Source organism: Chiloscyllium plagiosum, unplaced genomic scaffold, assembly GCF_037043375.1.
Source record: "Chiloscyllium plagiosum isolate Xiang-an unplaced genomic scaffold, Cpla_swu_hap1 HiC_scaffold_4, whole genome shotgun sequence".
NCBI classification, from domain to species: domain Eukaryota; kingdom Metazoa; phylum Chordata; class Chondrichthyes; order Orectolobiformes; family Hemiscylliidae; genus Chiloscyllium; species Chiloscyllium plagiosum.
In genome coordinates, this window is record NW_028270142.1 from 46,493,633 (window position 1) to 46,741,663 (window position 248,031).

At 40.6% G+C, this 248,031-nt stretch overlaps 1 protein-coding gene across 3 annotated transcripts; it reads right to left on the reverse strand.

Annotated features, from left to right (window-relative positions):
- Positions 1-7,857: 7,857 nt before the first annotated feature.
- Positions 7,858-165,531, reverse strand: znf516 (zinc finger protein 516). Of its 3 annotated transcripts, XM_087986226.1 has the most exons (8): positions 165,282-165,531; positions 160,531-160,687; positions 79,189-81,238; positions 53,030-54,547; positions 43,884-43,982; positions 25,733-25,768; positions 21,653-21,716; positions 7,858-12,773 (listed from the first exon to the last, which is right to left on the reverse strand). In XM_087986226.1, the coding sequence occupies exons 3-8, from the start codon at positions 81,125-81,127 to the stop codon at positions 12,677-12,679; spliced, it is 3,753 nt and encodes a 1,250-aa protein (XP_087842352.1). In that variant the 5' UTR covers positions 81,128-81,238; positions 160,531-160,687; positions 165,282-165,531; the 3' UTR covers positions 7,858-12,676. The 3 variants fall into 3 exon arrangements, with proteins under 3 accessions (XP_087842352.1, XP_087842350.1, XP_087842351.1); XM_087986224.1 differs by lacking the exon at positions 21,653-21,716; XM_087986225.1 differs by lacking the exons at positions 21,653-21,716; positions 165,282-165,531 and adding an exon at positions 164,916-165,093.
- Between the last annotated feature and the right edge of the window lie 82,500 nt (positions 165,532-248,031).

Genomic DNA, 248,031 nt, shown 5'->3' on the forward strand with positions numbered 1-248,031 from the left:
GCATCACAGAGATGACAGGAGACAATCATGGCTGCATGAGTCATTAAACATACTAAGCATCGGGCCTGACAATATGTTTATAAATTCGCTGGGAGGTCTGTCAGGACTGGGCACTTTCCATTCTGAAGCTGCTTCACAGCTTCCTGCATCTCCTGCTCTGATGAAGGGGCAAAGAGAAAGGACTCTTGTTTGGGGGTCACCCCAGGGAGCTCCAGATCCTTAAAAAAAATTCAATTTTGGCCTGCCCCTCCTCACAACCCTCAGATTGGTATAACTTAGAGTAAAAGCTCTGGAATGTCACATTAATCTTTTTGGAATCATATGTTAGGTTCCCAGACCGTTCCCTAATCGCTGTAATGGCTTGTGAGTATTGCCGGACCTATCGCCATGCTCATATAATCTTGCAAAAGTAGGGTCCTTCTTTGCTGTCTGCATGAGCATGGAATTCGATGCAGACCGCAGCGCCGTAATCCTCTGTAGTTTGATCAACGAGGGCCTGTCAAAGTAAGCCTTCTCGGCTGCCTTCAACCGTGTTTTGAGGAGACGTTGCTGCTCACCATTCTGCTGCTTCCTACTGGCAGAGTAGGAAATAACTAACCCCTGGTATAGGCTTTGGCAGTTTCCCAAAGGAAGTATGGGCTACTAACCAAGCCTGAGTTAATGCCTAGGAATGCCCGGAATTCCCTAGAGAAATATTCCACAAACTTATTATTCTTGAGGATAAAGGGATCCATTTGCTAGTGTCTCAGACCCACAGTAATGTCCTTAACATTAACCAACAGGTACATTGGAGCATGATCGGAGATGGTAATATAACCAATTGTACAAGAAGCAACCAAATTCAGGGTTGCCACAGGGGTCAGAAAAAAATTAATCCTGGTGTGACATCTGTGTGGATTGGAAAAAAACATAAAATCCCTGCCTGTAGGGTGTAGACACCTCCAAATGTTCACCAAACCGAACTCTACACACAGATCCACTAATTGTTTAGTATGTATGGAGGGTATCAGGGGGGCCTTTTGGCAACCTGTCTACTATGGGATCAGTTATAATCTCCCCCTATAATGATGTGCCGGGACTCGAGACTTATCAGTTTAGAAAACACATCTACCAAACATTTGAGGGGATGAGTTGGAGGGCAATAAACATTTAAAACACCATATTCTTCCGCATTTATCAGGCTTTAAGAATTACAAACCTCTTGTGTGTCTCTTTAACACACTCTAGTAATTTAAATGGGAGATTCCTCCTACCCAATATAGCCACTCCCCTACTTCTGGCATTAAATGATGAAAAGTAAACCCGATCAAAGCCATTCTGCTGTAGTTTAAAATGCTCCCTATCATTGAAGTGTGTCTCGTGTCACAAAGCAATATCCACCTTCTCCTTTCAAAGATTCAAAAGTACCTTCTTTCTTTTATTTGGTGAGTGACTCCCCTTGATGTTCCAGGTACACCATTTAAAACAAGTCATTAGCCATAACCTTCTGCAGTAACATTTAAATTCCAAAGAGGAGGAACTTGAACCAAAAATCGCTGAGCCTTAGTGTCACATGATCCATCGAACATAAACTAAAGCCACTACATTTAACAAACCTACAAAACTATCAAAGATTAAAAACAACAAAAATCAAAAAACAAACCAACATATAAAGCACCAACGGCACTGAACAGGGGAACTCACGCCCTGCCCAAAGGGGGAAACTACCCATCTCAAAACTGCCCATAAGTAGGCACCTAGCCATCCCAACGATTTTCCCTTCTCCTAGCTATAGCCACACCGCAAACACAAGCAGAAAAGAAAGTAAATACACCATAGAATAGCAAATGAATAAAGAATTTTTTTAAAGAAAAAAGGGACAAATATTCCACCCATCCTTTGATAAAACAACTTAGAAATTGAAAATACACATCTCAACTGCCACCAAACATAGTTTAAACCAAATTATTACCAAAAGAAAAAGAATAGGAAAAGAAAGCTCCAACCAGACTTCCTCTCTTTTTTTAAAAAAAACAAAGGCATACCCAAACAACACTACTATGTGTACATACTAAATTGTTCAGATTAGGTTAATTTGTGCACAAAGTCTCTTGCCTTCTCCAACATGTCAAAGAGATGTACGGATCCATCTAAGGTGAACCGAAACACCGCTGGATACCTTGGAGAGTTCTGGATCCCAAGCTCCCTCAGTCTTCTCTTGACATCATCATAGGATTTTTTCTTCTGGATCACCACAGCTGAGAAGTCCTGGAAGAACATGATCTTAGAGCCCTTGTAAATTAGGGCCTTCGGATACTTCCCCTAGATTCTGGAAGCTTCCATGATTCTCTCCTTATCTCTGTAGTGGTGAAACCGCACCGGGAGAGGATGAGGGCGTTGACCCAGACCTGATCTCCGTACTGCGACCCTGTGAGCCCTCTCGATCTTCAAGCCTCTCATGCCAACCTCCAAGTTAAGGAATTTCGGCTGCCAGTCCTCAATAAATTCTGCAGGCTGCTTGCTTTCCTTACCCTCAGGCAGACCAACGATCTGAATTTTTTTTCTTCTGCCTCTGTTCTCAAGATCATCCACTTGGTCGTGCAAACTACAGACCTGTGTCTCCAAGGCTTGGATCCTATCCTTGGAGGAACTGGCATCAGCTTCCACCATTGTGACTCTGTGCTCAATCTTATCCGTCCTCTTTTCCAGGTCTCCTAGCTTCTGCAGCTTGATAGAGCTCGGGGCCAGCTTCTCCTCTATTTGCTTACCTAGCATCTCGTGAGATTTCACGAGCTCTTCGCCAGGTAGGTAATCGAGTCTGAGGATCCTGCAGGCTGGCTGTGGGCCTGGCCTCGGACACTCCTCCTCCCTTCTTCGGCATCTCTGGACGGCAAAAATGAAGGTAAGTCCATTTTTCACAGCTTCCTGGGACTCCACGACCTTTCTAGAGTCCCAGGATATTGCGATAGTTCAGGTTAAGCAGGTTAGAAATTTGTCCCGCTTGTGCTGAGGTGTGAAGTTCTTCATTGCGATCCTCCTGGATCGCCGCCATCTTGGATCCCCCATGTCAGCTCTTTAAAAGATCTGTCCAATTATCCCTAAATCTCACTGGCTCCCATTTTTCCGTCATAAACATTTTTACTTTTTAAGTATCTATTCAAAGAAGTGACAATGTTACAATATCTAACTCCTGGACACAAGGATATAAATTCTATTAGTTGTTACAATAGACACTGGGGTCATGAAACATAATTAAACATAACAGTTTGAAATACATTTAGACATTTAAAAAAACCTGAAACTGTGTTTTATTTTGGCTTAGGGGACACACTGATAGTTTAGAAATCCTTTTTAGTTTCATTTAGCAGATGTTCTGGCTAAAATTGAAAGATGAAAACCACTGTGCTTGGAATTGCTTCTTTTATTTATTCATTTGTGCGATTTGGCTGTCGCTGGCTGGCCAGCATTTATTGCCTATCCCTAGTTGCCCTTGAGAAGGTGGTGGTGAGTTGTTTTCTTGAACCACTGCAGTTCACCTACTGAGGGTTGAGTGGCTTGGAGAGAAAGTTAAAAGTGGTGTTGTTCCCATATATCTGCTGCCCTTGTCCTTCTAGGTGGAAATAGTCATGGGTTTGGAAGGCGCTGTCTAAGTATCTTCCATGAATTTCTGCAGTGCATCTTGTAGATAGTAAACACTGCTGATACTGAGCATCAGTGGTGGAGGGAATGGATGCTTGTGGATGTGGCGCAAATCATGTGGGCTGCTTGGATGGTTTAAAGCTTTTGGAGTGTTGTTGGGGCTGCATTCATACAGGCAAGTGGGGAGTATTCCATCACACCCAGATGGTGGACAGGCTTTCAGGAGTCAAGAGATGAGTTACTTCCCACAGTATTCCTAGCTTCTGACCTGCTCTTGCAGCCACTGTGTTTATGTGGTGAGTCCAGTTGAGTTTCTGGTCAATGATAATATTCAGGATGTTGACAGCGGATGATTCAGTGACAGTAACATTGTTGAATGTCAAGGGGTAGTGGTTGGATTGTCTCTTATTGGTTTGATGGTTATAATGGTATTTGTTTGGCATGCCTGTTACTTGCCACCGAGCCTGGATATTGTCCAGATCATGTTGTGTTTGGCATGGACTGCGTCAGTTTCTAAGGAGTCACAAGTGATGCTGAACATTGTGCAATCATCAGCAAACATTTCCACTTCTGACATCATGTTGGAGGGAATGCCATTGATAAAGCAGCTGAAGATGATTGGGTCAAGGACACTACCCTGAGGAACTCCTGTAGAGATGTCCTGGAGATGAGTTGATTGACCTCCAACAACCACGCCATCTTCCTATGTGATAGGTATGACTCTAACCACTGGAGAGTTTGCCCCCTGATACCCATTGATTCTAGTTTTGCCAGGGCTCCTTGATGCCACACTTGGTCGCATGCAGCCTTGATGTCAACAGCTGTCACTCTCATCTCACCTCTGAAATTCAGCTCTTTTGTCCCAGCGGAACCCAAACTGGGTGTCACTGAGCAGATTATTGCTGAGCAGGTGCTTCTTGCTAGCACTGTTAATGACACCTTCCATCACTTTACTGATGATCAAGTGTAGACTAATGAGGCGGTAATTGGCCGGGTTGGATTTGTCCTGCTTTTTGTGTACAGGACATATATAGGCAATTTTCCACATTGTCGAGTAGATACCAGTGTTGTAATTTCACTGGAACAGCTTGGCGAGGGGAGCAGCAAGTTCTGGAGCACAAGTCTTCACCAGTATTGCCAGAATGTTGTCAGGGTCCTTTACAGTATTCAGTTTCTTGATAGCACATGAAATGAATCAAATTGGTTGAAGACTGATATCTGTAATGCTGGGACCATTGGAGGAGGCTGAGGTAGATTATCCATTCAGCACTTCTGGCTGAAGATTTCTGCGAAAGTTTCAGCCTTATATAAAAATAGGTTAACTCAATGTAAGAAGTTTACTCGAAAGCTCTAAATCAAAAGTGTTTGGTTAAAACCCTGAGGGGTTATTTGAAGCGAAGAATGTCTAAGCTCAGTTGTATGAAGACTCAAGGAAGAATTTAAGTATCAGGTAATATAAGCCTTATAGATGAGATAGTGAAGGGAATTTTCTCTCTTGTGAGTACTAGTAGCAAGTGCTATTGGGATGAATGGGATTGTATTAAACCATGTGCTTTGAAATCTTTAAACTTGTGTTATATATATATAATTGTTGGCTTTTTTCTATTGTTTACTTTTTTTGTTTAATTGCTACAGCCAAATGTGCAGCATTGCCTGCTTATGTTTCTGTGAAAGATCACCTCAATAAAACCAAAAAGAAAGAAAGATCTGATTCATCAAACCAGATTACAGTCGAGCATTTGCTTCCCCAGTAAGCTCATCAGTTGGGACCATAACAGTAACCATTACTGGACACAATTCCAGATGTGGTCTCACTTGTGCCCTGGATACCTGAAACATAACCTCCCTACTTTTGTGTTCAACTCTCCTTACAATAAACAAAAATATATTAGCTTTCGTAATTACTATTTGCTGTACTTGTATACTTGCCTTTGCAATTCATGCACTAGCACATTGAGATCTCAGAGCCCTGCAATCTTGCAATGTTTAGGTATTATGCTTCATTTTTATTCATCCTGCTAAAATGGACCATTTCATAATTTTTCCATGGTATACTCCTTTGTCTGATTATTGCCATTCACATAATCTATCTACATCTTATTGCAGCCTTGTATGTCTTCTTCTCAATGTCTCTTCCTATCTTTGTATCATCAGCAAATTTAGCAAACCTTTTGTCCCTTTATCAAAGTCATTTAAATAGGTTGGAATCAGTTGATGTTCCAGCACTGACCATGGCACAGAATTCATTATATCTTGCCAAGTATAAAAAGACCCATTTTTGACTACGCTTTGCTTCCTGCTGGTCAACTAATTTTAATACACTATCCCCTAAACATGGGCTACAACTTTCCACAAAATTCTTTGATGTGGCACTTTATCAAATGCCTTCCAGATATCTAAGTGCAGTACCTTCACTGAATCTCCTTTATTCAAAGCATGTTACTTTCTCTGCGACTCCAACAGATTGAACTTAGATTCCCTATAGTGTGGAAACAGGTCCTATGGCCCAACAAGTCCACACCAACCCAGACCCATTCCCTCATTTTGCTACATTTCTGACCAGTTTTCTCTTGTACTCTAGTATTACCCTCTTTCTTACTTTTCATTCTTGCTGTCTTTTACATTGTATCCAATCTTCTGACCTTCCACTTTTCTTTACACAATTATATACTTCACCTTTAAATCTGATACTATCTTTAATCTTTCTAGTTAACCAACGAAAGTGATCAGTCCTTTGAAATTTTCCTTAGCAGTTGGAAGGTATTCAGTTGGTGACTTTAGAACTATCCCTTTTAATACCTTCATGCTGATAACATTGAGTCAACAGTCTGGATAACATCCTTGTAAATCTCTTTTGCACCCTTTCCAATTAAATACATCCTTCCTGTCAGGACAACCAGAATTGTACTCAATACTCCAAATGTGGCCTTACCAATGTCTTGTACAGCCATAACATGATGTCCTAACTCCTGTGCTCAGTGACTTGAGCAATGAAGGCAAAAGTGCCAATAACTTCTTCACCACCCTGTCTACCTGTGACGCTACTTTCAAGGAACTATGTGTCTGCACGCCTAGGTGTCTCTGTTTGACAGTATTCCCCAGGGCCCTATCATTAACTGTGTAAGTCCTGTTCTGGTTTGTCTTACCAAAATGCAACACCTTGCATTTATCTGAATTAACACCTCTTTCTGGCTTCCTAAATGTCCAAGGTCTTTCTACATTCAAGAACCAATCCATCTAATCCTGCAACCATGTCTTTGTGTCGCTACCAGATCATACTTATTTTTCTCTATTGATGCTCAGTTCATCTTCTTTATTTCAAATGTTACTTGCATTTAGATATGAGGACAAAATCTTATGGGCATCTGAGCAACATGGGCTACGGCGAGATGTGAGACAGAATTGAACAAGATATCCAGGAAGGCCTATCAGCTGCTAGGTTCCTCTGAGTAAAAATGAGATATGGAGGCTTGGGGTGGGATGGGGCAGAGGATGGAACTGAAGACACCAGGTGGAGCCCAATACTGATGGTGTCCAGGGACAGGATGAAGCTCAGAAAGTCATTCTGTTCAGTCTCCGGTTGGGAAGCGTCGTCAATCAACAATCTTCTTTCAACACCAGTTACCCCCTATAAGATCTGGCCTGTGCCGATGCTCCTGCTCTTCAGCCTCTCCACCAACACTCTCACCCCCAATTCTTCCAATACTCCTTCCACACATTCCCATGGTAACCAGGTCTCACCTTCCCTCCTGCCCTGGAAATCCAGGACATGGGAGTCTGGGGATTGCTTGCACACCCAGTCCGAACTACTATAACTTCTGGCATAACTAGAACTGGGGAACTCCTGAGTGAGGGGTAAGCCAACTGGGAGGCAGCCAGTATCAGCAGCGATGTGATTGCCCGCTCTCTGAAGGATGACAAGGGAAAACTCCATCATCCATAAATCCTGGCCTCTCTTATATGGTAAAAATTTGCACATTCCCACAAAGAGTAACCTGATACTGACCAGATCATCAGTGATGTTAGCTAAGAGTGAAATACTGGCCTACCAGGGCACTGGTAGGAACTCCCCTGTTTATCCTTGAAATCGTGCTGTGGGATCATTTACACCCAACTGAGACTCCAGATGGAGCAATGGTTTAACTTGCCACTCCAAAGATTGCCATTTCACAGCATCACAATTAGAATATTAGACCACTGGGGAATCAGCAATGTATAAACAAGGGCAACACGTGGATTACATAAATCTTTAATGTGGAAACAGACAAAGAAATGTTTACACACTAATCCAGAAAAGTGGAAAATCCAAGAATTAAAATTATACTAAATCAAAATGCATGGATTAAAAGTGTTTTTTTTTGAAAAACGATAACAACAGAATAAATACCAAACATAAACAGCATTAAATATATGGATCTAACACTCCAATAAAATGATAGTAAAATAACATTGCAACACAATTCTGCAGGGAGAAAAAATTAACCTTTGTCATGCCATAAACTACAATTGAAATTAATTTACATAACTTATTGAAACTATTGATATTAATAAAAGGTTCTTGATAGAAGTTACAATCAAACCAGCAAGGTGGGGAGTAAAAGGGGGGAAGAAAGAAGTTTCAATCTCCTGAGCTTGATTCTTATACTAAGTGTGGATAAACTATCTTCTCTGCTCTCACCAAATATTTCTACCTTTAGTTAGACTTCACTCAAAATGGAATGTTGCATCATTACACTTTGTGCTCCACATAATACTATATGCTATATTGAAAACAGAAAAATATCGAAGGAAATATACAAAGTGTGGTAACAAAAAAAAAATGCATACAGCTTCTTAAAAAATAGTTTGAGGTATTATTGATCAAGTTTTTGTTGATTTCTGGCTATTCCTAACTTAATCACACGTAATTTTCCATGAGATTGGTCATGACAGTGTGCACGGGAATAGATGATGAGGGAAGATACTGCACCTTGGGCTTCTAACTTGCTTCATTTTGGATATTACTTTATGTATGGTTGATTGTTTTATAAGAGGGACATAAAATTTAATAAGTGCTAGAACAAAAAATTACAATGAGAAGAAATGGAACATGCGAATATAATTCAAAAATGTAAATAAAAAGCAGAAATGCATTTTGTGTGTTTGTCTGTGAATGTGTAATTGTGTATGTGCATGTCTGCAAGTATGTATATAACTGAGCTGTTTGGGTCGAGAGGATTAACTCTCACATCCATCTCACACACGAAGAGTTCCCACACTGGTCAGTTTCCACAGGATCTGCAGTGACTTTTTGAGTGGCTAAGACGAAGTGGTGAACTAAGTGATGTTTAAGGAAATAAAGAGAGCTGATAGGATAGATAGAAACCTACCTTTCCTGTGAACAGTCCTGAACAAGGGGCCATAAACCAAACGTCAGGTGTTAACTGTTCAGAGGTGACATCAGGAAGGACCTTCACTAAAATGGTGGTGAAAAACTGGAACTCTTTGCCAAGGAAAGGTGTTGAGACTGGAGAATCAACCAAAAGTTTCAAAACTGGAAATCAGTCACGGTTTAATTGAACTGCTGACTAGACTTGAGCAGCTAAGTAGCCTCCGCCTGTTTCTATGTTTGTAGAATCTTAGAGTGACCACAACGCAGCAGATTATTCTGCCCATCTTGTCTACACTTGTTTCTTATTAGAGCAACTCATTGAGACCCACTTCCTCTCTGTTGCCTTGTTGTCTACAATCTTTTTTTCCTTTAATTAATTATGCAATTCTTTTTTTGAAAACCTCAACCGAATCTTCCTTTACCAAATTCTGCAACCTGTGCATCTGTGCATCCTAACCACTCGCTGTGAAAGAGGTTTCTCCTTTTTTGCTTCTTTTGCCAATCTCCTTAGTCACCATCCTCTGGTTCTCAGTTACACCAAGGGGAACAGTTTCTCACATGACTTTGCACACTTTTATAAGTATCTTCTTTCCTCCAGGAACACCAATGCCTGCACATCCTTTTATGAAGTGTTGTGTCCAGATTAGAACAAAATACTCCAGTTGAAGCTCATCTTGCCTCTCACCTGAGGCATGAGGACCCTCAGGTTAAACTGCCATCAGTTGTCTCTCTCTAATGAGAGAACAGCCCTATGATCCTCTCAGATGATGGCAACTTTGCCTAAAGTAAACCTCTGCACAGTGACGGGCAACATTTAGATAGTTTCCTAAATAATTTAACAAGATTTTCAGGTTAATTTGACCAGGAAAGTCTACATAACAGACTACATTAGAGCAGTAATCTTCCAACACACTGTTACCTCCAAGAACCCAGTTAGCAGGAAAATAATGGAGCGCAGGAACAGATTATTTGGCACACCGTACCTGGCTCTTTGAAAGATCTACGCAATTATTTTCATTCTACTGCTCATTCTCCACAGTCCTGCAATATTTTCTTGCTTCAACTATTTACCAAATGCCCTTCTGAAAGTTACTATAGAATCTGCTTGCAATATCCTTTTAAAGTAGTGTATTCTAGATCATAACAGCTTCCTTTGTAAAACATTGCCCCATATCTCCCTTTAGAAGAAAGCTCTTTGGTGGTCATTAAGGCTTTATTCAGAATGAGAGGTGCTCGAATTGAACATTTAAGATTTTTAGGTGCCATGACACACGAAGAAAATCATATCCCTGACTGGGGAAACTAGAATACAACATCACAGAGAGTTTGGAAACTTAGGACTGAGCCAGGAAGACATTTCTTCACTCAGGCGGTTGTGAATATTTGGAAATCATGGTAGCAAGTAACTGTGGATGCTCGAGTAAAAGCAAAATACTAATCTGAAATAAAAACAGATGCTGAAGAGATTCAGCCGGTCTGGCAGCGTCTGGGGAGAGAGAAACACAGTTAATGTTTCAAGTCCCAAGATTCGTCTTTAGAACTGTGGATGCTCAGCAGTTAAATATATTTAAGACTAGCATCAATCAAGTTTTAGGCCCTAAAGTAGTTAAGGTGTACATGCAGGAAGGTGGAATTGAGGTCAGCAATGATTGTGTTCAATGATGGAGCAGATGCAATGGGCCAAATGGATTAATGCAGTTCCTACTTCCTGTATTATGTTCATATATTAAAGGGTAAATCACAGGGAATTATTTTAGTTGGTCATGTTTTTAATCAAAAAAATGTTTTTTTAAAGAGATAATTTCAGTGAAGAAGCGTATCTAGTCACTATTACTTGATATCAGGGGTCAATTTTAAACTAACCTGCCCATTATTATATTGATGAGACTAGTTTGAATTGCACTCCACCTAATTATAAACTCCAAAGCGGGCAATAAGAAGGGGACAGCCACAAAATCAACATTACACTCAAACCTCAGTTTCTCAATGGGCAGCTTTGGTTAAAATGAACCAATACTCTGTAAAGACTGACAGTGAGAAACAACATATTTCCTCATATGTGCTTTTAAACTTGTGAGGCATGAGCCTCCATACAAAATGGATGGAACAGAATCTTCAAAGAGTCAGTAAAATTCTTGGAATCCAATGCAGGAGAAATAGAACTGGATTTATTCCATCTCCACAAAGCAGTAAGTCTCAATGTCACACTTACAGTATTCGTTGGAGTATGTGTAGGCAATCGTTGCTCTCTTTACTGGTGTTGAGTCTTTCTGTTTCACATTATGCATGGCATTAAATTGCATCCGAGAGAAGTGTACTTGCAAAGCAGAACCATCGCTGCTTGAGATATTTTACAGACTCCTTAGGTTGTAATTGGCTGGTGCTTCAACTGTTACTCACGTAAATAAAATTGCTATCATACACATTGTTCACACATTCTTGTTAATAAGCAGTCCTTAAATGTAACATTAACGGAGAAATTGTGGGCTTCTGGAATTGCCTGTATTAAATCAAAATTCTCTATATTGTACACTGATGCTTCTCTTTGCATTCTGTGATCCCAAATCAGGCAAAAATTTCTGAAGTGAATAGCCAAAATAGAACAGGTAAAACAAGTCTTTTTGAGCATAAAAGGTTAGCGACATGTTGCAACATAAGAACAAAAACTTTTTGGGTAAGTAAAGTAACCTTGCAGGACAGTCCTGAGCATTAAAACAATGAGTTGACATTTCAGATCTTAGTGTTCAACTGATGACCATTGCTGTTGTTTTATCTCACAACAAGATTAAACCCAGGACAGCTTTTCTTACTTGGATTTTTTTTCCCTCTGGCTTGTGTGTGTCAAACTTTGCTTTTGCAGTGAAAATAATGGTTTGTGTAAAATATCCTGAAAAGTGACTGAGTAAAGGATTATTCAAATTCAATCTGTATTTGATATGTCATTAAAATTTTGTAAGAATGAGCTCATGTTAACATTTAGTACCTTTCAGCAGATAGCAAGACTGCTTCCTGTTGACGTGGCCTGCAATACAGTTTTTAACACAAATTATTTTTGCCAAAAGAGTGCCATAAATTTCAAGAAAAATATATGAATGTATCTTTGATCAATTTTGACTTTGTTTTGCAATAAGTTATAACGATATGGTAAGGGATAAATTGCGTGTGTTTCTAACACTAGCACCTAGCATTAGATTCACATTGTCCAGTTCAAAGCATTGGCTGAGTTTCCAAAGTCCATCAACATTGAAAGAAAGATCAAAAAGCAGGACCATGTGTCAAAAATAATGAGGATTTAACCAGTCAGATCCTCAATGGGAATAATCAATATGCAATCTGGATGGACAGCTTTTTAGCATTCCATTTGCAGACCAGTAGTCTGTTGAGCTGCAGTCATTCATCACGAAAAGAACAGACATTCAACTCTTGGGTCATGTTAGCACTTAAAGATTGTTCCTGCAGTCTTCGAACCCTGAAGAGACAGTGTCATTGTGACCCATATTCTGTCCCCACTGAAAGTGGAAGGAAATTTCCTGAAATTTGCAGATTGAGAATGGGCATTAATCCAGTACTGTTGTTCCTGTAGCCTGGCAATCTGTTGAAAAATGACCAAACTGTTTATTCATTGTCCTGTAGAGATCCACATCACTCCGTGAGAGTCTGAACCGTCGATCTGGATACTGGGTGTTGTCAAATGGCACGTGATGAACACATTGTACATGGGTTTTCAGGTTCCCCTTCTGCGAAGCACTGTACGGACAGTATCTGCACTGGAAAGGTCTCTCTGCTGAAGGACAGAATAGAAAAGTGATGTTAGAGTCACAATTCCAAAAAAAAATTCATTTCTCAGATGTTGAATAGCCTGCTGTGTGCTTACAGCAGTTTCTGTTTATATCTGGAATGAGTCGGCTGCTCTTGTGTGGTATTCCTTCAAATGCAAAGATCCAAACTTTGAATATTGCACTTAAAGCTTTCTGCTTCATTATTTCCCTCTCTTTTCCTTTAAGACACATCTCTTTGACCAAGTTTTTGGTCATCTGTCCTAACATCTCCTCATGGCTTTGTATCTAATGTTCTTTGTTTACACACCGATGAAGCACTTTAGAATGCTTTGTAATGTTAAATGCGCTACAAAAACTGCACGTTGCTGTTATGGTGAATCAGCATGTGCTCAAGTATAAAATGTGACTGTAAATCTCTAATGTGCAGCAAGTGCAGAATATACATCAAATTTTTAACATCTTATTGTTATATACAGGAAGGCAATATTGAACTGCTTAGAAACATCTAATACAAGAGAAGTTCTGAAGACAATATGGAATCATTACATATACATAGACATTTTTACTTCTCTTACATTTATATTAGTTGTGGCTCAGTGGGAGAACTCTTGCCTTCAATTCTCAAGTTTTCAGTTCAATTCCCACTCTGGGGCTCGCATGAATATCAAGTATACAGGAAGTGTGCTGTTGGAGATGCTGATTGAATGAGCTGTTTAAACTGAGGGCCCACATGTTGCTTGGGTGGATTAACAAGATCCCATGGTACTATTTTGAATAAGAGTAGGAGAATTATTCCGAGATCCCTGGCCAGTGTTTATTCTTCGATCGAGATCACAAAATAAAGTATAAGCACAGAAAGTGAGGGAGAAACTCAACATGTCTGGCAGCATTTGAACAGAGTTTAATGACTGTCCTCCAGAACTTCAGTTCCAAAGCAGTCTTTGGACATGAAACGTTAACTCAGTTTTGCTTATCTCTCCACAGATGCTACCAGACCTGCACATTTTCTCCAGCATTTTCTGTTTTAATTTCAGATTCCTAGCAACTGCAGTATTTTGCTTCTACTACCACAAACATAGATGACCTGGTCATTGTATACACCCCTTGCTCAATTCCTAAATCTTCCCAGTTCTGACAAAACCTTGAAATACTGGGGCAGATTTTCTGCTGGCCAGACAGCCATTATTCTGGTGTCAATAGAAGTTAAACATGAGGATGCTGTGGAGTCCCCATGATAGCAGGTTCTCAATGCACTGCCCAGGAAATGCAAGATTCCACAGGACATTTCCTATATGCCTGGAATGTCTGAAAGTCTCAAATTACATTGAAAACTTTGGAGGGTTTCAAAGTAATTAAGTAAAGTATCTGGCACCTCACCCTCCAGCACCCTGACCTTATGTACTAATGGCTTGACAGGGAGTGCTGATCAGAATCTCCTCTCAGAAATGCAACGCTTCCTTCTTTTACAGAAAGATGGACCAGAGTAGATATGTGCCTGAAACTGCTGCTCCTCAGAAAGTCCAGCTTGCTAACTCTGCCAGATTTGCTGAGTATTTCCAACATTTTCTGTTCTTACTCTGGTAATATTGAATGAGTCAGGTTAAAACTGTTCCTACCACCCTCAGTGGTAAAACTTTCAAGTTCAAAGAAAAGAAGCATTGCACAGCAGGGACAAGAAAAGGTTGGAAGAGTGGTTTGAGAATTCCTGCAAGCAGCGTCTCGTTAGTTAATCATTCAGCATCACTGAGAGTCTCGGTGGCAGACTGATCTTTAACCAGAAACACTCATGGCCCATGACAAAGAAGAAAGCTGCAATACAAACAGGGAGTTACTTTTGGATGGAGATGGGAAAGAAAGAAAATACAGGCATCTCTAGAGGGAGTTAGGAGGGTTGGACCAGGGAATAATCACACTCTGCGGTTCACCATGCGCCCAGCTCTCTAGCTTTTCCTCTCATTCCACTGAGATCTCCAAATTTGCAGGTTTGACTTTGCTGTGACTACTCCACTCCATCACTGACTTAAATCTATTGAATCTCTGACAGAGAAAACTCTCACACAGATTTTCCCCTGAATTCTTCATTCCCCAAAATATCTTCTCAGGATCTACGGTGTTAAGCACTTCCCACCAGTGGGGTGGCACAGTGGCTCAGTGGTTAGCACTGCTGCCTCACAGCACCAGGGTCCCAGGTTTGATTCCAACCTTGAGCGACTGTCTGTGTGGAGTTTGCACATTCTCCCCGTGTCTGCTTGGGTTCCCTCCGGATGCTCCGGTTTCCTCCCACAGTCCAAAGATGTGCAAGTCAGGTGAATTGGCCATGCTAAATTGCCCATAGTGTTAGATGCATTAGTCAGAAGGGAAATGGGTCTGGGTGGGTTACTCTTCGGAGGGCTGGTGTGGACTGGTTGGGCCGAAGGGCCTGTTTCCACACTGTAGGGAATCGAATCAATGAAACCACCACTCATTCTCCTAAATTCCAATTAATATCTTGACACATATTCTTTGTCTATTTTAACAACTTTGCTCTCTACTTGTTCATTTGCCCTCTGTCACCACACCACAGTTGTTCTTCATTATATCAGGTATGAATTTATCTGCTTCAGGTACACAGTTACTCTTCAATAATTTTTGTTTGTACTACTCTCTGTTTTCCATGCTTAATGATCTAGCTAATTTCAAGGTATCATAATCTGACAGGAGCTGAAATCTTGAACACCAGCTCAGGTTGGGATTCAAACTCAAGCCTCCAAGTACATAGCACAGCTGCCCAAACACTTTCCACTTGATCAATCAAAAAGCTGGTCACTGACATAATGAGATAAAAGAAGACATCAGAATAGGAATGTTCTCCAAATAACTTAATTGTATCATAGGAAGGTGTGCTTTACTTTAGTAAAGAATGAAAGCCACAGATAGGTTAAAAAAAAGTCAGTGCAGAATACGAATACAAAGAAATTGACAGGGTAATGAACAGAATTCAGAAGGATAGAGAATGCAGCCATTTGAGAATTTAGGTCACTAATGTATCTTGGTTCAATTACTCATGTTCAGTATTGGAAGGTTCCATTGATCTCAAGCACTAGGATTCAATTAACTCATACAGAATCATTTTTACAAGTCATTTCTTATTCTAATCAAATGAACAATCACCTCAAAAACGCATTTGAAAATTGTTATCTTTTCTTATGTGAGCAGGGTAATGGAATCTATATTGTTACAGAGCTTTGGTACTACAGAGGAATCAACAAATGTAAAGGGATGGAACAGACCATTTTAGCCCATCTGGTTGGCACTAGTTTTCCCAATGAAAGGTCATTCATTCTGTTACTCTCTCCATAGAGGCTGCCAGACCTCTTGAGTATTTCCAGCATTATCTGATTTTATTTCGATTTTCCAACATCCACATATTCTGCTTTTCAATTAATGTATGCATTCTGTTTTCCAACTCTAGTGCTGACCAGATGGGCTAAAATGGTCTTTTTCATCCCTGTACCCCTGTCTAATCCTTTGTAACACTATAGCTCCGTAACAGTAAAGATTCCATTATCTGGTTTCAATAAAAGGTCATTGAAACATTAAATCTGTTTCCCTTTCCATGGATAATAGGATGAGGTAATGATGGTAATACTAGCAACCTAAGGCTCTGGAGACATGAGTTTGAATGCCAAAATAGCAAATAATGAAATTTGAAGTGAATAAAATCTCTAATAAAAAGCTAACCTCATGGCAATTGTTATAAAAACCATCTGAGCCTCTAATGTCCTTTAGCTGAGGGTCTGAACTGTGAATCTAGACCCAGAGCAATGCAGTTCACTCTTAACTGTCTTCTGAATTGGCCTAGCAAATCACAATAAAGATTAAAGAAAGAAATGAACCTGGCATTGACAATGGCAAGAACAGCTCTGTCAACCAGCAAAGTCTTGCTTACTAACATCTGGGGGCTTGTGCCAAACATGGGAAAGCTGTCTCACAGGCTAGTCAAGCAACATAATCATACTCATGGAATCATACCTTACAGACAATGTCCCAGCTAACATCTTCACCATCTATTTAGCACTGGCAGGACAGACCCACCAGAAGTGAAGGCACAGTGGTATACAGCCAGTGAGCAGTTGTGAGTCCTCAATATTGACCCCAAACCCCAAGGAATACCATGGTATCAGGCTAAACATGAGGAAGGAAACCTCCTGCTGATTACTATCTACCAACCCCTTAGCTAATTAATCAGTCCTCCTCCATGTTCAACACCAATTAGAGGAAGCACTGAAGGGGGCAAGCACACAGAATGTGAGAGACTTCAATATCTTTCACAAAAAGTACTTTAGTAGTACCAGCACTGTCTAAGCCAGTCAAATCCTAAACGGTTTGGCTGTTAGATTCGGTCTGTGGTGACTGGTGAGGCAATCAACAAGCAAAAAAAATAAACTGTTGGACCTCATCTTCACCAATTTACCACTGCAGGTGTATGGATCCATGACGGTGTTGACAGGATGAAAATGAAGTCCTTTATTCAAACTGAGGATACTTTCCATCTGTTATGTGGCACTATGCACTGTGCTAAATGGTACATATTTCAAACATATCTGGCAACTGAAGACAGGGCATCCATTAGGTGCTGTGGACCATCAGCAACAACATAGCTGTAGTCAACCACAATCTCATGGCTTGGCATATCTCCCACTCTACTATTACCATCAAGCTGGGAGATCAATCCTGATTCAATGAAGAGTGCAGGAGGACATGCCAGGTGCAGCATCAGGCATTTCTTAAAATGAGATGATAACTGAGTGAAGCTATAATACAGGGAGATTTGCGTGCCAGACAGTGGAAGCAGCAAATAACAGGGACTCCACAACCCTCCACAACTCATCAGAACGAAGCTCTGCAGCCCTGTCTTAAATAGTTGTGAGTGGTGGTGCACAATGAAACAATTAACATGAGATGTAGGCTCCACAATATGTCCATTCTCAAATACAGGGGAGCCCAGCACATTAGAGCAAAGGACAAGGTTAAAGTATTTTCATTTTCAGCCAGAAGAACCAAGTAAGTGATCCATCTAAACTTCCTCCAGAGATCTCCTACATCACAGATGTCAATCTTCAACAAATTTAGTTTTCTCCACAAGAATTTGGTGAAGGCATTGGAAACTACACAGCCTATGGGCTCTGGTGACATTTAGTCAATAATATTGATAAGTTGTTCTCCATAACTGGCTTCCCTGACACCCTGAACTAAGCTGTTCCAGTACTGCAACAACATTGGCATTTGCCCAGCAATGAGCAAATTCGTCCATTATGTCCTGTACACAAAATGCATGACAAGTCCAAACCAGATCTTGATGTTCAATGGCATTATTCTCTAGGAAACCTCAATATACTGGCATTAACCATTGACTAGAAACTAAATTGGACTTAGTACAGGTACACAATCCTTTATCCAAAATCCAAAAAGCTCCGAAATCCAAAGTTTGTTCATGAAGTTTTGTTTGGCATGAGAATAGGTGACCCAACTCCATATCCACTTTACCCACATCTCTCAGAGGTGACATGGAGGCGTGGCCCAGCACTGGTTGGCGTCAACTGTGTCTCAGTGCTCGTACTAGTCACATGTGGGTCTGCTGTTAGGTTATTTTATTTCACTGTGAAAACATAATTTATTCTGAAATCTGAAAAATTCTGAAATCCAAAAAACAACTGTCCCCAAGGATCTCAGAACAAGGATTGTGTACCTGTATATAAATACTGTAGCTACAAAGCCAGGTCAGAGCATAGAAATTCTGCCACAAATAACTCAGCTCCTGAATCCCCAAAGTCTGTTCACTATTCTCAAGTCAGAAATGTGATAGAAGACTCCCCATTTGTCTGAATGAGTGAAGCTTCAACAACATTCTGGAAGATTGACACCATCAAGGGAAAAAAAGGCCTGCTTGACTGGCATCCCATCAACCACCTGCAATATTAACTTTCTCCACCACCATTCAGTAGCATTAACCATCTACAAGATGCACTACAGTAATTCAATAAGGCTCATGTGACAGCACCCAAATGCACAACCTCTACCAGCTAGTAAGACAAGGGCAAGAGAAACATGGGGGCACCATCATCTGAAAGTTCCCTCCAAGCCACAATCCAACCTGATTTGGAATCCAAGAACTCCCTTCCCAACAGCATTGTGATGTCCTTACACACCAAGGACTGCAGTAGTTCAAGAAGGTAGCTCACTCCCACTCTCTCCAGGCCCAGCAGGCAATGCCCATATACAGTCACACAGCATGGAAACAAACCGCTCAGTTCAACCACTCCATCCCAACATAATCCCAAACTGAACTTATCCCACCTGCCTGCTCCTGGTCCATATCCCTCTAAAACTTTCCTATTCATGTACTTATCCAAATGTCTTTTGAACGTTGTAATTGTACTCACATTCACCATTTCCTCAGGAAGTTCATTCCACACACGGACCGCCCTCTATGTTTAAAAAAAAAACCCTCATGTCTTTTTTAAATCTCTCTCCTCTCACCTCTATCAATGGGTGAGAGGGGAAAGATTTAAAAGTAACCGAAGGGAGAACTTGTTTATGCAGACAGTGAATTATGGAATGAGCTGCCAGAGGAAATGGTGGAGGCTGGTACGATTACAACACTTAAAAGGTATCTGGATGGGTATATGAATAGGAAGGGTTCAGAGGGATATGGGCCAAATGCTGGCAAATGGGTCTAGATTTATATAGGATATCTGGTCGACATGGAGGAGTTAAACCAAAGGCTCTGTTTCTCTATCACTCTCTCACTCAAGGAAAGACTAACCTGCTGAGTTCTTCTTACAATTCCTTTATTGTTACACAGACTTTATCTGTTGCTGTCTTAAGCAGTACTGTGGAGATATAGCTTTATTATGAGGCAATCATTAACCTCTGGAGCCCGCTGACTGTAACTAGCAGCTATAAGCATAAGATAGTAATTAATAACTGCATAAAGTGCATTCATGAAAATCGTCTTCACCAGAAGAGTAGTGAGAATGTGGTACACATTACCACAGTGAATGGGTGAATTATATAGATATATTTAAAGGGAAATTAGATCAACATGAGGGAAGAAGAAGTGGAAGGATATAATAGCGTCTTTCATGACAATAATAACAAATTTTTAAGTATAGTTAGTGAAACAATGTAGCAACGTCCCATGAATGAATAAAAAAAAAATCCAATTTGCACACCACAAGCCTCCATAAGTAGTGAAACTGTGATAGTGACACTAATCTGTTTTAATGATGCTAAATCATGGATAAATATTGACAGAAGTCCTTTGTTATTTTTCAATATAATCTGTGGCAGTCTTTGCCACAGAGGGCTGTCGAAGCTGGATCTTTGTGCATTTTCTGGGCTGTGATCAATAGATTTTTAATCAGTAAGGGAATCAAGGATTATGGGGAAAAGGCAGGAAAGTGGAGTTGATGGTTATCACATCAGCAGGGATCTAATTGAATAGCAGAACAAACTGGGCTGGATGGTCTACATCTGCTCCTACGTTTGATGATCTTATTGTCTCAAACTGCAGTGGGTGCCCATGTGAAAGCTATTCAAGCATAAGACTGACAGTGTTCAATGGAGAGGGGTATTAGGAGGTACGTGCAGAACATAGATAGCAGCAGAAAAGATGGGTCAAATGGCCTGTTTTGGCAATGTAAAGCCTTTGTAATTAAACACGTTTTACACTGGGCATAATGGGATTTAGCATTGGCTCCAACACTATATTATTTTCCTTTTCCTTTCCAAGTGGAACGTCTGCTAATGGGACCTTTACACCTGATACCATTTTCATGTAAAACTACTGCTGCACTACAGTTATCACAAAAATAAGCTTCTACAATTGAAGTGAAAATCACAGTATTACAAGCCCAGCAACCTTTGTGCTATTGCACTCATGAATAGCTTTCCACTGGTACTGATTCATATCACTATAAGAAAATATCTCACAGGAAGATGTTTTCTGTCCATCAAAGCTTAACAAAATGTCATCCGAACATTAACAGTTCCAAGTCAGGAAGCAAATTCAAATATCCGATTGCAATGGTGCTACGAAGAACCTTTGTCATGCCACCTCATTAGAAACATCTTAGCTCTGAGATTTTAATGTTTATGTTTTTCATTTTTGTGTAAGGACAGGGCACATAGAAAAGATGCTGAGGAGAGAACAGTGAATTCTGTAGCTTCATTGAAGTGGACTGGATGGTCGCAGATATAACAAAGTTTCATTGATATAATGCTTAACGGAGCAACCCATCTTAAGATGGTCCACAAGACGATCATTAATCAAACTTTAGCACTGGGCCATTGAAAGATACCAATATAGCTTGGTAAAAGAAGTAAGGTATAAGCAGCACCTTAACAGAGGAGAGGGAGGTGGAGTGCTTTGAGGAGAGAAATTCCAGAGCTCAAGACCAGACAATTGAAGGCACAGCCACCGGCGGCAAAACAATTAAGTTATGATACATGCAAGAGGCCAGTATTGGGGGCATGCGGGGCTGGGGGATGTGGGGGGAGATATGCAGAGATACCAAAGTGTTGTGGGGTTTAGAGGAGATTACCAAGATACGGTGGGCCATGGCCATAGAGGGATTTGAAAGGAAGAATGTAAACTGTTACGCTAGGGCAGTGCCTGGCCAGCAGCCAATGGAGTTCAGTGAAGAAAGGGGAGATAGATGAACAGTACTTGGCACAACTTATGGACTGCAAAATTTTGTATCAACTCAAATAGGCTGGAAGATGGTTCAGGATGGGAATAACAGCTGGTATAGCAGAAAATGTCTACAGCAAAGTCCTTGCTAAGAACATAAAAACTGATAGCTTGCAGAAGATCACAGGATCCGTCAATTGTGCACCTCACCTCTTGACGGCTAGACCATCATTGCTAAACACTTCTTCCCAATCTTTTGCCGTCGGCTCAGCTCCTGGGAAAGGTCAAGAGAAAGGGAGAAAGGGTAAAACTAAATCAAGGGCCATTATGAAAGTACGCTGGAAAATTCACAGCTCTTCAAGTGATCAAAACCAGCATAGGAAAGAACATTAATATGGAAAAATGGAACTCGTAACAAAAATTATTAAATGCAGTATGAGCCATAACTAAAAGATCAAGGCAACTTTCCAGAGCAAAAATGCTGTGAAAGCTGAAAATCGAAAATAAAGACGAAAGTGCTGAAAGTGACCAGACAGCGTCTACTCTGAGAGAAACAGAGATAATGTTTCAGGATTGATCTTTCAACAAAACTGGAAATAGGTTTTAAACAAAAATTGGGTTATATGTAACTGAGCTTCAGTGTTGTTTATAGCACTTTGGCTTGGATCTTTCAAGCAGAATTGAAAACCCTACTCCTGATGCTGATTGGATTAAAAAAAACACACACACAACTTTGGAGGATTCTTCTGTTTGAACATCTGGGCCAGGAACATTCCCAGCTCTAGCAGTCAGGTCCAGCACTGGCATGGAGCTGTGTTAAAACCACACACTCCTTTTAGATGATAATTCCAGGAATGAAGGCTCCTGAAGCCACTTTCAGAGCTCCTGACAGAAGGAATGTGCATATGATAAGTGCAAGGATACCAGGTGGTTAGGGGTTAGGGTGTTGAGTGGGTGAGGGAGTAGAGGCCAAGGTGGATGAGGGGTTATATTGCCAGTTGGGTGAGTGGCAGTTATAACTGGGAAGTCTAGACCATTGCATCATACTGCAGCATGGAAATCGCTTTCTCTTTTGCAAAGAAATGGAAAGTTCAGAAATGGGTCACTCAGCCAATGGGGTCTACACTGTTATTTATGCTTCACCCCCATCTCTAAGCTCACCCCCACACATCACAATGCCCACTTGCTGCAAACACACTGCCAAACCCATGAGTCCGAGCTCTATGACTCTTAGATTAGATCCCCTACAGTATGGAAACTGGCCCTTTGGCCCAACAAGTCCACATCGACCCTCCGAAGAGTAACTCACCCAGACCCATTCCCCTAACCTATATTTACCCCTGACTAATGCACCTAACACTATGGGCAATTTAGCTTGGCCAATTCACCTTGCCTGCATATCTTTAGACTGTGGGAGGAAACTGGAGCACCCGGAGGAAACCCAAGCAGACATGGGGAGAATGAACAAACTCCACGCAGACAGTCGCCTGAGGTGAGAATCGAACCTGGGTCCCTGGTGCTGTGAGGCAGCAGTGTTAACCACTGAGCCACCGTACTGCCCTGACTCTTCTTCCTCTGTAGTCCCAGCTGTGATCACGAAAGACACCGGTCAATTTCTTGGCGGTTCCCTCTCTCAGATAGGGGCTGAGGTTTCACTTTGAGACATTTAAAGCTGCTCCCAGTGCAATGTGGCTGCAGGACCTCGGGATTAGTGGGGTCAAGTCTGACGTTTCTGTCAGTGGGATGGAGAAAGCATGGTCCCATCAGAACCAACTCTATGTGATTGCCTCTCATCACAATGTCTCTTGTCCATAGTTACATTCATAGTTTTGCAGCATGCATGCTTTGTTCAATTTTCTTCTGGTCCATTCATTGTGAGAGTAAAGAAGAGTGCAAAAATAGGTCGTTGTGATGTTGGTTGAAAATGGCTCTGCATGTGTAAATGTATGTGTGTGTGGTGGGAGGCTGTATTCTATTTATCCATTGTGGAGATAAAATGTACAACTAGTGACACAGATTCAATAACATTCTTGTATGTAGGAGTGTGAACCTCTGCCTTCTTTTTACTTGATGTCTATGAGTGGAAGTCAGGGTTGAAGTTACAAGATAAAAGTCTCCACTAAGTACTACGCAGATTTATGCTTCGCTACAGAACAAGGAACACTAAGATCAGTCACTCCATCTTCAGAAAGATGTTTTCTCTCTTCTCTTCAGTTTGGGTTCATGCCAATGTCATGGAGATCTTTTACCACTCACCCCAACCCCCACTAAACACAGCAGATCTTTGAACTTAATAAAGCACAACTATTAACCATCACAGTTTTTCTTAAAATGAAAACATTTCTACCGTGGCAGTTGCTAAAAATAGACTATCTATATGGGCAATCATTTTTGCAGCAAAATTAAAATAGATTTTCTGCTAGTCCGTAGAGTAACAGAAGCAAATTCAGAATTGAATCTAGCTGCTTCTAATTGAAGTGGTCTGTACAAAGCACAAAAGCCCATCTGTCCAACCTTGCAATTACTTTCTGCATTTAAAATTCTCAAATTATATTAAGATCAAAACAAAAAATGCATGTCACAGTGAAAACTGGATACTTTGGAGTCATAAAATCATTGTACATTAAAAGTAAAAGAGCTAAAGACCTTAAAATCATAAATATTAACAGGAATTGGAAAGTTCATTTATGACCAATCTCTTATGACAAATGGTCATATTCCGATTAACTTGATTGTATATTCAACATAAGGATTATTTTAAAGAGTGAAGAAAATTGAAAATTCTTCCTTTCTTAAATTCTGAATTTCCTGTACTAAATCAGTAAATGTTTTTGTGCATAATTTCTTTGCAAAGTTGAATCACTTACAGCAGGCGGATGTACAATTCCAAAGGGAACAACTTATCATAAAGTATAATTTAGCTAAAGATAGTGATCAGTGTTCTATAATAAGTCACACTTGTCTCAAACTTCTTAAAGTTGTTAATAATTAAATCATTACTATTGCGTGCCTGCTGGTATGGAAACATTACATTGTTGCTGGAGCCGTGGCAGTTGAGCAGAATACCTGACTGCATCTTGGATATATCACGAGAAGTTTCATTAAGCACTAAAGCAGTAACTGCATTTCTACAGCATTGCTCACAATCGCTGGAAGTCTCAACGCACTTTCCAGTCACTGAAGCACTTTTGAAGTGTCATCATTGTAATGTATTAAAAAAAGTGGCATTAGATTTATGCACAGCAAGGTCCCACAAATGAAACTGTGATCGTGACCAAATGATCTGGTTTTTAGTGATGTTGGTTGAGGATCGATGATGACCAGGACACTGGGGAGAATTTACCCTGCTTTTCTGCAAAATAGCACCAATGAAATCTTCTCTATTCACCTGAGAGTGTAGACAATGCCTTGGGTTAATGCCGGATTCCTTCATTAATGTACTGAGCTAGACTACAGCTAGCAAATCTCTGGAGTGGGACTTGAACTCATGACCTCCAGACTCAGAGGCACAAGTGCTACCCACTGAACTGTGACTGAGGCACATACGTCCATAAGCAGTTCTCAATCTATGGAAGGTCATTAGCTCTGTGTCTTTCGACAAACTCCAGATTTTAAGTCTTCAGATCTACAGCACTGAGGATAAATAATGCAGTGATGAACAACATCATCTATAGGGTAATGAGCAGAAGGGATTTGTCACAAGCCTGTGTCCCATTGATTAGAACTGACACCGCAGGAAAGGTGAGTGATTATCAAAGTGTAAAATAAGTGAACGATCCATTGCTGATGAATGACAACATCAATTCAAAAAGACCTACATTGATCAGGCAATTATGATGCTACCAAGGCAGTCTCAATTTCCAAGAATCACCTTCCAATAATCATTGCTGTTACTTTAGAATTTTGATAATGATCTTATGGAGTTATTGTGGAATACCATGGAAAGATAAATCATCAAATGAGATTTACTGCCTCTCAAATGCCCTTTCTTACGCAAGGAAAGTAGGATAACAAGTCATGTTAAATATAAACAATCCACTTGCGAATCAGCCTAAATAGGTTTTAGCCATGAAATGACCAGATAAAATTATTTTATGACTGATTCAAATCTGAATATGTTTTGGATGATGGGAAATGGAAGTTCATTTACTTGAGCAACTGCTTTCTGAAAGGCTGTGTGGAAAAAATATGAATGGGCCAAAGGGTCTCTTCTGTACTATATGACTCCGTGACTCAATGAATAATTCTAGCTCAAAAAGTGAACTAGTACTGGAGAAATAGACCACTTGCCTGTTGCCACTTGAGGACTGCAGAAGGACTTTTGCACTGAAACAAAAAATACAAAGATTAATATGTTTTAGTTTCCATGGAGAATATTGCATGTTTCATGTTATTACATATCTGTCAATTGTGCTTTATAAACAGTCACTGTAGAAGATAATTTCAATAGGGCTTCTGTGAAGTGGGCTGATTTTGTAAATGAACACGTTTAATACTGAAAGGGTATAGAGACTATCACTTAAAGTAAAAGTAAATTTCAAACATACATATAATCCTTTGCCATATATCATTCTGTGAATACTGCTGTATGAATATTTATTACAATTTATTACATATTTCAGAAGCAAAGCAGTAGTGAAAATGAAAATATAAAGACTCTGCTAAAGCACCAGGTTGAAAATGCTGAGTTTAGCTAGTATTGGCTGTTAGCTATCAATGTAATTTTAAGGCCAAAAGAGAAAATGCTGGAAAATCTCAGCAGGTCTGGCAGCATCTGTAAGTAGAGAAAAGAGCTGACGTTTCAAATCTAACTGACCCTTTGTCAAAGCTTTGGGCAATCCACTTAGTTTAATCTGGAAAATGCACAGCTGGAGACCAGTACCACAAAGGTTGAAACTTGGCTTGACTGTGAGATGTTAGAAAGAGTTGGGCCTCCCACTCAGGAATTAGGTATCTTTCCATTGCATTATAAAGAACAATGCAGAATTCTGAAAGATATCTTCCAGAGGACATCTTCCAATGATATTAGCAGAATTAATACAAACAGTTACATCATAAATTGCATGATGTGAAAATATTGAGGGCTGGAATTTCACATAAGTTACCTTATCTCTGGTCAAATGCCTCTTAGAATGGAGCAAAGGGGTCTGACTGCACAGATTCATAAATTAGTACCAATTACACTGCAAATTAACAAAGCCACAAAAAAATTAAAATCTATTGTTCATTTCTTGCAAAATAGATAGAACTTCACATGGTTGGTAAGAACATATTTAGATTAGATTAGATTTAGATTTAGATTAGATTACAGTGTGGAAACAGGCCCTTCGGCCCAACAAGTCCACACCGACCCGCCGAAGCGAAACCCACCCATACCCCCTACATTTACCCCTTACCTAACACTACGGGCAATTTAGTATGGCCAATTCACCTAACCTGCACATCTTTGGACTGTGGGAGGAAACCGGAGCACCCGGAGGAAACCCACGCAGACACGGGGAGAACGTGCAAACTCCACACAGTCAGTCGCCTGAGTCGGGAATTGAACCCGGGGCTCTGGCGCTGCGAGGCAGCAGTGCTAACCACTGTGCCACCGTGGAGAACTGCAAACAGTTTTGCTGATGTTGGAAGGTAAGTGGGGGGGGGGGGGATTATTTACAAAATTAAGTAAAATTTGTATCGTCAGAACCCCAAAGAAAATTATAGGCAGATATGATTGTAGAGGATTTATATTGCTCCAAGGAATTTGGGAACAATAAGGCAGAATCATAGAACTGTTACAGTATAGAGGAGGCTGTTCGGCCCATTATGACTTCACCCGCTCTTTGAATGAGTGGTTCTCTTTACTGCCATTCTCGCAATTTCTCCCTGTAAACCTGCTGCTTTGTCAGAAAGTAATCAAATACTTTTCTGAATGCTTCAATTGAACCTGCCTCTACCAAACTCTCAGATAATGCAGTCCATACCTAAACTACTTACTTTGTGGAAAACATTTTCTCATATCACTTTTGTTTCTTTTACCATCTACCTCAAATCTGCATCCTCTTTTATTTGATCCTTTCATGAGTGGGAACAGCTTGTCCCTATCTGCTCTACCAGATCCCTCATGATTTTGAAAACCTCAATCAAATCAGCCTTCTTTTCTCCAAAGAAAATTGTCCTAATTTCTTCAATCTACCTTCATGACAGAAGATTCTCATTCCTGGAATCATTCTCAAGAATCTTTTCTGTCCTTTCTTTAAAAGCATGCTTCCAATGTATTAAAAACACACATTTAATAGTTTTACTCAGGTCAGAAAACTGTTGAAAAAACATTAAAAGCAATCCATAATATATTTTGCCCAAAGCAAAGTGCTTCCGATGCCGAAAATCTGACTTTCTAGAACAACAAAACTTGGAAGGATTATTATTTGCTTTGTTATCTGCATCTTAATTTGACAGATGTTAACTTGGTATCTTCAAACCTTAACCCTGCAAACTCAACTCTTAAACTTGCAACTGGACCCGAATCCAACTCTGATCTTTGTCTTCTGATGCACTACATCACTATGATCTGCCACTAATTCAAACAGCTTAGCTCAATTCCCAGTTTGGATCATCATTTACAAAGTGGCTTCCCCCAGTGGCATTTTGCCTGTGTTTGAGCTGACTCACCCACTAAAACAAGGCATGGGTGTGAACTGCCTTGACAGTGGAAGGGGGTGGAAATTCTTCAGGGGAGTACCATGTCCAGATGCCTAACAATACGAGCTGCCCTTGGTGTAGCACAGATGGATGAAAAAGGCGCAAGAAACAATGGTCTCCTTTTGTGCTCTATCACTCCAAGGGGTCCATTTCTCTCTCTCTCTCTCCCTCTCTCTCTTGCAGTATATAATCCAAGATGCCAGCAAGTGCAAAGGTGATAAAAGATAGAACATAGTTCCTGCAATTTTTAGAGATTTTGGTTATGAACTGTCAGTGCTTTAATGGTATTCTATCAGAATGGAAACTCATTACTTGTCAAGTGCTGGTGGTTAGCAGACAAAACAAATCAGGTCTGAAAACAGTCACGACTCAATTTTACAGCCACTGAGAGAAGTTCAAGATGAAAGAACAATGGAACGATCTGGTATTGCTATACAGAAAAAGCTTCACTAAAGAAGCAAAAGGAAGGCAAGGCTAATATAAAACACAGCAGGACTCACAAAGCAAGTGCGCAAGCCTTTATAAATCTGTCGACGACTAGCTAATAAAGTAATAAGCAGATCATGTACTAAGAATTTTGTTTGTAATTTATATTGTGTGTCCTCTATGTCACTCTTCTCTGCAGCTCTGAAATGAGTTGTGAATGCCTCCAGCTTTTGATTAAATCAGCTGGGGGTAAAGATCTTCGTAATAACAGTGCATGACTGCATCAGGAATGAAGGCGTACAAAATGGCTTAAATCAATCATTAGCGATTCAGGATTAACCCCCCCTATGCCTCCCCTGTTCTAAATGCTAACTGGAGACATCATTCTTATGTGATCATATTTGCTTAATTCTGAGCAAAAAAACAGATGAATCCTGAGGAGTGGGTTCACTACTTAATGCACTATGGTAGAATGGTGCGATTTTCTGACTGAAGTATGTTTGATTTCTCTGATTTTAAAAAAAATACAGCATTATACAGGCTAGAAGAAGGCCATTCAGTTAATCACATATTTTCCAGCTCTCTGAAAGAGTGATTCAATTAGGCCCATTCCTCCGTCTCCTTCACTTCTCAGGAAATATTTAATCCTTCTCAAGTATTTATCTAATGCACTTTCACAAGTTACTATTAAATTTGTTTCTGCTGCCTTTTCAGGCAGTATATTGCACATCACAATCATCATGTCAAAGAAATTCTCCCCATCGCTAGGTGCTCCGATTTCCTCCCACAGTCCAAAGATGTGCAGGTTTGGTGGATTGGCCATGCTGAATTGCCCATTCTATCTAGGCATGTGCAGGCTAGGTGGATTAGCCCTTGGGAAATGCAGGATTACAGGGATAGGGTAGGGTCTAGGTCTGGATGGGGGATATGCTTCAGAGGGTTGGGGTGGATTTGATGGGCTAAATGGCCTGCTTCCACACTGTTGGGATTCTATGAGATGAGATTGGGTTTTTAACCAATCATCTTAAATCTGCCTCCTCCAAACACTGACTCTCCTGCTAATGGAAAGAATTTTCCCTTATCTATCCTCACTAAAAAAATTTAAATTTTAGCTCCCCTAAATCTTCCTTAGACTTCTGCTCTAAGTTAAACAATCATGCATTATCTCCACATAACTGAATGCCTTAATTCCAAGCACCATTCTGGTAAATCTCTGTCACATCTTTCTGTGATGCAATACTCTAGATGAGGTCTAACTATTCAGTTATCAACATTGAGCAAAAGCCTCATTATCACCAATAAATATCCTGGCTCAGAAGCAAGTAGTTCAATCAAGGATGGTGATATCATGTGCGATACTCAGCCAGACCAGCTGTTACCACTTATTACTGAAAAGTGAGGCATATGGCCAAAGCTTTTTGGCCTTTGCTCATCAGGACAGATACAAGAAAACCAAATTTTCAAGTGGTCACAAAAATTTATACAACAGGAGAAAAGGGTGCTGGTTGGCTGACAAGTTAAATCTGATTGAGTGGCTCAGGCATTTCTATGGAGAAAGAAATGGTGAAATTCAAGCTCTTGCGTAATTTAAAACATAAACACACACACACACACACACACACAAACATATTCATTTCGTTTGCAGAGAATGGATTCTTGTGCACGAATGCATGTCCCTTCTAGCAAGTGTAACTGAGTAATGTTGTGGTCTCAGCGGTTTACCTGTGAGAGGCTCTTGCTCCTGGCTGTCTCTTTGTGCTCAGCAGGGGAGGTCAGACAACATTTTACTAAAGGGGATAACCTGTTCTTCTTAAGCATAGTCAGTCCATCTTAAAACAGAACCACACTGAATGATATCACTGCAATTCTATACATGGAAAATGAAGAACAGGGCAGACAGAGGATTCCAGACTGACAAATGTATCATTAGAGGCATTAGTGGTGAAGATAAGCAGGAGAAGAGATGCTGTGGTTTCCAAGGTGTCCAGGAGGCACTCAATGGCCTAGAGGAGCATGAGGCCAGCAAGATCAGTTCCCCAATATCTGGTCCTGAGGACCTGGCAGCAGTGCCACAAGAAACCTCATGATCTCATTATGGTCAAGGGCAATGATTGCTCCTCCATTTGACATGTCCAATCCACCACAATACCAACATCTCACACTGTCCAATGCTCTACACTCCCATCACTCACCCAGCAGCACTACTACCTACTCAAGACTGACACTGAACACTCATGTACACCAGCTCACCCTCACATACCAAGCAATGCTGTCAACATCACCGCTCTCCTCTATCTCCACATACCTCCAGCTTTTCAGCTAACAAAGGCACATCACACAAACTCTTGCTCTACAACAATTGATAGTCTGCCTTCCCTCTTGCAGGACAAGGTGGTACAGAACAGAAAGGATCACAGTAGAACAAGATAGGGACAAGGATAACAACAGTTCCTGAGCTCTGCAGAGGAGATTGCTGTCAGTATCATGGAGCCAGCTGTGACAGAGCTCGTGGTATGTGGCATATCTGAGAACTCTGAAGGCCATAGTTTATTCCTAGCCTCTGCCCCCTTTCAACAGGAAAGCTGATGGTGTGACCTTCTGTTTTCCCCCACTATCCATCCCGCTGCCCCATTTCCCTTACACTAACATTCACTTTCTAGATTCCTGCTGTCAGATATACAAGGTCTGCTACCTGATCAGTCACTGCAGCCACAAGAAACAAAGTGAGAGGCAGCATCACTACAATACCAATGAAGAGAGCACATCACTTGATCCACTAGCAGCTCAGATACTCACTGCACATACCTTGAACTAGTAATGAATGGGAACCACTGGGTAGGAGCAGGCTACAACCATGCCAGGGGAAAAGGTAGGCTAGGTCACAGAAAGGTTCTGCTGTAGAGGAATGGATGAGTATCTCGAAGGGGTGGCATCTAGGAGAGTGCTGGGGGTGTGCATACAGAGAGGCTGGGTGCATTGGCTGACCTGTCACTCTTGTCATGATCAAGACAAGATGGCTCCCAGTTACCAGAGGTACCCTGTAGAGCCTACTCTCTCTCTGGCCACTACTGCACCGCCAGAACCACAGTGACCTGTTGCAGCTTTTGTATGGATAGGTCACCGTCTCACATGCCACTCCTAACAGGATGTGGCAACACTCTCAGGTAAATCCAAGAACTGATCATATCTCCTCAATAACCCTCCCAAGTGCTTCCATGTACTCTGCAAAATGACCCTACTCACAGTCTGAATGCCTGGCATTGGTGAACATTTTCATATATCTCAGTGATTTACATATTGTTTCTCGTGCCAACATTGTCTAAATCAGGTAACAAGGTAGTTTCCTAGTAGTAAGGAATTTGAAAAATGGTAAAACAAAAGGCATGCACATGAAATTTTTCACCTTGCACTGATCATTACACATGATTGCTGCTTTTGAATTTTGGCATTCTTGTCTGTGTCCTTACCAATTTTCCTCTCATCTGCAAACCTCTTGTCATGTATGCTGGTGTAATGCCAGGTATATAGGCAGTGTGTTCAATGGCTGACTGACTGAATCAAACAGCACTTTTCTTTCATTGCTGGGCAATGGGCAGAGTGCAGCCTATATTTATCCAGTTGTCCTACTGGAACCCAAAACAAAATGTCTATGTGATTCATGGTTGGGCAGCATCTGCCGAACAATCTTAAGTGCACCAGAGCCAATGTTAATAACCAACTTAATGTAATTAGTCAAACTTGTAACATGACACACATAGGCTTGCTAGAAGTGACATACATTCATATGGTAGGGATGCTTTCTTTGTAAACCAAAGTAATATGTTCAAGTCCTGTGTCTGTTTTGAATTATCCAGGAGCTGGGGAGTCTCTAATTCTTTGCTGCTTTCTCCAGTTCAGTGCCTCAGACAATCTAAATCATTCTGCCAACTGATCAGCAGCCTTTTCTCCTGCTGTATAAATTGTTGTGATCATTTGAAATTTTGCATTCTTGCACTTATTATGGTTTGATGAAATAGTTTCTCTCTATTAACTCTGTCAAAACCCTTGTGTTTTCTTTTATCAAATGATCTGGTGTATCGAGAGCTATTGCAATAATAGACTTCAATAATATATTTGTAATAATATCAATTCAGAGGCAGAGTAGGAAGCTCCCATGTATACTGTACCCATTAAAAACTTGTTCTTATACATGACGTCAGAGTGTGAAATTACAAACTATTATTTTATTTTAAGAAAAGGACGAACATTTGTTAAGTTACTACAAATGAATGCTCAGTCCACCAAGGGAATCTTGTATTTCCATTCAAGTATTTTAAAATTTAATTGCTTGGGGATTCACAAAAGGTGCATTTTCAAGCCCGTCAGCTGAACTTCCTGACAAAGAGGCTTGCAAACAGGAAAACCTTGACAACTTTTATGAGTGATCTGATGTTTGGACAGTGACACACCTGTCACTACCATGAATTATGATTTCTTGCATGTTGTAAATTTGGACAACTGACACCTGTTGGGACCCGAAATAAAGCATTGTGGGATTTCAGAAATAATTTATGAGTCTTCTTTTGGAAAGTTAGCAAGTCAAGTCAAACTTGCAATCAAAGAAACAAAACCTATTCACCACTAAATGAAAAGACACATTTCAAAGTATTGTTGCAATAATGTATTGGATTTCCTTCCATGAATTGTGGGACAATAATCCAATCAAAACATTCATATCACATCATAAACTACAACAAAAGCTAAGTACCGCAGATGCTGAAAATCTGAAATAAAATACACATGAAAAAGAAAAACTTGCATTTGTGTAATGGCCAATTGCATCCACAAGACATTGCAAATTCTGTTACAGTCAATAAAGCAGCTGGGAAATGTTAACACAGTTGTATTGCAGACAATACAACAGTTTGTTTGTGTGCAGCAGGCGTCCGCACACACAATAATGATCAAGTAACATACTTTAGCAATGTTAATTGAGGGATAAATGTTGACCAGGAGGGAAAACTCCCCTGTTCTTCTGCAAATTCATGTCGTAGGATCTTTTACAACTGCCTGAGAGGGTTTCTTGGAGCCTCAGTTTAGCATCCCACCCTAAAGATGGCATCTCTGATAAGGCAGCACTCCCTCAATCCCATGCTGAAATGTCAGTTTGATTTCTGTACTTGGATCTACAATCTTCTGACCCAGAGGAAACATCACAATTCACTGAGCTGCAGTTTAGATGAGATGAGATGGCATATATACATATTCATTAAAAATTGCATATCATTCATTTAGCTAACTTCAGCATACATCTTCAGCATTGTGATGTTGAATTAGTTGCACAAATGTTCACATTCATTATGCAATCTTCACATTATATACAAATATATAGTTTAAATGCTTCTACAATGAGATTTACTTGGTCTTTACAAACTGAAGACACATTTTGTTTACTAAAAGCATTGGTATATTTTTATGGTGTGAAACATTCAGATTACAACTTCAGTTTTGGTGTGAATACATTCTTTTGCTTTTTCTCATGCATTGCCATGGGGTGAAATTTGCTCAGAAAGAATTGTGCTACAAAAACACAACAGGATCACAGCAAAAAGCAGGGATGAGATTGCCGCATGAGCACAACGGTTTGGCTGTTTTGTCCGAAAAAAATGGCAAGTCTCCATGCTTGATTCTCATGGCTCTGCAGAGCGCTATAAAATTAAAAAGGCAGAGAGTGAGGGTAGCAGCAACCTCTCTTGAAGGGCTACTGCTTCCTGTCAGTATGGGTGTGGTACTCTGATTGTACAGATCTGTCGGAATAGGAAAACATGGACAACTGGCCATTTCAATGGCAAGAGGCTGAAAGTTACAGTGGAAACACTGCAATGGAAGGATGGCAATCATGCACAAGCCATAGATAAAGTTTCCTGCAAGGAAGAAGAAATTGTCGAGGAAATGCTGTGTCTTTTACTCTCAACAGTTACGGGAGAAAATGGGGAAGTTTCATATCTGCAATCTGAAAGGTGCAAAGGTGGGATTGCCCACACATTGTCTGCTCAGTAAAGAGAGCAGAAATATGCTGAAATATGACCTGAAATGTGCTTGCTACAAATTTTGTTCTCCAAACATGATGTAATACCAGTAGTGGAGGATGGTATAGACAGACATAATTCCTTTTAGCTTGACACCAGAACCCCTCAGTCAAAGATATTTCAGCTTAGCCTCTAAAGATGACTTCTCAACTGTTCTTAAAGTGTCACATTCAATGTTTCAAGCACAAAATCAAAACGTGGTCTAAAACTATCAGCCACATAAACATCTGTACTAGAAGAAGAATGTAACACTGTTTGCTTCATGCTTGCACTGTCTGGCTGTCAGCAGTGTTGAAAGAGATGACAATCCTATTCTCAGTACTGTGGAGTTTCTATAGTGAGGTTTTACTTTTCTGGAAGTAGTGAACACGTTCTTGGTCTATTTAACTGTCATAGTTCTTCAAGTAAAATAACTCCTTGTAACAGAGGATCAAAAGAAATCTGAGCACTGTGATATGTATTCATAAGAAAATGTACATTTTGGACTGTGATTTGCATTGATGACTCTGTAACCTCTAATCCTCCAGAAAATCTGTCTTTGTTCAACGCCTCCCAATTCCCTTCATTTCACTATTGCAGGCCATGCCTCTATTGTTTGGTCCCATTTTGGAATCTTCCCCCCCAAACCTTCCTGGCACTCTGTCCTTCTTGAAGATTTCCAGCAAGTCTTTGTCAACAATACCACTCCTCATAAGAAAGTTTCAAATTTGGCTGGTAACACTATAATATAAATGCATGCTGCTGTTGTGACAGATAGATTGACACGTGGTCCTAATCAAGTATGGAGGTGTCTGATTGTGGGAAGGTCTGGGGTTCCTGAAGGCAGTCTGGGGAGGTTGATGGGTGTTTAATGGGTTTGATGGTGGTGACGGAGGGGAACAAGCAAGTGCCTGCTTATTGAGGTGATGGGTTACTCAGGAGCTGATTAGGTTTCTGGATCATTTGGAACCATCTTGCTCCTCTTGGTTTACCAGCAGTGCTGCGAAGATCCTTACCTCATGGGTTCAGCCCTTCCTGCCTTCTTTCATATACCAGCTTTTACAAGGGAAACCCAACTGATATGAGTTAAGATATAGAATGAAACTTAATTATATAGAATATAATGAAGATGAAAACTCACAAGGCACATTATCATATTTCAATGACCAATCAGAGTCTTTCAAGTGAATTGGTTACCTCTTCCTCATTCTAACTGTTGAAAGCAAGAAATGGGATGCTTCAAGTTGAGTTTCTGCTTCAGACTGTTTAAATTAAACCTCTGACACACAAAAAAACCACCATTTCAGTTCTTTCCATTATTTTGCTTGTATCTTTTTTTCTTTATTCTTTCAAGGGGTGTAGGTATAATTGGCAAGACCAGTATCTATTGCCAATCCCGAATTGTTCTTTAACTTGGTAAGTTATTACTGTGGGTCTGGAGTTATATGTCCACCAGACCAGGTAAAAGTGGCAGATCTCCATGAAAAGAAAAGTTAGTGAATCAGATGGGTTTTTACAAAAATCAAAGACAGTTATCATAGTCAACATGACTGAGGCCAGCTTTTAATTTCAGATTTCTATTAAAGACATGGGAAGATATGACGCAAAGTCTCCAGAGTATTAATTAGCTTGGCTTCTAGATTACTAGTCTGGTGATATTGCCATGACACCACCATTGCTGCCAGTACCAGGCAAGCATTGAGATATTATTACCTCAATAATAATATGAGCATTATCTACAGTTCATTACATACCCAGATGTGAATAACTGGCTTTTTGTGCATTCCATCTATAAAATAATAATGTTCAAAGTAGTTATTTCCACAATCGGACCACAGGGAACGAACAGATGAAGACCCTGCCACATGAAAAAAGATCTTGCAAAACTACCATGAGCCTTCATGGTCCAGAGCAGTTCTCTTTCAGACTACAAAGAAAAGCTGGAGGCACTGCATGCCTGTCCCTTTAAGAATTTTGTAGAACATTTTTAAAGGTACAGACAAATGGCACAAGAGCAAATATAAAATCAGAGGCACAAGGGATGTTTGTCACTTTTTAAAAATAGAGCTGTTCACAAGGCAGGTCTGATTAAACATCAGATTTCAAGGTTAGAGGCCAGATAAAGAGAATTTCTTTCTGGTGAGGGTTTAGAATCTCTGCCTGCAAGGATGATAGGGGTGGAAACCTCATCACATTTGAAAAGCCTTGTTGATTACCCAATATTAAATGAACATTCAAGGCTGGAGAAGAGGAACTGAGAAAATGGGATAATGCTGGATCATTTTTTCTTTTGGCCAGCACAGACATGATGAGCTGAATGGCTTCTTTCTGCACCAAAAATTGATATCCATTCAGCTTATCTACCTTGGAAGAACTGGCAGTACTGTCTAACAGATTGCAGGGTGTTCTGCCTCTACTGTTTTGACTGGACGTCTGTTGCTTAGGTTCAGCATTCTTTGTGCAAAAAGAAGTTTCTGATATTCTGAAATTAATGTCTCACTAAATTTGTCAACTTCTATTTTCAGCCTCCCTATAAGTGACAGCATTGTGCTGATTATTTCCTTTTCCTATCCTGTTTACCAGGAAAACAGTTCACTATGAGATTTCATTTTTATTTCCTTTAAAAGGCTAACTACTTCAGATTTCTACAATACTAAAGCCAGTCCTCTAGTGTCAGTAGTTGGCTTAATTTGATCCTCAATGCTCTCATTGTGTCTCAGTGAACAAGCTAGGACACGTTCTCGTCAATGTTCTAACCTTGAGATTGGCAACCACTTGTCCGAGAGATGGCTCCTGCTACCTTCTGCAAGAAATAACTCCAGTGCAGTTCATGTCAGTTATAAGTCTACTCCACTTACAGTAATCTTCACTGTTTCCATGCAGAATACCCTTATTAATGATCTGTGTCAAGCAATTTCACCTCTTGGGAATGCTGCATGGCTTTTGTTACTTTGCACTGTACTTTGGGTGCAAGGCGATGGAGAATGGTATTTTTATTGGCCCTCAGCCAGACGATATTGTGCACTAGTTTTGTTAAATAGTTGTTTTTAGTCAAAGAACTTTGTTAACTGGCCTTATGGGATCTCTATATAGGTAATTCTCATCTCCAATGCAAATACATGTGAGGGAGCTACTGACCAGAATAGATTATTTCAATATAATGTGTTGCATGATCTGCTTGAGCTAACAAGACCTCAAATGTAGTCACTTGTTTTAAACATTCTCTATTTTTACTTATGAATACACAGCAAGTAAGATTATTTGTTGACACCAAGCAATCCATACTCTCTGTAAATATAGGGAGAATTACTTTTTGATCAGGAGTAGCAAAATACAAGAGAGGGTAATGAGGTATCTTACCATTTTAAGGAACAATCTTCCCCTACATTTCTCCACATGGCTCAGGCACAAATGCACAATCTGATCAACACATGCCATACAAAGGTTGCTCAGAATTTAGAGTTCAAATTAAAGGAACACTGGCTAAAAACAGAGTTGAGGAGACTGACTTTCCATACTCATTGTTGTAAGTAAGCTTTGCAACCATTTCACTTTATATTTGAATGGAAGTGTTCATTTCCTGCCAGTCAGGAGCTCACTTGAAACATTTTTAAAAAGTTATTTGTGTTTCAGACAAGTAAAACACCCCACTAATATGGGAAACCACAGCGTGTTCATTTTTTTAATTCATAGTTGGCGACAGGCTGGTTAAATTAAGTGGGTCTGATCATAGCTGTTGCTTTGTCGATGAAATAGACCTGGTCCTGCTCACTCAATTCAGCTGCATGACTTAAACAAAGTCATTTCTAACTACTCTCCTGCATCTGTGTCTGTGGGTGGAAGACTGTCCTGGCAGCTTTCTATTTAAATGCCTGTCACTATGTGGTTTTCTGCCTATTTTTAATCACTGAATCAGACTACTTGCATTCTCGCCATCCTACTCGACCCAGAGTTAGATTTCAACTCATTATCTTCTCCATCATAAAGTCCTCCCAGTTCCACCTCTGTAATGTTATATGCCTCAACCCATATTCTGCTGAAATCCTCATCTATCCATGAAGGCTATGGTCTTCCAACTCTCCCTCCTATATATTACATGCTCCCATTTCCAGCATTGCTGGCCAGACCTCCCATCACCTAGGTCTCACATTCTGGAATGCTTTCTTCCAATCAGTGTGCTTATTTGTGTCCTACTCTTCTTTATAACCCTCCATGAACACCCGCCCCCACCCACCACCACTCCCCCACCACCTAACCTCTTGGTCACCATTCATACAGTCTCCCTATTTGACAGCTAATGGTGGCTCAGTGGCTTCTGAGTCAGAAGACTGGGGCTTTCAAATGCAAAGATTTGAATGGAGAATCTTGGTGACACTCCAGTGCAGTGCAGATGGAGTGCTTCAGTTTCGGAGGTGCTGTCTTTCAGGTGGGAAGTTAGAGCTGAGACTCCACCTGGCTCCTCTTTCTATTTTATATTTTATCTTCATCTGATCCCATCAGCATTGTTTTGAAGAAGAGCATGTTCTAACAACATCACTTAAAAAAAATTACAAGTCATTATCACATGGCTATAAGTGGGAGCTAAGAACAATGACTGCAGATGCTGGAAACCAGATTCTGAATTAGAGGTGCTGGAAGAGCACAGCAGTTCAGGCAGCATCCAAGGAGCAGCGAAATCGACGTTTCGGGCAAAAGCCCTTCATAAGTGGGAGCTTGCAGTGCACAAATTGGCTGCCACATCTCCTACATTCAGAAGTACTTCATTGGTTGTAAAGCACTTTAAGACCCCCTTAGATCATGAAAGGTTCTACAAAAATGCAATATTTCTGCCTTTTCTCTGGTTAACTAGTTTGTTGATTCTGACTCTGGAATGTGTCTTACCAATTCACCTTGTTGCCATCGAACTTCTGCCCCACCTTAACAAGTGCCTTCTGGAGTTCCATGTAAACCACATTCATTGCGCTGCCCTAGTCTACAGTTAATATTTCATCAATACAATAAAACTGGTCCCTTTGAGAAATCTACATAAATTTTCATGACTGTGTGTGAAATTATGTGCCACAGTTTTAGCCACTTCTTTTGCCCATTCTTCCAGCTCCCATTAACATTATTTAATCTGTTTCCTAATTTATTGTCGCCTTTACACGAGCATATACAGCTCGTGGCTCTTTGAAGTTGGGGGGAGGGGAGCTGTAGGGGATGACACCCAGTGTGTGATTGGAGAATTGGCAAGAGGAATGGGGCTAAAGGCCACCACCAACTCCACCTTTGCTGCCTCCTCCTCTGCAATGTCCACCCCAGTACACCCTTTCTGCAGCCATGCCTGGGTCCCTCCTTGATCTGAAGTCTCCTATGAGTGTAGTACGAGCATCAACCACCATCTTGCTAGTGGTGTTGCTGGGCACAGAAGATATGCTGGTATTAGAACAGCCAGCTGCTTTCGCCACTGTCAAAAGGTGTGGTGCTGGAAAAGCACAACTGGTCAGGCAGCATCCAAGGAGCAGGAGAATTGACTTTTCGTGCAGTAGGTCTTCATCAGGAATGTTGGGGGGGGGCGCAAGAGGACTGAGAAATACATGGGAGAGGGTGGGGCTGGGGTTAAAGGTAGCTTGGAATACGATAGTTAGATGAAGGTGGGAGGTGATGGTGATAGGTCGGAGTGGAAGGTGGACCGGATAGGTGGGAAGGAAGATGGACAGGCGGGACTGATCAAGAGGTTGTGCCAGGTTGCAGGGTTGGGTCTAGGATAAGGTGGGGTGATGGGAGATGTGGAAACTGGTGAAATCGACATTGATTCCATGTGGTTGGAGAGTCCCAAGGTGGAAGATGAGGTGTTCTTCCTCCAGGCCTTGGGAGGCTAGGATTTGGCAGTGGAGGAAGCCCAGAACTTACATGTCCTTGGTGGAGTGGGAGGGGGAGTGGAAGTCGTCGGCCACAGGCGGTGGGGTTGTTTAGTGTGTGTCCCCCAGAGATGTTCTCTCGCCAGCCAGGCCTTCTGTTCCGAGGGTCCTCAGTCTTGGGGAATGTCCCGATAGTTGCCTGATAAGTGTCTGAGTGACACAAGATGTGGCAGGCCTTCTTTGAGACAGACAATGCACGGGGTCTTGCTGGGATTCCAGCCAGAGGCTGAGACTCCTGTTGTTCCACAAAAACCTGCCCAAAGCCTAGCCACCTCTCTGTGGCAGTTAAAATTGTAGATCTGATCAGAGGCAAGGCTACACATAGTTTTGCCACTTCATTTTCCAATTACAATGCAGAGAAGTTATTAATTCTGTTTAGAACTGACTTACAATTTTAAGATATGAACCTACAACCACCTGATGAATGAGCAGCGCTCTGAAATCAGTGCTTCCAAATAAACCTGTTGGAACTATAACCTGGTGTTGTGTGATTTTTAACTCTGTCACCCCAGTACAACAACAGCACCTCCAAATCATGTCAACCCTGAGATAAGAAATCTGCACAACCCAATTGCTCAGCTTCCCAAACTATGGGTTGTGATGGGGTCTTAAGCTGAGACAATGGAGTTGTGAACCACGAGGCAGCAATAGTAGCCATGTTGCTCAATGCACAGTGCTAACAGCTGTGAGATGTTGCATTTTATTCTAATGGTGGATGTGACCTTATGGACAGTTCTTTGAGGCTTTTACTGCTGCAGCTGCTGCAAAAAACAAAAGGTAGATGTTCTTCTATTAAAGAAACCCATAGTTTAAACACTTCTCACCATGCTCAAACTACTGCTCTACAGGCTGAAGGCCACCATCCTCTCCCAAACCTAAATCAATTTTCACTCTGAGGTCACATGAAATTTGGAGCATTAAAGTGAAATTGCATTGAGAAAAACTTCGAACAATGCTGCCCTTTGGTTAGAATATGGATCTTAACATCACATGAGGTAGTTCAGGTGAATAGCATTGATATATTCAATGGACAGCTAGATAATTACAGGAGGGAGAGAGGAATAGACAGATATAGTGATACAGAGAGATGAAGTAGGGCGGGAGGAGGCTCATGTGGAGAATAAACACCAACATGGCTGATTGGTCTGATTCTATGCCGTAATTATATCCCAGAATGCTCCTTCAGCACAGATCTAATGCAGCAATAGGCAGGTTACGTTGCCAACTAAGGACACAAGTCTCATTTTTTGAATCTATTACAGCAATTTAATAGTACAATCACAAAAGATACCAGCTACTAAGACAGTTAGCTTGTGGCCAGAAAATAGCAATTTAATACAACACTTAGAGTTGGAGAGTGTGCTAATAGCTGCCTGGAGCCACTGCCTTTTTAATTTGAACATTTATGCTGAAGAAAGCAATCACTGACAACATTAATTATAAACATTTGAGTAAGAGTGCCCGATGCTTGCATTACTTACCATTTGGCCTCTGTCACTTTTCATCACTCTGGCTTACCCATGCATCATTCACACTTATAATGATGCACTTACTTATCTGACTGTCTTATATCATATAAGGATGTCTTCTTCACAAGCTAAATCCACTGCAGGCTTAACTATCAGACTTGATTCTTAATGACTGTCGAAAACTAAAGACTGCATTTGCTGAATTTTAAAACAGCCTATGCATAAATTGCTAATGTTAAAGCATTCAGTATATCCTTAACATTTTAACTACAGTACGCTTCATGGATGGTTTAGAATAGTTGGCAGGGTCAGTGAACAACTGATTTTACACAGAAACAGGAGGAAGTCATTCAGTTCCTTGAGCCTCTTCTGTCATTCAAATAATCATGGATGTTCTGCATCTTAACTTCATCTCCCCACTTTTTTTTCCATTACCAGTAATACCCTGGCCTAACAAAAGTCCAACAGTCTTAGTTTTGCACATTTTAACAGATATCCCACCCTCTTTGCACCCCTACCTCTTAATGGGCAAAAGTTACAGATTTCTACTATTCTTACTGCCAAGTAGTAAGAGCTGACTTCACTTCTGACAGGTCTAGCTCTAATCAAAATATTTTACCCCTTTGGTCCCTCTCAACAAATTAATTCCTATCTCTTCTATACTTAAGGGAGTAAAACACTAGACTATGGAACCAGTTCTTACAATTAAATCTTTTCTACCCAACAGCAACTTATATTTGTTAGTATCTTTATTGTAATAAAATATCCTACAGTGCTTTAGTACATAACAGAGTATGTCAATGTGCAGTATAACGAGATATTAGGTCAGATGACCAAAAGCTTGGTCAAAGAGATATGTGTCTCAAAGATGGAAAGCATGAGTTCACGAGGAAATTCCAGTGTTAGTGCTTTCCCTCATTTTTATACTTCCCCCTCTTTATTAGTAATTAGTTGTTGTCCAACAGAGGACCAGAGACATCTCTCTCCATTAGAGAGAAGCAATTGATTATGTATGGCTCAAGAATAATCCACAAGCATGGGGCAAGGCTAAGAGGCTGGCCTCCATGAGCTACCACAGCCAATGTCAGGTTTGGACCAACATTTAAGCTATCTGAAATCCACTCTTTAACCAGCTGCTAACTCAACCGTTTTCAGTACAGGCTCATGGTGCAACAGCAGAATGGAATATGGCTCCAAAACAGACAAACTGATGCGCAAGGACCCACAAACTCCGACTGACAATTTGTTGGCATTCCAAATTGTGCAGGCATTCAAAACAAAACAAAAATAAATCCAACTTCAGGCAAAGGTAAAGTTAATTCTCTGAAGAGTGTGCCCCAGGATATGAAAGACATAAACTTCTGCGCTTGGACTAAGAGACAATACAGAAACAACTATAAGTATTGCAACTTTGTGGAAAAAGGCAAAATTGAAAATAAAAGGAAATCAGCTTTACAGGTTCAAGATATTTAGACAAATGTAAAGCATGGCCAGTGATTAGTGGGTCAGGAAGATCTATAATAAGGTGTATCACTAATCAAGCCTGAACTTTGTGAGAATGCTGAAGTATATTAAAATGGATGTTATCCATGCTTAATTTTCATAATGCTGTTGGCAAATGAATTCATTTACATGTCCAATTCGAACTGTGACAATGACATCTGATAAATATGTAAAAGGTTACTTTACAGCCCAAGAAACAATGACATTTGCTTACGGCACATATGGAGTTTTTAACTACCAAAATTAATTAGCATTACAGATCCTCAAAGCATCTGCACGTGTCTGTCAATTATAGGCAGGGTTATTTTTACAAGTTAAGTGGGGACCGGGAAAAGGAGGACTTTATTGATGAGATATTGGAATCACAAGAAAGATTAGGAAATGGTACAATGTAACAGATAGTGCCCCTTACCTGCATGGGTTTTCATGTGCGTCCTGAGATGCCTGTGTTGGCTGAAACTCTTTCCACATTCTCCACAGTTTAAGTCTCTCTGCTGAGTGGCAAGTATTCCTGCAGTCATTAATGAAAAGTTGATAAAGAAAGAATATTATTTCAGGATGATACATCATTAGTATGTCTAATGTGTTGTTACATGAGGCTACCCTTCAGGCCCCTTAGATGACAACTGTCATGTTTCATCACTGCAGCCTCTGTCATGGCAGACACACAGAACAGAGAGACTGCAATGGATTATGTTGAATCAAATGAATATGCCTTATGAAGTGCCCACTCTAGGCATGTGTGCATTTCAGAGTCAATGGATCCACTCTTCATCCCATTACCCCACCTTTTCCAGTAGGCACATCAAACAGGCACACATAAATCGCATGACTAACAGTACATCAACACAATGACTGCTTCACTATCGCTTTTGGCCATAAGATCTTGGAGACAAATGCAAAATGAACGGACACATCATGGGCTCCTCAAATTTCCATCTACAATCTAACTGTCTTCTCAAGCTCAGACCTTCAAGACTCAGGCTCAATTGATATCTGTGAATGATAGTGTCATCAAACAAGACAGCTTATAAAGGAAAGAAAATTCTAGTTTCTGTGCTTTGAAAAACAGCAGTAAACCTACTGCATCTGAAATAGCAGTGCTGATGGGCAAGATGCTGTATATTTCTATAATCTTTCTGTTGGCTGAATAAACGATATTTTGAGTCAAAGAATCACTGAGTGAACTCAGCATTTCTGACAGTGGTTTCCACCAAGTGACAGAAGTTCCTTGGCAAAACCTGGGAAGTCTAATAAATCAATGATAATAAATAATTGCTTGGTGATATGTAACTTAAACATTTCTAAAAGAAGGCAAGAAGCCGCAACTTTTAGTCTTGCACACATCAGAACTAAAATGAAAGAAACAGACTTGAAAAAAGGGATGCCAATTAATACAACTTAAGAACAGGGGCGTGATTGGTTGGGCCATCAGCAAGAGATGGAGCAAGAACAGTCAACTGTCAATAGTCATTCTCAGACTCAGAAGGTAGATTCTGATTATAGATTCCATGCTACCTCAGGTTTCTCAGAAGGGTTGGATATCTCTACAATGTTTGAACAATAGGTGAAGCTACTTAGAGTCATAGATGACATGGTACAGCACGGAAACAGACCCTTCGGTTCAACTTGTCCATGCCGACCAGATATCCCAACCCAACCTAGTCCCACCTGCCAGCACCCAGCCCATTTCCCGCCGAACCTTTCATATTCATATATCCATCCAGATGCCTTTTAAATTATGCAATTGTACCAGCCTCCACCACTTCCTCTGGCAGCTCATTCCATACACGTACCAGCCTCTGTATGAAAAAGTTGCCCCTTAGGTCTCTTTTATATCTTTCCCCTCTCACCTTAAACCCATGCACTCTAGTTCTGGACTCCCCATCCCAGGGAAAAGACATTGTCTATTTATCCTATCCATGCCCCTCATGATTTTATAAACCTCTATAAGGTCACCCCTCAGCCTCCGATACTCCAGGGAAAACAGCCCTAGCCTATTCAACCTTTCCCAATAGCTCAAATCCTCTAACCCTGGCAACATCCTTGTAAATCTTTTCAAGTTTCACAGCATCTTTCCCAAAGGAAGGAGACCAGAATTGCACGCAATATTCCAACAGTGGTCTAACCAATGTCCTGTACAGCCGCAACATGACCTCCCAACTCCTGTACTCAATACTCTGACCAAGAAGGGAAAGCATACCAAACGCCTTCTTCACTATCCTATCTACTTGCAACTCCACTTTCAAGGAGCTATGAAGCTGCACTCCAAGGTCTCTTTGTTCAGCAACACTCCCTAGGACCTTACCATTAAGTGGGTAAGTCCTGCTAAGATTTGCTTTCCCAAAATGCAGCACCTCACATTTATCTAAATTAAACTCCATCTGCCCATTGGCCCATCTGATCAAGATCCCGTTCTAATACTTGTCTCAGGCTGACACTAATGCAGTAAACCCACAAATGTTTTGTTCCACGAATAAGATTCTTTGATCAACCCCACCAAGTATGGTTTTGCCTTCCACACAAAATGAGTAGCCTAACATTGTGGTGCCAGCTATGTCAGCTATACTGATGGATTATATCAATCAAATATAGCATTAACCATTCACAGCAAAGAGCAGACCAATCAGACTCAGCCAACCTGTGCAGGCAGTCTCAGAACACTATTTCAAATTAGATGTGATTTCTCTTTTGAACAACATTTATTAAATAATTCAGGTTGTGCTAAAGGTTACATTGGAAGCCTACTTAATATCATTAGCTGGGCTTGCAGTGTGATGTTTTTGGCATGCATATTAATGCACATGACCTATATAGGCAAAAAAAGTTTGAAAATATAATACACCTTTCTTTCATGGAAGAGAAAGGGGTCAAACAGACTGCCAATCTCTTCCAGCAACCCTCTATCCAATCAGAATCTACCTGCCTGGCCTTTGAATGGCCTTTGCACCTCCATGTCAATGATGGCCCTACCAATGAGCATCCTCTTCATAGAGTCATAGAGATGTACAGCATGGAAACAGACCCTCGGTCCAACCCGTCCATGCCGACCAGATATCCCAACCCAATCTAGTCCCACCTGCCAGCACCCGGCCCATATCCCTCCAAACCCTTCTTATTCATATACCCATCCAAATGCCTCTTAAATGTTGCAATTGTACCAGACTCCACAACATCCTCTGGCAGCTCATTCCATACACGTACCACCGTCTGTGGGAAAAACGTTGCCCCTTTTATATCTTTCCCCTCTCACCCTAAACCTATGCCCTCTAGTTCTGGACTCCCCGACCCCAGGGAAAAGACTTTGTCTATTTATCCTATCCATGCCCTCATAATTTTGTAAACCTCAATAAGGTCACCCCTCAGCCTCCAACACTCCAGGGAAAACAGCCCCAGCCTGTTCAGCCTCTCCCTGTAGCTCAGATCATCCAACCCTGGCAACCTCCTTGTAAATCTTTTCTGAACCCTTTCAAGTTTCACAACATCTTTCTAATAGGAAGGAGACCAGAATTGCATGCAATATTCCAACAGTGGCCTAACCAATGTCCTGTACAGCCGCAACATGACCTCCCAACTCCTGTACTCAATACTCTGACCAATAAAGAAAAGCATACTAAACGCCTTCTTCAATATCTTCAATATCCTATCTACCTGCGACTCCACTTTCAAGGAGATATGAACCTGCACTCCAAGGTCTCTAGTTCAGCAACACTCCCTAGGACCTTACCATTAAGTGTATAAGTCCTGCTAAGATTTGCTTTCCCAAAATGCAGCACCTCGCATTTATCTGAATTAAACTCCATCTGCCACTTCTCAGCCCATTGGCCCATCTGGTCCAGATCCTGTTGTAATTTGAGGTAATCCTCTTCGCTGTCCACTACACCTCCAAGTTTGGTATCATCTGCAAACTTACTAACTGTACCTCTTATGCTCACATCCAAATCATTTATGTAAATATGTTATATAAATTGGCGCCCCCTCTTTTATCAAGTTGTTTCTTCCCTCTTAATTCTGATGAGGGTAAGACAAAAATAATCTTTGACTTTATGTTTTTTTAGCAATGTTTGAATTAATTACAGCACACCCTTGTATGTATATAGTTCCTGTAAAACATTAAAGTATGCAGGGCTTCTCAGGTGCAAAATGTGACACTAAAGGAGATGCTAAAATAGGTCGATTGAAGAGGTCAATTTTGTGAACAGTCTCAAACTGGGAAGCAAGGGATGGAGCAGAGTGATTTAAGTACAGAATGCCAGTGCTCACCCCATTGGTAGCTGAAGGAATGAATGGTAAAATTAGACCAACTAAACCAAGACTCAATCCTTATTGTGGAATGTATCTAACTTCCTTATCTGAAACTAGTCAGAGAGTATTGCTGAATTAAAAGTATTCAAAATCTGTTCATCACAACAGATTTTTATTTGAAATAGGCCCTGATGTCAATTATCTTCTTCGTTATTTGAAACATTTGTACAGCAAATATTTCAGATAAACGCTTACAATTTATTCACGTTGATTTGACGTCACTTTCAAAGCTGTTATTTCAAGTAGTCCAAAATAGTGTGCTTATAACTTGCACAGATGCTAACGTGCAAAATTGCAAATATTCCTTCCAAATGGAAATTCCTATCAGAATTTTCACTTAATCAAAGAAAAGCAGCAAATGTTGTGTGGCAAATGCATGTGGTTGTTCCTGTGATCCAGAAGTCTGAAGAAAACCAGGAAATATAACTCTGGGCAAAAGACAGGGTGAATGGCACACATTGGACCGGTCTTTAAAATAGCCAGCAACACTACGATGGGCTGAATGGCTTCTGCCTGTCTGTCTGGTTCTACGCTGGATGCTACTTTGATCAGCATTCATTAGGTGTACAGTGTTACTTAGCAACAGGAAACATGGAAAAGGCATTAATTTGCAACAGGATGTATAATGGTCTCAGAAAGCAATGCAGTGCACTGGGTTCTTGGCAATCTTTTGATGTCATACAATGCTGTTGTTAGTAAGTATGTTTGAGCCTGAAGGAAGATGGACAGATTATGCTTCCATCCAACTGATTGCAGCCTGAGTGGTTGTTTGCACTTCAAATTATTTATTGAGCAAACTCCTTAATAACAGAAGGTTACAGGTTGGGAATTCTTCTGCGAATGACTCATTTCCAAAGAGACATCCCTCAAATTTCAGTCAATAGTTACAGATGAGATGGAATACTCTCTCCTTGTTTGGGTGAATGCAACTCCAAAAACACTCAAGAGACTTGACACTATTCTGGAGCAAGCAGCCCGCTTGATCTCTACCCCATCCACCACCTTAAAATCCACTCTCTTGACCACCAACACACACTGGCCACAGTGTCCAGTGCAACAACCGAAGGCGCTCCTTCAATAGCACCTATGACCTATACCACCTAAAAGAACAAGTGCAGTAGACGTGCAGGAGCATCACAATCTGCAAGTTCCCCTCCAAGTCTCATATCATACTTACTAGGAACTGTATTGCTGTGTATTCTCTGATATTGGTTTAAAAACCTGGAACTTAACAGCACTGTCCCGACACACCAAGGACTGCAGTGGTGCATGAAGAAGTCTCATCAGAAAGCACATTTAGGGATGGGCAACAAATATTGGCCATGCCAATGACACTCAGAACCCATTAATGAGTTTTAAAAAACTCCTCTTGTTGTACTTAATCAAAGTTACACTTTCAATACAAGTCCACTCCATCATTAAAACTACTTACTTTTAACTCCATACTGGATTCCAACCCTGCCTCAACTCATCTGCCACTGGAGCACTTGTCTAGCCTTTGCTATGTCTAGACTTTACTGTTTGATTGTTCTCCTGATCAGACTCCCATCTTAACCCTGTGTAAACTCTGCTCACCCAAAACTGACTGAATATTAAGTTGCACCAGAACTCATTGACACATTACCCCTGTATTTATTGGCATACACTGTGCTTGCTTCCAGTGTGGAAAGTTAATTCTAAGATCCTTATCCTTGTTTACGAATCTATTTACGGCCTTAACTCCTTCCTTTCTCTGAAACTCTTTCCCAATCCTACCTCACTTCAAGATTTCTATATTCCTGCAATTCCAGACTCTTTTTAAATCTCTTTTGCTCGACCATTGTCAATGCTTTCAGCCGTCAGAGACTAAAGCTCTACAATTCTTTCTCTAAACCTCTCTGCCTCTCTCTCCTTCTTTAAAGTGTTCCTTAAAGGCTATCTCTTTGACTAAGTTTTTAGTCAACTCTTCCAATTCTTCTTCAGTAGTTAAGCTCTTCCTGATGAAGGGCTTATGCCCAAAATGTTGATTTTCCTGCTCCTCAGATGCTGTCTGACCTGCTGTGCTTTTCCAGCACCCCACACCCAACTCTGATCTCCAGCATCTGCAGTCCTCACTTTCTCTTCAGTGGTTAAGTGGCAATTTTTTAAATTGATAATTTTCTTGCTGAACATCCTGCATCTTTATTACTGTTAAAGGTACGATATAAATTATCCAATCTCCGATTCAGTTCAGAGTCAACAATGTTTAAAGGATCTAGTGGCACAATGGTAGTATTCCTACTGGAAGATCTGGGTTCAAGTCCCACCTACCATAATGTTGAGTCATAACATATACAGACAAGTCAATTTAAAAAAAGTTAATAAATGAATGTGGATTTTGACTCATGCAGGCCTGGACAGGTAAAGATCAGATTTCCCACCTAAAGGACATGAGTGAACCAAATGGTTTTTCAATGACAATTTATTAATTTTACTGGTATTATCACTCATACTGACTTTTTATTCCAGATTTATAACCTGCTACATTGGAACTTGAATTCCTTAAGTCTCTGGATCACATGCCGCTATTCCCAAGTATCTTTAACTAAATAATAATAGCAGCAGCTATTTATCCTTCTGGCTCCCTGGAAGTGAAGTCATATACTGTATCCTATAGATGTATAAAACCATAAGATGTAGGAGCGTTCAGCCCATCAAGTCTGTTCCACTATTCAATGAGATCATGGCTGACTTGATAATCCTCAACTCTACTTTCCTGTCTTTCCCCTATAACTCTTAATTCCCTTACTGATTATAATTATTTCTATCTCACCCGTGAATATACTTAATCATGCAGCCCAACACCCCTCTGTGGTAAAGAATTCCACAGATGCACTACCCTCTGAGAGAAGATATTCCTCCTCATCTGTTTTACATAAGCAACCCCTTATGCTGAGATGATGCTCCCCGGTTCTACACTCCTCACAAGGGGAAACAACTTTTCCACATCTACCCTGTCAAGTCCCCTGAAATCCCTGTATGTTTCAATAAGGTTCCCTCTCATTCTTCTACTTCCCATGAGTACAGACCCAACCAACTCAACTATTCCTCATAAGATAGTTCCTCCATACCTGCTATCTTCTCTGAGTTGCCTCCAATACTAGTGTATCACTCCTTAGATAAGGGGAACAAAACTCTTCACAGTATTCCAGCTATGATCTGACAAATGCCTTGTATAGATGTTATTGAAATAGACTGGGTAAGTGTATGACCGTAAAATAACAGAAGCCTGAACATCCTTTCCTCCATTTAATATGTAAGACATCTTATAGCCAACAGATAGGACAAAAAGATCAATGTCCAATATTAAAAAAAAACTTAAGTCGACTTTATGACATTTTTATTTTAAACGAAACGGAACTCTGGTACCTTTCACTAAATGTATCTTCTTTCCTATTTGCTTCTAACTTTTTGTCAAAATAGAACAACACTGAAGTGAATTCAAAATCAGAAAAAGCTTTGATAAGATAATGCTGGTACTCAAATTTTGAATCTCATTTGGCCATCATTTGCACAGTGGAGTTACAGGAATGGTAGATATGTTCGTGTTGTGGATAATGAAAAGATAGGACAATAGGTATGATCTAATATAGAAATATGTTTGTGTGAATAACGTTCTTGTGGGGAACTATTATACCTCACAGTACAATAATAGATACTGAGATTCCTAATTTAAAAATCACATAACACCAGGTTATAGTCCAACAGGTTTATTCAGAAGCACTAGCTTTCGGAGCACTGCTCCTTCATCAGGTGGTTCATCAGGTGGTTCATTGTGGGCGGCACGGTGGCACAGCGGTTAGCACTGCTGCCTCGCAGTGCCAGAGACCCGGGTTCAATTTCTGCCTCAGGCGACTGACTGTGTGGAGTTTGTACGTTCTCCCCGTGTCTGCGTGGGTTTCCTCCGGGTGCTCCGGTTTCCTCCCACAGTCCAAAGATGTGCAAGTCAGGTGAATTGGCCATGCTAAATTGCCCATAGTGTTAGATAAAGGGGTAAATGTAGGGGTATGGGTGGGTTATGCTTCGGCGGGTCGGTGTGGACTTGTTGGGCCAAAGGGCCTGTTTCCACACTGTAAGTAATCTAATCTAATCTAATTAGGTCACAACCACCAAATGAAGGAGCAGCACTCCGAAAGTTAGTGCTTCCGAATAAACCTGTTGGACCATAACGTGGTGTTGTGCGATTTTTAACTTTGAACACCCCAGTCCAACTCTATCATCTCCAAATCGGGACTCCTAATGATTAGAGAAATTATTTGCCAACAAATTTCACCAGCCTATCAGCAATGCAGAAGCAGGAAAATTGTTATATCAGATTCCTGTCCACATCTGCAGCATCACCTTTCACAGATAGAACCACAAAACCAAGCTTCATGGGTGGAAACCAACTGGCCCATCATGTTGGTCCACTCTGGGTCCTGCTGCCAGCCAGAAACGGTGCCATGCCAAGACATGTAATCTCTGCATTACCTCTCATTTCAGAGGGCAGTTAAGAGTTAACCACACCATGGGCCTGGAGTCACATATCGGCCTGACTGGATAAATACAGTAGATTTCCTCCCTAAAGGACATTAATATGCTGGATTAGATTAGATTCCCTACAGTGTTGAAACAGGCCCTTCGGCCCAACAAGTCCACACCGACCCTCCAAAGAGAACCCACCCAGATTCATTTCCCTCTAAATGATGCACCTACCACTATGGGCAATTTAGCATGGCCAATTCACCTGACCTGCACATCTTAGAACTGTGAGAGGGAACTAGAGCACCCAGAGGAAACCCACACTGACACGGGGAGAATGTGCAAACTCTACACAGACGGTTGCCCGAGGCTGGAATCGAACCTGGGACCCTGGTGCTGTGAGGCAGCAGTGCTAACCACTGAGCCACCTTGTGGCCCGTTATTTGGCCTATCTAACAGTAGGAGAAAGTGAGGTCTGCAGATGCTGGAGATTAGAGCTGAAAATGTGTTGCTGGAAAAGCGCAGCAGGTCAGGCAGCATCCAGGGAACAGGAGAATCGACGTTTCGGGCATAAGCCCTTCTTCAGGAAGGGCTTATGTATCTAACAGTATTCATACTATCACTATTACCAAGGCTTAATGTTATTGTGCATCGGTTACTAATCCATACATTTCCGTGTGAGTTATACGGAAAAAAACTCCCACTCTGCTATGGATAAAAACACTAACGAACTCATTGTTAAGCTTCAACTATTGAGTAAACTGAAATACTAACTTGTTTCGGCTGTTGGATCCAGAAAGGGACTGTGAGCTCTCCAGCTTTCGTATAAGGCAGACAGATCTTGTGGATTGTAGGCCGTTAGCACGTTAAAAGCATTCCCGTGCTTCATCCTATCTCCCTGTTTCGTCGGTGATGCTGGCTCAAAAGTGCCTAATGAAGTAGAACATCCTGTTGGACTGGAATGACGTGGCATCTGCCCATCTCGTGTGCAGTATCCTAATGATGCCAGCTCGGCTATACCTGCTGATCTGTATTCTGGTTGAGGCAGAGCATTGGCTTTGTGTTTGGTCTGCTGGGCAGCTGTGGGCAAGGTTTTGCATCCTGACTCTCGACCAACTTGAATGTTTGTTGGGTATAGTTGGCAACAATTACCAGAAACTGCATCACCGGCACCATCCTCTTGAAGAAGTCGATCTATTGTGATATTCTCAGTTGTGGTTCCATATCTTAGAACTGCAGGGCGTGAATGAACAACCTTGTTGCCAAAACTACCAGCTTGCAAAATCTTGTGCTCTAAACTTGTATTTGATCGTACATTTTGTTCTGAAAAAAAACCATATTGCTTATGGCTGTTTGCTTGCTGGTACCAGTAACTATTTGGAACTGGGCCTACAGCCCTAGTACCTGTAGGGGGGAGGGATACTCTGGGCTGTAGGGGAGCGTGTGACTTGCTTGAGATCCCTGACAACAAGGGAGCAGCTCTGGCCATTGGTGATTGCCTTTGGCATGGGGGATGGCTATGTACAGGGGATGTGAGCATGGGCGGACTTTCTTTACTGTTCAGTACAGGAGGAGGGCCTGTGCGTCGACTGCTACTAACTCCAGGCAAGCTGTGATTTGTGGCTTTCAGCCCATTCCGGGCTCGCCATTTCGGAGTTGGCATATTGAGGTTCAGCTTGTGTAGGACACGCTGATGCATCAGGAGCACTTCAGGGTAGAGGGTTGCGTGATTGCAGAACTGGCAAAAGTGTGTGATCATACCATTCTGGGGCGGTGAGGTAGGTGAACCCCGGAAGAAGAAATTATCCTTGCAGGCAAACTTTTTAAAAAATGTTAAAGTCAAATCTAAAGGAAATTCATTTTCGGCTGCATTTGTGTTGGGATCAACAGTGTGCACTTTATCTGCACTTTCCAAAGGCAGGTCTGAATTCTTTCCACTGTCTGGTTTGTTCTGAAAACCCGGTGGTAAGCTGGGCTGGAGGATGCCTTCTTCGACTCTGCAAGATCCAACTGATCCCTGTTCCTGTTCAGCTCTTGGTGCTTCCATTTGTGAAATAGAACTACATTCCACAGAGTCTGCAGGGACCCCTTTAACATCGAAACAACAAGTTACGTCTTTTGAATCAAGAAAGATTCCTGGTCTATCTGGCAAAGATTCGTGAAACCTGTTGGTGGAAACGGGAACGTCTTCCTGAGATTCATTCTGAGGAGCCTGAGAGGCTGGGTTGCATGGCAGTAAAGGTGGCTCAGTCACTGTGTAGTCACAAGGCAAACATTTGTATGGCTTTTCTCCTGGGGAGATACAATAAAACAGGTTTTCAAAATGTGTACATTCAAAATTAATACACATTTAGGTTTACATACCAGGAAGATCTAATTTGGCATGTATCTTATGAGGGAAAAGACTTGCACTATAACTGAATTATTCATGACCTCAGAACATTCCAAAAGCCAACGAAAAACTTCTTGAATTGTAGTCACTGTTATAGCATACAAAATTGCAAGAGCTAATTGTTGTGCAGCAAACTGTCATGTACAACAAGGAGATAAATGCTTTATATTCCTCAGAAGCTGTAGGGACCTCTTTAACACCCAAACAATTAGTTATATTTCTTGAAGCAAGAGGGATTCCTGGTATATCAGGCAAAAGATCATGAAGCTGAAAATGTGTTGCTGGAAAAGCGCAGCAGGTCAGGCAGCATCCAGGGAACAGGAGAATCGACGTTTCGGGCATAAGCCCTTCGAGAAACGTCGATTCTCCTGTTCCCTGGATGCTCCCTGACCTGCTGCGCTTTTCCAGCAACACATTTTCAGCTCTGATCTCCAGCATCTGCAGACCTCACTTTCTCCTAAAAGATCATGAAACCTATTGGTGGGAACTGGAGGTACATTTTGCGGAGCCAGATGATGGGGGGGCCTGAGTGGCATTTGAGTAAAGGTGGCTCAATCATGAGTTAGTCATGAGTTAGCATGATCTTCTGAAAGATGTTGGTTGAAGGACAAATATTGCTCAAGTTGGCCAAAGAGGTAGATTTTAAGAAGTAGGAAAGCGAGGTAGGGAGATGGTATTCCAGAGCTTGTGATCGAGACAACTAAAAGCACAGCTACAAATTGTTTTCAAAATAAAACTGGGATGGACAAGAGGCTAGAATTAGATTAATGCAGATATCTCAGAGAAACAGAATTGGGATGGGGTCAAAGCCACAAAGAGATCGAAAATAAGGGTGGACGCTTTAAAACCAAGATGTTGCTGGACCTCACCCAATACACCTTTGGAGCTCATGCTCCAAGAACAAATTCTACATTCATATTAATTATGTACATTTCTTTACCAAACAACATGTTACCTAATACTTAGGATAACTATGTGAATGCTTTGAACGTAACATTTTCTAAATGCTTTAATTTTATATGAATTTAATGGCACAGTAAGAGGCCATTTGGCCCAACTGGTCTATACGGGTGTTTATGTTCCATGTGATCCTCTTGTCATTATCATCTCCCCTAACAGCATAACCCCAAACTTCTTCCTCCCACATGCACTTATCTGGATTCACTTCAAATGCCTCAATGTTATTCACCTCAGTTAGTCCATGTGGTGGTGAGATCCACATTCCCACATCTTCCCGAGAACAGACTTTTCTTCTGAATTCCTCATTAGGTTTAATAGTAACATATATTTATGGTTTTTAGTTCCGCTTCCCACACAAGTGAGGACATCTTCTTGATATCTAACCTATCAAACAGCTTCAGAATTTTTATTCTGCTTCTCTCTTTGTAAGAATGCTAATTAATCAGCATCAGGAATCAGCTTGAATGACTGCCCCAACTACAGCATGATAAAGATTATTGTGACAAAGTTAAAATGTAAGCTTTCATTTCAAATGTGCCCACCTGGCAGAAAATCCAATTTTGTACTTTTTAAACATTGCTTTCCTTATATCTACAAATTTCATAAAGGATGAGATTCAGTTCATAATTTAAGTTTGTCTTTTTATCTAAAAAACTGAAAAGTTACAGCAATTGGAAAAGATTCAACAGATTGAGACTGTTTTCTTTTGACTGATCTGGCAGAAGTCGATGAAATTCTGACTGGGTTGGACAGGGTCAATGTGCAGACTGTTTGTTTGTGAGAAAATCGAAACTGAAAGGCCAGATATCCAGGATAATTATGAATAAATAGTGGAGAAAAAAACACTTTATTCAGTAAGTATTTGAGAAATAAAATGGAAATCTTATTGTGACCTGGATCATTACACCACTAGCCCCTAGTATATTGCCATACATATTGGATTGGTGCTAACTTTGAGCCTGATACATAACAAGTTCACATAATTTTCCATTTAACATAGTTGTCCATTTTAAAAATCAAAACAGTTTGCTTACATTGTGTGCCAAAGCCTAACTGTACAATGATGGACACAAAGCTCTAAAAGATCTGATTCAATCAAAAAATCAAGTCTTTTCTGTGTCTTTCTTGTTCTCTACAGCTCCAATTCTGGGAGAATCATTTTCAGAATTCTGGTGACTTTGCATATTGCAATGATTCCCAAAAATAATTAACCATATTTTAGCATTTCACATAATCATTCACAGAGGTCGAAGAAAACTCAAACAGTCTGTCTGTTACATTACTTATTCAGCTTTCTAAATTGTGATCATCATAAAATTACTCAGATGCACAGTGACCCATATCATAACTCTGACTGCAGAGTAGATTTGCTTCAGTGCCTTCTTTCACGTTCAGTGACATTATCACAACACCAACATTTCCCCTGAAGCTTACTCTTCCAGAACTCCCCAGGATAACTTCACTCCTCCAACTCTGACATCTTGTGCCTTGTTGACTTCTATTGGTCCACCAGTGGCAATTGGGCCTTCAGATACCTGGGCCTTAAGGTCTGAAATCTCTGCATAAAAATCTCCACCTCTCTTTCCCCCTTTAAGGCATGCTTTTAAAAAAGTTTTCTTTGATTATTTGTACTCTCACTTTGTTGGATTCGTGTTAAACATAGAACAGAGAACTGTACAGAAAGGAATGGTCCCTTCAGCCCATGATGTTGAGCCGAACATGATGTCAAATTAAACTAATCCCACCTGTCTGCCCTTAGTCCATATCCCTCCATCCCTTGCTTATTCATGTGCTTATCTAAAGGTTCCTTAAACCTTATATGATAGTGTCCCTGTGAACTGCTTTGCATCATTTTTCTACATTCACAGTGGTGTATTATATTGCAAATTGATGTCACAATTTATTAATGGCTAATATGCCTGAAATAACTCCACAGAGGCTCATATCCCATCATCTAGTCACCTTTTATTTACACGTGAAGAGATCTTGACACTGATCCAGTTTCCTCAGAGCCAACTCTCAGAGTGAATAGAACCTCTGACACTTCTGTCAGCCAGGGCTCCCTGATTGGACCAGATTAACTGCCCCAATCAGAGAGCACATATTATATTAGATCCCCCGGTTGACCTCATTACAATCGCTGTGTCCCTCCCACTCTGAGAGTCTAAGGACATAGGCCTGGTCCTTTATTTGTAGAACCTACTGGGGCATTTTAGCACCAGTTTTAGGTTCCTTCAACTCTGCTTCTGAAACGGGCAGAATGTAATGCACAGAAGCACTCCTCTTGCATCTGGAGTGTCAAGAAAGAAATTCATTCTCCATGTCAGGTGGCAAAGGCATTGAGGTGGTGACATCCACAATGTCCATCTCAGATTCCAAGGTATCTTCAACACTTAATGGAGAGGGAGAACCCACAAGTTTCAGAACAGTCTGAAAGGCTGTCGAGGAGCCAGGCACGTTTTGCTTCCAAACTACTGGCGAGTTTGGAGCTTTCATGTGGCTTGTTCAGGACCCTAACACCTTCTTGAACATTCTATGTCACTGGGCCTGATGTTGCAGTGATTGTGCCTCTTATCCATACAGGGTTTATCCTGTGGTTCTTATACCAAAATTCATCCCCTATAGTAAATTGTCTCTTTAGTCTGGCAGAGTCTTGAGTCTGACATTGGCATTCCTGATCAATTTCACTCTTGGAAAGATCAGATTTAACCTGGTGCGGAATCTCCTCCCCGTGAGCAATTCTGCTGGAGCTATCCCTGCAGTTGCATGAAGTGTGGTTAGATAATCAAATAGGAACCAGGACAGTCTGGTACCTAGTGAAGCTTTTGGCTGCTTCTTTAAATCTGCCTTCAAAAGTTTAGATTGCTCTTTCCGCTAGGCCATCAGATGATGGGTGTCCTTAGATGACAAATGGCATTTGACTTTAGGAAATATTCAAACTCCCTGTTGGTAATTAATGGCCCATTATCTGTGACCAACACTTCTGGGAGTTTGTGTGTTGCAAAAGATGCACATGGGTTTTTTATCATCATCCCCATGTTTAACGAATAAACTCTATGCAAATTCAGACACTTTGAGTGTACGTCCACAAAGACTAAGGTTGTTGAGCTCACAAAAGGATCTGCATAGTTGATGTGTAGCCAAGTCCAGGGGAACGGTTGGCAATAATTGTTTTTCCTTGTTGGCACTCTGGGCACTGCCCACCAATGCAGCTATGTCTGCATCCAATCATGGCCACCGGACATAACTTCTCACCAATATCTTCGTTTTGGAAATCCCTGGATGACCCTGATGGAGTTCAGCCAGTATCTGGCAGCAACCTTTGCTCAGAGCAATCACACTTGATCCCCAGAGTAATATGCCATCCTCTGTTGTGATCTGGTCTCAGTGGATCCGAAAAGATTTCAATTCTGGTTGTAATCTTTCTGTGTCCAAGGTCTGATATTGTCAGCTGTGGTTGGAAGTCCAGAAAGTTTAAAACTATCATGGACTCTTACTGGGGCGGTATTTAGGTGGTGTGTCTGGCAGCGGGAGGTGGCTCAGTGCATCTGCATTGCCTTCTTGGCCTTTCAGACAGTGTTCCAACGAGTAATTATACGCACTTAGTATTAGAGCCCAGTGCTGAATTTGGGCTGAAGCTACGGGCAGCACTGCCTGGTCCCCTTTAAGTAGATCATGCAGGGGCTTGTGGTTAGATAATGATAATGTGTAATGGTATTGGTGAAACTTCCCAACTCCAAACATGACCGCCAAATGTTCCATCGCTAGGCAAATTTAAGCTCTGCATTAGCAAAAGTCCTGGATGCATATGCTATTGGGCATTCCTCACTATTGGGCTACCTATGAGCTAATATAGTGAGGCATGTCGATACCGGTTGGGATCATGGTGTGCTAACATGTTACATGATGATAGCTGTTTCTTCATTTCCCCAATAGCTCTGGCTTGGCTATGTGACTATTTCCAAAGGCTGACCCTTTTTTAACAGTAATGTAAAGGTGCCAAAATGGAGGTCAGGTTATGTATGAACTTTCCGTAATAGCTCATCAGCCCATGAAAGACCTAAGCTCTGATACAATTATGGGAGATGGGGCAACTTGAATCGCCCTCACTTTATCTTCCAATGGGTGTAATCCAGTTTTGTTGACTCTCTAGCCCAAGTAGGTACTTGGAGGGCCTGGAATACACATTTTTCCCTTCCACAGCATATGTCTGCTTTGCAGAAACATCTAAGAATTATGTCCAAGTTCTCTAAGTGCTCCTTGTTGATCTTCCCTGTTATTACCTTGTAAAATGTTCTCCATCGTCCACTGAAAAATTGTACAGACTGACAATATTCCAAATGGCAGGCTCATATGTTGCTACAAACCCTCTGGGTTTTATTTGTAGCATGCTTCTGGGAATCCTGATTTTACTGCAGTGGCAAGTACACATGTTTCACGTTCAGCTTTGTGAAGGACAGCCCCACCCCCCAACTCTGTCAGCTTTGCATTAAAAATCTGTATGCCATGGAATCAGTATTTATCCAGCTGCGAAAAGCCATTTACCATTTGTTTAAAATCCCCCACAAAGGTGAACTGACCCATTGAGCTTCACAATCAGTATGAAACTGTCCCATCACCAGGGTCACCCTTTATTTACATGTGCATGGTACTTGACACTAGTCTGGCTTCCTCAGAGCCAGCTCTCAGAGTGAACAGAACCTCTGACACTTCTCTTTTTATCTGTCAGCCAGGGCTCCCTGGTTTGACCACATTAACAGCCCCAATCAGAGAACTCATATTCTATATGATCCACGTGGCTGACCTCATTACAATCACTACAATGTCTGTCACGTGGCCAGAGGTAAATCATACTAATAACAGAGGCCTAGCTATTGAACTATAGCTGATTTCAGGCACTGATCAGTGTTCAAATTGCGTTTAACTGGACTAATGGTAGAATGGATCTAAATACATCCATCAGCCTCATTCTTATAACAAGCCTGTCCCCTAAGGAATCAGCTGACCATATGGCTTGACAAGGATCACAGGTTAGGCACCTGTTGGCGTGTCAGTCCTGAGTGCTAAGGAAACCATGTTTAGCCAGAGTTCTTGAAGCTCCTTTCTTACACTGAGTCAGTACAACACAGAAAGATATAATTCAGCCCATCCAGTCAATGTGGATTCACAAAAGAGCAATCCAGTCAGTCCCATTGCTGTTTATCCCTGTAGCTCCACAAACTTAATTGTCCCATATAATTTTCTATTAAAGTACCTGAGTCTGTCTGTTTCCACCACTCTCGGAGGCAAAGTGTTCCAGGTTATTACCCATCCACCGCACTAAAAATATTCATCCTCACAGTATTCCTATATTTCTTACCTCAACATTAAATCTGTGTGGTCTGCTGGCCCTTGAACCATTGGATAATAGAATGAACTTTGCTTTTTCAACCTTATCCAAACTCCATAAAATCTTTCCATCTTTTATCCAGGAAGAATAACTTAAATACTCTTGATCAACTTTGGAGCTAACATCCCTCATTCCTGGAGCCATTCTGTTAAATCTCTTGTGCACCAACTCAAGGATTTTCACATCCTTCCTAAAGTGCTGGTCATGAGAACTGAACTTTACACCGTCATTGTGGCTTAACCAAAGCACACATACAAGGGATCTAATGATGGAAATGCTATAACATTACAGTTAAGTGTTTTTTATTCAATCGTGGGATGTGGGTGTTGCTGGTCGGGCCAGTAAATTGTTGCCTGTGTTGAATCCAGAACTGGATTGCGTTTCCAATGCTATTCAGGTACAAGTGTTTGTCTCCTTAAGTTGGATGTTTTTAGGCCAATTTAACCCACATAATGGACGCAACAACTCTTGAAGAGTATCATGAAAAATAGTTAGTATCTAAAAAAATGTATTCATAAACTGCAGTTCTGACTTTTTTATATATACGCTGTACCTATTTAAGTTTTCCTTTAAATTCTTGATTAAAAGTTCAAGAGATATCCTTCTCGCTTTCTCAACCTGTAAAGTGGAAACATGCCACTAGGTGGTCCCATTTCCAAACTGCACAGAGATCTCAGCTGCAGTTCTGATGTTGTTTTACAACTGAATCATCCATCTGAGCTCTTTCTTCACTAGAGAGCAGCAGAGACTGCATTAACTTTTAGTAAGAATTGATGTTCACTGGAGCTACAAAAAAACAGCTTTAAAATGCCATTAAAAATACATGCAAAACAAGCGCAGTGCCAATAATACACTGGTAAACATCCCTTGATCTACAGAAAGCCACAGACTCAAATTTTCCAGTTCTTGCTGTTCCCTCATAACTGACATTTGATTTCACACAAATAGCCTGAATAATTACAAAAAAAAACAAGTGACAACAATTTGCTCCTTCCTGATACATAAAATTCATTTTAATTCCTCTAGCTGTTCTCTTGAGTAATCCCAATTTGAATTGCTCCATTGGCAGTCGAACTTTTAGCTGCCTGGACCCCAAGCTATGGAATTCCCTCTCCAAGTCTTTCCACCTGTCTATTTCCCTCACCTCATTTAAGGTTGTCCTTAAATACCTTTTCTTTTACCCCTCCTCACGGTCATCCACCCTCATATCACCTTCTGTGCCTTGGCATCAATATATGTTTAAAAACATTCCCAAGAAACACCTTGAGACATTTCACGATGCTAAAGATGGCACATAAGTGTTGGTAAACTTTCCATACAGGGATTGCAGCAAAGGTTCACCAGACTGTTTCCTCGGATGGCAGTTTTGTTGCATGAGGAAAGATTGGGTCAACTGGGCCTGTATTCACTAGAGTTTCGAAGAATGAGAAGGGACATCATTAAAATGTATAAAGTGCTGTCGAGGGCTGGGTAGACTTGATGCTGGGATAACATTTCCCCTGGCCTGTGGGGTTTAGACTAAGAGATCATTGTCTCAAGATACAAGGGAGGCCATTTTGGACAGAGATTAGGAAAAATTTCTTCACTCAGAGGGTGGTGAACCCATGGAATTCTCTACCACAGAAGACTGTGGAGGCAAACTCAATTAATATATTTAAGGAAGAGATTAATAGATTTGTAGAAGCTACTAGTTTAGTTTGGAAAACTTGATCAGCATGGAATAGTTGGACCAAAGGGTCTGTTTCCATGGTGTATGACTCTATGGCTCGAAGAGTGTTGAGAGATATGGGGAAAAAACAGGAGCATGGCTTTGAAACACAGGATCAGCCATTATCAGGTTGAATTTTGGAGCCGGCTCAATGGATTGAATGGTCTAATCCTGCTCCTATTTTTGACATAGTTAACATTGTTAGGTTTCTCAAGGCACATTTTCCAAATGCACAGATGAAGTTGCAAAAGAAGATTTACAAGGATAAAGGCAGAACTGAGAGATTATAACTATCAGGAAAGAACAAAAAGGCTGGGACTTGTTTCTCTAGAAAGAAGGATGCCAAAGAAGTGTTCTGATGGAAGTCTTTAAGATTATTGAATGGTTCAATTCAATAGGTAGGCATGGGAGAAGATGCTTCTCCCTGTGGAGGAAATTCAAGGAGCATTCACATAGAAGCTTGACGAAGGAATGAAAGGAATTGAATGATACATTGACAGACTGAGATGAAATAAGCAGGGAGGAAGTTCCTGGGGAGCATAAACATCAGAATTGAGTCATTAGGTCAAGTGGCCTGTTTCTGTATTGTACCTTCCCTGCGATTCCAAGCAAATTTGTAATTTCATGTGAAAAGTATGCAGTTAAATTGTCAGGCATTATCACATAAAGCAAGAATGATTATTATTAGAAAGCTTGTACATTTCCATCTGGAACTTTAACACATGGATATAAATATGAAATGGAATATCAACAGATGCAAAGTGTTATTATGCGTCCTCGGTAACAGTCGTGGATAAATAAGTGTTTTCTGTTCTTGTACTACTTGGTACAGAGCTTTTCAACAACAGGATGAACAGCAGAATATTTGTTGAGAGACTCTAGTCCAATGAATCTTCTTCTTTCCATACTTTGGATTTTGCAGTATTCATGCTACACTCGTATTCATCATTAACCAAAGGACAACCCCCCTGCCCCTGAAACCAGGTTGTCTCTTCCTCCTTCAGTTCTCACCTTACTCTTGCCTTGGGGGATGAATGTCAGATCCTGCAGGTACATTCCGGCTCCAGACTGATGACCAGGCAATTATGAAAGCCTTCTCCCACCTCCTTTGTCTAATATAATCATAAAATCTATCAATTCTTTCACCCTCATGTGTTTACCTGGCTTTTCAAATGTGTCTGCTCTTATAAGTGGACTTAAAACATCCCTCACCACTATTTGAAGAGAAGGAGAAGTCTTCCTCGTATCCTGGCCATTACTTGTCCTTCAATCAACATCACTAAAAAATGTTTATCTCTTCATTATGACATTGCAAGAGCAAATTAACTGTTGCATTTTTTTCTTCACTCATGGGACATGGGCATCACTGACTGGCCAGCATTTATTACATATCACTAGTTACCCTTGAGAAGGTTGTGGTGAGACTCCTTCTTGAACTGCTGCAGTCTAAGTGCTATCAGTGGATTTCTTACATTACAACATGGACTGCATTTCAAAAGTACTTCATTCGCTTTTGACATCCTGAGGTCATAAAAGATGTTATATACAGAGGAACCTTGATTATCTGGCATTTGATTATCCGAATTTAGGATTATCCGAACGAGGTCGCAAGGTCCCGACGGTTGGCTAAACTGTGTTTATCGGCATTCAATTATCCAAACAAAATACTCCCCACCTGTGACATTCAGATAATCGAGGTTCCTCTGTAAATGCAAGCCTTTCTTTGTACAGATATTACTTTAAATCTGTAACTCTCTTCCAAGTGGCTCAAAACTCTGAATTCAATTGACAACAGCAAAGCCAGATTTTGTTGAGAGTATTAAAGGTTTACAGAACCATCTAGTGAGAAGCTGGAATTAGGATACAAATTATCAATTGTCCAACTAAAGGGTGGAACAGGCTTAAAGGGCAGAATGGCCCCCTGCTATTCCTATGATCTCCGGGTCTTCTAAAACAGCCCAGCTAGGAAATGATAACTGTAACATTGGTTTTCAAAGAAGCCAGGTTCTGAAATTACATGCAACACTTTAAAGTATAAATACATTTCAACAACTGCCTATATTTATATAGAACACCTTCAACATCATCAAACTAAACTTGACATAAAGGAGACAATAGGACAGATGTTCAAAAGCATGGTAAGAAAGTGAAGTTTTAATGTGCGATATAAAGGAGGAAAATGCGGTCGAGATGCTGAGGTGTTTAGGGAGGCAGCCCCAGAGCTTTGGGCTTTGACTTCTGAGGGCACAATCATTTGTGGAAATGTTGAGCATTGGCGAAAATGAAAATGAACTTACGTTTACATACCACATGTTTCATGACCTCAGGTCAACTGAAGTGTTGTACTGCAAATGAGCTTGTTTAAATTTTTCTGTCATACTGTTGTATCGGAGAGCCAGTTAACTCTGTTGCTTTTACAGGAGGCCACACTTTTTTTTATTTTGTGGCACCAGATGCAGCAATCCTGGGCAAGCTTCTCCCGGGACTCTGGATCGATACCAAACTTTCCAAGTGAATCTTTCAGAGTGTCATCGTAGCATGTCATTTGAATCTCAGACTCACTCTCCACAGAGAGTCTAAGGTCTGATCATTCTCTGGCTAAAGACGTTTCTCCAGAATTCCTTATTGGTTGGTTATCTTATATTTATGGCTCCCAGTTTCACTGCCATTATTAGAAATATTAGAAGCTATTTGCTTCAAACTGTTACATGCAGTATCCAGGTCACTTTGCCTATATTTGTTGCTGATCCTAACTTAAACTAAGCACTTACTCACTTGACAGAAAAAGCTCAGGATGTTTATGGTCTGCTCAAAATATTCTGGCTTAAATATTTTCCTATAGGAATAAAAGGAGCATGAGGATCAGAGTGTAGTCATCACTGGGAACAAGGATAGGAATAGTGCCTCATTTTTTCCCTAGTCGCAAATTGTTCAGGGGCCTATCAATGTCTTTTTGTCAGAAATAGGGCTGTAATTGTGTAGAGAAAGATTTAAGCTTCATTTCATGCGCAATTCAGAACACAAAAGCCTGCTGTTTGGATTTGCATCGTGTTAACTTTTGCAATTAAAAAAGTGTCTTGAAGAAATGATTATTCCATTCCAAAATGAAGCACAAACAGAACAATTAACATTTATACACACCTTGAAAATGGTAGTATGTCCCAAAATTTGGAGAAGCATTATCTAACAGAACTTGACAGTAGGCACATAAGGAAATGTATTATGACATGCAGATTCAGGTTTTAAGGAGCTTCTTAAAGGAGATGAGAAAGAGGCAGAGATATTTTGAGAAAATTCTAGAGGTTAGGCCTAGGAGGCTAATGGCATAGTTCCTAAATAGTGAAGCACGTTTAAACCTCTGGGTGCATAGCATGCCAGATTCAGATTAACACAAAAGAGGGATGTGGAGCTGGAGGAGATTTCAGATAGTGAGGACAGAGGGACACGGAGGGATTTGAAAACAAATTCTAAAATCAAGTACAGTACAAATATTGTAGTAACCATCTCCTATTGCCACAAATTCAGTCATGATGATTAATAACAGCGCCAGGGACCCGGGTTCGATTCCACCCTTGGGTGACTGTGTCAAGTTTACACATTCTCCTTGTATCTGTGTGGGTTTACTTTGGGTGCTCTGGTTTCCTCCCACAATCCAAAGCTGCGCAAGTTGGGTGGATTGGCCATGCTAAATTGTCCATTGTGTCCAGGAATGTGTAGGTTAGGTGGATCATTCATGGGAAATGGAGGGGACAGTGGGGTGGTCTTCGAGGGTCAGAGTGGACTTGTTGGGATGAATGTCCTGCAAGGATTCTATGATAAGCTAGGGTAGTAATAGATTGCACTTGAACTTTATTTATGTATTCATGGGATGTCAGCATCAATGGCTAGGCATGCATTTATTGACAGAGAAAAACATGTAAAGATTTGTATTGTGTAAATAACAGTTGAAAGCCTAAGAAATTGCATGTAAGGACTAAGTTTGAATCACTGAATCATATATTGCTGTTTTCTGACCAAACATTTTGTGAATAAAATGTAAGGTTACTGTTGGTATGTATGCTAATAATTTTTTTAAAATGAATATGTTTATTTCTACTTCAGAAAAGTGCATTAGTGAAATATAAAATAAGTTTAAGGAAATAATATTCATTGATTATTAATTGTGTTTGATTATATGATAAATGTGGTTATCTGGTTATTCGTTTCAATCTTCATAAATAGATGGAGATTGAAACTCTGGATGTTTGGTTTGGATGTGTATACTTGTAATGTGTAACTGTATAAACACATTCAAAAGAGCATAAAGATTGAATGGATTGATTCTATTCTTTACCAATCAGCTTTCTGGAATTTCAGAAATAATGTTTTCGTGTCTTCTTTTCATTATACTGAGTAGCAAATTTTAAGGACTGTTCTAAAAAGCTAAAAGGTGCTGAAACATTTGTGCAGTTTCCACTTGTAATACTTTGGACAAAGAGTTAGATCGTAACTGAGTCTCCAGATATCAGAATAACTGAAGGGTTAAAATATATATCATTTTCAGAGCACATCACTGGTGGATCATTCCAAAGTTAATCAAATTCACAAGTGTTCTGAAAATGAGCAAAGTACTTGGATTCCATGTTTCGAACCTTGAATACATTTGACACTAGGATGGAGGGGTAAACTTGAATAAATTAAGATGGTCAATGTCAATAGACAGAGATTCCACACTTATGTTTTTGGGGCTCAGAGTTCCAAGTGGTCTGCAAGCTACGGGCTCTTAGGCAGCAATGGCTGCCACAAAACTCTGTCTCCTCCATATTAGAGGTCATCTCACCAGCCATCCACTTCCCTCTCGCAGTTCTCACCAAGGGCTTGTGACAATTCTCAAGCCTTGAAATTGGTTCATAGTGAAAAAAGTTTGGAAAGCACTTATAGAGATCTAATGATCTGAAAACCTGAGTTTAAATCCCACCACAACAGCTGAGGAAGTTAAAAAATGGAAATCTACTGTCTTTATCTGGTGTGGCCTGTATGACCCCAAATACACAGCAATGTGATTGACTGTTATCTGTCCTCTAAAGTGCACTAACAAACATTCAGTGATCAAGGATGGACAATACATGTTGGCCTGACCAGCAACCCTCAATTCTGCAAATGAGTAAAAAAACTCTCTTGATTTTCCTTCCAGTGAAATCAGTCAGTGATTTTCAACCTGTGACTGCATTGATATGGTATGTGTTACACTACCTCCCAGGGTTAAAGTTACCTCACTACAGTACACTCTATGAGGTCACATAGTGGTCATTATGGTGGCCAACACTACATCCAATCTGAGGAGAGCATGTTGTTAGAATTCAGGCAGATTGTCAAGCGGATAAGGAAATATCAAATTTACACTACAGATAAAACATTTCTGATGTTCTATGGTAACATAGTATATTGAAGGCCCTTTGGTTAAGTTATCACTGTAGCCTAAAGTGCCACATTGTTCTGTTGCACATCAAAAAGTTGCCCTGCACAACAATAACATTTGTGTAGCCAAATTCTAATTTGTTAATGATAAACAGGAAGTGTCAGAAAAATTCAGCAGGTCTGGCAGCATCTGTTAAGATAGAAACAAAGAGTCGCTGGACTCGAAACATTAACTGTTTTCTCTCCATAAATGCTGCCAGACCTGCTGTGTTTCTCCAACACTTTGTTTGTATTTCAGATCTCCAGCAGCTGCAACATTTTGCGTGCATTTCTTTAATTGATTTGTTTGGTATAAAATATCAGATTATCTATCAAGATGTTGCCTAATGGACTTTAAGTGCTGTGAACACTTCTTAAAAGAACAGAAAACAAAAATGAAAAAGCAGTACAGCACAGAAACAGGCCCTTTGGCCCATCAAGACTGTACTGCCACGAGGCCTTATCCCTATCCCTCTATTCCCTGCCTATTCATATACCTGTCAAGATGCTTCTTAAACATTGCTTTTGTATCTGCCTCCACCATCTCCTCAAGCAGCAGAGTCCAGGCACTTACCACCCTCTGTAAAAAAACTTGCCTCTCCATTCCCTTTAAACTTACTCCTGTTTACCATAAAGCCACACCACCTCATAATTAACATTTGTATTCTGAGAAAAAAACTCCAAATATTCATTCTAGCTATGCCTTTCATAATTTTGTAAACTTTTATCAGGTCACCCCTCATCCTTCAATGTTCTAGTGAAAACAAAGCAAGTTTGTCCAATTTCTTCTCATAGTTAATACTCTCAAAACCAGGCAACATCCTGGTAAACTGTTTCTGTATGCTGTCCAAAGCCTCCACGTAAGGCCGGCACAGTGGTTCAGTGTTTAGCACTGCTGCTTCATGGCGCCAGGGACCTGGGTTCGATTCCAGCCTTGGGCGACTGTCTGTGTGGAGTTTGCACATTCTCCCAGTGTCTGCATGGGTTTCCTCCAAGTGCTACGGTTTCCTACTCCAATCCAAAGATGTGCAGGTTGGGTGAATTGCCCATAGTGTTCAGGGATGTATAGGGTAGGTGCATTAGTCAGGGGTAAATATAGGGTAGGGGAATGGGACTGGGTGGGTTACTTTTCAGAGGGTTGGTGTGAACTTGTTGGGCCGAATGGCCTGTTTTCACACTGTAGAGATTCTGTGATCCTTCGGTAATGTGGTGACCAGAACTGTACACAATATTCCAAATGTAGCCTAACTGAAGTCCTATAAAGCTACAACATGACTTGCCAATATTTACACTCTACACCTAGATCAAAGAACACAAGTGTGTCATATACCTTCTTGACCACCTTATCCACGTGTTGCTACTCTCAGAAAAGTGTATGCCTAGATCCCTCCATATGCTGATGCTACTAAGGGTTCTGCCATTTACTATATACTTTCCTACTGCATTAAATCTTCCAAAATGCATCATTTCACATTTGTCTGGTTTAAACTCCATCTGCCATTTCTCTGCCCAAGTCTCCAGTCTATCTATGTTGAGAGTTGCTACTGGAAAAGCACAGCAGGTCAGGCAGCATCTGAGGAGCAGGAAAATCGACATTTCGGGCCAAAGCCCTTCATCAACTCTGATCTCCGGCATCTGCAGACCTCATTGTCTCCTCCAACCTATCTACGTTCTGCTGTATCCTCTAGCAATCCTGTTCACTGTCTGCAGCTCCCCCAATCTTTGTGTCATCTGCAAACGTACACTTAGGCCATCTACATCCTCCACCAAACAATTCATATATCTTGCAAACAACAGGGTTCCCAGAAAAGAGAAAATGCTGGAAAATCTCAGCAAGTCTGGCAGCATCTGTAAGGAGAGAAAAGAGCTGACGTTTCGAGTCTAACTGACTGTTTGTCAAAGCTGGTTTCAGATTCTAGCATCCACTGTAATTTGCTTTTAACAGGGTTCCCAGCACTGATACCTGTGGAACACCACTAGTCACAGATCTCCAGTCAGAAAAACATCCTTTCACTGCTGTTCTCTGTCTTGTATGACTAAGCCAGTTCTGTATTCATCTGAGCAGCTCACCTTGGATCCTACATGACTTCACCTTTTGTATCAAGCAGGTATGAGGGACCTTGTCAAAGGCCATCCGAAAGTCCATACTGACACCTGCACTCATCAATCATCTTTGTCACTTCCTGAAAAAAATTCAATCAAATTTGAGGCACTACCTTCCCCACACATAGCCAAAACTCCTATCCCTAAGACGTCCATGCTTTTCCAAATTTGAGTAAATATAACTGTAAGAATATTCTCCAATAATTTCCCTACCACTGACATAAGACTCACCAGCCTGTAATTTCCCAGATTATCCCTGATGCCCTTCTTAAACAAACAAAAAGCATTAGCTGTTCTCTCATCTCTTGGGACCTCTCCTGTGACTAAAAAGGATACAAAGATTTTGTACAAGGCCCCAGCTATTTCCTCACCTGCCTCCCTCTGAATTCTGGGATAGATCCCATTAGGCCCTGGGGACTTAATTTTTTTAAAAATACAATACCCACCACCTTTTTTATACTGACATGCCCACAAAATATCAGCATACCCCTTTCAAGACTCACCATCCACCACATCCTTTTCCTTTGTGAATACTGATGCAAAGTATTCACCCACTTCCTCTGGCTCCAGGCATAAATTCCCTCCCTTGTCCTTATGTGGACTTACCCTTTTCCTAACCACACTCTTGCTCCTTACATATGTGTAAAAAGCCTGAGGATTTTCCTTAATCCTGTTTGTCAAAGACTTTTCATTTCAAGACTAGAGAGAAGACGCAAAAAGATTTTTTAGTTTGAAACTTGAACTGCAAGGTAACACCTAAAACTAGTTAGACCACACGTGGAATACTGTGAACATTCTTCGTCCCCTTATCTAACAAATGATACACTGGAACTGGAGGTAGTCCAGAAAAGGTTTTTAAGTTGATCTTGGGTATGGAGGAATTTTCTTACGAGAAGTTGAGGAGCTCGGGTTTGTACTCACTGGAGCTTTGAAGAATGAGAGCTTTGAAGAACCTTATTGAAACATGTATGATTCATACATACATACAAGGGGGCTTGACAGGGTCAGTGCACAGAAGCTATTTTCTCCTCTGGTGGAGTCTAGGATTAGAGACCGCATTTCAAAGTAAGGGGTCACCCAGTTAGGACAGAGATTAAGTGCAATTTATTCTCTAGACAATTGTGAATTTGTGGAAATTCTTACATTGATAAATTGGGTCGTTAAATATTTTCAAGGCTGTGATAGACAGATTTTTAATCCGTAAAGGGAATCAAAGGTTGTGGGAAAAAGGCAGGAAAGTGGAGTCGAACATCAGCAAATTAGCAACGAACTCACAGAATGACAGGACAGATTTGACAAGCTGAATAGCCTATTTCTGCACCAACATCTTACAGTCTTATCTGTCAGAAATATGTCAACAGACTGGGGCACTTTTTACTTTCATAGTTGGAGATGGGATATCTCAACAGGCGAGATCAGAATGAATATATGACAGCCACCAATAAATCAAATAGGGAAGAACCACTTCACTGAGAGTGGTTAAAATTTGGAATTTGCTACCGCAGGGAGTGATTGAGGTGAACAGTATTGATGTATGCAAGAGGAAGCTTGATAAACTCAAGGGGGAGAAAGGTATAGATGGGGTTAGACACAGAGAGAGATGGGAAGAGCCCACGTGGAAAACAAAATTGACACAACCAGCTGAGAAATGGTCTGCTGTAAACAGTCTGTAGTATTTCATAATTAAAAGAAATGCAAACGGATGACTTTGCAGCCGATATTTATAAAGTGAGGAGGAAAGGGAAATCTAACCAATGGTGCACATAGAAAGAAAGTCAGAAACGGAAACAGCAGACCAGGAAAGGCGATCACTGTCAATGGCTCACCACGAATGTACCACAAACATGAAAGCAGAGCAGTGCAGTGGGAAACAGAGTCAATTTCTATCAAAATTAAACTGCTTTTCAGTAAAACTGGGAATTTATACACCAGGATTGTCCCAATGTTTTTCATGGGGAGTGTCGGATTGTATTTCAAACTATCTCTTACCTGGATGGCCCAGTAAGACATTTTCACAAAAGTAAGGCTTGGTTTGGCAAGAATTTTAATAAATTAATAATGGTCAAAACTGGCCTTTAAAAAGTTCTGAGCTTTCAAGCTGACTACTAAATTTTTTTTTGCCTTTTGGTTGAGAACGGAAGAGATACAAGGAGACAGACTATGTCCCAAATCCTCTTCACCTGAGGAGGATATGGGAATAGGATTGAATTAACATTGATCTTGATTCACTGCTGGTGGTGCACACTCTGAGTTAGCTTCCATGGACTTCAATTGGGAGTGAGGTCCAGAAGCAGGTTGCTTGTCATAGAGTCATAGAGACGTACAGCACGGAAACAGGCCCTTCAGTCCAACTCGTCCATGCTGACCAAATATCTCAACCAAATCTAGTCCCACCTGTCAGCACCTAGCCCTTCCTTCTCATATAACCATCCAGATGCCTTTTAAATGTTGTAATTGTATCAGTTTCCACCACTTCCTCTGACCAGCTCATTCCATACACATACCACCCTCTGCATGAAAAGGTTGCCCCTTAGGTCTCTTGTAGATCTTTCCCTCTCACACTAAACCTATGCCCTAGAGTTCTGGACTCCCCTACACCAGGGAAAAGACTTTGTCTATTTATCCTATCTATGCCCCTTGTGATTTTATAAACCTCTATAAGGTCACCCCTTGCCTCCAATGCTCCAGGGAAAACAGCCCCAGCCTATTCAGCCTTTCCCCATAGCTCAAATCCTCCAACCCTGGCAACATCCTTGCAAATCTTCTCTGAACCCTTTCAAGTTTCACAACATCCTTCCAATAGGAAGGAGACCAGAATTGCACACAATATTCCAACAGGCCCTAACCAATGTCCTGTACAGTCGCAACACGACCTCCCAACTCCTGTACTCAATACTCTGACCAATAAAGGAAAGCATACCAAATGCCTTCTTCACTATCCTATCTAACTGGGACTTTACTTTCAAGGAACTATTAACCTACACTCCAAGGACTCTTTGTACAGCAATGCTCTGAAGGATCTTACCATTTAATGGATAAGTCCTGCTAAGATTTGCTTTTCCAAAATGAAGCATTTCACATTTATCTAAATTAAACTCCATCTCCACTCCTCAGCCCATTGGCCCATCTGATCAAGGTCCCGTTGTAATCTGAGGTAACCTTCTTCGATGCCCACTATACCTCCAACTTTGGTGTCATCTGCAAACTTATTAACTAAGCCTCTTATCCTCACATTCAAGTAATTTATATAAATGATGAAAAGTAGTGGACCCAGCACTGATCCTTGTGGCACTCCACTGGTCACAGGCCTCCAGTCTGAAAAACAACCCTCCACCACCACACTCTGTCTTCTACCTTTGAGCCAGTTCTGTATCCAAATGGCTAGTTCTCTCTGTATTCTATGAGATCTAACCTTTCTAACCAGACTCCCATGGGGAACCTTGTCAAATGCCTTACTGAAGTCTATAAAGATCACATCTACCTCTCTGCCCTCATCAATCCTCTTTGTTACTTCTTCAAAAACTCATGATTTCCCACGCACAAAGCCATGTTAACTATCCCTAATCAGTCCTTGCCTTTCCAAATACATGTACATCCTGTCCCTCAGGATTTCCTCAAACAATTTGCACACTACTGATGTCAGGCTCGCCAGTCTATAGTTCTCTGGCTTGTCCTTACCATCTTTCTTAAATAATGGCACCACATTAGCCAACCTCCAGTCTTCTGGTATCTCACCTGTGACTATCGATGATACAAATATCTCAGCAAGCGGTCCAGCAATCACTTCCCTAACTTCCCACAGAGTTCTAGAGTACACCTGATCAGGTCCTGGGGATTTATCTACCTTTATGCATTTCAAGACATCCAGTACTTTCTCTTCTGTAATATGAACATTTTTCAAGAAGTCACCATCTATTTCCCTACAGTCTATATCTTCCATATCCTTTTCCACAGTAAATACTGATGCAAAATACTCATTTAGTATCTCCCCCATTTCCAGTGGCTCCACACAAAGCTAATCTTTTAAGGGGCTCTATTCTCTCCCTAGTTACCCTTTTGTCCTTAATGTATTTGTAAAAACCCTTTGGATTCTCCTTAGCTCTATTTGCCCAAACTATCTCATGTTCCCTTTTTGCCTTCCGGATTTCCCTCTTAAGCGTACTCTTACTGCCTTTATACTCTTCTCAGGATTCACTCCATCTCTCCTGTCTATAGCTGACAAATGCTTCCTTCTTTTTCTTAACTAAACCTTCAATTTCTCTGGTCATTCAGCATTTCCTACAGCTACCAGCCTTTCTTTTCACCCTAACAGGAATATACTGTCTCTGAATTCTGGTTATCTCCTTGTTGAAAGCTTCCCATTATCCAGCCAACCCTTTACCTGCGAATGTCTGCCTCCAATCAACTTTTGAAAGTTCTTGCCTAATACCATCAAAATTAGCCTTCCTCCAATTTAGAACATCAACTTTTAGATCCGATCTATCCTTTTCCATCACTATTTTAAAACTAATAGAATTATGGTTGTTGGCCCCAAAGTGCTCCCCCACTGACACCTCAGTCACCTGCCCTGCCTTATTTCCCAAGAATAGGTCACGTTTTGCACCTTCTCTAGTAGGTACATCCACATACTGAATCAGAAAATTTTCTTGTACACACTTAACAAATTCCTCTCCATTTAAACCCTTAACACTATGGCAGTCCCAGTCTATGTTTGGAAAGTTAAAATCTCCTACCATAACCACCCTATTATTCTTAGAGAAAATTGAGATCTCCTTACAAATTTGTTTCTCAATTTCCCGCTGACTATTAGGGGCTCTATAATACAATCCCAATAAGGTGATCACCTCTTTCTTCTTCTGGATATTCTTCTCTCCAAGTCCGGTGAATAGGTTTTTGAGGAGAGAGCAGATGTAGGTGCCTACACACACACGCATACATACACACACAAACATACACCCTGGCCCCAATGGGCACAATCTCAGAGTGGAGGTTCACCTATTTAAGACAGCAATATAATCATAGGATCACTACAGTGTGGAGGCAGACCATTCAACCCATCGAGTGTACGCTGACCCTTTGAAGAGCATCCTACCCAAACCCATCTCCTACCCTACATTTCCCATGACGAATTCATCCACCCTGCACATCCCTCAACACTATGGGGCAATTTCCCATGGCCAATCCATTCAATCTGCACATCTTTGGTCAGCAGAAAGAAAGCCATGCAGACATGGGGAGATAGTGCAAACTCCACACAGACAGTTGCCTGAGGGTGGAATCAAACCTGGGTCCCTGGCGTTGTGAAGCAACAGTGCTGACTACTGAGCCATGCTGCTGCCCCAAGATGAGGAGGAATTTCTTCTCTTACAGGGTGATGAATCTGTGGAATTATTTATCAAAGAGGGTTGATAAGCTTTTCAAGGCTAAGATACAAAGAGTTCTCATGATTAAGATAATTAAGAGTTATGAGGATAAAGCAGAAGAGTGGAATTGAGGATTATCAGATCAGCCATTATCTCATTGAACGACCATATGGGTTGAATGGTCTACTTTTGCTTCTATGCCTGAAGGTCTTAAGGTGCAATCACTTTGAGAAATATGGCAGCCAATCACACACAACAGATTGCTGGTTGTGGGAGCTTGCTGTGTGCTTATTGGCTGTCACTGTCCCTGCATTACATCAGAGAACAAACTGCAAACATACTTCATTGGTGGTAAGACACATTGGGATATGGAAGGTGCTATTCAAATGCAAATTCTTTCTTTAATCTACAGTACTGTTTGGCAATATCGTTCCCCCAATTGTCAATTTGTTCACTCTTCATCTAAAATCAGCTCAATTCCAATTGCTGTAGCAGAAACTTCCCTTTTAAGAATTCAAAGAGTTTTATAAATTCAGCAAGAATGGATTCATGTCAAAGCTGTATTAATACATCTTATTAGGCTGATATTGAGATTTAAAAATGAGATTAGTACAGTGATAATAGTCGCTCTACAATGAAATACACTAGTATGGGTGGGGACGGAGAACTGACTGATATATTAAACTGCATTTAAGTCCTTGGCCCTCATCAGAACTGAAAATGCGTTTCAGCAATATTACAGTATCTGAATTTGACTGAAGTAATGATTTATGAAAAAATCAGAGTTAAATTTAAATGTTTGATTGCACTGCTGAAAAAAGCATGGACTAAACCCCAGAAGTTAATAACAGCAAGCGATAACTGACAGATGTGTTACAAGCAGCTAGATTTTAACATTTGCTTTTGTAACTTAGCTTGTTAATGACACATCAGCGCCTGTAACCTTTGTGAATATATTTATTGACAAAGTGCAGTGCACTTACTTTTCATGTACCTTCATGTTGCAAACTGTCATCATGTTTTATGTCACAATGAAGAAGATTAGAAAGGAAATGCAATAATATGTTCTAAATGATGCCCAACTTGTCACAATCACTACTGCACTGTGCCATGCTGCTTCTCTAAATTGTTCTGGACATGAATCAGTTTGATAAATGAAGGGTTTTGATAGAATAAATAAGGAGAAACTGTTACCACTGGCAGGAGAATCGGTAACCGGTGAACACAAATTAAAGATGATTGCCAGAAGAACCAGAGGGGAGACTGGGTGATTTATTTTTTGGCACATTATGAATTTTTGGCTTTAAGATCAATGTGGGAGGAATGTGCTTCAATTCATGGAGCACTGGCAACAGTTCTGGGCAGAAGGGAGCCCAGAATGGGCCAGGCTTCACTTGGACTGTGCTGGGACTAGTGTCCTTGCGACTAATAACTAGGGCTGTAATGAGAACTTTAAACTGATTAGAGGGAAGGACAATTCTGAAGAGGGGATACATATGCTACAAAGCAAACAGGGCCAGAAGCCCTGGGGTCAAGACCCAATGCTCTACAATATGACTGTACACATTGATTAAAATAGTTTTTTTATAGCAGCATTGCAAGGCAACTATTTCAATAATGATACCCAGACTGAGACAGGAAGGAACAGAGTGTACAAGCATAAATAAAAAATAGGATGAAAGGGGAAAAATGGCTAAAATGCAAAATTAGTAGCTCTTAAATGCACGTTGGATTCGGAAGAAAATAAATATGTTAATGGCACAAATACAATTTAATATGTGTATAATCTTATGGAGAAATGGTTACAAAGTGATCAAAGCTGGAATCTAAATATTGAGGGGAATCCTTTCAAAAGGACAGGCAGGATGGAAAGGGTGGTGGAGAAGATTTGTCAGCATGAGATAAAACAGCAAAACTTTTTCTGTAATGCAGACTACTCTGACTCCAAGTAATATTCAGCTCTTCTGTTCCTCCTGCCAAAGTGCATGACTTAAACTTTTAGATGCAACCAATGTGATCGGGTAGGTGTAAAATCCATCTCATTTAGATTAGGTAGATTAGGGTGGATAGGCAACTAATATTGCCCATTCTGATCCAGCTGCATGCTTGCAGATTGTAATAATGTCATTTCAAGGTACTTATAACCTCAGAGTTCTGGTTACATTCTAGTAAATCATTATCCACCCACTGCAGTGTCTCTATATTGATTTTCACATTACATTGAACACAACTATACTATTTCCAAGCGTTCATCCAAGGTTCTGCACAAGTTTAGCATAACTCCTCTACCTCTCAATTCTATTCTTCTAGAAATAGTGCTTGTTTCTTTTTTTCTGACAGTCTTATTAACCCGTTTCACTCTTTTTCATGATTTTGTGAATTTGTACCCCCAATCCCAGTGGGTCTTCAATTCCATTTCAAATCCCCTATTTTCCAAATATCATGTGATCTTAGATTTTGTTACCTCACACATAGCAAAATTGAAATGAATTTGCCAATTATTATCACATTGTACAGAGTTCCTCATGTCCTCCAGAAATTTACTACAGTCCTCCTTAGAATTGTTGTCCTCACAAGTTTTGTATTGTCTGCAAATTTAGAAATTCAGTCATGCATTATTTCATTAGAGTCCTCTAATGCAAGGATGGACCCTATCTTCCCCACCATAATCTGACTTCTTAACCTATATTCTTTGGTCTTCTTTACCCTGACATGAATTTCTCTGTCAGCTAGACTGGGACTGGTCATTCAGCTGCATCTGCCTCTTCTGTCCTCTTCTCTTTCGACTGAAACATAAAGAAGCCATCAGGGCAGATGGTCACAGAAGTACATTTAAAGGGTCATCTTAAAAACAAAGCCCACAGAGCTATAGGAAAGAAACTCTAGAACCTAGAGACCTATACAGCTGAGGGCATATGGTTAGAGCAAGAAAATCAGGCATGTTCAAGAAGCTAGAACATGAGGAGTACAGAAATCTCAGAGTATTGTGGACAAACAGGAGGCTTGGAAGAACACAGCAGGCCAGGCAGCATCAGAGGGTGGAGAAGTCAATGTTTTGGGTTTTAACCCTTTCTCAGGACAGAAGAAAGATGAATACCCAAAACGTTTACTTCCCCACCTCCTGATGCTGCCTGGCTTGCTGTGTTCTTCCAGCCTCCTGTTTGTCTACTTTGGATTCCAGCATCTGCAGTTTTTTTTTGTCTCTAATCAGAGGGTTGTGGAACTGCATGGAGTTATGGAGATAGAGCCTGAAAAGGCCATGGAAGGATTTGCAAAAAAGGATGGAAACTTTAAAGTGCAAGTGTTACTTGATTCTGCATTCACAGGGGCATTTGTTGAACAGGACTGGATGTGAGCTAGAAAATGGACAGCAAGTTTTTGCTGAGCTCAATTACATCCAGGGTGCTGAGTGTGAGGCCAGATAGAAATGAAATGGATTGTAACTGATCAGATGAGAAGTCCTATCAGAACACCACTTTAACCCAAACATACTTTCTTCTAATGGTAGATGTATGTACCCTTCCAATAGGATGTGCAAACATCCATCAATAACCCACTGGGACGCCATTGGTAGTTGCTTACCTCTTTCTGATTGTGCCTGTGCATGACTAACTGATTGCATCTCTATACCCTCTTCAGGGCTGTCGACGTCTTCCCCTTCCAACCCTGGTGCATCTTCTGGGGCTGAAGTCGAGCCCGGAGTACTGGGCCGGCTGGTTGAAGTCGAGTCTGCTTCACTTGTGGAACCAGGCTTTACATCCTGGCCACCCTGTCCACCTTCACATCTGCCCCTGTTCTTTCTATGCACTCTGGAATGCAGCACCACCTGATGATAGGTCCGGAATGCTTTCCCACATTCCAAACACTCTGTACTTTTATTCTGTGAAGATCTCTTCCCATGACGTAATGTGGGTCTGATATCTGCGCCATTGTTGCTTTCCCCAGAGCTGGCTAACGGACTCTCTTTCTCTTGTGTACTATTTGTCCTATTGCGTTTCTTTGGACAGCTGCTGTTATGAGTGTCTTGTTCCCGTTTGCGCTTCTCAGTATCAGTGAAAGTGTATGCTCCCTTTTCTTTATCACACATGATATCTGCCTCTGGAACACCTTTGTCCGACCCAGTGAGTTCTACGACTTTTCCCTTTGTGACCAACTGCCAAGCTTGATAGCTACTCACAGGGTCCAGTTCAGCAATGCCCTTAGCAAACAAGCGACTTGTAAAAGTATCCACTGACACAGATGGTCTCAAGTTCAGAGACCTGAGGAAACTGTCCTTTGTGCAGTTTTTGGTGGTGCCATTCATCACTGCCTCCCTTACAGTCTTTACCCGTTCTTCAGTGCACTCCTCAAATGTTCTAATATGCAACTTCTCGTGTTCTTTTAAGCTTTCTCTGCTTGGGAACAAGTAACCACATTTCATACAGATTTGATACTGTGAGCACGTAATGCTCATTCTGTCTTCTTGTACCACATCGTTAATGGTGACTAAACCCTCAGAGTCAGCTTTACTGACTTTGTTTCTGTTTCTGCTCCTCGTGGCATGCACCTTCATATGGTTCTTGAGGAACCAGCGTTCCTTGAACTTGCGTCCACAGACATGACAACTATATTCAAAGGAGCCATTATGTTTCTTCATGTGGGCCTTTAAAAACCAGGACTGGTTGAAGGTCTGATGGCATGTTTCGCACATGAACTCACTGGCTGGCTGTTCGACCCTGTCACTCTCACCTTCATTATTTGGCTTCTCCATGGTAATGTGAACTTTTTCTATATGGCTAAGCAATTCGTCGTCTCTTAGCGTGACATACTCACATAGTTTGCATTTGTATGACTTGTGCAGTAGTTGTACATGCTGATCCAATTGGTCCTGCTTCTCAAACCTTCCTTTACAGCTTGAACATTGGAATGCGAAGGCACTCTCACTGGCATTTAGCGGAACTTCCTTCTCTTTCTTAAGCCGCCTTAGAACAATCTTGCCATTTTCCGCCTTTGTTAATCCATTCTGTGCCAGGCTGTGAGATGAGGTGCTCTGTGCAGAGCTGGTGGGAATATTAACACTCTCCAAAGCATTGAACTCATTGGGCTGTTGCTCTCTCAAACTTGTTTTGTTCCCCTCACTCAAGTCTCTGATTTTGTGAGTCCGGATATGTATTTTAAGATTCCCTTTCTGAGAAGCTCTGTGGTCACAATATGGACACTTGTAAGGCTTTTCACCAGTATGGGTTCGCATGTGAACTGACAGCACACTAAGGAAAGTGAAGCTCTTTTCACAAATGCGGCAAGTAAATTTTTCAGCCTTCTTCTCATCTCCGTCATCTCCATTGCATTGGGCATGATGTAATCCGCTAAAGTTTTCTGCCTCTCTGTCTTCCCGAAGCTCTGTATCTACATTCTCTTTTTGATCCTTCACAACTGGCCTGTTCCTCAAACGCCTGCTTGGGGGCGCCATCATAGCCATTTGGCAAGGCTCTTCCTCCCCTGTTTGTTCCTGCGAACCCATTGATCTTATCAACAACACCATTTAACTCCTTTGAGTCCCATCAATAGAGATGTACTCAGCTGTCAAAAGGTTCTGTTTCTTCAGCAAGTGGACTCATCAGTTGAATCTATCATTCTAAGGAGGTGTCGAAGCCTAAAATTGAGAAGAACAAAAAAGATTTCAGGCATCATCACTGAACATGGTTTCACAAAATTCTTACCAAAGTTCTGTGCTTATAATACTTGGAGAATATGTAAAATGCAATATATTAAGAAGAAATATTTAGGAAACAAGCAATGAGGAGGAAATTTGGGCCGGGTTTCCTGCTGATAGCGATCAATTATTGGGAGAGCTTTCATGTGGACATTAATAAAACACGATCACCCTTGGATTGTTATGGCCCTGTCCATCACCAACCGAGCCTTCTGCCATTCCCTGTGTCGATGCTTAGATGACCTGCTCGAGTTTGTAACACAATACTCAGCAATCGCAGTAAGTTACCATGTTAGTACAGCAGGCAATTAAGAAGGAAAATGACATGTTAGTTTTGGCAAAAAGCAATTGGAATATGAATAAAAAAAGTCTGCTACAATTGCACACAGCATTAGGGAGACCACATCTGTACTGCTAGCTAAGTTTTGGTCACTTTACCTCAGGAAGGATACAGGACTGCAAAGAACATTCACTAGATTGATTCTGAGAATGAGGCGATGATCCAATGGCAATGATTGAGTAGTTTAGACATATACTCCCTGCAGTTTAGAGGAACAAGAGGAGATCTAATTGAATCATTGAAAACGTTCAGCGCCTTGACAAAGTTAGATACTGATAAAATGTTTCCCCCGGCTGAAATCACAGTCTAATCACAGGGATTGGCCAGTCAGGACTGAGATTGGAGAGATTTGTTTTCACTTAGAGGTTGTAAATCCTTGATATTCTTTCTCTAGAGAGTGGTGGCTTTTCAACTGTTGAGTATGTTTAAGGTAGACACCAATGGATACTTAGGCGAAAGTGAGTACTGCAGATGCTGGAGATTCATGATGAAGGGCTTTTGCCAAAACATCAATTTTTCCAGTCCTCAGATGCTGCACGACCTGCTGTGCTTTTCCAGCACCACAATCTTGGCCCCAATGGATGCTTGGACACTAAGGGAATTCAGTGATACAGAAATAGTACAGGAAGAATTGGATAGAATTGAATTGAATTAGCTTTATAGTCCCATGTACATAAATGAGTACAGTGAAAAGTTTATGCCACTTACGACATCATCTTAGGTACAAGGTACCTAGATCCAGAATCTTACTGAATGATGGAGCAGGCTCAAATGGGCTACTCCTGCTCCTATTTGTTATGTTCTTTTAAACAATCAGTACCATTGGTGGGAAAGGAAGAGTGGCTAGAGTGTGAATAGTACTTGAAAACAAAATATACAAGAAACCAGGCAAATTAAAGCAGCCGAACAACTATTAGGAAAAAGCATGTTTGCAGCAATTGTACAATTACTGCTTCTTGTTTCACAGATTCCCATTGTTGGGGAAAGCAACAAGTAAATTTATGGAATACCTGCCTTCCCACATTTACAAAAAAAATTTTAATAACATGTTCATTTATTTACATATACAATCTGACCACAGTAAAAAGTGTTTACAATACAAAAACAGGCCAGTTGGACTTGGTGACCATGGAAGGTATGTTCATAAACAGTCATGAAAGTTAATCATCAACCTGCACATGTTTCCAATATGCCTATAGCAGGCAGTAAGAGAGGCACAGTCGCTGTCAGTTTGAACGCATGTGTGGTAGCTGCAACGCCATAGCCTCCTGACTTTAAAAGACTCCACGCACAGGTTCTTACTAAGGGATATTCTCTGTGGCAAGCATCCTTCTCAGTTCAAGGGACTGGCAGAGAATAAACCTGGGAGAACAAATATTCCACTCCTCATGGGGTAAGATTCAACTACAGGCTCAGTGGTAACTTTGCCGACAGTCCCCAGCATTGCCTTGGAGGTTCCTAACCCAGGAATGAAAGATTTAATTTCACTGTTGCAAGAAAAAGCCAGGAGTAAAACTGTTGGGACAACTCACAAAAGTGCATTTACTTTCAGCAGCTATCAACACATGAATATATGAATTAGGAGCAGAAGTAAGCCATTCAGCCCTTGAGACTGTTCCACCATACAATAAGTCTATGACCTCACCTCCACTTTATTGCCAACTTCAACGTGCTTTGACTCATTTGGTAGTCAAGCCTCAATTAGCCTCTGCCTTAAAAATATTCAATGTCTTTTCCTCTACTGTACTCTGTGGAACTGAATTCCAGAGACTTGCAATCCTCTGAGAGAAAAAAACAATTCTTGCCATCTCCATCGGGAGACATCTTATTTTTAATCTATGAGCTTAGTTTGATTAGATTAGATTCTTGACAATGCTGAAACAGGTCCTTCAGCCCAACCAGCCCACACTATCCCTCTGAAGAGTAACCCATCCAGACCCATTTCCCTCTGACTAGCACCTAGCACTATGGGCAATTTAGCATGGCCAATTCACCTAACCTGCACATCTTTGGACTGTGGGAGGTTACCAGAGCAACTGGAGAAAACCCACACAGACACGGGGAGAAAACTCCACACAGACAGCTGCCCGAGGCTGGAATTGAACCTGGGACCCTGGCGCAGTGAAGCAGCAGTGCTAACCACTGAGCCACCGTGCCGACCCACGGTGTTCTAATCTCTCCCATAAATGAAATGATACTTTCAGATTATGATATCATATCTCCTCAGGATCTGATGTTTCAATAAGGTTATTTTTCAATCTCCAAACTCCAATGGATATAGGGCCAACTTGTCAAACCTTTCCTTGCAAGATAACCTGTTCATCCTAGGAATCAGTCCTAGTGTACCTTTTCTGAACTGCTTCTATTGTAATTATATCTTTTCTTTATTAAGGTCATCAAAACTCTACATAGTACTTTCACCATTTCCCAGTACAGCAGAAGCAAAGTCTCCTTACTTTTAGACTCAATTCCTTGCAATAAACAACAATATTCTATTTCACTTCAAAATCACTGGCTGCATCTAAATATTAACTGTTGTAATTCTGGTATGAGGATATAGAGATTCCTCTGTATCTCAGTTTATTTGTTTTCTCCTGTAAAAAAAAGTGGGAGACATATAGGGGAAAAGCGCCACTAGAAAGTCAGAGTTCATCCAATCAAGTAATGAAGAGATTGTTCAATATTTTTGACTGCAGCAATGAGGACTTATGTGGCAGGAATCCAGTGGTGAGAATCTGGGGGCTGGGGAATTGGAGATAAGAGGTCACTCAATAACGTCTGCAAGAAAGATGTTTAATTCAACAACTCAACACGACTAACATTGTCATGGACTCTCTCCATATTCAATAGTCCCTGAGAGTTTAACAGCTAAATGTAAAAAAAGACAAGAGAAAGTTCAGTGAAATCTCTTGACCTCCAAAGTTATTCCAGCAACATTTGACAAATTGTGTCTAAATTTCTCACCTACTGTATTCAATGCTAGTTGCATTCTACAGATGTGCCTCTAAAGTACAAGCAATACTGAAGCATTTGATGACATTAGTCTTTTTAAACTATGTTAAAAATCACACAACCCAGGTTATAGTCCAACAGATTTATTTGGAAGCACTAGCTTTCGGAGTACTGATCCTTCATCAGGTAGCTGTGGAACAGGATCATAGGACACAGCAAACAATTACAGTGTCATGCAACTGAAATGATATATTGAACAAGCCGAGATTGCTGTTTAAGTCTTTCATCTTTTAGAATGGGTTGCAGGTTTCAGTCCATTATTATGCAAATCGCAGGACTCCTTTTAAGTCACATTCTCGACATAACTTAAGGTTTTATTTTTAAAAATGACATCACAGCTCAGACAATGCATTAAAGGCGTGAGGCTAGAGTCTGTCTGTATCTCAATCTTGAGTCAGACTGCTTCTATTTCCAAAGTGGAATTTATAAAATGTTACATGAATTGACTGCCTGCAGATTGTGCACCTTTTGAGCAAAATAGAATGTATCTGCAAATGCAAATTCACCTCATACATGCGTCCCTGTGGGGAGAGAGAGAGAAAGAGAGAGTGAGTGCATGCGTGTGAGTGCGCGTGAGACAGTGTGTGTTTGTATGCGTACATGCTTGGTAAAGTGTGTGTGTGTAGTGTGATGAAGTATAAGCTTGTGAGAGGGTGTGTGTGAGGGGTGGTTTTGTGTGTGTGTATGAGAGAGGTCTGCGTGAGTGTGTGAGTATGTAAGAGTGTGTGAGTGTGTGAGTGAGAGAGAGAGAGAGAGTGAGAGAGAGAGAGAGAGTGTATAGTGTATTGGGGGTCACCTGTAGAGTGACAATGAACCCAAGATCCCGGTTGAGGCCATCCTCATGTGTACCGAACTTGGCTATCAGCCTCAGCTTGGCCATTCTGCATGGCTGTGTATCCCAAAGTCAGCCTTGGAGGATGGTCACCCGAAGATCGGAGGTCGAGTGTCTCTAACCGCTGAGATGTTCCCCAATTGGGAGGGAACATCCCTGTCTGGCAATTGTTGCGCGGTGTCCATTCATTTGTTGCCGCAGTGTCTGCTTGGTCTCACCAATGTACTGTGCCTTGGGGCATCCTTGCCTGCAGCATATGAGATAGACAACATTGGCCGAGTCACATGAGTACTTGCCGCGTACACGGTGTACCATATATGTGGCAGGTACCATGTAACTCAGCAAATATTGTCTAAGCTGAGATGTCTGAACTGAGATCTCTAGATGTGACTTAAAGTTCTGCGATTTACATATTAATAAACCGAAACCTGCAACCCAGTCTAAAAGGTGAAAGAGTTAATAGCAATCTAGGTTTGTTCAGTATATCATTTCAGTTGTATGACATTGTAATCGTTTTCTACAAATTCTGTGTCTTATGGTCCTGCTCCACAGCTCCCTGATGAAGGAGCAGCACTCAGAAAGCTAGTGCTTCCAAATAAACCTGTTGGACTATAACCTGATGTTGTGTGATTTTTAAACTTTGTCCACCCCAGTCCAAAACCGGCTCCTCCACATCATTTTTAAACTATGTTCATCTACAATATTCATAATAAATAACTGGATAGATACAAAGGCCTATAAGTGGATTAGATCAATAGTAGGAGTTCAGCAATCAAATGCATTGCAAACTACAGGTAGTGAGAGAAAAATAGCCAATTGGAAATCAAACCCAACAGCCTTGCCCTGGCAACAACTTAAGCAAATATTGAGGACAAAACCAGAAGTCAATTGGGTGGACTACATTCAGATGTAGACTGAGCGTGTTTTGAAGAAAGCCAGAGAATAAGTAAGGAAATGCTAATGAACCCACTAAGGCTGTGGTGACATTGAACAATATATAATGACTAGAGCGAACTCTCCCTAAGTAGGTACTTTGGGAAGACTGAAATTTGGGTCTGTTTGATACTTCTTTTAAACTGTGTAGTGGGTTGTGATCAGATGCTCATTTAACAATTATATCCCTAAGCCAGAAGAGGGCTTCTATGACATGTTATCAGAAAGGGAGATAGGAAATTAAAGGAAGTCACCTTAGGTCATTCTTGCATCCCTCACAGGAACTATGTAGTTATAGAAGTGCTGCTTCAGCTAATAAAATATAAATGCACACCTTGCTTTCTGCCTTAAGATCAGTATGAAGCAACTTAAAATAAAACATTTAGCACGATACAGATCAAGAACAATATACAGGATACAAGATATAGTACAGAGTCATTATTTCTCTTAAAAGTCATTCAGAATAGTTTCCTAAGAAAAATATATGCATTCCTTGAAGGAACATGGGATATTACATCAACCTAAATAACCGCACTTGAAGACTGTCCTGCATGGTAAGCAAAAGCTATATGATCACAAGATTACAACATAAACATCCAATCTGGACATCTTCCAGAGCAAAAGAGAAGTCATTCCTTGAGCTGCTAATTGATTCCACATGGAAATAAAGTCCCTTTATTTATGGTGCTGAAATATGCAACATGATCATTATGAGTTCAGATGTACTAAAAAGCATAAAACAAAGCTGGCAGCACTAGCACTGTTTATATAACCCGTTCTCATGTATTCATCCTATATTCAACTTAATATCATACACATGGTAAGAAATGGCATTTGAGAAAATATATGTCAAGCCCTTTTTTGTCATGGCTTGCAATTGATCAATAGGTTCTTTATATAATCTCGCTCCATGTCCCCTAACTCTTCTAACTCCCAAACTCTGCCAACTCCAAGAGGTACTAGAACCATATCATAAAACATTAAAATTAAGTTAGCTAGCAAAAACATGTGGTTTGTTTTTCTCCAAAGTAATAGGCCAGTGTAACCTTACAGGCTGCTATTACCGAATTAGCTTTACTTCCTTAAATACCAGCATACCTCTGTGTGATTATATTCTCAAGCCGCTGCTGATAAATTAAAGCCTTTTGGCTGGAAACTAATTGAGCAGAAGTGTTTTTTTAATGCCACTAAATGCTTCAGTCACCCAGTCAATAGTGATCAGGATTTGGCCAAAAACAAGAGGCTTTTTCAGCACCTCTTGAACCTTTAAATCATTAGCAGACAATTTCCTAAAGGATGTAACAAGCCATTCACTTGAAGGTAAATACTGGTTTAAGCATATAAATTCAATTCTGCACCAGATAGCCGCAAAATAGTTAAAATTGCTTGTGAAGCTATTTAATGAAAGGAATCACATTCTGAAATGTTTCCTTGAAATTGTGCAACTCAGCTCCTGAGAGTGGTGTGGAGCTGGATTTTAAATATGATTAAAATATGGCATGAACCCCAGAAGATTTGGCCCCAAACACTTCCACTGCTGCTAAGCACAAAATAGCAGACGATGGCAGGGTGTATTCTTAATAAGGTAAACAGCATCAAAGTGCATGAGAAAATTCATAAAGACTCACAGAGGAACGCAGTCAAATATCTTGTACGGTTGTTTAATTTAGCGATCACATTTCAGTAACCCTGAACAAAGTACAAATCTGCAAAAGTCAGAGCAGAAATGGGTTTGAGTGTTCAAAATTCAGTTATGTCAAACCATGGTGTCTCCTGAGGTCCTCCCACTAACAGCTTTTCTACCTGCATGCTTCATCAAGACAATCCTATTCATTCCACAGATTAACTCTGGCACAAAAGGACAACCTTTTGCATTTCCATACTCCATATTTTTCACCATCCCCATTCTCTGATAATCAGAAATACAGGAAATGATGTGTGTTACAGTTCACTCAGGGAGTCCAAGTACAAAAAAAGGACATAGACAAGTTGATGAAATGGGTGGACAGGTGACAGATAAAGTTCAGTCTGGAGAAACGTGAAGCCATTCAATTATGGTAGGAAGACCATGAGCAGCAAGGTCAAATCAAAGACATAGTGTTAAAGGGGTGCCAGGGCACAGGAACCTGGCTGTATATGTACATATGTCATTGGAGGTAACAGGACGGATTAAGAGAGTTGTTGGTGAATGGTTGATAGCATAGTGGTTAGCATTATTGTCTCAAATTACCAGGGGCCCAGGTTCAATTCCAGCCTTGCTTGACTTGAGTCTGTGCAGAGTTTGCACATTCTCCTTGTGTCTGTGTGGGTTTCCACAGACACACCAGTTTCCTCCCACAGTCCAAAGATGTGCAGGGTGGGTAGATTTGCCATGGGAAATGGGGGTAACCATGGATCAGAGGGCAGTTGGTCTGGGTGTGATGTTCTGTGGAGAGTCAGTGCAGTTTCAACAGACCGAATAGCCTCTACCTCCACTATAGACATTCTTCGATTAATAAAGCATACAGTATCCTGTGGTTTATTAAGAGGGTACAAACACAAGGAAGTTAGGCTGAGATTGTATAAAACATTGGTTCAGCCTTAGCCGGAGTATTGTTTCCAGTTCTGGGCTCAGTCCTTTTCTCCTGGAAGCTGTACTATGCATATGGCAGTAGTAGCTTACTAATGTAATTTGCTTCATTGCAATGAACAAATTGCAGTGCAACACTGAGATCTTGAAAAGCTGATTATTCATCTAAATACAATGCCAATAAAACATGGATAATTGTTCATCACCAAAATAAAAATCACTAAGCTTGAGCATTCCCACCCTATTTAGGTAAGAGCACTTGCTGAAAAGCCACAGACCGAGATTCTGAATTGGTTACCGGATGACTCTCTCGTTTGTACAAAACTCTTGCAAAAAGGATTTCACACTTTGGTTATATATAGTTAGGCCATGCAAGACTTAAATTAATAAATCATGATTTTTGCAATTCAATAACATATGTTACTCATTTAACTGAGATAGGTATGAACAGAAAAGATGGATAAGGGATTGGTATATAGAGACTTTGTTCCTTGAAGTGTTTTATTCTTTTACTAGTTATTTAATTAGATTTGATTTTTCTAGTACCTTTCACAAAAATAACTTCTATTTTAATAACGTACTGTAATGAAATGTTGTAAGGCACTTTGCAGGAGACGAAGTATGGCACTGAGCCACACAAGGGGATATTAGGGCAGACAACAAAATACTTGGTCAAAGAGGGACATTTTAAGGAGTATGTTAAAGAAGAAAAATGAAAAAGAGTGTTGAAGGGAAGGTATTCTAGAATGCGAGGCCCAGACAGCTGAAGACACAGCTACCAATGATGCTGTGTATATAGTCTCATTATATTTCATTTTATTCACTTGTAGGACATGGGCATTACTGGCTGGTCAGCATTTAGTGCCTATCTCCAGTTGCCCTCAAAAGTGGTGGTGGTCAGCTGCTTTCTTGAACTGCTGTAGTCCACATGCTGTAGGTTGACTCACACTGGAGGGAGTTCCAGGGTTTTGACACAGCGATATATTTCCAAGTCAGGATGGTGATTGGCTCGGAACTAACTTGCAGGTGATGGTGTTCCATAACTGCAGCCCTTGTCCTTCTAGATGGGAGTAGTCATGGGTTTGAGAAGTGCTGTCTAAGGATCTTTAGAGAATTTCTTCAGGGCATCTTGTAGATAGTACGCACCGCTGCTACTGAGCATCAGTGGCGACGCTGGCTAAGATATAAATATTGGCCAGAACACAGGAGAAATTAACCTGTTTTTTGCCCAAATAGTGACATATTTGTGCTTGACAATGTTCACAGTCCCCAAGATAGTATTTTCTTTCTCTCAGCTCTATGTTTGACCAAAACAGTATCCTGAACAACAGCAACAACTTGCATTCGTACAACAATTTGAATGTTTATATATCCCAAGACACTTCACAAGCATGCTACAACTATAGGTTTGATATTGAGCCATTTGAGGAGATAGTCAGAGAGGTGACCAACAGCTCAGTTAAAGTGGTAAATTTTAAGGAGCATCTTAAAGGGCAGTGAAGTAAGGAGCAGGGACAAATTCTGGAATTTAGCACCCAGGCAACTGAAGGCACAGTGGCCAATGGCTCAGCAAAAAAAAAAAACTGTGGCTCCACAAAAGACTAGAATTAAACAACTGCTCAATCTCAGCGGCTGGTGGGACTGGAGGAGTTTATGAGTTTATATAGATGAGGATGGGCAAGATCATGGAGGGAATTACACTGAAGAATGGGAATATTAAAATCAAGGTATGTTTTCATCGGTGGATGTTTTCTGATTCAAGGATGATGTCTGCTCAGGGTGGGCCGGTAGATCTTTGGTCACAAGGGGGCAACGGGTCCCATAAGCTGGTGGTACTAGAGTGCAGGATTTGTTTCCATTTCTTTCCTTCTCTGCCATTGACTTGCCTCATCAATAAAGAGTTATGATTCAAAGTATAATGCAGCTTAATGGACAAATTAGTGACATCCTGAACAATTGGTAACATACTTCTCCCAGTTATTAATACCATGACCAAATAGTGCTTCAAACTGCCTTTGTAGTATTTACTTTGTCTTGCCCTGGAATGTTGGCAATTTAGAAATGGTAAATCAAGAGCTGATGATTTTCATTATCTGAACATGATATCAGTCTACTGAAACCGATTTTACAGTTTTGCCTAAATACGTGTACATCAGACTTCAAGAAGGACAGTAGCATTTTCTAACAACCATCCAATCGAATGCAGAGAATGTGACAAAGACATTGCAGGAGCCAAAGGCATTTCTTGAAAGCTCGTATGTGTTGCTAATACACAGACTAGGTGTCACCATTGGACAGGAGTGCAGTGATGACAGATATTCTGAATATTAGATGTTTGTTGGCCTGTGGAGGTCTTTGTTGTCAAATACTGAATGCCATAGTTTCTCAAAGTCTGAGTTGGGACAACCTAGCTGGTATAGGTTCTCCTCAGCGACGGCAGACTTTTGAGATAGGTAGCTGCCAGCTGCTGAGAAGTGCTCAACATATTCCAGCATCCTGGGGACTCTTATGCTTCAGTGGTAATGTCCTTACCTCTAAATTAGGAGGCCTGTGTTCAAATCCTATCTGCTCCAGAGGTGTGTAATCTGAACAAATTGATAATAAGGTATCTATAAATGCAAACTTTAAGGGTGACATGGTGATAGTGTCCCTACCTCTGAGACAGAAGTCACAGGTTCAAGTGTCACCTTCTTCAGAGGTATGTAACAACATTTGAAAATATATGCACTCCAGAGTTCCTCTTTCAACATATATAGCGCTGGAATATTTGGCAGACTAGGCATGGGTTTATAGATGTGTTTTCTTCTGTCGACATTCAAAGACAGACTGTGTATCTTGTATTGGGAATTGAAGAGTTCAAGAGTGGCTTGAAAACTGGTGCAAAATGAGCAGCAACACTGCATTTATGCGGGTATTGTATGTCTCCTTGGTGGTTAGTTTAAGAGATTTCTGACTATTGTTAGTGGCAGTCCACTATCTCAGTTACAAACTAGTCATGTGTCTCTACAGATTAAGGAATTCAGACAAACATAGGAAAGTAACCAATCAATATACTATTCAGAATACATAAATAGTGGAACAATAGCTATTATGTTAGTCTGCAGTGTCCAAGAATCTGTTCAGCAAAAAGGAAAGATAAAACACTGATCTGTTATATGTGAGGTAAATCGTTATTCCCAAATTAGGATAATCCAAATGTAAAATGCTTTTCTTGAATTAACAAAAAAAACTGAAATATTTTAAAGATATATCCTTAAATCCAGGAACTCCTGACATAACATTTAGACCATGGAGTGTTTTCAGGCCCGAAAACAGATATTTTTGTGAAGGCCCAGCGTCTTTGAAAAACTCAGACTTTCATCATGTCAGTACTGACGCCAGAGGGAGAACAAATGGCCATCATTTAAAAAGGACCTTTAGTAAAAAGGACCTTTGCCTTTGGAACCTGCACACAGCTGGGATACTTCAGCATTCCAAACAGAATTGTTTTTGGAGGGGGAAGAAACATTTTTGGAAAAGCATAAAACACCAGAGAATCGAACACTCCTGTCAAGTGCAAGTTAATGTGAGTACCGACTGACATGAGCATCCCACAACATTCACAATAAGATGAAAATATTAACATCAGGTGGTGCACACATATGAGATTATAGACACATGTTCATATACACAAAACAATAAAGGGGTTATATTCTGTACTAAACAAAAATGGAGATTGAAAAAAAAAGGCTTGCAGTTATGCAGTGCATTTTTTGCAACCTCGATACATTCCAGGGCAGTCTTGAAGTCCAGTCATTATTGTCGTGTGTGAAATGTGGCATCAAATTTACGCATAGTATGGTCCCACAAACAGCAACATGATAATGACCAGTGATGATTTTTTGTGATGCTGTTTGACACATACAGATTTTCCTAAACCCTGGAACAAAAATCACTGCTCTTTTTCAAAACAGGATTTTCTACAACCACCAGAGGTGGAGAGGGGGTCTTGGGTTAACATGTCTGCTAAAAAGTAGCATCTTCAGCAGTGCAATACTTCCACATTACATCAGGAGGATATCAGCTTAGATTTTGGCTGTACTTGACCAGACAAAAGCCTGACACCGAGGTGAAAGTGTTTGGCTTGAAACAATCATTAAGGGCCATGCTTTATACTCACGTGAGATTGCTGCACATACTCTTTATTCACAAAAGACTATTACTTGGAAGCCTATAGCCAGCCCCAAGATTTGTGCCCTGTCCCCAGATTGAATTTGATTCTCTGCTCTTCCACAGTTCAGGGATAAAAAGGAATAGTTGCCATAATCTTATCAGGCCAAAGATTGCTCTCTCATTAAAGAGGGATTAACTGATGGTCGTTTCACCTGAGCATCACTATTCCTCAGGTGAGGGGAGGGGTTGAGGACGAGAATCCTTCATGGTAACCTCAGTCAGGGCAGGAATTGAACCTACCCTGTTTGCGCTACTCTGCCTTGTAAACCATCTATCCAGCCAATGAGCTAACCAACTCCCTATTTCAGGCATAGAAGCTGCAAGAATGAAGAATTGGGACAAATCTGAATTAGGTCCTTTTAACTTAATTTAACACCTTCGGGTTTCCCAGTTTGCATTGCTTTTCGTTCCTGTTGCTTTAACAAGCAACTGGGGTAACTGTTCTTTTCTCCAAGTGATGGAAAAAAAAACTAGTTTCTACTATCACTATCCACGGCTCCTGGTTACACCATGCACAAGTATAAGTGTGCAAAAGTGCATGTTGCTACAGCAACTCAACTCGACAGACGTACAGTCAGATTGGTACCAACAGCATGAGATTTAGTCCCTGTTTTAGCTGGGATGGATTCAGGATTGGCCTGCTTGTCCTACATGTGGTGGAGGTGAATATGTTCTGTGTCAGATCTGCTTTACTGCAGAGAATTGAAGAAGAATCTCCTCAGCTGAACTCTACCTTACATAAAATGGTGTTTGTTTTCTTCGGGTAAAGCACCATGTTGCTAACATTATTGTGCACGTTAAGGCCTATTTCTGAATAACAGTATTGTATCTGCATATGGTAAAGATACAACATCATTCTAAATCTTCCCCAGGCTTTACACTGCAGTTTGCTTTACCTCATAGACAGTAAAATGGGATCAGTTCCTAGTTTACTCTGGAATTGAACATACTATTGAACTGTTGTTCCTTAGAGATAAAGTTGATGCTAAATGAATGCTTGATTTTTGATTCGCATTTGACCTGTTGCTCAACTGTTAACTCCACCTCTTTCTATTTTGTAGTGATATCAATCTTACCACACAAGAAACAGTCACTGATAAATCCAGTCATGAACTGAGGAGGAGATCTTTACCTAGAGTATGGGGAGAAAGTGAAACATGCTATCACGTGGAGTAGTTCAGATGACGAGGATGGATACATTTACAGGGTAGTCAGAATAGCAAAAAGAATAGAAGTTGAAGATTATATGATTAGATGAGTTAAAGTGGTAGGAAGCTCATGTGGTGCATAGATACCAGCATAGATTAGTTGGGCTGATTAACTTATTTCTTAACTGTATGCTTCATGTAACTGTATGCTTCATGTAATTGCGGATAGCAATTAAATGAGTGAGATTTAATACTCTACCTGGTAAATTACGATGGTTGGCTCTCTACCTCTTGGCTGTGATCAGGGACCTAGGCTATTCTCTTCGCTTACTGTTTGCAACTCTCTGCTCAATGAGCAAAGGCCAATATTCTATTTTATCATAAATTAGCTGATAATGTCAAAATCTAAACAAGTGGATTCAAACCCCACTCCAAATCTAAGAATCATAGAATCCCTACAGTGCAAAAAGAAGCCATTTGGCTCATTAAGTGTGCACAGACCCTCTGAAGAGCATCCCAACCAGACCCACCCTCTAACCCTACATGGGGTTTTTACCATGGCTAACCCACCTAACCTGGAACTACGGGGAAATTTTTGGCACGGCCACTCCACCCAACCTGCACATCTTTGGACTGTGGGAGAAAACCAGCGCACCTGGACATGGGGAGAACATGCAGTCCTGACCAGCAGACCACAATCAGTAAGGATAGACAACATCGCCATGATAATCCTCAACACTGGTGCCCCTCAAGATAGTGTTCTCAGCCCCTTACTATACTTGTGCACCCATGTGGCCAAATTCAGCGCTAACTCAATTTACAAATTTGCCGATGACGCCGCCATATTGGGTCGAGACAGAGTACAGGAAAGAGACAGAGAGCTTAGTGGCATGGTGTAAAGACAACAATCTCTCCCTCAATGTTAGCAAAATGAAGGAGCTGGTCACCGACTTCATGAAGCGGAATAGGGGATGTACCCCTGTCTATATCAATGACGCTGAGGTGGAGCTGGTCTACAGCACAATTTGAAGAAAAGCCCTGACCAATATTCCTTCCTTAACCAATCCGAAAAAGCAGACAAATTGCTTTTTCATTCTATTTTTGGTAAGGTGGTTGGCACAAATTGTTCGCAAGGTGAGAGTGACCACAATCAAAGATAACTTGTGTGAAGCTCATAAATCCTAATTCAGCATATTCTGTAGACAATGATTCCCAAATGGACACAAGTACTCACTGAACTTGAGTTAGTGTTAAGTAGTAAATTCCTGCCATTTAAACAGCAGAGGGGAACAATGCAGATTTATAGAAAAGGCCACACAAAATGAAATAGAATTGAGACTTTTTTTTGATTTCATGTGCAGTTTTCCAGATTACAAACATCTTTTTTAAGTTTTATTTTTACGGCTTTCTCAGTGCCGTAATAAATTCCTATTGAAATCCATTGCCAACAAAACATCAAAACATTGAAACATGATTTTAATCTTGTTCTATAAATATCTCTCTCTCCCTTTACATTCCAAATCTTGAGAACTGAAGGAATAGCATATGTCAGAATGGTGCTGTAAATGGGACAAGAAATTCTGAAGCCAAAAATATGACTTCCTCTTGAAACACACGATCATAAGCTAAAAGCTCATTTTCAATACAGCCAAGTCCTGATTGATGGCATGATGTGCATTCACTATATTGAAATGTAGAATAGCACTCATGACAAAACCTTGGGGATATGCTATTCTCAGAAAAGAAATCAATAAACTATTATGAACAAGCTATATTATTTCTTCTAACCCTTGCACATATGAAGAAATGCAAAAAAGGAATTACCTCCAATCAAAACCATAACAATTGTAAGTGAGAAGCATGAAAACAATGAATTAAAGATCTATTAGCATTCTTAGTAAAATAATTTCAAACATGATATTTAAATACATGCTACATATTTAACATACATTCATTAACAATCTGCCAAAAGCTTTGATACTCTTCAATTAAAGCTTTATTTGCAAAATATCTGTAGAAACTGTTTGAACCTATACTTGTTTTATTGTTATCAAAGGCTTACCTCTTCAGGTGGGGCCCTTTGCCAAACTAAGCACAAATCAGCTCTAGTTTCGCTATTCACAATTATGTGGATCACAGGAACAGCAGGAAATGAAAACATTGAGTTCTAAGGTTGTGCATGGAACCGACAAAGGGAACAGATGGGAAAATTTCATCACGATTATTGATTTATTAGATTCAACTGGACTTGCAAGGTTCAGCAACCAAAGCCAATTTGAAACAGAGGATCAAAACACACAAATTAATCAAATGTGTGCTATGACTGTATAGCAAATGTCTTACTTTCACCCCTGTATAACTCAGTCCCTAGATATGTTTTAAAGTTTAAACATGGAATATGGTAGAATGCAATTATCTGTTGTAGTTATGCATTGCCTTTCAAGCAGGATGAAAATCAATCAAAAGTTATTCGGATGTAATGGAAATTTTATTTGTTTGATAAATAGCGTAGGAAATTTCAATTTCTAATTCATAGGATAACATGTCAAACCAATGCCAAGGAATAACCACGCGTAAACAACCTAAAATGCATTCTAAAAATGAAACAGATCACATTTAGAAAACATGCATTCCTTTTTGATAACCATCTATAGGCTCTTTTCAAAAAGCCAGGAAAGACCTATTTTAAAATCATAGCAGACTATGATCGCAATTTACTGCTCAAGATTTCCACTTGAAACTGGACTACAACTGATGCACTGAAACCAACAAGGAATGCCTGTGGAATCTGCAATGCTTAGATATTTGAAGCCACATATTTCTACTCTCTATTCCTCAGAAGGCAATATTCAAAAAATGCAGAAGAAAAGAACCCTAACTAAATGAGACAGTCATGAAAATGGTGCAGGACGGGGTAACCTAAATTTGATTTCTCTGAGATACTGTTCAGTTCAAGACACTTTTTCAACATAAATAAAGTCAAGCTGTTACACAAAACCAGCTTTGACAATTTGTGTTCACTTTTCAATTGAAACTGAAATAACATCACATCCACTAGTATGGGTCTGGAATTAGTGGCCAAAGCAGATTCAATGTTAACTGATCTTGAAACAATTATATTTGGCCTCTGTTATTTAGCTCTAGACTATCTACATAGAAAATAAAAGAACAAAGTCACAGTCAAGACTGCTTGCACACAGCAAGTTTCCACAACACCATTGGGAATAATAGTCATTTGATCAGTTTTAGTGATGTTGGTTGCAGCATTAGTAGTGGGCAGGACTCAGGAGATTTCCCTTACTCTTCCAAATATTGACAAATTGAATCTTTTCCACCCTCCTAAAGACAGCAAGTAAGACCTCAGTTTAACACTCAAGAGATGGCAATTCCAACTCTCTCTATACTGCATTGGCAATCTCAGCTCGGTTTTTCTTCTCAAGTCTATGACATCTTTACTCACAAGTATCTGACTCAAGATACTCAAAGCAAGAGTACGATCCGCGAAGATAAGACTATCAGAGGGCAATGTCGATCTGTCTTGTGATTGTGTCTTCAACCAAACAGTCTCCTCGAAGTAGACCCAGTCCTTATGCTAAATTTGCTGCGACTTCAGCAAATTTATATTTGTGCTAACGTTGATCACACAAATCAATCTTCTATCATAACTTCTGTACTCAACAGTACTGCAGCCTGATTTTCAATATTTTTATCAACAACAGTCAACCAATGTATCAAACAGCATTGAAGAAAGCTACTTGCCTCATCATCCCAATGATGGCCCTTTGAAAGAGCTATTCAGTTACTCCAAATCCCCAGTACTTTTCCCAATAGTTTGGGAATCTTTACAAGTATGTATTCAATTTCCTTTTGAAAGTTACTATTAGAGCTGTTTCCACCACATTTTTCAGGCAGTGAGTTCACTGTGTCAAGACATGATTCTTCTCATATTTGTGGCTATTTTGCAAGAAATTGGCAAATGGTTGAACAAACTTTACTATAAATATCTACTGGGAAAGCATGATCCACAGAACACAGGTTTATATTCCCAATGTGCTGAATGAGGTGACCAAGAGGTTCCCCAGGATCAGACAATCAAATGTTTCCACTTCACGCCAAAATTCTGTGATCCTCAAACATGCCTACGTACTGCAGAAATACAGTTGTCAGCAATAATGTAAACATTATGCTAAAGTATAAAATTTTGTCCTTGAAACACAGCTTTAAGTTTTAAAGTGTTTCTTTCCTCCCTCCTATCCTCTCGCTATTCTTCATTCATAATTTATTTCTAATCAATTGAACATAATTATTTTCTCTGCACCTGAATTGTCCCCTTCTATCCCTTTGCAGCTTCAAAGAAAATTGGCACTGATATCGTTGGTGCAGTCCTATTCTATAATTCCTGTAAGATTGTACCAGGATAGTCAAAAAATTAGAGTCAACAGCTTTTTAAGTCTGAGGGGATCTTATGTGCTTACCTATAAACTGGAAGTTATGAGTTTCAGTCTTATCTGCCATTGAGATGTGTGATGATATGTCCGAATAGGTTGATTTAATTTTTGCTTTTTTAATAAACAAAACTTAATTTTCAGATTCACCAATCCATGAGTTTTCGATCTCGGGTTCAGGAGCAGAGTTGGGACAATCCCCCCAAGGCTCCACAAATCCAACCTGGGTTAAAGTACCTGGAAGTTCAGATTTTGATCCAGTGGACTGATGACAGATAGAAATGGGAGTTAAGTCCTCAGGAAGACTATGGAGGTTACCAAGCTGTACTGCACGTCATAACACAGCCAAACAGGTTGATGATCAGTCTGCAAATCATTGCAATGTGCCAATGGCAGGAGCTAAGAGCAGAAAGGCTCCTGGCACCTATTGTTAAAGTTCATTTGAGAATGTAACTTTAAAAAAAAGTTCTGGGACTTACATACGAAAGAACTGAAACCAGCATGGTCATTCTAAAAGATGAGACTTAACAAACAATGGAGGTCTTTTTCAATATCATTTCAGTTGCATCACACTTTTGCTATAAATTCTGTGTAGCTTCAAACTACTGACCCTCTGAGCCCTCTCCTCCCAATTCCAAAATGACCAACCAAATTTTCCAAACCTCAGCAGACTCCACAACCAAAACCCTAACCCTTCATCTCCAAATACCCCAGAAACCCCCAGCAATCCTCTGCCACCCTCCACAACTCCCTGCGACACCTCACACAGGCACCACCCTTATCCATTTACCTCACCCACCTTACCCACACACCTATATATTCACTCATTCATTCATACTCACACTAATATACTGGGAGGTTCTATGACATTTTGACTCTTACTTTCCAGAATGCAGTAACTAGTGCTTTAAAAAGGAGGTATGGTTTCTGCATGGACTCTCTCTGCTGATGCCTCTGAGATTTCCTGCACTGACTTTGTTTGGGAGGATCATGCATTGGAAGACTGGCCAGTAAAAGAAAACAGTGGAAGATGACAAGATTTGGAGCAGCTGTTGTTAGACTGGGGTGTACAAAGTTAAAAATCACACAACACTAGGTTATAGTCCAACAGGTTTATTTGGAAGCACTACCTTTTGGACCACTGCTCCTTCATCAGATAGTTGTGGAGCATAAGGTCGTAAGACACAGAATTTATAGCAAAAGTGTGATGCAACTGAAATGATATTGAAAAAGACCTCCATTGTTTGTTAAGTCTCATCTTTTAGAATGACCATGCTGGTTTCAGTTCTTTCGTATGTAAGTCCCAGAACTTTTTTTTAAAGTTACATTCTCAAATGAACTTTAACAATAGGTGCCATGTCAGCTCTGATAATGCATGGAAGGTGTGAGCTTAAAGTCTGTCTGTCTGTGTCCCAACGTTCAGACTGATTTTATTTCTAAAAAAAGGGATTTACAGAATCTAACATGGATTCATGCAGTTTTTTAGCAAAATAAAATGTAATTCTCCAAGTACAAATTCACCCCAGACACTTATGTGTGTGTGCATACGTGTATGTGTGTGCGTGTATGTGGGGGGGGGGGGGGGTGAGTGTCTGTGAGAGAGTGTGTGTATAACAACGTAACATTTTGCCTGCTTAACATCAGCGAAAGGGATCCTGACTGGAGGATGTGAGCCACTGAAGCCATGCCCTGGTGTCCTGTCATATGGATGTAAACGATTCCATTTTGAAGTAGAGTAGGGCAGATCCCTCAGGTATCCTGGCCAATATCTATACCTTACTCACAAAGAACAGGTCATTATGACATTGCTGTTTGTGGGAGCTTGCTGTGTTCAAATTAGCTGCTGCAATTTCTACATTACAACAGTGATGAAAATGTAAGTAATGCATTGGCTGTAAACTGCCTTGAGACATTCTGTGATCTTGATATTACTGTATTTAAATATAAGCATTTCTCTTTCTTTCATGTACAAACAGGGGCATAGTTTCCATCTGTGCTTTATCATTCTATGATTCTATAAAGTTCATTATTATTTTAATAAAATCCCTTTACAATGCGGGCATTTGATATGTATTGTTGTACAAGGCAGTAGGCTACAATGAGTAAACTGAGGAACATTTGGTGTGGCTCTGCCCACTGGTACACATAAGTGGTAATTTCTGGAAGAAGGCAGTGAATTTGTAATCTACTCCAGTCTCCTGTTAATCTTTATGGTCTGTAATTACGTGGTTTAGACCTCTTGAAGGAATTACAGCATTCCTTGCCTTGCAATGTAGTTACCTAGTCTTACTTTACTGTAACTTGCTATCTTGCTATATGTAATGAACCTTTCTTTCTACTCTCACTATTCTGCTGTGATTTCCACATAATCATTCTTCACTACCTTGTACAGTGAGCCTTTGACTAATTGTTACTTCTGAGTGGGATTGTGAGCTGGAAATTAAACCACGCTATTCCATAGAATCATAAAATTCCTACAGTGCGGAAAGAGGCAATTCAGCCCATAAAGTCTGCTTCCAAAGTTTCAGAGTTATCACAGAAGTTAAAGATTTTTAAAAACTAATGCAGAAATCCCCAATTTTCCTGTCTTTCAGATGCAGTTTGACAGAAAGCACAGATTAGGTTTCTGTACTTAACATGGTGACTAACTAACTAAACAATTATGAATCATAGATGTGTAAAAACTCTAATCTTTTCATAATCTCCCCCTCTACACATATACATAAACAGACAGACATGAAGAAAGCATGGGTGTTATGGGTAGAGGAGAAAGTGAGGACTGCAGCTGCTGGAGATCAGAGTCGAGAGTGTGGGGGTGGAAAAGCACAGCAGGTCAGACAGCATCCAAGGAGCAGGAGAATCAACATTTCATAAGCCCTTCATCAGGAATGAGGCTTGTGGGAGAGGGGGGCTGAGAGGGGAAGGTAGCTGGGAACGTGAGAGGTAAATGGAGGTGGGCGGGGAAGGTGATAGATCATAGAGGAGGGTGGGAAGGAAGATGTTCAGGTCGAGAGGGCGGTGCTGAGTTGGAGGTTAGGGATTGGGATAAGGTAGGGGGAGGGGAAATGAGAAAATTGGTGAAATCCACATTAATCCCATGTGGTTTGCAGGGTCCCAAGGCAGAAGATGAGACATTCTTCCTCCAGGCATCAGATGATTAGGGTTGGTGAATGAAAAGGCCCAGGACCCGCATGTCCTTATTGGATTGGGAGGGGGAGTTAAAGTGTTTGGCCACGGACAGTGGCGTTGGTTGGTGCAGGTGTCCCAAAGATGGCGTCCTGTCTCCCCGGTGTAGAGGAGACCACATCAGGTGCAACAGATACATAGATGACGTGTGTGGAAGTACAGGTAAATTTCTGTCAGATGTGGAAGGATCCTTTGGGGCCCTGGATAGAAGTGAGGAGGGAGGTATGAGCGCAGGTTTTGCACTTCTTGCATTGGTAGGGAAAGGTGCCAGGAGTGGGGTGTGGGCTAGTGGGAAGCATGCATCTGACAAGGGATTCACAGAGGAAAGCAACTTGGAGGAAGTGACACCATTCTTCAAGAACACCCGTCAGGAGGAGGAAGTATGGCTTGGGAAATTGAGAAAGGAATGGAAGTGACTTCAAGGCCAAGGACCAATCCACCTCCCAGAAACACTGCCAAAAGTGTGGTTAAAGACTCAGCCTAGGATCAGGCTCATCAGCCACACAAGGACCCATAGAAACCATGACCACGAAATTTCCCACCGCCAAGGTGTTCAGCTATCTGGGAGCCAATCACATAGCTATTGGCAGGCAGACAGACTTTGTCATTGATAACTGGTCATGAGAAAGAACACTTACGAAGAGTGTCTTGGTTATTTCTGTTAGAAATCCTTCAACAATCTTTAGTTTTTAAAAACACTTCCTTTCAAATTTCAGTCCACAATCAAACTAAAAAGTTACAGTCTTTACCCTAATACGAGACGAGGGATCGTAGCAACTTTTTACTCAAGCTCTTCATACTGTAAGGCAAGCATCCAGCACAGCTCCCCCTTACAATGGGGTGCCAGCTTTGGGCAGCATATATGTATGGCAGTTTTGCAAAAACAAAATCACAGTTGCTTTGAATTATACTTAAATAACAACATTTAACGGAGCAGATTAAAGCAAAAATGTTTGTCATATTTGTCTGGCATTTTAATTTGTCCATTTAAATAATGTAAAAATAACTTTTGTAAATAGATCATTGTTGTAATTATGTTTTCTGATCCCATTTTCCCATCAGTAAGGTTAAAATGTTAACTGGTTGCATCTGTTTTCTTTAGTTTTTGTTTGGAGCAGATGGATTCCTGTAATGAATTGTTCTTCATTTACTGTAATGAATATATTTTTCAAAACTCTGAAATATATCTGTCATCCATGGAGCTGGTTCTTCTCCCCCCATATTCGTAGAAGTAGATCTACAAGTGCATGACAATCAGCTATTTATTAACACTTCCCAAATTATTTTTGTTGTGAAGTGATAATTAACCTAGATTCTTCTTGCAATTTTAAAGTGTGACTCCATACGTGGAGTAAAATGTCTTAAGGTGCAATTGAAGGCTGTTATATTGAACTTCAAAATTCTTGATTTGCAAAGTGCAAGGGTTGTAAGCTAAGTGACTCTTGCAGTATCCTCACTTTAATCTTCAAGCTTTTGTACATTGCTTGCAGATTAGTAAAATCTGGAGTGATTATTCGAATCAATGTTCTGACAGTTGATTCTGCTCAGAAACCAACCAAATACAAAATGGAATAACTCTATTCGCAAAATGTCAGTTCAGATATTTCTTGTATATGTAAGAGTTGCACTGCTGTACAGCTTTTCCAATCATTCCATGCTGAATTAAAAGCAGCAACTGGGTAAGGGCGAACCTTTAGTTTCAATGTATGTGACTAGCAGACAGAGAAAATGCTGCATTGTCAGAGGTGTCATCATTCGGCTAATCAATCTGCCCTCTCAGGTGGATCTAAAAGATCCTGTGGCACTATTTCAAAGTAGAGCAGAGGTTTTCTTCAGTCTACACCAATAACCAATGGTCAACCAAAAAATTCAGATGACCTGGGCCTCAACACATTGCTGTTGGTGGGAGGTTCCTGCCTGCAAACTGTCTGCTACCTTTCCTATGTTACAATAGTGAATACACTGCAGAAAGTACATCTCTGCCTCTCAACCACATTGGAGTATCCTGAGGTCGTGAAAGGGTGCTGCCTGAATGAAAAGTTTTCTTACTATGCAAGCAAGATTACTTTAAACGGTTAAGTGTATATTATTACAAATTTAGGTTATACATATTTTCTCTAAATACTGAAACTACACACCATTATGCATCCAATTCAGAGGCTATGTGGCAAAATGTAGCAAAACCCTTACTTCCTCTAATGGAGTAAACAAATGCAACTAGGAATTCTATAGAAAAATAAGGAAAACTAAATTTTAGAAAAACATGTGGTGAGGTAGCTTCCTCTTTTAGGACAGTTACTAATGTAGATATAAATAATTTAAAGTGGTATAAGAAGCATTAAATTTAGCAGCTGTATTGTTAGAATTTCCAAATTAATATTAATAATGATTATGTCAGAAAACAAGCTGCACTTACATAGTGTCTTTAATGTCTAGGGACATTTTAACGTGAGCTTGATAAATACCCGCTATGCAGAAGTGCAGGAACAAAATGCTTGCTATTTTAAACCAGAAGCACAGGCTGCAGCCTCTTAAAATGGATGCTACAAGACTTTAATCCATTAGAATAATTTAATTTTATTGGCCATCACAGAAATTGCTCAATAAATACTGTGAATCTTGTAACACTGAGGTAATGAGAAACATCTCCTGCAATGTTTCCATCAAATCATGGATGGTGGTCTGAATGCATTTGAGCATTACGACATTAATAGGGTTACATTGATAAGATTAAACCCTGGGGTTCAACCGAAATTTTCCACTGCAGCTCAAAGTAACATTCCACTTAGGGTGCCTTTGGTAATTGCCAATCTCTATGTCTTCCTTCTATGATGAGAGTAAGAAGTTATACAACAAAAATGCCCTCCTTTCATGGAAAGAAGCAAATGTGCAACTGATAAAGGACATAACCAAAGACATTCAATGCACGCACCTAAACCTGACTTCATCACTCATCACTTTCCCCTACACATATCCCCTCCCTCCTAGCTAACTCTTGAATAGCTCTAACACTGACAGACTAATAAGATTCAAAGGTCTGGAATAACTACCTTCTGACAAATTTTTTGATGAGCTTTAGGTAACATTTTAATCAATGAAGGAAGAAAAATTTGATCCATTATCTTAGTGGTTTTAATGAAAATATTGCAAGGGGTTTTCATCTTGTTCAATGTCTGATGATTCACATAATAAACAATGGTACTGAAATATCCAAAGCAGGACGAAAAATATGGAATGAGTTCTGAGTTTATATTATAATTCAAAGTAGCAACTAACAATCTCAGTTCCATTTATTTCCTGTTGATTTACATCAAGGACTTCAGCCATGTTTAACATTGTTACTGGTTCAGCTGACTTTGCATAACAATTGAAAGGAAGCATTCATTTCTATCAGACAATAACTTTTGACAAATAAGTGGAGTAGTTACTGCAGAGATGGAATGAAACGCTGGCAATCAGTGTGTTGTAAGAGAAGCTACACTGATTCCAGTCCCGTAACACCTAAACTTTAAAATCACTCCAAGTCTTTGCTCCTTTCTATTCCATAGCCATCTTCAGCCTTACAACATTCAGTACCTCTGTAACCTTCTGCTGCATTATCATAGTTGTCATCTCCGCAAACTACCCTAAGCCCTACAACGTACTGAGATCTCTTCATCCTGGCCTACTGTGCATCTCCTCATTTCCATCGCTCCACCAGTGGTGATCTTGCCTTCGGTTACCTGAGCTGTAAACTCTGGAATTCTCTCCATGAAGAGACTGTCTAAAATCTGCCTCATGATCTTTTTGTGGCTCATTTTCAAATTTTGTTTGCTGACAGTTCAGTGAAGCACCTTGAGATGTTCTACCACCTTCAAAGTGCTAGTGACATGCAAATTGTTGTTGATGTCATTCAAATCACTGTTATGAACATCAATGAAATAGAGACAACATGATCAATCTTTGCTTCAGTTCATTGATCCAGAAGAAAAAGAGATAAACAAAACAACAGGTGCCAGTTTGTGCAGACCAAAGGCTTACTATGGACTCCGCTCCTCATCATATTACTGTAAAGAACTGGCACTGCAGTAAGAGCTGCTCAAACGATCAAGCTTATACTAGGATTAGCTGAGTATGACTGTTCCCAACCTTTCTGTCACATTTGACTATGAGATACGCTTCTGACCATCTATCCAGGCTATCACTGAGATTCCTCATGTTCGCCTTTGTGACAATGCAGCTCATCTACTGCTGGAACCCTCATCCATGCCTTTTCACTCCAATGGACCTGTCTATTTCAATGACACCTGGCAGCCTTCTATATTCTACTCTCAATGAATGTCAGCTTTTCTAAATCTTTACTGCAATGATTCTTACTCAAGGCCTGTTACCTATCATCCTTGTAATCATCCCACTAATCTACACTGACGCCAGGCTGGCAATGTCTCAATTTTAAAGTTCTCAGCCTTCCTTTCAAATCCTTCTGCAGCCTCCCCTTTCCCAATTTCTGTAATCCTTTACAGCCATTGTTATGTTAGTGGCAAAAACGGTCTATTGATTTTCAATGTACTTAATCTGATTTTTAATACCTGGAACCTTCCATGGACTAAAACAGCTTTAAAAAGGGCAAAACGCTGACTTCAGGTGGCTATCAACTAGTCAAGCTTTTTCCCTGCTCACCAACTGGAGCCTTCCCACCAATAACCGCCACACCAATTCCAGCATAATCCAACAGCTCTTATACACCCCACCCCCTCAAAGTTTCACTCTAGGGTCACAAGGTTGAGACAGTTCATGAAATCATCTATAAACAAGACCCAGTATGAATTGAAATTAACATGTCATCCAAATGACTGAAACCTCTAACCTCCTGTTTGATTTACATCGTTCTGGAAGTTTCACACTTTGGGATGAAAGGCCCACCTGCAGATGATCAATATTGAAAAGAACAAATGAAGCCCAAAACCCAGGAATAAAAAATGGACTATATTTCAAGCAACTGCTTTTGGGCACAGAAAAGAAGGTAAAACATAGATTTGGAACAGCAGAACTTGAAGACTGTCTCTCCAAGCCTCCCTGCTTTTTCTGTCCACCTCTTAGAAAATAACACCCAGTGAAAAGCAAATTGGAGAAACATCTCTTCACTGAAAACTCGTGATAATATCCACAAATTTCACTATTGTACGGAATATAAGTAATTAATTAAACAACTGTGATCTTAAGTGAAATCTAACATCTCAAGGACTCTAAGGATTTGTTTTTAAATCTTCATCTTTCTTTTTAAAATAGACATTTTCCCTTTTTTAAACTTTCTACCTGTGTTTGTGTGCATGTATTTGAGGTCATTGTTTATTATTTTTCTTGGGACTAGTAAGTTTCAAAATTCCTCTTCTTTCACTCAAGGAAATATTGTAATTGGCTCCTTCATGTTAAATTAACAAGAATCAGAAAAATAATTTAAAATCTTTGTTGTGGCCAACTAAAGGGGAAAAAAAGAGAGGAGTCAATTCACCCCTTCTCACCTAGTCATAACACTTGCAGTCTCTTGAAATATCAGTGCTTCCCCAACTTCAGCAAATTGTGCACTCCAGATTTTCATTTCACCCTCACAATGGGCAATGCCTTTAGCTGCCTGGGCTCCTCAGCTAAGGAGTTCCCTCCCAAAAGCTCTCCACTTCTCTTCCCTCCTTAAGACACCTCTTTGACCAAGCTTTTGGCCATCTGTTCTAATGGATGAGTTTGGAGCTGGAGTGGGGAATCTTCTGCCTCCCACCTGCCACTCCCCCCCAACCCCCAATACACACCCCTTCCCCACCCCCAGCCAATGGTGAGTGCAGGGAAGGAAGGCTCACATCAGGAAAAGGTTTGGGATGTACTGAATTAGAACATGGAATTCACCACATGTAATTGAAAGGAATATTATGAGTGGATTTCAACAGAAGGTAAATGAGCAAGTGAGAGACAAAGGCATAGAAGGATATATTAACATGGGTCAGCAAAGTGTTTCTATGCTGAATATTTTTGTAATTTCACATCACAATGGTTAATCACCCTTCAGTGTGAAGGTCATTAATGCACAATGATCTAAGTCCTCACAGAAACTCAGCAGTTCCAACTAGAACAATAACAGACTCAATCCTGAGTAAAACCTATATATCAAGTTAAATCGTTTTATATATCATTGGAGAACATGAAAATAATCAATACCATGAAGTGTTATGAGGCAGTAATATTATCCTGAGGTTCCTTTGGCAGTTATAAGCCACTCAAGCCTTGCTTTTGCAGTTTATGACATCTAAACCTCTACGATTAGATTACTGCTTTGTAATCACTCCCAGGTACCCATTAGTCTCCCTTTATTTTCAAGAGCTGACTGCCTTCTACAGTTGAAGTATTGGGCAATGATTGCATTTCACTTGCTGAAATTTTGATAAAGCAGACCAGAGCAAAATACAGAAAGCTTGGTATTGAAATTTCATACCAAAAGAATTCTACAGCAATAAATGTAAAATTCAAGTACAGTTCAGTACTGCAGCCACATTCCCTTCAAGAAGAATTTATAGCCAAAAGTGTCTGATCAAAATGTTATTTCTCTATTCTAAAGATGGTTAGCATTGACAATGACTGGAGTATTGACTATTTGCACACTATAACAACATGACATAATGTTGTTTGTCCCCATTTGGATAGGGTCATATAACAATATTGATTTTATTTTTTATTACAAAAATGCTTTTCACAATTTAAACTCTTTTCATATTGTAACAATAACTTAGCAACTGTAAGACTGCAGTATCATCAATGTTTCTTACATACATAAATATTGTTGTGCTAAAATTATAGACTGATCAGAATGCAGCAGCACTGCACTCAGATCCAATTAAAGCTGTCAGCCAATCTTCAAATACATTTCAACGTTCTTCAGATTGAAACTGTTCACTTTTAATTGAGTCTGTGAAATCCAATAATGTTCTCTCATAATTGACCCAGGTTAATGAACAGTTTACAAAGCCTGTAATACGCATCAACCAATCCACGCTCCGATTGTGATTAGTGGGCCTTGTACTGTCAAATGATGACATAGGCTTCTTTTAAACAAATAATAAGTGCTGTGGGAGTCCGAGGGTCAGTGACTCAAGTGACATACAGTGGTTTGTTCCCAATGAGATCCTCCCACACTGATTGCAGTGAACCCCATCAGTGGCTGAAGGAGTTTTGCTTGTTGAGATTTGACAGGTGTACTAGCCATATTGAATAATGAGTTAGAACCAAGGTGTAGTCAGTTGCTCGTTGGAATATTGTATCATACATGATCTAACATTAACAGGGCACTGCTCTTTGGTTCCGCCAGATGTCATAACCTGACAATGTAACACTGTCTCATTATCACATTAGATTTCCTGCTCAAGAATCTGCAATGTGGCTCTTGAACATTCAGAAGCATTATTCACTGAACTATGGTGAAAACAGGAGACTATTAGAAAAGGGGAAGTAGGTGGGGGCAAGTGATGTCAAGTTGCACTGGCTGTTATTCCATCAGAGCCCAAGAAGTTTGGGACCTATTCCTCAGTTGGGTATGGACAAGGTTGACTTAACAGTTTGTCCATCTGCTCTATAATGAATGTTATAGGTCACATTCTCAACTTCCTTCTGTCACTCGTAATCAGTGAAGCATTTTATTAAATACCATTCAAATGAATGTGGAAAGGGGGAGGAAAAATAATGAGAGTGATCAATTTTACTCTTAAATAGATTAGCCTGTCCTGCTCATATCAGTGATTTGTTCCAGCTCATTGTATTAAAGAAGGTCACAAGATCAGCACTTATCGCATGAAGTCAATTATTTATTATTGCAATCCCATTCTCACTTTGAAGCCAAACAGGCCATTAGTCTTCAAAGTTGCCTAGGCTCAAAACTCTGGAATTCCCTCAGTGAAGCTTCCCACCTCTCACTCTGATTTCCCTCTCACCAATGCCAGTATGCTATGGTCCGCGTTCCTAATAAGTTAGTCCCTGTAACACATACCATGAAGACCGGATTTACATCTCGTGAAGTTTATTAACAACACTCACTACATACACTGAAATAAGATATCAGACTTACACATTGTCTAAGTTATGTGCTTACTGAGCAAAGATACAATAACTACAAGCAAGACACAACTGTTAGTGATAGGCTACAGTTACACAATAATACAACTTCTTTATTTTCTTTTAAAGCAGGGAACCCTTTTCTGGCTAAATGCAAAATTATCTGTTTGGATATATTATCTCTACAAAATAAGACAACACATTGGCACACGTACAACTCAACCAGATGTAGTGCTTACAAAGTTATCACAACTTGGCTACACAGCTTCAGTCTGTGGTGTGTGGTCTGTCGTCAAAGATGGATGTGTATCATCTGTCGTAGACCAATAATTGTTGACTGGCAATAATACTTTCAATATCTGATTCACCATCCCGTACGATGCATGAATGATCATATGCACTTCATCTATACTGCCCACTCATCACATAACTTGTGCATTGCTCATAACAGTGTCTTATGACCTGGGGTGGACACTACGTTGCAACATCCTTCCATGAACCCATGTGTTCATGTGACAATCCTGAACACTGATGCTTTGAATGCAAGCTGGGATAACTGTCAGATAACTGTTTTGAGGAGTGTCTCACAAACTTGATTTGAGTTCTTTGAAGAAGTAACAAAGAAGATTGATGAGGACAGAGCAGTAGATGTGATCTATATGGACTTCAGTAAGGCGTTCGACAAGGTTCCCCATGGGAGACTGATTAGCAAGGTTAGATCTCATGGAATAAAGGGAGAACTAGCCATTTGAATACAGAACTGGCTCAAAGGTAGAAGACAGAGGGTGGTGGTGGAGAGTTGTTTTTCAGACTGGAGGCCTGTGACCAGTGGAGTGGCACAAGGATCGGTGCTCGGTCCTCTACTTTTTGTCATTTACATAAATGATTTGGATGTGAGCACAAGAGGTACAGTTAGTAAGTTTGCAGGTGACACCAAACTTGGAGGTGTAGTGGACAGTGAAGAGGGTTACCTCAGATTACAACAGGATCTGGACCAGATGGGCAAATGGGCTGAGAAGTGGCAGATGGAGTTTAATTCAGATAAATGTGAGGTGCTGCATTTTGGGAAAGCAAATATTAGCAGGACTTATACACTTAATGGTAAGGTCCTAGGGAGTGTTGCTGAACAAATAGACCTTGGAGTGCAGGTTCATAGCTCCTTGAAAGTGGAGTCGCAGGTAGACAGGATAGTGAAGAAGGCATTTGGTATGCTTTCCTTTATTGGTCAGAGTATTGAGTACAGGAGTTGGGAGGTCATGTTGCGGCTGTACAGGACATTGGTTAGGCCACTGTTGGAATATTGTGTGCAATCCTGGTCTCCTTCCTATCGGAAAGATGCTGTGAAACTTGAAAGGGTTCAGAAAAGATTTACAAGAATGATGCCAGGGTTGGAGGATTTGAGCTATGGGGAGAGGCTGAACAGGCTGGGGCTGTTTTCCCTGGAGTGTCGGAGGCTGAGGGGTGACCTTATAGAGGTTTACAAAATTATGAGGAGCATGGATAGGATAAATAGACAAAGTCTTTTCCCTGGGATCGGGGAGTCCAGAACTAGAGGGCATAGGTTTAGGGTGAGAGGGGAAAGATGTAAAAGAGACCTAAGGGGTAACGTTTTCACACAGAGGGTGGTACGTGTATGGAATGAGCTGCCAGAGGAAGTGGTGGAGGCTGGTACAATTGCAATATTTAAGAGGCATTTGGATGGATATATGAATAGGAAGGGTTTGGAGGGATATGGGCCGGTTGCTGGCAGGTGGGACCAGATTGGGTTGGGATATCTGGTCGACGTGGACAGGTTGGACAGAAGGGTCTGTTTCCATGCTGTACATCTCTATGACTTTTTGAGTCTATGTAACACAGCTATGCAAAATTCAGAGTAAGTCGCTTTACACTTGACTATCAAGTGTTTACAACACATATATTATGATCAGTGAAGCCATCAGAATCAGTGTAATGAGGAGAACATCCCATTTCCTTCACATGTCTTGGAAGGGTCTACGTCTGTACAGTGGACCATTGTCAGACACAACCTGTTAAGAAAGACCAAATGTACTAGAATGCGTCATCAACTGACACACCAGTGATAGCTTTCGTTTGTGAATGCAATAATACAATACTGTCCCCTTTCAGACTGTCTCAAACCTGCAAAGGGACTTTTGTTCTTAATCTAATAGAACTTCATGTGGATGTGTCAAATTGTGCCAGATTTCACATTTCTGAAATCACTTTGGATATTTTGATACCTCAAAGGTGCTAAACAAATACAAGTCATTGTCCGCCAAATAAAAGTCAGGTGCTAGACATAGTCCTGGATCTTTATTGGAAACAACATTCTTCTAATTCTTGTAATGTGTCTAAAAGACCTTGATTACCTCTCAGCTTAATATATGATAACAATATATTTGGATTTTTATCTTCAATATATGAAACCATTGCATTTACAAAATGCTCTGCTTTCAATAAGTTATATCTGGAAAAAATGAAGAGGATTTCGTACTGTGCATTGTCAAAACAATACAGCATAACAATCTTTGCATTCACCATCTGTTACTACTTCATCGTAAATAATGCATAATAAATGCAGGTTTACCTGTTATTTCTCAACAAAAAATGTTAGTTGTACTAACAGTAATATTTGCTGTTTTATTAAGATAGCATGTTGCACGGGTGAATACAATTTGCATTTGCATTATATGGGATATGACTGATTAGTTGTCATGGAGTTCGGATTTCTGTTTCCATGTGGAACTTTAGACTGTAATATGAGACAATCCAACTGTTTCACTACCATAAGCATTATTGTCTGTCTACTAAATGACTAGTTTTATATTTAACCCATTTCACTGTATATCACATTACTTCCAGTTTTTAGTACAAAACAGGCCATTCTGCCCAACAACTCTATGTTGGTGCTTTTACTCCTCACAATCTCATCTGTCCTCTCTTTATCAAATTCTATCAATAATATTCTTCTATTTCCCTGTCGTGTGCTCATCTGACTTCCCATAAGAGCATTTTTGTGATACTAACCAAGTATTTCAAATGACAAAATAACTAATGCAAAAGAAAGGAAACATCCCCTCGAAGACATATATCATCTGACTTGGAACAATATTACCATTCCTTCACTGTCTCTGGAACAGAATCCTGGGATTCTCTTCCCAATAACACATTAAATATACCACTACTTGGACGACAATACCTCAGGAAGGCAGCCATTCTGGCTGTTGCATCATGGGAAGCAGTAATGTTGCTGCTGAGCTCCAAATAGGCTGGTGCCCGGTGGGTCAGGGGACATTATTGAGCTTAACAATGGCTGACATCCTGCGGAGCCTCTTATGGGCTTGTTGTCAGGTAACAGATGCACAGGAACGTAAGCTGTAAGAGTAGATTCAGGCCATCAAATCTGCTCCAGCATACAATGAGATTCCAGCTGATCATAGAGTCGTAGAGATGTACTCAAAGTTTGTGAGAAGATTTGTAGCTCAGGTGCTTGTTGTTGTGATTGTGTTCGCCGAGCTGGGAATTTGTGTCGCAGACGTTTCGTCCCCTGTATAGGGGACACCCTTAGTGCTTGGGAGCCTCCTGTGAAGCTCTTCTGTGTTGTTTCCTCCGGCACTTATAGTGGTTTGTCTCTGCCACTTCCGGTTGTCAGTTCCAGCTATCCGCTGCAGTGGCCGGTACTGGGTCCAGGTCGATGTGTTTGTTGATTGAATCTGTGGATGAGTGCCATGCCTCTAGGAATTCCCTGGCTGTTCTCTGTTTGGCTTGTCCTATAATAGTAGTGTTGTCCCAGTCGAACTCATGTTGCTTGTCATCTGCATGTGTGGCTACTCAGGATAGCTGGTCGTGTCATTTCGTGGCTAGTTGGTGTTCATGGATACGGATTGTTAGCTGTCTTCCTGTTTGTCCTATGTAGTGTTTTGTGCAGTCCTTGCATGGGATTTTGTACACTACATTGATTTTGCTCATGCTGGGTATTGGGTCCTTTGTCCTGGTGAGTTGTTGTCTGAGAGTGGCTGTTGGTTTGTGTGCTGTTATGAATCCTAATGGTCGCAGTAGTCTGGCTGTCAGTTCAGAAATGTTCTTGATGTATGGTAACGTGGCTGTCCCTTTGGGTTGTGGCATGTCCTCATTCCATTGTCTTTCCCTTAGGCATCTATTGATGAAATTTCGGGGGTATCCGTTTTTGGCGAATACATTGTATATGTGTTCTTCTTCCTCTTTTTGCAGTTCTGGTGTACTGCAGTGTGTTGTGGCCCTTTTGAACAGTGTCTTGATGCAACTTCTTTTGTGTGTGTTGGGATGGTTGCTTTCGTAGTTCAGGACTTGGTCTGTGTGTGTGGCCTTCCTGTATACCTTTGTGGTGAATTCTCCGTGAGGTGTTCTCTGTACCACATCTAGGAATGGGAGTTGGTTATCCTTTTCTTCCTCTCTAGTGAATCTGATTCCTGTGAGTGTGGCGTTGATGTGGCGTTGTGGTGTGTTTTCTATTTCTGCGTTTTTAATGATTTTTAATCTGACCCAGAGTTTGGGTTGTATTTGCAGTAAGACTGTTCTAATCTTTGCATTACCGCTTCTGCTATGAGTCCAGAGATGGGTGAGCCCATGGGTGTGCTGTTGATTTGTTCATATATTTGGTTGTTGAATGTGAAGTCTGTTATGAGGCACAGGTCCAGTAGTTTGAGTATGCAGTCTTTGTTGATAGGTTCCCTGTCCTGTTGACTGTTCTGTATGTCCAGCAGGTTGACTATTGTTTCTCTGGCTAGGGTTTTGTCGATAGAGGTGAACAGTGCCGTTACATCGAATGAGACCATAGTTTCTTCCTTGTCTATGTGTATATTTCTGATGATGTCCAAGAATTCCTGTGTTGACTGTATAGAGTGTCTGGATCCGCTGATCAGGTGTTTCAGTTTCTGCTGTAGTTCTTTAGCCAGTTTGTGTGGTGTCTGAGTGGGATGTCTGGAGCAAAACCAACGTAGTGTACAAAATCCCATGTAAGGACTGCACAAAACACTACATAGGACAAACAGGAAGACAGCTAACGATCCGTATCCATGAACACCAACTAGTCACGAAATGACACGACCAGCTATCCTTAGTAGCCATGCACTCAGATGACAAGCAACATGAGTTCAACTGGGACAACACTACTATTATAGGACGAGCCAAACAGCGAACAGCCAGGGAATTCCTAGAGGCATGGCACTCATCCACAGATTCTATCAACAAACACATCGACCTGGACCCAATATACCAACCACTGCAACGGACAGCTGGAACTAACAACCGGAAGCGGCAGAGACAAACTACTATAAATGCCGGAGGAAACAACAAAACAGCGCTTCACAGGAGGCTCCCAAGCACTGAGGATGCCCCTAGACAGGGGACGAAACGTCTGCAACACAAATTCCCAGCTCGGCGAACAGAACCACAACATAGAGATGTATATCATGGAAACAGATCCTTTGGTCCCACTCGTCCATGCCGACCAGATATCCTAACTTAACCTGGACCCATTTGCCAGCACTTGGCTCATATCCCTCTAAACCCTTCCTATTCATATACCTATCCAGATGTGTTTTAAATGTTGTAATTGTACTCACCTCCACTACTTTAGCAGCTCATTCCATTCTTGCACCACCTTCTGTGTGAAAAGGTTGTCCCTTAGTCCCCTTTTAAATTTTTCCCCTCTCATCCTAAACCTATGCCCTCTAGTTCTGGACTCTCCCAACTCAGGAAAAAGACTTTGTCTATTTATCCTATCCATGCCCCTCATGATTTTAAAAACCTCACTAAGGTCACGCCACAGCCTCTGACACTCCAGGGAAAACAGCCGCAGCCTATTCAGCCTCTAGCTTATAGCTTAAATCTTCCAAACCTGGCAACAATCCTTGTAAATATTTTCTGAACCCTTTCAAATTTCACAACATTCTTCCTATTGGAGGGAGACCAGAATTCTACATAATATTCCAAAAGTGGCCTAACCAATGTCCTGTACAGCTCCAACATGACCTCCCAACTCCAATACTCAATGCTCTGAAAAATAAAGGAAAACATAGCAAATGCCTTCTTCACTATCCTATCTACCTGTGACTCCACTTTCAAGGAACTATTAATCTGCTCTCCAAGGTCTCTTTGTTCAAAAATATTATCCAGGACCTCACCATGAAGTGTATAAGTCCTGCTCTGATTTGCCTTTCCAAAATGAAGCACCTCACATTTATCTAAATTGATCTGCTACTCCTCAGCCCATTGGCCCATCTTATCAAGATCCCGTTGTACTCTGAGGTAACCTTCTTCTCTGTCCACTACACCTCCAATTTTGGTGGCATCTGCAAACTTACTAACAATATGTCCTATGTTCACATCCAAATAATTTATATAAATGACGAAAAGCAGTGAACCCAGCACTGATCCTTGTGGCACACCACTGGCCACAGGCCTCCAGTCTGAAAAGCAACTCCCCACCACCACCCTCTGCCTTTTACATTCAAGCCAGTTCTGTATCCAAACAGCTAGTTCTCCCTGTATTCCATGAGATCTAACCTTGTCGAACAGCTTATCGAAGTCCATTTAGATCATGTCCACCACTCTGCCCTCATCAATCCTCTTCATTACTTCTTCAAAAAAACTCAATCAAATTTGTGAGACATGATTTCCCATGCACAAAGCCATGTTGACTAACCCTAATCAGTCATTCCTCAATTCCACTTTCCTGCTATTTCCCCATAACCCCTGATTCCCTTATTGGTTAAAACTCTATGTCTCGCGACTCGTCAAAATGGCGGCGATTCTGTAGAACTGCTGTGGACAACTCTGCCTAACAGCCAAGGCATACCGGCGTTTTTTGCCTTCCCTGGCCAACTTTTGTGGTGAAGTTATTAGTTTAAAACCTTACAGAACACATATTTGTTATTATTTGGGAGTGGGAAGGATGCCAAAGGGAAAAAGAGCGATCAAACAGCAGCAGGGAGGACACTCCCTTGCAGCACCAAGCACACCAGAGACTGCAGCAGCCTCTCCCAAATCCCCTGGGGACCTGACAGACTCACAGGAATTGGCCACGACAATGGAGAGACTTATCCTGAAAGGTGGGGCTGCGATTGAGGAGATCCGTGAGGAGATTTGTGCCCAGGTCCAACCTATCGCATCCATGCTCAAGAAGCATGAACAGGAGATCCAGGGGGTCGGGGAGAAGCTAAAGGAGGTGGAGGGTCGAACTAAGGCCTCGGAAGCTGAGATGGAGTCCTCTTCCAGTCAGATCCAGGTGCTGGAGTGAGAGGCGCGGGCCTTGCGAGACCAGGCTTCAGATTGAAAGGGCGTACTGGGTTATGGTGCAGATTCCCCCCTCCCCCCGGCTCGGTCCTAGTGCACTTCCACTCATATAAGGACAAGCAAAAAGTCACATAAGCCTCCAGATTACTGGGAAAAGATCTGCAGGCACTGCTGTACAAGGGGTCAAAAATCATGTTTTTCCAGGATTTCTCTGCAGCTGTAATTTGAAAGAGGAAGTCTTTCGATGAAGTTAAAAAGAGACTGAGGAACCTGGGCATCCAATACTCCATGAGATACACCATAGTACTTTGTTTCAGTCACGAGGACTCAATTAATACATTTGACTCAGCGGATAAAGCTAAAAACTTTGTGGACACTTTAAAATAGACAGATTGGCTTGAAGAATACGGTTAATGTTTGTTCTCTTTTCTATCTTTCCCTATGTTTTCCCTTTTTTTTATTCCTTTCTTACTCCCTAATAGTTTCCTTTTTGGAAAGGGGGGAAAAGACTTTGGAATAAGTTGTTCCTTTTTTTTAATAACTGGATTTTCTGATGGGAAATTATGTGGATTTTCTTTGTTGCCTCTCGCCCTTTGTTTGGTTGTTCTGTTTCTCTTTTAGGCACAAGTAGGGGTGACATGAAGCCAGGGATGGGTGGAGTGCTCATCCTGACTTTGTCTTTTTTCTGTTAATTTAAGGATCATCTCCTTGTTTTTTTTCTGGCCTAAGGCTGGGGCACAGTCCAGGTTTGAAGCAGCTGTGAAGGAGGGGATAGGTAGTGTAAGTGCCCCCTAATGGCAGGGGGAAGAGTCTTCCATTCAAGGTTTTATAGTTGGTTTTCTTTGTAGCTTTTTGGTAGTAATAGTTGTTTATTGTTATGATACAGTAGTTTTTGTATATATAGTTCTTCGATTCTATGAGTCTTTATTTACTTATGCTTGGAGCTTTGTAAGCAGGGTTCTCCCTCCGAGGGATTTAAGGGTCTCTGAAAGGGGATATGGCTAAGTGGCTTATTAAATGGTGCACCTGGAACATTAAGGGAAGTCATTCGCCTGTTAAAAGGAAAAAAGTGTTTTCTAGTCTTAAGAGGGAAAGGGTTGATATCGCTTTGTTGCAGGAAACCCATCTTGATGATGGGGAACACCTGAAATTACAACAGGGGGATTATGACTGGGTATTCTTTTCATCCTTTACTACTAAAAGTAGGGGAGAGGTGGTACTTATCCAGAAAAATCTTCCATTCACATTATTAGAGCAGGTGAAAGATGAGCAGGGACGGTTTGCGATACTTAAAGCCCTGATACATGGGGAGGAATATGGCATTTTAAACGTCTATTGTCCTCATGCGCATCCCTCAAATGTTTGATTAGTGCTTTCTCTAATTTGAATGCTTTTGGCACACGGCACATTATTATAGGGGGGGATTTTAATTGTCTTTTGGATCTGACAGTGGACAGGATGTCTTGTGGGCCCCCAACTATTTCTTCACAGCAAGAAGGTGGTTGACTTATGCGAGGAGTTGGGGCTGGTGGATATTTGGAGATGTCTTCACCCTACCGGCAGGTACTTCACCTTTTTTCCCAACCCACATAAATGTCACATGAGGATTTACCTCTTTCTGGCTGCCTTGGCCCTTCTGGATTCGATTATGCGTTGTAAAATTGGGAATATAACTATCTCTGATCACACGGCGGTATATTTGTAGGTTAAGGCCGAGAGTGCAGGGCTAGGTTTGCGGCACTGGCGTTTGGACCCTTTTCTCCTTAAGGATTCCAAATTTGTGGAATACTTTTTGAAGCAGCTTTAGGACTTCCTATCAACTCAGGCACGGCCAGTAGTCCATCTATGCTATGGGAGACTGCTAAGGCCTTTGCTAGGGGATTAACTATTTCCTATTCGGCTAGCCAGAAATGAGAGAAGGAGGAACAGCAGTGTCTACTTGAGACACGGTTGAAAGCCGCAGAGGCAGCACATTTTGCACAGCCTTCAGTGACTAAGCTACAGCGGATCACAGCCCTCCGGGCTGCCTTGAATTCAATACTGACACAAAATGCAAAGAAAGAACTTGCTTTTGCTAGACAAAGGCTGTTCGAATATGGGGATAGGCCAGGGAAGTATTTACGTACCTGACTAGGAAAAAGTGTGCTCCCCAATCCATTACTGCAATCACAGACAGTGCCGGGCTCCTTACATATGATGCTAAAAAGATTAATGAGGCTTTTCGGAGCTTTTACTCTGAAGGTTGCGAGGACAGGAGAGCTAAAATGGAGACCTTTTTTAAGAACCTGGATCTCTCAGGAGTAACCTTGGAACAGGCCTCTCTCCTTAATGACCCCTTGACAGTTCAGGAAATACAGGAGGCAACTGGGCAACTTCAGAGTGGGATAGCGCCTGGCCCTTATGGTCTCCCTGGTGAGTTTCATAAGGAGTTTATAGGAATTCTGTCAGGGCCGATGCTGGAGATGTACAATCACTCCTATATGCATGAATGCCTACCACCATCTTTCAGAGAAGCTAATATTTCCTTAATTCTTAAGAAGGGGAAGGTTCCTGAGGATTGTGCCCCATACAGGCCCATCTCTCTATTAAATTCAGATTTCAAGATTCTGTCCAAGATCCTGGCACTGAGATTGGAAAGGGTATTGCCCCATATTATTAAAGAGGACCAGACAGGCTTTATAAGGGGCCATAGGTCCTCTAATAATATTAGAAGGTTGCAGAATATGGTCCAAGTTTGTCAGCAATGATCGATTCAGGGGTTGGTGATTTCCTTAGATGCAGAGAAAGCATTTGACTGGGTGGAATGGCTATTTCCTTTTTATGTCTTAGAACAGTTTGGGTTGGGTGGAGTCTTTGCTAGATGGGTCGAGGTTTTATATCGCCACCCTCTGGCCGCGGTTATCACCAACGGGGTGTAGTCTGGAAATTTTAGAATTGGTAGGGTTAGTCGGCAAGGCTGCCCCCTCTCACCGTTGTTGTTTATGTTTGTGATCGAGCCGCTGGCAGAGGCCATTCGTCAGAACATCCACATAACTGCTCCAGAAGTGGGATCGTGAGCACACAAGATTACACTGTATGCGGATGATGCCCTTCTGTTTTTTATCGAAGCCAATGACCTCCGTACCCCATTTGATACAATGTATCAATTCATTTGGGACTATAAGTTTAACTTTGCAAAATTGGAGACTATGCTTTTGGGGAACCTTAAGGATGTGCCAGAAGTTGAAGGTAGCCCTAAGTTCCCTTTTAAGTAGTCACAGGCAGGGTTCTGGTACCTAGGCATTTTTATTACCCCCAAGTTTGATCTGTTATTTCGCACTAACTTGCTCGACAATATTAGGGTGGATCTCCAGAGACGGGAGGCTCTTCCAATTTCATGGCTGGACCGAATATCTCTCAATAAGATGAATGTTCTTCCTCGTTTGCTTTATCCTATGCGTATGCTCCCTATAATGTTTCCAAGGTCAATGCTGAGGAAGCTTATGGAATGGTTTGGTTCCTTTGTCTGGCATCGTGGGCTCAAACTTACTAAATTGCAGTTGCCTCAAGGAGGGGGAGGAGTTGATTTCCCAGACATCAGGGGGTATCAATTGAGTTCCCTTCTGTCCTTTGTCTGCGATTGGATAAATAACGATCCAAACTCAATATGGCTGGATATTGCGGCCTCCCAGGCAAAGTGCCCTCTTATTAACCTGTTGTTCATGGATAAGATGAGGACAGTTATGGACCACTGTCGGAACCCCATTGTCATTAGTACAGTCAAAGTATGGAGGGCGATGCGTCAGAGTGAGGGTTGCTTATCCAACACTTCACCACTTACACCTATAGTTGGCATGCCAGGATTCCGACCAGGGATGATGGACTCAGGGTTCAAACTATGGGCAACGAGAGGAGTTTCTAGTTTGGGAGACTTGTTTGAGGGGGAGGTTATGATGTCTTTTGAGCAACTGAGCTGCAAATACGGGTTATCCAGCAGAGATCTTTTCTGTTTTTTTCAGGTTAGGGATTTCATCCAGAAGCCCGATACAGAGAGGTTGTTGCTACGTTCCACAAGCACCCTTTCGGTTAGTGCCCTCTATCACCTGCTGGATAGCAGGGCCTGGTAGGATATTAACTGGTTATGTGAGGTCTGGGAGCAAGAGCTAGGAGTGGAGATCTCTTCTGAAACATGGGAGAACATATGGGAGAATACTCAAATGATCTCAATCTGTAATAGGACATGCGCTACGCAGTTAAAAGTTCTGCACAGGGCTCATCTGGCACCAGACCGTCTGGCGAAGTTTTAAAAAGGGGCATCTTTAGTGTGCCCCAAATGTAAAATAAGTGTAGGTACTCTGACCCATTGTTTCTGGACATGCCACAGGCTCCGTGTTTATTGGAGCGCTGTGGCAGGAGATATAGGGAGTGTATTGAAGTCTGAAGTCAAAGTAGACCCAATATCTCTCCTCTTGGGTCAACCAAATTTAGCATCTTTAGATGGACATGGGAAGACACTATTTAATATTTTTGCATACTGTGCACAGAGGAATATTCTGATGAATTGGGTGTCTGAGAACCCGTCGGGATTGCTGGGATGGCAGAATTTAATTATGGAGCACCACACAACAGGCCATTTTTATAAGACACGGCAGTCCTACTTGAGTTATTTGGATATAGATTTGTCAGTTATCTTAGCTAGGGTATTTGTTTAACCAGGCTGGTTAGATTTCTCAAGCCCTGGGCTCTGGAGGGGGTCTCCTGAGTAAATATGGGTATATATACAATGCGCCCATTCCTTTGTTTGGGAGTTTTGCACATTTTCTACATTTACTCTGTGAAGTTCTCTTAGAATCTTATACATTTCAAAAAAGGTCTCATTCTTTTAAACTCAGCTCCAGTGGGTAGTTTGGGTCCTAAAGAACTCTTCAGACAGCAATGTATCATGGGGACAAGCCAAAATTTGAATGGCTGAACCTGAGAGAGGGAGGGAAAGGTCGCACCAAAATGGTGCCAATCAGGTCAGGTAATGTTTGGAAATAAACAACGTTAATACATTCATGAGATTTCTGGTTCTAATAACTTGGCAACATTAAAGTAAAATAATGCTAAAAGGGGCAATGTTAAAAGCAGACTCCCTACATTTCATACTAGACAATACAACAAAAATCATATGAAGGACAGTTACATAGAATGATAGGGAAATGGCACTTTCCACCACAAGGTGAAATTTTGAGGCAAATAGCATGGGTGCTTTTAAGAAGTTAAATAAGTACATGATGGATCATGTAATAAAGATATGTGGATAAGGTCAGCTAAATCAGGCCTGTGAAGAGATTCATGTGAAGCACAGACCGACTGGGCTATTTCTGAACTGCAAACTTCTCTGTCATTCCATAGGAATAGCAATATAATCATGATCACAGTATAAATAAATATGTGAAGTTCAACGTAATCTGCTAAGGATCCATTTAATTTCAGGTTGGGGAAGAATCATTCCTTAAGTTGGATGTTAGCCTAAGTCAGTAGCTTAGAATTTTCCATTGTTGCTCAATGTCAGCTGAGACAAATGTTAAAATTGGTGAAGAAACTAAAAATAAAACTGAAATCACCAATTGATCACCCGTCATGCTTCTCATCATGAACATGCACATTCTCCCTGTGTCTGCATGGGTTTCCTCAGGGTGGTCCAGTTTCCTCCCACAGTCTAAAGATGCACAAGTCAGGTGAATTGGCCATGTTAAATTGCCCATAATGATCAGGGATTTGTAGGTTAGGTGCATTAGTCAGGGGTAAATGTGGAGTAATAAGTAGGAGAATAGGTTTGGGTGGGATACTCTTTGGAAGGTTGGTATGGACTCTTGGGCTGAAGGGCTTGTTTCCACACTGTAGGAATTCTATGAAAAGAGCAAATTTGTGCTGAAGTTTGCTTGCAAAAATTGCATAGGACTATTAGGTATTTGGTAGAAATGAGCTCACCCTCTGATTAGATGTTACTTAAAGAAGGGGAGTATATAAATTCTTCGGCTGAGTATTTGGTCTCATGTAGATTTCTATTTCTATTTGATTTCATGTTACATTAGAAGAAGACTGTCAGCCTTGAATATATGGCCCATCAATGATCATCTGACTTTAAACAGCCTTCTGCATGGTAACCACATTATCTGGGCAACAGCTGGGATGTGGGATGTTTTAAACAACCAAGCAGCAGACCAAAGGCCTATTTATTTTATTCTTGCCCATGCAATACTGAAACTTCCATAATGCCTTTCATGACCTCAGGATGTCCTAAGTTGCTTTACAGGGAATGTAATACTGTCACTGTGGTAATATAAGGAACAGAGCTGCCAATTTACACATCACAAGATCCCACAAACACAGGAATGTGACTTTGAACCAGTTAATCTTTTCCAGTGATTAAGGTTGACAGGACTTTTTTTTACCTGGAGCACAGGAGGCTGAGGGGTGACTTTATAGAGGGGCAGAGATAAGGTAATTAACCAAGGTTTTTTCTCCAGGGTAGGATACTCCAAAATTGAGGGACAGATTTAAGGTGAAAGGGGCAAGATTTAAAATGGACCTGAGGGGCAACTTTTTCATGCAGAGGGTGATGAGTGCATGGAGCTGCCAGAGGTGGAGGTAGAGGCAAGTACAATTACAACATTTAAAAGACAGTTGGACAGACACATGGATAGAAAATGTTTGGAGGGATATGGGCTACAAACAGGCAAATGGGACTAGTTCAGTTTAGGAAACCTGGTCACCATGGAAGAGTAGGGCCGAAGGATCTGTTTCCGTGCTGTGTGACCCTATGACTCTAATGGAAAGAATTCTCTTGTTCTTTTTCAAAATAATGCCAAGGATCTTTTGTATCTGAGATGGCAGATATGACCAGACAGAGCAGTGCATCTGACTAGCAACTCATCTAATACTTGAATTATTCACTCTGACTTGAACCCTCCAACACTGACATACAGTGAAAGCAGTGCACATCATGTGGAAGATCCACTGCAACAATTCACCAAGCCTCCTTCAATAACATCTTCCAAATCCCTGACCTATTCCACTTAGAGGGGCAAGGGCAGTAGATACACATGAACACCATCACCTACAAACCTCATACTCACCTGACTTGAAACAAAATTCCAATCCCATCACTGTTGCGAGGTCAAAACCCTTGAAATCCCAAGAGACAGTGCCTTCAATAATGTAGCCCTCCCTTCTCTACTGTCACAGAGAAATATGAGCTGGAAATATGAGCTCAAGTCCTGGGAGTGGGACTTGAATCCACACGTTCTGATTCAATGAAAGCACGTGCCCACAAAACTATGGTTGACAAGAACATGACAAGTTCAAAATGTGTAGAACTAAAGAGGAAATCATATGAACATGATTTTGAATATGAGCTAAATAACTGGGCAATGCAAAAACCTGAATTAAAATTGATACTTTGTTTTCAATTTCAAAAACTCCCAGATTGATTGTACACATAAAAGCAAGTGCTATATAATCACAGACTCATAAACCCATCTTTCAAAATCAAGAAATGACCTGGATTTGTCAATTCACTTCAGTGATTAATTTTCTCCAGAGTTCAACAGTCAGGATTAATGTCCACAGCCAGCTTTCTGACAGGAAATATTACAAAGTCTCTCTTACCAGTGGTAAACTGAGGCAATTAGTATTTATAATTGCAGCCAATAAATGAAAAATAAATTATAATGTTCTACATTGAATTACATTGAATTCAGAGCCTACAAAGAAAACCACGTAGTCCAGCAAGTGTTCATGCTCAAGATGAGCCTCCATCCACTCAATTTCATCTCATCTCTTCAACAGTACCTTCTATTCCTTTCTCCTTCATGTACTCACCTCAATTTACGTTAAATGCATCCACGCTATTCATCTCAACAACTGCTAGCCATGGTAAATTCCACATTCTCACCACTTTTATTTTCCTAAATGCCTTATTGGACATATTAGTAATGATCTTGTATTTACAACTCCTTGTCCACAAGAGGAAACACTTTTCCTGAGTCTACCTGAGTTTGGGGGCGGCACGGTGGCACAGTGGTTAGCACTGCTGCCTCACAGCGCCAGAGATCTGGGTTCATTTCCCACCTCAGGCGACTGACTGTGTGGAGTTTGCACGTTCTCCCCGTGTCTGCGTGGGTTTCCTCCGGGTGCTCCGGTTTCCTCCCACAGTCCAAAGATGTGCAGGTCAGGTGAATTGGCCATGCTAAATTGCCCGTAGTGTTAGGTAAAGGGGTACATGCAGGGGTATGGGTGGGTTGCGCTTCGGCGAGTCGGTGTGGACTTGTTGGGCCGAAGGGCCTGTTTCCACACTGTAAGTAATCTAATCTAATCTAATCTAATCTACCCTATTGAACCACTTCCATAATCTTGAAGAGTTTTTTTATTAAGTCAACTCCCAACCTTGGCCTTTCTGAAAAAAAAGACACAGTTCAATCTTCCATCTTAGTTACAATGCTTGAGTAACGATGTCATCCCCGTAAATCATTGTGTCATGTTCTCTAGCAGCTCCATAACCTGTTGATGATGAAGGCCAAAATGATACACGGTACTCTCACGGTGAAATTTTACATAGATCCCTAAAAACCTTGGAACAACAGCACCCCTTCTTGGCTGGGTCAAACTAAAACAATTTTAAGGCTGTCAGGACATTAACTGGCTCATTGAGAGGCCTCCAAGCACATTTAGGAGGAGAGAGCTCAAAGGCTACTGGCACAAATAGGTCTCCAAATTGTAACACTGGAGCAAACTGGAGCTGTGTTGAGACCAGGGCTTTGCTGGGATTGGGTTGGCACCTCACTTCACTAAAAGGTGGCCAAGCTTTCAAGCAGCCTCACACGTGGTGCGGATAACTTCCCACTAAAGGCAAAATTTCACCTGCAGCACACGGGGAGCCTCAAATGGCACATGGTACTCACATCCACAAACATTTTACCCTTTTGTGGTCTAAACAGCATTTAACACAAATTTAGCTTCACTGATTTTCAATTCTATCTCTTTTGAAATAAATCTGGCCTGTTAACTTGAATTGCTGTTTTTAGCAATTTCTTTATCTGAAAAAGAGTCTTTTCAGGATAAGAAATAAATTATTCTAAGTTACCTCAGATCTACATCATAATCTGAAAAATCTGTCATCTCCAGATAGTCTAATGACTATTTGTAACCTGAAACCAATAGGCATTTCCAGTGACACATGTTGGTAGGGACTCCTCCTGTCCAATATATCATATCTGGAAGGGACTCATCTCTGTTTCATTGCCGTAATGATTCACAGTTCTGAGTGCAGATCAGGACTGGTGTGGAAATGCAGCCTCATACTGGGCTCAATATAACCCTGTATATGAAATTACAGAAAGATGGACAGATGAAAGTCAGAAGAAATAGGAGCAGGTGTAGGCCATACAGCTCCTTGAGATTGCTCTGTCCTTGAGTAAGTTTATCACTTATCTGACCTTGACCTCAATGCCTCTTTCTTACCTGTTTCCCCGTAATCTCTGAATCCCCTATTATTCGAGAATCTCCCTCTCAAAGCTTTGAATACATTCAATGAGATGGAGCAGCTTATCAAATGTCTATCAATAACCCAAAGATACTGCATCTCATTTACCCTTTTCTACCTTGCTAGTAACTTCCTTAAAAAAGTTATTTTCGATTTCTTACAGGTGAACATGCTAACATTATCAAAGCATATTATAATTTTCTTATTGTGTTCTTCATAAAAATTACCCAATAGAAATAGATCAGTAACCCTTGAGGCATCTGGAAAGGTTTAAAAATGTATTTCATCCAATTGGCAAGACTGCATGCAACTTATAGTCATAATGAAGAGGAAAGAAACCCCAAGGTACAGGATTGAGTCTTCAATGGAGCAATCAAACTCCCAATCCTTGGTTCGATTGGCTACTGAATGTGATATAGAATTACATGCTGAAATAAATGACAAACCAAGTAACCCCATTCCATTCCATTCCGTTAGTGCTCTAAAGGCAGTCCTTGACTCTTTGTCTGGTGTCACTTTGACTTGAGCTATTTCTTTAGGCCACTTTTGCCAGTGGCAGTTTGCTGGTGGTTTTAAATCTCAGAAGGAGGTCCTGAATCTATGGGATCTGGAACATGAATTGAATCCGAACTGTTGGTTTTATTCAGAACCACAAATCAGCCATATAACCACAGAATTAATTGTCTAGGTATTGGCAAGCATGGCTGCCAGTGGGGGATCACTGAAAATTGGCTACGGACAAGAGGCTAAAATTGGAGACAACTGTAGGGTTGGGGGTTTTGCAGAAGTGGAGATGATCAGGATTCAGAAGGCTGGAATTGAGGCTGTCTTAGATAGAAAAGCAATACTGTACTAGTTTGCATCTTTGCTTCCAGTAGTCATCTCTACCACTCACAACAAGTATCTATCTTACATCTAGTTCAATAAAGATACAGAACAAGCCAGATTGGTGTCCTATGAGCTCCGAACAGAGGCACTGTCAGACTGGGTGAATGGGCCTAGGGGTGATGGATGATCTGATGGAGCTAGGATATGGATTGCTGAATTTTAGATGAAGTCATATTTATCAAAGTGGGTTCAGTCAGGAGAGTACTAGAGCAGCAAAAGAACTGCAGTTTTTCCAGCAACAAAAATTATTGCTTGTCTTACAAAGGTATTACTGCAATGTCAGTTGCCTCCTCAGAAAAATTTAATAGATCAAGATAAAAGATCAACCGACTTTTAAATAAAACACAGATCTAATTTCTATTTAAGGGTAGAGCTAAAGTTTATTAAGATAAAAACAGGCACAGATGATTAAGTACTCAATGAACTATAAGACCTCATTCACTGTGTGATTGATATAGAGACATCGGAGCAGTAATTTTATAGCTCTTAACTGACAGATTAAGTTTAGAGAGTTGGGACTACTCTGTTCAATATATGACCATTAAAGACAACTTACCACTTCCCTTGGTATAGAATCAGAATGTCCCAGAATACCACTCCTCGCTCCACTTCAAAATTGCAGGCCAATGCCATCAGTTGACTTTCAGATGCATTAAGCTCACCTTCCCAGGGTTTAGCTGATGTCAGCTGCCTTAGGACATCCACTCAGAATCTGAGTTGCCAGAATTACATTGCCAGAACTAAGACTGCCAGCTATGGTTGGACATAGCCCAGGAGGTGTAATCACATAGCCTCTTGCATCCAACTGACCGTCCCCAAAATCTTGCAACTGGTCATTCAATATGCCAATCTTCACTGAAAAATTCCTTTTTTCCCCCCAAACTCTTTCATGGGATGTGGGTAACACTGGCAAGATCAATGTTACTTGCCCTTCCTTAACTGAACCACTGAACTCAACAGCATGCTATGCCATTGGAGAAGGCAGTTGAGAGTCAAGCACGTTATTGTGGAGTCATATGAAGACCATACCAGGTGAGAATGCCAGGTTTCCTTCCCTAAATGGCATTACTAATGGATGTGATTTTAGAAAAACATAAATAGTTGCCATGGTCACCATTACGGAGACCGGTCTCAGACTCCAGATTTATTGATTGATTTTAAATTCCACAAGCTGCTTTATTAATTCCCTGATTACTAGTTCAGTGGCATTACCATTACCTCACATCAACTTCTTTTCACCATCAATTAGAAAATGAACAGCCTCGTTAGTTGTTTGGATGATGCCTGATTGTCATTCAAACAATCTTTCTTCCCTTACCCACCGATTTCCAATATTTTTGAAATCATCAAATAGCACTGTACAAATACAACTTTAAAAAGTATATTTTGTTTTAATGCCTCTCTGATTTTTCTCAGGGCTTCTGTTCGTAGCAGTATCCATGGAGATTAATCTTCAATTTCTCCAAACTCCAGGTTGATCCTGGAGGATTGGCATTGCTGGTGGGCACCCAAAGGCCAATTTAAGACAAGGCTTAACCGTTAGGTATGTGATCTGAACATGACAACTACTCAGCTCCTGGAAAATGTATCCAATCTGATTTCTGACGAGGTGAATCCCAAGCTTGCCTTTAATTTCTCTTAATAAGCTTTTAAAATCCAGTGTGCAGGGCATACAACTGCCTTTTCTGCAGGGTTAGTATCACCACAAAGTAAGTGTTTAAATATGCTAAACTAAAATGTAGGGATCCTGATCTCATTAAATCCCTTGCATGGGTACATTTATAAAGGGGAAGTATTGCTTCATATCCATATGCCTATCTTAAAGTACTGTTCCACTCAATAGCACAACATGTCGAACCTGAAGTGGTCTGCACCATGACTACTACTAATATTTTATTTTTGTACATCTTGCTGTATTCTCTTCCAAAAAAGAACAGCAATATGCTTCCTCCCTCATCCCATTATTATTATTCTTAAATTAGGAACAGGCGTTGAATGGTCAAGGAGTTTCAGCATCAAAAGCGGAATTTTTAATATATTAATATATACTGGCGCAGTGAGAATATGGAACTTATTGCCATGTGAAGTAGTTGAGCCAAACAGTATAGATGGTTTTAAGATGAAGTCAAGTAAATACAAAAGAGGGAAATAGAGGGATGTTCTGGTCGGGTTTGATAAAGAAAGCAGAGACAAGCATGTCAGAAGTAGATGCACTAGTATAGATTTGTTAGGCCGAATGACCTGTTTTTGTGCTACAGATAAGAAGTAATCCGTGGTGTGCTGTGAAATGGGTTAAATGTAAAACTAGTAATTTAGTACACAGATAACAACGTGAACCAGTTGGGTTGTCTCATATTACAGTCTAAAGTTCCACATGGAAACAGAAATCCGAACTCCATGACAACTAATCAGCCATATCCCATATAATGTAAATGCAAATTGTATTCACCCGTGCAACATGCTAACTTAATAAAACAGCAAACATTACTGTTAGTACAACTAGCATTTTTCATTGAGAAACTACTGAGAAATAACAGGTAAACCTGCATTTATTATGCATTATTTGCAACCAAGTAGTAACAGACTGTGAAAGCAATATGCTACATTGTATTGACAATGCACAATATAAAGTCTTCATTTTTTTTCCTGGATTTTTTTAGTGCAAGCACAAAATTGAACATAAAATCCAGATTGTTGTCATACATTAAACTGAGAGGTAATCAAGATCTTTAAGGCACATTACAAGAATGGTGCTTCCCATAACGGTTCAGCATCTGCCTTTCAATTGGGAATTATATTTATACAGAACCTGGCAAGGGGCTTCATGGCAGCACAATCAAACACGATGGGACACTGAACCACGTAATGAGATATTGCGCAGGTCTGGGCCAGACTCAGAAATCCCAAGACCCTGTGGTGCTCTCTGATCCACCACCCCCGACCAAGCACTGTTCCCTTCCCCGGACGAGAGCACAGTGGGGCCCACTGGTGTCTCAAGTCCTGGTTACTGAGTCCTGATACCTCCTGGGGTGACAATACAGATGACCAAATGCATTGATCGAAGGTTTCAAAGAACATACTAAAGGAAGAGAGAGTGAACGGAGATGGGGTTTAGGGTAGGAATTCCAGTCAGCTGACAAACTTTATCACTCTCATGACTGCAAAATGTCTGTCTGAAAATGGAATTGCGAAAACTGATACTTATTTGTCTTTATGTGACAAGTACTGATTTTACTGATGTTAACTTTATGTTTCACAATGAGATGAGTGAAATTTAAATACCGGTATGGATTAGTTGGGCTGAATGGCCTGTTTCTGTGCTGTTACTTCCATGTAATTAAACTAATCACTAGTATGAATGCACACAGCCCTGTAAATGAGGGGGAAATTGTTTCCCATTTCTGTGCCTTCAGATCATGGTCACTGATTCTATTCTTAAAAGCATCCCAGTGTATATAACATGTGGCATGTTGTTTCCAATTTATCTCTACCAGCTCAGATGTGGTCTGCTGCTTAAATGACTTAACATCCTGTACCATAAAATGAAAACAAAATGTACAGAAATGGCAGGTCCACTTACTTATCCTGCACAAATGTAAATAGTTATCAGACTGCATCGTAAGACCCTATAATTACTACAAGTGATGTACTGTCAGCTTTGCTCAAAACATTTCTTTCAGTTGCGCCAACAGAAACAAAAACAAGTTTCAAGGTCAACGAGAAACAGTTGCTTTCTGTTTTATCGGAATTCCCAGCTCTGTAAGTTTTTAGGAACAAAACGTTGCGATTTAAACAGGATGTCATTATGATGGTGCCAGTGCTTCCCATATTATAACAAAAAAGGCAAAAGACATCAAGCACCACCTATTTCCGTTTGCTGCACTGCAGTAAAGCAATTCAGCATTGAAAAACATTTCCATAGAAACCCCAAATGCTTGCCAACAGCTGACCAAAACCGTCAGCGACTGGAGAAGACTATTCGTATTAATGAAGTGATTTACCCTGAGGCTGAAGAAATTGCAAATACATACCCGAAGCAAACCATAACTTTGCAAATAGGTAGAAATGTTCAACCTATAAAAATGCTCACAAAGTCAATTCAAAGTTCCTTTTGTGCACCAAAGTTCATCATTTGTTTTACAAACTGGACTGGTCTGAAACTTGGGCCAAGTGCAGTTTATAAATTAGAGGATCTTACAGCACAAAGATGTCATACAGCCATCATGTCTATACTGGCTCTTTGAAAGAGCTATAAGGTAACAATGGCCTAGCGGTATTATCACTGGGCTCGTAATCTAGGGACACAGGTAACGTTCTGGGGCCAAGTGTTGGTGGAATTTCAATTCAGTAAAAGTCAAAATTAAAATGTATCGATGCATGTTGCAGCTGAATCTGCTTGCAACACGTTCCAGATTACAACCTGCAACAGAAAAATGGTTTCTTCTTACCTGTCTGACTCCTGCCAAAAACCCAAAAGTTAGCTTTCTATTAAAAACAATTCATTTGCAATTTGCTGGTTTTCAATTCTGTTCTTAACAAAGTCTAAAGGGATAGATTGAAAGACTATTTGATAGATAATGTAAACAAAACAGTGGCAAATGGATTCAGTTGCAGGCAAATGTGAGGTCATCCAACTTGCAATTATGTAAGAACAGAGCAAGGCACTTACTAAATGGAGGCCTTTATGATGTGATGGATAATACTGTCTCTTCTTGTGAGAAAGCAGTTCTAGGTTTGAGCCCCATCTCAGGTTTTGATGGGCAAGAAAAATTTGTTCATGACATGGCTATGACCATTAGATACAGGAGTAGAACTTGGCCCATTAAGTCTGCTCCACCATTTAATCATGGCTAATATGTATCTCAACCCCATTTTCCTGCCTTTTCCCAATAACCCTTAATCCCCTTACCAATCAATCAATCACTGTCTTAATACGCTCATTGACTTGATCTCCACAGCCCCTGTGGCAATGAGTTCCACAGATTCTCCACCCTATGACTTATGAAAGTCTTCCCTGTCTCAGTTCTAAAGGGTCATCCCTTCACTTTGAGGGTGAGCCTTTGGGTCCTAAACTCTTCTCTTGCTGGTTGTCTCATCCTTATCCTTTATATGCTTCGTCTTCCTTGGGTTGAATTTCTGCTGCGTCTCCTGTGAATTACCCCAGACATTCCTCTAAACAGATTGAGTAATTCTGCAAATTCTTCCAACTCAAGCTCAGGGCCTCTGGTAAATGTGAGGCAGATTCCTTGTCAGCCACGTGATAAGAAGACAGTTGGAGCACTTTGAAATTTCAGGAAGTCTCAATCAACAAGGGTCACTGATCAATCAGAGTTGGCCTCCCACCAATACACCCTCATCTTCAGGCACCTTCCCCAGCCACCACAGGAATTGCAAAACTTGCACTCATACTTCTCTCATCACCTCCATCCAAGACCCCAAAGGAGCCTTCCACATTCATCAGAGTTTTACGTGCACATCCACCAATGTCATTTATTGTATCTGTTGCTCCCGATGTGGTCTTCCCTACACTGGGGAGACAGGACACCTACTTGCAGAGCGCTTCAGAGAACATCTCCAGGGCACCCACACCAACTAACCCCATAGCCGAACACTTCAACTCCTCCTCCCATTCCACCAAGGACATTAAGGTCCTGGGTCCCTTCCATCACCACACCCTAACCATCAAACGCTTGGAAGAATAACGCCTCATCTTCCACCTTGGGACCCTCCAATCACACAGCATCAATGTGGATTTCACCAGTTTCCTCATTTCCCTTCCCCCCACCTTATCCTACTTCCAACCTTCCATTCGGCACCGCTCTCATGACCTGTCCTACCTGTCCATTTTCCTTCCCATCTATCCGCTCCACTCTCCTCTCTGTCCTATCACCATTACCCCCACCTCCATCTATCTGTCTCACTCTCAGCTACCTTCTCCCCAGCCTCACCCTCTCTCGGTTATCTCTCCAATCCCTTGGCTCACAAACCTCATTCCTGATGAAGGGCCCTTACCTGAAACGTCGATTCTCCTGCTCCACGGATGTTGCCTGACCTGCTGTGCTTTTCCAGCACTCCACTCTCGACACAATGGACAAAGCTAAGTGATCCCATAACCAATCGGTTAGATCTACGTTCTTCAGTCCTATCACATCCAGTTGTGAATGACAGTGTGGAGCCCAGCACATCAGTGCAAAACACCGAGCTGAAGCATTTGCAATCTTCAGCCATAAGTGCCGAGTGATGATTCAATCTCAGCCTCCTCCAGAGCTCCCCAGTATCACAGAAGCCAGTCTTCAGCCAATTCAATTCACTTCAATTGATATCAAGAAATGGCTGGAAGCACTGGACACTTCTAAAGGATATGGGCCCTGACAACGTTCCAGCAAAAATATTGAAGATGTGCCCCAGATTAGCCACACCTCTAATCAAGCTGTTGTGGTTCAGCTACCAACATTGGCATCTACCCAAACATCTGGACAATAGCCCAATAATGTCCTGTACACAAATTGGAAGGCAATTTCAATCTGCCTACCTGCTGCCCATCAGTATACACTGATCAACAGCAAAGTGATGGAAGGAGTTGTCAATAATGCTACCAAGTGTGTGTGCTCAGCAATAACCTGCTCACTGATGTTGTTTGTGTTCTATCAGGTCCATTAGCAGGTCCATGGTTAGAGCAATGCTTCACAGCACTAGGGACCCAGGTTCGATTCTGGATCCAGGTTTGATTCCTTCCTCGGGTGATTCCTTCCTCTGTGTGCAGTTTGCCCATTCTCCCCATGTCTTCTCTGAGTGCTCCGGTTTCTTCCTACAGTCGAAAGATGTTTACGTTAGGTGGATTAGGCATTGGAAACGCAGGGACAGGGTAAGGATACTCTTCAGAGGGTCACTGTGAACTTGCTGGGCCAAACGGCCTGCTGCTACACTGTAAGGATTCTATGATTTCTTAGCTCCTGACTGCATTACAGTTTTGGTCTAAAAGAGCTGAAGTTCAGAGGTGATGAAAGAGCAACTCCCCTTGACATTATGGTAGTTTTATTACTGAGATTACTGAAGGAACCCATCAAAATTAGTGTCACTGGAAAAAGAGGATCCAAGAACTTTCATATTCTCAACTGTAGTGAAGCTCAGCACAAATGGATGAGGCAGGATGGAGTGTTTTCAGCCAAGAATATTAAGTGAATTATTCTGCTTGACATGTTTCTGAGTTCCTCAGCATCATAAACACCAGAAAACATATTCAGTTCAGCCAGAAAGTCAGTAATTAGTGGTCACTGAAATCAGAAGGGAGATGAGGAGAGTATTTGCTCTCAGCCTGTTCTCAGGATCTGGAGTTCTGTCTGAAACAGTGATACAAGAAATAATTTCAAAAGAAAATTGCAACTGTCCACGGAAAAAAGGAACTTGCGGAATTACAGATAAAAATTGGCAACAGGTAACTGAGTATGGTGGTTCCTTTAAAGAGCCAGTGCAGGCATGATGGGCCAACTGGCCTAGTTCGGTGCTGTAAGAAAGTTTCAATTCAGCTTATTTACCTCAACATTAACTAGGATGAACTGCTGCAATCATCGCCACTTTTATTTCAATGTAAAAGACAGATCTGAGCATGGAGGTGGATTGATCATTGCCTTTGACCTCAGCCCCAAGGTGGTCAAAGGGAGAACTCTCCAGTGACTGGGTTCTTACCTGATACAGAGGAAGGCTGGCAGAGCCAGTCAGTGAAAGAGGACACATCGGAGGAGGTGTTCCTTGGATCAGTGTTGCTGGCCTCAACCATCTTCAGCTATTTCGTTAAAACCTTCCCTTTTACACAATGTCTGGAATTTGTTAGCAATCCCAAATTATTCGACTCCAAACCCAATTCCTCTGACAAAGAAGTGTCTGGAACAAAACCAAGACTATATACAGGTTTGAGCTGACAAACAGCACAAATATTTGCAACATGCAAATGCTAGGCAGTGGTTAGTTCCAATCCTTTTGCTCATTTTGCATCGTTAAGCTTTCATGGAATTAATATCACCGAGCTCCCATCAGCAATGCCCTGGGATTCACGTATTCCCAGAAGCTTAACGAAACCAGCCATATTAGTGCCACAGCTTTGAGGCAACAAGAAGTTGAGCATTTTGCAACAAATGGCTTATGTCTGAATTCCTCAATGCTTTTTCAATGTTTATAAAGCTTCAAACTGAATGCTCAGTTTGAATGCAGGTAGCTGCAAGAAAACCTATGAAGCCTGACTCCATTCAGGACAGAGCAGTCTATTTCAGCAGCATCACTGAACTCTCATTGTGCAGTGCACATTTTATACAGATACTACCCTGTACAAAGTCCTGTTTCAATTTCCTTCATGGTCTCCCAAAACCCACCTTGTCCACCTGTAAGGTCCTGTCTGAATAAATAAAGCTTCAGGGTTACAAGAATAGACTGGGCAAACAAAATTGACTGGATTGCTTTGCAGAGTGCTGGAATGGATTCAGAGGGCTGAATGGCCTCTTTCTAAGCCATGATGAAATTTCTAACTCTCCAAGGTCTTTGCCCTCCTCCAATTCTGGTATTCTATGCACTTTCGATTTTCAACTCTCTACCATTTGCATCAGTGCCCTACACCTCTGCCTTCCCTCTCTTCCTTTATGACAATCTACATCTCTGAAAAACCGTTTGCTCACCTGTCCTCATATGTCCTTATGTGGGTCTGTGTCAAATTTTATCTGTGAGGTGCCTTGGGAGCTTTTACACGGGCCAAGGTACCATGCAAATACAAGTATTGAAGAGTAAAGTTTTAAAAGCTAATTATTTATAAATACATGTGCAGTGTACCATCTACAACAAGCTCACAGGAGAATGAAAAATATATTTTTTGCAACAATGTTCACTCAGTTTCTTGCTGACTATATCCTTTACAGATCTATTTACAAATCTTCTCAAAACTTGCTAAGACCTATTGGTCTAGTTAGCTTCTCAGAATCAAACACAGAACAATGTATCCCACAAAACTTTGCAGTATCTATTAAATCATTATCCTACCTTTTTATCCAGTTTGCACTAAACTAAAAATATCTCAAACATACGTCAATGAAAAGAGGATAATAAATAAAACTGTGTTCTGTACCAGTAAACAGATTCAACATATGACTTTTAATTCAGGCTAATGCCATCTATAATAGAAATCCAATGCCTTTAATTGCGCAGCCAAAAAGATATCCTTCCTCTTCAATTATAGAATCACTTCCACACACTTTAGAATACAAGGACTGAGACTTAGAATTAATAGTGGTCCTTCCTGTCAATGTACTCTGATCTCTTCCTGTTCAATTTATCCACATAATAATCTTTCGTCAAAGTTCAAACAGTGGGAAGGGAAAAGAAAAGGATGCCTATCAACACACTAACTAAAACTCCAGCCATATCTTGGTGATTATTAACTACATGCATGCATTACACCCTTGGGAAACTAGTTGCTATTTCAGAAGCATCCTATAATCCCCTAACACTAATCTAACAGCACCCTACAAGAGAGCCCCAATGATAAAAGTGATTTGCCTTCAAATAATTCACAAAGTCTGTCATCTGCTTCTGCGTGACATTTTGCACATGTCACTGTAAATCCCCAGAATTGCTTAGCTTTGCATCCCTCCACCACATCTATAAAGATGAAACTTAACCTAAAATGAAGACTAATAACATGGTATACTGCTCTGAAGCAGACAACTGTCTCTGATTCTGCTGCTTAGAATGTATTACATTAAGCAAAGCCAAGAGGGTTAAACAAAGGGGAATTTGAGAGTTTCAAAAGTAGATTAATGATTACTCATTTACCTCCTGCACAATTAACTGATCAGTTAACACAACCACAGAAACAGACCGAGTTTCCATTGTTTCTCATGCATACCTATGACGATGTATAGATTTAAGATTAAGATTGCCAATATTTATTTTGGAAAATGATATCATACAGGATGCATTGCTAGGCTCAATATAAGGACAAAACAAAACATGTAAATCTGGAAGGATAACTGCCCCCAAGAGGCAGTAAGGAAATGAATCAGTAATCATCTAATTCCTGAAATAAAATCATTTTCCTTTAAGTAACTGAAGCCTATTTTACGGCAGGGTTCACAGCATATTTCTTAATATAGTGTAGCATGATTCTGTTATATTTTTAGTGCCAAATGGAAATATAAAATGCTATACCACAATTATTAATAGACAACAAAAGATCTTAATTATAATCCTGGGCATTCCATTACCTATTCTCAACATTACATGTGATGCGTACACAATACATTTTACGATGCACTTACCTTAATATGGTTAACTTTGAATTGTAGAAGTGAATTAAATTTCCTGTAAACCTCTCCCTGTTACAATGCTGAACCATGAACAATCTGTTCAATAGCAACAATTTTGCTCCCCAATTGCTGACCAAAAAAAACTGCTCATTCTTCATTTATCAAGAAGGTTTGAATTAAAATAACTATTTTTTTTTAGAAAACTTCCCATTCTGAAAGGAACTATGAATCATCATTTGAATTTTCTGTTACCCTTGACCACTTCTGCAATAAATAAAAAAGGAAGTGGTTTACTTAATTTCTAGTGAATCTGTCAAATTGAGAATAAAAACACAAATTTAAATAGGAATGACTGTAAGAAAAATTGCACATTATACAGTGAACTTGCAATATTGATTCATCACATCTTGCCACCTCAGACATTTGCAAAAAACAGTAGAATTGTTAAAAAAAGTAGTTCTGTGTTATATATACATTTCTGTACTTATCTGCATTTACGATATACTCCTCTGCTAACCCTTTCTGACTCTTTCTAAAAGTACTAACACCACAAAGTCATTACTTCAACATCTGCACTGGATTAAGCTGACAATAAAATGCTCAGCTCACAGGCACATACGTGCTTCATATAAGGAAACAAACTCATACCTAAAATCCCTGAAATATGAAAGGTTTCAAAAGTAATTTTCACTGTGAAGATGGAATTATGAAAGAAAGCGATATTGTTATTGGCAACCCCATTCAAAGGAAAATTCTCCCTTCAACATAGCAAACAAGATACAAAATATAAAGCATGTCAGTAGAATGCACTATAAAATCAGTGAAGCTTCTTATTAAATCTCCCTTCAAAGAATGCAGATTGACCTTGCATCTGCCATGGGAGAGAGGGTTGTACCAACCCTTGTCTTATATGACAGCTATGCATTATGGCTGCCTTTGCTGTCCATTAGAAAATGAGCAGAACTTTTACTTTTACATTAGACAATTTTATCTCCTGTTAAATAAAATCAATTTTAATATGCAAGAGGCCAGAACTGGGTTCGTGCAATAATCTGACAGCAGGGGTAGGGCTGGACAAGGTTAGAAAATTTTAGGGGAAACATGGGGGAATAGTGATGGATCAGTGCAAGGTCTTGGGTGGTGTTTGGAAACAATGATAAGAGAAAAAATGGGCTAAAACTTTATTTAAACCTGTGCTAAGCAAGTCCTGTTAAACAAACATGACCACAATCGCCTGGTTCTAGGTTTTGGGGTCTGTGAAAGAAACAATCTTTTGGGACAGTAATGTCCCATTTAAATAACATGCATGCAGCCTAACACTTCAATGTTACCTTTACGAATAGGAATTAGTTCCCAGCAAAACAGAGGGGCTGCCTGCTTTTCGAACTGTAGCCCATCTTGTTGAATGCAAATCGCTTTAGCATTTTGATTATTTTTCAAATCTTTGTTTTCATTAAACATAGAACATTAAAATCATATATTATGTAGCAGCAAGGTGAGAAAGCCTATTATACTCACCCCTCTACACCCAATACACTGCTCTATGCATGAAATGTCTTGCAACAGACTTTCTCATATCAACACTGTTCCTTTGAAATTAAGGGGATCTGAGGCCAAAGATCACATTTCTTTTAAAAGAAAGCTCTTCAATTTTGTAATAGCAGATGAAACCCAAACAAAATACAGTATCTCTGTAAGTAGTTTTTATATGCATTTGGCTAGGTAGATTAATGGGCATCAGTGAATTACTATGCAATGAGGGTAGATGACAAAATTAAGGAAAAGCACTAAAACAAATAAAAGCAAAGTCCTCTGGTGATCTTAAAACAGAAAGTGCTGTAGAAACTCAGCAGGATTGATAACATCTGTGGAGAGAGAAACAGAGTTCTCATTTAAATATTTTTCAGATTATCAAACTTGAAACATTAACTTCACTTCTCTTTCCACAGACAAACCTTGCTGAGTTTCTCAAATACTTCCTGCTTTATTTGAAAGTACTTAAACCACAGTTTTACTGTAATAAAAACCGAGAGTGCTGGACAAACAAGACAGATCTGGTGGCATCAGCGGAGAAGGAAACAGAGCTAACATTTGGAATCCGGTACTAAAGGCTCCCGTCAAAGAAATCTGCAGAAATCTTCAACTTTAATAGCTTTGACTGGTACCAAGCAATAGTACATTTCCAATTAGATATTGGGGGCAGCACTGGAACACACTAACAGACTGCTACCCTCTTAGAAGGTATCTGGGAGCCAAGAGCAATGACAACCTGGTCACTCTTACTTGCCACCAAAATGAGTACAAACTTATCAATATTGTACTCCGATTCCATTGTTGTGCACATTCACCTTATGTTTAAATTCATATGCCTGAATCTTACAGGGGCCTGAATGATATGGGTGATGGCAAGTAATGTGGCAGAACTATGTGAGATCCAGTGAGGCCTATCTCACTGTCAGAAACACTCAATTGCATCTTTTAACTATGTTTAAGGCATCGAGGTGAAATTCTCGATACAGAGCAGTCAGATGCCAACTAGAGCAGATTATTCCTTGTTAACGACCAGTTGCTAACTAGAATGGATAACGATAACGATCTTACTAAACTACAAATCTCGCTGTATTAACATGCGGCTTTCCATTCTCCCATTTGCTGCAAGCAAAGTAGATGCTGAGAATTCTCAACATGGAAACCAGAGCGGGTACCTGGCAGCTTCTGGCTCCAAAGGACTTCCAGGATGGACACTGAGCATCTGCGTCTCAGGACAGCTACATGTGCACCAGTGACTCATACCCCACACCCAGAAAGTGCCAGCCTCCAAGAAGCCTCATGTCACATCTCTGATGCACTCACAGGATGCTCCTACACAACAATGCTGCACCTTGGAGCAAAATGACAACTATCATTGTAACACTGCTGTCAGTGTTACAATGTGCTGAGGAACACACACCCAGCGCATGGACCCAGCTGCATTTCCGCAATGTTCACTTGTCCTCTTAGCATCCACTCAACTCTGAGCATACCTGGATGCTTGTTGCAGCCCAGTCTTGCCCTCTTTGCTCCCAGCTTCTCAGCCAGAGATACCAAGTATTTTATTACTGCTGTAATGCCATATCACTCATTGCAGACACAAGACCAGGAAGCTTATCATGGTTGTTGGGGATCATCAGTCAAGTCAAAGGAGATCACCTTCACTGAGTAGACCTTGGCACCGTAAGTCGATATTAGCCTCTGATGCCAGTCCAGAAGCCAGTCCAGGAGCTTGGACACCAATCTCTCCATGTAAAGGGTGAAAAGACGAATCATGAGCAGCCTGCCACTCATCTTGATTCTTGATGCCTTATTTCAAGCACAACTGCTCTGACTCTCCCCAACTAGCATTGCTTTCTCAAGGAAAACAGGGGCTACTGGTGCTACAAGTGGAGTTGCCCACCTAAGGCCTTCAATCTACTTCCTTGCCCAATAAAAAACACTGCACAGTGCAACTTTGTTGATATGGAAGGTGTGTGTGTGTGATATGTGAGTGCAGGGGACAGTGAGGGGGGAAATTGTGTTCAGGGTACCCAGAGGATAGCTAGACGCACAAAGATGTTACCCCTCGCTCATCCGTGCTGGTTAACCTGCAAAACATAAAACACCTCCACCCCACCCACTTCCTATGGTGCCTGATTGCCTCCTGTCTTATAACCTAAGATTTAACCAGGTCAAGATATCACTGGCAGTGTCCATGCAGTACCGGTAGTGGCCATTACTGAGTTTTGACACCGTTCGGACCACTGGAGATGTGAGCCAAACAATTTGATCAGCTTGTTTAGGTTACCCCAGTGTGTTATTGCTGTGGGTCAAACAATAATAATCAACTGGTTGGTTTGGAATTGAATTTCTTCCTGGGAGGAGGGTGTACTCCACCCCTGCCTTCTCCCTTCACTCTGAAATATACAGCCCATTAACATTGTTTTTCTTTCTCCACAGATGCTCTCTGACCTTAGGGAGCACAAAGTTTGAATTAACACAGCATATCCCAAAAATTGCCTCACAGCAACTATTATTAGAAAGAAAAACTGCCACCAACCACTGATGAAGGGCTATCAAGGACTGGAGACTGAAGTTTAATCAAAGATTTTAAGGTGTGTCCTAATTGCGGAATAAGAGATATAGAAGTTTAATGAGAGAATTCGAGAGCTTAGCATTTTGGAAACTGAGTGTACAACCACCAATAGTTGGGTGAAGGAAATTGGGGATATCACAAGAGACCAGAATTGGTGGTGTACTCCACATTTTCTAAATGGGCCTCTTGTCTGATGCTTTGGTTCAGTCTGAAACAAATTCATAATGGTCACTCCCTTTCAATTTTCAATGGATACAATTATTGAGCAGATACATAAAATGCCTTGAAATACTGTGTCCAATTTGGATCCCCTTATCTATTGAAAGGTATATTGTCATTGAATGCAATCTAGACATGGTTCACTAGGTTCATCCCAGTATAGAGGTATAGTCTTATGAGGGGAGGTTGAGTGGGTTTTCCCTTTACTTATTGGAGTTTAGAAGAATGAGAGCCAGCCCAACTGAAACACGGAAAATTCTTAGGGGGCTTGACAGGGTAGATACAGAGAGATTGTTTCCTCTTATGAAACTGTCTAGAACCAGAGAACATAATCTCAGAGTGAGAGGTTTCCCAGTCAGAATAGAAATGAGGAGGAATTTCTTCTTTCAGAGGGTAGTAAATATGTAGAATTCTTTTCCGCAGAGAGTTGTAGAGGGTTGGTCATGAAGCATATACAAGGCTGAGATTTTTAACCAGTCAGGGAAAAGGGGAGGAAAGTGGAGTTGAGGATGATCAGATCAGCCGTGATTTCATTAAATGGTGGAGCAGACTTGATAGGCTGACTGGCCACTTTTGCTCCTACATCTTATAGTCTTCAACTGGAAACTGATCTTCATCTACGAGGGCTAAGAAGGGTAATGAAATGAAAAAACTAGACTTTGCATTAGTTCTATTTATATCAACAACTAAATTACTGCAATGTAAGGTTACCTTAACTTTCTATCTTACAGAATTTATTATGGATAGTTAAGCATCCCAAAGAGACATTCCTGATAAAAGGCTTATGCCCGAAAGTCAACTCTCCTGCTCCTCAGATGCTGGGTGGCCTGCCGCACTTTTCCAGCACCACACTTTTTGACTCTGACTCTCCAGCATCTGCAATCCTCACTTTCAACTCAAAGAAGCTCCAAGTCTGGGGAAATTAAAGCTATAACTCAAAAAATCCTCCACATGGCTTGACCAGAACTGGGGAGCAAAGAGGAAGCTGTGAAGGCAGGGGATGTATTTGTCATTACGTTGCTATGAAAATAGAGATAGCATGGCTGCAGAAGAAAACATGGTATTATATATTAGGATAAAATAAGTAGCCATCAACACAGATTTACTAAAATTCAGTCTTTCAGAGCAAACAAAGACATTTAATAAACATATGGCACACTCAAGAAAATATATCAGTGTTTTCAATTAGCTCACGATAATGATATTCATATCCTATACTCTAAATGCATGCAGGCTTAGTGATCTGAGTTCATTCCATCCTTGTGGTCTATCGATCACTGCAATTTCCAAACAAAACATATTGTTAATGGAGTTTTTCTTAATCCTAAATTGAAAGGTTATAGCTATCAGGAAAGGTCGAACAGTTTGATAAGAAAGAGATGAAATCAGATTGGGAGTTGGGTGGGCACCTGATGGAGGTCTTCGCTTATGAAAGAGTTTGACAGGGTAGATGCTGTCATTGTGGCCACAAACATAAAGACTGTGTTTATTGTGATTGCCCCACTAGATGGGGCAGAGAGGACACTCACTCAGGAACACAGTTTAGTTGTGGAACAGCAGATGCCTAGAGCAAAGATAGCACTGCCCATAAAATCACACCGAGTCAAACATCTGAGCATCAGCTCACTGTAATCAATGGTCAGTTCACCTCCATACCTCCAATTGTTAAAAACATTTCAATACATTTTGAATTTTAAATGAAGTTCAGTTTGTGCAAATAAATATCTCAATTTTATACTGGTAGTGGTTCAGACCGGAAAAGGGCCAGTATCACACCTCGGGCTGATGGTGTGTGATGGACCTCCTGTCAGACCATAACAGTAACAGAGAAACTCAACAGGTCTGGCAGCATCTGTGGGGAGAAGGCAGAGTCAATGTTTTGGGTCCAGTAAACTTTCTTCAGTCAGATTAATGTGTTTCTGCTGTTTAATAATGTATTTCCAAAAGGAAAATCTCCATAAAGCTTGGAAATTACCACAAAATATGACAGACCTCTGAAAGAAAAAAAAACTCATCACAGACATTTTAACCGGTTGACTATGCTATCTGCACATGTGTAAACGCAGACTGGCAAAGAGAGCTGTACTGAAACACAATGATGTTACAACTGCACATACATGGGACCCAGAGGCCACTTCAATGACCATCTTTGTGTTTGGGCCAAGTACTCCAAAATATGAAAACAAAATATTGCTTCTGGTGGAAATCTGAGATGGAATCAAAAGATGCTGGAAATACTCAGCAGGTTAGGCAGCAATTGTGGAGTGAAAAAGAGGCTTATCATTTTAGGTTAATGATCTTACATCAGAAAAGTTTAAAACTTTGAAGAGATTATCAGCAAGTTAAATGGGACAGGCTAGGAGATCAAATAAGATGGTCTGTGATGGTGTGAAAGGGAGAGAAAATAATGGACAATAGGTTTCACGGTGCAAGGGCAAAGGGAGTGGTATGGAGCAAGTAAAGAAACAAAAGATGTCTCTAAAGAAGGTATGAATGGTATGTGCTGAAAGCAGAGAAAGCAAGGCTGTGAATATTAGATATGTACCAATATATCAAATAGGAATTATGGGGAAATCTTTTTATCCAGAGAATGGATAGAATGCAGAACTCAAGAGATGTCAATCTTATTGCTGTATGTTATAGAGAGTTTCATGAAGGAACAAGAAGTAGAAGATTATGCTGACAGACAGAAATAAAGAGGGAGTTGGAAGAGACTTGTATGGAGCATAAACTGGGCCAGAATAGAAAAAGTAAAGGTAGCCTGAATGAAGAGTTAACACGGCATTTACAGGACAGTTTCAATCTCAGAACAGCATGCTCTGGAGCTATCCAGTTAGAGAAGGCGATACTACACCTGGTCATAGAGTCATAGAGATGTACAGCATGGAAACAGACCTTTCGGTCCAACTCGTCCATGCCGACCAGATATCCCAACCCAAACTAGTACCATTTGCCAGCACCTGGCCCATATCCCTTTAAATCCTTCCTATTAGTATTCCCATCCAGATGTCTTTTAAATGTTGCAATTGTACCAGCCTCTACCACTTACTCTAGCAGCTCATTCCATACACGTACCAGCCTCTGTGTGAAAAAGTTGCCCCTTAGATCCCTTTTATATCTTCCTCCTCTTACACTAAATCTATGCCCTCTAATTCTGGACTCCCCCACACCACTGGGAAAAGGCTTTGTCTATTTAATCTATGCACGCCCCTCATGATTTTATAAACTTCTATAAGGTCACCCCTCAGTCTTCGAAGCTCCAGGAAAAATATCCCTAACCTATTCAACCTCTCCCTATAGCTCAAACCCTCCAACCCTGGCAATATTTTTATAAATATTTTCTGAATCTTTTCTAGTTTTATAACATCCTTCCAATAGGATGGAGACCAGAATTGCATGCATTATTTCAAAAGTGGCCTAACCAACATCCTGTACAGCCATAACTTGACCTCCCAACTCTTATACTCAATACTCTGACCAATAAAGGAAATCATACCAAACGCCTTCTTCACTATCCTATCTACCTCGATTCTACTTTCAATGAGCTATGAACCTGCGCTCTAAGGTCTCTTTGTTTTTCCATGCTGTACATCTCTATGACTCTATGACTCCCTAGGACCTTACCATTAAGTGTATAAGTCCCGCTAAGATTTGCTTTACCAAAATGCAACACCTTGCATTTATCTAAATTAAACTCCATCTGCCACTCCTCAGCCCATTGGCCCATCTGATCAAGATCCTGTTGTAATCTGAGGTAACCTTTTTCGCTGTCCACTACACCTCCAATTTTGATGTCATCAGCAAACTTACTAACTACACCTCCTATGTTCATTTATGTAAATGACAAAAAGTAGCAGACCCAGCACCGATCCTTGTGGCACTCCACTGGTCACAGACCTCCAGCATGAAAAACAACCCTCCATCACCACCCTTTGAGCCAGTTCTGTATCCAAATGGCTAGTTCTCCCTGTATTCCATGAGATATAACCTTGCTAACCAGTCTCCCATGGGGAACCTTGTCGAACACCTTACTGAAGTCCATATAGATCATGTCTACTGCTCTGCCCTCATAAATCCTCTTTGTTACTTTTTCAAAAAACTCAATCAAGTTCGTGAGATGTGATTTCCCAAGCACAAAGCCATGTTGACTATCCCTAATCAATCCTTGCCTTTTCAAATATGTGTTAATCCTGTCCCTCAGGATTCACTCCAACAAATTGCCCACCATCGACGTCAGGCTCCCCGGTCTATAGTTCCCTGGCTTGTCCTTACCACCCCTCTTAAATAATGGCAATATATTAGCCAACCTCCAGCCTTCTGGCACCTCACCTATGACTATCAATGATACAAGTATCTCAGCAAGAGACCCAGCAATCACTTCCCTAGCTTCCCACAGAGTTCTAGGATACACCTGATCAGGTCCTGGGGATTTATCCACCTTAATGCATTTCAAGACATCCAGCACTTCCTCCTCTGTAAATTGACATTTTTCAACACGTCACCATCTATTTCCCCACATTCTATATCTTCCGTGTCCTTCTCCACAGTAAACACTGATGCAAAATATTAATTTAGTATCTCTCCTACCTCCCACAGCTCCATACAAAGGCTGCCTTGATGATCTTTGAGGGGCCCTATTCACTCCCTAGTTATCCTTCTGTCCTTAATGTATTTGTAAAAACCCTTTGGATTCTCCTTAACCCTATTTGCCAAAGCTATCTCATGTCCCCTTTTTGCCCTCCTGATTTCCCTCTTAAGTATACTCCTACTTCCTTTATACTCTTCCAAGGATTCACTCAATCTATCCTGTCTATACCTTACATATGCTTCCTTCTTCTTCTTAACCAAACCCTCAATTCTCCTGTCATCCAGCATTCCCTACACCTGCCAGCCTTTCCTTTCACCCTAACAGGTATATACTGTCTTTGGACTTTCATTATCTCATTTCTGAAGAATTCCCATTTTTCAGCTGTCCCTTTACCTGCAAATATCTGAACCCAATCAGCTTTTGAAAGTTCTTGCCTAATACTGTCAAAATTAGCCTTCCTCAATTTCGAACTTCAACTGTTAGATCTGGTCTATCCTTTCCCATCACTATTTTGAAACTAATAGAATTATGGTCATTGGCCCCAAAATGCTCCCCCACTGACACATCAGTCACCTGTCCAGTCTTATTTCCCAAGAGTAGGTCAAACTTTGCACCTTCTCTCATAGGTACATCCACATGCTGACTCAGAAAATGTTCTTGTACACTCTTAACAAATTTCTTGCCATCTAAACCCTTAACACTATGGCAGTCCCAGTCTATGTTTGGAAAGTTAAAATCCCCTACCATAACTACCCTAATATTCTTATAGATAACTGAAATCTCCTTACAAATTTGTTTCTCATTTTCCCTCTGACTATTAGGGGGTCTATAATAAAATCCCAATAAGGTGAATATCCCTTTCTTATTTCTTAGTTCCACCCAAATAACTTCCCTGGATGTATTTCTGGGAATATCCTCCCTCATTTCAGCTGTAATGTTATCCCATATCAAAAATGCCACTCCCCCTCCTCTCTTGCCTCCCTTTCTATCCTTCCTTTGGCATTTGTATCCTGCAACATTATGCTGCCAGTCCTGTCCATCCCTGAGCCACGTTTCTGTAATTGCTATGACATCCCAGTCCCATTGTTCATAACCATGCCCTGAGTTCATCTGCCTTCCCTGTTAGGCCTCTTGCATTGAAATAAATGCAGTTTAATTTATCAGTCCTACCTTGTTCTCTGCTTTGTTCCTGCCTGCCCAGACTGTTTGACTCACTTCTGTTCTCAACTGTACCAGTCTCAGATTGATCTCTTTCCTCACTATCTCCCTGGGTCCCACCCTCCCACCTTACTAGTTTAAATTCTCCCGAGCAGCTCTCGCAAATCTACCTGCCAGTATATTAGGCCCCTTCCAATTCAGATGCAATCCATTCTTCTTGTACAGGTCACTTCTACCCCAAAAGAGATTCCAATGATCCAAAAATGTGAATCCTTCTCCCATATTACAGCTCTTTAGGCATGCATTCATCTGCTCTATCTTCCTACTCCTACCCTCATTAGCTTGTAGCACCAGGAGTAATCCAGATATGACTACTATCAAGGACCTCCTTTTAAATTCCTGCCTACCTTTCTGTATTCTTCCTTCAGAATCTCATGGTATTGTGAAAGAAAATAGGATTGGGGTTGATTACTTTGTAGTCAGAGACACCCCAGTACAATAATACAACCAGTTTGAGGGAAAGAAGAGTGAGTCAAATATCAGCATGTTAAACTTAATTGAGAGCAAGTATGATGGCACAAAAAGCAAAGCTAGCTAACTCTGAACTGGCAAATTAGGTTAAGAGACGGGTCAATAGAGGTTCAGTGATGACATATAAAAGGATACTTGAGAATACACAGAATAGATACATTCCAACAAAAAAAGAAAAAAACATGAGGGGCTAAGCCTCCAACCCCTCTACCTGCGGTCAACTAAAAAGTCAAAAGTAATATAAAATTTAACAATAAAGCATACAATTATGCAAATATGGGTGCTAAGTCAAAAGATTGGACAGAATATTAAAAAAAGCAAAGAATGGCAAAGCAAAATTATGAGAAGGATAAAAGTAGAGTACAAGAGAAAGCTAGCTAGAAATATTTTAAAAACAGAAGGACTCTGTAGATATTTCAGAAAACAAATAGTTAACAAAGTGAATATTGAATCGTGAGTCAGAAGAATGAATGACAATAATTGGCAGATTGGTTCCGCAGGTATTTTGCTTTGCTGTTCATTATGCAGGATACGAGGAAAATCCCAGAAATAGCTGTAAATAAGGAAATGAGAAACTCAAGAAAATTATAACCACCAGGAAAGTGAGCAAACTGTTGGAGCTGCAATGATGACAAGGATGGACTTCATCAAAGTGTATTCAAAGAAATAGTTAGTGAGATTGTTGATGCATTGGTTTTACTTTTCTAAAACTCCCCAGATTCAGGGAAGGTCTCATTAGATTGGAAAATAGCAAATGTAATTCCTTTATTCAAAATGGGAGGGGGATAGAAAGCAGGAAACTACAGGCCAGTTAGCTCAACATCTGCGTGAGGGATAATGTTCAAAGCTGTTACCAAGAAAGTGATAGGAGGGCAGATAGAAAAAGTTCTAGGTAATCAGGTAAAGTCAACATCGTTTTGGCAATGGAAATCATGTTTCACCAAGTTACTGGACTTCTTTAACGGAAGAATGTGGTTTGAGTACAAAGAGAAATTGTGAATTCATTGTACTTAGATGTACAGATGTCATTTGATAAGATACCGCAAAGATTATGGCAGAAAATTAAAGTGCATGAGGTAGGGCATAATGCTTTAGCATGGCTAGAAGATTGGCTAGCTATTAGCAAACAGTTGCAGGCATAAATGGGTCATTTTCTAGTTGGCAAGATGTAACCATCCCTGTCCCCAGCACAGATCTGCTGAGGGCTCAACCTTTTACAATTTGTATAATGAACTAAATGAAGGGACCAAAAGTACGGTTGTTAAATTTGCTGATGACACAAAGATAGGTTAAACAAATTAGTGAAAAGGATAAGGAGGCTGGTTCAGTGAGTGGGCAAACATCTGGCAAATGAAGTATAATATGGAAAAATGACCATCTTGGAGGAAGAATAAAAAAAAACTTATCTAAATGTAGAAAAATTGCTGAGTTCTGAGACAGAGATCTAGATGTCTTAATACATGAATTGCAATAGCTTAGCATACAGTTACAGGTATAGACAAGCTATACAAGTTATAGTATGTTATTGTTTACTGCAATGGAAATTTAATACAAAAGGAGGAAGATTATCCCTCAGCTTGAGAGGCGCATTGGTGCACAGTTCTGATCTTTTTATTTAAGCAAGGATGTAAATGCAATGGAAACAGTTCCAAGAAGGTTCACAAGACTAACACCTGAAATGAGTGGTATGTTTATGAGGAAAGGTCTGACATTCTGGACTTGTATCTGCTGGAGTTTAAAAGAGTAAGAGTGACTTGATTTTGTCCATTTAGGGCAAAGTGAGGTGGCATTGTTTTTCTGACACAGGGTTGGGAGTCTTTAGAACACTCTTTCCCGAAACAGGTGGAAAATTAATTTTTCAATATTTTTAAAATAGATAAGATTCTTGATAAGGGGTAGAAAGGTTATTGGGAATAGGTGGGATTGCAAAACAATCAAATCAGCCATGACCTTATTAAATGTGAAGCAGGCTTGAGGGGGCTGAATGACTGCCCATAATTCGTATGTTTAAACACCATCACAGACCAATTAGTTGAATAGCTTGTCTTTACGCTTTCTGTTCTATGTTAGCAATTTGCTTTCTCTTTATGCTCCTTTTTGTTATACTGAAAGATAATGAGCCAGGAAAAATGATCATATTTATTAAATACATTTGTTTCTGCCCTCAATACTTTAGAAGTATTTCACACCTATTTTATCTCTGTGTATACTTACATCAGAAAACTGCTGGGCATCAAATGTTGTTAACTTTTCACAAATCTTTTTTAACATACCGAACCAGGTTTGCATATTTGTGTACATCATTTCCATGAAATCCAGTAACTCCAGTAAAATTACAGCAGGAATTTTCAGTAGGCTAATGCCAGGGATGGCCGGACTGTTCTATGAGGAGAGATTGATTTGGTTTGGCCTGTATTCACTTGAGCTTAGATGGATGAGAGGGGATCTGTTTGAAACATATAAAATTCTAACAGCTGGACAAATGGATGCAAGGAAGAACTCTCTTTCTCAAGAGGGGTGATAGCAGATCCTTTGAATATTTTTAAGACTGGGTAGACAGTAAATCGATTCTTGGTAAGGGCTCGGTGGAGATGTTGAGTAATCAGATCAGCCATGATCATATTGAGAAGTGGAGCAGGATTGAAGGGCCGAATAGCCTACTGCTGCTCCTAATTTCTGTGTTTCTACATTTCAGGTACTGGATGTATAATTTCTTCAAACTATATTAAACAATTGTTAGAAGAGAAAGATTAAAATCTCAGAACAAAAATCAGGAACTCACTCAACATACAGAGTCTAATTTCAGTCATTTCTCATCTTTGTTCACGGAGGAGCATAAATGTGGTCTTTCAGCCAAGGAGAAAAAGAGAAGATTTGTATCTCTCACAATCTTGAGTCCTCCCAAAGTACTTTACAGAAACTGAATTAGTTTTTGAAATGTGATTTATTTTGTAAATTAAGGAAGTGACAGCTAAGTTGCTCTCAGCAAGCTCCCATGAACTCCAGTGTGATAATGACCAGGTAATAGGGTTTCAGTGATGTTGGTTGAGGGATGAACACTAGATATTTTGCCTGCTCTTCTTCACAACATTTAAGTGGGATCTTTTATATTCACCTGACAGAACAGAGAAAGGTTTAGCTCAGTTTCTTATCAAAAGGACATATAAACCTAACCGCATGCACCAAAATTGTAAAGGGAACGTACTTGTGATTTCTCACAAATAACCCAGAGAGGAAATCACCTCTTCAAAAGGTGCTGCTGCAAAATACTCTCTCCGCCAAGTGTGCAAAAATTATGAGAATTCCAATAAAATCTGCTGAACAGGAAAATTCCTTTGCTTATCACATCAAGTTCAAATAATCCAGAATGCTGACCCTTTGGTCCAACTAGTCTGTGCCAACCAAGTCTCCCAATCTAAATTTAATCCCATTTGCCCACTTTTGGCTCATACCCCTCTAAACCTTTCCTATTCATGTGTCTATCTAAATGTCTTTTAAATGTTATAACTGTACCTGCATATACCACTTCCCCTGGCAGTTTATTCCACATATGAGCCACCCTCTGTGTTACAATGGGGTTCCTCGTGTCCCTTTTAAATCATTCTCCTCTCAATTTAAAAATATGCCCCCTAGTTTTAAACTTTGCAATTCACCTTTTCTATGCCTCTCATGGTTTTATAAACCTCTATAAGGTCACCCCTCAACCTCCTGCTGAATCAATCCGGATCTTGGACAATCAAACCTTATGTTTTTTAGCAAAGTGCACTGAGTATTTTGGAGGGTTCTTTGCCACGAATCCTACTAAGATTTCTCACTATATCTTACCAAACTCACCTCATTAACTACCTACCCATCTCAACAGCATCCCTTCCATCCAATTCTAGCCCCATCTTACCACACACTGTCCCTGGAACAATCCACCACTGTCAGGATGTCCTGGAATGGACCACCATTGGTGCCATCTTTAGAGACCCATTGTGCACACAGACAAGCAGTGTTCGTCTGCAGCGGCCCTAATTGGTCCCTGACCTTTGCCCTGGACAAGGCAGACAAAGGAAATTTGACACCTCTCTTTGTGAGAAGGGGTTTGGTGGTCCTGCTGGATGGGACGATGCAGAGGCTGAATGTCCTCTTCCCCAGTCCTAGCAGAGCTGGTCACTATACCAGACCATGCCAGCCTGCTCCACAGTCCTGGGTTAGTACAATCTCAGCCATCTAGAGGAATGCATATCAATGCAGGAAGAAAGTCAATGACTCTCTGCCAGCACAGGTGGCACCATCCTTTCTCAGTTACTTCAAAGTAATATGAACATAAAAACTAGAAATTCAGCCCCTCGAGACTGTTCCATCATTTAACATGATCATGGCTGATCTCACCTTGGCCTTTCCTACCCGCTAGATCATAATCATTTAATTTAGCTAAGTAAAAATCTGTCTATTTCCTCCTTAAATTCATTCGGTATCCACATGCCCACCATGCACTGTGGTATTAAATTCCACAGATTCATACTCTCTATCTCGGGACCTGTCAGCATGGCTTGCACTCCACTACTCTATTGTCTGTAACATTTTCTTTCACTCACTGTCACACACCCCAGCCCCCAAAATCACTAACCCTGCATGCTCTCTGCACTATCTAATGACAGCCATCCCACCAACATCAAAAGTAAGAGCTGTTGCACCCACTTTTATACCTCGTGATACCTCCTTCCAGGAAGAGAAAAGAAAACAGGGCAGAAAGAGAGAAGGCAAGTAGTGTGCTGTTGACATTTGGATCCTCATCCCTTATGTGGAGAGCATTTTGATTCTGACCGCCCAGGTGGCTGACTGACTGTATCCAAGATATCAGAGGCTGATACGGACTTACTGTGCTCTGAGCGAAGACTTCATTTAAGACTGTTGACAATGATGACAACTTTCCTGCTTTGCTTTTACTCACCCAAAGGATAGGTGTGTCACTGGCTAGGCCAGCATTTATTGTCCATCCCTAGTTGCCCCTTGAGAAGGAGGTAATGAGCTGTCTTCTTGAACCACTGCAATCCACCTGCTGTGGGTTGACCCACAATACCATTAGGGAGAGAGTTTCAGGTTTTTGACCCAACAACGGTGAAGGGGAGGGGATATATTCCCAAGTCTGGATGGTGAATGGCTTCGAAGAAACTTGCAGGTGGTAGTGTTCCTATGTAACTGCTGCCCTGGTCCTTCTAGGTGGAAGTACTCGTGGGTTTGGAAGGTTCTTACTAAAGAGTCTTGGTGAATTTCAGCAGTGCATCTTGTAGATAGTACACACTGCTGCGACTGAGCAATGGTGGTGAAGGGAGTGGGTGCTTGTGGAAGTCATGCCAATCAGAGTGAGTTATCCTACAGCCCAAGTGAAGAGCTCAGGGATGTAGCCTCATCTAGTCCATGACCTAGGTGTCTTTAAAGCAGCATTACAATGAGAATTACCTGTGCAGCCCGAGGTGTAACACTGAAGTGCCCTGTAAGTGGATGACATGCGATGGGGTTCTCAGTGTCTGGCACCAGTTAGATACCAATGCATGGCTGGTGTTCATGGAATATGCCCTAACAGACTGGTGCACTGTGTGCATCATGAAGATCCTTTGGAGCAAGCAGTGAGTTCCATTAGTGAAATGCCCACCCAATTTCCCTGCCAGATTTCTCAACATCTATTTTGTTCGAAGCATTTGGTAAGATAGAAAGTCGAACATTAATAAGGTGAGTTGCAGCATTAGTGAGGGATTTAACAAGCTTTAATTCCCAACTTGATGCTACACAGCATTGTCTCTTGGCAAATTCACAAAAGATGCAATGAGATGCTGCCAATATTGAGACATGCCTCACTACACCCTCACACCATTCCGCCCATATCACTCAAACCCTTGTAAGATTCAGCTCCATAACAGTTCATCTCTGGGCTAACAATATGGTCACTGTCTTCTTGAATACACGGTTATTTCACATTTATCTACATACTCTCTTGGATGCAGGGTGAAGAAAGTGAGGACTGCAGATGCTGGAGATCAGAGTCGAGAGTGTAGTGCTGGAAAAGAACAGCAGGTCAGGCATTATCCAAGGAGCAGGAGAATCGACGTTTTGGGCATAAGCCCTTCATTCCTGATGAAGGGCTTATGCCTGAAACGTCGATTCTCTTGCTCTTCGGATGCTGCCTGACCTGCTTCCCTTGGATGCATACATGACAGAGACAGCCTATGGCCATAAAGGCACTAGTTAGTGTGATAAGCTGAGGCCGCAGATAAAACTGCATCAGGAAACTCTTGATGTAACAACTGGCATACATAAATGAGGTTCCCTCCAATCAAACCCAACAATGTATGATTGGAGAGGGTTGAGATCCAAGATAATGAATGTAATTGGAAGGAGTGCAGCTCAATTTCACCAGAATGTTATCAAGGGTCCAAGGAATTGAATGCGTACAGTGTTTACATTAACTAGCCTCGTAATGACTGGAATATAGAAAGTTAAGAGTAATTTAAATAAGACTTTTAATATTTTGAATGAAGTGTTGAGTAGATAAAAGGAGATGGGGATTGTCACTGATGTGGGAGACATGAACAAGGAGACATAACCTTAATCTCAGAGTCAAGTCATTTCGGAAAGAACTGAAGAAACACATTTCATGCAAGGGTAGATCAGAGTGTAGAAATCTCTGACCCAAAAAAAGCAGTAGATGTTATTTCAATTAATAATTTTATATCTTGACTTCAACAAATGTTTGCTGAGCAAGGTTACAAAATGATACTTAGCCATGGCAGGTAGGTGAAGTTGGTCCCTGATCAATTAGCCATGATCACAGTGAATGAAGGAGCAGGCTAAAGGGAGTGAACAGTCATCCTTTCCTTTGGTGTAACAATCTGAATTGGTGTAATTTTTAACAGCCCAATCACTCTAGTTCTGATTGATGTACAGGAGTTCTCCTTCAAACTGAGCATTGCTTTTAATGTGATTTTGTTAGAAGTTGGCTAATCTTATGGTGGGAGGTCTTGCAAAGAAGCTATAGCATTCCTACATTTAGGCAAGAATCTCTGAGTTTGGCTCTCATGTTAAGATGGTTCGAAGATGCATTTGTAACATGGCCGAATAAGTTAATTGTCAGTTTGTAAATCATCCAACGTGCCCAAAGTTGACAGGTTGCTTAACCAACTTGAAGAAAGCAACAGTAAATCACTGGAAATACTTTACCCGTGATCTTGGACCAATCCAACCGAAATCCAAGGCCCAACCCTCAGAATGAGGAGAGGAGAAAAGAGAGACAGAATCGCTTGGGAAAAAGTACCGTACTCATTTCTTTTGTAAGAAAATAGGAAATATTGTTCATTAATTGCTGAAGAATATTTGAGCAAAATATAATCAGTCTTTCAATCACTACATTACAAAGCTTCTGAAAGGCCTAAAAGGTCTTGTTTGAGGTACATTCACATAGATTGGCTAACATTCACGCATGCACTCAACTCACTAAAGTAGGCTGTTTTTGTGCATGTAGCTCCATACCGAATTAAATTTTATTTCTGTCAGTTTAAGTGTTTATAAAATGTTATAAAGTGCAAAATACCAATAAATTTCATAACAATTATTAAATTAACATTTGTATCAGAAAGCCTGAATCAATGTTAATGATTTATTTCATTACACTGCATAACCTTCATGTAACCTATTTTAATGCAAGTCAGCTTTTCTATTTGAACACAATGTTTTTTTTACATTAAGCAAGAGGGTTCACTGAGGTTTGCAAATCCGTACGTCTATTATCCTTGGTGCTGGGACACTAGTAAAGCATCAAAACTAGTTTTAATTACAGAGCTATGCTCTGTAAGTGAAAAATGAACATCTGAGATCTAGAACAACTCGTAATCTGACTTCCAACTGCGCTCACTGTAGATTTCTTTTTAGAAGCTGAATATGGAACATACTCTAGTTGCTCATTGAACTAATCATGACTTTTGTTTAAATTCAAGGAATACACAAAATGGGTTTTGAGAGATATGGGCCAAGTGCTGGAAAATGATACTAGATTAGGTTAGGATATCTGGTCAGCATGGATGAGTTGGACCCATGGGTCTATTTCCGTGCAGTACATCTCTATGACTCTATATATAAGACAGATACAGAACAGTACAATACTGAACTATGCATCCTGTTCACCTGTTACATGCACCATGGAACCCCTACTGTGCAGACACAGGCCATTCAGTCCATCAAGTCTGCACCTACCCTCCAAAGAAAATCCCAACCAGTCCCACTACCCCATGTCTGTAACCACATAGCCAACCCACACATCCCTGGACACTATGAGCAATTTAGCATGGCCAATCCACCTAACCTGTCCATCTTTGTGCTGTGGAAGGTAACTGGTGCCCCCAGAGGAAAGCCACTCAGACAAAGGGAGAGTATGAAAACTTCACTCAGTGCCCAAGGGTGGAACTGAACCAGGGTCCCTCGCACTGTGAGGTAGCAGTGCTAACCACTGAGCCACCGTGCTGTCGCAAATCCACACAATGGCACTCACCCACCTCATCCTCCCAAATTACTCACTCTTCTGGTCCTTTGTACTTCCTATTCATTCATGGGGACATCTCACCATCTCTTCTACTCTTGTATGACCGCTAACTGCTTTTCCATCCAATTCCATCGGACTCAGTTCCTCCCTTTTTCTCATTGAAGAAGGAATTGACTCAACCCCACGCCTGATGTATCTACAGCATCCCAGCTGATGTACAGGTAATCCCAAGGTTCATTACACCTGACCTGCAGGACTGACTGTGGCTAACCCATGGACTGGAAACAGACGAGCCACTTCACACTGTGGAGATAGCATCTGATTGACCACTGTCCCTTTTGACCCTACTAAAGACTTTCATTCAACTTGACACAGACACTGCACTGGACTATGACAAGCTGCCACCTCTCCTCATGAGTTAAAAAGCCATACAAGCCAGAGGCTGGCCATGCCAAAGTAAGCACAAAGTAAGTGAGAAAGGAAGCTAAAAACAATAAGATGCATCCTGTACAGATGCGTGTTCCTGTGAGAAGCAATAAAGTTCTAAGTGGCCTAAGCTCAAAAGTGGTGTTAGTTGATCCCAAACTAGCAGTGATGATGTGGTGTATGGTTTGGCTATACTGACCATAAATAGAGCATTACACAGATCATTACAGCGTAGTACAGGCCCTTTGGCCCTCGATGTTGCGCCAACCTGTGGAATGAATCTGAAGCCTATCTATCCTACTCTATTTCATTTTCATCCATTTGTTTATCCAATGACCATTTAAATGCCCTTAAATTTGGCGTGTCTACTACTGTTGCAGGCAGGGTGTTCCATGTCCCTACTACTCTCTTGTCCTATATCTATCACCCCTCAATTTTAAAGCTATGTCCCATCGTGCTAGCCATCACCATTTCAGGAAAAAAGGCTCTCACTGCCCACCCTATCTGGTTATCTTATATGTCTCAATTAAGTCATCTCTCAACCTCTTCTCTCTAACAAAAACAGCCTTAAATCCCTCAGCCTTTCCTCATAAGGCCTTCCTTCCATACCAGACGACATCCTAGTAAATTGCCTCTTAACCCTTTCTAAAGCTTCCACATCCTTACTATAATGCAGTGATCAGAACTGTACACAATACTCCAAATGCGGCCACACCAGTATTTTGTACAGATGCTGCATGACCAGCCTGGAGAAAGGATGGCAGAGGATGGTCTTCATGGAGCATGGAAAGTGGCGAAGACAGAGAAGCAAGCAATATGCATAGAACACAATGAGTGGACAGAGTCTGCATCGTACTGGTTCAATGACTGAACCCACACTGCTGGCATCACTCTGCATCGCAAGCTAGCCATCTACACAACTGATCACCCACAGGGAAGGCACATAATCACTCACCATAACAATAGTTTCTTCTCAGTGGAGAGTATCAATTTACAATATAGCCCCTAAAATGTGATAGACACTGTATCAAGAAATGATTACCAAGAATGAAGCAAGGACAAAATAAACATTACTCCATTTCCTACTTACACACTGAATAATTATCAGAACACAGCTCTTAATAACACTCTCCTATTTTCTAGGTTCGTTTTGGGCATTTTATGATGGTTCTGTAAATCAAGAAAACATTTTAAAAGTTGCAGCTTTGTCCATGACTGGGAGTTACTTCTGACGCGCTATATCATGAAGCATGAATCAACATAAAGTAGTCAAAGAATGAGCCCAGAGGTACCTCGATTATCCGAAGGTCACAGGCGGGGAATATTTTGTTCAGTTAATCAAATGCTGGATAATCGAATGCTGGGTTACATAGTTAGCCAAGCATTGCGATCTTGTTCGGATAATCCAAAATTCAGTTAATCGAATGCCGGATAATTGAGGTTCCTCTGTAATCAGTTTCTGATTTAATAAGATTTAATTTCGAGCTGGAAGTAAATGATTTGTAATTTCTAATAACCCTGAGAGGCAAGAGGAAGATTTGATGTCATGATGTTTTCCTAACCCAGCAAATTTCCACATTTCTAAGAAAACAGAAATGAAATATATTATGCAACCTGGATTATTCTAGTCTCCATATTGCATCAAGGGGCACTACAGAAATGGAATGGAGGTTTACAAAAGTGATACCAGAGAGCAGACCTGTAAATGACAAATGAGAAATACAGATCCAACTTGTCTTGTATATTTTATGCTGGAGGTCCAGTATGACCAGTATGTCATTTCAAATCATACAGTCATAGAGATGTACAGCAGAGAAACAGACCTTTCGGTCCAACTCGTCCATGCTGACCAGACATCCTAAGTTAATCTAGTTCCATTTGCCAGCACTAGGCCCATATCCCTCTAAACCCTTCCTATTCATATAACCATCCAGATGCCTTTTTAATGTTGTAATTTTACCAGCCTTTATCACTTTCTCTGGCAGCTCATTCCATACGTACACCACCCTCCTCATGAAAACGTTGCCCCTTAAGTCCCTTTTAAATCTTTCCCCTCTCACCCTAAACCTCTAGTTCTGGACTCCCCCTACCCAGGAAAAAGACCTGTCTTTTACCCTATCCAATTCCCTCATGATTTTATAAACCTCTGTCAGACCACCCCTCAGTCTCCGATGCTCCATGGAACAATGCGCCAGTATTTTGAAACTTTTATTTCCTTCTGGGAGAGCTAAGAGGTTATATTTATCCAAAAAGGTTGCACTTGCTAACATTAATTTCTCGAGAAGGGTAAAACAAGGGTAACCTGATAAGGTTATGAAAGGGCTTGATGATGTAGGGGAAACAAAAGCTAGGGGCCACACATATAAGATAGTCACTACTAAATCCAAGAAGAGATTCAAGAGATAACTCTTTACCCAAATAGTGGTTAGAATGTGGAACTACCTTACACTTGGAGCAGTTCAGATGAGAAACATAGGTTAGGTTATGAAGAGGTTAGGTAAATCAAGAGGGAAAAGGGCTGAGGTTGACTCCCAATTTAGCAACATGTTAACATTAGAATTCACATTCCTTGTTTCAAATTCTTTCATGGTTTACCCAAACACTATTTCTTTTACATCCTCCAGCTCCAGACCCTCTTCAAATAACACCAAGCGGCTAATTCTAGCCCTTTGAGTATCCCTGATTTTGGCAGTCACGCCTATAGCTGCCTAAGTGTTGGAGTCTGTCTACTCTCTTTCGTCCTTTCAAGCAGACCTTCAGAATTACCGTTTTGACCAAACATTTAGTCATCTGCCTTCATTAATATCTCCTTGAGTGTCTTTGTATCAAATTTTGTTTAATAATATCCCTGTGGAGCTTCTTTTACAAATTTAAGGGGCTATATCAATACAAGTTGTTGGAAGCCATTATCATTATATGCATACCATATATACTAGAAGGACTAGATACTTAATACACCACCAAAAAAGCAGAATACCTTTATATCTGCTCTCGCCTCTGCTGTGAGATATGTGGGTTCATGCCCACACCAGAAACTTCAGAACGTCATCTTGGTTGACATTTCATAGTGTCATTGAGGGAGTGTCAAAGATGTCACCTCTCAGGTGAGACATTAAGCCGAGGTCCTGTCTGCCCTGTATAAAATAGAAAGATTGCAGTTATATTCCACTTTTCATCACCATCGGACAGCCAATGAAGTACTTTTAAATGTCACTGTTGAAAATTCAGCAGCTAATTTATACTTAGAAAAACCCCACAAGCAGCAAGCTGACAATGACAAAATTAGATGTTTTCTGTGGTGCTGACTGAGTGATCAATATTGTCCAGGGCCCTGGGAAAATTCACCTGCCTTTCTTCAAAATAGTGCCATGGATCTTCTGTACCTACCAGGGTTCAGCATCTCACCCAAAAGGCAGCAATAATACACAACACTGGAGTGTTAACCTTGAGTTTTGTGCTCAAGCTCGAAAGGATGACTTTAACTTTCTGTCCGAGTCAATATTGCTACCAACTGAGCCATTGCTGAGACAGCCCTGATGTGGACATGAAAGATCCCATGTCTCTCTTTGAAGAGAAGGAGCATTTTTCTGGCGTGCTGCCCAATATTTAAAGCTGCTCTATTTCCATACATTATGACACTTCAGAAGTATTTCACTGTCTATGTAGCATTTTGAGATGCCCTGAAATGTATTTATTGAAGTCAAGTCCTTTGCCATTTAAACTCACTTGTTTGTTACTCAACCGAAACTAATGTTATAAAAAGCCAGGTCAGTCAGTTTCACCATCATGATGGGAAATCTTTCATAAATTATAATCCTGGACAAAATTAAGTTACTTATAAGATCATAAGAAATTCAAGCTAAAGCTTCAACAGCCATTAAGCTGTTGACCCTGCTCTGCCAATCAATACGATCAACACTAATCTGATGTGGCCTTAACTTCATTTTCCGGTGTACCCCAATAACCTTTAACTCCAATCAGAAATCTGTCTACCCTCAGCTCTGAATATACTCAAGGACCCAAGGTTCACTGATCTCTGTGATGCAGAATTCCAACTTCAAAGGATCCTCTAAGAGAACAAAGTTCCCCTCAATTTAGTCTTAAATTGGAGACATCTTAACTTTATATTGTGACCCCTAATTCTAGATTCCTCAGGAGGGAAATCTTATGAGCTAAATCCTACATTTTTTTGTCTAAGTATCAGTTTCGCTAAGTTTCATGAATGGTTTCTCTCCATGGTGACAAGTGCATTCTCTCGATGCATACCAAACTACCTACCCTGCCCCAACCTCACCCTTCTCATCCACTTCTATCACCTGCTATACCCAAAACAACCTGGAATCCCAGGATGTCCTGGCATGGATCAGCATGCCTAGTGCAGGTGCTATCATTGAAAACCCATTGTGCACCAGAGGCTGCCATGCACAGTTCCTGACACTCACTCCAGATATGACAGAGAAGGGATATTTGGGCCCCGCCTTGCAGGCTGGAATCTAGCCATCTTGCAGGAATGGGGGGTGGTGCAGAAGTGGGATTTCCTCTTCCCCCCCTGGAACAGCAGTGGAGGCCATGACACCAAACCTTGCCTGAGGTTGCCATCTGACAGTACAATTTCAGTCGACTGGAGGAATTCACAGCACTGTAGGGAAAAAGGTCAATTACCTTCTCTGCTATGCCAGCATAAGTGGCATTACCTTCTCTCAGATACCTCATATTCATTCTACCTCTGTTACTGTACCCACCTCCCACCAAAGCTCATGCTCTACCACTCTCACTATTGCCTGCAACATCTTCCCTCACTCACTCTCACCTGTCTCAACACCCAACACCACTAACCCTGCATGCCCTCTGCACTGCCCACTCACTCATGACAACTCCCACCTCCACCAGCAATGACAGCTGTGCCACACATTTTCATCTCCATTAATTCCAGTCTCTCATTCCAGGAGGAAAACAGCCCACAACAGAACAGAAGGAGCCAAGATGTATAGTGTACTGCCTGACATTTATCTCCTCACACCTCATGAAGAGAGGATCCTGACTTTGACTGCTCTGAGCAGCTGACTGACCGTGTTCAAGCAACAATACTACTACTGGACTGTGCAATGCTTAGTATAGCAGGACCCCTTGAGTGATGGCTATCAATCTTGACTTGACTGAGGCCAGCTGACAACCATGATAAGCTTCCTGGCTTTGTGCCTGTTCTAAACATCAAAGAAATACAGCAGTTGGTGTGGTATCTCTGGCTGAGGGACCAAAGTGCATAAGTGCAAGGCAAGGCAGGATGCTTTGAACACTCATGTAGGTTAAAAGTGAGGGATGACTAATAGGATTGAACTTCAAAAAGGTCAGCAGCGACTGGATGGGGTGAATGGTTTCCTGTTGTGCTGGACTATCCTGTGATAGACTACAATATGGAACGCTCATCTGTCCCAGCATCCTTAGAAGTGAGCTAAAATGAAGTAGAGATGATGGATGTTGTGTGCGTCTAAATAAGTATTAATACCAAAGTGCATCAAATAAATGTGGAGATTCTAACTGATTAAAGACTTAACAACCATCTAGTTGTGTTCAATAAGTTCACATCAGTTGTATGACCCTTTGAACTGATAAATTGTGTGTAATATATAGTCCCTCACCAGCACATGAAGAAGGAGCAGCACTCTGAAAGCTTGTGCTTTCAAATAAATCTGTTGGACTATAAGCCGGTGTTGTGTGATGTTTGACTTCATCAAATAAATGACTGACAGCAGGTCATTATTCATAATCCTATGCCCCAGTGTGAATCAGCAAGAATCTCCGCAAGGGATAGTGTATGGGATACACCAGTATCAGCAAAGAGTTATTTTTGGTGTAAAGAACAAATTCCCCCTCCCACCCTTCCATATTGCTGATGAATGGAAATGAGAATTATTTCTGGAAGATTACAAGTGAAATTCTGTACTTTAGATGATTTGGGTTTAATTTAGATCCCTTTTGGCGCACAGTCAGTTTGGTAACTTCATGCCTGAGTTTTACTCCACATTCTGCTTCTAAATGGCATCAGCAACACATTAAGACAGATTGTGTTGTTTAATTTGTCTCTTTGAGTATACTGTGAATAAGAAACATATGTCTTTTAGCAAATCTGTTCCAGTTCTTATAAAATAATGTTATTTTCAAGATTTGAAATACAATTGGCATTCAAAGCAACTGGCTCAAAGCCAACCTCCAACCAGCACTACGTAAGGCCCTAACACTAACCCAAAGTGTTGCACAGCATCATGTTGACATGTGTCTTTTCAAGCATAATTCAAGAGAGCAAATCTACATGTGCAAGGTTCTTCTTAATGTCACTACAACCCACACATAGCTCAAGGGCAATGATGAAGTCCAATGTAAACTGCTTCACCTTGTTGTTTTAGGCTTGTCCCCCCATGTGAGAATTTAACATGCATTCTCCCCCATCTCTTGACATGATGAATAAACTAAAGGTTTAGTAATTACCTTCTGTCTATTTATGAATAGACATTTATTTAAATCTCTTTATTCAAATTCAGGCCAAATAATTCATTCTGAGTTCAGTTACTGGTGCACCGTACCATAAATAAAAGTGAAAGCCTTGCACGTTAACTGACATCCAGAAGAGGTCAGAGTGGGTGGTACAAACTTGAGGCTGAGTGTAAGTTGAATATTATAGTTTCCCTACCAGTACAGGTTTACTGCTCCATCAATTCTAGCTGTGCCCCTCGGAGAATAATTTCATGTATTCCACTCAATGTACGTGACGGGTGGGCGGGGGAGCTGTTACATGCAAATCTTAAGGGTAAACGCCATCCCCCACGAAAAAAAATGTAACTTTATGCAAGGTCTGTTAAGCATTATTGAACGCGATGTGTAATTTTCTTTGCACAACATATTACACAAGACAAATGCAATGGGTGAATCAGAGATTGTTTCCTTCTGTCTCGCTCCCATCTCCGTCGCAATGTTTTATTTTTAAATTGCAACATTTAAAAAATACATATTTTTGAAATCTCCATGTGATTTAATATGTATCCAGATGTTGCCACCTTGAGCCCTGTGTGCGTGCACCCAAGGCATAAGCGGTAACAAAACAGCTCAGCTCCGGACGACGGTGTTTTCTGCAGCTATTTACAACAGTAAAAGAGGGAACGCTGTATCTAAGGAAATATACACATACATACACAGTGATCCCTGTCCCTTCAAAGCTCCAACAGACATACCAGAGCAAATTAACTAACGCTCCACACCCAGAAGGGTAAAGGACCGATATCGGTATCCAATTTCCTTTCTCTGTCTCATACATACATACAAACACAGAGCTCTCAATGTATTTTTCCCCCTTTACATTATACTTACAGAGCAGTTCGTTTCCTCAAAACCGCTTGTATAAATTCACTCCCCATTGCAACAACAAAACAATCCGCTTCGCTAAATATGCAACAGTCTCTTGAGAAACGAAATCTCTTTTTACGGTTTATGGTAAGAATGTATCCCTGGTCAACCAATCACCCAGCTCCGTGTATTGTGATATTTATTTTTAAAAATGCAACTTGCGAGTATTAAGCTGGTTCTGCGTGTGTGTGTGTGTGCATCATTTGCAAAGACGTAAGCAGTTTGCGTGACACTTTATATAGATGCACCTCGTAATCGTTTATAATCGTTTTATACACGAGCCTCATAAAAATACTAAACGTTGCTTTTTTGCAGAAACCGCCAACTTACCGAAGCGCCTTTTATTAGGAACAAATATACCAATGCAGAGAGACAGAAAAAAAACACGCCTTGGGTTCCGTTGACTTGAATTAACTTTGTAGCTTGTTTGTGTTCAGTTCTGTTGGTATAAGATGCTATCAATAAAAAGCAAACAGCGGTTGCACAGTATGTGCCTAGTGGGGAGAAGGTTACAAGTTGACGATTACATTACTCTACAATATTTCCCCTGTTGTTTAATTTCTTGCATTAAATTACTGACGTATACTGCAACCAGGCAGAGGAGTGATAGGGGAATATGAGTCAAGCTCAATTTGTTCAGTGTAGTCACGCCTCCTCCACTGTACTGATCGCTGACTATCAATATTAACAATTCAGAAACGCAGCTATGTATCAGACAGCATTTTTTTCTCTCTCTCAAACTACCCTTTAGCAATTGTACTAATGCTACTAAACCCCAAATTAATTTACTAAAACTGCAAGTCCATTGATTCAATAATATAATGCGAGTTGTACTTTTTGCTTCTGAAAAACAAAAGCTTGCACTTTTTTAAATGTATTAAAATAAATTTAAGCGTTATAAAGGTGAAATATAGTTATAAATCCATATCAAGACGGATAGCATTAAGATTATGAAGGATACATGGAACATTTTACTCTGCCTGTTATTTCTGTTATTGTTCCCATCATTAATTCCTATTGCCATAGCTATAATAGCTATAGTGTTACCAATGGTAGGAGAGTATAATTACATTGTTACATGTTTACATAGGCAATTTCCATTCAAATGTGATCGTAAATACTGTCTCAATGAATAGTGGAAGCTGATTTAATAGGCAATCTCAAAAAGGGAATGCCACATATGATTTGGAAAACAAAAGAAATTGCAGGGATACGTGCAATGAGCAGTCAGAGACATACACCTTGAAACAAAGAAAGATAGAAAATAGGAACAGGAATAAGTAATTCAGTCTTTCAAGCCTGCTCCAGCATTCAGTATGACCATGGTTGGTCATCCTTCTCAGCATCCTCTTCCTATTTTTGTCAGAGTTTTGGATAGCTCAGTTGGTTAGATGACTAGTTTGTACTGTAGAGTGATATGAACAGTATGGATTCAGTTCCAATTCTGGCTAAGTTTATCACAAAGTTCCTGCCTTCTTCACCTTGCCCCTCACCTGAGTCATGGTGTCCTTCAGGTTAAACCCACCACCGGATGGTTCTCGCTAATGAGAGATTGGGTCCACTGTGGCCTTACTTGCTTTCTCCCCATACCCTTTGGTTCCCTTTAAACATAAGAACTATATCTATCTCCTTCTTGAAAATATTCAATTTCTGGCCTTAACTGCTTAGTGTGACAGAGAATTCCATAGATTTACCACACTCTAGGTGAAGAATCTATACCTCATCTGGGCCTAAATCATAATATCCTTATACCTTATGTTCTTAGACTGTGATCCTGATGAAACAAACTGATAGTTCTTGCAAAGAATTTGCACCAGCACTTTGGGTGAAGCCAAATCATCTCCCTCTATGTTTCTATACAACAATAAGATGATGACTTAATTACAAATGTCCACCTCAAATTTGTGATGCTTGACCTTAATCACAATTCCTAATGGTCTTGATTTCCTTTTACACCAAGCAGGAGATGCAGAATGTTAATATTTTTGTTGTACAAAACTAAATGCAGAGGATTGCATTAAATTCTGTTGTAGTTGCAATGAACTAAGATTGTGTTTGATTAGCACCCTATTGCATAGGAAATAAACTGAGCACAAAATTAGCATCTGTTTAACAATGATAGTGTTGGAGAATATTAGCTGTCACTGGATTATAATATTCTAACTAAAGTCCATAAAACGTATGGTTTATACTAGGGCAATATTTTTATGATTCCATACCAGAACACCAAATTTATGTTAGGATCCAGCTAAGGACCAGTTATGCTTTTTTAAAGTAGTCAAAGTGTAAGATTCCAGGGACTTTCTAAGAGAACAAAGCCACAAGATTCCACACTTTTGAACAAACTATGTGCTTTATAGAACAGTAATACAATCTACTTCACGTAATCTGAGGCAAATGTGGGGAAGAAACTGTTATTGAACACCCCACAGAGCTCATCAAATAGTAAATACGATCAAGACAGAATTTTCAGCCATTTGACCCCAGTGCCCACACTCAGATGCCAGTGAGACAGTGGGATATCAAATTTCATTAAAATTCACAAGGGATTCCAAAGAATTTTCTAAGGGTTTTTGACAATCGGGCCTTAAAACTCTCTCAAAAATAGTTTAGTTATGGACTATTTCACCGAGTGTTCATGTTCTATTGATTAGCCTCCTTTCCTGAGACAATGCTCCTCTCAATTCTGGAAACTGCATTCCAGAATTTACTCATGAGCAGGATTGCAGCTTTTCACCAATAGCTGGATTTACCTACCTCATACTACCCTGTATTTATATCCAGTTAACCACCTGTTGAAGAGGCAGTGCTCCGAAACCTAGTGCTTCTAAATAAACCTGTTGGACTGTAACCTAGTGTTGTGTGATTTTTAACTTTGTCCACCCCAGTCCAACACCGGCAGGCTCCAACTCATTTATTCAGCTGCATTAAGCAACTCAAATAATCCCTTCTTGAACCATAAATGCACAGAATTATTCAACTATTCTTGGTACTTCTTCCTTTGAGCCCCAACACACAAAATCAGTGTAGCTCGATTGCCTTCTCAGCAGTCCAGCTGAGCAACAGCATAGTTAAAACATAATCTGCCTGCCTTCCTGTACCCCACTTCTTATTGCCCGTGTTCTCTGAACTACTCTTCAGCAGCTCTTGAACTATTTTGATTGACCAACTGAAAATTATGCAACAAACTCTATCCTTATTCGTAGGCAGATTTGAATGTAGCTATGTGTTGGAATACTTGATTCCCTGAATACTACAATTCAGAGTTACTGCCTTTACATAGATCAAATAGATATAGCAAAAGAAATTCATTACAATGTGTACTAATGTTGAAATTTGATACTAAAGCCCTAAACATGGTCTCCCGTCTATTAAACAACTATATATGCCTATTTATTGTCAATTGAATTTTAATATTTTTTCCAGTTTGTTACACTTTCAGCAAAGTTCATCTGGATCTGTTATCGAGTTGGGCATGAACTATGGAGAAGATTTAAATATTACATTGGAGGACTAGTAAAAACCCATTGAACAGCATTTCCGCCATTCAGCTCTACACAAATTGACTTAACTCTACCATTTAGTTTTTGATGCTATATGATTAAATTCAAGGCTTGTCTTTTGCCAATTATTTGAAATCATCACAGTGGCTCAGTGGTTAGCACTGCTGCCTCTCAGTGCCAGGGACCCAGGTTTAATTCATGCCTAGGGCAACTGTCTGTGTGGAGTTTGCACATTCTCCCCCTGTCTGCGTGGGTTTCCTCTGGTGCTCCGGTTTCCTCCCACAGTCCAAAGATGTGCAGGTCAGGTGAATTGGTCATGCTAAATTGCCCATAATATTAGGTGCATTGGGGGGGGTTGCTCTTTGGAGGGTTGGTGTGGACTTGTTGGGCCGAAGGGCCGGTTTCCGCACTGTAGGGAATCTAATCTAATCTCTATTTTGATTGTGGTTTGACAACATTTTGAATTTTTCAACTTTTGCAACCACTTTCTCCCCAAATCTTCCTTGACATTTGAGTGACTTTATTCTACCATCTTCCATTGTGGCATCTCAAAGCACACTTCGCTTTTCTTCAGCTCTCCCTCTCATCATACATGATTGTCTAGCTGAAAGAAGATCTTCTTTCCAGCTTCTATCAATGTAATTCTTAAGTTTGCCACTAGAAGCCATATGAGAGCAATGGGTTAAGAAGTTAATAGATTTCCAAGAGATTGAGAGATCTTGCAGTGAAGTGGATAGTATCCCTGCCTTTGGTCTAGGAGCTCAGAGTTTGAGTCCTACTCAGGGCTTGATAGCCGAGGAATAAGCATTTTATTACGTTGCTATGCAGGTTGATTATCGATTTGCAAATCATTTCCATAAGCATCAATGTCAGGAAGTAAGTGGTCAACCATTTGCTGAAAAGAATATTTGAACTCTACTTCCACTATCCATAGCTTCAAATTGCAACATATATGTAAAAGTGCATTTTGCCAAAGGAACTTGGACTCCCTAAGTAAATTGTAGTACATTATTCCCACCAGAGAGTTTGCCTTCCTCTACCTTTCTTCTGTATAGCTGCTAGCATTGCTGATCAGGATGAAGTTTGCAACTCATGTGAAAATTAAAATGCTGGAGAAGTGTAAAGAATGATTTACAATGTGGTACCATAACTGGTGTGTGTTTTAATTTGCTGAATTATGCTTAATCCTCTGTAATTTAGCATTAGCTACTTGGCATCCCGACTGGAACAATGTACCCAGAATTTATTTCTCACCAGTTGATTTGCATCATCTTCTGAAATTTCATTTAGAAACAAAGGGCCCCACATGGATAGCACCATCATAGATAGTCAAAATAACTACATTAAGCTACCATACTATTTGGGTTTTTCAAATGAGTTAGCCAGAATGTGGTTCAACACTTAGAACAGATATAATAGAAGCCTTGTTTTGACATGCACCTGGATGTACACATAAAGTTCAGCATCAGCAGACATAATTTTATGAGATCTGTGGCATTTCCATTAATTACAAGGCAACTTCAAATCACTATTTGTGCATGTGAAGGCAATATAATTATTTTTATTCACAGAAATGGATACAGCTATACAAACAATAAGATGGTTTTCATGATAGAGAACTGTGCAAGTTAATTCTTGTTTTCCTGCAACTAGTCATGGTACACAATCAAACACTTAACAATTATTCAGCAAGAGAGAGAACAGCATGTGACAGTAGGGTCCCACTCCAAATAAGGGTCTACAGAGTGCTTAGAATAGAGTATGTATGTTAAAGGAACAATTTTGATGTTTGAACTGCTTCACAATATATCGCAACTAAGCTGACAAAATAATTCCAATATGTTACACACAACATAAAGGTTAGTAAGCAAATAATATGTTTAAAATAATTCATAAAAGAAGTAGGTGCCAGATAAGGACCCCTTTTTTCAACATATTCAAATGTTATGGATTTTATAACTAAAAACAATTTATTTTTCCAAGATAAGGTTATTTGGGGAATAACTTATAATTAATTAGAGATAATTATGGAACTGAGCATCATTAGAGCGCCTCATTAGTACAGTTTTCATTCATCATACTTTTAAAGGGTTAATTATATCTGAACTCTGTACTTGCTGATTGAAAGTACATGATGGTTGTGGCTTGCCAGCACCAGTGATGCATTTCTGAATATGAATCTAACCCATGGAAAGATTGGATAGGAGAGCAAAGCATTTTTCAAGATTTGAATATTATGTACAAATTATGCAGCACGCACATTCATGTTGAAATGCTTGATTCTAATAATGAGAAGCATGCAGTGACTTGTTTACAAAACATAGCCAGTATTAAGAATGTTAACTTCAAGATTACTCTTGCTATTTTTTCCAGTATCTCTTTTCAATTTAACGGCACTCAGACAAAATGTTTTGGCATATGCACCAACTTGCTAATTGAAATTACGTTGTAGATTGCAGTCTTATAATGTCCTCTCAAACCAAGTTGATATTTAAATAGAACTGAGTTTATCACTTTAAATAATCTTAGCTTAGATTGACAAAATAAATGTTTTTTGTTGCTAGGAATACATCTGTTGCAGGGGGATTCAGACCTAAAAAGGATCTTTTATGCCATTTTTTGTTAATGACTATGGTCCTAACTGCCAACTGTATGTTAACTGAGAGTTTAATTTTATACAATTGCTGAACTGGGGGATTCACTTGACCTTCAACATATAGGAACATAATAAAACTGTGATTGTTGGATTTCAAGATATTTTAAAACATGTGTTTCTGTAAATAAAAGCTTATAAACATGCAAAGGTTAGGGTCCAGTTGTATCTTTTACCATCTGCTAATTAGTGACTCGTTCCTGGGCTGCATTTTGCAGTCGAGGATTAATGAGTTACTTCCCACAGAGACAGTGTATGCAATAATTGAAATAGGTACAGTAGATTCTCACCAGAAACACTTCAATGTGCAATTCCAGCAGAAAACACCATACTGAGATCAAAAGTGAAAGTGTACCTTGGCCATTGCTCTCTCTAGGCAAGTGATGTTAACACATTCTTTTAAACACACAAATTTGCATTCTGGCCAAGATGATCTAATTAAGCATATGCAGAGGGATTTTCATCTTGGTTAGCAGAAACCATAAATCATTCACACAGGGGAATTTTGCCTAGTATCTGACAATGCCAATTGAGAGAAGCAAGGATCTTTATGTTCCTCATTCTAAATGATAGCTTCTCTGTTACATGCATCTATTCCTAAAGACTTAACAGATTACGAATACACCATGGAATACATTGTGCGTGTTGTGCTGGGATAAAAGCAGGTTGTCAACTCTGAAATATTCCTTTGAAATAGTATTTCAAACCACTTGCTCCTCACACATCACACCATTGTCCATTTATCAGATGCATTGTCTGCCGATGCCAGTTGGAAGGGGATTCCTTTTTGTCCCAGTTAGATCAATCTTAAACTGTTTACAAATCAGATTAATTCTTTCATCACCAATACATTTATAAAAAATAATTGAATGCTGTAGATACAAGAGCAGGTCAGAGTCTGGGAATTTTTCAGTGAGTATCTCACCTCCTGACTCCATCCATAAAGCACAGGAACATCAGAGAATATACCACACTTGCCTAGTAAATGCAGTTCCAACAACCCTCAAGAAGCTGACCACCACCCAGGACAAAGCAGCCCACTTGATCAGCACCACATCTATTATCTTTAACCCTCGCTCCTTTCATCACTGACAATCAATGGCAGTGGTACATATTGTTTACAAGCTGCACAAAGGATCCTTCAAAAGTGCCTTCCAAATCGCTCAAAATCAACTGTGGTTGTGTGAATCAGGTCTCTCACATGCCTGACACCAGACTTTATGGCTGTGTTCTACTTGGACCTTGATCATGAGGAGGACTACAGAAATGTCATGAAAGTGTCCCTGAAGAGGTTCCCATCAATTTCTGGCTTGCGACTAACCAAACTGAAAAAAAAATATTCAGGAAGGGACCAAACATATTGAGAAACATGATTGGAATGACACAGCTGAGGCATCAGAGAATACACAGAAACATGTTTTCTACCCAACCCATCAAGCACCAAATGTCCTGCATGTTTCAGATTTTACAGATCGTACATTGAACTTGTCAGTCATTGTTGACTGCCCTCCCAAACTGAGTGGAAGCAACTCATCCTTAATCCTGAGAGACTACTTGAGAAGAAGGGGAAGAAACCCACAAACTCCACCACTTTAGAAGGACAAAGAAAATATGTACGTGGAAGCATCACCAAATATAAGTTCCATCCAAGTCACCGACCATGCTGACTTGGAATTATATCACCATTTTTCACATACAAAATCGAGTAAGTCGCTCCCTAAAAGTTCTGTGATTGTACCATATGGACTGCGGATAATCAAGAAGGTAGTTCACCACCTCCTTTTCAAGGTTAATTAGGAATGGGTGTTCCTGGCATAGCCAGGAATGCTCATATCTTATGAACAAAAGAATACACTCAAACAAAATATTTTCAAAAACACTATCTTATTTAATTGGTGCCTCATCATCACCCCTGCCCCACATGAACTGGCTCTGAGCTGCTGCTCACATTAATGTGGAAATTAGGTTTTCAGGACAATCCTGGAGCATTAGCAATCCTTGGCATAAGTTATACCTTGACTTGTGGTCACGTCATCCAAAAGAATCCAGTAAGTGAGTTGGGTTTATGAGTCATAAGCTTATACTTAGACAACATAAGAACATTTATGAAAATATGACTCAGACTTTAGATGGTAATAATACTGGCGAATGATAAAATGGCCACTGACGAAGTCAATATGGAAGGTGGTAAATATGATTGAGTTCAGGCCTGTTTTCCAACCAGTTTTCCTTCAAAGCCTGTACTGTTTGATCGTGAATTTAAAAAAATAGTGGAGTTTATCATTATTCTAAATACAGTAAAGTTCTTATTTCTACAACAGAAAGAAAACTGATTAACTTACATTTTTCATATTCTAGCCTGGATGTTTTTATAATTGCTATAAATTTAACAGCTCTAATTTCTTTTTAGTCATTTTTTAATTATTAAAATTTAATCATTTGCACATGTATTTGAATAGATTTTCTAGAGTTCTGGAAAAAAGTTTTCAGTCACTTATATTTTAAAATAGAGTTATACTGGAACAGATTAGTCACTGTTTTTATAATTAGTTGTCTAAATATGTACGATGAGCTGGTTGGCAAACTCCTAAATAAAAATGGATTGCTTTTAGGGAATTTTTGCCCTGGCCTTCACTCTCTGGTTTCTCAATAATTCAGCCAGCATACAACAATATAAAGCTGCCGCATGAAGGCAGAGAGCTGACTGTCAAACTAAAGAACATGTCACCAAGATCTGGTTTGATTTGTTCAGACAATGTTATCATTGAATGATTCCTTTTCCAGTTGTAAGAATTCTTTGTTTTCCCACCACGCCTTTCCAATGTTTTGTTTTGAAGACGGGGAAAAAATGTACAGCTTATGACACCTTCCTCCAACTATGGGCAGTACTGAAATATATCGTGTACTATTGGGGTATGTATTTTTTATACGCACAAGAATTTGTCTGCTATCTATGCCCTTGCACAGACTCTGGCCTCTTTCCCTATTAAATTGTGCTAAGTGCATTTGAGTGTATAATCCCTTTGTGTTGGGATTTTGTACCGTAGTCAGGCCCACCATCTTGCAGGCTCAGCATAAAAAAATGAAAAAATTTATTAGCAGAGGACCTCAGTATCCTGCAGTGCTCTAATCTACTCTCAGAGATTAGTTTGCTAATTAAAAACAAAAAGAAAAGACCACCTATTTTCAATAATGCCAAGTAAATACACTGCTTAGAACAGGAACTTCACTGCTTGAGTGACTCATTACGAGGCAAGGTACTTGGCATTTATTAAATCCCCTGAAGGCTTGTTTAAATACACACAGGCATAAAAAAACAACAAATACCTCAAAATCAAACATTGAGAGTGGCTCTAGACAGCACTGGAGCTCATTAAATTTTAAATCTATTAGTTAATACAGAGCTACTCATTCTACAACCGTGTTTCCTTAGAAGTGACCTATTTTTCGTCATGAGATAGGCACTCGAGTTAACAGATGCTTATCTTGTAATCTGTTTTCCTGCAAGCAGTTCAAACACTGGTATTTAAATCATTTAAAGATACCAAATGCCACTGCATTACATTAAATTTTGTGTGTGCTGGCTTGTTATGATGACATTAAAGTAGAATACTTATTTTTCCATATCCTCACCAATTCACTGCTCTGCATTGCAAATTCCACAGGTTAGACCAATTAAGCTTCAGGCTATGTAGATCTACACTGAGTCAGTCACGAGTGGGAGGGAGAGGCAGCAATCAATATTTTCTGGAAATAAAAATAAATACAGGACGTTCACTTCTAGGCCCAGAGGCAACCATTATGCATTAACAACCATTTACAGCCTACCAGCTGAAATCTAATTAATATATAAGACCATTTGGGAAATCCAGTACGAACTCACTAGCTGTTCATATCCTCCCCATGAAAACAAAAATTGTTGGAATCAAACATGCTCAGAACAAAGACGGCAGTTAAATCAAAGCTGTTTAGCAGCTTTTAAAAAGTGAAATTCCTCTCAGTTGAATAACTGAGTGGGCTTCTTGTTACTGGAAATTGAAATGCATTACATTCGGGTGAGGGGGAGAGAGCTGATTCTGGAGGAACAAGTAACGATTGTCATTCTTTCCTATTCTCAATGTACTTACTCCTGCAGCCAAGAAATCTCCTTGAAATGTTATTTCTTTTTATGTCTGATGATAAGTGAGATTTGATGGATGTGTGTGTATATATGCTATGTATATAATAAAAAATGACTGTGGACTGCCAGAAAAGCACAGTTAATATTCAAGGGGACCTTGTCCTTTTTCCAAAATATCTTGCAAGATGCTATTTTCAAAGCTCTTTAAATAGAGGTCTATACAAAGGCAGGATTGGTGGCACAATAGCATGATCACATCATTGACGTATCCATGTGATAAATGTTTAAAGTCAAATGGAAAAAAAATGCATGGTTGCAAATGTCTTGCCTGTCATCTCAGCCAGCAGCCAAAAGAGCAGATTTGGAGCAGAATTTGCAGAGAGCTTTGTCCTTGGCTGTTTGACTTTAAATATGGCTATGAAATAAACTATCAAAAAAGGCACGCATTCAGAGTGCACATGAAGTGACTGAGTCGACTTCATCCTCTATGGGGACAGTTATACTCCACAAATTACAACTTGCTACATGTCGTGGATGTCAAAAAAAAATCCATAGAACATAGAGAAAAGTCATTGTGGCTGTGATGGCTTGCTTTGAAATAGCTACCTCATTCATTCCATTCCCAGTTCTATCCCTATAGACATGCATTTCTTTCCCTTCAAATACTTATCCAGATCCCTTTTAAAAGCTACCATTGAAACTGCAACCATCGCCCTTTCACACAGAACATTCCTGATCATAACAACTTGCTGCATAAATAAATTTATCCTCATTTTGCCACCAGTTTTTTTTGCCAAATATGCTAAGTCTGTGTCCTTTAGTTACCTACCCTCCTACCAGTGGAAACAGTTTTGTCCTAACTACTGTACCAAAACCATTCATAATTTTGAACAACAACCATACAGTCATCATTATATTGTTTGAGAAAAATGAATAAAATAACCTAAATCTAACTTCTTTAATTTCAGGATATTTTATCCCAACACTTTAATAGTAACTTTCAAAAACAAACTGCAGTAAAATTGAAGGACCACATTCTAGGTCATCATTATCTTCATCATCTTTACTCACATCAAGCCGTGTTCACTCATGTGCTCACTGACCTACATTGGTCCCTGGTTTAGTATTGCTTCAATCTCAAAAAGCCCACTCTTGTTTTGCAATCCCAAAAGAGTCTCCCCCATTCCTTTATCATTCCTATATTCCTTTAAGTCAATGTAATCTATTTGTGGGATCTTCCTTGTCACAAATTGACTGCTGGGTTTTCCTACATTAAAGCAGTGATTAATCTTCAGACCTACCTCTTTGGCTGAAATGTGTTTTGCGACATCTGGAGGTTATGGAAGGTAGATAAATGCAAACCCTTCTTTGTACAGCATGATAATTTGGAGATCAGATTTTGAGGCATTGATCAACTTCACTTGTGAAGTTTTGTGACCACGAGAACTCATTTGAAAAGAATATTGTGGAATTACAAGACAGGTCTCTCAGTACCTGAAAAAAGAAACATGAAGCTATTATGTGTGGAAGCTTGAAATACTTAAGCTGGAGCTTCTTGATGATTACATTTAATCAGCAGCAAGACTTCTCAAACATGTGTTGTTGCTCAGGTGGAAGTAACTCCTGTTCACTCATAATGGTGGAGTTGTGCAGTATGCAAAGAAAACCACGTGCTTGTAAACATGCTTAGCACTACACTGTAAAACTCGTTGGGGACTGTCCTGGCAGCAGTAACATTACTTGAGACATAGAGTCGTACAGCATCGGAACTGATCCTTTGGTCCAACTTGTCCATGTCGACCAAGTTTCCTAAACTAAACTAATCCCATTTGCCTGCATTTTCCCCATAGCCTTCCAAACTTTTCCTATTCATTTGCCTGTCCAAATGTGTTTTAAATGTTAGAACTGAACCTGCATCTACTACTCCCTCTGACAGTTCATTCCACATATGAACCACTCTCTGTGTGAAAAAGTTGCCCCTTAGGTCCCTTTTAAATCTTTCTCTTCTCAGCTTAAAATTACGCCCTCTAATTTTGAACTCTCCAACCCGAGGTAAAATTTGAACAAATGAACTGATTGCTTGACAATGTTTCTGATGGCGGCATGGCTTGTCTTTGTGCCTGTTTGAAATAAAGTTTGTTGAGTGGAGTACCCAGTGTAAGAGTCATGAGTCCTGCCAGGATCATGGGCACGGATCCTTGTGATGTTCTGCTAGAGGTCTCAAACCAGCTGCTCACTGAGAGAATGAGAATGCTTTGATTCATAAAAGTGCCTCATGAGGAATTGTGACTGCAGTCGAGGGCACATTGCAAGGCAAGCATCTGGAAGGATGTTGTGGTTGCTCCTCCACTGAGAATCTTGGTCTCCTGCCTGACACAGTAGTGGGTTGGACACTGGAAGATGTGGTCAATGAAGATTCTGGTTTCATATAATCAAGGATCACATCCATATAGACAACCAGAAGCAGTGTTAGCCATACCCTTGGGGCTTGCACTGTGACTGCAGCATGTTAAGAGAGCTCAGTGATTCTTTGTGGATGTAGGTTTGCTCACTGAGCTGGAATGTTCATTTTCAGATGTTTTGTCACCATACTAGATAATATCATCAGTGAGCCTCCAGATGAAGTGCTGGTAGCATGACCCACTTTCTATTTATGTGTTTAAATTTCCTTAAGTTGTTGATGTCATTTTTTGTGGTGACATAATTTCCTGTGGCAATATAATTTCCTGTTCTTTTTCTCAGGGGGTGGTAAATGGGATCCAGATCAATGTGTTTGTTGATAGAGTTACAGTTGGAATGCCATGCTTCTAGGAATTCTCATGCATGTCTCTGTTTGGCTTGTCCTAGGATGGATGTGTTGTCCCAGGTATAGCGATGTCCTTCCTCATCTGTGTGCAAGGATACTAGTGAGAGTGGGTCATGTCTTTTTGTGGCTAGTTGGTGTTCATGTTTCCTGGTGGCTAGTTTTCTGCCTGTTTGTCCAATGTAGTGTTTGTTGCAGTTCTTGCAAGGAATTTTGTAAATGACATTAGTTTTGCTTGTTGACTGTATAGGGTCTTTCGAGTTCATTAGCTGCTGTTTTAGTGTGATGGTGGGTTTGTGGGCTGCCATGATGCCAAGAGGTCTGAGTAGTCTGGCAGTCATTTCTGAGATATCGTTGATGTAGAGGGAGTGGCTAGGGTTTCTGGATGTGATTTGTCTGCTGGTTGGGGTTTGTTGCTAAGAAATCAGCGGGCTGTGTTTATTGGATACCTGTTCTTTTATAATGCACTGTATAGGTGATTTTCCTCTGCTCTGCGTAGTTCCTGTGTGCTACAGTGTGTTGTGGTGCATTGAAATAACGTTTTAATGCAGCTTTGTTTGTGGGCATTGAGATGATTGCTTCTGTAGTTCAGTATTTGGTCAGTATGTGTTGTTTTTCTATAGATGCTGGTTTGAAGTTCCCCATTGGCTGTTCGCTCTACTGCGACAACTAGGAATGGCAGTTTGTTATTGCTTTCCTCCTCTTTTGTGAATCTTCTGCCAGGAAGAGTATTATTGATAGTCTTGAAAGTTACTTCTAATTTATTTCGTTTAGTGAGAACGAAGATGTTATCCACGTAGTAGACCCAAAGTTTGGGTTGGATAGTTGGCAGACTTGTTTATCCGAGTCTCTGCATTACTGCCTCTGCTAAGAACCCTGATATCGGAGATCCCATGGGTGTTCTGTTGGTTTATCTGTAGGCTTTGTTGTTGAAGGTGAAGTGGGTGGTGAGGCATAGTTCCACTAGCTTGATGATATTGTCCTTGCTGATGAAGTTAGTGGTGTTTGGTGTATATGTCTTTGGTTCTTCTAATAATGTAGTCAGTGTTTTCTTGGCCAGGTTGGTGATGTGAACAGGATTGTGAACAGGATCAAAGGAGACCATTATTTCATCCTCTTCTATCTTGGTGTTTTTGATGGTCTTCAGGAATTCTTGGGTGGAGTGGATGAGTGGCATGAATCTTCTACTAAGTGTTTTAGTCTTTGGTGTAGCTCCTTGGCCAGTCTATAAGTTGGTGTTCCAGTTAGCCAGACTATGGGTCTAAGGGGGGCTCCTGGTTTGTGAATTTTGGGTAATCCATAGAAGCGTGGTGTGTTGGATCCATCTGGTTTCATTTTTTGGAAGTCGGTCTTATTTAATTCTCCAGATTTCTGAAATATTTTGAATAGGGCTGTGATTCGGTTCTCTAGTTGTGGGGTCGGGTCTATCGGCGCTTGTTCGTAAGTAGTACATTCGTTTTCTCAATGCAGTCTCTTTGATTTAAAAGGACTGTCAAGCGTCCTTGTCTGTAGGTAGGATAACAATATTTTAATCTTTTTTTAGTCTTTCTAGTGCTTTCCTTTCTTGTGTATTGAGCGTGTTTCTATTCTTTTTCCTGCTTAATGTTGGTGTGATTGTCTGATGGTTTGCTAAGTTTCTTCTGTGAAGTGTTGTTTCTAATGCTGCTAAGAAATCTTTCTTGTCCACATCCTGGAAGTTGTAATTTAATCCTCTTACTAAGACGACTTTGTCGGTGTCTGTTAAAGGTCAGTCAGATAAGTTTTTTTTATCCATGCTTCTGTGTTGTCTGTGTTATTATTTTGTGTAAGTTTGTTTAGGTTTTTTTTCTGCAGGTCTAGTTCTTTTCATTTTCTGTGTTTGTCGCTGTATAATGCTTGTGGCTTGTTGTACTGTGTCGGTTCACTCGTGGTCTATTGCTTAATGAGTAAAGTTTTCTGGCCCGAAATCGCCCGGTTGTATTTACGAAGTCTGTTGTGGGCATTATCAGTCATTTTTCTAAGCATTCTGCAGCCATTTTCGCTCTTTGTGAAGGGAAGATGCCCGAGACATTGATGCTCAGAAGAAGGACTGGCTTTGGATTGAGCCTTTTGCCCCATGGAATTATCAATCCCTCTCCTGCCTTCTTTGCTGCTCTCCCAGTCTTAACAGCTCACCCTCAGATGCAGCCAGGATATCTGGGCAACACCAGGAAAACATTGCTCCGTGTGAACAGAGTAAAGTTTCTCCTGGTGGCATAATCCCACAAAATAAAAAGCATCCAGAAGTCCAAGAGCAGCCTGTAATGAGAAACCAGAAGCAAAGCTACCAGTATTGCCTGGTCCCTTTAAATAGCACTGACAAGATGTCTGTCCTACAGCATTATATTGAGCTGGATGAGTTCAGCAAAACACTGAGCTATTCAAATATTGCAAACAGACCCTGCAAGATCAGAGAATCTTAATGTAAATAAACTTAAGTAACCCTGATGTGAATGCCAACCTTGTCCAAGCTGACTTCAAGCTGAAAATATGCGATAGGGCCCACAATATTTGACACCTTCATCTCACCTGAGAAATGAACCCTTTAATTTTCTAGGACTTAATACGTTATCATCCATCCAATCCTTTGCAGAAAATTGCATGTCTTATTTTTAACATCACTGTCACTGCCATGGTTGAAAACCCCTGACACAACTGCTGCTAGACTAAGGGCATGCAAAGCCTTTCCATTTGTCTTTGAGGTCATGCAGCTGGAAGGCCTTTTTAAGTAAAACACAAAAAAAATGAAAATAGTCCAAGCTTTCTTGCTCTCAACAGGACCCAAATGAGTGTGCCAATGTTGAAACAAAGAAATTGCTGTACAAAGTGATTTAACAAATAATTAGTCTGCAAGTAATACATGTTGTCTATTAATTTAGATATAAATAAAGGCTTGTTTGACTTAATTATCTGTCGGACTTTGTCCCCCGGTAACCACTTAGCACCTTTTAATAGCCTCATAACTGTCAAAACATGGAGTTTTGTCACCAGATTAAATTATAAACAAACTAATTTATTTGAGATTATCAATTATCTCAATCTCAATTACGCCATGTATACACTGCAGTTTCTGAAAGTAGGAACGCGGAGTTGTCTCAGTGTAGCTCAGATCAAAGGTGATATGCATTATTTTAGTAACAATTGACTCAAATGTCCTTTATTCCAAGGTCTGGTTCAGTATTCCTGTGTGACTATCTCTGAAATAAAACATCCAGAAATTTTGAAGTGTTCCACAGTTGTGGAATTAAGAAAAACTATTCTTGGCACGCAATAGAATGGAGGCAATGCAGTCTCAGGCTGAATGTTTAAATCCAGGAGTCATACAGTCATAGAGATGTACAGCATGGAAACAAACTCTTTGGTCCAACCCGTTCATGCCGACCAGATGTCCCAACCCAGTCCAGTCCCAACACCGGCCAGCACCCGGCCCATATCCCTCCAAACCCTTCCTATTCATATACTCATCCAAACGCCTCTTAAATGTTGAAATTGTACCAGCCTCCACCAACTTCCTCTGGCAGCTCATTCCATACACGTATCACCCTCTGTGAAAATGTTGCCAATGTAGGTCTCTTTTATATCTTTGCTCTCTCACCCTAAACTTATGCCCTCTAGTTCTGGACTCCCTGACCCCAGGGAAAAGACCTCACCCTATCCATGCCCCTCATAATTTTATAAACCTCTATAAGGTCACCCCTCAGCCTCCGACACTCCAGGAAAACAGCCCCAGCCTGTTCAGCCTCTCTCCCTATAGCTCAAATCCTCCAACCCTGGCAACATCCTTGTAAATCTTTTCTGAACCCTTTCAAATTTCACAACATCTTTCTCATAGGAAGGAGACCAGAACTGCACACAATATTCCAACAGTGGCCTAACCAATATCATGTACAGCCTCAACATGACATCCCAACTCCTGTATTCAATACTCTGACCAATAAAGGAAAGCATACCAAATGCCTTCTTCACTATCCTATTTACCTGTGACTCTACTTTCAAGGACCTATTAACCTGCACTCCAAGATCGCTTTGTTCAGCAATACTCCCTAGGACCTTACCATTAAGTGGGTAAGTCCTGCTAAGATTTGCCTTCCCAAAGTGCAGCACCTCGCATTTATCTGAATTAAACTCCATCGGCCACTTCTCAGCCCATTGGCCCATCTGGTCAAGATTCTGTTGTAATCTGAGGTAACCCTCTTCACTGTCCACTACACCTCCAATTTTGGTGTCATCTGCAAACTTACTAACTGTACCTCATATGCTCGCATCCAAATTATTTATGTAAATGACAAAAAGTAGTGGACCCAGCACCAATCCTTATGGCACTCCACTGGTCACAAGCCTCCAGTCTGAAAAATAACCCTCCACCACCAACCTTTGTCTTCTACCTTTGAGCCAGTTCTGTATCCAAATGGCTAGTTCTCCCTGTATTCCGTGAGATTTAACCTTGCTAATCAGTCTCCCATGGGAACCTTGTCGAACGCCATACTGAAGTCCATATAGATCACATCTACTGCTCTGCCCTCATCAATCCTCTTTGTTACTTCTTAAAAAAACTCAATCAAGTTTGTGAGACATGATTTCCCACGCACAAAGCCATTTTGACTATCCCAATCAGTCCTTGCATTTTCAAATAAATGTACATCCTGTCCCTCAGGATTCCCTCCAACAACTTGCCCACCACCAAGGTCAGGCTCACCGGTCTATAGTTCCCTGGCTTGTCTTTACTGCCCTTCTTAAACAGTGGCACCACGTTAGCCAACCTCCAGTCTTCCGGCACCTCTCCTGTGACTATCGATGATACAAATATCTCAGCAAGAGACCCAGCAATCACTTCTCTAGCTTCCCACAGAGTTCTAGGGTACACCTGATCAGGTCCTGGGGATTTATCCACCTTTATGCATTTTAAGACATCCAGCACTCCCTCCTCTGTAATATGGACATTTTGCAAGGTGTCACCATCTATTTCCCTACAGCGTCTATCTTCCATATCCCTTTCCACAGTAAATACTGCTGCAAAATACTCATTTAGTATCTCCTCCATGTTCTGCAGCTCCACACAAAGGCTGCCTTGCTGATCTTTGAGCGGCCCTATTCTCTCCCGCGTTAACCTTTTGTCCTTAATATATTTGTAAAAACCCTTTGGAGTCTCCTTAATTCTATTTGCCAAAGCTATCTCATGTCCCCTTTTTGCTCTCCTGATTTCCCTCTTAAGTATACTCCTACTTCCTTTATACTTTTCTAAGGATTCACACGATCTATCCTGTCTATACCTTACATATGCTCCCTTCTTTTTCTTAACCTAACCCTCAATTTCTTTAGTCAATTCCCTATACCTACCAGCCTTTCCTTTCATCCTGACAGGAATATACTGTCTCTGGATTCACGTTATCTCATTTCTGAAGGCTTCCCATTTTCCAGCCGTCCCTTTATCTGAGAACATCTGCCCCCAATCAGCTTTCGAAACTTCTTGCCTACTACCGTCAAAATTCTACAATTTAGAACTTCAACTTTTAGATCTCGTCAGTCCTTTTCCAACAACGTTCTAAATCTAATAGAATTAAGGTTGCTGGCCCCAAAGTGCTCCCCCACTGACACATCAGTCACCTGCCCTGCCTTATTTCTTAAGAGTAGGTCAAGTTTTGCACCTTCTCTAGTAGGTACATCCATATACTGAATCAGAAAATTGTCTTGTACACACTTAACAAGTTACTCTCTATCTAAACCCTTAACACTATGGCAGTCCCAGTCTATGTTTGGAAAGTTAAAATCCCCTTCCATAACCACCCTATTATTCTTACAGGTAGGTGAAATCTCCTTACAAGTTTGTTTCTCAATTTCCCTCTGACTATTAGGGGGTCTATAATACAATCCCAATAAGGTGATCATCCCTTTCTTATTTCTTAGTTCCACCCAAATAACTTCCCTGGATGTATTTCCAGGAATATCCTCCCTCAGCACAGCTGTAATGCTATCCCTTATCAAAAATGCCACTCCCCCTCCTCTCTTGCCTCCCTTTCTATCCTTCCTGTAGCAGTTGTATCCTGGAACATTAAGCTGCCAGTCCTGCCCATCCCTGAGCCATGTTTCTGTAATTGCTATGATATCCCAGTCCCATGTTCCTAATCATGCCCTGAGTTTATCTGCCTTCCCTGTTAGGCCTCTTGCATTGAAATAAATGCAGTTTAATTTATTAGTCCTATCTTGTCCCTGCCTGCCCTGACTGTTTGACTCGCTTCTGTTCTCAACTGTACCAGTCTCAGATTGATTTCTTTCATCACTACCTCCCTGGGGTCCCACCCCAACCTTACTAGTTTAAATCCTCCCGAGCAGCTCTAGCAAATTTCCCTGCCAGTATATTAGTCCCCTTCCAATTTAGATGCAATCCATCCTTCTTCTACAGGTCACTTCTACCCCAAAAGAGATTCCAATGATCCAAAAATGTGAATCCTTCCCATACACCAGCTCCTCAGCCATGTATTCATCTGCTCTATCCTCCTATTCCTGCCCTCACTTGCTCGTAGCAGTGGGAGTAATCCAGATATTACTACTATCAAGGACCTCCTTTTTAAATTTCTGTCTAACTCTCTGTAATCTCTCTTCAGAATCTCAACCTTTTCCCTTCCTATGTCGTTGGTTCCAATGTGGACAATGACCTCTTGCTGGTCTCTCTCCCCCGTAAGAACATTCTGCACCCTCTCTGAGGCACCCTTGATCCTGGCACCAGGGAAGCAACATACCAGTTAGACTCGAAACGTCAGCTTTTTTCCCTCCTTACAGATGCTGCCAGACCTGCTGAGATTTTCCAGCATTTTCTCTTTTGGTTTCAACACACCATTCTGCTTTTTCGCTGCTGGCCACAGAAACGTCTGTCTGTACCTTGGACTTGAGAATCCCCTAACACAATTGATCTCTTAGAGCCAGTCTCAATACCAGAAACTTGGCTGTTCGTGCTACGTTCCCCTGAGAATCCATCACCCCCTACATTTTCCAAAACAGCATACCTGTTTGAAATGGGTATATCCACAAAAGACTCCTGCACTAGCTGCCTACCTCTCTTATCTTTCCTGGAGTTAACCCATCTATGTGACTGTATCTGAGACTTTCCCCCCTTTCTATAACTGCCATCCATCCCATACTGTTGCTGTTGCAAGTTCCTCATCACTTCTATCTGTCTCTCCAACCGATCCACTCGATCTGATAAGATTCGCATCCAACAGCATTTATGGCAGATATAATCCGCAGTAACTCTTAAATTCTCTTTAAACTCCCACAGCTGACAAGCAGTACATATCACTCTATTAAAGGCCATTTTTTTGTTCCTTCACAATCTACAGACCCAGAAAATTACACCGTCTTATTCCTCTACAAACACTGCCCCAGGTTAAATTAATAGTTATGGCTTATATTTTCAGTTTAAGTCCAGTTTTGATAGAAAGCCGGTATATTTTTGGGCTGGGCTAGGTGCCAGCATTTTCAATTTATAATGCATAAAAGTGTTCCCTTACAGTTGTAGTCAATCTTCTTAAAGAAAGAAACACACATATTTATATTATACATTTCAATGCTTCACGATGTCCCAATGCATTTTCCAAAAAATGAAGTCGTGCAATTGCTGTAGTTATCTAGGCGGTATAGCAACCAATTTAACAATGCAAGCTCCTAAAAACAACAATGTGACAATGGTCAGATCATCTCTTTTAATGACAAGAGATAAACAACAAGCTCTGAAATTGTGCTATAGAATTGTTGACATCCTCTCAAGAGGAAAAAATGATTACATCACCAACAATACAGCACCTCAATTGGAGTGTAAACTTAGATTTTTAGTGATTAAGTGGGACTTAAACCCATAATCATCACCCTTCAAGCAGAGAGCACCTATCCACAGAACCATGGTGTAAAGTATTTGGTAACAACAGTGTATTGGGCAACATTATAACAATAAACCCAAATCACTGCCATCAAGTTCAGTCCTCACACAGTCATTCCAAAAGTATTTGGATGAATTACTGTGTATGCTAACCATTCAAACCCCAGTCATAGTTTCTGTCAATGGAAAAACGATACGAATAGAAAGATTTCAGTGTGCACCAATGGCAATCATAAACAGGTAATGTTTGTGATAACTTTTTAGATTCCCTACAGTGTGAAAATAGGCCCTTTGGCCCAACCAGCCCACACCGACCCTCCGAAGAGTAACCCACCCAGACCATTTCCCTCTGACTAACGCACCTAACACTACGGGCAATTTAGCATGGCCAATTCACCTGACCTGCACATCTTTGACTGTGGGAGGAAACCAGAGCACCCAGAGGAAATCCACACTGACACGGAGAGAATGTGCAAACTCCATACAGACAGTCGTCAGAGACTGGAATCGAACCTGGGACTCTGGTGCTGTGAGGTAGCAGTGCTAACCACTGAGCCACCATGCCGCCCTAATTGTCTCCTTATTTGCTGCTGGAAGATATCAAAGATATAAACAGAATAAGTAATGTTTGTGTTGGGCAATTTGTTCATTTTACCTATTGTTCTTTTGCAAAGAATATTAAGACTCTTTTAATATTTATAAATCAAGTGGTGCACACATTTTAATGACATCATGAGCATAGTGTTTGAATGGTTGACAAAGTGGAGAATGAATGATCAGGAAGCATCTGTAACACAATTGGTATTGTTAAAGGACCAAGCAACAGTTGTAATGAAACAAGTGATGTATTATAAAGGACGAAGCAGCAATTTTAATGAAACAAGTGGACATTTTTATAAGCTTAGACTTCAATAGTCAGAGAACAATTTCAATCCTCTGATGCATTTCCTGTTCTATAAATGCCACAATTTAATAAAGACAGACAAATACACAAAATAATCACAATCTCTTTTTTTGGCCTTTTCCATATATTGTTGAAATACTAAAACTTTTGCAAATATTTTGTTTCATTGAGTGCAAACAGTAGGAATAATGCCAACTGCAGTTCAGCTCTTTTACATATCATGAGGTTTCTATCAACTTCTCAAATTAGGGATTCTGCATCATTCAAATAGGATATCACAAAGGCAGAAGGTTAGTGTCCTGACAATCCAGTTCATCTGCAGTCATTTTGTTCTAGTAAGATTCAAATTAAATAAATATCCTGAAAGAAAAGAATGCTAAACATTCAAGATATATTGACTGCTTCAGTTTATAAAACAATAACTTGCAGATTACACAACTCAAGGCCCTTCACAGAAGAGACGATTGAATCACATTTAACACTACACACAGCTATATCCAGAGAGGAGACAGCTCGGTGGAGATATTTAGGGAGGAAATTCTGGAGTTTAGGCAACAGTCAACTAAAAGCATAAATGAAGCAATTAAATTGGGAATGCTTGAGAATCCAGAATTGAAAGATGGCAGATTATTTCAGAGCAGTGCTTCCCAGACTTTTTCCCACAGTGATATCATTTTGAGGTTGGTGAAATAACTCCACAGAGGCCGATATCTACCACCAAGATATCCTTTATTTACACATGAACAGTCCTGCCCCGTTCACAATCAAGTACCAGAGTGTCAATATCTCTGACACTCATCCTTTTTATATGTCAGCCAGGGCTCCCTGATTGGGCCAGATTAACAGCCCAATTCAGGGAACTCATATTCCAAGCAGTCCAGCCAGGTGACCTCATTACAATCACTGCAATTGGAAAATTGTTGTGACTCTCCAGTGACAACTGAGAGAAATGAGAGCCTATTGAAGCAGCAGTAAAGACCTCAGTCAGAGCACCACAGCGGCTATTGTTAGTGAAGAGCTCACAACCCAAGCTCATCCTACCATCTGGGGTTCCAACACTTTGGGAAGTTTTGTCTCAGAGGGTTTTCTGGGTTGAAGGAAATTGTAAGGTTAGATCGGTTTTCAAGACAGAATGCTGTTCAAAGAAGAGGTGCTTGCTTTATTCTTAACACAAGAATCTGAGAGAAAGAGAGGGAGAAACAGAGAAAGAGAGAGAGAGAGAGAGAAATAAATAATTACATAAATAACAAATTGGAGTGAGAAGTTCAATAAATGACCAAATTCACAGATGATATCAGACTACAATTGGTATTTGAATCTCAACTTAAATCCACAAAATATTTTGATGGAATATGCATCTGGGCATCAGGCAGCTAAAGATATTAATGAAGCAATTACATTGGGAATGTTTCACAATCCAGAATTGAAGGAGGGCCGATTATTTCAGAGCGGTGCTTCCCAGACTTTTTCATGACTTTAGTACTATCGAATTCTCTCCTCACTGTTGTGGAGTATCAGCCTTAACATGTGCATTATATTGTGGAGTGGAAGGCTAACCTACCACTTCTCACAACCTCAATTTGCCCCAACAGCCAATGCAGTGCCTCTGATTTAAGTGTTGTCACTGTTACAATACAACAAATCTGGCAGTCAGTTTGGACACAGCAAGGTACCACAAGCATAATACAACAATGTTGAGATGATCTTAGGGACTGGAAGGCCATTTGTTTTGCAGCAGTGTTGGATGCATCCTTCAGTTCATCCAAAGCATGTACAATGATTGTGTTTTGATAGCCCTGGCTGATCCTGAACTGACCTAATCCATTTAAAACCGAGAGCTGAAAGCCCATGTCATCTTGTCTTTAGGAATAAAACCATTTCAAACTGATCAACTATTTTACAACTGAAGCTACCCTTGTTACAGTTGCTACACTTCTGCAGCTGCATCCACCAAAAAGAGCTCATTTGGAGAGACAGTGCAAACGTGATAGGCTGAATTGCCTCCATCTACACCTAACAATTCACTTCACACTTTATAACAATTCAGTTGTTCTGTAACATAAATCAACATTTGTTGTCTGCTGTCTCAGTGGGACATAAAAGAATTTTATTTTGAAAAAGAACGAGGAGGTCTCCCAAGTGTCCTGATCAATGTCTGCCTCTCATTTGCCTCTCAACATCAATAAATCCGATTATTTGGGCGTAATCACATGCCATTTGTGGGAGCATGCTGTGTACAAATTGATTCTGCTTTTCCTATATTACAACAGTAACTACATTTCAAAAGTACTTAACTAGCTGTAAAGCACTTCAGAACATCAAAAATTGTGAAAGCAACTATATAATTGCAAGCCCTTCTTCCGGTGGTAGTGAGCTACCTATTTTGAAAAAGTTTAGTTGACATTAATTATTTGTTTACATACGTTAGGTAAATGTCTGATTTCACATTATGGGGGTGAGCTCAAAGGTGAATGGGAAGATGGTGAGCTGGATACCTGCCAAAAACACACCTAATGGGGGCTCAAAGTATCAGTATAATGGCAAGTTAACTGACGGTCCTAATTATTATGTGCAAATCATTAGGCAACTTGAGAAGAGGAAATGATATTGTCCATTTTGCAAAGTGCCACAAAATTACTGAATGATTTGTGCTGTGCTGCACCTCAGCACCAAATTCCTGATGAGTGTCAGAAGTTGCTTTATTTACACATTACCTAGTGAACATATCGCTGAAAGTTAAGGCTGGTACTTAATGACATAAATATCTTTTCAGTGATAATTCTATAACACAATTCATTCTGTACAATTCAGACAGGAGACATTTGAAATCATTATTCTGGGCTGACAGGGAATTGTCCTTTCCCCTCAACTTTCCTCTCCATCCATCAATGGCACCAAACTCCATTTGGACTTGCTCCAGTTCCAATGGTAGCCTCCTGGCGTTTCTAGGAAAAAGAGCTGTTTGATTGGCTAGAAATACTTGGAGGTAGGACCTTCTCTTCATATGCTGAAAGAGATCTCACTCTGAGATAATTAACATTCCATTAAATGGAGATCAGCTCTTCACTAACTTTTCTACCTGCGACTAGGAGAAAGTGAGGACTGCAGATGCTGCAGATCAGAGTCAAAAAGTCTGGTGCTGGAAAAGCATTCAAGAAGCAGAAGAGTCGACTTTTCAGGCAAACACCATTCATCAGGAATGTGGGGGTGGTGGGAAAAGGGGCTGAGAGATAAATAGGTGGGGTTGGATGTGGGGGAAGGTAGCTGGGAAGGCGATACGTGGATGCAGCTGGGGGGTAATGGTGATAGGTCAGTGGGGGGAGGTGGAGTGGATAGGGGGAAGGAAGATGGACAGGTGGGACAGTGCGAGAGGGCAGTGCCGAGTTGGAGGATAGAATCTGGGATGAAATGGGCAAGGGGAGATTTAGAAACCAGTGAAATCGACATTGATGCCATGTGGTTGAAGGGTGCCAAGATGGAAGATGAGGCGTTCTTCCTCCAGTCGTCTGATGGTTTGGATTTGGCGGTGGAGGAGGCCCAGGACTCTTCTACCTGGGGCAACAACCTTCACAACACATAAAACCCTGTCCGACATTTTTAAACCATAATATGTTGTCCTTTTCTACACATCCAGGAGCCCCTGCAAATATTTAACAGCTACAACAAATGTGATCACTGATAGGACACCGGATTGATATTGAAAATGTATAGGAGGTATAGCATATTGTCACATTAATGTTGTAGGCCATGCAATTAATACGTGTCTTCTCAGCCCCCATTCCACTCTTGCTGAACCATTCATTTATAATAGAATCCCTACAGTGTAGAAGCAGGCCATTCAGCACATCAAGTCTACACTGATCCTATGAAGGGTCTTTCACCTAGACCCACCCCGTCCTGGTAAACCCTGAATTTCCCATAGCTAATCCATCAAGTCTGCACATTCCTGGACTCTATGGTCAATTTAGCAAGGCCAACCCACTTAATGTGCACATCTTTGGACTGTGAGAGGAAAGAGTCAAGAGTGTGGTGCTGGAAAAGCACAGCAGGTCAGGCAGCAGGAGAATCGACTGGCTGATGAAGAGCTTATGCCTGAAATGTCAATTCTCCTGCTCCTTGGATGCTGCCTAACCTGCTGTGCTTTTCCAGCACCATACTCTCCATTCTGATCTCCAGTCCTCACATCCTCCCACTGTGTAGGAAACCGGTGCAGACAGGGGAGAATGTGCAAACTCCACACAGACAGTCAGCTGAGGGTAGAATCGAACCTAAGTCCCCAGTGCTGTGAGGTCGTAATGCTAACCACTGAGCCACCATGCCACCTAAGGACAGATAGGACAGATGGATCAAACAGAAACCTTTTATTATTCTTTATGTCCAGAAAGAAATAACAATTTGTATATATGTCCTGATTTTCATGATCACTGCACAGCCAGAATTCTCAGTAGTCAATGGAGAACTTTTGAAATGTGGTAATTGTTGTAACAGACGAAGAGTAGCCTGTTTGCACACAGCAAGCTCTGCCAAACAGCAAGATAAGCTGTTTGTGTTGTTATGGACCAGGCCAGACTCCCTCCAAATATTTTAAGAAAGTAACCTCGTCTCTAATCTATTCTTATTTTAAAGCTAAATGCAAAGTGGGTGTTCCAGGTGGGATGCAACTGGTCAAACCACTTGGCTTTAAGCAAAATATCATTTATTTAAACACAAACAAAAGAAAGCAGAATTTAGAATAACTTAATTATTGGAAAACTCAACAGAATATTCTATACAGCAACGTTACTGTTCCAATATAGTAACATTCTGTAAACACACCATTTGGCAAAAAAGTAAATTCAAACACAGATTCTTACAGGCAGGAAGGAACAACATCAAGAGAGATTTCAGAGAAAGTCAGTTAGGAATCATTTACTGAAGCTTGCAACCGTTCCGGTAGACACCTATCTTGTGTCTGCTACAACTAAAAAAAACACAAATCTGAATTAGGAGAACTGGCCATTCCCCTTCCATTGTTCAACTGTTTAAAAAAAACCCGATTCAGGCTAGCCCCTAGACTGTTCAGCACCTCTGCCTTTACAACCTCTATTCAAAAAAACCCAGGACAAAGTAACCTTTTTAAAGTGACTGCATCATCACAGTGTGATATTAATTGAAAGATGATTATTATCCAAGACACAGCATTTATTGAAATGAATGCTATGGGACCTTTCATAATTGACTCGATAGAAAAAGATAGAGTGCCAATTGGACATTTCATCTGAAAGACTGCACTTCTGACTGTGCAACACTCCCACCAATATCATGCCGGTCTGTTAGCCCAAATTGTTCTGCCACCATCTTGGAGTGGGACTGCAACCATGACCTTCTCGTGCAAAATTAAGAGCACTGGCAAATTAGCCCTAGGCTGTGGCTAGACCTCACACTGCCAGTTGCAGAAGGCCTCAAATACAGTGATGGATACCATAGTTTCTTTCCAGGATCATCTAGGCATAGCAGAGAAGCTGGAAATCAAAGAAACCCTTGTCCTCACCTCCACACATCAACTCAACCATGTCCCTACCTACCCCAATCTGCATCCATCCTGGACCTTTACAACAACACTTTGGCCAGATCAAGGAAACACATGAGATCCTTTGACTTCCCACCTCTTAACGATCCTTTGACTTCCCACCTCTTAACCAAAGTCATGAGCCACTCTCACAAAGAAAGTGCAAAGCATTTCACTAATCATTATTACTGAGCATCTCTCATATTGCTTAATTATTTATACTTCTCAATCGTTGCTACTTGAAATACAGAATGTTCCTTTTTTAATGTGCAGTACGGTGGCTCAGTGGTTAGCACTACTGCCTCACACACCAGAGACCTGGGTTCGATTCCTGCCTTGGGCGGCTGTCTGTGTGGGGTTTGTACATTGTCCCTGTGTCTGCATGAGTTTCCTCCCAAAATTCAAAGATATGCAGATCAGATGAAATGGCCATGCTAAGTTGAGCATAGGTGCATTTGTCAGGGGTAAATATAGGGCAGGGGAATGGTCTGGGTGGGTTACTCCTTGGAGGTTCAGTGTGGACCTGTTGGGCCAAAGGGCCTGTTTCCACACTGTAGGGAATATAATGTAATGTGCAGCCCTATTTAATCCAGCCACGTACCCTGTTTTAGTTTTGCAGGACTTCAAATTTGTTAATAGTTCAGGACTTTATTTCAGAGAACTGAATTTAGTTTGTGAACACAGTTTCATTTACTTCATGAGCTGTTTCTGTGTGGTGAGCCAGTTTTACTTGTATGGATTACGTAAATTATTTGTGTCACTTCCTGTAGGGGTTGAGATTGCTTGGTGAATTTGGTTTCCACATTATTCTACCCATAAGCTTAGAAATCTGATACTTGTGCAATATATAACTACTCCATTTTGAAAAAATTACCAGATGTCTTCTCATTGTTGCTGATTTCAGTAAACCATTTGGCCCCTCGAGCCTGTCCTATCATTGAGTCATGATTGATTTGCACCTCAATTCCTTTATCCGTCTCAATTCCTTATGCTAGGAGAAAAGAAGTAACTTGCAGTTACATAACATCTTTCACAAGCTCAGAACTTCCAAATTTGGCCTACAGTCAATGAAGTACTTTAGGAGTCATTCTTATGTAATAACTAAACATGACAGCTAATTTAAGCACAGCAAGCTCCCAAAAACAATAATGTGACAGTGATCGGGTTATTTGTTTTTCTTGTGTTGAATTCAGCTGCTCGTCTTGAATAGTGTCACAGGGTGCTTTCTGTCCAGCTGAGACAGAAAATGGCCATTCAGTTTAACATCCTATCTGAAAGATGCTTTATCTAATGAAAATCTGTTAATTTCAACTTTGAAGGTTTCATTTACTGTCACACCCCATCATTTCCAGGATTCCTGAGCAATGGGTGGAGTACCCCAGTGTCTTGCTGCTACTTTGTGACATTGTTTTTCCTGGGATAAGATTATGTGATGCAGTGAATGATACAGGTTGATCTGAAGATGATTGTGCGGCTGACCCAAATATCAGGCTGGATTACCACCTTGGATGTCTTCCATCTATGGCAATGTTTACAGACTATAGATGTTTTGGATCTAGCTCCCTCGTAATCCCATTTATGATAAAATAAAACTAATAGAAATAGGAGCAAGATTAGGCCATTTGGGCCCTTGAACATGCCTTGCCATTCAATAAGACCATGGCTGATCTACTCTAACTCCACTTTCCTGCCTCCTCTCCAGAATTCTTAATTCCTTCAGTGCTCAAAACCACTTGAAACTTTGTCTCGAACAGACTCAACAACTGACGATCCACATGATCACTGTCATAGAGAATTCCAAATATTCAAACACTTCTGACTGAAGAAATGTTTTCTCAACTCAGTCTTAAATGGCTTATCCCTTATCCTAAAATGGTGAGCCCTAGTTCTTCTGCCAGGGGAAACAGGCTTTAGTACAAAAATCACACCACTCCAATATTGAACGGAGAGCTGGAGAAGCCAGCATTTTTAAAAATGAAATATTAAACTTAAAAACGCCATCCTCCTGCTTGTGTGAATATAAAAATTCCCATGGCACTAATTCAAAAAAGAGCAGGGAACTTATCCCATATTCATCCCGCAATCAACACCACAAAGGACAGATTATCTGATCTTTGTGACACTGCTATTTATGAAAGTTTATTGAGTGTAAAGTGGCTGCTATGTCTCCTAGATTCCAACAATGTCAACACTGCCAAAAAACACTGCATTGGCTATAAAGCCATTTATGATATCATAATGGCTGTGGAAAGTGCTATACAAACGCTCATCCTGCTTTTTCTTTTCACAACATCTACCTTATCAAATTCTCCAAGGATTTATCCCTGGATAGTTTCAGCTAAAAGTAAGAAATCATCAGATAAGTAATTGTGGGGATGTGGCAGGAGGGGGCAAGACTGTATCAAATAAACAAAAACAGACTTAAACAAGACTAGATAAAGAATAGATTAAGTGTAGTTCACATTATTCATGTAATGTATTCATTCTGACTGCAGATTATCCCGACTAAACCCCAAAGGTAACTGTGTTTAAATCATCAATACTCGAAGGACAACAAATGCCCCAGTTACATAAGTTTGGGTCTTAATTAATGGAGTTTACAGAATTGAACACACTGCAGATATGATAACACAATGTTGTATTATTGGCCTTCAAGTTGACACATTTCTAATTAATTTCTTTACTGCATACAAAATACTTGGAGGAATATTTTTCTTGAGCTTTTTGGCCAATATTAGTGGTTTAGTTGGAAACCTCTGGAAAAGGATAAACAAAGTTTTCAGTGCAATCATTTATAGATGTTGAGTGGTATTTTCAACATTGGGTCAGGAACCTAGCTGCAATTAGGCGCTAACAGGAAGCAGAGAGAACGTGCAAGTGGGTCATTTTCAGGTTGGGAGATGTAACATTTATAGGTTAAGTGAGTGGATAAAGGTGTGGCAAGTGAAGTATAATATGAGAAAATGTGAATTTGTTCATTTGGCAGGAAGAATAATGGAGAAGCATAAGCGGGAGAGATTGAAGAACACTGAGGTGGAAAAGGATCTGGGAATCAGTGTGCATGAATACAAAAGATTAGTAAGCGGGTACAGAAAGTAATTAGAAAGCTAATAGAATGTTATTGTTTATTACAAGGGAAATTGAATACAAAAGTGGGGAGCAAATGCTTCAGGTAAACAGTGCATTGGTGGGACTGCATCTGGAGTACTGTTTACGGTCTTGGTCACCTTATTTAAGGAAATATGTAAACATGTTAGAAGCAGTTCAGAGAAGCTTTATTCCAAGAATGCTTGGAATAGGCCCATTGTCTTATGAGGAAAGGCTGGACAGGTTAGGCATGTATTAATTGGAATGTAGAAGAGTAAGAAATGACTTGATTGAAATGTATGAGATCCTAAGAAACCTTGGTGGGTTGGAGGTGGAGAGGATGTTTTCTGTTATTGGAGAATCCAGAACCAGGGGGGTCACTGTTTAAATGTAGCAGTGAGTTATCCATTTAAATCAGAGGCTAGGCAATATTTGTTCTCTTAGAGGATTAATAGTCTTGGTGGGAGTGGTGTAAGCAGAGTCCGTGAATATTTTTAAGGCATAGGTAAATAGATTCGTGTTAAGTAAGGGTTGACAGTTTATTGGGATAGGCAGAAATTCTGGATTTGAGGTTAAAATCAGGTTGCTTATGATCTTATTGACTGGCAGGGCAGGCATAAAGGGTTTAATAACACACTCCTGCTCCTGATTTGTATGTTTGCATATAATTCTGGATTCTGAATTTTTAAAGGGTAAGATATAATTAAGTGCAAGAAGTAGGATCGCCATCTAATTAAGAACAGGGAGTTGGCTCCCAAGTTTCAAAGCTTAAAGGCTAACAAATCCAGTGGACATGATGGCCAGAATCCTACGGCTTTAAAGGCAGGAACTGCAAAATAGAGGTGCATTGATTGTAAAACTCCCTAGGTTTGAGTATTGCTAAGAAAAGACACATTTTGTCAAAACTTTTCATCTTGCACTCTTTGGACAATTGGCAATAATACCAATGTTAATGGGAACAATATTTTTATTGTGTATGAGAAAACCATGTTGAAGGATTGGAAGATGGACTCTGACTAGCAGAAACATTGCCATGGAGAATGCATCAGTCAGATGATTGACAGTTAACTGTTGAGTTTTGTTTACATTTTTATCAGGCAGTTTGACTCTGATTGGCCGCAGTATTACCATGAGGACTGAATTGGAGAATGGATGTTGCTTATCTTACATAGTTGAAACAGGCATTATGTGAAGATATATTATTTCTGTCTAACAACAAACAAGGCTCTGTGTATTTGCATTAACGGACCACACTGAAAACCTGCCTGACAATCCTGAATTGGTCGTCAGCATAATGTTTAGCACAATTGGGATTATTTAGCCTATTGTGTTCTCACATTAAATGTTGGATATTGTGTTTACAGTTTGCAAGAATGAGCTGGTTGGCCATGGTCAGTATCTTACATGTTGTAAACAGCAAAAAGGATACATTGTTCGCTATGATCCACCCAGTCTTTGGGAGATAGGGCCTACATACCTAGCATCACACTGGCACCGAAATTCATACACCACATTACTCATTTGGGTGATATTCAGACCTTTTTTTGTCTTGAGTGATGAACACCACTCATGTTGCTCCTGCATTGTAATACACCTAGCTTCACCTGTTGCGCAAACGTTTGCAATACTTTACCCTTCCAGAGTAAACTGAAGAAGACTGGGCACTTTCCAGGACCACCGGTGGTGGCTTAGGCCTGTTTATGAGTTCAGACAATATAAATGAGAAATGATCTGATCAAAGGAGTCTTTATCTTGTAGGATGACTTTAATGCACTCTGTTTCAGCATTTAGTTTACAAAGTGTACAACTTGCTTGGGCCCTACTTACAACATTGGAAACAAGGCCAATCTTATAGAGTGTGGAACAATAGGAATCTCAATGAGTTTATATTGACCAGTGAAGGTAGGCTGAGAAACACGTGGCTGATTTTTCGGGTAGTACATCAAGGAAATGGAGCTCAATTGACTGTTATCTCCAATATATTTCCAATACGTGGATGATCCATTTGCTATATTTGAGTCTGCAGCTCATAAAAAATATTTTCTTACATGTCTTAATGGGCTCCAACAAGTCCTCAAATTTACTCTCAAAGTGCAGTAAACAAATGTGTGGCTTTTTCTGGATATTTTAGTTGACGGTTTGACCGGGGATTCCGTAATACTATAAGATTGTAAGATAGAGGAGGAGAATTACTAATTTCTGTCACAAGCCTGGGCAATATACACATTAGGATTCCGATACTTCCATCCGCTATAGGATTAGCCTTATAAATAGGTCTGAGCTATTTTTTTCAAAATGCAAGCTTGATGCTGAAACAAGGCATATCAAAATATTCTTACAGGATAATGACTACCTTGATCAGATCATTTCTTGTTGTATATCACACAAACTCATCAATGCTTGTGGCCCTGAAAAATGTTCAGTTGAGCTCAGATTGCTCTGGAAGGTTAAAGTATTTCAAATATTTGAGGTACACATGAAACTAAATGTTCCACATTGCTATTACACAGTAGCAACATGAGTCTTATTCACCACTGACAGGAAGCTGTAGTCAAACCAAAGGGATGATATTCCTATACTATCAGTACTACCAAATAACTATTTATATTCCCGAGATTCTGGAAAGGTCCCAGCTGGATTAGAAAACCACAGAAGTAACACTTCTGTTCAAAACAATGAGACATAAAGCAATAGGGAAATGATAGCATCAATTATTAAGGAGGTAATAGCAGCATATTCTAAAAATTACAGTCAGGTAGAGTCAACATGATTTTGTGAAAGGAAAAATGTATTTGACAAATTTATGAAGAGTTCTTTAAGAATGTGAAAGCAGGCTTGATAAATTGGAACTAGCAGATCTATGTATTTGGATTTCAACAGGCATTAAATAAGATGTTACATTAAAGGTTACCACACAAGTTCATGGTGCTGAAAGTGATAGATTAGCATCAACAGAGGATCGGCTAGTTAACAAAATACACAGAGAAATGGGATAAATGATACAGTTTCAGATTGGTGAACAGTATCTATAGATTCCAATGGGATCAGTGATCGGACTTTGAATATTTACCATCTATATTAATGGCTTGGATTAAAAGACTGAAGTAATATAGCCACATTTGCTCATGATAAAAAAAGACAGGTAGCAAAGTAAGTTGTAAGGAGGATTCAAAGGTTCTCTAAAGGAATTTACACAGATTAAATGATTAAGCAAAATAATTGGCAGGTCAATAGCTCCACAGAGGCTGGTATCCTGTCACCATAAAGTAACCTTTTATTTACACATGGAGAGTCCCTGACACTGACCAGCTCTTAGGGTGAATGGGATGTCTGACACTCCTGTTTACACCTGTTAGCCAGAGCTCCATCATTAGAACAGAGTAACAGCCCCAGTCAAGGAACTCATATTCTTTGTGATCCACATGTCTGACCTCATTATGAACATTGCAAATATGATGTGTGAAAATATGAAATTATCTCTTTGGCATGAAAATTAAAAAAAAAGAACAGTATTTAATCAGAAAGAGATTGCAGAATAAAGGATCCTGTTGTCCTTGTACTTGAATCAGAAAACTTTAGCTTATAGGTGATGCATGTAATTAGGAAAACATATGGAATGATCACTTTTAAAGCAAAGGAGGATGGAATATACAAGATGTCTTCTGTGTTAAATTCCAAGAAGGACCAGGAGGCTGAAATGTTAAACTGCGGGTGTTCACTCCACAAGCAGCAAGGCTAGACTGAGCGTTTTGTTCAGCTGATGATATCATCAATACATTACATGATCAGACTCCTAAAGTGACAGTCCATCATACTTACACAAATATACAACAGATGCCTTAACAAAGCGTTAGTGGGGCCGAACCTGGGCCTAAATGTTCATACAACCGTGGGAATTCTATGGCCTATCCAAAATGGTGCGGTAAACCTGGATCTAGAAGTCCCACTTCCATTCATGACAGATTTTGTTGCTGCCAAACAGAAATGAGGGCTCACCATGACTCACACAGGGCTGAGTTTAAACAGAATCCATTTTCACTAAAGCCAGGTCCATATCCTGCAGTTTGTGAGTTGCAACTTTTTAGATTAAGCATAAATAGTCTTCAACTGCAGTTTCAATGGTGTTTTGTTAATATAACCCTAAGTACTTTCTTTATAACATTATTACTGTTTCACAATGAGGGAGTATGTCCACATTTGATTGACAGCTCAAAGAGGTTATTGAAGGATTACCTTTAATATAAATACATGTATAGTATTTGATTGTATGGGAATTATGTACTTGAGTTTAGAAGAATAAGAATGATCTTATTGAAACATATAAAATCCTAAGTCACTTGACAGGGCAAATGCTGACAGGGTCTTTGTCTTTGTGGGGAAATGTAGAACAACGCGGTGCTGTTTGAAAATAAGGCATTTCCAAATTAAGCTGCAGCTCAATTGGAATTCCCTGAGGGTTTGTTAATCTTTAGAATTCTCTTCCCTAGCAAAACTTATGGGTCATTGAACATATTCAAGTATGAGTTACATACAGTGAGGGAGTCAAGATCCTGTGGGATATACAGGAAAGTGGAGTTAAGACAACAGTGAAATAAGCCCATCGCCGTACTGAATCAAGGAGCAAGTTCAGGGACATAATGGCCCACTCCAGCTCTTAGTTCTTATGATCTATTGAATGCCTTTCAGAACTGACAAATTATTAGTCCCACACATTGGCAAACTGCAGCAGAGGTGCAGCAGAAGTAGGATTTGTCAATTCATGATGCAGAGAGAGCAAAATGGTACCTACCCACGACTAAACAAAACAGCAATGGCTGCCTAGCCACAGTTATAGAGAAACAAGCTGGTGGCTGCAGCAGTGCTGTGGTAGCTGTAAGGATTGTACAAGGGGGAGTGAGCCTGCACCTGAATTATTAACCCCACCAATTCCTTCACACATCACTCCCTGCCCTGAACAAACCACATTAACTTGGGCGTGGTCCATTGGCTGCTTACATTGTCGACTGAAAATCCTAAGTGGCCTGGGAACAAGACCTTAATAGATTCTGTAACAATAATTGACTGGGAAGTAATGGCCTCATTGAAAATGATTTGGGGGTTGGAGTTGTGGCTGTGAACTGGAACAGAGACTGATATTACAAAATTTCATGCCTGTCTAGTTCCAACCAGGACCCTGACTAATTGAAAATTCCTGAATGTGCTGAAACAGGCCATTAGCACAACCAGTTCATGCCAATGTTCAACATGAGCCTCTCCATAGCCCTTTGCATCAAACTCTATCAATATATCCTTCCATTTCTTTCACCTTCATAAACTTACCTAGATCCCCCTTAGAGATATCCAACCACATCTACACCTTATGGAAGAGAGTTCCACAGTCAAACCACTCTGGGAAAACAAGTGGTTCATGAATTCCTACTTGGATTTATCTTATAAAACATGTTTATTTCAACTGTGTGTTTAACTGGCACTTTTGGCTAATAATAGCTTCTTTCTTCCCATTGTCTAATAGTTACTTTAGCTGAAGTAATTGTGGGGCGAATTAGCTTTAATTATCGCCTCACCCAGGATTAAGGAATTAAATTGCCCTGCAGAAATAGCACTTATTCTGTATATATCCTTGTGTTGAAATCAACAGAATAACTGTGGGTGAATCTGGCTCTGAATGACTTGTTCTCAGTATCAATATTTATTTTGCAGCTGGCACATTTTCAGAGTTTTCCATTTTCTACAGTGCTCAGTTCTGCACATTTTTTTGTTTGTTTTAGTTCCCCTTTTATATCTCATGATGGGCTCCCACATTTCACATGAAAAGCTGTAGAGTCCTGCTTGTAAAATACTGCTTCTTTTTCCTACAAATATTTATACAGCAGTCATTCACAAGAAAAAGCATAACGAGGGAACATAATGTTAAATTTAACGTTTGGGAGCTTGCTGTGCACAAATCAATGCATGCTTCCTGTGTTACAAAGGTGGCTACATTTCAGAAGGACTTCATTGGCTGGAAAATCAATTTAGGAAGTCCTAAGGCCATGAAAGGTATGACACAAATGCAGTGCTTTATTTTTATTCTGAAGAAAGTTCATCATTGCAAGAGAGATGGATAATATTTGTTAATGACTAGGACTGAAATTATTTAGGTACAGCTATATCAGAAGCTGGTCCAACATTGATCTATGGTATCTGGGCGGCATGGTGGCACAGTGGTTAGCACTGCTGCCTCACAGCACCAGAGACCTGAGTTCAATTTCCATCTCAGGCGACTCTCTGTGTGGAGTTTGCATATTCTCCCCGTGTCTGCGTGGATTTCCTCCAGGTGCTCCGGTTTCCTCCCACAGTCCAAAAATGTGCAGGTTAGGTGAATTGGCTGTGCGAAATTGCCCGTAGTGTTAGGTGAAGGGGAAAATGTAGGGGAATGGGTCTGGGTGGGTTGCGCTTCGGTGGGTCGGTGTGGACTTGTTGGGCCAAAGGGCCTGTTTCCACACTGTAAGTAATCTAATCTATGTCTGTTAAATACTTCGCAGACAAGTTAAAAAAGTTCAATATAACAGGTATGCATGATTAGTCAAAATCATTGAGATCCCTCCCCACAGCGTTTTGCCACTTTATCTCCATTGAAGTGATTTTCAATCATGACCATCAGGGAGATAAAATAGTCCAGTCAAATAATTTCTACAGCATGGGAAGAAAGCCATTGTGTCCATTTTTGTGACAGATCTCCAAAGCAGTAATGTGTTTGAATGCCATCCACCATCCTCCAAGTAACACCGCACACTCTTTATTTGTTAATAGAGTCATACCGTTATACATCAAGGAACAGAACCTTCTGTCCAACTAGTCCATGCCAACTATGTTACCAAGTTGAACTCGTCCTACCTACCTGCGCTTGGCCCATATCCCTCCAAACTTTTCCTATTCATGTCTTTTAAACATTGTAAATGTACCTGCATTCACCACTTTCCCTGTCAGTTCATCCCACACACGAATCACTCTCTGTAAAAAGGTTGCCCCACGTGTCCTTCTTAAATCTTTCTTCTCTCACCTTAAAAATGTCTCCTAGTTTTGAACTTCCGCACCTTAGGGAAAAGACTTTTGCAATAACTAATGCTCTCTTGAATGCATCGATTGAATCTGCCTCCACTATACTCACAAGCAGCGCATTCCAGATTGTAACCACCCTATGTGTGAAAAAGAGTCTCCTCATGTCTCCATTGCTTCTTGTGCCAAATCCTGGGGAAGATCCTGGAAATTTGCTCCCCATTCTAAAATAAATTGCACATTCCATCCACTTCTTTAGAGTACCTTCTTTGTATTTAAGTAGTATAAATATTCAATAGTAAATAAATAATTGCATTCACCCTTTTAGCTAGAAATATGTACTCCAACTAGAAAAAATAAATCTTAATGGCTGAAGGGATTAAACTTTGAATACGTTTATGCTTGCAGATGAGTTTCAGGCCCACCTGTTTCTTAGCTTCATAATGTTGAAAATGAATTAGTCACATTGTGTTAAGAACAAACTGTTCCTGGAACAGAAGGATCTGAGGAGGCTTTTTGTGAAATAATATCCACTGGTTCCAGTTTTCCTCCACACTGTAATATTGACAATTTTCTGGCAGAATTGTTAGTTCAGCAGAAAACCATGGAAAAGTTATAGGACAGAAAGTAGTCTACAGACTATGGTGTCTGTCCTGGCCGAATAAAATAATAGTCCATTTTAATTGCACTTTGCAGCAATTGGTACATAGCCTTACATGTATGTATAAAGAATGCATATACACATGCACTAGATGTCCTTCTTGGAGATTAAAACAACTATTAAATGCTGCAAATAGAAGTTGGGCCTCAGTTATCACAGGCTTGCAGCAAATTATTCCTTGCTAAATTTGACTGATCGGATCATTATATTATTTTCAACCCCTTTCCCATTTTTCAGACCCACCAGTTTTCATTTCTCAGCTGTACAGTAAGTGTTGAACTGAATTGGCAAGCAAAAGTCACAGCCCCAGCCTAATCCTAAATTCACATGGTGTCCAGGTTTGTCACACTCTGCCCCACCATATTCTAACTCATATCAAGTCCCATTTATATATTGCCACTTCTGCTCACCAACCTTCATTGACTCCTGGTTTTGCTGTATCTTGATTTTTAAAATTCTCACTTCCCTTTCAAATCTTTCACTAGTCTTGGCTTGTTACCTCGGAGAAAGTGAGGACTGCAGATGCTGGGGATCAGAGCTTAAAATGTGTTGCTGGAAAAGCGCAGCAGGTCAGGCCGCATTAAAGGAGAAGGAGAATTGACATTTCGGGCATAAGCCCTTCTTCAGGAATCAGGAGGGTGTGCCAAGCAGGCTAAGATAAAAGGTAGGGAGGAGGGACTTGGGAGAGGGGCGTTGGGAATGCGATAGGTGGAAGGAGGTTAAGGTGAGGGTGATAGGCCGGAAAGGGGGTGGGGGGGTGGAGACACCCCCACAAACTCCATCAACAAACACATCGACCTGGACCCAATATACCAACCACTACAGCGGACAGCTGAAACTGACAACCGGAAGCGGCAGGGACAGACCACTATAAACACCGGAGGAAACATCAAAGAAGCGCTTCGCAGGAGGCTCCCAAGCACTGATGATGTCGCCTAGCCAGGGGACGAAACGTTTGCAACAAAAACTTCCAGCTCGGCGAACAGAACCACAACATACATGACTGATTCCTTCGGACACTAGGTTTTAAACTAAGACCTCAACAATAATTAACTGTTGTCCTAGCCCACTGGAAATAGTAAATGTCACGGTTTTCCTTTGAATTCTTAGTGTGTTGATATGCCTTTCTGATCAACATTATAACTGGATAGTTTTTCTTCCTGAGAGTCAGAGGGAGAGTCCTCAGCCGGTTTTCAACGCAGCCTCCTGAGCTTGCTCCCCTTTCTCTGCCAAAAAAAAGTTAATTGAATGCAAGTTTTATTTTATGTATTCTGTGTTTATAAAAGCTATGTTTCTAGATTTGTTAATTGTAGGCAAGTTTCCATTTCTAACATGTGAATATTCTCATAAATATGCAAATCAAAATGGAAGAGATAGGGCTTTCCATGCTTTATCAGGGGGTTTGCTGGCTGGTTTCATTTCCCTTAGGGAAAATGTACATTTCAGTTCAGCTGTCTCTTGTTTAATTCATCCTGATTCCATTGAAACTTAGCCAACCTGGTTGGGCGATCACTTTGACAACTTTACGTCAATATTTTTGAGCTGTTTTTAAACATATTTCAGTCCATAAAAGTCCCAGATATTAAACTGGACAATGGAATTTAAAAGTCAATAGTCAATATTTTATAAATTTCTGATAATGACAATACTTCCCCCAACTGGAGTCAACATTTTCTTTTGTAGAATAAATTATCATGATTGCCGCACACCATTGCCAAAACTTTAATCATGTCGAGACAATCGACAAAATTCCACTTTTTAATAATAAAGTTAAAAGGCGAATTGACAAGATGTTAGCTGATATCAAGGAGGTGCTGCAAGAAACATTGTTTACTAGTGGGAAACTTAATTTGTAGATTCATGAGTCCACCTGTATAATCGAACACTGGCCTGAACACACGGACCAGTAGGTACAGGGACAGCTTCTTTCCAACCATTATTAGACTATTGAATGGACTTTCTAGCCTCAAATAATGTTAACATTGCTAATGTTGATTTCTCTTGTACACCCTGTGCAATGTTACCTGTATACCTCAATCTAAGTCTTTCGTTCTGTACATCCTTGCTTATTAGGATCTGCCCGAATTGCTCATAAACAAAGCTTTTCACTGTACATCAGTGACAATAAATCAATCAATATTCAGTAAATTGATTGTAACTCCATTCAAAAGAATATTTTCTTTCGTAAGAAGCTACCAAATTGTGTGATCAATGAAGAACTGTTTCAGGTAACAGATACCTACTTCAGGGAAAAGAAACTGACTCAGGCTACATGTTTGAGCATTTGCAAGAGCAAAATCCTGACAGTCAGATCACCGCTTGCATTCTCTACTATGAAGCACTTGTAACCAAAACAATGTCACCAGAGTTAGGAGCAGTGTTAGAGCAACCATGAAAATTGTGAATTACATAAAATTATGGTCATTAAAATCATATTTGTTTGCTATTTATTTTGTGTGCAGAGATTGGGACTGATGGTTTTAACTGCTCATGTTAGACCAATTCTTGAAGGGCTGACATAGAAGCAATGCTAGCTTTTCCCTGCTGCCATGAGGTATCACCATAGAGTTCACAAAATATAGTGAATGGGAATATTGTTGACTTTATGTCCACAAGGCTTTATTTAATCTAATTGTTAAATACGTCAATAGTGTACAATGTTCTTTAGTTTAAAAGACTATTTTCTACCTTGGGGTGCATCAATGTTATGTTATTTTTGTTAAGTCAGTTTAAAATCCAAGCATATCTATCCTCTTCTGCCCCACCCAATGGATAACAGGTCAGGGATACAACGGACATTCACATTTCCACCATTGATTCCCAAAGCCTCTACAAGATGCATTTTGCAACAGACTGAGGAAGATTCCTTCTAATCTTCACCATCTTTCCCATTGAAGACATTTGAGCTGCTTTCCGAAAGGAAACTTGATACCTTGAAGGAATTGAACGGTCTTCATCCAGTTCATATTATTCAGATAGAACTGCAAAGCCTCTCCAAAGCTCTCAGCCTTACCAACATCTGATTGACATTATCCATGGAACAAAATAATAGTTGCACACATTAGCCAAGAAAAATGTATGATTAATCCATGTCATTTTATGTTATGCTATGCTGACATAAGCAGTCAGGAACAATTGATTCAACTTAGTTTCAAGTTAGACAGATCATTGTGAAACAAATGACAAATGTTTATTCTATTACAGCTTAGTTCTTCAATATCAGGATTATTATCGAATAGTATATAGTTATAATTATCTAACAACATTTAACAAAGAACCAAAATACCAATTACTCAGATATACCTCTTGATTAAAAAGAAGGGTAATCAGATAACTAGCTTCATTTCACCCCGGCTTATTTTAAAACATATTTTCTTTAATTTGTTTTTTCATTGAGCCTATCTACAAATTTAGAACAGTACCATGACATTTTTCACATCCATCAGGGAGAGCTTCCATTTAACATTGCATCTGTGAGCGAGTACTTCCACACTGCCTTGATGCTGTACTGGGAACACCGCCTGGATTTTGCACTCAAGATAGTTGAAATGGAATTTGAAAGCATGATCTTCTCGAGGGAAGCAAGCTACAAATTATACGTGTACCGAGGCAGGTTTGTAAAGGCCACATCTTCTTTGTAAATCTTTCTTTATTTTGGAGTGGTGGCCAAATGAGAAACGGACTGTTTTAACCTGGGAACAAGTTGTTGCATTTTTAAAACAAGCTACTGGAACTAATGAAGAAAAAAAAAGCAAAAGAATTCTGTATGCTGGAAATCTGAAACAAAAGCAGAAATTGCTGGATAATCTCAGCAGCTCTGGCAGCATCTGTGGAGAGAAATCATAATTTTGAGTCCTGTGTTTATGCTGTTGCTTTATTCAAGAAATGGAAGCAGATGTTCAAGATGCTGCTCAACTTCATTGTGTGTAGAGTAGGCTTCACTCAGAGATAGATTGCTGATTGGTTTGTAGAATGAACGTAGGTTGTAGAAGCCAGAAGTCATCAGCATGTCAACAACCCCCTAACTGACTTCTGAGCAGTTTCTCTTTCTCTGCAATGAAGCAACCAAAACCCAAAAGATAACTAGCTAATCTCTCTCACCATTTCCTAAAAGCTGTAGGATATAACCACTAACTGAGGGATGGACAATTAGTGTAGCAACTGCCCTATATCTACAGCAAAATACCAAAAGAACATGGAAATAAGTTTGAAGAATGGATGGCTTGGGAGACAAAAGGGGTACCTCATTGAATCCTGTGAACTGGTGTTATGCAACAATGTTTCCCTAATAGTGTTTTCCCTTTACCAATAACATTGATGTTTGTTTGCTTTTCTGTGTTTGTCTATGTGATGCGTAGAATTTAAGGGGGTCAGAGTTTCATCCAACATAGTTGTAGAATGACGATTCATAGTTTTGTTTGTCTGTAGTTGTAATGAATAGTAAATTGTTATTAAGAACAAAAATCTGGTCAATATTTTGCACTAACCTGTGTTCATCAGACAGGAAATTGGAGACTTTGAGTAATTTGATTAAATCTTCCAGGGACTTGAGAATCTGAACATTTTCCAAAGTGGATTGTGACCGTACCTAGAGCAAATTATATGATAGCATCTATAGATGTCCATATGGTGCCATTTACAATCACTGGAAACCTCAGCTCACATTACAACCAATGAAATACTTTTTATAGTGCAATCACTGCTGTTTTGTAGGAAATGTAGCAGCCAATGTACATAATATTGGAAGGTCACACAAATAGATAACACTAGAACAATATGAGAGAATCAAAAATGTCAACCCAAATACCATATTAAATTAAGAAAGACTTATATTAATGAGTCATATTTCACCAGCACAAAACATTTGAAAATCACATTATAGACAACAAAAATGTAGTCACTGTATGAAAGTTGGGAGTTAACTTATCTATACAAGCTGTTTCAAACGGCAACGTTGATGTACTGATAAGCTTATTTCATTGAAGGATAAATATTAGCCAGAACACTGTTGAAACAAATTACTGCAGATGCTGGAATCTGTACTGAAAACAACAACTGCTGGAGATCACAACGAGTCAGGCAGCATCCATGGAGAGAGAGCAAGCTAATGTTTCAAGTCTAGATGATTCTTCATCAGATCTTCAGTTCTAATGAAGGGTTATCTAGACACAAAATGTTAGCTTCCTCTCTCTCCATATATGCTGTTTAGCCAGAATACTCCTACTCTTTGTCACAAAAGTCCATGAAACATTTTACACCTACCTGAGAAGACAGTGAAGGTTTCAACTTAACATTATCTTTGAAAGGCAGCAAAGCTAACAGTGGAATACTCCCTCGCTAACACTGGAGTATCAACCTTGAGAGTTGTGCACAAAGCCCACAGTGAGATTTAAACCCACAACCTTCTAATGTAGTAGTGAGAGTACTGCCAATTGAGCCACCAGCAGATACCTTAAATTAAGTTACAACAGTAGGATAAATGGTCATAGGTTCAAACTGCGAGGCAAATTTAAGTTATGTAAGAAGGATATACTTCACTCCAAACAAGAGAAGATCAACACTTGAAAGAGACTTTCATAGGTAGTCGTAAGGACAAAGAACCTGCAGTCATTGAAGAAATATCCAGATGCCTCGATAGATGAGGAATATGTAGGAACCTTGCAGATAAAATTAAAATGTGTCCAGTGGCCTTCCTAATCAGCAATTACATTGTGCACATCAAGTCTTTGTTGCACCATTTATAATGGAATTTTAACCAATGAAATCACTGCTCAGAACAGCATTTCTTTTATTTCACTTTTCCTAATGGCTCCACTTTATTTAATCTTTGTGATGTACTCTGCTATTCTACAGACCACAGGGAGCTATTCCCACTATTATGTTGCATTAAAGGCAAAGATCATGCTGTTACTAGCTGAATCAATAATGGGAAATTGTTTTCAGATGTCTAATACACACTCACCCAAATCCATGCTGGGTTGTACCAACTAATTCCAGAGGATTTTTTTGTTGTGTGATTTGCACACACAAAGGATACTTGTTGTTATGTCACAAAGTAGCGTTAAAAATTTTCCGGAGTCCAAAAACTAGAATGCCTTTTGTTTCCAATGTTGTGAACAGTGTTTATGATTAATGTTGTCTATTTTGAGCTTGACGATACATAACCCTTTCATTGCATTATGTTTGCCACCTCTGTATTCCTGAAGATTTCATCTTGTGAATTCCTGCCTCTCTCTGACAGGGCTCTATTATTGCACCATTGTTCATGCAATACATCCATTTTCTTGGTACCTGGATTCCCTCAGCCAACTGGGCAACATATAGACTTTTTGTTATTTGGTCAGCTGATTCTTCACTATGAGTCAAACAGCCAGTATACTCAAGGAGGATATATTTATATCTTATACACAAAAACTTTGAATGAAAACTGAAAAGAAATGTCATTGTCCCTACGATTTTTCCCGTGTTTGCTCATAACAGTGTCCTGATGATTAATAAGAACAGAGGATTGACGAGTAGGGGTAGGACCTGTCAGCCTGTTTTGCTATTTAATAAGATCAATAACATTATTGTCTCCATTTTCCTGTCTACCTAGAGTGCTCTCACTTTCTCTCTTCCCATTGCTGTCCCTTGCCCCATCAACATGCCCACCACCATCACATCCCCCATGTCTATCAAAAATCTATCAAACTTCCACTGTTTTCTGGGGAAGAGGACTTCACAGAAAAATAATCCTTTCAGGGAAAGGATTTCTCCTCATCTCCATGTTAAAAGAAAGTCTTCTTATTCTTAAACTGTGTTTCCAAGTTCTAGATTCTCTGACAAGAGAAAAATCCTCTCAGAATTCATCGTCAAGTTCCCTCAGGAACTTATTTCTTTTAATAAAAACATTCCTCATTCTCCAAACTGCAATGATAAAAGCCAGTCTATTCAAACATTGCTTCATAAGATAAACCCTTCATCCTAGAAATGAGTTGAGTGGACTTTCTATGAAATGTTTTTTTAACATGTTTATATCCTTTTTCAAATGAAAAGACCAAAGCTGTGCTCAGTACCCCAGGGGCAGTATCTAATACAGGTCTGTATGATATGAGCAATGGTCAGATTTGTGAAAGAATTGGATGAGAAGTCTGGTAGGGAAATCTTGTGGTTGGGACCATCTTGCTGCATCCTTTATGCTTTTGCCAAGCGGTGAGGCGAGATTCGTGCTAAACAGTGGCAAGCGGCTAAAGAAAGGAGTGTATTGCTTGTTCAAAGGCTTATTGAAGCCAAAATTTGTCCCATTAATGTTCACCTTCCCATCTTATCCACACGCCAAACAAACATGCCTTCCCGTTCAGTGCAGACACAAAACCTGGAAGCTTATCACAGTTGTCAACAGTCCTCAGTCAAATCAAGGAAGATAGACTTCATAAAGGAGGTCCTGTCACAGAGCGCAGCAGTTAACTTCTGAGGAGGAATATGAAGACATGGAATGGGGCAACATCACTTTTGGTGTGATAGAGGGCTACAGTATCAAACATTACCAGATGTTATTGATACCTGGTTCCAATAACAAATAAAAACAGAAATTGCTGGAGCAAGTCATCAGGTCTGGCAGCATCTTTGGAGAGAAAACAGAGTTAACATTTTGAGTTCAGTGACCCTTCTTCCAAACTGATTCCAGTAGATTGATTCACTGGAAATATGTTGCACTCAAAAGGCAAGCCATCCCATTCTGTTCGCAGGGATAAATGTTGTTTGTTTTACTTCACTTCTGCACTTTGAATAAAAGTCAATGTTTTCAACTGCTTGAAGTCTTTTCAAAGTGTGATGGTGCCACATTGAACAATGAGAAGATGTTAGCCTACACTGGGCATTTGCGAAAGAGTAGAACTCACTGAGACAAAGTTCTAAGATGGCAGGGCACTAAGGATGGAAAAACTGGGTAGCTAGGTCCTTATCGTAGCAATAAATTTTGAAATGTGCACTTGTGCTTGCAATGATGTATAAGTCGTACTACTCTTTTATCCTGAGAAATATGTGTTTCGTTTTCCCTCCCACTTTGTGCCTGGGGAAGGGGACCTCCTGGCTAGTATCACTTGACTTGGTGCATGGCTGGGCTTTAAAAATGTCACTGGCATCTGGAATCCTGGGAGCCCTTGGTTACAATGAGTACTTCCACCTCTGACAAAAGGGAAAATAGCAGGGTGAGACATCATAGAGGTCTTGTGCATCTTATTGGAGTGAGTTTTGGGCAGTACCATGAGAAATATCATTAGGGCCCACAAAAAGATGCCCTCCATGAAATGTTCCAAAATTGACACTTGGCAATTTCTGTGAAAATTCAGCCCTGTCTTTTAAAGAAATTAGTTACTTGCATAGACGGTAGCATTTTACTTCCTCTGTATCAAGCAATATTAATGCAGCACTGAAATTAAGAATCTGAATGATCACATTCATACAGAGCATGTAACCAGTCTATCAGCCAAATCAATTGAATGATGTTGGGTAAGCAGTATCCTTATGTATATACAGCGAGTAGGGGAATCCCTAATCTTGCCTTCTTAATAAAATAGATTAGATTCCCTACAGTGTGGAAACAGGCCTTTCGGCTCGACAAGTCCACACCGACCCCCCGAAGTGTAACTCACTCACACCCATTTCCCTCTGACAAATGCATGCAACGCTATGGGCAATTTAGCATGGCCAATTCACCTAACCTGCACATCTTTGGACTGTGGGAGGAAACCAGAGCACCCAGAGGAAACCCACGCAGACACGGGGAGAATGTGCAAACTTCATGCAGACAGTCGCCCGAGGCTGGAATTGAACCTGGGTCCCTGGCGCTGTGAGGCAGCAGTGCTAACCACTGAGCCACCATGCTGCCCCTTATAGCCATTAAATTAAAATTAAAAATAATATAAACAGGAGGGAAATAAATCATCTCATATTTTCTAGCATATGAAGACAAAAGGAAATTAAAATTCAAAAAGGGGTCTTTAAAGCAACAACTGACCCTAGATCTCATTTGACATGTGGTTCTATGCTAATATCCATGTGTTTGGTTGACTAGAAGGCTATGTCAAGAACAGTCTCCAAATTTAGGTTTCTTTACATGGTAATCTGAAAGATATCAACCTTTAATCTTATTGTTATATTTTTATGAGTGTTCTCCAAACTCTACTATCCTTCATCTTCCAACTCACTTCTCTACCTAACTCCAGCCACACTATCATATTTATACCCAGTGTGGAGCAGCCCTGTGACCTTGTCTCAAGGTTGCTCCGGAGTCCTAAAGCCGCTTACATGACAAGACCCTAATATGCTCTCTGCAGTTGTGAGATCAAATAGGCCTAACTATAATCATTTGTATTTATTCCCACAGCTACCTGGATTACACCTTTTCCCACCCTACCTCCTGCAAAAATGCCATCCCGTATTCCCAACACTTCTGCCGTACCTGCTCCCAGGAGGACCCGTTCCACCACAGAACACACCAGATAGCCTCCTTCTTTAGAGACCGTAATTTCCCTTCCCACGTGGTTAAAGATGCCCTCCAATGCATCTCATCCATATCCCGCTCCTCCGCCCTCAAACCCCACCCCTTCAACCGTAACAAGGACAGAACCCCCCTGGTGCTCACTTTCCACCCTATCAACCTTCGCATAAACCACATCATCCGAAGACATTTCCCTCACCTCCAAATAGACCCCACCACCAGGGATATATTTCCCTCCCCACCCATTTCCACTTTCCACAAAGACCGTTCCCTCTGTGACTAGCTGGCCAGGTTCCACCACCCCCCCTCCCCCCCCCCCACCCAACAACCCACCCTCCCTTCCTGGCACCTTCCCCTGCCACTGCAGGAATTGCAAAACCTGCGCCCACACCTCCTCCCTTATCTCCATCCAAGGCCCCAAAGGAGCCTTCCACATCCAAAGTTTCACCTGCACATCCACCAATATCATTTATTGTATCCGTTGCTCCCGATGCAGTCTCCTCTACATTGGGGAGACTGGACGCTTCCTAGCAGAGCGCTTTTGGGAACATCTCCAGGATACCCGCACCAATTAACCCCACTGCCCTATGGCCCAACATTTCAACTTCCCCTCCCACTCTGCCGAGGACATGCAGGTCCTGGGCCTCCTCCACCGCAGCTCCCTCACCACCTGATGCCTGGAGGAAGAACACCTCATCTTTCACCTCAGAACACTTCAACCCCATGACATCAATGTGGATTTCACCAGTTTTCTCATTTTTCCCTTCCCCCACCTCACCCCAACTTCAAGCTTCCAGCTCAGCACCGCCCTCATGACCTGTCCTACCTGCTTATCTTCCTTTCCACCTATCCACTCCACCCTCCTCTCTGACCTATCACCTTCATCCCCACCCCCATTCACCCATTGTACTCTTTGTTACCTTCCCCCACCCTCCTCTCTGACATATCATCTCCATCCCTACCCCCATTCACCTATTGTACGCTATGCTACTTTCTCCCCACCCCCACCCCCCTCTCATTTATCTCTCCACTCTGCGGCCTCTATTCCTGATGAAGGGCTTTTGCCCGAAATGTTGATTTTCCTGCTCTTCGGATGCTGTCTGACCTGCTGAGGTTTTCCAGCACCACTCTGCATTTATTCAATTCCTAACATAAAGAAAATGTTTCACACATGAATAGGGAAAAATAAATATTGAGTCAATAAAGAAAGAAAAAGGAAGAGTTCCCAAAGAATGACCAAAGAGCAAGTTTAAGGACAGTATTAAGGATAGATTGAACTAAGAGTTTAAATGTATCTCTCAGAAGTAGTGACGGTGGGGTAGAGGGTTAGAGTTTACAGCAACAATGAAAAAACTTGTATGGTTCTGAGGGTGGAATCAGATGGCTAAAGGGTTTGGGGAAGGTGGATGTAGCAATTACAGTTCAAAAAGACTTTACAGAGCTAGTGAGAATCATAGAAAGATATAACTGTCTGGTATTGGCTGGTTAATAGAATTGAGTGATAAGGGAGTGGGTCTCGCTGCAGGTTATGAAACAAGCAGCAGTGTGTTGGATGACATGTAAGTTTTTCAGAGAATGGAAGATGACACATAGACTTGGAGATCACTGATGTCAAAGGGGCAGATATCCAAATGTAGGTTTCAGATATAGGTCAGCTGAGGTGGACCTTAGATAGGAAATGTCACAGAGGCGGATGTGGATAGACTTTGCCATGGGGCAAATATGATGTTGGCCAAGTTGAACTGAGCCAGGGCGAGAATATAGAATTTGTGACTAAGGATAAGGGCTCCAGTCTTCTAATGCAGCTCATTGGAAAAGTGAACATCAGTCATGCAGTTTGATAGTGTAGAAACAGTGAAGGGATCCAGTAGGGTAGTGGTATGTTAGTGCTGGATTTCATTAGCACACAAGTTAAAAAGCTGACCCAAAGCCAATGAGTAATGTCACAAAGGACAGTAGAGGAATAAAGAAGAGGTAAGAAACTCAAAGTGAATCTTTTCAACTGATGGTAAGGAGTTAGGAAGATAAGCCAGTGTTAAAGATACATTTGTTATGATTAAATGGTAAGACAGGAAACAAATGAAGGTAATCACATGAATGCAACAGTTTAACATAGCTAAGCTGCTTAGAGGCTTTGACTAATAATCCGGAGAACATGAGTTCATTTAAGCATTCAAAATTATTGAAAATAAAATAAAATTGCTATCAGTAAAGGTATCCATGAAGCTGTCAGACTTTTATATACACACAACTGGTTCACTACCATTCACGTTCTTTGGGGTAGGAAACCTGCCATCCTTATACAGTCTCTGCCAATATGTAACCTCTGGCCCACAGCAATGCAGATGATTCTTAACTGTCCCGTGAAGTGGTCTAGCAGCCACAATGCAGTGCTCAGAGCAACTAGGAATGGGCAATATCAGTCATACCAGTGACATCAACATCCTGAGACTGAATCAAAAATATCCTACTAAACTAGACAACAAAGGAGAGATTTGGGGTAAAGGTGGCATGATTCACCTTGTCAAATGACTGTGCAGAAAGTTTGAAGAGGAAAGGTTATTTGTAACTTTTGATTCAGGCCATTCTGTACTGTAGAAGCCTATCTGAAACATAGGAGAAAGGAGCAGGAGAAGGCCATTCAGCCATTCAGGCCTGGTCTGTAATTCAACTAGGTCATGATTGATCTGATGATTCAATTAAGGAAATGCAAGAGAGATGGGTACAGAAATGGGAGGTGACATCTTATTAAAGGGCTTTGAGATAAGAGTGAGTTGAAGATGAGGTCTGAGGCAGCCAAGAACAATTCATCCAGACTACCCCAAATTGCTACAGGGGTTGAAGAGGAATTATTTTACGTGTGGATTATCTGCTTAACTCAACCACGGAACTTACTTATCAAACTTACATCTCAAATTCTGAAAGCATCTCAACTCTTGACTCAATTCTGCTCTCCCAAGTTGTGGATTTTCTAGTTACAATATGCTTTTAATGATTGTTTTTTCTTCTGTCTGCAAACCACCTATTTTGCTAACCAACTTGTTTTGTTATGACTATTCTGGGTTATCAGTCGCTTGGCATTTGCTTATATGACCACATAACATTTAAAACTGAAACTTAGAAAGAAACTAAGAAACAGATGTTTCACAATGAAATAAGATGCTCGTTTGAGAAAGTTATGAAAATCTTACAAAACAGACGAGGAGATTAAAAATTTAATTTAAAAGTCACATACTCTACTAATACAAAGGAATTTGGATAAACACACATCTAAATTACAATTTACTTTTCCAGATTCACAACCATTAGTTCTGAAAAGCTCCAACTTATCTGAAAGCTTTATTTCTGTCTTCTTAGATATGAGTGCACAACATAGAGACGGCAATAACTAATTCACGTATGAGCTAAATGAAAGGATGTTTGAAGAAGTTTTTATGCTACAGTTCGTTTAGTTGCATGTATCTGGGACATATCTAGACTGAATTAATGATTAGAAAGGAAGAAAAGAAAAAGTCACAGAATCATTAATGACTATAAGTCAGAGAAATAGGCCCTTTGGCCCATTGAGTCTCCGCCTGTCAAAACCAATCATCTAACTATGTAGAGGTCCTGAAATGAGAAAAGGGCTATAAAAATTACTTCATTTCTTAACACCAAGTTACCTGATGCTCATTGTAAGGGTTGTTTGCACAGGTCTTTGTTCAAGCAGTGGGGGAGGTTACTACAAACAACCTGGGACCTAAGGTATGTATGAAGAGAGATTCAGTCAGCAATAAGTAGTGAATTGGTCTTGAATGGTGATCAGTTGTTGCTGAAAAAGCCTTCTACCTGCCAACAATTATGTGATTGGCTCCCAGGTAGCTGAACAAATTATAATTGTGAACATTTGGATCAGAAGTTATTGGACCTCAAAAAGGAAATTGTTGTCCTTTTTTTTAATAAGGGGTGTTTTATAAGGGGGTTATTGTTTTCTAATAGAGTTATATTTTAATATTTTGTAATTGAATACCTGTAGCTAGAAGTCATTTAATAATAAGTAATAGCAATCATTGCTAAGTGCAGAAACCTGGGTCTAAAAGACAGGTAAATTGAAAATTTGCATACTTCTACAAAATCTTTAACTTTTGCAATGTGATAAAGACCAGTTATTCTATTAAGCATCTTGACACTGTAAATGGAGATAATGTTGCCATTGTTTTCAAGTGTGAACACCTTACACATTTATTTCAGCAAAAACAAGTTGGTTTTGTTGCTGAATGCTGATTAATACTTTCATGGTTGGGCCTCACTTCAACTGAATTGGTAAACCACCAACATTACAGATTGAGGAGGAAGGAGAGGTGTTAGTGGACAGAGTGTGAAATCCAGAAATTTCTAAGGAAGGAAAGGGGTGATACTCATGCGCCATCGGCTTTATTTGAAAGGAAAATTAAGTGGTTAAAATGGACAGTTGGTCAATGAGATTTTCAACATCCACACCTAAACCTCCAAAACCTGCATTTCAACAATTGAGCAAGACAAAGGCAGCAATTGTATAGAAATAGCATTCCCTCCAAATTCCCCTCTGAATTGCACACCATCCAATATTAGCTGTTTCTTCATCATCATTTATGAGCCAATATCCCCATCTAACAGCATTGTGTGTAGATACACCACATGGACTGCAGCAGTATATCGAGGGCAATTGCCAATGGGCGTTACGCCAGTGATGACTGTTTTCCAAGGATGATACTTCTTTAAATTACCTGAAAATTACACCAAAGAGCTGTCAATTGCTGAAATACTGACATCTTGTTGACTTTTGTATCCTTTGTCAGTTGACAATTTATTGCAATTCCCAGCTAACTACAGTGCATCAAACTCACATCCCAAACTATTGACTCCTTCAGCCTGGATAAACTTATTTTCCCTCCCAACTTGCTATCTTCAGGAGAATTCACAGCAAGATTTTACTTCATTGCCGTTTTTCACTTTACATTGGTAAGCATTTTTGTTGTTTCTTATTTTTGTCTTTTCAAAATTCCATCCCAGGTTCGGGTCTGGAAACACACAAACATTAACTGGGGGAGGAAGAGAAATATAAGCAGATATTTAAACATTAACTGAAACATAAATAAATGCTGAAGTAAGCTGAGAAAGGAATATGTACATTCATACTCTTCAAAACTCACTGAAAAATTCAAGTGGTTTCCTTTGTGTCTCTTTTAAATTGAAATATTAAATAGCTTTCTCTTCATATCATCTGTTTATGATGGAAGGAATTTCCACACAGTTTTGTACATGTGAACAAGTTCAGTAAAGACTAAATTGTGATTAATTGGATGCAGGTATAATTAGGTTTCCATGGGGAATGAATAGGAGCAAATGATACAGGCTTACAGTCAAAAGGAAACTCACCCGGAACATGTTTACTTCAGGGATCAAAGTAGACATTCCTGCACCCATATAAGGCAGCAATTTCCTCCTTTGCTTGTGTCAGCATCACATACTACCAGCTATACTTTACCAACATTTCTCCCTGTGGTTTACAATATGGCAATGACCAGATAAACTGTTTTTTGTGATGTTGATATTGACAGAAGAAAGAACTCCCCTGCTCTTCTTCAAAATAGATCCAAGGGATCATTGACATTTAGCTGAGCAGGCAGATGGGACCTTAATTTCAGGTCTCACCTAAAAGACAATTTGTCCAGCAGTGCTAATGCACTGTAGACTTTAACTACTCAAGCCCTAAAACAGTGTGAATCAGAGGCAATAGTGCTACCAGTTTCATGGCTAGGCCATCGCTGGCACACTTCGCATTGAAATTTGCACCAAGACTGTCAATGGTAACTTACATTGAAATTCCCTTCAATTCCTAATTTCCCAACAGTTGCATAATTGACTTGCTAACTGTGTGTTGACTCTACCAGGTGAAAGTCCAGCTCTTCACAATTGATCAATGGAGCAACAGCTGAACAAGACAAGAACAAGAACAGTTTTTTAACGCAGTGTTTTACTCATTATTAAACTGCCTTTATAAGAGTGAGAAATTGCATCACTTAGACATCAATGAGAAAAATTACACTCTGAAAAGACTTAACTGGATTAATGATTCTCATTTACTTTTACAGATGGGATGCTGCAACACAAATTTCATAGTAAGATTTTCTGGGATCTAAGATGGCGGCGACCCAGCAAGTCTGAGTCTACTGTGCTCCTCCCAAGACTTGGGCAAAGTGGGTCACCCATCCCCACCACACTCACCAAATCATTTAAAATAGCTGTTTAATTTAATTAGTTGTTTAGTATTGAATTTAAACAATTTAATCTTCAGTAAAAATGACTAAAGGGAAGGGAGCCCGTAGCTCTCAGCAAGCAGGAACCCCACCCCCACCCTCTCCAGCTGCAGCAGAGGTGTCCGCAGCCACCCCGGGGGACTTACCTACGGTGGCGAGCCTCGTGGAAATCATCTCCAAACTGGATGTGAAAATCAACCCTTTTATTGAAGAATCCCGAAGTTGATAGGACTCACTCTTAGCCGCGCAGCAAAAGCACGACAGAGACATTAAGGAAATCGAGCGCCGAGTCGGAGGGGCGGAGCTAAAGGCCGTGGCCTCTGAAACTACAGCGCAATCGACCGTGGATCGGGTCCAGACTCTTGAACAGCGAGTCCGGACCTTAGAGAACCATGAAGGATCGTGTATAACTTTGGATTGCCGGAAAAGGCCAAGGAATTTTTGGACTCTCTTAGATAAATTGTAAGAGATAATTGATGTTGGTTTGTCTTCCCCCCACTCCGGTTTATATCCCCCTTTTTTTTAACCTTACTGTTTAATATTATCTTGGGGGGTGGGGAGAGGGATTTATTTATTTGTTCTCTACTTAACGATTTTCTCCCCCCCTTGGTTTTTTTTAATTATTCTATTATAGTCTAGTTAATGTTGGTGGGGTAGGTGGTTACCTTATTCTATTTTACTTCTGTCTCTGGGAGCGGGGTTGTTTTCCTTTGTTATTTTGTATTATTATATTTAATTATTACTTGTTGAGCTTGTAATTTTATAGTTATATATGTTTATACATGGTATTAACATTACCAAATATATCCAGGTGTTGGTGTGGGTGCTCACTGTTAACTCTAGCACTGTAGTATATTTGAATTTTCCTCATCCTATTGAGGAGCGCCTGGGGCACTGGTAGGGAGAGGATATGATGGACCTTTGGAAAGGAAGTCATGCCCCCTGGGAAGAAGGGGGAAAATCTCCATTTAACTATGTTTTATATTTTTTTTATTTAGAAATAGTTTTTTATTATACTGTTGTGAGTGTATTAGAGAGCCTTTATTTTTGTGAATTTTATATGCTCTATGCTCGGGATGTTCTGGATAGGGTTTCCCCTCCGAGGGGTCTCGGATTTGCCCGGACGATTATGGTTGATCAACCAGTTAAGTGGTGCACCTGGAATGTCAAGGGGAGTAATTCGCCAGTCAAAAGGAAGAAAATATTATCAAATCTCGAGAAAGAAAGGGTTGATATAGCTCTTCTTCAGGAGACACACTTGTTGGATAAAGAACACTTGAAATTACGACAGGGTGGATTTGATCAGGCTTTTTTTTCTTCTGTTAGCTCAAAAAGCAGGGGAGTTGTTATTCTTATTCGGAAGAATTTCCCTTTCAAAATCCTAAATCAGATAAAAGACTAATCTGGACGATATATTCTGATTAAAGCCCTTATAAATGGAGAGGAATATGGGATTTTAAATTTGTATTGCTCCCCGGCACATCCTTTTAAATCTATAACGGAAGCCTTCTCAAAATTGATGGCTCTCGATACCCGTCATACAATTATAGGGGGAGACTTTAATTGTATTATGGATCTGGAAATAGATAGGATTCCCAAGAGTACTGCAGGAGTATCTTCCAGATCTAGACAATTGGTGGATTTGAACAAAGAATTAGGATTAGTAGATGTATGGAGATGTCTTCATCCACAGGGCAGAGATTTTTCTTTTTTACTCCAATCCACATAAATGTCATACCAGAATTGATATGTTTTTTGCCCCCTCGATTTTTTAAAATTCCATATTATCCTGTAAAATAGGTAGTATAGCAATTTCCGATCACACTGCTGTATATATGGAAATCAAGACGAGGAACAATGGGACATCCCCTCGGGCATTGGCGTATGGACCCCTTCCTGATGAAAGATAGTAAATTTGTAAAGTACTTCTCTCGAGAATTTAAAACTTTTTTAGAAATTAGCTTAGCTACGGCTAGCAACCCTTCAATGATGTGGGAGACCATCAAAGCTTACGCGCGAGGTTTGATTATCTCGTACTCAGCGACCCAGAAAAAATTAAAGGGAGAACTACAGCGACTGCTCGAACCTCGCTTAAAAGCAACTGAAACAGCATACGCTGATAGACCTTCTATTATCAAATTGCAAAGGATTACGGCCCTTAGGACAGCTCTAAACACCACGCTTACCCAAACAGCTAAGAGGGAAATATTATTTGCAAAACAAAGGTTATATGAATTTGGCGACAAACCGGGTAGATACTTAGCATTTCTTGCAAAGAACAAAAAGGCACCTCAAACTATCACATCTATCAAGGAAAGTACAGGTATTTTGACTCATGATCATAAAAGGATTAACGCAATCTTTAGAAAATTTTATTCTGATTTATATAAATTGCAGGATTGTGAAGACAGGACTAGGAGGATACAATCATTTTTTAAAAATTTTTGACCTTTCCGGACCTAACTCCACAACAGTTATCGGTCTTAAATGCTCCCCTAACAGTCCAAGAAATACTTGACGCAATCAGACAACTTCAGAGCAGTAAGGCACCTGGCCCAGATGGCTTTCAAGCTGATTTCTATAAAGAATTTACAGGAATATTGGCTGGTCCACTTATGGACATATATAACTACGCATACAGTCAGGGCTGTCTCCTGCCTTCGTTGAAAGAGGCAAATATCTCTCTTATCCTTAAAAAAGGAAAGGACCCAGAGGATTGCGCGTCATACAGACTAATATCCTTGCTAAATGTAGATTTTTAAAATCCTTTCTAAAATGTTAGCATTGAAACTAGAAAGGGTATTGCCACATATCATAAAGGAGGATCAGACAGGGTTTATTAAGGGCCGTAGATCATCCAATAATATCAGAAGGGTTTTGAATATGATTCAAGCCTGCCATCAGGGGAAGGTACCAGGAGTAGTAGTCTCATTAGACGCGGAAAAGGCATTCGGTAGGGTTGAATGGTCATATTTGTTTTACACATTGGAAAGGTTTGGCGTTGGAAAGGTGTTTACCAAATGGGTGTCAACATTGTATAGTGATCCCAAAGCAGTTGTGGTTACCAATGGATTAGGCTCGAATAGCTTAAGTGTGGATAGGGGCTGCCGTCAGGGATGTCCTCTCTCGCCATTGTTATTTACGCTAATAATTGAACCACTAGCAGCTATATGGGCTATACAGGCTATACGGGCTGATCCTAATATAACGGCTCCGAGGATTCGTACAGGTAAACATAAAATTACCCTTTATGCAGATGATGTTCTTCTATTTCTCAGTAATCCTCTGATGTCCGTGCCTCGCTTAATCCAAGTTATACATTTAGTGCATTCTCAGGTTATAAAATTAATTTCTCAAAATTGGAGGCTATGCCAATGGGTGGCCTTGCTATGATACCCCAATTAGTGGACGGATCCCACTTTCCCTTTCGGTGGTCCCTGGAGGGTTTCTTATATTTAGGCATTTTTATTGTCCCAGTGTTTGGTCAGTTATACAAGGCTAACTTTGTGCATTTACTGGAAAGGATAAGGCAGGACCTCCAGCGATGGGGAGACCTTCCAATTTCCTGGCTGGGTAGAATAGCACTAATTAAAATGAATGCTTCCGGTGATCCTGCTGAGGCTGGCACTATGTAAAATATATGGTTGGCTGGGTTCCTTTATCTGGAATCATAGATGGCCCCTCATTAAGCTGAAGAAGCTACAGCTTCCACAGGCAAGGGGAGGATTGGACTTCCCAGATTTTAGGAAATATCAGTTAAGTTCCCTATTAAGTTACATAGCTGATTGGGTCTTGTCTGACCCGCAATCAATCTGGCTGGACATCGAGGCTTCTCAAGTAAAATGCCCACTTATTAACCTTTTATTTTCAGACAAGAGGAAAATCATTACAGATCACTGTAAAAACCCTATAATACTAAACACAATTAAAGCTTGGAATATAATGCGGCAAAATGAGGGCAACTCACATAAAACATCCCCCTATGCTCCGATTGTGGGAGCATGGGGATTCCAACCGGGGTTTACAGATGCCACTTTTAAAGTCTGGAGATCCAGGGGTATCTCATGTTTAGGGGACCTATTTAAAGATGGGGTCCTGATGTCTTTTGAACAGCTGCGTCAGAAATTCGGATTACCTAGAAGAGACCTCTTTCAATACTTCCAAATTTGAGATTATATACAGAAGAAGACTACGTTATTAGATAGTCTTTATAAATCAGATAGAAAATGTAGAGTGCTACGACCAATGGGGGTATCTTCTGTCAGTGCTATTTATCATTTACTACATGAAGAAGTATTGGGAGATATGGACAATCTGCTTAAAACATGGGATCAGGATTTGGGACTAGAAATCTCTATAGAAACATGGAATGACATTTGGGAAAATGCCAGAAGAATCACCATCTGTAACAGAACTCAGGCTATCCAGCTGAAGATACTTCATAGGGCCCATATAGCACCGGATCGATTGGCAAAATTTAAGGCAGGAGCATCTCCAATGTGTCCCAAATGTAAAATAGAGGTGGGCACTCTTGTACATTGCCTATGGACCTGTCATAAGATCCGTAGATGCTGGACTAAAGTAGCAAGTACCCTGACAGAAATTTTAGGAACGGAAATTAAAGTGGACCCTGTATCTCTCCTTTTGGGCTTTTCAAACTTACCCTCCCTGGGTATGCACAGGAAGAGATTATTTTCTATTCTCTCTGTGCAAGGAAAAATATTTTGGTAAACTGGGTGGCTGAGGGCCCCGCTGGACTTTCAAATTGGCACAGATTAATTATGGAATGTATTCCTCTTGACTTCCTTACAAGTATGGTGCACCGAAAGACCGAATTATTTCATAAAATATGGCAGCCCTTCTTGAATTATATAAATACAGATATTTCGGCTATCCTAACAAGGGCTTTTATTTAATTGAGAATGCGAACCTGGCTGGTCCAGGGCCCCTTAGGAAAGGAATCCCGCACGAATACGGGTTTTGTTACATTTGATGTTAACACATTCCGAGCATGTATCTCACTACCCAATTTCTATGTTATCCGTTGTTTTTTTTTCTTTCTCTTATTTGAATAATGTAAGAGACTTAATTATACACTCTGGTTGATTGTAGGTTAGTTTAGTAGTTAGGGGAGAAAGTGAGGACTGCAGATGCTGGAGATCAGAGCTGAAAATGTGTTGCTGGAAAAGCTCAGCAGGTCAGGCAGCGCTTCAGGAAGAAGGGCTCATGCCCGAAACGTCGATTCTCCTGTTCCTTGGATGCTGCCTGACCTGCTGCGCTTTTCCAGCAACACATTTTCAGCTCTAGATTAGTAGTTAGTTGAGTTTTGTTTTTTTTCTCTCTGTATTTTTATTTTGTTAAATTTTGGTTATTATTTATTTAAGATTTAATTGTATATCAATGTCTGTACTTGAGAGTTTTGTTTATTTTGTAAACTTGTAAAAATTTTAAATTTCCAATAAAAATATCTATAAAAAATAAAAGATTTTCTAAATTCTGCTGAAATGAAAGCTAAAAACAAAATGATCCTTTTGCTGTTAGGGCAAGGAACAAGTATATAGCTGGAATTTCTTATTTATAATGAAACACAGAAATGAGGTTAAAATGTATTTCAATATTTAAAATTTCCAGAGAATAGCATTGAAATATAATGGAATATTCTTTAAAAATGTATGACTAGCATGAAAATCAGAAAAAATTGAAAATGAAATTGTGAAGCTTACAGTTTTTCTCTTTTTTAACTCATTTTTTATCTTATTCGTTTTACAGAAATTAAAGTTTCAAACCATCACTTAAGGTCATTAAAGATTAGATTAGATTACATTACAGTGTGGAAACAGGCCCTTCGGCCCAACAAGTCCACACCGACCCGCCGAAGCACAACCTACCCATACCCCTACATTTACCCCTTACCTAACACTACGGGCAATTTAGCATGGCCAATTCACCTGACCTGCACATCTTTGGACTGTGGGAGGAAACCTGAGCACCCGGAGGAAACCCACACAGACACGGGGAGAACGTGCAAACTCCACACAGTCAGTCGCCTGAGGTGGGAATTGAACCCGGGTCTCTGGCGCTGTGAGGCAGCAGTGCTAACTACTGTGACACCGTGCCGCCCACAGGCACAGCATGTTTAAGAAATCCAGTTGAACGAGTACATTTCCTGTTTTAATGTCACACATTTTTGAAGTTTTAAGGAAGAATTTTAAGGGATAAATGCAGTGCAGGTTTCTGAAAGGATATATAAGTTAAAAAAGTCCCGTTACAATACATTAGAATTTGTAACCCTGTTTTCAGCATCACTTATGATTTGACAACATAAATTTACACTCCTTCAGTACTGGTTAGAAGCAGGAAACTCTCATTCTTTGAACTTGGCCTGGATGGGGGTAGGAACAGAGATGATGTCAATGAGAAATGTGGGTTGTGGCAATTATATCTTGGACTCTTCACTAGATGGAGGAAACCTCCATCTAGTGAAAGGCTAGTGGAATAGCAGTGTAAGGGAATAAACGTGCAAAAAGCAGGACTCAGTGTTTCTGCTTTCACTCCATTGAACATTTAAACTGCACCAGTTTGAGAAATGCACTTTTTTATGAGTTTCCAATGCAAGCAATTGCATTTCTTCAAATGCAAAACCTGCCTGGACCAGCACAACCAGGATGTGTTTTAATAAATAATATATATTTTAAAATTGTTTTGTAAAATAGCTGTTGCTATTGTTAAGAGAGGTAATCTGATCCAGATTGAGTAGCATAACTGAAAATTAGTTTATCACAATAAAAATAGTTTAAATCACAATGTCAATCCACCAGCTATAAGTAACCCAAATTTAAATTACTTATTTAAAATATGCAGAGGCATTTGTTAGCTATATGGAAACATAGTCTTCTTTTTGATAATAAGTTTTGCAAAGAACCATTAGACATTAAAACCATTAGATGTAGGACCAGAAGTCGGCCATTTGGCCCATTGTGTCTGCTCTGTCATGGTTGATCTGATAATTTTCAATTCCACTTTCCTACCTTTTCCACACAACCCTCGATTTCCTTACTGACCGAACATCTGTCTATCTTAACCTTAAATATACCTAACAACACGAGCTCTACGTCCCTTCATGGTAAAGAATTCCACAAACTTACTACCCTCTGATTGGAGATTCTACATCTAGGGGGCATCATCTAAAAATTAGGGCCAGAGCATTCAGGAGAGGTATTAGGAAGCACTTATACACAAAGAGGCTGCTAGAGGCTTGGAACTCTCTTCCATAAATGGCAGTTGGTGCTAGATCAGTTGTTAATTTTAAATCTGAACTCAACATAGAATAAACATGTTTTGTTAAGCAACGGTATTAAGAGATATGGCTAAAGGCAGGAGTTATGCGACAGATCAACAATGATCTCATTGAATGTGGAACAGGCTTGCTGGGACTGAATGGCCTATTCCTTTTACTATGTTTCTAAAAGAAATTTCTCATCACCTCTGTCATAGCTGGGGGAACCCCTTTTTCTGTATATGCCCTCTTGTCTTAGGCTGTCTGGCAAGGGGAAACCATCTCTCCATGTCCAAACTGTCAACCCCTAACAATCTTGCATATATTTTCTATATTTCATTAAGGTTGCCTGTCATTCTTCTGAACTCCAATCAGACATGGCCAACCTACTCAACCTCTGCTCCTAAGAAAATCCTTCCATAACTTTAATCATTCATCTCGTGAATGTGCTGTGGACTGCCTTGAATAATTTATATATCTTTCCTTAGAAAAGTGACCAAACTGTTCAAATTTTCCAGCTGTGGTCTAACTAACTAGGAGAATTTTAGTAAGATCTCCCAATGTTTACACTCCATTCCTTTTGAAAAAAGGTAAACATTCTATTCACCTCCCTATTACCTACTGAATTTCAATGCTTTTTTTTGTGAATCATGCACAAGGACCTCCAAGTCCCTCTATGTTGCAGCTTTGTCCAGTCTCTCTCCATTTAAGATCATAAGACCATAAGACATAGGAGTGGAAGTAAGGCCATTCAGCCCATCGAGTCCACTCGCCATTTAATCATGGCTGATGGGCATTTCAACTCCACTTACCCGCATTCTCCCCGTAGCCCTTAATTCCTTGTGACATCAATAATTTATCAATCTCTGCCTTGAAGAAATTTAGCGTCCCGGCCTCCACTGCACTCCGCGGCAATGAATTCCACAGGCCCACCACTCTCTGGCGAAAAAATGTCTCCCAGTTCTGTTCTGAATTGACCCCCTCTAATTTCAAGGCTGTGCCCAAGGGTCCTAGTCTCCCCACCTAACGGAAACAATCTATTAGCGTCCACCCTTTCCAAGCCATGTATTATCTTGTAAGTTTCTATTAGATCTCCCCTTAACCTTCTAAACTCCAATGAGTACAATCCCAGGATCCTCAGCCATTCCTCGTATGTTAGACCTACCATTCCAGGGATCATCCGTGTGAATCTCTCCGCTGGACACGCTCCAGTGCCAGTATGTCCCGCCTGAGGTATGGGGCTCAAAACTGGACACAGTACTCCAAATGGGGCCTAATCAGAGCTTTATAAAGTCTCAGTAGCACATCGCTGCTTTTATATTCCAACCCTCTTGAGACAACATTGCATTTGCTTTCTTAATCACGGATTCAACCTGCATGTTTACCTTTAGAGAATCCTCGACTAGCACTCCCAAATCCCTTTGTACTTTGGCCTTATGAATTTTCTCACTGTTTAGAAAGTAGTCCACGCTTGTATTCTTTTTACCAAAGTGCAAGACCTCGCATTTGCTCACATTGAACTTCATCAGCCATTTCCAGGACCACTCTCCCAAACTGTCTAGATCCTTCTGCAGCCTCCCCACTTCCTCAGTACTACCTGCCTGTCCACCTAACTTTGTATCATCAGCAAACTTCTCTAGAATGCCCCCAGTCCCTTCATCCAGATCATTAATATATAACGTGAACAGCTGCGGCCCCAACACTGAACCCTGTGGGACACCGCTTGTCATCGGCTGCCATTCCGAAAAAGAACCTTTTATCCCAACTCTCTGCCTTCTGTCAGACAGCCAATCCTCAATCCATGCCAGTAGCTCACCTCGAACCCATGGACCCTCACCTTACTCAGCAGCCTCCCGTGGGGCACCTTATCAAAGGCCTTTTGGAAGTCTAGATAGACCACATCCACTGGGTTTCCCTGGTCTAACCTACTTGTCACCTCTTCAAAGAATTCTAATGGGTTTGTCAGGCACGACCTCCCCTTACTAAATCCATGTTGACTTGTTCTAATCCGACCCTGCTCTTCCAAGAATTTAGGAACCTCATCCTTAACGATGGATTCTAGAATTTTACCAACAACCGAGGTTAGGCTAATTGACCTATAATTTTCCATCTTTTGTCTTGATCCTTTCTTGAACAATGGGGTTACAATAGCGGTCGTCCAATCATCCTGGACTTTCCCTGACTCCAGTGACTTTTGAAAGATCTCAACCAACACCTCTGCTATTTCCTCAGCCACCTCCCTCAGAACTCTAGGATGTAGCCCATTGGGGCCAGGAGATTTGTCAATTTTAAGACCTTTTAGCTTTTCTAGCACTTTCTCTTTTGTAATGGCAACCATACTCAACTCAGCTCCCTGACTCCCTTTAATTGTTGGGATATTACTCATGTCTTCCACTGTGAAGACTGGCGCAAAGTACTTATTAAGTTCTCCAGCTATTTCCTTATCTCCCATCACTAGCCTTCCAGCATCAGTTTGAAGTGGCCCAATGTCTACTTTTGCCTGTCGTTTGTTTCTTATGTATTGAAAGAAACTTTTACTATCAATTCTAATATTACTGGCTAGCCTACCTTCATATTTGATCCTCTCCTTCCTTATTACTCTCTTTGTTATCCTCTGTTTGTTTTTGTAGCCTTCCCAATCTTCTGATTTCCCAGTGCTCTTGGCCACTTTATAGGATCTCTCTTTTTCTTTGATAGATTTCCTGACTTCCTTTGTCAGCCATGGCTGTCTAATCCCTCCCTGGATAATCTTTCTTTTCTTGGGGATGAACCTCTGTACTGTGTCCTCAATTATACCCACAAACTCCTGCCATTTTTGCTCTACTGTCTTCCCTGCTAGGCTCTGCTTCCAGTCGATTTTCGTCAGTTCCTCCCTCATGCCCTCATAATTACCTTTGTTTAACTGTAACACCATTACATTTGATTTTGCCTTCTCTCTTTCAAATTGCAGACTGAACTCTACCATATTATGATCGCTGCTTCCTAAGTGTTCCCTTACTTTAAGATCTTTTATAAAGTCTGATTCATTATATAGCACTAGGTCCAAAATAGCCTGCTCCCTTGTGGGCTCCATGACAAGCTGTTCCAAAAAGCCATCCTGTAAGCATTCCAAGAATTCCCTTTCTTTGGATCCACTGGCAACATTATTTACCCAGTCCACCTGCATATTGAAGTCCCCCATGATCACCGTGACCTTGCCTTTCTGACATGCTTTTTCTATTTCCCGGTACATGTTGCGCCCCTGGTTCTGACCACTATGGTTTTTTTGCCTTTGTGGTTCCTCAATTCCACCCACACAGACTCCACATCATCCGACCCTATGTCGTTCAGTGCCATAGATTAAATTTTGTCCTTAACTAACAAGGCCACCCCGCCTTCTCTGCCCACCTCCCTGTCTTTTTGATAAGTTGTATATCCTTGGATGTTTAACTGCCAGTCCTGAACCCCCTGCAACCATGTCTCTGTAATGCCTACCACATCATAATCATTCACGATGATCTGTGCCGTTAGTTCATCTACCTTGTTATGAATGCTACGAGCATTCAGGTAAAGTGCCTTAATGCTAACATTCTTATCATTAGAGATATTGCAAGTCATAAGATGTCCTAGGTTATTCTTCCTTTTTGTTGCATTCCTAATCTGCCTCAAGGTTAAATCCACCTGCATACATGCTATCCTCCTGCTTATCTCTCCATTTAAAATAATATTCACTCCCCCTATTCTTCCTGCCAAAGTGTGTAGTCTCATATTTTCCCATACTTTATTCCACCTTTTTGCCTATTCATTTAGCCTGTCTATATCCCTCTGCAGACTCTTTGCGTCATCCTCACCATTTACCCTTCCACTTAGTTTTGTGTCATCCACAAACTAGCCTATTGCAATTAACTTTCCTCATCCATGTCACTTATACATATTGTAAATAAGTGTGGCCCCAGAGCATTGATCCCTGTGGCAAGTCACCATCCTGAAAGTGACCCTGACTGATCCTAACCATCTGACTTCTACTAGTTAGCAAATCTTTTATACATGCCATTATATTACCCAAAACCATGGGCTCTTAGTTAATTAAGTAACATAATGGGTGATACATTATTAAACACCTTTCAAGAATCTTTAATCTACCTTGTTGTCAACTCTTCAAAGATTTATCATAAATTTGTCAGACTTAATTTCTTCCTCATTATAAGGTCATTATTGACTAACTCTGATTTTTTCGATTAGATTACTTACAGTGTGGAAACAGGCCCTTCGGCACAACAAGTCCACATTGACCCGCCGAAGCGCAACCCACCCAGACCCATTCCCCTACATTTACCCCTTCACCTAACACTACGGGCAATTTAGCATGGCCAATTCACCTAACCTGCACATTTTTGGACTGTGGGAGGAAACCGGAGCACCTGGAGGAAACCCACGCAGACTCGGGGAGAAGGTGCAAATTCCACACAGTCAGTTCCTGAGGCAGGAATTGAACCCGGGTCTGTGGCGTTGTGAGGCAACAGTGCTAACCACTGTGCCACTGTGCTGCCCACTAATTTCATTATTGTATTTCTAAATGTTCTGCTATGACATATTTTATAATAGACTAACATTTTCCCAACAACAGACGTTAAGCTAACTGGCCCATGGTTATTGTTTTTTTCTACTTCCCTTTTATGTTTAAAAGCCCTTAAGGCGCTTTTATTACCCTTTTTAGCCAATGAAACCTATTTAATTTTGAAGAACTGGAAATTAGACCAATGCCCAATGGTAATTAGCTTATCTTGGAGCTATGGTCACCTTATATGGTGACTTCTCGTGTATACATTATTTTCTGCTGGAACTGCCTGGTGCATCTTCGGGCAGATTCACTGCTATCAGTCTTCCTTCCTGGCATCAGTGTACCACTAAGAAAACTAATATAAAGAACAGTCACTAATGCACCACATTCCTCTCTAGATTTTAGGTTTAGATTGAGACTTATTGCCATGTGTACTCAACAACAAAAGTACACGACAGTGAAAAGTTTTGAATGTCACCACACATGCAGTGACATACAAGTACGTAGGTAATTAAAACATACAAGGTAGAAAAAGAAAAGAACAAAATTAAAAGTTAAACATTATAGTCACTGTTCACATAGTGTAAATAAAATAAAGTTAAAAGTTGAACATTAAGGTCCTTCTTAGTATTAAGTCCAAAAATAAAGAAATAAAGCTAGAAGCTCAACCATTGCAGTCTTTCCTAAGTGCTTAGCCATGCTGGGACTGCACTCCTGACAAGGTAATAACCCCACTACAATACATTATTACAATACAATATAATACAGCATCACTTATCATTTGACAACATAAATTTACACTATTCAATACTGGTCAGAAGCAGGAAATTCTCATTCTCTGAACTTTGCCTGGATGGGGGTAGGGAGGGGGATGGTAAGTTGTGCTATGTCAATGAGATATGTGGGCTATGGCAATTATATCTTGGACTATTGCAATTCCTACAAGGGCTTGATCTCCTCTTCTTTAGCACATGTTCCCTGCACTGGCTCGATTTCCTCATTGCTGCAGATGTCAGGGATCCTTGATGGCCGTTTGGGCTCGCTCCTGGGATCTCAGACTGCCAAAGTCCCGATCCAGGCCTTTAGCTGCTGCCACACACCAGACAGCCAAAGCTCCAATCCAGGTACTGCCAACACTAGGCCATGGCCTCGCCTTTGGTCCATGCGGTGGGCATTAAGAACTCACCTAGAGTCCCATGTCAGGACCCGGCCTCTGGCTCACATCTCACCAACTGCCAAAATCAATGAGCTGACACAGCTACCCCTCTTCAAGAAGGTAAGTTGGTAGAAAAAAACTAAGAAAAAAAGCTAAAAAGAAGACAAAAGAAAATAAGAAAAGAAGAAAAAAGAAAAGGAAGGAGGAAAACAGATGGAGTGGACTAGCCTACTCCGCCACCATCTTGCAATGCCATGCACACATGCAAAACCTGTAGGACACACAGAACTGATCAACTCCTCCCAGGAATATTTCTTTATATCTTGGTGGGAGAGGCTGACCTTGTGATGTTGTTAACCCTTTCTGGTATTAACTGTCTTGTGCAACATCTTCTACAGTGAAGGATTGTGGAGTTCCAAATTGCATTTACACATAAGATGCCTCAGTGATAATTCCATGATCAGTTGAGCAGGCCTTAACAATTTTGTGTGAATTAAATTGAAAGACTTGACATGCCAAGCAGAAACTCTGCTCCAGGTCATTGTGAGAAAACTCTGAGTTAGTCTGTAAAATATTATTTCCACTGATTTTCTGAGACAAGGCTACAAATCCACAACATTAAATTCTGCTGTCTGAATAAACATGAAGCCAACCATTCCCTTCATAAAATCTTTTGAAAACAATTTATTTCAATGTGTTTCAATAACAGAGTAGTGCCTGAGGGAAATCATGGAAAACAATAAAGGTATTTCCTTATGCCACTAACACGTGTACAATGCAGTCTTTGAGAACAAAGCAAAAACAACAAATGATTCAAGCCTTACGAGACTTCCACCCACAAAACAACAGCTGCAGTCACTTAGAAAACTATTTCTCAATCAATTCCATGTCTCAAAGAGTACTTTCCTGACAAATTTACCCATTAAAGATGTGTAGTTAAATTCAGTATCTAAAATGAACCATTTGAGCTATTTTTTTTCAAAGTATAATGTTTACTAATATAAAAACACATTTAAATGCTTGCCTTAGCAGATCAGAATGTCATAAAACACTGCACAATGAATTACCTTGAATACAATAGGTATTACATCACCATCATTCTAGGCTACAAAAAGCCACAAAATGAGGGTCATTTTACTCTGGTAAGATTGATTGAATTTTGCCTAGAACAGTGGAAGAACTCCCAACATTTCTTCAATTACTAACAAGGGTATTTATAATTTCCATGAAAGTAGTACGAATCTTCTGTTGTGTCTTTGATGGGACATAAATAGACACCTGAAAAAGTTGGAAATCCATCAAGTACACTCTTTCCTTCCCTTGAATATCTACCCCATGAGATCCTTAGGATTTACATGAACAGATGTGGTCTGATTTAATGATACATTCTACAGGGATCACACTGCTGAAAATGTGTTCCTTCAATACTTCAGTGAAGTTAGAATCAGAGGATAAAACACAGAAAAAAGCTATTTACCCATTGTGCTTGTCTTGGTACTTTGAATGAACTAAGTTACCACTCCACAACTTACTGAACCAGAGATAAGTGCTGTCAAATTGGCTGGAGATAACTTTAGTAGAAATAAATGTGACAAAAAGTTAAATCTTGTGGCTGGTGCTGGAATGTCCTAGTAGTTTGAACATTTTAAAATGTGTACAAGATACTTCAGGAAATAAGTTTCAAAATAGCCAGGAACCTGATTGAGGCTTAGCCAGACTAAAGAACCCACTCTTGTGTTTAATTCCCTCATGGTAAATGTCAGAAACTTATAGTTCTTTCCCTATCTTTGCTAACACTCTTGGGTACACTTATATAGAACATTGGTCATTTCACGACATGGGAGGATGCAAGTTCTTGACTGCTTTTCTGCACACTACAAAAATAGGAAGAGGAGTAGACTGTTTAACTTCTCAAGCATGTTCTGTCATTCAGTGAGATTATGGTTGATCTGTGACCTAACTCTATATACCTACTGCAAATTGCCCACTTACTAAAGCAAGGTTAAGCAGCAAATCTTTCTTGATCACTGCTCGATAGTAGCTATTCACACTCCAGCCTGGTGTCTGATAAATAGTTACCATAAACCGGGTGGCATTTGTGAAACTACCTTTAATTCTGCACAAGATTTGTATTAAAGATCGAAAATCGCTGCAGTCTTATCAAGAACAAGATCTGTGGCTGCCTGTACTGAGTAAATGAAAATCTGTAAAAAAGTACGCAATTTGCACTAAGAAACTCAAAGCTGCCTTTTGATCTAACATTTGCAAAGCAAAAGGAAATGCATGCTTAAAAATTACTGAGCTTCATACAAAACACATCAGAACCAACTGTAAGCTATTGATGTGGTTTTAATGTATTATTTATGTTCAATTGTACAGCCATAAATTTAGACCAGTGACATTGCTGAGCTGTGTGAAAAATGTTGATATAGATGTTAAAGTGCCCAGTTACTTATAAATCAGCAAACAAAGGAGATCCTGTCAACTTTAACCCTTTAATCTATACATTGAATGTTTACTATCAGATTTTGGAAGAAAAAAATAAGACATAAGAATAAAGGAACAAGAGAAAAACACAGAGTTTGGGGTAAACAAAGAGACATACTTGACATGTATGTTAGATTAACAAATAATTAGAGAAGCATGGATTATCAAGGCCAGCTAGCATGGATTTATTATAGGAATTCTGTGTTTGTCGAATTTATAAGTTGGTTTTGAAGAAAATGTTGATTGGGTATGTAAATTCACCAAAGATCATGAGATACCACCTCCCAAACCCCGACCATTTACATCGAGAAAGACACAGTCAGCAGAACCTCACCACCTGCCAAGTTCCCCAATTCATTATCCTGACTTGGAAATATATGACTGTTCCTTCACTGTTGCTGGATCAAAATCCTGGGATTCCCTCCCAAAAGGCTTTGTAAGTCTATCTACAGCACGTGGACTGCAGTGATTCAAGAAGGCAGCTCACCGCCACTTTCTCAAGGGCAGCTAGGGACGGGAAGTAAACGCTGCTGCAGCCAACGATGGCCATGTCTCATGAGAGAATAACAATAAAATGGGAATACATTGGATGTAAAGTTTAAGGATTTACAGAGGGCATTTTAGAAGATGGCTTAGAAGATTCTTGTCACAGGTAGATGAAAGAGGAAAATTAAGGAAATAGTGAGAATTTTGGCTGAAATGCATGAAATAGAGGCCAAACTTTACAAGAACAGGTTAACATGCAGTGAGAGGGAGTGTTGTGAGGGCCAAAAAAACAATTGGGCATCAAAGCAGGAGTACCAGATCTGTCATTTATCATTCATTGTGGGTATTTTACATACAGTTTTGGAGGTGATGGGCACAGTGCTGCTGCCATCACACCCAAACATTTTGTCAAATGGTTAGGTTTTAAGGAGTGTCTTTAAAGGAGAACAGTGAGTTGAAGAGTAAGGGAGGTTTGTGAAGGAAATTGCAGAGCTTAGGGCCTCAGTGAATGAAGGCATGGTCACAGGTAATGGCGCAATTAAAATTTGGGATGTTTTAGAAGCAAGATTGAGATGAGCACAGATAAAATGGAGGGTCTTATAGCTGAGGAAAGTCAGAAAGGTAAAGACTCTGTGGGGATTTGCAAACAAGAATGAGAAGTTTAAAATCAAGATACTTAAAACCTGAAATAAAAAAAAATTGGAAATAGTAAGTTAGACATCGTCTTTGGCTAAAAAAGGAGGGTTAGTGTTTCAGATTGATGAGCTTTCAACAGAACTTAAAAAGTTAGAGATGCAGCACATTTTAAACAAGTAAAAAGGTACAAAGGGCAGGAGGACATGGGATCTTAAATGATAAAAGTGGTGATTGTACAAGGCAAAAGCAGATGACAAGGGACAAATGATGAAGCAAAGGATGAATCTCGAGGAGGAATGAATTAGGGAAATGTAGAATCGTCACTAACTGCTGCTGTCTGACAAAATTAGGGCATTGGTTCTGAACTGAATTTTTTTAACTCAATGTTGAGCCCAGAAGTTTGAGTTGTGACTGATAAATATGAGGAGTGAGTCTTTGGGCTTCATTGGAACAGTTTTGAGACTGAGGAAAGAGATGTCAGAATGGGAGTGGGGTAGAGAATTGAACAACAGGCACAGCACTTAAGGTGACAGATTTCCAGATTCTGTTTTGCTTTTATCAAAAGAGGTAAACACAAGGAAATTGTACATCCAAGAATAACTGAAAAATAAAACACTTCCACTATGTTACAAAACCGATTGGAGTGTGGGAGTGGGTGTAATTTGGTACTGGAATTGGTTATATTTAGTGCACTAGCAATTGGAAACAAGACATTTATGCAATGTTCAAGATTTTCCACCCTTTTGAAGGAGGATACCATTCTCGACCTTGTGCCTGTGAATGTGCTATTTGAAAAAGTGAAATAATTAATTCCATTGCATCTGGTTCTTTTCTAGCTAAGATTTCTCTGAGAAGCCTTGCAGTTTTTAGCCTGCTTTATGCTGTCAACTGCTTGTGCAATGTTCCTGCAAGGTCACTATAACTAGACAAAGACTTGAAATAACAATAATAAAGTACTGTGGACACAGTCCAATTTTAACCTTAATCATAAAACAAAACTTAACAAAAGAATGTCTTGACAAAATAACTATGATGAATCAGTTGTGATAGGCAAAATGGCAGCACAGAAATAAACCATTTGTATTTCATATCTGGCAACGTTTAAAGTATTTCCTTACCCCAAAATGGAGCTAAATGATACAAAATATTACAGTAATTTATTATTTCCTTCAGGCATCATTTTATCCTTACACCACAAGCATTCATATGACATGCTGAAAGTGTTAAATCTCCAATCCAGAATTAAAAGTGGCTGTAGTTCCAGTGGCTTTTTATATCAAAGGGAATTTAACATTGACATATACATATGGTTCCAGCTGTAGCAATAATGTCCCTTCAATTTTCTAAAGGGAATGGAGTAATTATCTGGAGAAAAAGTTTCCAGGACTGCAAGGAAAAGGCTGGGGAAAATAGATTAGCTACATTGATCTTGCAGAGAGCTGACATGGATTTTGTGGACTGAATGGCCCCCTCTATGCTGTTTTCATTGTATGATCCTGTAATTGGAACATAGAACAAAGAACAGTACAACACGGGACAGGACCTTTGGCCTCATGATGCCATTCTACCCTAATTCCATCTGTCTGTAGATGCTCTATGTCCCTCTATGCTTGTTCACATTTGTTTCTTAATGCATCTTAGTCTTTGCAATCGTATCTGCTTCTACCACCTCTTCTTGCAACATATTCCAGGCACCTACCACCCTCTGTGTAAAAACATTTCCTCACACATCTCCCTTAAACTTTTCCCCTCTCACCTTAGACCTATGCCCCTCCACTGGCAAACATTTCTACTCTGGGAAACAAATTCTGACTATCCACCCTATGTATACCTCTCATGATTTTTTGTACTTCTATTAGGTTGATCAGCCTCAGCGTCTGATGCTCTAGTGAGAAAATTCAAGTTTGTCCAAATTTTCCTTATCCACTCCAAGCCAGGCAACATCCTGTAAATCTCTTTTGCACCCTTTTCAAAGCTTCCACATCCTTTCAATAATGTGGGGACCAGAACTGCCCTTACCAATGAAAGTAAGCATACCATATGCCTTCCTTACTACTTTATTCAGTTGTGTTGCCACTTTCAGTGACTTATGGACTTGCATCCAACATCCCTCTATATATCAATGTTCCTAAGGGTCCTGACATTAACTGTATACTTTTCTCTTGCATTTGGCCTCCCAAAACACATCACCTCACATTTATCTGGATTAAACTCCATCTGCCATTTCTCTACCCAATTTTCTAACTGATCCATATCCTGCTCTATCCTTTGATAATATTTCTTACTTATCTAAAACTCCACCAATTTTTGCGTATCTACAAATGTATAAATTAGACCACCCATGTTTTCATCTAAGTCATTTTATATATGTTACAAATGATCCTTTTGGGATACACTGATCATTAGTGGAATCTTTGTCACTGACCTCCCGGCAGAAAAATACCACTCCACAACTATCCTCTGTCTCCTATGACCAAGCCAAATTTGTACCCAACTTGCCAAATTACCATAGATCCTCTATGACATAATCTTCTGGACCAGGCTGTCATGAGGACCTTGTCAAATGCTTTAGGAAAATCTACATAGAAAACATCCAGTGGGCTACTCTTAATCATCTTTGTTGCCTCCTCAAAAACTCAGCTAAGTTTGTGAGAGAAGACTTTCCCTGCACAAAGCAATGCTGACTATCTCTAATAAGTCCATTCCTTTCTAAATGCGAGTAAGTCCTGTCCCTAAGAATCTTCTCCAATAATTTCCCTACCACTGATGTAAGGCTCACCGGCCTATAACTTCCTGGATTATCCTCACTGCCCTTCTTGAACAAAGGAATAACATTGGTTATACTCCAGAATTCTGGGACCTCACCTGTCAAGTGGATACAGACATCTCTGTCAAGGCCCCAGCAATCTTCTCCCTTGCATCCCTAGGTATCCCAGGATAGATCCTGTCAGGACCTGGAGATTTATTGACATGCCCCAGAATATCCCTGAAGAAGGGCTTATGCCCGAAACGTCGATTCTCCTGCTCCTTGGATGCTGCCTGACCTGCTACGCTTTTCCAGCAGACATTTTTCAGCCCAGAATATCAATATACCACCTCACAAATCTTACTATCATCCCAAGTACTTCTTCATAGTGATTACTGATGTGAAGTACTCATCAAGGACCTCATCTACTTCCTCTGGCTTCATGCATAAATCTCCTCCTTTATCCTTGAGCGGACATACCCTACCCTAGTTATCCTTTTGCTCCTAATATATGTATGAAATGCCTTGGGATTCTCCTTAATCCTATTTGCCAAGGTCATTTTGTGACCCTTTCTAGCTGTCCTATTTCCTTGGTTCCTTTACATTCCCCGAAGGTCTAGTATGGCCCCTTCCCTAGTTAGTGTATCTACAGTTTGTTTCAAGAAACCATCCTGAGTGTACCGAACAAATGGAGTCTCAGGCAATGTAGGGGAAACTGAAACCACCCACTACCACAACCTTGTTGATTTTACGTCTTTCCTTTATCTATTTATTCATCTGTTCCTCTGTGTCCGTTGGCTATAGGAACGCCTATGCATTAACCCCATCATACTGATTACAATATTTTTATTCTTAAATTCGACCCATACGGCCTTGCTGGATGAGCCCTCCAAGATCTTCTCTCAGTACAGCTGTGACATGCTCCTTAATCAGTAATATAACTCCCCGGCCCTTTTGACATGCCGCTCTATCATGCCTGAAACATGTAAACCCTGGAAAATTGACCTGCCAGTCCTGCCCTTCTCTCAACCAAGTTTCTGTAATGGCTACTACATCATGTCCTAATCCAAACTCTACACTCATCTGCTTTATTGGTTATACTCCTTGCATTGAAGTCAGTACATTTTAGACAGCTGGTCCTGTTGTGTTCATTAATCTGGCTCTGCCTGTTATTACTTATGTATTGTTACCTAATGTTAGTAGCCCATTCAGCCAGTCTTGTTGAACCACCTTGATTCCCCGGTCAACAAATCATAAAACACAGGTAACAAGAAACTCAGATGAAAGGCAAAACATAAGCTTATCACAATCAATTAACAAGGAACATGTGAGTTAAGTAACAGGACTGAGGGAGCATATTTTGTTGACTTTGATAACACTCCAATTTTAAAAACTCAGCTGAAAATAATTAAGAGGCTGAACAGTGGCTTTCACTCTCTATCTGCCTGCCACCTCGAATCCACATCAAATCCAGCAAATTTACAAGAAACTGCATTAGTATTTATGCACTTGTGCTACTACCTGTAAAACTTCAATTGTGAGATCTGTCATCACTGTGTCATGACTCATGGTTTGTCAAAACAATATTTTTAAGCTCCATTTAAGGGCCAGCTTATGAAAATCTTGAAGCTTGACTTAAACTGAGCCTTGAGTGTAAAATTTTCACCCTTGTTTCCAATCCTTCCAATATCTCACCCCTCTCTGTCTCTGTAACCTCATCCAGCCCCACAACCTGTAGGGAAATGCAAACAACAGTGATACAACTGATAATGTTACTCCAATGACAGCAGAAGAGGTCAGACAGTTAAAGACGAGCACATAAAGAGAGAGGTCTTAGACTGTACACCATAGTGCTGAGTTCAGTCACCTATGATGTTCAAATATAAATAACAAGTGGTATAGAATTGAAGCAAATGAGAGACTTGCTCAAGAATTAGGATAAACTAGAGATGCTACAGATCAAGAAGAGTGCTTACCTAATAAAAGGGAGTAGTCTCAAAGAGTATACATTCATAGTTCAAAGATATCAAAGAGAAATATCGAAAAAGGCTAGCAGTGGGGTTTTTGTAGTATAAAGCATAACCCTCTATGACATCTGCATTTATCCAATTCTGCCCTCTTGCAAATCCCAGATTTTAATCAGACCCAATTGGCTGCTGTGACTCAGCTCTGAAATTATCTCACTAAACCTCTCGATGTTTCTTGCCCTTTATGATACTTTTTAAAATCTATCTCTGTGACCAAGGTTTCAGTCATCAGTAAGTGGTTCAATGTGAAGGTTCAAACTTGTGAATCGCCTTGGGACTTTTTCCTGCAATAAAGGTGCTGTATAAATGGAACTTGTTGTTGATTCTGTTTACTTGGCAAGAGGCCTTTCTCGTTTTATCTGTAGTGCTTTGCAGATGTCCCCATAATAGTCTCAGAAGCAAAAGTGATTGTCGGTGAGCATTTTGACCTTGAATTTTGCTATGTTATAATCTGTGTTATTCTGATAAATGTACAATAAAAAGCCTTTGGCACCAAGTCGTGCTTTTTAGCAACACTCAAGTTTTGTAATACCAAGTGGTTGTGGACAGCTTTTCTACCAAAGGAGGAGAAAGTAAGGACTGCAAATGCTGGAGCTCAGAGTCGAGAGTGTAGTGCTGGAAAATGAAGCGCTTGTGCCCGAAATGTTGATTCTCTTGTTCCTCAGGTGCTGCCTGACCTGCTGTGCTTTTCCAGCACCATACTCTCAGCTTTTTGACTGAACCCACATGGTTCTCAAAGAGCTGATGAATCCTCCTTTCCTGTTGCACATTTAAACATATCAAGTAAAAGACATATCATAGGGAGATTCAACATTCAACATTCCTGATACTATTTGGACTCAATTCTATTAATATCCAATTTATTCCTCATGACTGTTCTAGTATACACATCTGGTTAGAAGGAATTTGTTTCTGATCTGTCTGAGCGACTCATTGTAGTGGTTTTGTAAGATAAGCTGTGTACCAGACAGACTTCTACAAGAATGTTTAATACAAAGAATCAAGTAATGTTTTCATCTTTCTCAGATGGAACATTATAATCAATACTTAATTTCTGCTTTTCCACTACTGAAAGCGCTGTGGTTTGAAACAGATGGCAGCTTAGTTTCCTGTTTGTTTAACAGTTTTAAAATATCTGATGAGAGAAGTACAACTTTCTTAATATTTAGGGGCATTGTAATGATTCCACAATCCTGTACTTCTACCGTGAACAGTGAGCAGGAATTAGAGAACTGGGGGCTATTACATCGAATCTGACCGTCTATCTGACCCATGTCCCTTGCAAATCTGGCTTCTCAATGAGAGTGTGAAATCAGCCCTGCAATATTCCCTTTCTTTAAGTGTGTATGTGTAGGTGTACATGCATGTTTGGGGGGGCAGGGGGATGGTGTCAGGCATGCTTGACCTTTTACTAGAGCTCAGTAATTTACTTTCCCTTCCAACTTTATTCAGTTTCCTTTTGAAACCCACAACCGAATCACCTTTCACCATACTTTTAGACAGTGCATTCGGTCCAAACATTTCACTGCAGAAAAAGGTTTTCCTGTCTGTCACCTTTGGCTCTTTTGCCAATTGTTTCATATTCTGGTTCACAAATCTTTCACCAAGGTCCTGCCCTGGGGCACTCCAGGAGATAATAAACATCCAAGGTGTGATCATATTTATTGAAAGGTGTTCATACTCTAACATCCTTATGAACGGGTTCAACATATGGTGTAGTACCAAACATGGCCTGCATGGGCTCCACTTGTCTCCTTTCCCCAGTTGCATTGAGTGCAGAAGATGCTTCGATACTAGGCAGAAATTCTGTTGATTAATGCAAGTGCTGGGTGTCTATGTTTGCACATCTCTACAGAGGATGAAGTGAAAGAGAGCGGATGATGGGGAGGGGAGCGTGGTGCATTGTCACGTGGATGAAGAATGGATTTTTTTTATCAGCGTGCAGGCATGTGACAATTCCAGTATTTTTACCTACCCCCAAGACTTTCTTAAGACAGTGGTAGTGGTGGTGGACCTTCTTCATGAACTGTTACAGTTTGTGTTATGAAGGTACATCTGCAGTGCTATTAGGGAATGAGATCAGCCCAATGACAATGCAGAAAGAGCTGATATATATCCAAGTTAGGATGGTGTGTGTAACTTGGAGCAGAGTGTAGAGCTGGTGGCATTCCCCTGTGCCTGCTGCCTTTGAGGAGACAAGTTGCAGGTTTGGAAATCACTAGTGAACACATCTTGGCGAGTTGCTGCAAAGCTAAAATATGTAGAAACTTTCTTATCACTAGACACAACATACTTTATTCAAATTTCATATTGGGAAACAAATAACCCGGAGAGTGCAGAATTTGACTGTCTTCTTAACTGAGAGTTGCAAATCCTGATGTTTTTAATATCAAATCAATGCTAATATGAATCTTTAGTTTATGTAAGTTTAAGGAGAAAGTGAGGACTGCAGATGCTGGAGATCAGAGCTGAAAATGTGTTGCTGGAAAAGCGCAGCAGGTCTGGCAGCATCCAAGGAGCAGGAGAATCGACGTTTCGGGCATGAGCCCTTCTTCAGGAATGTAAGTTCACCTCTTTAAACTTATTACTTGATCTTTGATAAAATAGTGAAGATCCTTGAAGATCAGCTCCAACTAAATTGTGATGTTCAGATGTATTGTTGGGCAACATTGAGACTAAATTAACAGCAAATGACAACTTGATAGTCATACTATCTGAATACAATGCACAATGATCTCAATCTGAATCACAGAGAATATATCAACATGAAATTATGTGCTGGAATTCTCACATCGCTCTGTTACTTATGTAGCATGGCGCACTTGTGCTAAAGAAAACTTCAGTCTCCTGTAGAAACTGTGTTGTTTAGAGCCGAGTAAATATTGAGCTAAATATTACCCATCATCTTTTTGTTTTGTGTTTGTGAGGAAGTCTGATTGTTTTACAATGTTTTTTTTTATTTCAAAAATATACTTTATTCATAAAATATTTTGATGATCTGTATAACTGGACATGCCATACATATGTAAACATTCCATTTGTTTGCATACCGAAAACAGAGTAATCATTCTTATTTATAGGTCTGTACGATTACATTTTATTGCTGAGGCGTCAGCAGGGCCCAAATGACTGTGCGGGCCCACTGTTCATCTTTAGACAGGCAGATGTTACACGGTGGTCTTTCCCCACCGCGCCTCGGCGGCAGCTGCCCCAAGCTTCAGCGCGTCCCTCAACACGTAGTCCTGGACCTTGGGATGTGCCAGTCTGCAACACTCAGTCGGGGTCAATTCCTTCAGCTGGAAGATCAACAGGTTTCGGACCGGCCAGAGAGCGTCCTTCACCGAGCTGATGATCCTCCAGGCACAGTTGATGTTCATCTCGGTGTGCGTCCCGGGGAACAGGCCGTAGAGCACGGAGTCCCACGTCACGGTGCTGCTCGGGACGAACCTCGACAAACACCACTGCATTCCTCTCCAGACTTCTTCTGCATAGGCACATTCCAGAAGGAGGTGTGTGACAGTCTCGTCCCCCCCGCAGCCGCTTTGAGGGCAGCGTGCGGTATGGCTGAGAGTCCGGGCGTGCATAAAGGATCTCACAGGCAGAGCCCCTCTCACCACCAGCCAAACCATGTCTTGGTGCTTGTTGGAAAATTCAGGCGATGAGGCATTCTGCCAAATGGCTTTGACAGTCTGCTCAGGGAACCGCTCGATAGGATCCGCCCTCTCCTTTTCCCGAAGGGTCTCAAGAACACTACGTGCTGACCACTTCCTGATGGACTTGTGGTCAAAGGTGTTTTTCTTCATAAACTTCTCCACGAAGGACAGGTGATACAGAACGGTCCAACTACTCGAAGCGTTCCACGGCAGCGAGGCCAGGCCCATCCTTCGCAACACCGGGGACAGGTAGAACCTCAGTACGTAGTGACACTTGGTGTTTGCGTACCGGGGATCCACGCACAGCTTGATGCAGCCACACACAAAGGTGGCCATCAGGGTGAGGGTGGCATTGGATGTATTTTTTCCCCCGTTGCCCAGATCTTTGTACATCGAATCCCTTCGGACCCGGTCCATCTTTGACCTCCATATAAACTGGAAGATGGCCCGGGTGACTGCAGCGGCACAGGTTCTGGGAATAGGCCAGATCTGTGCCACGTATAATAGCAATGACAGTGCCTCACACCTGATGACCAGGTTTTTTCCCGCGATGGAGAGCGACCGTAGCTTCCATCTGCCCAGTTTCTGCCTCACTTTGCTGGTACGCTCCTCCCAAGACCTGGCGCACGCCCCAGCCCCTCCGAACCAAATACCCAGCACCTTCAGGTGTTCGCTCCTGACGGTGAAGGGGATCGAGGATTGGTCGATACCTTGGCCCCTGAGGCCCGTTCGAACAGGTCACATATGCGCATGAGCCTGCGCATGGACAGCGGATCCGAGCAGAAAACGGCGACGTCATCCATGTACAGGGAGGCCTTAACCTGCAGGCCCCCGCTGCCAGGAATAGTCACGCCTCTCAGGCTCGCCTCCTTCCTGATGGACTCGGCAAATGGCTCTATGCAGCACACAAACAAGGCAGGAGAGAGATTGCAGCCCTGCCTGACTCCAGATCTGACTGGGAAGCTATCTGATTCCCACCCATTGATTGAGACTGCACTGACACTGTTGGTGTAGAGCAGTCTGATCCAATTGCAGATTCCCTCCCCAAAGCCCATTTTGGAGAGATCGTCTCTCATATACCTGTGTGATATCCTGTCAAAGGCTTTCTCCTGATCCAGGCTGATGAGGCAGGTGTCCAACCCTCTGTCCTGCACGTAGGCGATCGTATCCCTGAGGAGTGCGAGACTCTCAGCGATCTTCCTGCCCGGCACAGCACAGGTTTGGTCAGGATGAATCACCGACTCCAGAGCAGACCTGACCCGGTTGGCGATTACCTTTGACAGAATTTTGTAATCCGCATTCAACAGTGAGATTGGTCTCCAATTTTTGAGTTCTTCCCTCTCCCCCTTCCGCTTGTAGATGAGGGCGATGATGCCTTTCCTCATGGATTCACTCATGGTACCTGCCAGAAGCATACTGACATACACCTCCAGCAGGTCCTGGCCAATCAAGTCCCAAAGAGCGGAATAGAGCTCGACCGGTAAGCCGTCGCTTCTGGGAGTTTTATTCTTTTCGAAGGACTCGAGGGCCTTGGTCAGCTCATCCAGAGATAGCGGCTGGTCCAGCCTCTCCCGTGTTCTGTCGTCTAAGACCTCCGTGATAGAGGACAGGAACGACTGGGAGGCCGTGCTGTCGGTCGGCTACGCAATGTGTTTCTATGATGGCCTTCCTGGCCAACGTTAAAGCCGATGTCCTGTTTCTGCAGGAGTGTGGGATACCGCACCTCAGCAGCTACAGGAGATGGTCGAGCTTGTGGGCCCATGGGCCGTCAGTTTGGTCGGGGGGCAACGATAGCCGCGCCTCCGGCCTGGGTATCCTGTTGCGAGGAGGCAACTTCACCATCTCAGAGGTTAAGGAGGTGGTGGGCGGGCGCCTCCTCGTCGCCGACGTCATGTACAGGAATGCTCCCCTGAGACTGATTAATGTGTACGCCCCAGTGGGTAAGAGTGAACGGTTGGCCGTCCTGCAGCAGCTTCCACTGTTGCTGGCTACGTCCAGGCCGGTCATTCTGGCCAGAGACTTCAACTGTATCATTGATGCAGATGGACAATCCGGCGGGGGGGACAGTAAACTGGACGCCACGTCCAGAGCCCTGATGGACACGGTAAAAGATGCCAAGCTGCAAGACGTCTTCAGCACCCCTGCAGACGGAGCGCAGCGTAGATACACCTGGTCACGGGCAGACGGGTCTATCCGCTCAAGGATAGATTTCTTGTTTGTGTCCTGAACGCTCTCGGTCAGATCCACCGATGTCAAGCCGGTGTTCTTCTCTGACCACTGCCTCTTGCTGGCCGATTGTCACCTACAGGACGAGCAGCAGGCTGGTAAGGGATCGTGGAAGCTGAACACCAAGCTGTTGACCCCGCGAAACATTGAGGAGCTCAAGAGGGACTACGCAGGTTGGAGAACCGTGAAGCCCCTCTTTGAGTCCCCAGCGGACTGGTGGGAAACAGTAAAAGGGAACATCAAGAGGTTCTTCATCCTCAAAAGTGTTCAGGAGGCGAGAGAGAGGCGGGGAAAACTGTCCCAGCTACAAGAAAGTATGCAGAACCTGCTCCTGCTGCAGACGATGGGGGTGGATGTCACAGAGGACCTCAAGGAGGTGAAGGGCCAGCAAGCCTCACTCTTTGCTTCGGAGGCCTCCAATATAATCTTCCGGTCCAGGATCCACTTGGTGGAGGAGGACGAGACGTTCTCACGTTTCTTCTTCCAGAACGTGCACAAAGAGAGCTCCGTGCTCAGCAGCCTGATGGAAGAAGATGGCTCGATAACGTCATCGCAGGCTGACGTCATGAGGATCAGTAAATCCTTCTATGCCAGTCTGTATGACGCGAAGCCGACTGATGGCAGGCAGTACACATCCTTTTTTTTATTTCAAAATATACTTTATTCATAGAAATAAATCTTTGGTGCTTGTACAATTTGTCATGTCGTTCATAGATATATACATTGCATGTCTTAACATTACAAAGAACAGATTGAATTACTCGAATTTACAGTTATCCTATTTACAGTTCCCTTTATTAACCATCCAGTCTCTTATTATTTAGCTGTGGCTTCAGCAGAACCCACTTACTGAGTGGGTGCCCTGTTATACTATAGCAAATGAACCTTTTTTTAATCCCAGTTTATGGGGTTACCGTTGTCCATTTGACTGTCCTGTCTCTGGGGAAGCTGTCTGCATCCCCATGGTGAGCACGAACTGCTGGACTCTCGCTGGGCTGAGGTAGCTATCCAGTCTCTTACTGTGGTCATTTACCTGCTCTGGACCCTTGCCTTGGCAGGCAGTACACATCCTTTATTTTTAGTTCAAAAATATACTTTATTCATATACTTTAATGGTCTGTACAGTTGGACATGCCATACATATGTAAACATTCCATTTACATTTACAGGAAAACAGAGTAATCATTCCTATTTACAGGTCTGTTTGATTACATTTTTAGCTGAGGCATCAGCAGAACCCAAATGACTGCGTGGGCCCCCTGTTCTTCTTTAGGCAGGCAGATGTTACACGGTGGTCTTTCCCCACCACGCCTTGGCGGCAGCTGTCCCAAGCTTCAGCGCGTCCCTCAACATGTAGTCCTGGACCTTGGAATGTGCCAGTCTGCAGCACTCAGTCGGGGTCAACTCCTTCAGCTGGAAGATCAACAGGTTTCGGACCGCCCAGAGAGTGTCCTTCACCGAGTTGATGATCCTCCAGGCACAGTTGATGTTCATCTCGGTGTGCGTCCTGGGGAACAGGCCGTAGAGCACGGAGTCCCGCGTCACGGCGCTGCTCGGGACGAACCTCGACAAACACCACTGCATTCCTCTCCAGACTTCTTCTGCATAGGCACGTTCCAGAAGGAGGTGTGTGACAGTCTCGTCCCCCCTGCAGCCGCTTCGAGGGCAGCGTGCGATGCGGCTGAGAGTCCGAGCATGCATAAAGGATCTCACAGGCAGAGCCCTTCTCACCACCAGCCAAGCCATGTCTTGGTGCTTGTTGGAAAGTTCTGGCGATGAGGCATTCTGCCAAATGGCTTTGACAGTCTGCTCAGGGAACCGCTCGATAGGATCCGCCCTCTCCTTTTCCCGAAGGGTCTCAAGGACACTACGTGCTGACCACT

Coding starts and splice junctions, on each gene's coding strand:
- znf516 (XM_087986224.1), bottom strand. CDS start 81,127: ATGGTGTTGTTGATAAGATCAATGGGTTCGCAGGAACAAACAGGGGAG. Junction 43,983..53,029: donor GGATCCAACAGCCGAAACAA/GTTAGTATTTCA, acceptor TAATGACTGCAG/GAATACTTGCCACTCAGCAG. Junction 12,774..25,732: donor CAGTCCTCAAGTGGCAACAG/GCAAGTGGTCTA, acceptor TCTGTCCTTCAG/CAGAGAGACCTTTCCAGTGC.